General features: G+C 35.3%; 5 protein-coding genes across 5 annotated transcripts; 3 read left to right on the top strand and 2 right to left on the bottom strand.

Annotated features, from left to right (window-relative positions):
* Positions 1-6,488: 6,488 nt before the first annotated feature.
* LOC143391245 (N-acetylated-alpha-linked acidic dipeptidase 2-like) lies at positions 6,489-159,434 on the bottom strand. Its single transcript, XM_077108686.1, is given in 19 exon segments — positions 6,489-6,678; positions 118,143-118,235; positions 119,529-119,610; positions 122,833-123,097; positions 125,814-125,904; positions 131,054-131,145; positions 132,026-132,093; positions 133,028-133,091; positions 135,166-135,248; positions 135,335-135,454; positions 135,713-135,798; positions 140,631-140,729; positions 141,732-141,825; positions 146,211-146,397; positions 148,725-148,850; positions 149,672-149,773; positions 151,562-151,748; positions 158,430-158,541; positions 159,353-159,434. Coding segments are annotated over 19 exon segments (2,223 nt in total).
* LOC143392099 (tripartite motif-containing protein 64-like) lies at positions 46,918-54,065 on the bottom strand. The gene is made up of 8 exons (XM_077108737.1): positions 53,655-54,065; positions 52,801-52,896; positions 51,913-52,152; positions 51,147-51,169; positions 50,154-50,251; positions 48,959-49,108; positions 47,183-47,301; positions 46,918-47,037 (listed from the first exon to the last, which is right to left on the bottom strand). Exons 1-8 carry the CDS (start codon positions 54,063-54,065, stop codon positions 46,918-46,920), a joined length of 1,257 nt encoding a protein of 418 aa, XP_076964852.1.
* LOC143392098 (tripartite motif-containing protein 64C-like) lies at positions 67,619-73,104 on the top strand. The gene is made up of 6 exons (XM_076844940.2): positions 67,619-68,047; positions 68,821-68,916; positions 69,609-69,839; positions 70,557-70,579; positions 71,468-71,565; positions 72,626-73,104. Exons 1-6 carry the CDS (start codon positions 67,619-67,621, stop codon positions 73,102-73,104), a joined length of 1,356 nt encoding a protein of 451 aa, XP_076701055.2.
* An 11,728-nt stretch (positions 159,435-171,162) lies between the features above and the next one.
* LOC143387921 (tripartite motif-containing protein 43-like) lies at positions 171,163-177,423 on the top strand. The gene is made up of 6 exons (XM_076842015.2): positions 171,163-171,570; positions 172,404-172,499; positions 173,085-173,315; positions 174,098-174,120; positions 175,732-175,829; positions 176,909-177,423. Exons 1-6 carry the CDS (start codon positions 171,163-171,165, stop codon positions 177,421-177,423), a joined length of 1,371 nt encoding a protein of 456 aa, XP_076698130.2.
* Positions 177,424-205,667: 28,244 nt separating this feature from the next.
* Positions 205,668-211,375, top strand: LOC143387933 (tripartite motif-containing protein 43B-like). The gene is made up of 6 exons (XM_076842021.2): positions 205,668-206,078; positions 206,835-206,942; positions 208,260-208,472; positions 209,075-209,097; positions 209,877-209,974; positions 210,876-211,375. Exons 1-6 carry the CDS (start codon positions 205,668-205,670, stop codon positions 211,373-211,375), a joined length of 1,353 nt encoding a protein of 450 aa, XP_076698136.2.
* Positions 211,376-225,364: the final 13,989 nt, after the last annotated feature.

Here is a 225,364-nt window from a genome sequence, read left to right as displayed (position 1 = left end):
CTGAGAGGAAAATGCTATCCTCCAATGGCAACTCAAACTGACCTGATAGGATCATTTTTGTCTGCACAAAAACAGAGAAAACCTTTTCATACTTGCCACAAAGGACTGAGATTTTCCAACTTCTTCATTTAGATTATCTTACATCTCCTGAGTCATTTTCTATAAAGGATCCATTTCCTTTAAACATTTTTCCTGAAAAATAACCATAGGCTTTAGTGTGAGTGAAGACAGTCTTATAGGTTTCATCCTTTGTGTACTGGAAAAAAGTAGTGTTTGGAGAAGAGCAATCTCGAGTTAGAAGAGTCATATTTTTACAAATCAATATAAATTAATTTTACTATTTGGAATATTAGAAAAAAAATTAAAAACTAAATAATTAAAAACAATAAGAGTTTGAATATATCATAGATAATAAGTCCATTTCCTGAGAAGGCAGTTTTTACATAACTTTAGGATGAAAGGGTCCTGCCTGCAGTAAAATAAACCCATGTTCCTAGTGCTAGCCATCTGCCCTACTGCCACCCCAATTCTATACATTTGAATGATATATTTATTTTTATTTTAAGTACTGGAGACTGAACCCAAGTTTGCACACATGGCAAGCATTTATCAGGAGCTATATCCCCAGCCTCTTAAACAAACAAACAATCAAAATGCTAGTGCTTGCTCAGTTGCCCAGATTTTCCTGAAACTTGAGATTCTCTTGCTTCTATTTGCTAATTAGCTAGAATGGAATGGGCACCATATCCTTTATTGGACAATCTTACTATGGAACTTTCCTTCATGAGCATTGAACTTAGTTATGATCATAGTATCAAAACTGGGAAGCATTTGAAGCACTTGTATCTTGAAATTTATACTGAAAAACCACTACCTCTATCTGCATGACCATTTGCCCCATTATCATAGGTCCTCATCTTTTGATCTCATCTGTACACTACAAGATCTAAATTACTTAATGGCCATCACTCACCCTGTACCCCTCCACCACACATGACACTGGACCGTAGCTGTGAACTGAATGTTTGGGTGATTCAGAGCAGGGTGAACAGAGCAGGCTCTTGTTGACCTTACAGAAGAGCCCCTTTGTCTCCCAATGTGTCCTGCAGAGCTGCTCCCCAGAGCTGCTCTCTGAGTGAGATCTGGCCTCACTTGCAAAGTAGGTTAGCTTCTTGAGGATGAGGTTGGTCCTGTAATATGTCTTCTCTGCTATTTCTCTACACTCAAGTCAGCACCTGGGCATTTGGGCTTCTTCCCAGCAGAGGCAGAGGCCGGGTCAGCAAAAACTGTGCCCACAGTCTATGGTGATGAGTTATAAGAAGTAATTCATGAAAGAGGAGCATGTGAGTTAACTTTGAAAGTCTTTCAAGGCCTGTGAATCCATGTTTTGGAAACCAAAAGTATAGGGGGAGGGGGCAAGAGGAAAAAAGTAGACAAGAGAGACTTATTTTTCTCTTTTGATGAGAGAATAAAAAACATAAAAGGGCTGTGGATAGCCCTTCTTGTTAGGTTGAGTTGTGCCTAATCTTTCTATAAACTTCCTGCAACATGAAACTAGATATGGAAAATATAGGCTCAGTTTTTTCTGACACACATTACAAAATGAGAGGAGTGTGATCTTTATTTTAAAAACAACTTTCTCAATCATTTGAGCAAGTTCAATATTGGTACAAAGAAGAATGTGTAAAGCCTTTCCAGACTGACTTACATTAGCTGATCACTTTAAGTACCCACCTAAAATCAATCAATCTCTCTCTCTCTCTCTCTCTCTCTCTCTCTCTCTCTCTCTCTCCCACCTCATATAATGTAAATCATATAATGTAAATTCCAGAACAGAACCTTATTCTATAAAATCATGATACAATCACATGCTCTATCCATCTCAGAGACAATCAATACAGAAAAAAAAAAATGAAGATAAAACTATGGATCATGGGAAATACCCAAGTAGTCAAGTACTTATTCTTGCAAACTTACTCAAGGAGTTTCTGTGCATCATAATACAATTGGATGAACAGGAATATTTGGAAGACCAACAGCTTCTGTAATATCATGCCTGTAAGCATATTCTGAAACAACAACAACAAAAAAGAAACCATTTCCAATAAAATCTCCATTCCTTTCAAGTAGATCTCTATAAATAATATTGAAAGCATTCTCATTTTGATCTATTGGAATTGGTTAAAGAAAACTTATAATTCCAAATGTTAGCAAGAACATAAGGCAACTAAACTCTCCTACATTCCTTTTAAGAATATACATTAGACAATGACTTGGGATGATTTTTTTGAAAGGGTCCTTAAGCAGAAATGTGCACTATGGCACAGCAATTCCACTGTTAGATATTTACCTTAAAAAGATGAAAGAATATGTGCACGAAAAACCTTACAAAATTGTTTAAATCAGCCACATTTACATCATCTAGCAAATTTCTGACCACAGGTGAATAAATAATTCTTGTATAATCTAAAAATTGAATGCTACTCCGTTGTTAAAAGGAACACGTTACTGTTATGCAAAATAACATAGAAAAATCTGAGAGAAATATGTGAAGCAAAAAAGAGCATCTACTGTCTGATTCCATTTATATGAACATCAAAATGAGGCAAACTAATGTACGATGCTAGATATCAAAATGTGGTTGCTTTGGGGGGATGAAGTGCAAATTGACTGGGAAAGAGCATAGGAGAACACTCTGAACATGATAAAAATGTCCTTTAATTTTGGGTGACATGAATGCATACAATTTTCAAAGTTCATTGAACTGGGGTTGGAGACATGATTCAGTATAGGGTGCTTGCCTGGCACATGAACCAGACCATAAGACCCTGCATTCAATTCCCAGTGCTGCGAAAACAAAATTTAAAATAGAAAAATTCATTGAACTGAATTTAAGAACTATGCATTTTATTGCATATAAATTTTACTGCAAATTAATATTCTGACATTTATTCAGGTTTAAGACAAATTAGGTCTGTGTTTCCCTCCCCCCCCCCGACACCAGGTTTTGAAATTATCTAATAAGAAACTTAATCTCAAAAACTTATTATTCTCTTGGGCAAAATGACATAATGATATGCAGTGTAGGGGGCGATGTTTTCAACAAAAGGGGGGTGATAGATAGATGAAACAAGTTTGACAATATTTTGGTGACAATCTTTGCTTTGGATATGTTAGAACTATTCCATAGTAGAAGCTAAAATTAAAAGGAAGTGGTAAACTTAAAGGCACCCCAGGAGTTGAATAAATGCTAGCTTCCAAAGGATAACATGGGTTCCCCCAAAATCCCATCATTTAAATGTGAAGATAATCAACAGAAACATTCCAGTTAATCTCATTTTATTTGGAAGAAGTTGCATTTTTTTAAACTTGAGAATAAAAAGGTGGAAAAACCATAGACAGATTCATATGGTTTTACTATATGGTAATGTATATTCTTTTTTTAAAAAGCAAACAATCTATGACCATGTACCATATTCTCAGAAGGCTTACAAAGCAAAACAGTACATAAGCTTCAGAGGAATCCAGGATTTGATGGAAAACCCAGATAAAGAGAAAATATGTAAATGACAAAGATGCTTTGGCCAACTAATTTATGCAAATTTAGTTAATTTGCAACTACCTAAACTAAATGATTACACATTTTTGTAAACATGTTCAGATAGTTGAGTACACATAAAATAATTGAGCTCTTTTTGTTAATGTTTTACAAGGTGGCATTTCAGCACAAGTACACAGACTCTGCAGCCAGAGTACCTGAATTAAAATCCCACTCCCTGCTAAGTAGTTGTTTATCTCTTGCAGAGAGCTTACCTCTTCTAGTCACAGTTTCTTCCCCTGCCAACAGATATAATGCCTCCTGGGTTTCGGGGTTGTTGAGGCATGTACAGTGCTGGCATGTAGGAGATACTCCTTCACATCCATCACTGCTATCATCATGCAGCAACAGAGACAAGTGTCTTGGGCTGGGGTCATAGCTCAGTGGTAGTGTGTTCGCCTAGCACCTGTAAGACCCTGGGTTCAGTCCTCAACACCCCATAAAAATAAATAAAATAAAAGGTATTGTGTCCACCTACAACTAACAAAAATATTTTTTTAAAAAAGACAGTTGTCTTTCTGGGGTTCTAGATTCTACCTTGTCATTTAAAGATGTCATAAAATTTTCTCTTCTCCTATCTCTGGTCAATGGTAAAAGCAAAAAAAAAAAAAAAAAAAATCTGTGTGAACTATGAATTTAGGGTAAATGTACTTGACAATAAAACCTATATAGCCTGAACTTATTTGATAGCAAAACTCACTTGAGCAGGTGAGTCTATTGATATTCTATATTTTCCCCACTTAGTATCAGCATTCATATATTTGATGCTAATATTGTTTATATACTGGTTTCTGGTGTTCTGTTCCAGTCACCCAAGTAAATGTAACCTAGGAAATAGAGTGTACTTCTCTTATGTTAATTGGTTGCCCCAGATTTGGTAGTAACAATTTTCAAAACTACATGTAAATGAGTAACTGAGCTTTATGTTCAAGCCTTTCTCATTAGGCTTACAACAAAGAACTTATTCAGAGAAGTACCTTTTTCTTTTTTCTACTTCAGGTTCTAAAAATGGATCAGTTCTCAGAACAGATTTGGAAAATACCCAGATACTGGTAGTGAGTACTTGGTGTTTCCTTTTGATGCTCTGGAAGTATGTAGAGCAAGTAGACTCCTCGGGCAGATTCCTCCCAGTTCTATGGTTGAAAGTGAATATTTTTTAATTTATTTTCCCAAAAAAGATTTTTAAAAATGAAAAAGTCAAGTGACATTAATTTAAAAACTACTATGTGAATTTTATTTTCTCTTAATATCTATAATAACAATGTATATTAAATTTATTTCAGTAAATATTTTTAGACATAATATTTAAAACAAAATTACTGAAACAACAAATATAGTATGCATTTCTAGGTAGGCCATATGGGTAACTTGGAAGTACAGAAAAATCTATTCGGCTCACCCTGGCCAAACACTGGCCAATTCCAGTGGCCCAGTTTAAAACCACTTCCCATAAGCTAGTAAGGATGTCGTCCCTTTAAGGTGGACATTTACAGATTGTAAGAGGATCGTAGTCTTTGAAAGGTTGTAAGGAGATTTTAGATATATTGCATTATACCTTTTCATATTGGAGGAAAAGGAAAGAGATGATATTACCTTATTTCCTCTGAAAACTTTCCCATATCTAGCAAATACAATCTTTCCAGAGCAATTGATTTTCATGTCCCTCTCCAGTTTAAAGAAGTCTTCAGGTCATGCATAGTTAACATACACTAGATCTCCCTGTTGAGATCAAGAATAATTTATTATGAAATATACAGGTTTCCTGCATGAGGGATATTCAATATCTTTGAAAAAGGAAAGAATCAAGAACATGCAAAAGGTTCAGAAAAATATGAGCATTAAATAAGACACACAAGGAGAAGTGAATTTCAGGTGAAGCTAATTTGGGCTAGAGACATACAAATTAAATAATATTTTTTTCTGTCTTTTTTTTCAGAACATATAAAAGTACTGCCCTGGAAAAACACTTATAAATATATACACTGCTGCATTCAGTCCAAGGATAAGGCACCCTAGCTAAAGGAGCCCTTGATGACAGCTTTACTCTCTTTAGAGTTGTGTTCACAAATAATAACATAATGGGTCTTCACAACTACCAGGAGGAAAATGGCTTGTGTCATTTGGTTCAGTTATTAAGATAATTATGTACAAGACATCTTGGAGTCTCAACATTCTGATTTGTAAAATAAACTGTTGGGTTAAATCAGTGATCTTCCAACCTTTTTTTAATTATTTTGGTACTCTAGTCACAAAATTGACTTTGAAAGCAATGTACCTATTCATATATTTAACATGGACATCTAAAATTTTTTCAAGTATCTGCAGAGAAAGTTATTTCTAATATAATATAAATATTAATATTGTAGAAGCAACTTACATAATTTTTCTATGTACCCAATGGAATTTAAATAAATATGCAGTTATTTACTATTGAATATCATCTACTTTAAAAAAGACATGGACATACTCTACTGTTAGGACTTCATCATTCCTTTTTCTTCTTGATCTTGTGTTTTGTGCCCCTTTCCCTTCAGCATTTCACTCTGAAGTAAACTCTATTTGCTGTGATTCCCCTTCAATGAAGACTATCTTGCTTCAGCTGCAGGGAAGATTCCCTGCCTGCAGAGAGCCTTCAGCTGTCAAATCTTCAGGGACTGCCTCAGCTGCAGATGGCCACTTTGTGAGGTCATGTTGCTTTTGGGGTTGTTACACATTCAAGAAGTAAAACAAAGAACAAAGTAAACACACACACACACACACACACACACATACACACACACACACACACACACACACACATATACAAAACCTCCCACTATTATTTCTTAATTTATCAAGACACTCATGGATATAGCATACCAATTCAACCTGGGGATTCTAAAGAATTCTCTTAAGCTACTTCTCTCAAAGTTTCTGCCAGTTTCTGCATGGTGAAGGCTGCAATAGTAATATGTCTCTTCACTTCTTCCCAGGCCTTGGAAGAGTTCACTTTGCTTTCAATATCAAACAAAGCATCAGAAATTCTTGGGAATGATTCCCCTACATACTTGTTGTGGCTGCTCGGAGCATAGATGACTTGCCTGTCAAGAAAATATTTTGCTGTTAGTTGCACAAATGACATACAAGAAAGAAAGAGGAGCACCATACAATCTTGGATCTCATATTTCTAAATTTATACTTTGAATAAGACCTATGGCAAGCAAATTTACAAGTTCACTAGTCTCTAAAGACTAGTCTATGAAATATGTATTAACTATTTTACTTTAAATAGAAAGCTCAAAGTGGTTCAGAGCTAACACCAGTAGTAACAAGGATAAACAACTGCTGATTACCTGGTATAGATTATACTTGGTATTCTTTAAGAATTTACTACAATTTTGTAATTCTTTTTTTTTTTTTGATACTGAGGATTGACCCCAATGGACTTTTACCACCAAGCCACATCCCCTGCCATTTTTCATTTCATTTTATTATTAGTAATTTTTATTTTAATACAGAGCCTCACTTAGTTGCTTACAGCCTCACTACATTGCTGAGTTTGGCCTTGAACTTATGATTCTCCTGCCTCAGCCTCCCAAATTGCTGATTATAGGTGTGAGCCACCACACCTGACCAATTTTTCTAATTCTTAAAAGTGAATTCTACAAAGTTGACATTAGTATTTTACAGAGGAGGAAACTGACTACAATTAAATTATTTGTCTCAATGAGCATGGGAAATAAGAACTGAGTTTTATGACACCACACTGTCCCTGACCTTATAACACTGCTATGGTAATTAAATCCCCATTTATAACCAGCGAACCAATTTTTTTCTCTTCTTTAAAAATTCACATTCTATATGTGAGTTAATGCTTAGCTGAAGGCATGAAGAATCATTAAAAACTATCTGTGATGTTTAGAAGACCTAGAAAGAAGACTTTCATTGAAAGGGCTAAGCCAGGTCATGTGCTAGCCCTGAAAGAGGATAAGTTGCAAAGTAACAAGGTAAAGTGTTAAAGAGGCACAACCATGCTACCATTGGCAAAATAGTCACCCTGTTTGCATGACTATTTTCTCACAACTTCTGACCCTTTGATAATCCCTCCAGGGAAAGTTGGCACCACTTCTGGCTATTCATAATATCACCCATTTTGCATTATTCACAGTATGGGCAACCTGGGGGCAGTGGGTGGGTACCTATCAGAAATAAGCACATTTGTCAAAAATTAGGGGGAAAAACTTTTAATGACAAATTTGGGGAAGAAATAAAAACATTTATTACATATTATGCATGTTTATTGAATTTATAATTATCTGGCATATATACAAAGAAAACATTTAAAATAGAACAGGGGTTAAAATCATGTGTAAGAAAATATAAACTTGATTTTATATTTTATTGTAATTGGAGAGATTTTTGTTTTCTGTTTTTTTCTTAATGAATCTCTTACGTTTCCTAAAATTAATTCTTTTATAATCAGACACAAAAAAATGCTAAAAATAAAGATTTGATATTTAAGAATAAAGATATTTAAGAAATGATTCTTAATGATTCTTACATTATTTGGAAACTCAATATAGTATATTTATCACTACAAACATTTTCAAATAAAATATTCTATTAGCTTGCAAGAAATCAATTTTGATATTTTTTTCCACAGTGCAAAACATTTTAAAAATGTAATATTAAACTGAAGTGTAATATTTTCTTTCTTACTTATAGAAAGGTCTGTCTGTTAACCCTAAATGATCAATGAATGCCTGTTCCAGAAGCATCAGCTGATCATTCATAATCCTCAATAATACTGGGCTAAAAAGGAAATTAATATGCAATAGTTTACAGGGATATAAGTTAAATTTACATAGCATGAAAAACAATTATTTCACTCAAGTTTACAATTTTATATCAAACTTCATATAAGAAATAGTAAAACTTCATTAGTCTCCAAAATGTGTATATATATGTATATATTAATATTTAATATATATATTACTATTTAATATATATATATAAGTATTTAATGTATATATACATTAAATAAGTAGTTATATAATTATTTTTTATTAAAAAGTATTTAATGGAGAAAAATATTATATATATATATAATATATATAATATTAATGGAGAAAAATATATTATATATATATAATATATTTTTCTCCATTAAATACTTTTTCAGCAAAATTTGAAATACTGAAATCATTCTCTGCAAAGAAACTACAAAATTAAAATTTTTCAAGCACTGCACACTTTAAACTTCACCAAGATAGCAATGTTTTTTGTGATTCTAATTTGAGGCCACAAATCCAATTAGCAAACAAAATGATAGCCAAGTTTCCTTAGCATGTATTGTGAATTATTTGAATAGTGGAAATTCATGAAATACTGGGTTTCATATACTATATTTTGCATGGTAATTTATAAGACTCCAGGCAAATTATGAAGGCCATAAATGGTAGATTAATAAATATTTTTACATTTTTTAGAAGTTACATGGTTAAATTTCATGCTTTTGAAACTAAAGCTTAATGATCTATATTCTAACTTATATTCGTCTTCAAGGAAATTGTGTTTTTCTTGGAAATCACATTTTACTTGGTAATTCTATTCAGTGAACCTGTTTTCTGTTGTCTGTATTATTTTCTTTCCATTTATTTCAGGTGACTTTCAGACATTTAGCAGAAACAAAACTCTGTCATGCCAAACCCCCTTCATTTTAACTGACTTGGATTAGGATGAAAGTTATGGATTATGAGGGTTAAACAGATTACTGTCCTATAGAAATGTAGGTACCCACCTTTCTACCAAATTCACTGTCTTCTGTGCTGTGAGAATTAAGATAACATTGAACTATCAGTCAGGCTCAGTGCAGCCATGGGATTGGAGTCCAAGGCAAATGTTGAAAAGGAATTTGCTTAGTTTTTACCTAGCCTCTGCCCCAAAATGATTTGTTGTTTGTATGCATACTCTGCCTCCATCATTTAGAATATGGCTCTTTCTGAATCCTGAAAGAATTCATGTCACTATATTAAGAAGGAGAAAACAGTTGTAAAATTAAGGGCTTAAAGATAAAGATGTGGTTAAGCAACTGTACACATTGGGTGAATAGGGTGGCTATCACTCCTCAAGCTGTTTCCTCAATTCAAACTGGAAATAGTACACATAATGCTACATAATGGCCACGTCAATGTGGTGTTGGGGAGATGAAGTAGTGTGTAGGCAACATGTTAGATCTGACATTGTGTGGAGTGGACTGTTACATGAAAATAACAAGATACACTACATAAAACAACACCAAGATTCAACATCATAATGGCACCTCAAGGAAACATCATTTATAGAACTTAGATTTTCTTAAGTTATGTGTATTTCTTTTTACCTTTTTTGTTAGATTGTGTACCAATCTCTACATCAGTGATATACAATCAACTCTTAAGGTGTATTTTTCTGAAAGACAGAAAAATATATGTTAATTTTAATTTTATTTCTCTTTGTAATTTGCTGATTCAAACACCACTGCTAACTTCCTAGATGGAATGATCCTTTCAAAACATAAAATGATTTCAAACTCTTGAATGGCTCCTGATCTCACTCTATAAATCCCACCATCTTCATCACGGCCTCATAGTTTGATATATGAAACAAACCACATCACTCTCCACATTTTTATCTTCCATTCTTCCCAAGAATACTCCCTCAAGGCCTTTTCACACATCTCATCTCACATCTCTTATTCCTCCTCTAGTAAGATGTTACCTTATCTGACAGATATGCCCTGGCCATCTTACCTAAAACAGCATGCTACTTCCACTCCTATCCTACCTACATTCTTCCTCACTGACCCTTGATTTATTTTTTTTCCTAAATTCCCCACCTGGCAAATAAATAAATAGTTGTCTTTTTGTTATCTGATTCCCAATGGGCTGTAAGTCCCATAGGAACCAGGACTCTCTTTTATTAGCTAGTATATCCTTAGTGTTTCCAACAGCCTGATCATTCAGCATTTACCAAATAAGCATCTGCTGTGAAAATAAATTTGTGAGCCAGGTGTTCCCTAGCTGATTCTACAGAACAGAGATGGACTCTCCATTTTCTCATTCTTTCTGTTTCTTAGGAAACCCTAGGAGCACAAGAGTGTCTCCAGCAGGGGTGTAGGGAGATACAAATAGGAGAGTTCAAAAAGCAGGTGACTCTTGAACTGAGTTTTCTGAAACAGATGGAATTATCTGGAACAAAAAGAAATGGCATTCACATCTGAGAGATCATGTACAACAATTCCCGTATATATAAGAAACATGACACACTCAGAGCATGGCAAGTAGCTTTTGTCTGAAAGCTTAAGATCCATGTCTGCAAACAACAATAGTTAAGACTTTAAGAACAGTGTCAACCCAACAAGAATTGTTTTCAGAACTTGAAAAGTTTCTGAAATTCATCTGAAAGGAAAAAAATATGCACATATACCATGTAATTTTTACAGCTTATCACAGAAACCAAAATAGTTTGGCAGCATTTGTTACAATTGAAATGCATGTCCCCCCAGAACCCAGTATTTACACTTGTGGTTCTTTATCCTCGTCTCCTTACATAGAAGAAAGCAGGCAGATAAAGGATATTTAATGCAACAAAATAAATTCAAGGAAGCTACAGTTGCATGAATGAAAAGAGAAAAACTAATATTTATATTAAATGTAAATAATTGCCGGACAACACAATTTAATGGTTACTAAAGTTCCTCTTAGTAAATTTATGAGGAAATAGTAAATTATTTGTTTTACTTCCCTTATTCAATATTATGGGAAGTTATATTTTTAAAGTATATTTAGTACATACTATGATGAAAATTTATATAACAATAACAAGTAGTGACTACTAATATTGCAAAAACATTTTTACTAAAATCTTGCACAACTATATTCATCTGTGCTCTATTATAGGTTAAAAAAACTTGGCTGTGCTGGCTGATTAGCTGAAGAAAATCTAGTATAAGAATCCTTTATCAACTTCACTCCAATTTTTGGTGATATATGCAAGGATTATTTGTTTATGGAAATCAGGGGGAAAAGGAATTCATAATTTATCTTATGGCAGAAAAGATTCATATAACTATTTACCCAGGAAAACCTTTACTTTCAGGTGAAGGGCTTTTGCCAACAAATTTTCATCAAATGATCTACTCTCAAAACCAACATATGTGCTAGAAATCTACAAAAATAATCAATTCCTGGAGATTAGGAACATAAGCAACAAAATATTTGCCACTGTAAAGCTGTATATATTTGGTGGATGCAGTGGCAGACACCTGTGATACCAGTGGCTTGGGAGGCTGAGGGCAAAGAATTGTGAGATCAAAGCCAGCCTTGGCAACTCAGCGAGACTTTAAGCAACTAAGTGAGACCCTGTCTCTAATAAAAATAGAAAAAGGGGTTGGGGATGTGACACAGAGGTTGAGTGCCTCTGGGTTCAATTCCCACTACCAAAATCCTCAGGTTAGAAACAATTTGGGTTTCATGCACAGTGCTATTCCTACAGGTCCTGCTTCTGGAGAGGCTGAGACAAGAGGACAGCCTGAGCTCAGGAGTTCAAGACCAGCCTGGGCAAACTGGTGAGTCTGTGTCCTCTCTAGCTTTTGAAGTCTTTAGATTTTTTTTTTTGATGGTCTTGTATTTTTACCATCATTGCTGCCAAACATGATATTTGAATCCTAACAAAGTAACCACCCAATGAACATGTTGTATGAAAGGAGTTGCAGGGGAACACACTTTTTAAAACAAAAGTTTTGTTTTTTTGGTTTTTTTTTTTTTTTGCATTCAATGTTCTTTCCCCTGAAATAAAATGCTTTGTCAGATTAACATTGGGCCTACTATACATTATAACTATGTGCACAATTAATAATTGGCACTATTATTGAAGGAAGAGGCTGGAAACACTATCTGCATAATTATGTCATATAGCAAATTTCATATTACATTTTTGTTTTATTTGTTATTTATATAAGTCAAGCACGTACCATCACCAGCTTAAAATTAAATGTCACTAATTTAAGGGAAAAAAATATTATTCATGTATCCAGTCACCAGAAAACATAGTAAGAAAGATCTTATATGCCTCTTTTGTCAGTTTATACATCAACTGGTAAAGAAGAGGTGTACAGTCAACTCTGAGAGTACAATTGCCTGAAAAATAAATGAAAATACTATTTCATACTCCCAAATGAAAATCCAGTTGTGCTTAATTCTAACATTATTTTAAATTCTAAACTAGATATAACTGTCTTTAAATCAAACGCATCATTCCCATGGAATAAAAGAGGTTGGAATTTTTTCTCCAGGAGTGAGAGAATCTGCCATACATATTTTGGGCTGAAATTTTAGTAGATGGCTTTAGGTGGCTGAGGCAAGAGCTTCCACACAATTCAGACCTCATCCTTACAGTAGTATCTGTCAGGGGCCTTAGGAAAGTCACTATGAGGTTACTGAATTCACTCTATATTCACTCATTCATTTCAATAGTGCACATCAAGAGATGTTAGAGGATGTATGTATGATCTTGAAAAGTTAAAATTCAACAAAAGTCTAGTGACATATGTATGTCAAATTTTAAAAAGAACTAATTTGTGTGTCTTCCAATAAATACAGAAGATTTTTTTTATTTTCAAGAAACACTTTTATTATAGAAAATATATCAGCATAAAATATTCTATAAATATTAATACAGAAAATATTTCTGTATAAAATAACTTGTACAATATTTCAGCCAAATGCCTTTAATATCACCATAGCAAAAATGTGGTTAATACTATAGTTCTAAGTAGTAGTTCAAGATAGAAAACTGGTAAATATAGCAAAAAAGTATCTAAGAGAAATAGCTTAGTTTTATTTCTAATATATAATATGAATTATTATTTTCTCTCTTGTAAAATAGAAAATTAAGTTGTTACTGATAATCTCATAGGAACAGAATATCCGAGACAGATAATAAGTTGGAATTTGTAGACTTAGAATATATATAATGCATACTAACTGTAAAGGAAATTTACTCTAAGTAAAATTTTCTTTCTAAACACTTTACATCAAAATGAAATAAAATTTACTTTCTATAGATGAATCTGATTTGACATAAGCAATACTTCTTTCTTTTCTGGAGTATTGTTGACTTCTATAATTGAAGCTATTTTGTTAATTCACAGAACTTACTATCATAAAAATATAAGCAAACTAAGCACAGTACTTTTGTGGAATAGAGATCTGTAAATATGTTTATAATCCAAATACTTATTCCTGCCTATGACTATAAATTCTGAGAAAATGTTGATAATTGTTTGGTTGAAAATATTAATGCAATTGTTTAATGCATTTAAAACAAGAAAGAAGATTATTATGAATGAGTAGCTACTATATATACTAATAGCAGAATGTCCCCCGACAAAAGAAAAATTCAAAGTGTGGTTCCTTGATTCTCTGAATCCATCTACGCAGGGGTGAGGCTCCCAGATTATGGGGACCCAGACCCATCCTGCTAAATCAAAATTGCTCAATGTGAGGCCTAGAAATCTGTATCATCAGATATCACTAAGGATTGAGCCTCACTCCCACTGAGACTCTCTAAGAGTGGACACCCATGTAAAGTTATTGTTTTAAAAGTGAAAAATAGAAAATTTCCATTCTAAGTTTATAAAACTATAAAGAAGTTAAAAATAAAATAGACAGTGAAAACATAGGTGGAAAAAAAAGAGACAGGTTAGAACAAAAATAAGACTGCCACACACAAATACATATATAAACAGATCCAATAAAGCTAAAGTAGATGGGAACATGCTGAGAGAACCTGTTACCTCTTTGTAGCTTGCTTCCTCATGAGAAGAAATAATTTAAGGTTTGTGTGGCTATGGCCCAGATAACTGTCACCTCTTTGTTCTTTCCTGCATAGGAAAGATGAGAGCTTCCTTTTCATTACAGAGAAATGTGATCAGAGATTCCATTAAAATAGATTTAGAGTGGAAATGAAGAAGATTACTCATGTTTATTTACAGAAGTAAAGTATGCTGTTGAATATGACAAAGAATCTGGTAGAAAACTCAAACAAGTAATGTTTCTTAATCTATGTGTATGGAAGTGAATGCAAAGCATATTAATCACTTTCTATCTTAATTTGTTGTATCTTTATATTGATTTCTGAAAATAGAGAAACATACACATGTATATAGCACAAGAAATTATATATTTCCAAATATAAATTATCTTAATTAATATTTGATTCATCCTTCAACATGCCTTCAGAATACTAAAGTAAAAATTAAAATCTACAACTACAATGTACTTATGATCAACAAAGTATAAGTGATAACAGATAGACATCTATGTGCCTGATGGTATTCTCATGTTTATTTTATTTGTATTATTTTTATAAATTTAAAGTAGTGTAAGTGGAAATGAGTCAAAAGGGAGACATTTTTTAGACTGAACATCATGGCAAAACACATATGCTTGCTTCATAAGAACTCTATACAATCTGGACTGACAAAAGACAAACACATGGTAGAAGGAAAGCAAGTACATTCATGGTGCACCTAAATTTATGAAAATGTATGAGCTTACCTCAAACATACAAGGATTTCATGAATACTCAATAGGGAGACCTAGGGGGGAAATGAAAGAAAGGGGCCTAAGAAACTTAAAGAATCCAGAGCCAATGATAAATGAAAATCAATCATCTTTGAATGAAAAAAATGACCTGTGAAACTCCAAAGTTAATTAATTTACTAAAGTAATTCAATTTACAAAATTATCACTTTATACTTAAAAAAGGACATATATGTTGTAGAAGGCAAACTGTAACTATACGTCCACTTTTATATAGAATTTGTATGTGTGAAATGATTATCAGAATATTCTCATCTTAATTAAATAAGCTTTCCCACAAGACCTCCAAAGACAGTTTAAACAATTGAAAAATAGATCAAGGATCTGTATCAGTTATTAAATAATTTAATTCACATATAAAAAATGCTTCCCAAGGTTGAGGTTGCTGATTTTATTTTCACAAAAGAAATAGAAACTAAAATATTGACAATAGAGAGATTTCTTAGTAGATTAAGAGGCTATTCTGTTTTGCCAAACTAATCAAATAAGAAAGTAAAAGTTATTTCAATTTCATAAATACTTGAATCATTCAATCATTCTTGAATCATTTCCCAAACTAAAACCGAATTGGATAATGGAATCTAGCTGTGCTCATCCTGAGTTTCTACCCCAACAACTGGAATGGAGCTTAGCAATAGAATATATGTAAACTTTCAAGCTCATCCAACTTGTGTTTCTTTGGCTTTTTTCCAAAAATCTGTTTGCATAAAACAAAAGTGACATAGGTAATTTCATAAAGAGAAAAATCTGTCATAAATCTGATGAATTGATTTTTTAAAATTGCAGATAGGGAAAAATTATACACACACACACACACACACACACACACACACACATACACATACACACACATACACACACACTCCTAGTCATATACTACTAAGAATGATGAAGTAATAGAAATCAGCATGTTAGAAGCACAATGAATGATTCTACTTCCACTACAGCATCGGAACTATTCTTCAGTCTTTTTCTTGTTCTCAATTCATTGACTCTTTTTTGCTGTTTGTTAGAGATATTGGGAACTGATCCCAATAGTACTTTGCCATTGGGCTATATCTGCATCCTATTAAAATTATTTATTTTGAGACCAGTTCTCACTAGGTTGCTTAGAATTTCACAAAATTACTGAGTCTGGCTTCAAACTTGCAATCCTCTGTTTCAACCTATTGAGTCAACCGGAATTAAAGGCATGTAGCACCAAGCCCATCTCTATTCCTCAGTCTTAAGTAACACCCTGATTGCAGGTTTTCAGAAATGGGAAGTATTAATGACAAGCTTAATGAAATGCTTCTATACTTGAATTTCTGATTTAATCTCAAGACGTAGGTGCATTATCAGGTAGTTTTAAGCTCTTTATTCTCTCCAAAATTATTTTTTTAAATTTTTTTCTTTTTCAAGCTTAATTTCTTTTTTAAACTTAATTCCTTCCTAACTTTAGCACTTCAGAAGGTGTTATGAATATTAAATGAGCCAGAAATAATGCATTACCTGGAAAATAGTAAGCACCCTACAAATTTTTAGCTGTCATTAAGAGAGCAAAATCCTAAAATATTTTAAAACTATTTATTTACAGATACAAAATTTGTTATAAATTTTATAATCAGTTTATGACAGAGAACTGGAGTAACAGTTCTTATTTGATTCTAGCAACTGGGACCCTGTGAGGTATTCATAAAATGGATTCATCCTTTAATGATTATGAATCTGAATATCCCTACAATGAGAATCTCTGGTGCCTTTAGCACTGTTGTCAGTGTGGCTGGTCTGCTCACTTACACCCTCTCCAGAGGGGAAAATGAGAATCAAATGACCTAAGGGCAAAGAATTATGACCTGCTCTGACAAAGATGGTATGCTGCTCTGGCTCTGAGTGGGACACTGTTCTCAGGATTGCTGATGTATACAAAATCTAGAAGACCATACAGCCTATTGAGATTCTTTAATATTCAGAGTTCTTACAAAACAACAACTTAATTAAAATGGGCAATGGATATAAAATTTTCCAAATACGTGATTAGATATTCCATTTGATGCATGAAAGGAATCAATGTTTTCAAACAAAAAACAGCAGAACAAGGAGGACAGTGCGAAGGATGGGTTCCGGATCTAGGTGCGCCCAGAGCGCGGTCAGACCTCGCCCCCTCTAGTGGAGATTTAGTGTACTGCATCCAAACAACTGAGATGACTCCACAATCCCAGGTCTTCAAGCCCAGCAGAGCCTGCGCGCCATAAGCTTCAGGTGGGGAACCCGGGAGAGCTCGCTGCAGGAGAGCAGCGCTGTTGACTGCTCTTCATGGTTAGAGCCATGAAAGGAAATTCATTAGAAGCAGCCCAAATTAGTACCCAGTTCTTTGTGAAAATATGCATACTATTGTCCATTGTCGGCTTTTGCAACTTCTAAACAACCTTGACTTCAGGGTCTCTGGTTCTAAGGTTTGCGGGAGGGGGGGGGGCGAGGGGAGGGAACAGTAACATCAGGATTTGTGGAGATCATTGCCATATAATAATCCAATCTTATTCTCATTTGGTGGCAGTAGATACCAGTGAAGAGTCCAAAGGAAAGTGAAACACACATGAACCTTTCCTTTCTCTCTGATATCAGCTTTAATATCCGTCTTGGAAGGAACTTGTGTAGATTTTCTCAGGGAAAGGTGGCCCTAATTTCTCTAGACAGAATTAATAGTCAGCTTTACAAGCTTTGAAAACCATCAATTGCTTTCTCCGAAAAAAAAAAGCAGATATTTAGAGTTTATTTTGCAATTACACAAGAACCAGAAATTAATTATCAGAATTTTTTCAAATACCAAAAAAAGAAAAAAACAAAATAATAAATTAAATCATTTTATTCTCAACACCCCTACAACAACTTTATAAATATTTTGGAAAAAAAATAATAGGAGGTTCTTTTTTCTTTCATTCCTCTTCTTACTTTTTTTTTTTTCCTTCTTCCTAACCCAGGGGTGTTTTACCATTGAACTATATGTATCCCAACTTTTTATTGCCGCAGTCTCTGGCTGGGCACAAATCACGAGTCTCCACACAGCTTGTAGATTCAAACAGCAATTCTTTATTCCCGAACTCACACCGGCCGTCTACAAACACGTTCTAGGGGAATCCACGTTCTCTGCTCAAATCCACTCTCTCCCAAATCCACTACTCTGCCCAAATCCACTTCGCATGGGCTTCTGTCTCCCAAAATATACTGTCTGACCCTAAGCACTCAAGAGGAACTCAGCAGCAGGATACGCCCTATTCTAAAGGGGGAACACCCTAATCTCCTATTATGCTAAACTGCCCAATTCTAAAGGGGGAACACCCTAATCTCCTATTATGCTAAACCGCCCTATTCTAAAGGGGGAACACCCTAAACACGGATCCTGCCCTGGATCCTGCCCTGGTCCTTGAGCAAGGTCACCTTTCAGAAGTCCTTCCACTAGACAGCATGGGAGTAAGCTGGCAAGGAATTTGTCATACCTACTTGGCTGATGGCTCCCAGCATCTCCCCCCTTCTGATTAATTAAACAACAAGTAATGTGGCTTAAGGACCGTGCCTGGTAGGTTGTCCAGTTCAACATATGGCTCTTACTCGTCATTGGAAAACTGACCTTTAGGCGTCAGCCTCCTGTCTTAGGTTGATACCACTGCAACTGGATCATACCCGTCACTGACTACCGGTCCAGCATACAGCCATACTTGTGGATAGGTCTATGCACCAGTGGGGGGGTGAGGTTCTTTGCCTCACCTCTGTTGGCCCCCAAATTTGGCCTTGGTGCCAGTGGGGGAGTGAGGTTAATGTGGCTTAAGGACCGCGCCTGGTAGGTTGTCCAATTCAACATATGGTTCTTACCCGTCATCGGAAAACTGACCTTTAGGCAACTGACCTTTAGGCGTCAGCCTCCTGTCTTAGGTTGATACCACTGCAATTGGATCATACCCGTCACTGACTGCCGGTCCAGCATATAGCCATTGGCCCCCAAATTTAGACCATCACTAGCAGAAGGGAGGAGGATACAGAAATGCCACGACACCAAGCCAATTGACAGTTCCTTTGGAAAAATTGCATCATTGGTGACACCATCAGCAAAGATCACTGGTGACACCATCAGCAAAGATATGCCAGCATTACCACAATTTGCTGCACTAAACGTAGTTACATAGTCCAGGCAAGTTCTGTAAGCAGTTCAAAGGGGAGGAATCTATCAATCTGTCCGTCTCTTCCCAAAGTCCGTTTCCTCCCAAAGTAAGTTGACTCCTTGATTGAGCATACTTGTTGAGTTATATTCATTGGGATGAAGATAGGAATTCTGGCAATGATGCTAAAAAGACATTAACCTGAAAAGAATTATTAAATATAATGAAAAGGAAAGGTGAAAGTAAACAAACAGATCTGTTAACCTACTTAAAAAACAATCCTTAACAGCTGTTTACCTGATTTAAATTAGTAAACAAGCAGATCTGTTAACCACCTTTAAAAACAATCCTTAACAGCTGTTTACTTAATTTAAATTAAGCCATTTAAATCACGTGAATAAAAAAAATAATAATTTGGATCCATTTTCTCATGAGCACTCCTCATATATGAAATATGGACATACGCACACACAGACATATAACACAAAACACAAATGTGCAAACAAACGTACAACACATAAGATAATAATAAAGGCCTTGTAGCTTTACCTAGGTAAAATCTCCATTGCAATGTTTAAAAACTCCAGTCAAAAAATAAAACTGATCAAAAAAAAAACCATTAACCTAGGTTTATATGAGCTCAAAAAATAAAAATAGAACCTTATGATGTGGAAAAATGCAATAATAAAATAGATATTGAAAAAAGCATCCTGGTTAATCACAGTCGCAGATGTAAGAATGGCCAAGCTGGAGTTCTGGATATCAGCTGTTATGGATTTGAGTCAAATCATCTTCTTTTTGATCTGTAGAAATCGTTTTAGTTAGTCTTTCTGGAATCCAAATCGGCTGCTGTTCTCCCTGTGGAAACACGCAAACAGAGCCCCGACTCCAGACAATCACTGGGTCTGGACCTTTCCATTGTCCTGTTAGAATATCTTTCCAAAGAACTTTAGGCTTATGCACATTTTTTGGATACATATGCCTTTCTGCAGCACTAAGTCCTGATGAATCCAAATTTTAAAAGTTTAGAGTAAAAAGGGTTATTTTAAGTTTATCTTTGGGGGATATATACCCCTTTCCAATTTTTAAGATTAACTAGGCTTCGAATTATGCAATCTTTCCTCCTTCACGAAGGCATCTTAACCACCTTCAAATTAACCTTTTAAAGCCTTTTAATTATCATCTATACTGTACTTTTAAATGTACTTTTTCATCACCTACAGCTTCACTATTTTAAACGAGGCTTAGATTCTGTTTAAATCGCTTAATGTTAGTTTACATGGCTGCCCTTCAACCAAAGGCCTTTTTTACTCCATTAAGAAGCTTTGTCTCAATCTGCCATGTACAAATACCTTTTTTTTTTCTCAAGCTTTTAAAGTAAGTTTAGTTTCCTCAAAATTTTTTTAAATGGCATTTTACAACTTTTTACTTTACCACACAGAGATTATCTCATCTAGAAACATTTTTTTAACCTTTATATTAAAATATATTTCCACATCTTGAATCTTTTTATATCTCTTTTTTAACCATTAACCCTTTTTATAAATTCACATTCTGAAATAACCCTTATAAAATTTCTGATTTAGACAAATTACTCTACTTTAATAGGATGAAATACTTTCATGTTTTTTTTATGGTACTATAATACTATAATTGAAACCCAACTGAAACTTCTTCTTTCTTATTGTATATAAATTACACCTGATAGAATCTTAACACTTAGTAACCTTGTTTTAGCAAAGACACATACCAAAGCAAAATTAAACTTTTTTTTTTCCATTTACCAATTTATGAAAACACACATAATGTTTAAATATATTACCTTATGGAACTTAATAAGTAAAGAGTACTTGATTTTATATTTAGTGGTTGATATTTTAACACTTTAGCTTTGTAAATTAATCAGAACTTTGTAGAAACCAAGACCTTAGACAAATGTAGTAAACAGAATTAACCATCTCTTTCTTGTTGAAGAAAAATCCTTCTACAGGATACCATGATGGTCCCTTTGATATATTTAATAACTTCTCGTTTAAAAGCCATGGGCTGCATTTTTGTATTGTATCAACATATGCCCTAATTGTTCTTGGTCTTACTGGGTTGCCTCCTTTCTCTAACAATTTCTCTTCCTCGGAGGCGAACAACTTCAAACTTTGAGCCAACCATTTTCCCCAGTTTGCCTGAGAAAGTTCTAGGAACAGGCAACTTGAAATAAAAACAAAATAAATTAGAACAGGAACATACTGTTTTTTGAAATGGTCACCCATTCTCTAGCCTTCCCTCAGGGGCGAGCAATTTCACTTACCCCCAAGCTTCAGGCGTTCCCCGTACGGGCCACCAAATGCCGCAGTCTCTGGCTGGCCACAAATCACGAGTCTCCACACAGCTTGTAGATTCAAACAGCAATTCCTTATTCCCGAACTCACACCGGCCGTCTACAAACACGTTCTAGGGGAATCCACGTTCTCTGCTCAAATCCACTCTCTCCCAAATCCACTACTCTGCCCAAATCCACTTCGCATGGGCTTCTGTCTCCCAAAATATACTGTCTGACCCTAAGCACTCAAGAGGAACTCAGCAGCAGGATACGCCCTATTCTAAAGGGGGAACACCCTAATCTCCTATTATGCTAAACTGCCCTATTCTAAAGGGGGAACACCCTAATCTCCTATTATGCTAAACCGCCCTATTCTAAAGGGGGAACACCCTAAACACGGATCCTGCCCTGGATCCTGCCCTGGTCCTTGAGCAAGGTCACCTTTCAGAAGTCCTTCCACTAGACAGCATGGGAGTAAGCTGGCAAGGAATTTGTCATACCTACTTGGCTGATGGCTCCCAGAATTTTATTACTTTAAATTTCAATTTAGTCTTTTCAAATTTTTTATTAATTAATCAATTTATTTAGCTACTGGGAACTGAACCCAGGGGTGATTTAGAACTGAGTTACATCCCCAGCTCTGTGTGTGTTATTTTTAAATTTTAAGAGAGGATCTAGTTCAATCTCTTTGGCACTCACTAAATTGCAGAGGCTGGTCTGAAACTTGTGGTTCTCTTGACTTAGTCAGGGAGTGGCTGGGATTACAGGCTTGTTCCACAACTTCTGCTCAGATTTTCTTAATAAATAGATTTCTATACTTTGCAGAGTTGTGGATTCTGCTAGAAACTTTGATTTAAAACTGGAAATAAAGCCTTTGTGTTTAACAATTATGAGACTCCAGAGTGCAGCTTGTGCTTTTAATCCAAGATCATTTCTAGAAAGCACAGTTGTGAAAACTAACCAGACCATAAATTGTATATATACATATATGTATATTGGAAGACTAAAAGGTCAGGTATGAATTTTCATTCCTCCTAAAACCCTTGTATTCCCACAATTGAATCTTGGTGTGAAGTATGCCAGGAAAAGGGAGGCATCTGTATTTAAAGATCAAGTTAGTTACATTGGTAATATGATTTAATTCTTTTAAAAACACTATTTCTCAAAGTCAGTAAATAAACTATTTCATATTTTTCCATTGTTCTTTCCTTTTTGTAATAATAAGCAAATTATAGCTGTCCCAGTTGTGCACATCTGTAATTTCACCACTTGGAAAACTAAGACAGGAAGATATCAAGTTCAAGGCCAGCCTGAGCAACTCAGAGTATATAAAAATTAAACAAATAAATAAATAAGTATAATGTAAATTACACATTAAATTGCCCCACAAAGTTCACTGAGCAAGGAATAACCTTGGCCTTTTCCCATGAACTCTTGAAATGGGTCAGGCACTGCCAAATCAAATTCCTTCCCTTGATGGGGCCTTGGGAAGCTAAATCTGGAATGTGAGGGCTGGAGAAATCCCCAGTGTAGAGAGGGATCAAAGATATTCTTGGATTAATTTTTTTAAAAAAAATGAACAAATGGATAACTGCATAACTCTCTACAAGACAGGATAGAATTAAAGCCAATCTGAAGCAAAACATTTCCAAGTTTCCCAAAATGCTTGCTAAAAGCATAAATTTATGACACTTCATTTCTGTCATTTCATAAAGAAAAAATTAAAAAAAAATATTCCAAAAAATTACATTGAACATTGACCTATGAAGTTTCAAGAATTGTAAAATCAGTGGCTATTGATGAGAGGAAGTTTTTACAAGATTGTTTATGGAGATTAGCCAAGGAGCTAAATCAGTTCTTTTTTGGACAAAACTAATGGATCACCCATGCAAGAATCTAGTGCAAGCTCCAAAGAAAGCAATCTCTTAGAGAAAGTGGGTATGGTTTTAGGGCCAATTAAAAAACAACAACAACAAAAAAAAAAAAAAACAAAAAAAAACTTGAAGAGCCCAACTCATTCTTCTCCAGAACCCACAGAGTGCCTTTTGGACTGGCTGGAAGATTTCTGAAGCCTGCCAATACCATACACAATCTTCATATTATTACTTCTGGAGCAGGTATCGGTGAGCCCACAGATATATTTCTTAGGTCAGTATACAGAAGAGCAATTCCTCCTACTTCCCCATATCAAAGCAAGCAAATATATGAACTTCAATTATAAGCAAAATAAACTTACTATCTGTGAAGTGATATAATTTTCTTTCTTAGAAATGATTAGACTGCTATTTTCTTCACTTTGTACATCCCTTGGAATTAATTTGATGATTAATTTACTTCAATAATTTATGCGTTGCATTGTTGTTCCTTTGTATTTAAAAAACCAATTTACATCCTCACCAAAATGTATAATATTTTCTTTTTTTCACATCCCTACAAGAATTTGCTATTATTTGTTTTGTATTCTTGATAATTTCCATTCTCACTGGAGTGAGAATCATAGTGTATTTTTTATTTGAATTTCCCTGAGGGCTAAGAATATTAAATATTTCTTTTATCCTTCCTTGGTATATTTTAATGAAGTTTGGGTACTAGAGACTTAACCTAGAGGTGTTTTAACACTGAGCCACCTCTCCAGATCTTTTTAATTTTTATTTTGAGACAGACTCTCAACAAGTTACTTAGAGTCTACTTACTGAGTTGCTGAAACTGGTCTTGAATTTGCAAACCTCTTTTCTCAGCGTCTCCAATCTCTGGGATTACAGGTGTGCATCCTGTACACACTGAGCATATTTTCATATAGTTGTCAGACATTGTATTTCTTTTGAGAACTGTCTTTTCAGTTCATATGCCTCCTTTGTTAATTGGATTAGTTGCTTTTATAGTGCTCAATGCTTTGTGTTCTTTCTGTTCTGAATATTAACACTCTGTTATAGAGATGATGACAAAATTTTTCTTCAGTTCAGTAGTTTCTCTTCACTCTGTTGGTTTCTTGTTGTGCAGAAAGTTTTTAATTATCTGTCATCCCATGTATTGGTTCTTATTTTTTGAGCTATGGGGTCCTGTTCAGAAAGTGTGGCAAAATACATTCCAATAGAAAGAAAGCACTGCTTGTTTTCTGGCATCAATTAAGATAAATACATATTTTTCTAATGTGAATGTTACTTGATAATACTTTGAATGATTTGCAAGATGTACCTGTTGTAATTTGTGTGTATTTTTACAGGAGAATATATAATAAAGGTAGAATTTTTATCACAATAGATTAATATATTTTTCAGTAGACTTTTATTGAAATCTGATACAGTTTTGCAATATTAACTTTAATCATTAGCCCTTAGACATTTAGAAATTGTTTGGGAGTAGTAGATTCTGGTTGAAATCATAATACTATCAAATTTAATATTTAAGTAAAATAACTAAGGTAAAAGTTCCATAGCGGGGCCATTCCTTTTCACTTTTTTCTTTTTTCACTTTCTTCATTTTTTTATTTTTATTGTTATGGTGCTGAAAACCAAACCCAGGGTTTCCACAATGATGGGCCTGACTCTTCCACTGAGCTAAGTCCCTAGCCTTCACATGCCCTTTTCTATGTGAATGACTGGCAGTAAGTATTATGGCTGATGTTAAGGGTATTCAGAATCCACACTATAAAAATGTAAATTGGGCTAAACACCCATGCTTAAAACTGTTTAGAGGAATGTCACATCTCCATGAAACTGAGATTCCATTTTCTAAAACAGGCAGTTTTATAAGTTCATTTGACAATTAACCATTAGTTTTCATCCATATTGTCTAGGTTTTTGAATGGGATAACTGGAATGTAGACTACCAAAGTGTAATACTTGTTTGGTGAATCTTCATCCTTATTAGGTTTTCTGGACAATTGAACATAGATACAGAATTCAGACACTGTGTATTCTTTTTTTCTAGAAATTTTTGCTGAGCTTTGAATCTTGGAATCCATGTACATATCTAGAGTCCTCATCTCCTTCAGAGCAAATTTCTGGATCTTGAGTGACTGAGGTACATGTCTTGAAGCCCACTCCCTGGATGGGATTGTGATTTTTGACGGGGCATTCTTTGGTCACCACTTCCTTAATGGAAAAATAGCCATTCTCCTCACCATTCTTCCCTGTGGAAGCCATTCTGTCTCATCTCAATTTGGAAAGGAAGAGCACTAGGGATTATATGAAACTGGATTATGCATGAGAAAAATATAGAATGAGAATGTTGATGACTAGGGGAGTCATAGTGGTTTCTCCAGATTTTGAGAGATCTTTTTATGCCTCAGTTTTCTGTCATGTCATATAAAAAGTAAATTCTATTCTTCTTTAGACATAAGATTATTACTACATCATAACATGAGTAAAACTTTTCTTAATTCTTTGTTTTTTTGGGTAGAAAATTAAAATTGTTCAGATTTTTATCCCTTAAAAATAAAAAGAAAAGAGACAAAAGAAATAAATGAACTCAGACATCCTACAAGTCTTTCAGAAAGAACTCCCCTGGTCCATCTGCATGAAGTACCTTATAGACCCAGTCACCATAGGATGTGGGCATAGCTTCTGTCATCCATGTCTCTGCCTTTCCTGAAAAGAAGCCCAAACTCCTGACCATTGCCCTATGTCAGGGAGCCATCACAGCAGAGACACTTCAAGAGCAATATTCCTTTGAAGAATATTGTATCCACTGCCAGACAAGCCAGTCTCAAGCATTTCCTGAGCTCTGAGGATCACATGTGTGTGACCCACGAGAAAAAAAGATCTTCTGAGAGGAGGACAAAAACCTGTTCTCCTCACTCTGCTCCAAGTCTCAGGAGCACAGGGCTCACAGACACTGTCCCATTGAGGAGCCTACTGAGTAGTACCTGGTAAATGAAGCTTTGAAGTCACTGAGAAAGTTGGAGCGCAGGATGACTAAGAATATAAAGCCAAGAATCACCAGCTTAACTGAGTGTCCCATAGAGCTGTAAATACCAGTGATAAAATTCTGAATAATATATGTGTTTGTATCTGCCTTTATGGAGACTGGGAGAATGATGAACCTAATTTATTATTCTTTATTATAATAAATTGATTATATGGCATACTACTTCAGAAACTTTAAAGCTCTCATGAGTATTAAAGAGTTTCTAAACTAAAAAAAACTATTTAGTACAGCTAGAGGTGGTAGTGCACCCCTGCAACCCCAGCTACTCATGAGACTGAGGCAAGAGGATACTCAGTTTGAGGATACCTTAGGGAGCTTAGACATTAACTCTAAACAAAATAGTAAGAACTTTAAAAAATTACTGGTGATGTAGCTCAGCTGTAAAGCACCTTCTTAGCATGCAGGAGCCCCTGGGTTCAATTGGTAGCACCATGGGCTGGGGACAGTTTCAAAAGCCTTCTAAAGAGGATATAGTACATTGAAACTCAGGGAACATTGGTGTCAATAGATCGAAATTCTGAAGCAAATTCCAAACTACCTAAGAATTTACTAAACTTTTGTATGTGTCAGTTTCTCTAGGAAAATGATTTATTAAGTTCTGCGATTCCATAGTCTGAATCTCCTAAAATTGATAATTACCCATATCAATCCTGGAAACACCATTCTTCTGTTCCCCTTAAAACTTTTTTTTTAAAATCTATCATTGTGGCTCTGAAATCAATATCTGTGTGCTTGCCTAGTCGCAAACTTTGTTGTCTTTCAAGAGAATTTTCTAAAACAAATGAGATCTTTTTGGGAAATTATCCAAGGAAACCAGAGAAATCTAAAAGAGAAGAGCACAAAAGTCAACCAATGGGGTGTAAGTCTGAGAGTCTACTTCCTTCAGAAACAACTGAAGACAGGAGAGGTAGACATTTATTAATTCATCTCATGATTGGAATAATCACAGGATTTTAGGAAGATCTTTATTTATGGCTTCTACTTGTGGGAGTACAAATCAACACTGTTGTTCAAGGAGAATGGTTGGGTAATGGATCAGGAAATCTTGATACTAAGGACATATTTACTAACAGCAATCAAATTGTTGCATACAATTATTTATAAATTATTTGTGAATAATATAAAGATATGAAAACAAATATTTTCTCTCTAATACAGAGAGACCTCTGGATCATGTTGGTATGTTCCTTCATTTGCATAAAAAAAGCCTGAGTTTTTTTAATACTGTCAACATTTCCTTTATATTGAAATATCCTACAAGGTACCTGAATTTCCCTGTTAGGCTGGGTTTTTTCTGGTTGTTGTTTGCTTCTTTTTGTTTTGTTTTGCACTTCACATATAATTAGGAATACTTCAGGAACTTGACTTCTCTGCCTCAGAACTCCATTTTCAGGGGCCCCTTCTCAGTTGGAGAGAAGCAATAATATTATACTTCTATCTTTCCCTTATCTTTATTTAATCTTATTTTATTAAATATGAAGATAGGATACAATGTAAAATTTTGTTGGCTCAATTTCCCTTTAATAAAAATGATCTTTAGTTGCCCATTATCCATAATATAGGTTGTGGTTGACTCAATGTTTTGTTACCTTTGTACGATTACAAAAACATGGATTTTTGATTACAAATCAAATTCTAATACACGAACACAAGAGTTTGCACATCTTCCCAATTCTGGCTATTCACAATGCACCTGTGAATAGCCCCTCTAGATCTAGTAAATTCTAGTAATCAATTCACCCAAAGTGGAGAAAAGGTAGTATAGGTGTGTGTGTGTGTGTGTGTGTGTGTGTGTACATGTGTGTATGTGTGTGCATGTGTGTGTGTGTGTGTGTGTGTTACAATCATGGTGGGCACACATAATTTTTTTATGTTAATTTAAGGAGCTAATTTAAGTTAATTTAAGCTCAGTAGTAGAGCATTTGTCCTGCATGCAGTGTTTAATTTCTACCAGAGGTCAATGTGTGGGTATTTAGTATTTATGATGATCCCACAGGGCATGAGACATGATATGGGAAGATAGAGAAACCGAATACAGACTTGTACTCCCTACTGACTTTGCCATCTTTCCATGATATAATACTCCGTTGATTTTTATTTGTTGTTAATGTATTTATGCAATCAAATGTTCTTCCAGAATGTATTGTAGAAATCAACAAATTTTTGTTAATAAAAAATGAAAATGTGTATCTTGCTAGACATTGCTGTCTGCCATACCCAGGAATGACTGTTCACTATGTAGCCTTGAAGTTACCTACATTCACTTTGCCAGTTTCATTAATACTCAGTCCTGGTGAAAAGACTTATAGACTTTACATTTACTGAACATATATTGTGTGGCTTACATACAAATGTATTATGTATTTTTAAAAAAACAATAACACTGGTCTGGGGCTGGGGCTCAAGGGTAGACCACTCACCTGGCAAGCGTGGGCACTGGGTTCAGTCCTCAGCACCACATAAAAATAAAATAAAATAGTAAAATAAAGATGTTGTGCCCACCTATAACAAAAAAATTAAAAAATATCTTTAAAAACCAATAATACTTATACTACTGGGCTTGGTGGTACCCACCTGTAATCTTACCAACTTAGAAGGCTGAGGCCACTGCGTTGCTAGTTCAAGGACAGCTTTAGACACTTATTGAGATCCTAAGCAACTTATCAAGACACTGTTTCAAAAGTAATAAGATTTATGGGTGTAGCTCAATAATTATGTCCCCTGAGTCAATATCCAGTGCCCCCTCAAAAAATAGAAAATGGAAACCACCAATACTGCACTCATAATAAAAAAAGAAGCTGAGGCAGAAGGAATTGAAGACTCTGAAAACAAAGAGTTTGTCTCCAAATGATCTTTAACTTTGGATTCTACATGGTCCCTCTCAGGTGAATCATCTTAAGTGATAGACAAACATTCATCCCAATGATTGTGACATCAGATAAAATAATGCAATTAGAGTTCACCTTAGATTTTAAAAGACTATCCAAAAATAAATATTGGTATCAAATATTAAAATATTATTAATTTCCAGCTCTTAATATGATTTTTCTTCACTCGTTCCTATCACTGATTAATCTACAATGTCAAGTGCAATCACCAAGTCCAGTCCACTTTCTTTATTCTCAGTAGATAAAGTTGCAGCCTACCCTGCATATAAGGCAAAATTTATGCAGTTTTTTAAATTCATGTTCATACTCTTGCCTTCTTAAGCTTCACAGTAGCTTCATTATTACATTTCAATTGTGTTCATGAAAAAGGAACTTAAAGTTAGTTTGTATTTTTCCTGAAGAGTACATAGTTATTAAAATGCCTTTCTTATGTTTAACATGAATTGTTATGTCCTAGATCTACACAATTTGTATTATTCCCCTTTTCACATTAAAATTAAAGCATAGTGTAAACACATATTATGCTAGCTTGAGAAAAGTTTCCAAAGCGCTGCTAACACAATAGGACAGAAAAAAAAGTTAGAAAAAATGTCAATGAAAGGCAAGAAAGAGATAAATTTCCAGATTTGCATGTTAAGGAGGGTCTGCTATTTTGAAATTTGAAAGTGTTATCTTATTTTATGGTGTAAAGTTGATTTTGACATTTCTCCAGGTCTAAACATGTACCAGTGAAATATGAAGATCTATAGTGATGAGGAAGCTAAAATGTAATTTAGAATGATGGAGAAAATCAACAACAATATTCACATATTATTAAATCACTTACTGTGCTAAAGTTGCTATAAACACAAAATATTTTTACATTTTAAATATTACAGATAAAAAATAATACTTATTTTTATAACTAATGGGATACCTATCTCTATTTAAAAAAAAATATTTGGAAGGGTATACCCATGAGAAAACATAATGATTTGTGAAGCAATTGTGTCATTTGTAACATGTTGAATTCCACCAAACTGAGAGTTCATTTCTCTCTCTCTCTCTCTCTCTCTCTCTCTCTCTCTCTCTCTCTCCTTTCTCTCTCTCTCTGTTGGAATTGAGAATTGTACTCGGGAGTTTGGGGGGGGGGTGTTACTTAACCCTTAGTCACATCTCCAGCTATTTTTATGTTTTATTTTGAGACACGATCTCAGGTTACTTAAAGCCTCATTACCCTGCAGAGTTTGGCCTCAAATTTGTGCTTCTTCTGCCTAAGTCTCCCAAGTTACTGGGATTACAGATGTGAATATGGCCTCAGGGTTTGTTTCTCACAGCCACTCATAAGTTGAAGCCTCTTATGGGTTCTGTTAGGGCACAGGCCAATTTGCCTTAACATAGAGGGCGATTTTAAAGAATTGGAAAGTGTGTTGTTCTCACTTTTTTCTCCAAATATAGGAGATAGTCAAAAGAAAGATTTTCAACAACTGGATTTTTATCTGTGGATGAAAAACTGGGTAAATTGTTGCCATGTGCCATCCAGTAGGAAAGCTGAAAAATATCATGATGAAGGGGGCCTGAATTGGGAAAAGTCTTGGTGTTTTCCACAGCATATCTGTTTTCATCCTATAAGTTCAAGTTCATCCTTTTGACACCCCAACCTGCAAGATATTTCTGAATATGCTGCATTCACAATGACAGGGATTTGATTTATATAGAAGAAAAAAATGATAATTACAATAGAATAAACACTCAAAAGAGTTCATGTTTAGTTCAATAAGGTATGCATTTTTTAATTCTAGGGATTGAACCCAAGAGCATTTAACCACTAGACCACAGCCTCTGTCCTTTTGATTTTTTTTTCTGGGGTGGGGGGGATAGGGTCTCACTAAACTCCTGAGGGAATTGGTAGTTTGCTGAGGCTGGCTTTGAACTATGATCATCTTGACTTAGTATCCAGAGTGACTGGAATTACAGGTGTGGGCCACTGCACCAAGCCGAAAGTAATGTAATCTTTAATCAACGATGTGAGGATACTTTGAGTTTCAATTAGGAGTGAGTACAATTCAAGATTAAATTCTGTTTTTCAACCTTGGTGATGTGTTGAATGTTCCCTTATTTATTGTCTGAGTAAGTGAGGGTCATATGTTAAGAAACAGTTTACTTGTTTTATTCTCTTAAGTGGTCAACTAAAACAGGAACAATTCTCCAAACTATGAAAATTCTTTTCAGAAATGTTCCCTTATTCTTACTCTCTATACCAACTAGATTTTATAGTTGACTCTCTCTCTCCCCCTCCTGTTTATTTTACAGAGTCCTTTAGTAGCTAAGTATCTTATTGAACTTTTCCCTCACTGTAACCAAAATTTCTTACAAGAACGACTTAGAGGATGAAAAGCATTTTTGAGTCTCAGAGTTTGGTTTCAGAATTTCAGGGGGGAAGGGCCCAGCAGGGGGAAGCTACTTCCCTTGTGGTGGCTGCAGGAAATGATGTGGGGGATGGCACTAGGGAAGATGTATCCCAGGAAAAATTATATATCTGCCTGGTAATTTTTTTCAGCCATTGTTAAAAGAATATCTTACACCAATGATGCTCCTGAAAATACTTAATTACTTTTTTGTAAAGCATTTTGTGGTACTGGAGATTAAAGTCCGGGCACCCTGCCTCTGAGCCATATCTTCGGTGCTTTATTTGTTTGTTTGTTTTATTTTGAGATAGTATGTCCCTAAACTTCTGAGGTTGGCCTTAATTTTGTGATCCTTCTGCTTCGTATTTCCAAATCATTGGCATCATAGGTGTGTACCATTGCTCTTAGTCTATTACATATTCTTAGTGTCTTTCATTTTTATAGACCTATGTAACAATTATTATAATCTAGTTATAAAACAGTGAAGTGAAATCAAGGTGAGAACACTGGAATCCTTGCCATTTACATAAAAAAATACAAGGCTTTTCTTGTTGTTTATTCATACTTCTTCTTTTTCTTTTGGCAAAGGTATAATTCTTCATAGAAATAAGAATAGAAACCGATGTGGAAAACATAGCATGTTTCATTTATAAAAAAAAAAAAGCAGATAAAATTGTAAGAGGGAGAGTTACAAATTGATAAAGAACATCACTGATGATACAATGCTAAGAAAGTAAAAATATGAAGGACATGCTGTGGAAAATAGTCAGTCAAGAAACTAATTGAGTTGGCAAATACTGTAGCTAAAATAAAATTGTGTGTAGCAAAATTAAGGAAAAGAATTACAACAGCATGAATGAAGTGCTGCCCTTGAGCCCTCAATGTTACCAGCAGTATCCAGTTTAGGGCTCCAACTGTGGCTGGCAACTGTGGACTTGGAGAAACATCTTCCCACTGTTCTGCTCTCATATTCACCTTGATTCATTGCTAATGACCAATCATTCAAGATTATGTGTTAATGTTACTAAATGATGGAAACTGTAGTACTTTCAAATCAGAAAATGTTATTTTGGTTTCCAGCTAAACTATGTTGCATGTGTGTGATTGGGGTCCAATTTTCATATTACCCTTTTTCCCACCTTATATCTCTAAATATGTCTGTAATTTAAAATTCATTGAAAACTACTGATTTGGACAGAGCTCCCACTCTAAACCTAAAAACCAACCTGGGTGCTGTGATGCATGTTGAAAATCCCAGTGGCTTGAGAGTGGTTCAATTCTCAGAATCATAAATAAATAAATAAATAAGAAAAACTAACAGACCAACTTATTATAGTGTTTAACCACAGTATCTAATATCAACTAATCACAGAAGCCTCTGTAACTCATGAATGAATGAAATTGTCTTTATATCTCACTTCCAGTTTCTATAAATGCTATTAGAACAAGTCCTAGGCTAAAGTTCCCTGAATTTGATTTAATTCTGGGGATTGTCTGATTGAGAACTGCTTTTGTTTTATGTTGCATTACTCTGTTTTACTTATAATTGTTCAAATATATACTTTTAAATTTAATTAAAACTTTCTTTGGATTCATTGAAAAACAAATTTTCAACAAATTTGGTTAAATAATATAATTGGCTTTATTTTCAACTCATGAATTTCATCTTGTTTATAAATAGAGGGGTGCACAAATAAAATAAATCACAGAAATAGAGAGGCACTATGACAGGTCTGACAGAACAATAGTTTTATACTGTTGTTTTAGCAGAAGCTAAGGAAGTGTATAAGACAAAGTGAACTGGTTAGTGTCACCTTGCTTTCCTTCTAAGGGTTAAAACACAAAACATTCTCTCACTATGTTGGCAAAAAACTGGCCTATTTAGGTAATTGGTCATTCCCTCCTGGTTTCTCAAAAGGACCAATGAACAGTTTGATCTTCATTTAGTGTTGTGGAATATCAGCACCAGTGAATCTATTTTCGTTTGAATTGTTGAGGCCTAGTTCAAATCAGAAGACTCTTATCCATTTTATTTAACAGATAAAATATAAATTTAAAAAAAATTACTGATGTACAACTATAATATAACAACTAAAAATATGAGAAAATATTTTAGTGTTTATTTTCTAAGATTTTATAAGATTTAATTTCCTGTTTTTGATTCCTCTGATCTTTCCTTTGAAAAGTTGAGTGGAAAATAAAAGACTGAGGCCAATTACCTATTGCATATGGTTTTTAAGACCTTAAAAGCCTAAAATTGAGAACTCAAAAATTTACAAGGATGTCTTTAGTTTAAGCTGGAAGCTTAAATTAAGGATATCCTTAATAGCGAAAACATAAGGAGTACAATTTTGAAAGAGAAGAAGAAAATTTAGACAGAACTGGAACTGTAGGGGAATATAATGTGGAATAGAGAACAAGGTTAATTATTTCCTTCAATTATTATAATTATTTTTTGTACCAGGGATTGAAATAGCAGGCCACATTAACTGTGATGATGGAGAAGAGGGGAGAAGATAATACTGAATGTAGAATTGATAGGATGTGGACAATTTGTGTGTGTGTGTGTGTGTGTGTGTGTGTGTGTGTGTGTGTGTGTATGTGTGGGGTATCCATGCCAAGGAAAAACTTATAAGAGACAAAACAATTTTTCATTTTCTTTCCCCTCTTGGATTTACTAGTTCCTTAAGACTCAGCTCAGTCATCACTGGAAGAAGGGGAACCTGCCCCTCCTCTGGTAGTTTGAGTGCTGTGAACATATAGCACTCATAATTTTACTCATTATTTTAAAGCCAAAGGGGTTCATTTATGGAATGTGACAAAGGAATAACACTAGGCATGTTACTCAAAACTCAGTTTCTTAACTAATAATACTAAGTGTGACAGTTTTATGTGTCAACTTGAATCAGTGGAGTCAGTAGAGTAGTTTACCTACCCCAAATGAATGAACCTCATCCTCACCACTGAGGTACTACATATAACAAAAAGCAAATGATGGAAGGTTTTATCATTTCTTACCAAACTGTCTGAATTAAGAAATCTCATTGTATGTCTCTTAACTTTGGACTATGATTTATCCTACTGGCTTTACTGGTTTTCAGGTCTTCAGACTCACACTGAATTATAGCACCAGTTTTATGTAGCGTCCAGCTTGCATATAGGAGATCATGTGACTTCTCAACTTCCATAATTATTAGAGCCAGTTCCTCATAGTGAAGTCATCTATGTCTGTGAGTTCTATTTTTGTGGAAAATCATGCCTAGTACAATAATAAAAAGTCATTCTATGAGAAAAGGTATTTGAAAAATTAGTAAACACAATATATTCAAACTGATTAATATTAAGAAAAAATACATTGATTACTATGTCCTAATTTATTTCAAATGTGTATATCAGCAAAATAGCAAACACTATGTATTCAAACTGATTAATAATAAGAAAAAATACAATGTCTTACTACGTCCTCATTTATTTCAAATGTGTATATCAGCATGATTTTCATGGATAAAAATTCACTAAGACTTAGCTTGAAAGTCTCAGGATCATATTAGTGCTTTTGCCTAACATTGTTCTAGATATTCATGCAACATATTTAGTAGTGAAAAGACAGTAGAGGTACAGCAATTGTAAATAATACCACTATTATCTGAAAAAAAAATTGTTAAAGTTCAGAACAATTTAAACTCTAAAAACTCAATGTTTTTCATATAAATATGATTCAACTATTATGATACTAACATTCATAAGGATAAAATATGAAAATAGCAAGGAATATTCAAGGGAGAAATTATAAAATAAAAGTTCCTAGGCTTACATATACATCCAAAAACACAAGACAATGAAAATAATCAATATATTTGTATATTGGTGCATAAGCCAAAGTCAGTAAAGATAAAGTCAGAGTAGTGTATTTATCATGTCTATATCTGTGTAATTATCTATCCTGAGTATGAAAGGTGAGATTCACTCACCTGGGGCAATAGGAAGAAATTGGAGCTTCTGCTCAGAATAAATTCAGGCATCACTTATAAAAACTGCACTCAAAGTTATAAAATTTTGACTCCATGGTTGAGTATATTTAGACAAAATAGATGAGGCGTTTTTTTATTTTAATTTCCATTTTTAAAAATTAGTGACCAAAGTCTCATTGAGAACTAGGAGGTAAATATATACATAGAGATATTTCTGCCTGCATATCTCTGCCCAATTTCATATGGGAGAGAGATAATAGGAGATGGTCAATTTTCTTAATACACCTACTCTACCCACTACCATCCAATATCTCTAATTCCAGATTCAGTACAAACATCCTGAGGGATAATTTCATAGAAGGAGTGAGGGACAAGTTTATAGGTGTCCCCTCTACTATCTCTGGAAGCCAGAAAGTGAAAGCAGAACTTACGTCAAGAATATTCAGTCTAGTTCTGTGTGCATTCCAAAGCACAATTATCTCATTCTGTATTCTTACAGTCTTAATTCGGTGTAATTCCACTTGGTAACACTTCCACTGATCCTTTCAGAAGGATCTTCCTTTCCCAGGTTTACAAACTTGGTGTAGAAATTACTGCACCATATTCCCTTCTTTCCAACCTGGACACCTTCCTTTTATTGTGTATATTTCTCAGGCAGGACCATAACAATTTAGAATATAAATAAAGTTCAGATGAAGTCTGTCTGAGGATTCCCCTGAGAAAGATAAGCAAGCTAGAATCACTGCCCTCAGACCCACCACGTCCATCTTCATCTCCACTGCTTGAAACTGAGGAGTTACTTTCTTCTTCCTCTTCAAGCCCTTCCTTATTGTTCTGTTTTGATCCTGGTGAGGAAATGATGGTTGATAGATGATGGCATGTGAGAAACCTCCAGTGAATCACTCCATGGAGACTTCAGACCCTGTTTTTCTTCTTTCAGCTGATGGAGACCACTGGTCTATTGATATCAACTTGGAATCTGGGCCTCCTGTCCTAGTCATGTTCTTATGCTAATCATAGATTGTCTCTTTGGGGTCTGGGTTTGGCACCTCTCGTAGACATCAGATGTCTTGGAGTCCTGGGCTACATCAGGGTGATTTTCTCTGAATTAAAACAGTTTTTCTTCAATCTCATTTTTCTCCTTCTGTAAATCTTCAATATATTTCTTATTTATTTGTTCTGGGAGTTGCTTTTCTTTCTCAGATAGGACCTTGGTCAACTCCTTGTTGTTCATCTCCTGCACTTAGAAATACTGGGCCTCCTTCTCTTTGTAAAAGTGGATATAAGCAGTCAGGATTTTGGGGGGTGAAGTCTAGATATTTCTCAATTTTTTTTTTTTTTGCCTTTCATGAGATTTTTTTAAAAGATTCTATGACTTCCAGACTAATGCATTCAATATATGCAACTTCCTCAATTTACAAGAAAACTCTAACCCATTTACATTTATACATTTCTGAAGAGAAATGCTTAAAAGCTATATATTTTTTCCCAGTTCAGATGTAATAGGATTGTGTTGAATACTTTGCTATCATTATATTGGACATTATTCTCTATATTTTTTTTAGTAGTCTCAGGATGTTTTTGTCTGAGCAGAGGCCTTAGCTGTGACATCATGATATTTTGAGATTTCTCTCTGGGTCACTGACAAAGTGTTAGTTGTGCAAACATCTCACAAGAGTTTGAAATTCTTCAGTCTCACAACTCAGCAGATAAATCATTTTTAGAAGTCCTGTCGTATGTGTGATACTGTATTTCTAAAGATAAAGAGCAAAAATGTTACTTTCTTTCTTTAAGGGTTAATAAAAAAATAAACCTCACCTGCAATATATTCCTCAAGTAGTTTAGACTTAACAACATAAATGGAAGATTATCTACTTCTAAATAAAATTTATACTTCCTTTTATATGCTGCACTCACAGTATTTGAAATCTCAACCTCTTTAAACCTGGATGCTCCTGCCAAATCTTAGCAGAACCTCCCTTAAATAACATACATCAATAACACAAATGCCAGTCTACTCATTCAAAAAGCTTCAGATAAAATAAAAAATGTCCTGAAGAAAGAATAATATGACAAAAGGAAGATAATTGTCTAAAAGAGAAAGGAATTCCCTTCTGTAGTGCCCTAAGTAAGGCCACTTTCTAAGGGCAACCCAAACAGGTATCACTCAAGCTGAGATAAGGAGCTACAAATAATACAAAGTAATCCAATGAACACCCCAGGCATGCCTCCAACTGTTTTCTATGGGTAGAAGGTGAGCCTTTAATCAGTGACTTCAGGGCCCTGCAGTTGGAAACAAATATTTTCTAGAGAATCAGACCATATCTCCTTTCAAACAGCAAAGTTTCAGGAGATTTATAGCATTCACAGTTTTAGTTGACTTTCTGTTTATTATATTGAAGACTCAATGAAAGTTTTACCCCTTCTATAGTCTCTTGAGTACATCTATTACCTAAGAAAACTTAAATACATGGCAGATCTGGTAGCTACTATCCTCTTACCAATCTTGTTTTTTCTGGTGTAATACCTCTTATATCAATGTCCTTTGAAAAATGAAAATAAAAACAAACTTAATCATAGGGCACAGAGAGTAACTGAGATAAAATAACATTCACCCAAGAATGTAAAGAAACAAATGAAAACACAATCCCTTACATTTTGTTTATGGTCACAACTTACTCTGAAAAATGGTTGCAATGAAAGAACTCAGAACATTTGTTTTAAACCTCCAACTATTTTATAAGTGATAGTTTATAAAAAGCATAGGATATATTCTGAGTTTTTGTAGTCAAAAAGAGATTTATAAAATTAATATTGAAAAATAAGTGTTTGAGAACAACACATCCACAATCATATCAGACTTTTTATCCAAAAGGTCATCCACATTTGGAAGTATGCAAAATGTGTTTAAAAGGCAACTGGCATTTTACAATAAAAACAATGTGCTTTTAGAATGAATGAGTGGAGGTCATCTAAATTCCTCTTTCTAAACCAGAATGATATTGAAAACCCTCCCATTTCTGGCACCTCATTCTTTTTTTCATCAATGTCATCTTTCCAAAGCCATCACCAGATTCTGGGTTTCCACTGGGTACTTCATAGATCAAAGCTGTAACCTGAAGTTTCAGAAAATAGCATCCTGTGAATTCTTCAGTGTTTTCCAATTAAGCTTAAATCCCACTCTCAAAATAGAACTACATGACATCAAAAGTTTTTTTGGACACACATGGAACATAAAATAAAATATATTAACTTCTGCATTTCAAAACAATGATAGTTTAAAATTCTGAAGCTCAAGCATGAACTAAAAATACTTACATGATTTTTATGAAATATGCTTCAGCACCTATTTGTAAAGCTTTCTGACAAGTGAATTTAGAAAAAAAGTAAGGGAAAAAGTATGAGTTTATTTACTGAGAATTTTGTACTCACCTGAAGACTCTATAATTGGTCTTGTTAGTGGTTGCAAGAAAATTCATCTAAGTGGCTCAGGGGTTCTGTGTCTTCTGAGCTCTCTGGACAACAGCTGCAATCTCCTGAAATTTCCACAGTCTAGCTAACTTCAAGTGCCTCTGAAGAGAATATATATATTCTTTTATTTTTCTTCAGGAAACCTTTATATTGTATGGGAATTTTAAATCCCCAACCTGAGTAGATTTATGCAGGATAGAGTATCATAAGAACAAAAGGTCAAGTCCATTCCATGATCCATTTAATTCCTTTACCAATCTCCTTAATACATTACAAACACACTTAGTGCTGGTTTTTCTCTTTTTATCTCTCTCTCTGGCCCTGGTGATAGAACCCAGGCCAATCTTTCTACCACTGAACAACATTCCCACTCTCTGTGTGATTTCTCAAATATACCCCATAGGAAATGTGGTATTTAAATTTCTATTATACAACTTTCTCTCAATCTTATTTTCATATCTGATAATATTTTAACATACTACTTGAACATAAATTTTTCTCTTCTCACAAATGTCTGTCCTTTCTTTATTATTATCTAGAATCCTTTATCATCTTCACTTTCCTCCTGGCCATTTAAATCTTTTCTCTCCTGCCAAATTTCTACCAGCCTTTAGAATTGAAAATTGGAATACCAATGATTTCTTGGGGGTAATTTGAGAAAAGTAAAAGTACAGATTCAATTATCTAGCATCCTGATTTGATTTTGAATTTAGGAATATGACAAATGCAAAAAATTAAAAGAAGAAGTAATAATCTTGTTGAAAGCAATTTGAGTAAACTTAAATTTCTCAAAAGATATCATGATTCAAAAAATGACATATGAACAGAGACTATATTTTTTAATATCAGATTTCCTTCTTTCTTTCTTTCTTTTTTTTTTTTTTTTTTTTTTTTACAAAATACCAGCTGCTAGAGACTGCGGAGAGAGCCTTGGAATGAGGAGCTAGCAATGCAAAGATACGGAGCTGCGGATTCTGCGGGCTCCTGCTGGCTGTGCCCTCACTGGGCTCAGTGGTGAATTTGAGATGGGGAAGAAAGCGCTCCAGTTCAGTTCTCCACACGGGTCAGACCACCGAGGAAGCCAGCAGCCACCATCTTGGAGAGCTGACATCATCATCGCCTGTTTTCGTCTGATCGCAGCTCATTCAGCTATAGAACAGGTAATTTCAGGATGCCATTTGCCTGCGTCTCACAGGCATACTGCTCAGGCTCAGTGCTAAAGAACCTGTGGAAACTGCTTCTTAGAGCCTGCTCCTATCAGAACATACACTGAGCCCGGAGAGGCCGAAATCCGGCTCCCGTTCGCCTGCATCTTGCAGACAAACTGCTCTGGCTCAGGGCTCAAGAACCCGCAGAAACTGCTTCTCAGTCCGGGTCCTGCTGAATACTGTGGAGGTAAATACCAACTAAGCCTTCATAGGCAGTGGCAACAGGATTGAGACGGGGCTTGAGAGGGCTGGTCAGGCCCCACCCGTTGCTTTGGTCACCCGGCAAAGGGAATGAAATGCTGCCATTCGCATGGGATACCAACATGACAGAGATCTGATGTCATCAGAAAGCTGCGGAGGAGATAACTTTATTGATACCAGCTGCTACAGGTGTGTAATCCCCTAGCCCCTCCCTCCCCACAGCGGGGAAACCTCAAGGGCCCCTCCCAGCTCTCCTGTGATCTCGATAGTCAGACCCAGGGATCTAGGAGTGGCGCAGGGACCCAAGGCACGGGACCCCCCACACACCCCCGGGCTACAACTCCCACCAGTGCAGACAACTGAGGTCTCTTGCACCAGCTCCTGGGGGCGTGGATCCCGGAGGGCAAGCAAAATACTCCAAGGGTTCTCAGCCCCAATTTCCACAATCTTAGGGGCTGAGGGATTGGCAAGCAGGGATAGGGTGCCCAGTTGTTCAACAGCATAGGACTCCTGTGAGCAGCAGACCTGATGTGTAGCCAGCACTGTGGTGAGCTTCACCTGTGAACGGGGCCAGTGGCGAGGTGACTAGACACAAGAAACGGCCTCAGACATTCAGGAGTGGAGACCCGCCCAGTCAGGGAGGAGGAGCTGCTACACAGTGATTGCTTCCCATGCACTGAGAGGAGAAGCTTGGACCAGTGGGCACAGCTCCACCTACTGGAAGAGAAGTTAATCAACTCTAAGACTGCATTTTTTAATTGTTTTTAAATTTTTTTAATTTTAATTTTTTCTTTTTTAATTTTTAAAAATATTTTTGTATTATGTATTTATTTTTTACTATCACTTTTTTGATTTTTTTGTTTTTAATTTTTTCTTTTTTATTCTCTATTTTTTTCTTTTGTCTTTTCATTTCTTATCAATTTCCTTATTCCCCTTTCCTTGAATTCTATCTATTACTCTCATTCTCTTTAGTGACTTCCTCCCTTCCCTTCTAACACCTTTTCTCCCAAGCAATATGACACTGTTTATGTGTAATTTACTAAATATGTATAGGTCAATGTTCCGAGGCATTTTATAGTGCTACCAAGACCTTAACTTCCCCCAAATACTCCAGACCATTCTCCTGTTAATATCTCTCGTCAGTAGAGCAACCTTCCAAGGTTGCCAAGAGATACTAACCTCAATACCATCACATCATTCGACCTAAATATAAGTCCCAAGACCAATCCACAGACCAACGCTGAAAGACAATGGATGCCAACCAAGAATTTTGTACCCAGCAAAATTAAGCTTCAGGTACAACAACGAAATAAAAATCATTCATGATAAACAAAAGTTAAAAGTATTTGCAGCCAGAAAACCAGCATTGCAAAGCCTCTTGAGCAGAACACTACACGAGGAAGAAATGAAAAACAATAACCAAAACCAACAGTGGGAAGTACCTCAGTAAGCCAGAGAGCAGGGGGAAAGCTAATCATGGAGAAACAAACCAAATCAAAAAAAAAAAAAAAGATAAATAATCAAACATGGCTGGAAATACAAATCATATATCAATAGTAACTCTAAACGTAAAAGGCTTAAACTCACCAACAAAGCGACATAGGCTGGTAACACGGATTAAAAAAACAAATCCAACAATATGCTGCCTCCAGGAGACACATTTGATTGGAAAAGACATACACAGGCTGAAGGTGAAAGGTTGGGAAAAAACATACCACGCACAAGGTCCTCGTAAGCAAGCAGGGGTGGCCATCCTCATATGGAATAAAATCGACTTCAAGATTAAGTTAACGAAAAGGGATAAGGAAGGACATTATATACTGTTAAAAGGAACCATTCACCAACAAGATATAACAATTATCAATATTTATGCACCAAAGAATGGTGCTGCCACATTCATAAAACAAACTCTCCTCAAGTTCAAGAATCAAATCGACCACAACACAATAATTATGGGTGACTTCAACACACCTCTCTCACCATTGGACAGATCCTCCAAACAAAAGTTAAATCAAGAAACAATAGAACTCAATATCACAATCAATAACCTAGACTTAACTGACATATATAGAATATATCAACCATCATCAAGTGGATATACTTTTTTCTCAGTAGCACATGGATCCTTCTCAAAAATAGACCATATATTATGCCATAGGGCAACCCTCAGCAAATATACAGGGGTGGAGATAATACCATGCATTCTATCTGATCATAATGGAATGAAACTTGAAATCAACAATAAAAGAAAGAAGGAAAAATCATACATCTCATGGAAAATGAACAATATGTTACTGAATGATCAATGTGTTACAGAAGACATAAAAGAGGAAATCAAAAAATTCTTAGAGACAAATGAAAATTCAGACACAACATATTGGAATCTAAGGGGCACAATGAAAGCAGTTTAAAGAGGGAAATTCATTGCCTGGAGGTCATTCCTCAAAAAAAGAAAAAAACAACAAATAAATGAGCTCACATTTCATCTCAAAGCCCTAGAAAAGGAAGAACAAAACAACAGAAAATACAGCAGAAGGCAAGAAATAATTAAAATCAGAGCGGAAATCAACAAAATTGAAACAAAAGAAACTATTGAAAAATTTGACAAAACTAAAAGTTGGTTCTTTGAAAAACTAAATAAGATCTGCAGACCCTAAGCCATGCTAACAAAGAGAAGAAGAGAGAGAACTCAAATTACTAACATACCAGATGAAAAAGGAAATATCACAACAGATGCTACAGAAATACAGAAGACAATTAGAAATTATTTTGAAAACCTATACTCCAATAAAATAGAAGATAGTGAAGACATCGATAAATTTCTTAAGTCATATGATTTGCCCAGACTGAATCAGAAGGATACACACAATTTGAACAGACCAATTTCAATGGATGAAATAGAAGAAGCAATCAAAGGATTACCAACCAAGAAAAGCCCAGGACCGGATGGGTATACAGCAGAGTTTTACAAAACCTTTAAAGAAGAATTAAAACCAATACTTTTCAAGTTTTTTCAGGAAATAGAAAAATAGGGAGCCCTTCCAAATTCATTCTATGAGGCCAACATCACCCTGATTCCGAAACCAGACAAAGACACCTCAATGAAAGAAAACTACAGACCAATATCTCTAATGAACCTAGATGCAAAAATCCTCAATAAAATTCTGGCAAATCGGATACAAAAACAAATCATACAAATTGTGCACCATGATCAAGTAGGATTCATCCCTGGGATGCAAGGATGGTTCAATATATGGGAATCAATAAATGTTATTCACCACATCAATAGACTCAAAGATAAGAACCATATGATCATCTCGATAGATGCAGAAAAAGCATTCGACAAAGTATAGCATTCCTTTATGTTCAAAACACTAGAAAAACTAGGGATAACAGGAACTTACCTCAACATTGTAAAAGCTATCTATGCTAAGCCTCAGGTTAGCATCATGCTGAATGGAAAAAAATTGAAGGCATTCCCTCTAAAATCAGGAACAAGAGAGGGATGCCCCCTATCACCACTTCTATTCAATATAGTCCTCGAAACACTGGCCAGAGCAATCAGACAGACGAAAGAAATTAAAGGCATAAAAATAGGAAAAGAAGAACTTAAATTATCACTATTTGCAGATGACATGATTCTATAACTAGCAGACCCAAAAGGGTCTACAAAGAAACTATTAGAGCTAATAAATGAATTCAGCAAAGTGGCAGGATATAAAATCAACACACATAAATCAAAGGCATTCCTGTATATCAGCAACAAATCCTCTCAAATGGAAATTAGGACAACCACTCCATTCACAATATCCTCAAAAAAAAATAAAACACTTGTGAATCAACCTAACAAAAGAGGTGAAAGACTTATACAATGAAAACTACAGAACCCTAAAGAGAGAAATAGAAGAAGATCTTAGAAGATGGAAAAATATACCCTGTTCATGGATAGGCAGAACTAACATCACCAAAATGGCGATATTACCAAAAGTTCTCTATAGGTTTAATGCAATGCCAATCAAAATCCCAACGGCATATCTTGTAGAAATAGATAAAGCAATTATGAAATTCATATGGAAAAATAAAAGATCCAGAATAGCAAAAACAACTCTAAGCAGGAAGTGTGAATCAGGCGGTATAGCAATACCAAACCTCAAACTATACTACAGAGCAATAGTAAAAAAACACCATGGTACTGGTACCAAAACAGGTCGACCAATGGTACAGAATAGAGGACACAGAAACCAATCCACAAAACTACAACTATCTTATATTTGATAAAGGGGCTAAAAGCATGAAATGGAGGAAGGATAGCATCTTCAACAAATGGTGCTGGGAAAACTGGAAATCCATATGCAACAAAATGAAACTGAATCCCTTTCTCTCGCCATGCACAAAAGTTAACTCAAAATGGATCAAGGACCTTGATATCAAATTAGAGACACGGTGTCTGATAGAAGAAAAAGTTGGCTATGATCTACATACTGTGGGGTCGGGCTTCAAATTCCTCAATAGGACACTATAGCACAAGAGTTAATAACTAGAATCAACAAATGGGACTTACTCAAACTAACAAGTTTTTTTCTCAGCAAAAGAGACAATGAGAGGTAAATATCGAGCCTACATCATGGGAACAAATCTTTACTCCTCACACTTCAGATAGAGCCCTAATATCCAGAGTATACAAAGAACTCAAGAAATTCAACAATAAGAAAACAAATAACCCAATCAACAAATGGGCCAAGGACCTGAACAGACACTTCTCAGAGGAGGACATACAATCAATCAACAAGTACATGAAAAAATGCTCACCATCTCTAGCAGTCAGAGAAATGCAAATCAAAACCATCTTAAGATACCATCTCACTCCAGTAAGATTGGCAGACATTATGAAGTCAAACAACAAGTGCTGGCAAGGATGTGGGGAAAAGGGTACACTTGTACATTGCTGGTGGGACTGCAAATTGGTGCGGCCAATTTGGAAAGCAGTATGGAGATTTCTTGGAAAGCTGGGAATGGAACCACCATTTGACCCAGCTATTCCCCTTCTCGGTCTATTCCATAAAGACCTAAAAAGAGCATACTACAGGGACACTGCTACATCAATGTTCATAGCAGCACAATTCATAATAGCAAGACTGTGGAACCAACCTAGATGCCCTTCAATAGACGAATGGATAAAAAAAAATGTGGCATTTATACACAATGGAGTATTACTCTGCATTAAAAAATGACAAAATCATAGAATTTGCAGGGAAATGGATGGCATTAGAGCAGATTATGCTAAGTGAAGCTAGCCAATCCCTAAAAAACAAATGCCAAATGTCTTCTTTGATATAAGGAGAGTAACTAAGAACAGAGTAGGGAGGTAGAACATGAGAAGAAGATTAACATTAAACAGGGACAAGAGGTGGGAGGGAAAGGGAGAGAGAAGGGAAATTGCATGGAAGTGGAGGGAGACCCTCATGGTTATACAAAATTACATACAAGAGGAAGTTAGTGGAGAGGAGAAAAAAAGGGGAAGAAATGAATTACACTAAATGGGGGTAGAGAGAGAAGAATGGAGGGGAGGGAAATAGTGGGGGGATAGTAGAGGATAGGAAAGGCAGCAGAATACAACAGACACCAGTATGGCAATATGTAAATCAGTTGATGTGTAACGATGAGATTCTGCAATTTGTTTATGGGGTAAAAATGGGAGTTCATAACCCACTTGAATCAAAGTGTGAAATATGATATGTCAAGAACTGTGTAATGTTTTGAACAACCAGCAATAAAAATTTTAAATAAATCACTCAAAATATAGTTTCTGTGTGTCGGGGGGGGGCTTCTAAAAATCATGCAGTTCACATATCCTTTCTGATCTGTTAAAAAGAGAAAGCTGAACACATGTGATACAAAAAGGCTAAAAATGAGATTCGTTTTTCCAACTCAAAGTAACTGTGTGCCCCCTAGCGTTCAGTTTCCGCAACTGCCAAGGCTACTCTTTCAAAATCGCTCTTCCACCCTGGGTTCCAAAATCAGTCACATTGGGCATATGGCTACATTCACATCCATAGTCTTATTGTTATGTTTCTAGTGATCAAATGCGATCACGAAAGGGATGTCCATGGTCTACAAGTTTGCATAAAAATGTCCATATGCAAGCAAGACTTATAAGGTGGCCAATTTCAGGATAGTCTGAAGGCTGGTCCTATGTATGACATAAGACTTCAGATTCTTCTGAGAAATCTTCTGAAGGTGGAATGGCTTTGTTATCCCAGTAGTGCCAGATTCCATCCACTGTGAGGTATGCGAGCAAATCCATTTCCTCCTTAACACAACACATAGCGTTTTTAGTTTAACCCTCCAAACACGTTTCTGGTCATCACCCTCTTGCTCCACATTTGAATAACCTGAGCCTCCTTCCTCTAGATGGTCCTCTTGGAACAGCATCTCAGATTCCACCTCAGTCTTACCCGTGCTTCTATTTTTACCTCTATTCTTGAGTATGGAGCATCACAGTCACCTGGCTGAGAGGTGGGGGGGGTGCCACAGGGAACAGGATAAACCAAAGGTGAGGTGTGGTTGCCTTCTCCTTTCGAACAAAACACAACCACTTTGAACTGGCACGTTTTTCTTCATTGGATGTGGATTTGTAAGAAAATGAACAGACTTGCTTAGTTGAGCAGGGCTCAGGGATCTGACTGACTGCCAAGACAAAAATCTGCATCCCATCTTCAACACTTCTCAGTTGTCTGCAATTCTGTCTCAATGGGTCTACTCATGGTCCTGGGCCACCCACCTGAGAAACCCTTTTTCATCTTGCATACCACCAAGGTTGTATAACTGTTGAACCAACAGCACATTTCAGGAAGGAGCCTTTAAACCCATAGCCCTTTCAGGGACTTTCAGATCCAGCCCATAGAAGATTATGAATCTGGAAATCACCTATTACTTGACTTTTATTAAAATTATTTCTTAGTATTTTCTTCCCTTGTTAGCTGCATTTGGGGAAGTATTCTTAATGCTATACTGGTATTTCTTGATATAACTTTTACTGGTTAATTAATCCACTCTTTCACTCCATTTGCATCATGTATTACCTTCTAAGAATTGCATTTTGGATAATAAGAATATGGTAGTACTACCCTTCTGATCTTGGAATTTAGAGTCTAGGGGCAATAAGTAAATATCAATTTGATAAGCATTTGCATAGGTTTGATAAATAATGTACATTAAACACATAGTTTGCCTTGTTGATGAGCCTTGAAAGTTTTATACTGAGAGAAGATACAAAAATAACACATATCCATTTTCATGAACTTTCTGAAATATACAAATCCATAAAAACATAAACAGTTAATAGAATTCCAGGTAGTGTGAAGTGGGAATGAACTGGAAGTTAATGTTAATAGGTATTGAATTTTTTTTGAAGGGACTGAAAAATAACCTCAAATCATATCATGGTGGTTTCACAACACTTTATTAAAATAAAATTTAATGAACACATTTATAAATTCAATGTGGTTATCACAATTTATGGCCATAAAATGATTATACTTCCTTAAGTTAAAACAGACCCCCAGACATCAAGTGTAGGCATGTAACATAACATGAGAAACTCCCAAGAACACTGTATCTTCAGACTTGGGCATTCACCAATGAATTATCATAGTTTTTTGAATTTTCTCAGTTTTTTCTTTCATTTTTTAATTTTTTTTCTTTTCTCATTACTGTGGATGAACACAGAGACTCACACAAGTTAAGAAAGTGCTCTACTACTGGCCTTCAAGTCTCCTTTGACCCCCATTTTTATCTCTCTTTTAAATGTCCATTCTGTCCTCAAAACTTGTGGTCCTCCTGTCACAGCTTCCTGTGTAGCAAGGATTAAGGCCATGTGAAACCATGCCTAGGAAAACCTCAATTTTATGGAGAACCAAAGACAAAAAAAGGAGTTAGAGGGGATGTGAAGGAGGAAGAAAAGAAACTGTAAATGAGGGAACCTCGGCAAACATCATAAAAGCTGAGAGTTTCATTTTCATAATCAAGAAATACTCCAACTCGACCTGCAGGCCTTTGCAAATAATGAATTAAGGATGGGGAATTGGTGGAGAGAATACAGTGATTGTTCTTCTTCGAGGAAAATAAGACAAAACCTTTCTTACTTTCAAAACTGTCACTTCTAAAATCTTTACACACACCTATAATCCAGTTGGAGGTGTTCCCCACATCCACCTCCCAATAGTGTTTACCAGAGTTAAAGGCCTCAACACCCCATATAACATAACTCTCCAGTCTCTGGGGATTTTCAATTGCACCATCACCTCCAAATATCCTATTTCTAACTTCATCACGAAGACTCATATAACGATTGGCCCATCCTTGAATAAGTCCATTGTGTACTGCAATAAAAAATAAAAAATCAGATCAGTAAATAGTGTCTGCATTTGCCTTGGGCAAAGATTATCTACCTAATCAATCTCTTTATTGACTCCTCCTAAAAGAAACTATAGAGAGTAGAGAGATTTCAAACTCAATCATGTATGAAGAATGGTTCCTATCCCTCATTAGCACCCAGAAATCTTTAAATTATCTTGGCAATCAAAAGAAAACTGAAGGTATTCTGTGCTGTATGAAGGGTGATTTAATACTTACTTTTGGATGGGTTGTTTCAGAAAAAAACCCAAAAGTTCTTTTTTCTTTAGTAGAAATCTCTTCTTGAGTTGTTTTTAATACCATTAATAAATAGATATCACTTTGCTATGATTGTGCCCGCATCATTATCACACATCATATAATTTGAGAGAAAGCAACATCTGTACCCTTTACTGAAAAGCACCTCTGACTTACATTATCTACTGAGACCATACATTCAATTAAAGTTGGATTTCAGCCTTCTGATATCTAGACCTCTTCTCTAGTGGGGCACAAACATGTCTGGGTCATGTTCAAAGATCACTTACCTTTTAGTTGTTTTGAAATCCATCTGATGGTATTAAAATTGTTCTATTTATGACAAATTTAGTCATTTTTTGGTTCATTAAAAACTTATACTTTATAAATAGTAATTATTATTTGCTCATTGCACATCATAAATGCACTTGGAATATATAATAGATTGAAAACCACCAAAATCATATTTAAATCTTCAAAATTAGAATAAACAGAAATAACACAAAATATTGATGGCTTCTCTGAGAAGAAAGCATTGCATTGCTTAATAGCCACAAAACACCAATAATTTTCCTTCTCTTGTACTGTCTGTATCAGAATTAAAATATGTGTCTGCACTACAAGTTAACCAATGTGGTCTTGATCATTGTATTATGACTAGACAGGGAAAGAAGATATAAATGTTTTCATTTCAGAAAATTAAAAAGGTAAAGCATCTTTTCTGAGGAACCTACTAAAATAATTGAACCTGACTGCCAGAGGGCCCACTCCTACCTCGGAACTTGTTCAGCATATCCAAGATTCCAGTGATGTGTAATGAAGAGAGCTCTGGGTTCACTGGCTGGAGCTTCTGCATCTCCAGCAACTTGATTCTATAAAGAATGACATCAGTTACACTTTCAAACCAAAGATCAAACACAAAATCATTACAAAATTACCACTTTTAATCCAAGATATTGTAGAAATTGCCCATGTTGGTGAAATAGGCATACATTTTATTCAACACTCTTGGGATTGTATAATACTTTTTTTCTAAATTAGACATACTAATATCCAGTCTTTATTTTTCTCAAACATTATCAAACTTTAAAAAAATGGATTGTCATCCCCTCCCTGTATTCCTGAATCAACCCTGGGAAATACAAAGATCCCGGATATCTTACAGAAAGCAGATTGTTCAACCTTTGGGACTTTGGTCCACAGAGGTCACCAATGATACAGTCATTGGTTTATAAATGGGAAAGTTTTTTGAGCCAGCAACTTTGATCATCTCTGCCCATGGAGGGAATCTAGTACAGCCTGGTAGCACTGATCCTCTGGGTTCTCAGGCAGCCCTTCCCCTCTGAAAAAGGGATTTGTGATGATGAAACAGGATCTGGTCATTGTTACTTATGGTAATGAAGCCCCCCTCTTTTTCCCATCCTAGGGAGTATTATTCTTTTTTATCTTGTTTATATTCTACCTCACTAGAATTAGATTCTTTTGTGTGATACCTTATGAAAATCTCCTTAGTCAGGTTTATGGGCTGGAGTCCATAGAAGGAATGGGTGCAACAAAGCCCAGAACACCAAATCATTCTTAGGTATAGTTGAATTCAGCCAAAAAAGGACATTTTTGAGACCAAGGAACATATTACCTCAGAGCTTCTTTTCAAACAAAATATTAAATATCTATGGACAAATATGTTAATAACTGAAAACAAAAATTTATCTTCTTCAAGATAAAAACAAGTTTCTCATAAACCAGAGATTAATACATAAAACTCACCTTTCAAATATGTCCTCTAAGTCCTAAAAGGAAATGAAAGAGATAATATTAATAAAGTGAACACTGTTTTTCTGCATTCTCTCTGGAACTTTGTTGTCTCTCTCTCTCTCTCTCTCTCTCTCTCTCTATGTGTGTGTATGAGTGTTTATGTGTGTGTGTAACATTTTTTTTCTCTGAGTAATCACATTAGACTATGTTAATACCAATGCCAAAACTAAATGTGAAAGTCAGCCTTGGTGTGAACTGAGAAGGATGGAGCTTACAAAGGATCTATGCACTGATGCAACAGGACAGAGTTTCCAGTGTCACTCGACTCCTGTCTTAGTTCCCAAAACAGATTTGACCATCTCTGAGAATTAAAACTAAACAGTGACCTGTTTGAAAAATAGTTCATTGTAATTGATTAACAAACTCTGTACATCTTGTCTAAGAGAGGGGCAAAGCCTCAGCTGCTTTGGGGTAGGAGAACAGAGTGTGATAATGGAGTTGGGAAACATAAACTGAATATTTCCTCAACAAAATTAACATTCGTATGAACACTGAGTTTTGGATAATTTGCTGTGGGTATCATAGTCTTAATGATACAAGAATTTTGTCTTGTTTACCTTCTAAATGACTTACAGTCTCTCAAGATTAACAGAATATACAGAGACAAGTGATTGGACAACGATGGGTGTAAAGGATCTCCTGTCACTCAGCTCAGCACAGTGGGGTCTGCAGACAATATTGCCCAGACAAGAATTCCTCTCTCTCAGGAAGAACCCACCTTGGTCACCTGGAGCAACTCCATGTCAGATTTGTGGCACAACTCAGTCAGCTCTCTGTACATTTCCTTCAGCTTTTCTCTGTGTTGGGCCATTCTGATTGCACTGTCTCTGAGTTGCTGTAAAATTTCCTGTGCTTCTCTTTCTAGTGTCTTCAGTTGAAATCTCTCCTCTTCAAGGAGAAACTGTTGCATCATTTGATATTGAACTTTGATCATGTTCCTCCTTAAAACTACATAGTCCTGCAGATATATTCATTAAAAAAAATTACATTCAAAAGAAAATTTAAAACTTCAAATATTATTGTCTTAGCATCAAGTAAGTACTTCATATACTTTCCACCTGATGCCTGCAAAGTGTTTTAAATATTTACTAGTACTGTCTACTGGACTTTCTGCTTCTTGTCTCTCTCCTGATTAAATCAAGACCTCTGCAGGATCCCAGCCTACCTCCCTATGATGCCACTTCAGTGTTCTTAATGAATTATTTCTTCTTTACCTCAAACTTCTCTTTTATTTTTGTTCTTTTGTCTGATTCTTCTACATATATTAAAATATTTTTATACACACTATTTTGTTAATTTAAAAACTACTCCACTTTGCCCATAGCTGAATCTATTTCTCTTCTGACTCTAGAACTAAGACTGTCTTATTCTCAGTGTCTGGGAAGATTTATCCAAATCTCCAGAGTTGTACAAGAAATAACAGACATGCCTCATTCACCCTTTATACTAGTATTCTTCACACTAGTTTGTGTTGGCCACTACATTTGTAATATTACTAGATGTCACTGCCTTGTCTGAGAGGAAAACACTATCCTTCAATGTTAGCTCCAATTCAGCTGATAGCATCATTTGAATCTGCATAAAAATAAAACCTTTTCAAACTTACCACAAAGGACTCAGATTTTCTAATTTCTTTATTTAGATTATCTTGCATCTCCTGAGTCTTTTGCCATAAAGGATCCATTTTCTTTACAATTTTCTCCTGCAAAATTACCATAAGCTTTAGTGATTGGGAAGACAGTCTTGTAGGTTTCATCTTTTATGTGCTAGAATAAAGCGGTGTTTGGGAGAACAGTAATCTTGAGTTTTAAAGAGTCAATTTTTACAAAATAGTCCAAATTAATTTTACTATTGGGTAAAGTAGAAGAAAAAAATAATATTTTTAATAGAGTCCATAAATGATACAGTCCATTTTCTGAGAAAGCAGTTTTTATATAGTCTCACTATAAAAGGGTTTAGGCTTCAGTAACAGAAGTTCATGTTCCTAGTGGTAGCCATCTGCTGTACTGCTGCCCAATTTCACACATTTGGACAATATATTTACTTTATAATTTGTTTTTCAGTACTGGATACTGAAAAAAAATTTTCACACATAGTAGTCAATAATTTACCTCTGCACTATATTCCAGCGCTTTAAAAAAAGAAAAGAAGCAGAGTGTCTTGCTAAGCTGCCCAAGTTGGCTGCAAATTTAGCATCCTCCTGCCTCAGTTTGCTGAAGAGCTAAAATTATTGGCATAGCCACCATGCCCTGTTTTTTGGACAATATTCCTAGAGGAAATTCCCTTCGTGAGCATTCAACTTATTTTTGATTTTAGTGTCAAATTGATCAGCATTTATACAGCACATTTTCATGGAAACATCACCACCTCTACCATCTTCAGGCTTATCTGCCTCATTATCACGAGTCTTCATCCTTCTCTTTGATCTGGACCCTACAGGTTCTAGGTTACATCACTCACCCTGTTCTCCTCCGCCACGCAAGCCTCTGGGCTGTAGCTATGAACCACGTGTTCAGGTGATTCAGAGCAGCATGCAGACAGCAGGCTCTTGTCCACCTCGCAGAAGAGCCCCTTTGTCTCCCCATTTCTCCTGCAGAGCTGCTCCCCAGAGTTGCTGTCTGAGCTAGGTCTGGCCTGTCTGGCGAGAGAGGCCAGCTTCTTGACAACAGTGTTAGTCCTGTAGTCTGTCTTCTCAACTATTTCTCTACACTGAGAGCAGCACCTGGGTGTTTGGGCTTCATCCCAGCAGAAGTAGAGGCAGGGTTGGCATAAGGTGTGTCCACAGTCAATGGTGACAGGTTCTAAGAAGTAATTCATGCAAATGGAGCATGTGAGTGCACTCTGGAAGTCTTGCAAGGCATGAGAATCCATGTTTCTGAAACCAAAAATATAGAGGGTGGAGAGAGAGGAGAGAGGGAGAGAAGAGAGTGTTATCCTTCTGTCTTGATGAGAAAATTACAATTATAAAAGGGCTTTGGTCACTGCTTTTTCAGTTGAGTCATGTATCATCTTTCTATTAACCTCCTGCAATATAAATTGAGATATAAAAATATATCAACAGTTTGAGTTTCTTGTATAACTCAAATGAAAAATGAAATGAGCATGATCTAGATTAAAAAAAAACAACTTTCTCATTAATTTGGGCAAGTTTAATACTGGCACAAAGAAAGTTTAGGATGATTTCAGACTTACTTACATTAGGTGTTTGCTCCAGATACCCATGTAAAATCAATCTCTCTCTCTCTTTCTCTCTATCTATCTCGCTCTCGCTCTCTATGACTCAATGACTATAGTAAATGTAAAGACAGTCTTTATGACATATGTCTACGCTTTCCACCTCTCAACCCATAGATGTACTTTTCTAAAGACAATTAAAATTAAGTTTAATTCATTTGAAGATTGCTTGACTTAATCACTGTTGGCTTCAACTTACAACTCCTGAAACTACAATCGGGTGAATTTATGCTTCTAACCATAATTAAACAATATATTTCAAACAAGAAAATGAAAGTGGGGTATATCAATGCACCTCTTATCCAGCTGTTTTGGAGGCTGAGGCAGGAGGATTAAAAGTGTGAGGCCAACCTCAGCAATTTATTGACATACTGTCTCAGAATAAAAAATAAAGTGTTGCAAATGTAAGTGAGTTGTAGAGCAACCCTGTGATCAACCCTTATCATCAATAAGAAATAAATTAAGTTTTATATTGAAAATTAGAATATAAATTCTGGGGATGTAATCAGTGGCAGAGCACTTGCCCAGCATTTGTAATGTCCTGAGTTTTAGCCCAAGGACTAAATAAGAAATTAAAAAGAAAATTTCTATTACTTTTCATTAAAGGAAATAATATTTCTCAGAATCAGTTCTGAACATCAGAGTGCTTTCATATTTTAAGATGAAGGGTGTGCTTGCTACAGTAATAATCAGCAATAATTCATCCATTGTTATTTAAATAAAATCAACAGGAAAGCCCAGTGCAGTGGCACATGCCAACTATTCTGGCTATTGGGGAGACTGAGGCAAAGGAACACTAAGTCCAAGGCCAGCCTGGGCACCTTAGTGAGGCCATTTCAAAATGAGTTTAACACAGTATTATATTAGCCCTGAGTTCAATCCCCAATAGCAAAAAAAAAAAAAAAAAAAAAAAAATGGTGACAGTGAGAGAGAGAGAGAGAGAGAGAGAGAGAGAGAGAGAGAGAGAGAGAATTAATTTACAATGGTAACCATGGAGCTTTCCTCTCCAGAGACTACCTTTTAGTTTAGAGATGTGTTGATGAAGCATGATCAATTCATCTTAATTTCTAGTTTTTTATCTAGTGATCAAACTTTACACTTAAAAACCTCTAGAAGTTTGTTGCATCTACTGGGATACTTTTCTAATCTAGTTTGGAAACTGAAGGTTTTAAAGGGACAGCAAATAGGACTTTCACATCAAGGGTTTTACAATCAAATCTATACCTTAAAATTCTAAGCCAACCATGGTGGCACACACCTTTAATCCCAGTGGCTCTGCAGCCTGAGACCAGAGGATGGAGTGTTCAAAGCCTGCCTCAGCAAAAGCGAGGCACAAAGCAACTCAATAGGACCCTGTCTCTAAAAAAAATACAAAATATGGCTGGTGACATGGCACAATGGATGAGTGCCTCTGAATGTAATACTTGGTACTCACTAAAAAAAAATCTAAATAGATGTGCATAATACTTTTACATGAATTAAATATGTTGAACATTTTAAGCATTTTATGGGTTCTAAATTGATAAAACTGCAAAAATATTTCATTTCAGACCTGGAAAATCTAATAAAAACAAGGTAATAGAACAAAAATTATTCAGATCACTTTACAGAAACAAATATTTCAAAAAGGTTTTTATATATATATATATATTTTATATATATATATATATTTTATATATATATATATATATATATCAGGAAAAACAAAGTAGGTTTTTTTTTTACTTGGTCAAATCCAATTCAGTTGAAAAGTAAATTCAAACAATTTTTAGGAAAGAAAGTAAACTGAAAAGCCTTTCTTCTAAGTATCCAACTCACCAGAGTCCACTCTTAGAAAATTCACGTCTGGAAGTGAGGAAAATTTGTCAGTAACACTCAGGTCTCCAAAGCTCAGCAGCTGAAAATTTTGTCTGCTCCCTAGAGGAACCTTAGAGAAAAAAACCATTCTCCAGAGATGTGCCCTACTTAAATACCTGAGACTCACCTAAGACCACACCCACTATAGGTTACCTCTTCTAAAAGTGCTGGATCCCACAATGAGATCACAGTGATTGGCTTTATATAATAGAGTAAACAACTTTGATGAGATTTAGGGTCAGACACAAGAAAGTTCACATGACTTAGGTTTTGCAAAGAGACATTTTAACTGAAACAATTATTTTATTAAATAATACTTTGTTTTACAACAATAACATCTCAATTAAAAAAAACATTGATTTATTTTTCTACTGGTGTTTAAAGTTTGAAATATCTGGTTGATTTTGATTTCTTGCTTTTTTGTTACTTCTTTCTTTTGTTCTCTCTCTCTCTCTCTCTCTCTCTCTCTCTCTCTCTCTCTCTCTCTCTCTCTTTTGGTACTCCTTATCACTGAACCCACAGTGAAAACCATTATATGGTATGGTGGTACACACATTTGTCCTCAGGTATGGAAATGTAGTTAAGTGGTAGTGTATCATCAAAAGTATTAAGGAAATAAGGCTTCTCAAACCTACACTAAATTTGGGGTAAATTTTTTCTACTCAATTAAAGAAATGCTTAGTTAACCAAAAGCAGACCTGTGGCAGAGTTAAGTTGAGGACTTTCTTTTGTTATAAACTGAGATGGAACTTGGCAGTTTGATAGATGTAAACATTGAAGCTCATCCACTTTGTGTTTCTTTGGTATCTACCAAAGATCTGTTTTTTATAAAACCCAAGTGTCATAGGTAATTGCATAAAGAGAAAGATCTGCCCTAAATCTGATGGATTGAATTTTTTAAAATTTCAGATAAGAAAATGATAGGATACACACACAAACACACACTCACACACACACACACACACACACACACACACACACACATACACACAGCCATATTGTACTAAGAATGATGAAATAATAGAAATCAGCATGTTAGAAGAATAATGAATGATTCTACTTCCAATAAAGCTTCAGAATAATTCTTCAGTGTTTTTCTTGTTCTCAAGTATTTTTCTTGATCTCAATTGTTTATTTTTTGTTTGTTTAGAGTATTGGAAACAAGTCCCAGTGGTGCTTTGCCACTGGGTTATATCTCCAGCCTGTTAAAGTTATTTATTTTGAGGCAAGATCTTAATAGGTTGCTTACAATCTCACAAAATTGCTGAGTCTGGCTTCAAACTTGCAATTCTCTGTCTCAGCCTATTGAGTTGATGGAATTAAAGGTGTGTAGCCCCAAGCCAATCTCTAGTCCTCAGTCTTAAGAAACATCCTGGTTTCAAGTTCTTAGAGATGGAAAATATTAATGAGAAGCTTAATTAAGTTCTTCAATACTTGATTTTCTGTGTTAATCCCAAGACATAGTTATGTTACTAGGTAGTCTTGAGCTCTTTATTCTCTCCAAGCTTAACTGTTTAGATTTTCTTTTGCTTTGTTTCAAGCTTAATTTTCAAAGAAGTGGTGCATTCCCTCAAATATCATGATTAAATTAATATCTCCTAGAAATTGATCATTTAATGTGGGCTGCTTTCAGTATAATTGAAGATTTTTGTTGGTTAGTATATATGGAGAATTTAGCCATTTTCCAACATGGTGAGTATATTTAATAATAATCCATTGTGTGTTTGGAAAATAGTATGGCATTGGATGTCAAGTATTTTATTTATTTATTTATTTATTTATTTATTTAATATTTATTTATTTATACATCATACATACATACATACCAAGAATAGAACCCAGTGGGACTTAAGCACTGATCCAAATCCCCAATTTAAAAAAAATTAAAAACAAGGAAGATCTTACTAAGCATTCTTTAGGGCCTCACTGTGTTACTGAGGCTGACTTTGAATTTGTGACTCTCTGGCCTCAGCCTCTTGAGCAGCTGTGATTATAGGCCTGCACCACCATGCCTGGAGGATGTTAAGTATTCTTATTATAAAATAGCTATGTGATGAATAGGTTATGCATAGATTAATTAGATAGGTTTTGTGATTTCACAATGTGTCTGTACCTCAATGTATCATGTTTACATAAATGTATATGATTTTATTGGTCAAATAAAAATATAATGTTAAAGTTAAAAGTTTTCTGAAATAGATTATGTAACACTGTGCTGCATGTGATTTTTTTTTTGAGAGAGAGAGACAGAGAGAGAGAGAGAGAAAGAGAGAAAGAATTATGTAATATTTATTTATTTTTTTTTTAGTTTTTGGTGGACACAGCATCTTTATTTGATTTATATGTGGTGCTGAGGATCAAACCCAGCTCCATGGGCATGTCAGGTGAGTTCACTACCACTTGATCCACATCCCCAGCCCTGCATTTGCTTTCTAAAAGAAAAAAAAAATTATAGTGCCTCACTGTGTTGCTCAGGTAGCCTCTAATTCCTATGCTCATTTGAGTTAGAACTATAGGCACACACTATGATACCCACCCTATATGGCTCTTAAAATATTAATGTTTAAGCATGACAGCCTCTGCCTATAATTCACCTACTGTGGAAGTTGAGGCAGGAGGAATGTACAGTCCAGGCCAACTTTAGCAATTTAGCCAGGCCCTAAGTAATTTAGGAGACCCTGTCTCAAAACAAAATAGAAATAGTTCTGGGAACATGGATCAGTGGTTTATACTCCTGGGAAAGGGAATTGTCAGAACCAAAAGTAAATAAAGAAATACATATATAAATGTTGGATTAGTTCAAAGAAGTGTATCACTCCATCAAATTACATGATTAAATGTTGATGTCTAATGGAAATTGAGAGTTTAATGTCAGCTGCTTTCACTATAATTGAAGTCTTTTGTTGGTTAGTAAGTATTTTATTCAGTGACTGATAAATTGGAATGCATTCTTTTATTCCTTATTTAGTAACAACATGTTCTAGGCATTAAGGACAGACCAAGAAAAAGGCAGACGACTCTATGAAAACTAACTGCTCTCATGAAAGAGCAAATATCTATTTCTAGAGGAAGGTATTGAATCCATAGGGTAAGGAATAATCACTTACCTTCAATAAGGTTAAGTATTATGAAGAAAAATACTGTTACTGTGATCATAAATGCTGAAGAGTTTACCCTGATTACTATAAGAAAAAAAATCTGACTTCAGAGATGAAACATGATTAGGGTGTGGTGGGCAGGGATAATCAAGTGGGAGAAAGTGTAAGTTCAAATGACTGAACTGAACCATTGAGTGTGGAGTGAGCTGACACAAGAGTGGAATAAATGAAGGATATAAAGTTAGACACAGCCAGAATATTCAGAAGCATGGAGGTCCCTGCAAGTCTGAATTTTGAATACATTTCCCTACAGAATATGGAATTTTGAATACATTCCCTAAGCCCATTGTTTCATGTATATAGAAATGACTTGTTGATATATGCACAACTTAGAAGACAATACAACCTATTTAGAGACTGAGATCCTTCAATATTTAAAGAGTTCATTCAAAGCAACGACTTAATTAAAATGGGCAAAGGATATCAAAAATTTCCAACACATGAAAAGATGTTCCATCTGATGCATGAAAGGACTCGAAATTTTCAAACACAGAACAGAGCAGATCAGGGAGGACAGTGTGAAGGATGAGTTCCGGAGTCAAAGTGCATGCAGAGCGCAGGCAGAACTCGCACCCTTTAGCTGGACCCAGGATTGGATGTCCTGCATCCAAACACCTTCTATGATGCCACTGTGGCTCAGCGAGCCTATCCGAGCCCGCGCACTGTAAGCTTCAGGTGGGAGAACCCAGGAGAGCTCACTGCAGGAGATCAGCGCTGCTGGACTGCTCTTCTTGGTTAGAGCTGCAGAAGGAAATTTATTAAGGAGCAGCCCTAAATTAGGACCCAGTTCTGTGTGAAAATATGCAAATTATTGTCCATTGTTGGCTTCTGCCATCCACCCACCCGCAATAAAATAAAATAAAATAAAATAAATAATTGAGTTTTAAAATAATAAAGGGCTGGGATGTAGTTCAGTGGGAAAACACCCCTGAGTTAGGGAAAAAAAAGAAGAAGAAGGAGGAGGGGGGGAGGAGGAGGAAAGAAAAAAGAACCTACTATGTATTTTCCCAAAGTATTTGTAAAGTTGCTGTAGGGATTTTGAGAGTAAAAGGATTTAATTTTATTATTCTGTTTTTCAGTGTGTTTTTTTTTTTTTTATAATTCTGATGAATTAGTTTCTCGTTCTTGTGTAATTGCAAAGTAAAATCTAAATAAGTGTTTGCTTTGTTTGGAAGAAAGCAATGATGGTTCACTTAGAGTTTTCAAAACTTGGAAAGCTGACTTTTAATTCTGCCTAGAGAAATAAGGACCACATTTCCTGAGAAAATGTACCCAAGTTCCTTCCAAGATGGATCTGATATCAGAGAGAGAAGAAAGGTTCAGGTTTATTTCACTTTCCTTTGAACTCTTCACTGATCTTTTAGTCTTCCAACTAAAACCACCTGGCACACTTCCAACTAACACCAACTGGGTACATTCCTCACTAGAATTTACTGCCACCATACAAATGAGGAAAAAATTGACTTGTTACCTGGAAATGTTCTCCTCAAACCCTGATGTTTGTTTGTTTGTTTGTTTCTGATAAATCTTAGATTCAGAGACCCTGAAATCAAGATTGTTCAGAAGATGCGGGTGGGTGGATGGCAGAAGCCAACAATAAACAATAATTTACATATTTTCACACAGAACTGGGTACTAATTTAGGGCTTGTCCTCAATAAATTTCCTTCTGCAGCTCTAACCAAGAAGAGCAGTCCAGCAGCGCTGATCTCCTGCAGTGAGCTCTCCTGGGTTCTCCCACCTGAAGCTTACAGTGCGCGGGCTCGGATAGGCTCGCTGAGCCAGAGTGGAATTAAAGCAACTGTTTAAATGCAAGATCTCAAAATCAAATGCAACACATTGTTACATAATTTATTTCAGAAAACTTTTAAATTTAACATTATATTTTTATTTGACCAATAAAATCATATACACTCATGTAAACATGATACTTTGAAGTACAGACACATTGTGAAATCACAAAACCTATCTAATTAATCTATGCATAACCTATTCATCACATAGCTATTTTATAATAAGAATACTTAACATCTTCCAGGCATGGTGGTGTAGGCCTATTATCACAGCTTCTCAAGACGCTGAGGCCAGAGATTCACAAGTTCAAGTCAGCCTCAGTAACACAGTGAGGCCCTAAAGAATGCTTAGTAATACATTCCTTGTTTTAAATTTTTTTTAAAAAAAGTGGGGATTTGGATCAGTGGTTCAGTCCCACTGGGTTCTATCCCTGGTATGTATGGCTGTATGCATGTATGTATGTATATATGTATGTATAAATAACTAAATAACTAACTAACTAAATAAATAAATAAATAAATAAACTTGACATCCGCTGCCATACTATTTTCCAAACACAGAATATATTATTATTAAATATACTCACCATCTTGGACAATGGCTAAATTCTCCATATATACTAACCAACAAAAATCCTCAATGACAGTGAAAGCAGCCCACATTAGATATTCCAGTAGATATTAATTTAATCATGAAATTTGAGGAAATGCACCACTTCTTTGAACTAATACAGCATTTATGTATGTACTTGCTTCTTTGTTTTTGGTCCTGACAATTGAATCCAGTTAATATCATAACAAGCCAAAAATCAGTGATGGAAAAACAGAGGGATTTACTGCACAGCTGCCCAGACACCCAGTAGCCAATGTTTTTATTGTAGCTTAAATCAAAGACTATGTGCTTAGTGCTCAGTCATCCACAGGTGTTGACAAAGAAGAGTCTAGGTTAAGTGGGTCTAGGTTAAGCATTGATTCAGTATTTTGAAATCAGCTTTCTAAGTAACTGCCATTCAAGTCTATTGATTGTCCACCAAGACAAACTGCCAATCCTGAGAAAAGTGCCTCACTCAGAGTCAGAGCACTCTACCTTCTTTGTTAAAGTAGATTACAATTCTTTGCCCTTGGGTTATTTGATTCTCATTTCCCCCTCTGGAGAGTGTGTGAGTGAGCAGCCCATCCGCACTGACAACAGAGGCTTACTGCCCCACAGGTGCTCAGTATGGAGAGATTCAGATTCATAATCATAAAAGGATGATTTCATTTCATAAATACCTCACAGGATCATTTCCAGGGTCTTTGTTGCCATAATCAAATAAGAAATGCTGCTCTAGTTCTTTGTTATAAACTGAGTATACATTTTATAACAAATTTTGTATCTGTAAATAAGTGATATTAAAGTCTTTTAGGATTTTTTGCTGTCTTTTTGTTTGTTTCTTTGTTTTTTATTAGTTGTTCAAAACATTACAAAGCTCTTGACATATCATATTTCATACATTTGATTCAAGTGGATTATGATCTCCCATTTTTACCCCATATACAGATTGCAGAATCACATCTGTTACACATCCACCTTTTACATACTGCCATACTAGTGTATGTTGTATTCTGCTGTCCTTCCTATCCTCTGCTATCCCCCTTCCCTCCCCTCCTCTCCCCTCCCATCTTCTCTCTCTACCCCATCTACTGTAATTCATTTGTCTCCCTTGTTTTTTTCCCTTTCCCCTCACTTCCTCTTCTATGTAATTTTGTATAACAATGAGTGTCTCCTTCCATTTCCATGCAATTTCCCTTCTCTCTCTCTTTCCCTCCCATCTCTCTTCCCTGTTTAATTGTAATCTTCTTCTCATGCTCTTCCTCCCTGCTCTGTTCTTAGTTGTGCTCCTTATAGAAAAGAAGACATTTGGCATTTGATTTTTAGGGATTGGCTAGCTTCACTTAGCATAATCTGCTCTAATGCCATCCATTTCCCTGCAAATGCCATGATTTTGTCATTTTTTAGTGCTGAGTAATATTCCATTGTGTATAAATGCCACATTTTTTATCCATTCATCCATTGAAGGCCATTTAGGTTGGTTCCACAGTCTAGCTATTGTGAATTGTGCTGCTATGAACATCAATGTAGCTGTATCCCTATAATATACTCTTTTAAGGTCTTTGGGGAATAGTCCAAGAAGGGGAATAGCTGGGTCAAAGGGTGGTTCCATTCCCAGCTTTCCAAGGAATCTCCATACTGCTTTCCAAATTGCCACACTAATTTGCATTCCCACCAGAAATCTGCAAGTGTACCCTTTTTCCCACATCCTCGCCAGCACTTGTTGTTTGACTTCAAAATGGTTGCCATTCTTACTGGAGTGAGATGGTATCTTAGGGTGGTTTTAGTTAGCATTTCTCTGACTGCTAGAGATGGTGAGCATTTTTATAAAGTCTTTAGGATTTTTTTTTCTGTCTTAATGACAGCTAAAATTTTCTAGAGTGCTAACTGTGCCCCAGGTAATGCATTAATCCTGGCTCTTTTAATATTCATAACACTTTTCTGAAGTGCTAAACTTTTGGAGAAATTAATTTTTCAAAAAAGAAATTAAGCTTGAAAAAAAGCAAAAGAAAATCCAAACAATTAAGCTTGGAGAGAATAAAGAGCTCAAGACTACCAAGTCATGTAACTATGTCTTGGGGTTAATTCAGAAATTCAAGTATAGAAGCACTTCATTAAGCTTCTCATTAATATTTCCCATCTCTAAAAACCTGAAACCAGGGTGTTACTAAAGATCTAGGGCTATAAATTGGCTTGGTGCGGCACACCTTTAATTCCATCAACTCAATAGACTGAGTCAGAGGATTGCAAGTTTGAAGCCAGACTCAGCAATTTTGTGAGATTCTAAGCAATCTACAAGAACCTGGTCTCAAAATGAATAACTTTAACAGGCTGGGGATGTAGCCTAGTGGCAAAGCAACACTGGGACCTGTTTCCAATATCCTAAACAAACAAACAAAAATAATTTTCTTGAGAACAAGAAAAATAATTGAGAACAGGAAAAATACTGAAGAATAGTTCTGATGCTTTATTGGAAGTAGAGTCATTCTTTATTCTTCTAACATGCTGATTTCTATTACTTCATCTTTCTTAGTACAATATAGCTGTGTGTGTGTGTGTGTGTGTGTGTGTGTGTGTGTGTGTATCTTATTGTTTTCTTATCTGCAACTTTTAAAAAATCAATCCATCAGATTTAGGGCAGATTTTTCTCTTTATGAAATTACCTATGACACTTTGGTTTTATAAAAAACAGATCTTTGGTAGATGCCAAAGAAACACAAACTGAATGAGCTTCACAATTTACATCTATCTCACTGCCAAGCTCCATCTCAATTTATAACAAAAGAAAGTCCTAAACTTAATTCGGCCACAGGTCTGCTTTTGGTTAACTAAATATTTTTTTTAATTGACTAGAAAAAATTCACCCAAAATTTAGTGCAGGTTTGAGGAGGCTTATTTCCTTAATACTTTTGATGATGCTTTACCACTGAACTACATTTCCATAGCTGAGGTCAAATGCATGTACCACCAGGCCAAACTGTTTTTTCCACTGTTGGTTCAGTGGAAAAGAGCACCAAAATAAAAGAGAGAGAGAGAGAGAGAGAGAGAGAGAGAGAGAGAGAGAAGAAGGAAGAGTAACCAAAAAGCAAGAAATAAAAATAAATCAGAGATTTCAAACTTTAAATATCAGTAGAGGAATTCAAACTTTCAAACTTTAAACATCAGTAGAGGAAGAAATCATTTTTTTAATGAGACGTTGTTGTTTTAAAACTAAGCATTATTTAATAAAATAATTTTTCATTTAAAATGTCTCTTTGCAAACCCAAGTCATGGAAACTTTCTCATGTCTGACCCAAAATCTCATCAAAGTTGTTTACTCTATTTTATGAATCTAATCACTGTGATCTCATACTATGATTCACCACTTTTAAAAGAGGTAACCTATAGTGGGTGTGGTTTTAGGTGAGTTCCAGGTATTTAAGGAGGGCGTTTCTCTGGAGAATGCTTTTTCCTCTAAGGCACCTCTAAGGAGCAGACTGAATTCTCAGCTACTGAGCTTTGGAGGCCTGAGTGTTACTGACCCAGTGATACAGACAAATTTTACTTACTTCCAGACGTGAGTTTTCTTAGAGCAGACTCTGGTGAGTGGAAATTTAGAAGAAAGGCTTTTAAGTTTACTTTCTTTCCTAAGAATTATTTGAATTTACTTTTCAACTAAATTGGGTTTTGTCCAAGTAAAAATCCTACTTTGTTTTATATATACTGTGTATATGTGAGTGTGTATACATACATGTATATACATATATAATTAGACTATTTGTAAAATATTGGTTTCTGCTAGGTGATCTGAGTAATTTTTATTCTATTCCCTTGTGTTTTATTTGATTTTGCAGGTATGAAATAAAATATTTCTGCAGTTTTATAAATTTTAGAATCCATAAATTGCTTAAAATATTCAGTATATTTTATGCATTTAATAGGTTTTATGCACATCAATTTAGATTTTCTTTCTTAGTGGGTACCAGATATTGAATTCAGAGGCACTCATCCATTGAGCCATATCACCAGCCATATTTTGTATTTTATTTAGAGATACGGTTCTATTGAATTGCTTAGTGCCTCCTTTGCTGAGGTAGGCTTTGATCTCTCCATGCTCTGGCCTCAGGCTCCAGAGCCACTGGGATAAAGGCATGTGCCACCATGATTGGCTTAGAATTTTAAGATATAGATTTGATTGTAAAACCCTTGATGTGAAAGTCCTATTTGCTATTTCTTTAAAATCTCCAATTTCCAAACTAGATTTGAAAAGTAGTCCACTAGATGAAACAGACTTGTAGAAGTTTCCAAGTGAGAAATTTGATCACTAGAGAAAAATAGTAGAAATTAGAGAAATTGATCATGCTTCATCATGATCAATGATCTCTAAACTGTATCTCCAAACTGAAGGGTACTCTCTGGAGAGGAAAGCACCATTGTTAATTTATGCGCTCTCTCTCTCTCTCTCTCTCTCTCTCTCTCTCTCTCTCACACACACACACACACACACACACACACACTACTTTTTTATACTGGGGATTAAACCCAGGGCTAATGTTCCCCTGTTTACAGCCTGTTTTGATGTGGTCTCAATAAGGTACCCAGGCTGGCCTTGAACTTAGTTTCCTTTTGCCTCAGACTTCCCAGGAGTTGGGATAGTAGGCATGTGCCACTGCACTGGAATCTCTAGCTGATTTTGTTATAAATAACAATGGTTTAATTGTTGCTGATAACTACTGTAGCAACTACATACTCATCATCTCAATATATAAAGTCACTCTGATGGTAAGAACGGATTCTGGTAAATATCATTTTCTTTAATAAGAAGTAATAAAAAATTATTTTTTTATTTTTTTATTTCCACATCAGTCCTGGGGCTAAAACTCTGGATCTTACAAGTCCTGGGCAAGTGCTCTACTACTGATTACATCCCCAGTATTACATTCTAATTTTCAATTTAAACTTAATTTATTTCTTCATTAGTAATAAGGATTGAACACAGGATGGCTCTACAACTGAGTTACATCCTCAACCCCTTTTTCATTTTTTTTTTATTCTAAGACAGGATCTCAATAAACTCCTGAGGTTGCCCTCACATTTTCAATCATCTTCCCTCAGCCTCCAAATAGCTGGGAAAAGAGGCATGCATTGATAAACCCCACTTCATTTTATTTTTTTAAATATATTATTCAATTAAAGTTAGAAGCATAAATTCAACTGTTTGTAGTTTCAGAAGATGGAAGTTGAACCCAACAGTGATAAAGTCAAACCATCTTCAAGTGAATTGTGCTTAATTTTAATTGTCTTTTAGAAAAGTCCATCTATGGATAGAGAGGCAGAAATCATAGACATTTGGCAAAAAGATTAACTGTCTCTATGTTTGTTACCATCATTGAGTCAGAGAGACAAAAAAAAAAACAGAGAGAGAGTGAGAGAGAGAGAGAGAGAGAGATCTTAGGTGGGCATCTGGAAAATGATCTGATCTGATCTGGAAAAATCAGCTAATGTAAGTAAGTCTAGAATCATCCTAAAACTTCTTTGTCCCAATATTACACTTGCCCAAATGAATAAGAAAGTTGCTTTTTGAAAAATAAGATCATTTTCATCTCATTTTGTCATTTGGGTCATAGAGGAAACTCAGCCTACATATCCAGGTTTGTCTTACAAAAAGTTAATAAAAGATTAGGCAGGTGAACCATCAGTACTGACCAAAGCCTTTTTATTGTTTTTATACCATCATCAAGACACAAGAATAACACTCTCCCCTCTCCCTCTTTCCTTTTACTCCATCTTTTATATTTTTGGATTCAGAAACATGGATTCCTATGTCTTGCAAAACTTCCAGAGTGAACTCACATGCTCCATTTGCATGAATTACTTCTTAGAACCTGTCACCATAGACTGTGGACATACCTCTCGCCGACCCTGCCTCTTTCTCTGCTGGGAAGAAGCCCAAATGCCAATGTGCTGCCCTGAGTGCAAAGAAATAGTAGAGAAGTCAGACTTCAGGACCAACATCATGCTCAAGAAGCTGGCTTCTCTTGCCAGACAGGCCACACCTCCCTCTGACAGCAGGTCTGGGGAGCAGCTCTGCAGGACACATGGGGAGAAAAAGTGGCTCTTCTGTGAGGTGGACAAGAGCCTGCTCTGTTCACCCTGCTCTGAGTCACCGGAACATGCAGTTCACAGCTACAGCCCAGTGGCATGTGCAGCAGAAGAGTACAGGGTGAGTGATGGGCCTGAAGTAACTTAGAACCTGTAGGGTTCAGATCAAAGAGAGAAATTAAGAACCATGATAATCAGGCAGTTGAGAATGCAGATGGTAGAGGTGGTGATGTTTCAGTGTAAATCATAAGAGGTAACCATGCTGTTTAAATGTTGATCAATTGGACACTATAATCATAATGCTCATTTCCTGCTCCTGAAGGACATTTCCACTAGAAACATTGTCTAAATGACAGAGCATGGTGGCTATGCCAATAATCCTAGCTATTCAGCAAACTGAGTCAGGAGGATCCCAAATTTGAGGCCAAACTGGGCAACCTAGTAAGACACAGTTCTTCTTTCATTTGTTTTAGAGTCTGAGATATAGCTCACAGGTAAATTCTTGCCTATTTTATGGGAAACATTGGCTTCAATCTCCAGTACTGAAAAATAAATAAAGAAGTAAATATATGTCCAAATATGTGGAATTGGGGCAGCAGTACAGCAGATGGCTAGTACTAGGAACATGGGCTTCTTTTATTGAAGGATGGACCCTTACATAGTGAGGTTATGTAAAAACTGCTTTCTCAGGAAATTGGTTGTATTATCTATTATCTATGGATTTCTTTCAAATTTTTTTTCTTTTGCTTCAAATATCTAAAATAGTAAAATCAATTTAGACTAATTTGTAAAAATCTGACTCTTTTAAACTAAATATTACTGTATTACCAGGCACTATTTTATTCCATTACACAGAATATGAAACCTACAAAACCATCTTCCCTATTACTCAAGCCTATGTTTGTGTTGCAGGAAAAACTGCTAAAGAAAATGGATCATTTATGGCAAATGACTCAGGATATGCAAGATAATATAAATGAAGAAATTAACAAATGTCAGTCCTTTGTGGTAAGTTTGAAAATGTTTTCATTATTCTAATTAAAATGTTGCTAATTCATTATGCTAATTAAAATGTTGCTGTCAGATAAATTTGAGTTGATATTGAAGGATAGTGTTTTCATCTTAAAAAAAAAAAGCAATGATTTCTGGTAATAGTATGAATACACTGGCCAACACAAGCTAATGTGAAGAATACAAGTATATGGGGGTGAATGAGGAATGACTGGTATTCTTTGTCCAACTTTGGAGGTTTGGATAAATCTTCCCAGACACTGAGGATAAGACAGTATTGCATTAGTTAGTTGGAAGGAGAGGAGAGATATATATTTTTAACTATGGGCAATGTGGAGGTTCTTTTTATAATGTTTCATACAGTGTATATATATATTGAGAAATATTTAGAAGAATCAGACAAAGGAACAAATGAAAAGAAGGAAGATTCAGATAAAAGAGGAAACAATGCATTAAGAACTCTGAAAAGACATCATAGGGAGATAGCCTGGGACCCCTCAGACATTTTTTTAAATAGGAGATAGGCAAGAAACAGAGAAAAAATGGTAGACAGTATTACTAAATATTTAAAACACTGTGTGAGCATGAGACAAAAAGTATTTGAAATATTTGCTTGATGTTAAGATAATAATATTTGAAGCTTTAAAAAAGTTTTTGAATGTAATCTTTTTAAACGAATATCTCTACAGGACTATGTAGTCTTAAGGAAGAATATGATCCAAGTTCAATATCAGATGATGCATAAGTTTCTTCTGGAGGAGGAGCGATTTCAACTGAAGACACTAGAAAGAGAAGCACAGGAGATTTTTCAACAACTCACAGACAGTGAAATCAGAATGGCCCAACAGAGGGAAAGGCTGAAGGAAATGTACAGGGAGCTGACTGACATGTGCCATAAGCCTGACATGGAGTTGCTCCAGGTGACCAGGGAGGGTCCATCCTGAAAGAGAGGAATTCTTGTCTGGGCAATGTTGCCTGCAGAGCCCACTGTGCTCAGCTGAGTGACAGGAGCTCCTTTACACCCATCATTGTCCAATCACTTGTTTCCCTATATTCTGGTAATCTTGATAGATTGTAAGTCTTGCAGAAGGTAAATGAGACAAAATATCGTGTCACTAAGATGACTATACACACAGAGAAATTATCCAAAACCTTGGTAATCAGAGGAAAGTTAATTTTGTTGAGGAAATATTCAGTTTATGTTTCCCAACTCCATCATCACTCTCTGTTCTGCACAAAAGCAGATGAGGCTTTTCCCCTCTAATAGGCATGTACAGAAGTTGTTGATCAATTTCAGTGCACTATTTTTTCAAATAGCTCACTGTTAACTGTAACTGTCAGACGGGGTCAGATCTCTCCTGGAACTAAGACTGGGAGATGAGTGACACAGGTCCTGTTGTATCACTGCACAGACCCTTTCTAAGCTCCATCCTTCACCAAGTCTGTCTTCCATGTTTAATGTGGGCTTTGGTATTACCATAAACTCAGGTGACTTTTCAGAGGAAAATGAGAAAAAAAATGTTACACACACACACACACACACACACACACACACACACACACACACTAAAGGACCAAAGTACCAAGAGGATACAGATGGACACATTATTAATACTATCTCTTTTTTTTCCTTTTAGGACTTAGGGGACATTTTTGAAAGGTGAGTTTTATGTAATAATCTCTGGTTTATGAGAAAGTTTTTTTTTTCTTGAAGAAGAGAAATTTTATGTTTTTAGATATTGACATCTTTATCTGTGGATATTATTTTTGAAAAGAGGCTCTGAGGTAATATGTACCTTGGTTTCAAAAATGTCCTTACATGGCTTAAGTCAACCATACTAAGAATGATTTGGTGTTCTGGGCTTTGTTTCACCCATTCCTTCTATCCTCTCCCGCCCAGTCCCAATAAACCTTACTAAGGATATTTTCATAAATATTGAATCCCAGAAAAGGATTCAATTCTAATGAGGTAGAAGGTAAACAGGATAGGAAAGAGTACTACTCCCTAGGATGGGAAAGGGTGGGGGCTTCATTACCATCAGTAACAATGACCAGATCCCATGTCATCACGGCACACAGCACATGTTCAGAGGGGAAGGGCTGCCTCAGAACCCTCAAGATCAGTGCTACCAGGCTGTACTAGATACCCTCCATGGGCAGAGATGATCAAAGTCACTGCTTCAAGGAACCTTCCTCTTTAGAAACCAATGACTATACCATTGTTGACCTCTGTGGAATAAAGTCCGAAAAGTTGAAAATTCTGCTTTCTCCAAGATATCCAAGATCTTTGCATATTCCAAGGTTGATTCAGGAATGAAACTCAGTGTTCTTTAAGTTGGATAATGTTTGAGATGAATAAGGAGACTGAATTTTAGTATATTAAATTTAGAAAAAAGTATCATACAAACCCGAGAGAGTTGAATAAAATGTATACCTACTTCACCAACATGGGTAATTTTAACAACATCTTGGATTAAAAGTGGTATCTTTGTAATGATTTTTTGTTTGACCTTTGTTTTGAAAGTGTAACTGGTATCATTCTTTCCAGAATCGAGTTGCTGGAGATGGAGAAGCCCACGCCAGTGAACCCAGAGCTCTCTTCATTACACATCACTGGAATCTTGGATATGCTGAACAAGTTCCGAGGTCAGTGTGAGCCTTTGGCACTCAGGTTTAAATTTTTTAGTAGGTTCCTCAAATAAAAGGCTTCCCATTTTTAATATTCTGATGTGAAAAGTTTATATCTTTTTTCCTTGTCTAGTCACAATACAATGACCAAGACCACACTTGTTAACTTATAGCTCAGATACATATTCTAGTTCTAATACAGACAGTACAAGAAAAGGAATATTATTGGTGTTTGCAGAATTATTAAGCAATACAATGTTTACCTCTCAGAACAGCCATTAATATTTGGTGTTTTTTCAGTTTATTCTAATTTTGAAGATTTAAATGTGATATTGGTTGCTTTTAATCTATTCTATATTCCAAGTACATTTATGATATGCAATAAGCAAATAATAATTATTATTTATAAAATACAAGTTTTATTGAACAAAAAAAGACTAAATTTCTCATAAATAGAACAATTTAATACCATCAGATGGATTTCAAAAGAACTGAAAGGTAAGTGATCTGTAAACATGACCCAGCCATGTTTGTGCATCACTAGAGAGGAGGTCTAGATATCAGAAGGCTGAAACCCATGTTAGATTGGATTCATGGTCTCAACAGATCATGTAAGTCCAAGGTTCTTTTCTGTCAAGTGTGCAGATGTTGCTTTCTGTCAAATTATTTGGTGTTTGATAATGAAACAGTCACAATCATAGCAAAATAGTGTCTCTTTATTAATGGTATCAAAAACAATTCAAGAAGAGATTTCTATTAAGAAAAGAAAAGAAAAAAGCCTTTTTTTCTTTTGTGACCTGAAACAAACCATCCAAAAGCTGACATTAAATTACCCCTTCACTCAACAAGGAGTACCTTCGGTTTTCTTTTATTTGGCATTATAATTTAAAGATTTCTCAGTGCTAAACAGGGCATAGGAAACTTTCTCCATCCATGAGTTTGAACTCTCTCTGGTCCCTACTGTTTCTTAGAAGAGGGGCAAATAAAGAGATTGATTAGGTAGACAGTTTTTGCCCAAGACATGCAAATACTCTTTACTGATATGATTTTTGTTTTGTTTTGTTTTGTTTTTGTGCAGTGAATAATGGAACTATCCAAGGATGGGCCAATTGCTATATGAGCCTTTCTCATGAAGATAGAAATAAGATATTTGGAGATGATGGTGGAACTAAAGATCCCCAGACAGTTGAGAGTTATGTTATATGGAGTGCTGAGGGATTTACCTCTGGTAGACACTACTGGGAGGTGGATGTGGGGAACACCTCCAACTGGATTCTGGGCGTCTGTAAAGATTTTATGACAAGTGACACTTTTGATTCTGAGAAAGCATTTCTCCTATTTTCCTTAAAGAAGAACAAAGCCTGTAGGCTCTCCACCAACTCCCCATCCTTAACTCAGTATGTACAAAGACCTGAGGGTCAGGTTGGGGTATTTCTAGATTATGAAAATGAAATTATTAACTTCTATGATGTTTACCGATGTTCCCTCATATGCAGTTTATCTCTTCCCTTCTTGACCTCACCTCTGAATCCTTTTCTTTTCCTTGATTCTCCCTAAAATTTAGGTTTTCCTGGGCATGGTGTCACATGTCTATAATACCAGCTACACAGGAAGTTGAGACAGGAGGGACACAAGTTTTGAGGGCAGACTGGTTATTTAAAGAGAGTTAAAAGGGGGGATTAGTGTGTGTAGCCCTGTAGTACAGCCCTTGTCTAGTAGGTGTGAGGCTCTGGGTTCATTCCATAATACTGAAAAAAGAAAGAAAATGAAAATTTTAAAAGAAAATAAGAATTATTTGGTGAATGTCCATATCTGAAGAAACTGTGTTCTTGGGACTACCTCATGTCATGTTACCATTCTACACAAGATATCTGTGGGCTTGTTTTAACTTAAGGAAGTATAATCATTTTATGGTCATAAATTGTGATAACCACATTGAACTTATGAATTTGTTTATTAAATTTTATTGTAATAAAGTGTTGTAAAACCACCACAATGTGATTTGAGGTTAGTTTTCAATTGCTTCAAATAATTCAAAACCCCATCTACCATGGGAGCCCACGCTTAGCCCAGACTTCCCACACCAGCAAAACTAAGCTTTAGATTTGATGATGAAATAAAACCCTTCCATGATAAGGAAAAGTTAAAAGAATTTACAATTAGAAAGAATACAATAGAGAACATCCAGAACAAAATATTCTACAAAGAGCAAATGAAAAACAATGGAGAAAATCAGCAGAGGGTGGTATCACACTAAAGGAAAATCTAGTCAGAAAAGAAACCAAGTCTATTAAATACCAAAAATAAATAAAAATAGCTAGAAATACAAATCATGTCTCAATAATAACTGAATGCTTAATGGCCTAAACTCACCAATAAAAAGACATAGACTATATGTCAACATCATTGTAATGTTTTCAGTAACCAATAAAAAAAATAAAAATAAATAAATAAATAAAATAAAAAATAAATAAATATAAAAATTTTTTTTGAAAAATTTAAAAAGACATAGGCCAGCAGATTGCATTAAAATAAAGACTCAACAATATGCTATCTCCAAGAGAGTCATCTCACAGGAAAAGTCATTCTCAAACTGAAGGTGAAAGGTTGGGAAAAAGCATATCACTCACATGAACTGCAGAAGTAAGCAGGGGTTTCCACTGTCATGTGAAATAAAGTAGACTTCACGCTAAGGTTAATCAAAAGGAATAAAGAAGGACACTACATACTTCTCAAGGGAACCGTACACTAATAAAACTTGACAATTATAAATATATGTGCCGCAAACAATGGAGCATCTATGTTCATCAAATAAAATCTTCTCAAGTTCAAGAGTCAAATAGACCACAACAATAATTTGGGGTGACTTTAACACACCTCTTTCATCACTAGATAGATCTTCCAGATAAAAGCTGAACAAAGAAACTATAGAATTCAATAATGTAATAATCAATAACTTAAACTTAACTGACATATATAGAATATTTCATCGTTCAACAAGTGAGAAACTTTCTTCTCAGTAGAACACGGGTCCTTCTCTAAAATAGACCATATATTATGCTACAAAGCAACTCTTAGCAAATGTAAAAAAGTGGAGATACTACCTTGCCTTCTATTAGATCATAATGTAATGAAATTATAAATCAATGGTAAAATAAGAAATAAAATTTACTCCAACACCTGGAGATTAATAATATGCTACTGAATGAACAATGGGTTGAAAACACATGAGCAACGAGACTAAAAAAAATTAGAGATGAATGAGAACACAGATACAACATATCAAAATTTTTGAGACACTATGTAATCAGTTCTAAGAGGAAATTTCATTGCATGGTGTTCATTCCTTGAAAGAAGAAAAAGTCAACAAATAAATGACTTAAAATTGCATTGCAAAGCCCTAGGAAAAGAAGAACAAATCAACATTAAAAGCAGTAGAATACTGGAAATAATTAAAATCATAGCTGAAATCAATGATATTGAAACAAGAGAAACAATTGAATAAAATGATAGTACAAAAGTCGTTTCTTTTTTAAATTTTTTAAATTGATTTTATTGTTTTTTAAATACATGATAACAGTTGTTTCTCTGAAAAGCAATAAATAAAATTGACAGACCCTTAGCCTTGCTAACAAAGAGAAAGAGAGAGAAAACTCAAATTGCTAACCTACATGAGAAAAGGGAAATGTCACAACAGACACTACAAAAATAGAGAAGATAATTATAAATTATTTGAAAACTTGTACTTTATTAAAAAAAAACAAAAGCATAGACAAATTTTAGAGTCATATGATTTGCTCACATTGAATCAGCCTGATATACACAATTTAAACAGATCAATTTTTAAGTGATGAAATAGAAGACACCATCAAAAGTCTACCAACCAAGAAAAACCCAGGACCGATGCATACACAGCCAAGTTGTACAACACCTTTAAAGAAGAACTAATACCAATACTCTTCAATTTATTTCAGGAAATAGAAAAAGAGGCAGCACTTCCAAACTAATCCTATGAGGCCAATATCACCCTGATTTCAAAACCAGGCAAAGACACATCAAAAAAAGAAAACTTCAGACCAATATCTCTAAAGAACATAGATGAAAAAATTCTTAATAAGATTCTTGCAAATCAAATACAAAACATAACAAAAAGATCCTGCACCAAGATCAAGTGGATATCCCAGGGATGCAAGATTGCTTCAACATACAGAAATCAATAATTGTAATTGATGACATCAATAGACTTAAAGATAAGCATCATAAGATCATCTCAATAGACTCAGAAAAAGAATTTCACAAATACAGCACTACTTTATGTTCAAAACATTAGAAAAACTTGGGATAACAGGAACATAACATCATAAAGGCTATCTATGCTAAGCCCCAGGCCAACGTCATTCTAAATGGAGAAAAATGCAACGCATTGCCTCTAAAAACTACAACAAGACAGGGATGGCCTCTTTCACCACTTCTGTTTATCACAGTTCTTGAAACACTGGCCAGAGTAATTAGACAGACAAAACAAATTAAAGGCATACACATAGGAAAAGAAGAACTCCAATTGGCATGACCTGATGATAATATGATTCTATACATAATAGACCCAAAAAATTCCACCAGAAAACTTCCAGAACAATAAATGAATTCAGTAAAATAGCAGGATATAAAATCAACTCCCATAAATCAAAGGCATTTCTGTATATCAGTGACAAATACTCAGAAAGGGAAACAAAAACTACCCCATTTTCAATAGCTTCAAAAAATGTTAATAAAATATAATACTTGGGAATGAACTTAACAAAGAGGTGAAAGATGTACATGAGGATAAGTAAGGAACACTAAAGAAAGGAGTCAAAGAAGGCCTTAGAAGACAGAAAGATCTACCTTGCTCTTGGATAGACAGAATTAATATTATCAAAATGAACATAGTTCCAAAAGCACTATACAGATTTAATGCAATTTCCATCAAAATCCCAATGACATTCCTCATATAAATAAAAAAAGCAGTCATGAAGTTCATCTGGAAAAATAAGACACCCAGAATAGCTAAAATAATCATTAGCAGGAAGAGTGAAGCTGGTGGCATCACTATTCCAGACCTTAAACTATACTACTGAGCAATCATAACAAAAACAGCACGGTGTTGGCACCAAAACAAACTGGTAGACCAAAGGTACAGAATAGAGGATGCAGAGACTAATCCACAAAATTGGAATCATTTCATATTAGACAAAGGTGCCAAAAACATGCATTGGAGAAAAGATAATCTCTTAAACAATGGTGCTGGGAAAACAAAATTAAACCCCTATCTCTCACCAAGCACAAAACTCAATTCAAAATGGATCAAGGACCTAGGAATAAAAATAAGAGACCCTGTTTCTAATAGAAGAAAAAGTAGGCCCTAATCTTCATCATGTGGGATTCGGCCCCAACTTCCTTAATAAGACTCCTTTGCCACAAGAATTAAAATCAAGAATCAATAAATATGATGGACTCAAACTAAAAGTTTCTTCTCAGCAAAAGAAACAATCTGTGAGTTAAATAGAGAGCCTACATCTTGGAAGCAAATCTTTACCCCTCACCATCAGATAAAGCACTAATCTCTAGGGTATATAAAGAACTCAAAAAATTAAACACCAAAAAAAAACAAATAACCCATAAAATAAATGGGCCAAGGACCTTACCAGACTCTTCACATGATGTTGAATGATATACAATCAATCAAGAAATATATGATAAAATGTTCATCATCTTTAGCAATTAGAAAAATGCAAATCAAAACCACTCTCAGATTTCATCTCACTCTATCAGAATGGCAGTTTTTATAAAGACAAACAACAATAAGTGTTGGTGAGTCTGTGAGGAAAAAGGTACACTCCTACACTGCTGTAGGACTGCAAATTGGTGCAGCCAAAATGAAGAGCAGTATGGAGATGGCTCAGAAAATTTGAAATGAAACCACCATTTGACCTAGCTATACTTCTCTGTGGTCTATATCCAAATGACTTAAAAATAGCATACTGCAGGAACACAGCCACATCAATGTTTATAGCAACACAACTTATAATAGCTAAACTGTGGAACCAAAGTAGATGCCCTTCAATAGATGAATGAATAAAAAATGTGGCATATAAATACAATGAAATATTACTCAGCAACCAAAGAGAATTAAACCCTAGCATTTACAGGTAAATGGATGAAGTTAGAGAAGATGGTGCTAAGTGAAAATTAGCCAATACCCAAAAAACAAATGCTGAATATTTTCGCTGATATAAGAATAATTATTTTAAATGGGGTAGGGGGAGACAGCATGGGAGAAATAGACAAACTCTAGATAGGGCAGAAGAATGGGAGGGATGGGAGGGGACTTGGGGTTAGAAATGATGGTGGAATGTGATGGGCATTATTATCCAAAGTACATATATGAAGACACAAATTGGTGTGAATATACTTTGTATACAACCAGACATATTAAAAATTGTGCTCTATATGTGTAACAATATATATGCTGTCATATATAAATAAAATAATTAATTAATAAAAAAGAAATTTAATTCCTATTAACATTAACTCCCCATTCATTCCCACTCCCCAGCACATGGAATTCTCTTAACTCTTTAGGTTTTTATGGATTTGTATATTTCTAGAAAGTTCAAGAAAATGGAATTACATCTGTTGCTCTTTGTGTCTTCTTCTATCATTTAGTTTAAAACTTTCAAGGCTCATTCACATTGCAAACTCAGTGTTATTCACACATTTGAGCCAAGCTGTAGCAGAAAGATGAAGAGACTTATATATTAGCTTACTAAATAACTGAAAGTAGCTAAGGGTGCTTAGATTGCTCTCCAGTCTGAGTTATTTGGGTAGATCCAGGTATCTGACAGATGATTATTTCTCCAAGTCCTTGTCATTCATCACATTTCAGTTCAAAGGTTTTTCAGGGAAGTCATCCTTGCCTCCATAAACCAGAATAGTTCCTTTTACTCCATATCACCAAATGTATTATACCATCTCCTAATATTCAACAAACTCTCATCAAATTGATAGTTACTTATTACTACTAGACTCTAAATTCCAAGATTCGAGGGTAGTATTTGTCACAGTTACATAGTTACATATTCCCATTTGTCATAGTTACATATTCCCATTATCCAAAATTCAATGGTTAGAAGGTTGTACATGATACAAATGTAGTAAAAAAGTGGATTTTTAAAAAATACAGATTAGTATTAGTAAATACTCTTATAGCATTAAGAATGCTTCCCCAACAATGTAGCTGATAAGTTAGAAGAGAAAATACTAATGAATAATGTCAACAAAGACAAACAATAGATTCATTTTCAGATTCATAATCTGCTATGGATTGTATCTGAAAGGCCCTGAAAGGGCAATGTGTTTACAGTCTTCTTCCTGGGATGAGCTGCTGTTTGTTCACCAGTTATACAACCTTTGTGGTATTCAAGATGAAAAATTGTTCCCCAGATGGGTGGCCTAGGACTGGGAGTAAACCTGCTGGAACTTAGGTGCAGATGACTTAGAAGTCTGGAAGATGGGACACGGATTTTTGTCTTGGCAGTAAATGAGACAGATCCCTGAGCCTACCTCAAGTAGGTGTTCAGTGCACTTCCTTGCAAAACCACATCCAATGCAGAAATGTGCCAGTTCAACGTGATTGCTATTGCCTAGAAAAGAGAAGGAAAAACACCTATTGACTGCCTCCTGTGGCCTCTGGCGCCCCTCCTAGTGGTGACTGCTATGCACCATACTCAAGAGAATAGAGGTAAAAATAGAAGTAGGGATAAGACTGAGAAGGAATCTGAGCTGCTATTCCTAGAGGAGGCTCAGGTCATCCAAATGTGGAGTAAGAGAGTGACGACCTGGAACATGTCTGGGGAGTTGAACTGAAGAAGCTAAGCGTGGCGTTCAGGAGGAAATGGATTTGCACGCACACTTTGGGCATCACAGTGTATGATATCTTGCACTAGCGGGATAACAGAGCCTTGGTCCTTCAGAAGACTTTCCAGAGAAGCCTGAAATCTGATGGCATAGGGCCATCCTTTACAGTGTCCTGAAATCAGCCACCTGATATGTGTTGCTTGGCATGTGGAGATTTTTATGCTAACTTGTAGGTCATGGACCTTTCAGGATTCCATTTGATCACCAAAATTTAAAGATAAGAATATGGATGTGAATGTAGCTATATGCCCAAGCGGAACTGATTGTGGAACCCCGGATTGAAGAGCGATTTTGAAATAGGAGCCTTTGCAGTTGTGGAAACTGATCGCTAGGGGGCTACCGGTTACCTTGACTTTGGAAATACTGATTTCATTTTTAACTTTTTGGGGTCACATGTATTCAGAATTCTCTTTTTAACAGATCAAAAACGATATGTGAACTTATGATCACACACATGGATGTTACACTTTGAGTGCTTTATTAGCGCATAAAAAAACAGTGTCAACAATTTAATTTTGTAATGACTTGGAAAAAAGGTAGGGGATGACAATGAAAACATATCTCCAATTTATAATCCGAAGAGCTGCGGATGAGAAATATAGTAAAGAAAATGTCATGTTTCCAAATACTTCAAACTGTTATTTGAGGAGGCATTCTATGATATGGAAACATTTATTTACACACACACACACACACACACATACATACATACATATACATACATATACAAACACACACACACACACACACACACACACACACACACATATATATATATATATATATATATATAAGCGTGTGTGTGCACACATGCGCTTTTAATGGATTTTAGGCTTACCAGTTTTACTTAATTTTTGTCATCAGTTCCTCCACTAAAATAAACCTTGGATTGGAATAGTTAGGTCACATCACCACGTTGAAAATTCATGAGATTTTTTTCTTTTTTTTTTAATGGTGGTGGGAATGGATTCAATTCAGTTCTACCATAACCCAGAGCTCCCTAGATTAGGCCATCACTCTACCAATGAGCCCCAGCTCCAGACTTTCCTGTGCAACTGTAAGAGATTCATACATGCTTGCTGAGTAGGGCACACCTGTAATCCCTTACAGCTTGGGAGATGGAGGGAGGAAGATTGAAATTTCTAAGCTTGCCTGCACAATTTAGCAAGACTGTAAGCAACTTTGTGAGACCTTATCTCAAAGTAAAAAATATAAAGAACTGGGGATGTGGCTCAGTGGTAAAATACCCCTGGGTTCAATTCCTGCTACCAAAAGAACAAAAAGGCATTCATCCAAAATTCAGCTTATGAAACTTACATTCTATTGCTCTCATAAAAACTGTTCAGAGATGAATACTATATGACAGAATAAATCTTCACATAATAAAAACAAACAATGTTTGATTTTAGTACCTTTATCAAGAAGCAGTTGATTTTAGATGTGTGGGCTTATTTTTGGGTCCTCTCTTCTAATCCATAAATTATTTTCTTGATAATGTTAAGGAACAAATTTTTGTACTATTAAGGTTTCTTTTGAGAATAAGTACATGTAATCCTTTTAAATAAATATCTCTGCAGGACTATGTGGCTTTAAGGAAGAACATGCTCCAAGTTCAATATGAGATGATGCATCAGTTTCTCCTTAAGGAAGAGCAATTTCAACTGGCACCACAGAACAGAAAAGCAAAGGAAATTTTACAGCAACTCAGGGACAGTGAAATCAGAATGGCCCAACAGACGGAAAGGCTGAAGGAAATGTTCAGAGAGCTGACTGAGATGTGCCACAAGCCTGACATGGAATTGCTCCAGATGACCAGGGAAGGTCCATTCTAAGAGAGAGGAATGTTTGTCTAGGCAATGTTGATGGCAGAGCCCATTGTGCTCAGCTCAAAGACAGGTGCGCCTTCACACACATCCCTACATTGGGCCAATCACTTGTTTCTCTGTATTGTGGTAATCTTGGGAAATGTTACACCTTTTGTTAGATAATATAGGAAAAAATAATTTTCCTTGTTCCCAGGAGACTACTCGTACAGAAAACTCTGGATGGGGAAGGTTAGCTTCATTGGGTTAATTCTCAAATCAAGTTAACTAATTCACCACCTTCTCTTGTCTTACCAGAAAGCAATTTCTAAAGATACTGGGGATTTGTTCATGCATAGACAAAGTTGAAGAGTTTGGTGACCAATTCCCATGCTTTCTGCTTTTTATGTGCTTCCTAGTTTGTTTAAATTTGTCAGTTTGGTCAGACCTCTCCTTGAGAATAAAAGTGGGAGGTGAGAGAAAACCTGGGTCCCACTGCCACAATGCACAGCCTCTTTCTGAACTCCCTTCTTCTCAGTGCACACCAAGGATGTCTCTCATGGGTGAGTTTCTCTTATCAACATAGGCTCTGATTGCTACTTAACAGGGAAAGAAGAAAAACTACTTTCTTAAAACAAACAAACAATACTAAAGGGTTAGGGTTAAGGTTAGGGTTAGGGTTAGAACTCGTTGTTTTTTTCCTTGCAGGAATTTTAAAGCATGTTGGAAAGGCATTTTTATACCATGATCTCTGATTTCTGAAAATTTTGTTTTCTTGTTGATAGAGAATATATGTTTTGAATTATTAACATTTTTCTATGTGGCTATTTAGAATTTTGTCTGAAAAGAGGTCTAAGGCAATAGATTTTTGGTCTCAGAAATTTTTTCCTTATGTGAATGGATTTAAATATACCTATTTATTCTGGGCTTGTTTCACCCATTTCTTCTATCCTTTTCAGCCCCAGCTAAACAAGATAATAAAGAGTGTTTTTCTAAGGCACCCAGATAACCAATATTCTTGAGAACTAGAGAGCTGGAGCACACTGGAGACACTCTAGTGGGGGGAAAAAGGAAAGAGGAATGTTCCCTAGGGATTGGAAGAGGAGGGGGCTTCATTCCCATCGGAGCAATGTCCAGATCCTGTCTATCACAGAACACCCTAGGTATAGGCAGAACTCAGACTGGAAGGGTTGCCTGAGAACCCTCAGGATCAGGGCTTTCATGCTGTGTTAGATACCCTCCATTGGCAGAGATGATCAAAGTCTCTGTTCTAAGGAACATTCCCCTTTAGACACCATTGACTATATCATTTGTGACTTTTGTGGACTGAGCCCCAAAGGCTGAACTTCTGCTTTCTGTAAGATACCAAGGATCTTTGTATTGCCCAAAGTCCAGTGAGGAATGCAGGAAGGGAATTTCATTCAATAATTTTAGAAGTTGTATAATGTCAGAGAAGAATAGAGACATTAGATATTGATATAAATTAAGTTCAGAAAAATAATGGTAAAATTTCTTAAATCCATAGAAGTGTAGAATAAAATGTATACTCAATTAACCCCAAATGGAAAAATTTTGTCATTTTTACAGGACTAAGTTGTTGCAGATGCGAATGTCTCAGCAAAAGAACCAAAAGCTCACATCAGGGAACACCACTGGAATCCTGGACATGCTGAATAGCTTCAGAGGTAAGAAACAGTTGTCTGACAGTCAGGCCTCAATTTCTTTCTTCAGTGGCTTCTGAAATGAGGAATGCCCATTTTCAATTTTAAAATTTTTGACATAAAATTTGTATATGATTTTCTAGAATGTTTGTACCATCCTTCCTTGCATAATCACATTACAATGACCAAGATTGATCTTTTAACTTACAGATTGCAAATGCAAAATTAAGACTACACTTTAGTTATATCTGAACACAGTCACAGTAAAAAAAAAAAAAAAAAAACAGAATTTTTAGCTTATGTGATTATGAAATGATACAATGCTTACTCCTCAGAGTACCAATCAAACGTTTGTGTTTATTTAGTTTAATTTTGGAATTTTGAATATGGAATAGTGGTTTTTAATTTGTCCTATATTCTAGTTACATTTATCATGAATTCTACAAAAATATATTATTCATAAATCAGAAATTTTGACAAAAATGATTGTTAGGCAAAAAGAAAAAAAAAGATAAAATTGTCACAAGTGGAATAATTCCAATCCTACCAGATAGATTTCTAAACAGATGAAAGTTAAGTGATCTGTGAACATGTCAAAATCATGTTAATCCCATACTAGAAAACAGGTCTATATACAGCAGAAGACTGAAACCCAGGTAAGGTTAGAACCAGGGTCTCAGCAGATAAGGCAAAGCAAGAACATTCTTTTCAGAAACTGCTGAAATGTGCATATATTGTGTGTCATGTAATTTTTGATGTTTGGAAATGTAACAGTCACAGCTGATATCATAATGAATACCTGTAACATAGCAAAGTGATGAATATTTTTAACAATATTAAAGAAAAAACAGAATTACAGTTTTCTACAAAAGTAAGGATTTTATATTTTATGAAACAAATTATCTAGAGGTAAACAAAAATAAATTGCTGCTCCACACAGCTATATGGCTTGACCTACTTTCCTTTCTTCCTCCCTTTCTTCCTTCCTTCCTTCCTTTCTTTCTTCTTCTTTCTCTTTCCCTCTCTCTGTTTCTCTCTTTCCATGATGGGAAGGAGCTGTGAGTGCTGCAGAGGTCATAATAAACCTGCTTCACACCCGAGTGAGGCTGAACTCTGCTCTTGTTACTGAGGATGAGAGACAAATAAAGTAATAATTGAACATAGATCCTCTGCCTCTCACAACAAGGTTACATAGTACCATTTGCTAATTGGAGTTTTGTCTTTCTGCAGTTAATAGTACTGTGAAATAGGAAGTGGCTGACACTACAAAGCTGTATTAAGGATGTCAGAGGTGTGACATTTGGGGATGACCAGCATAGTGTACCTGGAGATACCCAGAGAATAGAGAGTTATGCTGCAAGGGGCACCCAGGCCTTCACCTCAGGTAAGCACTATTGGGAGTTAGAGGTGCTGAGCTCTTCCAACTGAATTCTGGGTGATTTTAGATATTCCAGAACAATCAATATTGATTAAAGTATTGATTTTGATGGGCATTTCTCGTATTTTCTTTGAAGAGGAACAGGCATTACAGTCTCTCTACCAACCCCCCACCCCTAATTCAATGTATGCAAAGGCCTCTGGGTAGGGTTAGGGTGTTTCTAGATTATGACAATGGAACTGTGAGCTTGTATGATGTTTACTTCCCTTCCTTCCTTCTTTACCTCTCCTCTGAGCCTGTCCTTTGTCTTGGTTCCCTATGAAGTCAAGTGTCATAAGTACTAATTGGTGAGCTCCCATGTCAGGAAACTGGAGTCCTGAGACCCACTCAAGTCATACAACAAGAGTACGTATGAGATCTGTGGGCATGTGTAACTTTAAGAAACAGTTATTCCATGGCTACAAAAATAATCTATCACATTGAATGTATTAATTTGCTTATTGAAATTCATTTTCATAAACTTGTTTATTGTGAAGCATTTACTAGAATATCAGGAATAGCTTTAAAAATAATGTTAGTGAGATAAATTCATATAAATTCATGGAGAGCATTCTTCTAATGTGTTTTGTTCAGGATTTTAAGCATATTCAGAGTTGTACGACCATTGTAACTATCTAATTCTAGAAAAAAATTTCATCACATCAGCAGAAAATGCCCAATGAATTAATATTTACATTCCACTGATCCTCTGCCTTCTGCTGGCAACCTTCAATCTATTTTGGGTTTATTCAACTCCTGCAGCAGGGACTGGGAAAGGCAGGGGATATTATGAGAAGCCAGGACATGAGAATGAACACATACATCTGACCTACAATGTGGATTTCAGATATGTCTAGCTGCTGTCAGACTCTCATCAATGGGTTTCATATTAAAATCTTCAATGGAGCAATATAAGTTTGTTGCTGATGATGAGTGATGAATCTCAGGTTCAACTCATTGTAGTTGGTGAGATACAGTTGGCATTTTTTTTAACCAGAAAGCAAGAAGTTTCAAATTGTCAACAGTGTTAACCAGATAACGAAAAATATCTCTGAACACTTGTTTAGGAAAAATAGCCCCACTCAGACTCACCTGGTCATCTGCATTTCAGCTACTGAATGAAACTTTTGACTAAAAGATTTTTGGAAAACTAGACACTAAGGTCAATAATCAACTGACTGTTATTAAAATGCTTAATGGAAACAACACAAATGTGCAGTCATAGGCTTTTCAGAATGGAAAGTATGTTATAGCTCAGCTTCTTCGGAACATAGTCTACCACATTGTACCTCCCAATATGCCTTTGGTGCAGGTTCTTCTAATTCAAAAAGTTTTAAAGTGCAACTGTTTCAGAGATACTCAAGAAACCCAATTTGGAGAAGGTGTGACATGGAAGTGGATGAAGTGAATGACCCTTGACTTGGGGCGAAACTTAGTAGGTGTACTAAGGTTTTCTGTTTTCTCTGAGAAATGAAAAGGGGCTTACTACCCTTTGATCCTAAAAACAGTTTCATGTGGGAGGCAATGTGTGAGCAAAGAAATTGTAATTCATGACAATGTAAATCCACTGCAGACTGTCAGATCACCATGCGCTCAAGGAGCTCAGGCTCATGGTTTGAAGGAGCAAAAAACTGACAAAGATTGTTAAGACAGATTTTTATGCCAAAATCCTACTAGAATTTTTTTAATCTTCTACAAATATTGTTCCCCACAGTGTGAGAGCAGTTTTGTTTGTGCTTTTGGGTATAGAAAAAATTGGGGTGATAAGGCTAAACGAATGCAGTACTACTTCTTATGGGCTGTGATCAGTACCTTTCTCTTGATTATAAAGCCTCTTTTAGGAGACTCAGCCACACATAGAGATTTTAAAATCAACTTCTCAATATCCAAACACATGCAAATAAGTGAACAAAAACTCTATTTGAGCCTTTATTAGAATGGTCTATTTAAGGAAAATTACCACATTGTGTCTTCTACTCCACAGATACGGGATATCCCTCTGTTAGCTTTTATTTTTAAAAAATTCTCTCAAGATCATTGTACTGTCAGGTGTAACTAATTAAAACAAATTTAAAAAAATTCTCTCAAGCTGCCAGTTGTGGTGGCTCACACCTGTAATCCCAGAAGATTGGTAGGCTGCGGCAAGAGGATCTTTAGTTCAAAGGCAGCATCAGCAATTCAGTGAGACCCTGTTTATTTTTTATGTTTATTCATTTGTACATATTTCCTTAGATTTATTTCTAGATATTTGATATTTTAGTAAGATTTAAATATATTTGGAATTTTATTTCCTACTTTTGTTATTTGTAGGAATAGACTTGATTAAATTTCTTTCTAGTTTCCCTAATTAATAGTTTATGGATTTGGGGAAGTTTTATAACCACACAAGCATGTGATATAATAAAATGACACAAGCACCATAATTTTACAAATTATGGTAGCTCTGTGTAATATAATACATTATAAATTATGGTAGATTTAATTCTTGCTGGTCCATGCATGATTTATTTTTTATGACTCTTTTCTTGTCTAGTTGCTATGACAGAGACACCCAGAACAGTGGTGAACCTGGTTGGTGATAGCAATACCCTGCTGTCACCCACACTCCATATACAAGCTTTCAAATTTTTCATTAAATATGATACTTGGCAGTAAGATTTTATAGGCATTCTTTGTTAGATTATTAAAGCTCACTATTCTTTTTGATTCATTGATTGAAACTTTTTTAAAATTATGAACCGACAATGAATCATATCAGTTGTTTTTTCCTGTTTTTGTGGTGATTTATATTCATTCTACTCTCCAATGTTAAGTTACTCTTTCTAGAAAAAATTCCATTTGAACATGGCATCTTTGGCCTTAATCTGTAACTAAATTTGATGAGCTAGTAACTTGTTTAGAAATGCTGCATCTATGTTACATGAGAGTCTGTATCATAGTTTTTATTTCTTGTAAAGCCTTTGTCAGACTAAGATTTAAAATTTATAAATTGGGAATCATTGCTTCCTTTTTCCATTCTCTGGAAGACTTTGTCTAAGTTTGTATTTCTGTTTAAATGTTTAGATGGATTCACTGATATCTATCATTGAATTTTTATGAGGTTTTTTGTTTGTTTTAAAATAATGGTTCAATTTTCTTTAATAAAAATCATACCATTAATATCATATGTTTTTTGTCAGCTTTTGACCAATACATTTTTAAGAAATTTGTTCATTTCATCTAAATTGTGAACTGTGTCAGCATACAATTTTTGAAAAAAATCCTCTTACTTACATTAATTTCTGAGGGCATGTGCATTTGATTTTTTTTTTAATTCTTGGTCCTAAATTCTTAATTAGAATTCCCCATCCCTTTTTTATATGAGTCCTATAAATTTGACAATTTAATTAATCTTTTTAAGAGATAGATTTTGGATTTTTTGATAGATAGGTAGATAGATTAGCATTTTCTGAAATGATTAGTAAAATTTTGCTTTAGTTTGTATGACATGGATTTGCTTTTCTTTTATAACTCATCCAGACATTTTCCATCCTCCCCATCTCCCTGCCCATTACCTGCCCTGCTTCTCCTTTTTTCATACTTCCTCCTTCTTTTTTTTTTCTTAGATGTTTCAGGTTTAGCAGTTATTAAGAACTTGCAGCAGTGGGCTGGCCAAACAATGTGTGCAAGGCTTTCAGGATCCACACTCACATCACACCTCATAACTGTGCTGTGAGACAGGGGTTACTGTACAGTCCAGAAGCCAAGGCCACCAGTAGGGGGATAGGATCAAGACCTGAATTCAGTTCTTTCTGACTCCAGATTCAATTCAACTTTATTGCATTATTTTAGAAAATATATACATATGAGTTTGTCCCAATCCACACGAATTCATTAAATAAGCTTGATATTTGTTTCTCACTTCTACCCTTACAATAATCTCTTTTTAGAAATTTGGAAGGACAGAATTTTAAAAATTAAAATCTTGGATTCAGTAAATGAGTATGCATATACTGTTAGTTCAGAGTCCCCTTTGGTCTGGCTTCTGGCCGGTAGTGAGACCTCCTGGTGCCTCCTCCCCTTTCCTCCTGCCCAGGTCAGAGCTGCCTTAGAGGTCAACTCTGACTTTCTAGCACAGAAGAAAGGGGGCTCCTGGAAATGGAATAAGCAAAAGGAAACCCAAATGTGTTGGAGCCTCTCCCAGTGGCTAGCAAACACTTCTTGGTTTCTCTGAAGAAATTCTTAGTCCTCTCTGGGACACACAGGGTGGGATCTGACCCAGGCAAACCAAGGGCTTTCTGTGGTCTGGGAGAAAAGCACCTGCATGGTCACCCACTTGAGGACTGGAAGGCTGACTGCATGGGTCAGAGGACCCTTTCCTGCCCACCTCATCTTAAAGTGCAGGAAAATGAAGTGAAAGGTGGGAAGTGAATTCTCAACATCTAGGGAATGACAAAGAAAGATCTAAGAAACCTAGAAAGGAAGATTTGAGTTCAAAAATCCCCACACATGTAAAAGACAACTGAAGTGAAGACACTGAAGTGACAGTTGTGTTTTGAGACAGAACACAGGGTTCAAAATCTATTCTATGCTCTTTTGGCAGTCACTTCCAGTGGGTAATCATGCCAAGCACTGTGCCTCAAAGAAAGGATCCAGTCAGGCCTTTTATATTTTATAATTGATGCATTAAATATTGTATACTTTCTTCAAGCATTTATTTTGGATGCATTCTTAATATTAGTCAATTAAAAATATCACCATTATTGTTTTTCTTTAATCCATGTGTTTGCATGGAAACTACCTAGGAGGGGAGAATAGGAGCCCAGTGTTAATAAGGACTGACTGCAGGAGGCAGGGACTTGTAAGACCCCAGAAGCTTTCTTTGTCTCCCCTCTACTCTGCCCTGTGTCACTGGTAGTCTGACACTGAGGGCTGAGTTTCCCAGTTTTCTACATAAGCTGGTTTCCAACAAGGACTGGAAGGATATTCACTGAAAAAACAGGAGATGTCACTGGGCTTCTCCTTTTCCTGTGCAGGGCACCATCTCCTCCATGCCTGTGTCCACCACCCTGGCCCAGAGGGTAGGTAATGTCACACTCTCCCTCCCATCTAGGATGGTAGTAGATCCCCAGTGATGCTACTTTCTGGCTTGTGTTTTTCTTTCAGCTCTTCCTTCGCCAGTGTAACCAATACTTACCATTAAACTGCCACTGCTTTAAATGCACTGCATGCTTTTATTTTTCTTGGTTAAATTCTACTGATACAGTGCCCCTTCATATTTTTTAAATTCTCACAACCACAAGGTATAAAAAAAAAGAAGCAGGTAACAAATTTTCCTTTAAAAAGGGGAAAATATGCAGTAAATTGTCCTAAAAGTGATTAAGGGTGATCCATTCACATTTATGAGAGGAAAGCATTGTTTCTCCTGCTTTCTTGTCAGAGCTTTTAATTTATACATGAGTATGATCTGTCAAACAACACATTTGAAATAGTGTTTCTTTCAAGCTACATCTACAAACTAAGGGTTTTAAAAACCCATAAAGTGTATTTCATTACCTGTGTTCCCAATTGATTCCACATGATTCTCTAATTTACACAATTGTGTCCTTAGCACAATTTTAATTTTTTTTGTGTGTGTGTGGAGATGGAAGTTGCACCAAGGACCTTTTACATGCTAGGCAAGCACTCTACCAACTGAGCTATATCCCCAATCCCTTAGTACAATTTTAAATTTCTTGGTTAAACAGAAACAAAATAAAAATACTTAACATCATAAATATCATGGTTAATGTTGGTAATAGACTTCAATTTGTGAAAATATTGGCCTGTTAGATGGTGTGGTACATGATAGAAATGGACTCTCACTAACAAAAACTAGTGGCATTCAAGGCTAAGATATATTAGAGGAACTTTCTACCTTTGGGTGAATAGGAATTAAGAATCCCTTGAGGCCAGCAGCTTTAGCCTTACAGAAGATGCCCTGGTTAAGTCAGTAAGCACAGGAGGATGCTGGAAGGCACTTTCTTTTATAATAACCTAGTACTGACTTTCAGTGTGAATGAACAAAATAGTAAATACTCATCACTTTGAATTTATTAGTCATCTACCAAAAGGTCAGTTTCTGCAAATCCAATGTGACTCAGGACATTTCCTAAGAGGGAAAAATTTGTCCTGAACAAAATGAATGGATTATGTAAATTTTACATATAGAATAAACATGAAAACTCAATAAGAAATTATATAAGATCATAATAAGAAGAATTATGGGCTGGGGATGTGGCTCAAGTGGTAACATGCTTGCCTGGCAAGCACAGAGCACTAGGTTCGATACTCAGCACCACATAAAATAAAAAATAAAGGTGTTGTGTCCACCAAAAACTGAAAAATAAATATTTAAAAAAAATTCTCTCTCTCCTCTCTCTCTCTCTCTCACACACACACACACACACTCTCTCTCTTAAAAAAAGATTTATGAAGCAATATAAATCATAGTGTGATGGGAATAATGAGTGATTATATTTCAAGTATGGCATTCACAACTACTCGGTTACAAATAACATACTAACCATAGGCATCAGGAATGTAAAGCTCAATGGTAACTTAATGTGGTACCTTTTGGTTTTATGAATGGACCTGTAGAATAGCTCCGTTATTGGCTGGTGTTAAGCAAATTAATTATTCTCACCATGTTTGGTGTTTTTATCTGTTAATTAGTGTATCAGAAATGTGATATGAGTATTAAATGAGCCAGGATTAATGCATTACCAGCCATATAATAAGAATGTGCTTAGTATTCTTCAAGAATTTACTACAATTTTTTGTAATTCTTTCTTTCTTTTCTTTTCTTTCTTTTTTTATTTTTTTTATACTGAAAATTGAATCTAAAGGGCTTTTACCACTAAACCACATTCCAGCCCTTTTTCATTTTACTTTATTACTATTAGTTTTTATTTTAAGACAGAATCTCACTTAGTTGCTTAGAGCCTCACTAAGTTGCTCAGTTTGGCCTTGAACTTGTGATTCTTCTGCCTCAGCCTTCCAAATTGCTGGGATTATAGGTGTGAGCCACCACACCTGGCCAATTTTTCTAATTCTTAAAAGTGAATTCTACAAAGTTGCTGTTAGTTTCACAGAGGACGAAACTGACTGTAATTAAATTATTTGTCTCAATGCACATAGAAAATAAGTACTGAGTTTTACTACACCACACTACCCCTGGCCTTATAACACTGCTATGATCATTAAATTCCCATTTAAAACCAACCAACCAACTTTTTCCTATTTTTTAAAAAGTCATATTCTAAATGTGACTTAATGCTTAGCTGAAGGCATGAAGAATCATTAAAAACCATTTGTGACGTTTACAAGACCTAGAAAGAAGACTTTCATTGAAGGGGCTAAGCCAGGTCATGTGCTAGCCCTGAAAGAGGATAAGTTGCAAAGTAACAAGGTAAAGTGTTAAAGAGACACAACCATGCTACCATTGGCAAAATAGTCACCCTGTTTGGATGATGCCTTTTCTCCCAACTCCTGACCCTTTGACAGTCTCCACAGGGAAAGGTGGCGCCACTTCTGGCTGTTCTATAACATAACCCATTTTGCAGTACTCACAGTATGGGCAACCTGGGGGCAGTGGGTACTTATCAGAAATAAGCACATTTGACAAAATTTAGGTGGAAAAACCTTTATAACAAATTTAGTAAGTAAATAAATATATATTTAATACATATTAATGCATGTTTATTAAATTTATTATTATCATGCATATATATAAAAACAATTATATTTAAAATAGAACAAGGGCTAAAATTGTGTAAGAAAATATAAACTTGATTGGAGAGATTTTTGTTTTCTGTTTGTGTCTTTCTGAATCTTTTACATTTTCTAAAATAAATTTTTTTTTTATAATCAGACACAAAAAAATGCTGAAAAGAAAGATATATAAGAATCACATTACATTATTTGGAAACCCAAAATAGTATATTTGACACTATATATATATTGAAGTATTCTATTACCTTGCAAAAAATCAATTTTTATATTTTTTTCCACAGTGCACAACATTTTTAAAATGTGATATTAAAGTGAAGAGTCATATTTTCTTTCTTACCTATAGAAAGGCCTGTCTGGTAACCCTAAAGGATCAATGAATGCCCGTTCCAGGAACATCAGCTGATCATTCATAATCCTCAATAATATTAGGCTAAAAAGGAAATTAGTATAGGTATAAGTGCATGAAATTGTATTACCCAGCAAGCAAAAATATTTAAAATTCCTATAATGTGCAAATTAATATCAACAACAGGTAATAATCATATTTTTGATATCTTGTAAAATTCTATTTTGCTGAGACTTATGAAACTATGGAAGCAGTGACTTGTGCCAAAGGAAACAGTTGATAGTAATTTTTATATAAGTGGAAATAGTAAGTGGTAAATCTAAGAAAATGAATTCGGGGAAGGCTTTTTTCACCTTAGGAATCTTAATTATCTACTTTGGAAGTCATATCAATATTTAAATGAGACAATTTATAAATGTTTTGTAAGATGTCAGGCAAATTATAAATATTTTTAAGTGACAATTCATGACATTTTCTTGTTATTAAGGGTAAACTTTCATGAGCATAAAAGATGGTGGCTTTGTGTTCTTTCAAAGGTAGTGGAAAGCCTACAATGTATCCAACAATACCACAGAATTTGCATTGCAAATGCTGGTGGTATGGTTGCTTTGTAATAAAAATGATTCAGCATAATCAAAATTAATCTAACAGTCCTAAATAGTTTCACAGTGAGTTTTGAATTCAATAAATTGCTTGTGCCATAATTTAATTAACAAACTAGAAAAGGAATAATTGTTTTATTCATTGGTTTAATTTGCTCTTAATTTTTATGTTGTTTTTAACAATAACAACATTTAGTAATCACTGTTCTGAATGCTAACATAATATATTATTTTTAATCTTCAGGCCAATCCTTCATGTTGGAAAGATACTACCTCCATTTTATAAAAATATTGACTTTAATTACTTAATTAAATTGGGGATTGATCAATTGAGGATTGATCCTAGGGGTACTTAGCCACTAAGCCACATCCCCCAGGCCTCTTAATTCTACTTTGTTTGAAATTTTTAGACAGGGTCTCACTAAATTGTTTAGAGCATCACTAAGTTACTGAGGCTAGTCTGGAACTGATGATCCTTCTGCCTCATCCTCCTGAGTTGCTAGGATTACAGGTGTGTATCACTGTGCCCAGCAATAGCTCCACTTTAAAAATGATAGAACTAAGAATCAATAGCTTATTAAGTTGCCCAAGTTTGCAAATAGAAAGTTGTTGAGTAAAATAGAAAGTCACCAATGTTGTCCTATTGGCTGCACTATGTAAACAAAACAAAAATAGAAATAACTAAGATCCCATAATTTAGATTTAAGTTATGTTCAACATTTATTTTTTATCATAATGATTTCAGTATTTTTGAAAGTATAAAGGAGGCATAGACTTTATCTGTTAGCAACCCGTATAAACAAAGGGGATTAGAGTGAAAGATAATTTCAATATGAAGTTACAGGTTTCTGAATCAAATTCACAAAGCATTGCTGTAAATGCAAGAGGTCATGTGAATCCACACAGGTAAGTACACAAACACACACACTCACTTCTTTTTATTTCTCTCTTTCTCTCCTTTCCTCTTACCCAACTATACTCTCTTGTCTCCATCTCCATCTCCATCTCTATCTCTATTTGTATCTCTCCCTTTTTCTGTCTGGATTTTTCATCTTGTAACTATCACTAAAAGTCTTCAGAGGTTCTTTAAATAGTACCTGAATTCAACTTGGAGTAACCCTGGGCTGCTAATACTCAAGACAGCTAAGTAAACAGTCTTTTCACTCCTGGAGCATGGCAGCCTCTCCAGGGAGGACCAGAGAATTATATATTTTAAGGTTGACTATTATGTAAACCTGAAGGTACTAGAGTCAACAACTCATGTTCTCTGATGAGCAAAAACATTGATGTAAGAAAAGAAGGGCCAAAAGTGTCTTTTTAGATTTCAAAGTTTCAGTCTAGAAACTCAACATGCACTTTATTTCCTTATTTGACATTTACTGTTATTATATGCAACATACACGTGTTCCAGGATTCCTAATCATCAAAGAAACACACACACTGTATCTTAATTATCATATAAAGAGAACAGGCACAAAGAGAAATACTCAAGGATAGTCAAGCTGAGTTCCATCAGAAGACATAATTCAAGCCATGAGGTAGTCTGTCAGAGGGAGAAAGAAACATCATTTGTTTTAAAGATAGAAAAATCAGTTTTGTAGAATATATGGTGTTTGGGATCCCCTTAAAAAGGCATTTCTCTTATTTTTTATACATAAAAAACTTGGAGAAAAATATAAAGGATAAAAAATCTTCTCCCTATATACTAGTGTCAATATAACACAATGATTATACTAATTGCTTTATTCCCCTGAAGTTTTTCTGTTAAGTCAAAAATTTAACCTACATAGTTTTTATGTTTTTGGTTTAACTCACATGTTATTATATTCACATATCTAATATTTATAATGATCATTTTTGTTTTGGTTTTTGTGTGTCTGGTGTTGGGGAATGATTATTTTTAATGGTTATAAAATGTTCAAATTGGTGGAGATCTTTCACTACATTCTTCCCCTACTGGGTATTAGGTTGTTTTTATTTATTTGATATTATAATTTTATAATTCTTATCTTTCTCTAGGTAATATCTTTTTAATCAAAACTTGAGACTATATCCTTAAGGAAAAAAATAAGTGGAAATACTAAGTTAAAGTATAAGAACTCTATGCTGAGTTTGAAATTTGCAGTTTGCATAGTTGATAGTATTTTAGTATTGTCACATTATCAACTTCAAAATTTTGTTCAAATTGTTTTACATTTATGATTTTACATAGGATTAATCCTAATGTTTAACATATATAATTTTCACATATATAATGTTTAACATATATAATGGTTTCAAATTAATTCATATTCTGGATAAATTGAATTTTACCAGCTGGAGGTGCAGATGAGGATTTCTGCATGGAGGTAATAACTTCAAGAAGAGGTAGAAAGAAGTTATGTTTTTGGAAATAAGAGAATTTGTTTGAAGTGTGAGGCACAGACAATGAAAGAGCAAGAGATTAAAAAAAAGAGCTGGGGTAACACATGGAGGACCCTTCAGTGTTTAGGTGGTATGTTGTTCCTCCTCTGTTGGCAGCAAGAAGACACTGGCATCTCTGAGCAGCACAGTTCACTAAGCAATGTCAGAGATAGGTCTTTAGGAGGTAGGCAACCCTGCACAGGGTGCTGTAGAGTGGACACAAACACAGTCAAAATGTCCCAAAGATGCTTTTGTAACCAAGATGTCAACTTGTATTTCCTGTTAATTATATCCATTATATACATAAATAAATGTAGAACTTACTTGCTTTTGTCTAAATCTTGAAGTCTCTTGCTGAACTTAGAAGCAATTTCTGTAAAATTATTTACTGCAGAAAACAGTGCATCTGAAACAGAAGTTGGAATCATCAAAAGCTTTAAGAATTCAATTTCTAATGATATTTTAACACAGGTTAAAAATGAGAATATAGAAGATCATCCTCTTTTGTGTCTTACAAGGTATATGAGCAGTCATGACACGAAAAGTACATTTGCACAAGTAAACAGAATACTTCATCATGTAGAACAAAAATAAAAAATAAATGTCCTTCTGAAATGAAAATGAGGAAAAACACCCCATTCACAATATCCTCAAAAAATAAAATAAAATACTTGGGAATCAACCTAACGAAAGAGATGAAAGATTTATACAATGAAAATTACAGAACCCTAAAGAGAGAAATAGAAGAAGATCATAGAAGATGGAAAAATATACCCTGTTCATGGATAGACAGAACTAACATCATCAAAATGGCGATATTACCAAAAGTTCTCTATAAGTTTACTGTAATGCCAATCAAAATCCCAATGGCATCTCTTGTAGAAATAGATAAAGCAATCATGAAATTCATATGGAAAAATAAAAGACCCAGAATAGCAAAAACAATTCTAAGCAGGAAGTCTGAATCAGGCGGTATAGGGATACCAGATTTCAAACTATATTACAGAGCAATAGTAACAAAGACAGCATGGTACTGGTACCAAAACAGGCAGGTGGACCAATGGTACAGAATAGAGGACACAGAGACCAATCCACAAAGTTACAACTATCTTATATTTGATAAAGGGGCTAAAAGCATGCAATGGAGGAAGAATAGCATCTTCAACAAAGGGTGTTGGGAAAACTGGAAATCCATATGCAACGAAATGAAACTGAACCTCCTCCTCTCACCATGCACAAAAGTTAACTCAAAATGGATCAAGGAACTTGATATCAAATCAGAGACTCTGCGTCTGATAGAAGAAAAAGTTGACTCCGATCTACATATTGTGGGGTTGGGCTCCAAATTCCTTAATAGGACACCCATAGCACAAGAGTTAATAACAAGAATCAACAAGTGGGACTTACTTAAACTAAAAAGTTTTTTTCTCAGCAAGAGAAACAATAAGAGAGGTAAATAGGGAGCCTACCCCCTGGGAACAAATTTTTACTCCTCACACTTCAGATAGAGCCCTAATATCCAGAGTATACAAAGAACTCAAAAAAATAAACAATAAGATAACAAATAACCCAATCAACAAATGGGCCAAAGACCTGAACAGACACTTCTCAGAGGAGGACATACAATCAATCAACAAGTACATGAAAAAATGCTCACCATCTCTAGCAGTCAGAGAAATGCAAATCAAAACCACCCTAAGTTACCATCTCACTCCAGTAAGATTAGCAGCCATTATGAAGGCAAACAACAACAAGTGTGGTGGGACTGCAAATTGGTGTGGCCAATTTGGAAAGCAGTATGGAGATTCCTGGGAAAGCTGGGAATGGAACCACCATTTGACCCAGCTATTGTCCTTCTCGGACTATTCCCTGAAGACTTTAAAAGGGCGTACTACAGGGATACTGCCACATCGATGTTCATAGCAGTACAATTCACAATAGCTAGACTGTGGAACCAACCCAGATGCCCTTCAATAGATGAATGGATAAAAAAAAAAAAAATGTGGCATGTATACACAATGGAGAATTATGCAGCACTAAAAAATGACAAAATCATGGAATTTGCAGGGAAATGGATGGCACAAAGCAGATTATGCTAAGTGAAGCTAGCCAATCCCTAAAAAACAAATGCCAAATGTCTTCTTTGATATAATGAGAGCAACTAAGAACTGAGCAGGGAGGAAGACCAGGAGGAAAAGATTAACATTTAACAGAGACATGAGGTGGGAGGGAAAGGGAGAGAAAAGGGAAATTGCATGGAAATGGAAGGAGACCCTCATTGTTTTACAAAATTACATATAAGAGGTTGTGAGGGGAATGGGAAAAAAACAAGGAGAGAAATAAATTACAGTAGATGGGGTAGAGAGAGAAGATGGGAGGGGAGGGGAGGGGGGATAGTATAGGATAGGAAAGGTAGCAGAATACAACAGTTTCTAATATGGCATTATGTAAAAATGTGGATGTGTAACCGATGTGATTCTGCAATCTGTATTTGGGGTAAAAATGGGAGTTCATAACCCACTTGAATCTAATGTATGAAATATGATATGTCAAGAGCTTTGTAATGTTTTGAACAACCAATAAAAAAAAAGAAAAAGAAAACTACTGTTGGAATAAAACAAAAAAAAAAATGTCCTAAGGAAGGTCATTGCATTTCAGAAATTACTGGAAACATACAAATAATGACATTGGAAAGAGGATGTGCAACATACCAAATGATACACTGTATGTTTTCATTTCCTGTGGATGTTTCTTTGAAATATTGTAAATTTTATCATCATACTTTTTTAAAACTACAGCATAATCTCGCCAGTCAAAAGGAAGCACTATGGAATTGGCCAATTCAAACACCATTCCTCCTCGAACCTGGGCCACGGTGAGGTGATATTTAAACATAGGATAATAAAATGTTTCCACCAACTCATATGTTTCATAGACACTATGATACAATGGATAGCTGCTGAATTTGTGCATTTTCTACAAAAGAAACACGTATCTCTTGTAAGATAGCTTATAATAAAATATATAGCACTTTATTTACTGTTAATGTTTGACTAATAATAAATAAAAGGAAGTACTTAAATACCTCAATGTGCTACTTACTATGTGTCTACTATTACAGTATTTAAACTCACTCTAGGCTTGTACTAAGTAAAATATATGCATGTGTGACATAAACAATATTATAAAAACATTCTTTTGGAGTCACCTTACAGACTTGTCTTTAACCATAGCAGAGATGTGAAAATGTTTTAGGAGACTGAGGAAAAGTCAAGAAAAGTGTTGCATTTGAATAAAAATAATTTAAGAAGACAGAACTATTAGAAGTAAGTAAATAAACATGACAATATTTTTTAAAGAGAGAGAGAGAATTTTAATATTCATTTTTTTAGTTATCAGCGGACACAGCATCATTGTATGTGGTGCTGAGGATTGAACCCAGGCCACACGCATGCCAGGCGAGCGCGCTACCGCTTGAGCCACATCCCCAGCCCAAATGACAATATTACATACGGAAATATGTGGAATTTTTTAAAGACTGAAATTCTATTAAAAAATTATTCTCTGATGAACAGTGTGTGGAAAAGTAGACTGTCCAAGCAGTGATGGGTTCAGAAGTAAATGCAGAATCTCACTATGGAGAGGGAGGGATGGTCAGACAGGTATAAGGAAAGTCAACAGTAAAAGAAAAAGCCAAGAAGGAAGGACTTTTCATCTAGGCACAGTGGTGCATGCCTGTAATCCCAGAAACTTGGAAGGCTGAGGCAATAGGATCATAAGTTCAAGGCTAGCCTGGGCAACTTAGGAAGATCCTGCCTCAAACTAAAAATTGTAAAAAGGGGACTGGGAATACAGTTCAGTGGTAAAATCCCATGGGTTCTAGATCTCAGTACATTAAAAAAAGAAAGAAAGAATGAAAGAAAAAGAAAAGAAAAACTTCAAACTGCTTATTTATGCCTTTTGATCATTTTCCAAGGTGCTTGAATTTTTGATATTGATCATTTATTTGTTGTTGATAATTTATAAAGATGGAGGTAGATACATATTAAAAAGTAAAAGTTGAAAGACTTTTCATCTGACAAATAGAAATCAAGTGGGACAAGTACCAAACTGATATAAGAAGCTACTAGTTTTAGTCATGAGGTTTTATAAACTATGCATCCATGTTATTTTGATAAAAATAAAAATATAAACTTATAGTAGCAGCAACAACAAAAGGAATGGCATATGACTCATATCTTCATTGTGCATTATGTCACTTGTTTTTAAAGATTAATATAATAATTGGATCTATAAGAGACAAAAATAGAAATGTTTATGTAGGTATTTATATGGATTAATTTTGAATGGTATTAAAAGTAAAGATATGTCATGTGCGTATAGCTGCATTCCATCTTTATGTTCTACAAAGCACCGATTTTAACAAAATGATAAATAAATAGAAGGATGGTCATTAGACTAGAAGAAGCAAAATGGGAAAGGAGGAGGGGAGGGCAAGAAGAAGCATTGGGGACTGATATGGAACAAATTATATTCCATGCCTCTATGACTATATCAAAATGAACCCAAATATTACATATAACTATAATGCACTAGTATAAACATTTTAAGAGACAATTCCTATAGGACTTAAATGACTTTATGAATGCAATGCTACCAAATAAAACAGAAAATATATTTAATATAACATAAAGAAGTTTGCAGTCAGGAATACTGGGGCCAGGGGCAGTGAACAAGGGCTCAGACATCAGATGCAGGACCCACCCCACATAGGACCAGCACTGCCAAGCCCTACCATGTCTCCTTTCTTCCTTCATATTCCTCACCTCCTTTAATGCTTGAGCCACTTTTTGAAGTCAAAATTATTTGTTTGGCTAAAATAGATTCATAAATAATCTTGAAGAATTTAGTGAAAGACAATTACCCAATCGTTAGTATATTGTGATCTGCCTGAAGCAATTCTGAGTCTTTGGAAGAACACCTCGAAATCATTACCAGACCCCAATTTACTAATCCTTTTAGGGGGGAAAACAGAATTATTTTAGAGTAATTTTTCATCAATTCTAGATTAAAGATCAATTAAACTAAAGTCCATTCCTATTATGACACTCTTAAACATGCAGAAAATAATGAGAGAAACATTAATTTGATCACAAAATATCCAGTTTTTTTGACTATTTTATAAGTTCCTTTTAAAAAAGATTACTAAAATTTGAAAATATTTTCCTTTAGATTATTTCATTTAACATCTGTATTTGTGGTATGTGATAAAGTGAAATAAGTAACCAGTTTTTTCAGGTAATTCAGTTGTAAATTATTCCCTTATTACTTTAAATTATACATGTTGTTGATATCAACATTCTCAAACAACTGAGATAGTTCTTTTGCCTTGCTTGTGAGGATACAACCAATGCAGAAGTAACGCTTGTGTTCAATATTAGAGTAACCAAAGTATCTGTTAACTGTGTGGTGTTCAGAAACACACAAGTGATAAGGTGATAGAAATATGATGAGAATTACTTTTTACCATTATCTCTATTCTAACTTTATATTTATGTACCATATGCAAGTACCCCTTCTAATAACACTCATTTTTTGATAGCCAACAGATTTAACTTAAAAACACATCGTAATATTGCATTTGAGACTCTTAAGTATTTGTTTTATCTGATCTTAGAGAATATTGAAATTTAATTTTTAAATTTATTATTGAAAGAAAATATTCTGATATTTTCTAAACAATCCTAGTCAATAAAATCAAATCGAGCAGAAAGCTGGGTTGCTGTTTTGTTTACCTGGGCATGCCACTGAACTCAGGTGAAGGACTCTTTTTATTCCAGCTCTCATAAAGAGATTTGCCTTTAAAACCTTCATCAGGGCTTTGAAGCTACACAAATTAATGGAAGAAAGGAAAATACTTTAAAAAATAGATGCAGTAAAACTTACATGTCTGTTGTTAACCAGGGAGCTAATTATAGTTACACAAAACAAGAAATGCAATCTTTATATTAGCAGTCCTTAAAAACTGTGGAGTTGGGGTGTCACCCAGTGGTCCAGCAAATGAATAAATAAATTAATTACAATAATTAGTTTCTGACATTAAATAGAAATTCTCATGTTATTATGTATGTGAATGACTACATTAAGAAAAGTCCATAAGGTACATAGAAAAGAAGACCGCATCAAATTATTATCAAACCATTTTCTTTAGAAAATGTATAATTTTGTTTTGTCTACTTTTCTAAATTGGGCTAGGTGACTCTCAAAAGCATATATTTTCCCTTTTCTTAGAAAAGAAAAATGAAAGGAAGTGAACTGGTTAAGGGAATATATTCTTTTTTAATATCTATATTTTTAGTTATAGGAGGACACAATATCTGTGTTTTATTTTTATGTGGGGCTGAGGATCAAAAACAGCACCTCATGCATGCAAGGGAAGTGCTCTCCCTCTGAGCCACAATCCCAGCCCCCAGAATGCATCCTTCTTAGGACTTCTTCTTGTCAGAAAGATTGTCAAAGCCATTAAGTAATATATGTATATATGCATATAAAGTATAATATAAATATTTTATTCAACCAATTATTTGTGTAATTGTGTTACACATTAAACTCATTTTCTGGTTTCATAAATGAGAAAAATAAGGAAGTAAAACATGACCTATTTTACAATTCTGCACTTTTATGGAACTCTATACCCAGAATATTACAAGTTGTACCAAAATCAGGCAGCAAACTAAACTAACATTCCCCAGTTATTTACAGATAATTGAACAATAATGGTATAAAGTGTTTGTATTTTCTATTAATGAAAATCAAATGAACTAATTTTCAACAAGTGCAATTCAGATATCTTTTGGAGCAGCTACACTTTTTAAGAGCCTTTGTAAATGCCAGGGATTCATAGACCAATAAGGCACATAACAAACTTTCTACAGTCGGGGTGGCCAGGAAAATGTGGAAATCAGTATCCTATGTGCTATAAGAGATGCATATGCAAAAGTTTATAGGGACACAAGTTAAATTTATAAAACATGAAAAGCAATTATTTCACTCAAGCTTATAATTTAACATCAAACTTCACATAAGGAATAGGATAACTCCATTAGCCAAAGGGGGAGGGGAATATATATACATATATATATATATATGCACATACATACATATAATATATATATATATTATATATATATAATATATATATATATATATAAAACATTGTAAAAATATACCACCAAGTTGTTATTTTACCAGCAAAATTTGAAACACTACAAAGTATTCTCCCAAAACAAATAAGAAAACTAAAAATTTTCAAGCACTACTCACTTCAAACCTGACCTAGAGAGCAACATTTTTTGCAATTATAATCAGAGGCCACAAATTCAGTTAGCAAATAAAAATAACTGCCAAGTTTCCTTAGCATGTATTGTGAATTACTTGAATAGTGGAAATTCATGAAATACCAGGTCTCAGATACTTAAATATTGTATGTTGTGTGGTAATTTATAAAACTCCATCCAAACAATGGAGCTCATAAATGCTAGACTAATAAATGTTTTCAAATTGATTTTTCAATTTCAATAGAAGTTATATGGTTAAATTCCATGCTTTTGAAACCAAAGCTTAATGACATGTATTATAACTTATAATTCCTCCTGAAGAAAATTGTTTTTCTTGGAAATTACATTGTTTATTTCTGATTCTATTCAGTGAAGAGGTTTTCTGTTGTCCTTATGGTTTTCTTTCCATTCACTTCAGACAATTAGCAGAAACAAAAATCTGTCATGCCAAACCCCCTTCATTCTTACTAACTTGGATTAGGACCAGAGTTATGAAGTATGAAGGTTAAAGAGATTCCTGTCCTACAGAAATTTAGGTAACCACCTTTCTACTATTTCTGGACAAAAGCTGTAACCTGAAGTTCCTGAAAACAGCATTCTGTGAATTCTTCAGTGTTTTCCAATTAAGCTTAGATCCTACTCTCAAAATAGAACTACATGACATCAAAAGTTTTTTTTCCATAAATTTACAATTTGTACACACATGGAACATGAAATAAAATATATTAACTTCTGCATTTCAAAACGATGATAGATTAAAATTATGTAGCTAAAGCATGAACTAAAAATAATTACATGATTTTTATTAAATATGCTTCAGCACCTATTTGTAAAGCTTTCTGACAAGTGAATTTAGAAAAAAAAAGTAAGGGAAAAAGTATGAGTTTATTTACTGAGAATTTTGTACTCACCTGAAGACTCTATAATTGGTCTTGTTAGTGGTTGCAAGAAAATTCATCTAAGTGGCTCAGGGGTTCTGTGTCTTCTGAGCTCTCTGGACAACAGCTGCAATCTCCTGAGATTTCCACAGTCTAGCTAACTTCAAGTGCCTCTGAAGAGAATATATACATTCTTTTATTTTTCTTCAGGAAACCTTTATATTATATGGGAATTTTAAAGCCCCATCTTGATTAGGTTTACGCAGGATAGAGTATCATAAGAACAAATGGTCAAGTCCATTCCTTGATCCATTTAATTCCTTTGCCAATCTCCTTAATACATTACAAACACACTTAGTGCTGTTTTTTCTCTTTTTATCTCTCTCTCTGGCCCTGGTGATAGAACCCAGGCCAATCTTTCTACCACTGAACAACATTCCTACTCTCTGTGTGATTTCTCAAATATACCCCATAGGAAATGTTATATTTAAATTTCTATTATACAGCTTTCTCTCAGTCCTATTTTCATAGCTGATAATATTTTAACATACTACTTGAACATACATTTTTCTCTTCTCACAAATGTCTGCCCTTTCTTCTTTATTATCTAGAATCCTTTATCATCTTCCCTTTCCTCCTGGCCATTTAAATCCTTTCACTCCTGCCAAATTTTTACCAGCCTTTAGAATTGAAAATTGGAAGACCAATGATTTATTGGGGGTAATTTGAGAAAAGTAAAAGTACAGATTCAATTATCTGGCATGCTGATTTGATTTTGAATTTAGGAATATAACAAAGGCACAAAAATGAAAAGAAAAGTAATGATCTTGTTTGAAGCAATTTGAGTAAACTTAAATTTGTCAAAATATATCATGATTCAAAAAATGACATACGAACAAAGACTATTTGGCTATATCAGATTTCTTTCTTTTTTTTTTTTTACAAAGTACCAGAGATTGCACTCAGGGGCACTTGGCACACTTAACCACTGAGCTTCATATTGGCACTTTTCATATTTTATTTTGAGACTGAGCCTCACAAAGTTGCTGAGGCTGACCTCAAACCTTGGACCCTTCTGCCTCAGTCTCTTGAGTCTCTAGGAATACAGGCATGTGTCACCACACTTGGTAGCTTCAACATATTTTTAAAGATATATTTTATCTACACAAATTTTATATCTAAATAAATTACTAACTAGTAATTAACTGAATAAAACTAATAATGAATTGTTATATGGAAAAGATTACAGTAATGAGATGTTTCAATAAGTAGTTAGCTTTACAAAGTAGTAACTAACATCAAATTAGAGGGGTGCATGCTTTTAAATTCAAGTTACTTTGGGAGGTTGAGGCATAAGGATTCCAAATTTATCCCTGAGTTAAACACCCAGTAGCACAACTTAGGAAAGGCAGGTTCCCCTTCTTCCAGTGATGACTGAGCTGAGTCTTAAGGAATTCGTAAATCCAAGAGGGTAAAGAGAATACAAAATAATTTTGGCTCATATAAGTTCTTCTTTGGCAATGATAACACACACACACACACACACACACACAAACACACACACACAAATAATGTCCACATCCTATCTTCAGTGTAATCTCTTCCCCTCTTCTCCATCAGCACAGTGAATGTGACCTGCTCTCTCAATACACAATCATAATATGGGTCCCAAGAAGGAAATCATAAGACTGCCAAGGTATAGGAAAACTTCTTTGTAAACAACTGAGGGCACAAGTGAAATCAAAACTTTTTTTTTTTACATTGCAAGTAAAAAGGTTTAGGTATGTTATCCGCATGATATACCAATCTTCTCATCATTTTTTCTGAATTTCATTAACACTAATGTCCCTACATCAATTTGAAATGGTCATAAAACAGGTAGAAGATGGTAAAAATATCAAACTTACTCAGAGTTAAGAGGAATCAAATATTTACTGATTGCCTATCATGCACACTACAGTAAGTTTTATATACTTCACTTAAAATATAAACATAGTTCTAGTTATTTGTTCACAGAAGCACTGCTACCCCCAGGATGGTCTATATTTTAATTGGTCTTTCACTTTAAGTGCAAATTATAATGAAACAATTGATCTTTTTCCAAAGATGTATATCATATGACCAAATACACGTTTCATTTCAAAGTAGTGCACTGTGAGCTGGGTATCACTGGGCTCTCTGAAGAAAACTGACTTCACTCCAGCAGTAGAAGAGTCAGTAAGTGATCAAGGCCATTTTCTTCTTAAAATAATAAATTTGTGGTTTTAAAAGTTAACTATCATATTTTTGCACACTTGTATGTAAGTGTGCAATGTCAACTCATGGCATTCAAGATGCTATTTCACTACTTAAATGTAGGATTCCTTTATTCTCAATTCCTGAGTATCATTTGTCCAGCATCAGGACTTCCCGGTTTCACCACTAAGTAAAACTCAAGATAGGAATGAGGAGGGTTCAGCAATCATGTTTCTGAGGAAAAGACAGCTGATTTCTGTTTTTAACCAGAGGTATCTTTCAAAAGTGGTAGTTGTTAGCCGGCATGATGGCACACACCTGAAATCCCAGTGGCTCAGGAATCTGAGGCAATAGGGTCCCAAGTTCTATGTCATCTTCAGCAACTCAATGTGGCTAAGCAACTTAGAGTGATCTTGAATCAAAAGGGCTGAAATTTTGGTTTAGTGGTTAAGTGCCTCCTGGGCTTAATCTCGGGTGGAAGAAGAAGAAGGAGGAGGAGGAGGAGGAGGAGGAGGAGGAGGAGGAGGAGGAGGAGGAGGAGGAGGAGGAGGAGGAGGAGGAGGAGGAGGAGGAGGAGGAGGAGGAGGAGGAGGAGGAGGAGGAGGAGGAGGAGGAGGAGGAGGAGGAGGAGGAGGAGGAGGAGGAGAGAAAGAAAGAAAGAAAGAAAGAAAGAAAGAAAGAAAGAAAAAAGAAAAGGAAAAGTAATTACTTTTGAAGCTCCAAACTTATCATTTAAATAAGAAAATGGTCTCTACCACTCACTGCCTTTTCTAATGCTGGAAAAGTCAATTTTCTTCACAGAGTCCAGTGATACCCAGATCATGGTGCACTACTAATATGGTCAATCTAAGATGTCTCTCACCCCTCCAGCCAGCCCTCATTTCTCTGGGCCCATTCTTTTCCTGCTGGGCTATGTGATCCTCCCCTTTCGTGCTTCTATTCTCCCTCTGACTCTTTATCTATTCTCAGCTTCACCAGAGGATTGTTTCTTGCCTGTGTTCAAACTCTGGCCAGTCATCACCACACTGCTTTTGGGATCTACCAGTATAACTCACTAACCAGCTTGTTTGTACAGGTCATCACCCCTGGAAAGCATGCTGTGTCACCAGCAGGAAGCACTGTTTAAAGGTTCAGGACCACAACCCCAGAGGGTACCTGAGAAAGAGGCCTAAAATGTTTGTCTCCTAAGAATACCAGATGTGAGTTTAGAGATATGTTAACTAAATATTAAGTTTCAGATTAGTTTATAGAATAGTAATAGAACTATTTACTTTCAGTGAAAATCAACAAGATATTATGCAATTTTTAAAAAGATCAATTTGAAAATACTAATGCAAGCAGAAGAAACATACCCTGAACACATTAAGCTCACTAAGTTAAATAAAACATTTCAAGATTGATACATAGACCAGAGGTAAAGGTATTAATAGAGAATATCAGCCCACCCCATGTGTATAAGATATTTAATTTTTTTAAAAAAAAATGGTCTCTCAAAGATTGTACTGCTTGGTTTTCACAAAGATCAAGTTTTTATGCAGTTTTCTGATTCACAGTAAAATGTGCTAACTTAAAAATATGTCTATACTTTAGCTATCTTCTACAATTTTTTTCTGGCCTATCTTCAAACTGAGATCTGGGTGTTTTTAACCTAAGAAATGTTATGTACTCTGTATATTTTAATGGTATATTGGTGACTCACAGTGTGTGTATTAAATGAGAAAAAGATTCTCTACCAAGATACATTTTTCAAAGGGAAAGATAAACAAATGGGTCTATGCAAAGTAAACATTAACTTTGATAGACTTCAGTGTAGGACATTCTATCACAAACATATTTGCCATTTTCCCCCCAGAGCTGTTTAACTTTCAAATTATGAAATTCAAAAGTTAAGAATTTTAAAAATCTTTTTCCGTGAGACTATCATTTCAGGATTTGTTTTTCATTTCCCATGATCTTCAACCAAGTTCTGAGTGCTTAAAACTCTGTGACTAGTCTTTGGGAGCTTGGTTAGCACATCTGCAACACCTGTGGTGGAAGAATTTGCTGTTAACACAGGCAGCAACTGAGGCAGCTGTCCACACACAACAATTGCATTTGTCAGATGGTCTGCAGCTTTCTCAAGTTTGCCTTGAGGTAGTAACTCTTCACCAAGCTGTATTTCTTCAAGGAAGACTTTATGAACAGCTTCAGAATTTTTAAGATACTGTAACTTGGAAAACCCACTCTCTCCTGGGCAAACTTCTGCTTTTCTTTTCGTTCCTGAAGTTTGTCCTTGAAGTTGGAGGTGCTCTTCCTCTTGTAATTGAAGTAAATGCTGTAGCAGATGAAGAGCTATGCATACCTTTGTGGCCCTTGCACTGTTTGGGCTGACCCCTTCACTAGGTACAGGGAGTGCCACTGCCCTGTCCTCAGAGTAGATGGTGGCTGTGACGAGAGAGAGAGGAACTTTAAAGAATTTTTATTTATGGTAAAGTTTATGTACTGATTGTTTTTCACTTATCAGGCTTTGCTCTGCTTTAAATACCATAAACTGTAGTTTCCTGACATGACCTTCTTAGTCTCCTTTGCTGCTTTCCCTTTCATTGGCATTAGAGATTAGTGCTCTATCTCATGTGTAAGGGGGAAAATTTTGCTCCCAGGATGCAGGCTCCCTGTTCACGTCACAGATTATTTCTTTTGCTGACAAAAAATTTTTTAGTTTGAATCCATTCCATTTATTGATTTTTGGTTTTATTTCTTGTGCTATAGGAGTCTTATTAAGGAATTTGGGGCCTAATCCCACATGATGAAGATTAGGGCCTACTATTTTTTCTATTAGATGTAGAGTCTCTGGTTTAATTCCTCCATCTTTGATCCATTTTGAGTTAACTTTTGTGCATAGTGAGAGATAAGGATTCAATTTCATTTTTTTTTTTGCATATGGATTTCCAATTTTCTCAGCATCATTTGTTGAAGATGCTATATTTTCTCCAGTGCATGTTTTTGGCAGCCTTGTCTAATATAAGATAGTTGTAATTTTGTGGGTTAGTCTCTGTGTCCTCTATTCTGTACCATTGTTCTACCAGCCTGTTTTGATGCCAGTACAATGCTGTTTTTGTTACTATTGCTCTTTAGTATAGTTTAAGGTCTGGTATAGCAATACCACCTGCTTCACTCTTCCTGCTTAGAATTGCTTTAGCTATTCTATTGCTTTAGATATTCTTATTTTTCCAGATAAATTTCATGATTGCTTTTTCTGTTTCTATGAGGAATGCCATTCGGATTTTTATCAGAATTGCATTAAAACTGTATAGTGCTTTTGGTAGTATGTTCGTTGTGATAATATTGATTCTGCCTACCCATGAGTAAATTAGTTCTTTCCATCTTCTAAGGTCTTCTTTGATTTCTCTCTTTAGAGTTCTGTAGTTCCCATTGTATAGATACTTCACCTCTTTTGTTAAGATGTTTCCCAAGTACCTGATTTTTCTTGAGGATATTGTGAAAGGGGTAGTTTTTCTCATTTCCCTCTCAGAGGATTTGTCACTGATATACAGAAATGCCTTTGATTTATGGGTGTTGATTTTATAACCTGCCACTTTGCTAAATTCATTTATTAGTTCTCAAAGTTTTCTGGTGGAGTTTTTTTGTGTGCTTTCTGGGTATAGAATCATATCATCAGCAAATAGTTCTAGTTTAAGTTCTTCTTTTCGTATAGATTTTCCTTTAATTTCTTTAATCTGTCTAATTGCTCTGCTGAGTGTTTCAAGAACTATATTGAACAGAAATGGAAAGAGAGGGCATTCCTATCTTGTTCCAGATATTAGAGGGAATGCCTTCAATTTTTCTCCATTTAGAATGATGTTAGCTTGAGTCTTAGCATAGATAGCCTTTACAATGTTGAGATATATCCCTAGTTTTTCTAATGTTTTGATCACAAAAGCATTTTGTCAAAGGCTTTTTCTGTGTTTATTGAGGTGATCATATGATTCTTATCTTTAAGTCTATTGATGTGATGCATTACATTTATTGGTTTCCAAATGTTTAACCAACCTTGCATCTCTTGGATGAATCCCACTTGATCAGAGTGGACAATCTTTTTGATATGTTTTTGTATTCAATTTGTCAGAATTTTATTGAGGATTTTTGCATCTATGTTCATTAGAGATATTGGTCCAAAGTTTTCCTTCTTTGAAGTGTCTTTGTCTGGTTTTGGAATCAGGGTGATATTGGCCTCATAGAATGAATTTGGAAGTACTCCCTCTTTTTCTACTTTCTAAAATAGATTGAAGAATATTAATATTAGTTCTTCTTTAAAGGTCTTGTAAAACTTGGCTGTTTATCTGTCTGGTCCTGGGCTTCTCTAGGTTGATAGTCTTTTGATGCTTTTTCTATTTCCTCACTTGATATTGGTCTGGTTAAATTGTGTATATCTTTCTGAATCAATCTGGGCAGATCATATGACTTAAGGAATTTATCAATGTCTTCACTATCTTCTATTTTATTGGAGTATAAGGCTTCAAAATAATTTTTAATTATCTTCTGTATTTCTGTAGTGTCTGTGATGATATTGCATATTTCATCATGTATGCTAGTAATTTGCATTCTCTCTCTCCTTCTCTTTGTTAGCATGGCAAAGGGTATGTCAATTTTATTTATTTTTTCAAAGAACCAACTTTTTTGTTTTGTCAGATTTTTCAATCATTTTTTTTGTTTTGATTTCATTGATTTCAGCTCTGATTTTAATTTCTTGACTTCTGCTACTTTTGATGCTAATTTCTTCTGCTTTTTCTAGGGCTTTGAGATGTAGCGTGAAGTCATATATTTGTTGACTTTTTCATCTTTTAAGGAATGAACTCCAGCAATGAATTTTCCTCTTAGTATTGCTTTCATAGTGTCCCAGAGATTTTGATATGTTGTGTCTGTGTTCTCATTTACCTCTAAAAACTTTTTAATCTCCTCCTTGATGTCTTCTGTAACCCATTGTTCATTCAGTAGCATATTGTTCAGTCTCCATGTGATGCAGAAATTTTTATTTTTTATTTTGTTGTTGATTTCTAATTTCATTCCATTTTGATCCGATAAAATGCATGGGCCACATCAATGTTTATAGCAGCACAATTCACAATAGCTAAACTATGGAGTCAACTTAGATGTCCTTCAATGGACGAATGGATTAAAAAAATATGACATTTATACACAAGGGAATATTACTCAGCATTAAAAAAAATCATGGCATTTTCAGGTAAATGGATGACACTGGAGAAGATAATGCAACGTGAAGTCAGCCAATCCCAAAAAACCAAATGCAGAATGTTTTCTCTGATATAAGGGGGGGTGACTCATAGTTAGGTAGAGAGGGAGAGCATGGGAGAATTAAATTAATTCTAGATAGAAAAGAGGGGTGGGAGGGAATGGGAGGGGGAAGAGGATGAGTAAGGATGGTGGAATGTGATGGTCATCATTATACAAAGTACATGTATGATGACTTGAATTGGTTGTCAACATACCTTATATACAGAGACATAAAAAATTATTGTATATATGTGTATTAAGAATTATAATGCATAAAAGTACATATATAATGGCATAAATTGATGTGAATATAGTTTATATACATAGATACAAAAATATGCTCTATATGTGTAATAGGATTATAATGCATTCCACTGTTGTAGTGTATTTATAAAAAATTATAAAATCAATTTAAAAAATTAAAAATACCATCAAAATATTTACATATTAATAATGTTCATTGAATTTATTTTGAGTTTTATTTTGCCAAATAGAAAAAAAAGGATTAATAGGATGTTTAAAATAATAAGGAAATAAAATATTCCTTTAACCAAAAAAATAATAATAATAATAATAAGAGTACTAATCTCTAGGGTCTGTAAAGGACTCAAAAAGCTAAGCACCAAAAAATCAAAATAATCCAATCAATAAATAGGCCAAGGACCTGAACAGATACTTCTCAGAAGAGGATATACAATCAATCAACAAATATATGAAAAAATGTTCATTATCTCTAGCAGTTAGAGAAATGCAAATCAAAACCACTCTAAGATTTCATCTCACTCCAGTCAGAATGGAAGCTATTATGAAAACAAAAAACAAAAAGTGTTGTCTAGGATGTAGGGGAAAGAGTACACTCATACATTGCTGGTAGGACTGCAAATTGGTTCAGCCCATGTGGAAAGCAGTATGTAGATTCCTTTGAAATCTAAAAATGGAACCATCATTTGACCTAGCCATCCATCTCCTTGGTGCATACTCAAAGGACTTAAAAACAGCATACTATAGGGACATAACCACATCAATGTTTATAGCAGCCCAATTGACAATAGCTAAACTATGGAACCTACCTAGATGTCCTTCAGTAGATGAATAGATAAAAAAAAAATGTGGCATATATACACAATGGAATATTACTTACAATAAAAGTGAATAAAATCATGGCATTTGCAGGTAAATGGAAAATAATGAAAATAATGCTAAGTGAAGTTATACAATCCCCAAAAGACAAATATCAAAGTTTTCTCTGATATAAGGAGGCTGATTCTTAGTGGGGTAGGGAGGAACAGCAAGGGTGGAATAGATAAACTCTAGATAGGATAAAAGGGAGGGAGGGAGGGAGGGGATGGGAAAGGGCAGGGGTTTAGTAGGGATGGTGGAATGTGATGGACATCATTATCCAAAGTATATATATGAGGACACAAATTGGAGTGAACATATTTTATATACAACCAGAGGTATGAAAAATTATGCTGTATATGTGTAATAAGAATTGTGATGCATTCCACTATCATTTTTTAAAAATATAAATTTGAAAAAAATGTTTAGGCATGCCAGCCACTGCTGCCTATAATCCACCTACTCTGGAAGCTGAGCAGAAGGATCTCCCATTCCATGCCAGCCTCGGCCTTACATAATTGAGAAGACCTTGTCTCAAAAGAAACAAAGTAAAAGTTCTGGGAATGTAACTCTTTGGTTAAGTGCACTTGGGTTCAATTCTCAGGGGGAAAATAATTTAAAAAAATACATATATAAATGCTATCTTTATTCAAAATGTATCACTCCCTGAAATTACATGATTAAATCCATATGTACTGGAGATTGATATAGTTTAATGTGGGCTGTTTTCACTGAAATTGGAGACTTTTTGTTGGTTAGTATGTATTTTATTCAGTGACTCATAAATTGGAATATAATTTTCATTCTTTATTTATTAACAATATGTGCTAGCCATCAAGGACAGGCCAGAAAGAAAGAAAATTATTACTCTATGGAAAGCTTGCTGTTCTCATGAAAGCAAACTTGCACTTTTAGAGAAAGTTGTTGAAGAGACCGGTGTAAGAGTAATCACTTACTTTCGATAAGGCTGAACGTTATGAAGGAAAATACTAGTCCCTGTGGTCATAAGTGCTGAAAAGTGTATCCAGATGACTGTAAAAAAGAAAAATTTGATCTTAGAGAAAAAACATGATTAGAGTGAGTTTGGGAGGGATATTTAAGTGGGAGAAAGTATAAGTTGAAATGACTAAAGCAAGCCATTGAGTCTGGAGTAAGCCTGACACAAGAGTGAAATAAAGAAGGATAAAAAGTTAAGCACCAGCCAGAATATTCAGGATAATGGAGGGTCCAGAAAGCCTTTTTTGTTTGTTTGTTTGTTTGTTTGAGGGGAGGGGTGGTCCCAGGACTGAACTCAGTAACAGTTGAACACTGAGTCAAATTCCCAGCCCTACTTTATATTTAGAGACAGTCCCTGAGTTGCTTAGTGCCTTGACATTGCTGGGACTGGCTTTGACCTTGCAATCCTCATGCCTCAGTAAACCCAGCCACTGGGATTACAGGTGTGCACCACCACGACCATTCAGAAAGTCTTTTTATTTTTAATACATTTACCATTTTTTTGCATGTATATAAAAATAATTTCTTTATATAATCGCAAAATTAGAAAACAATACAACGTATTACAGGTTGAGATCCTTTAACATTTTAAAGAGTTCACACAAAACAACAAGTTAATTAAGATGGGCAAAGGATATAAAAAATTCTAAATACATAAAAAGATGTTCCATCTAATTTGGGAAAGGAATCAAAATTTTCAAACACACAGAAAAGAGTAGAGAAAGGAGGATGGTGGGAAGAATGGGTTCCAGCGTCAAGGTTCACACAGGGCAGAAATTGCGCCCTTCTTATGAACCAGAGATTTGGTGCACTTCATCCAAAAAGCTCAGATGGCTCCCCAGTCATAACTCTGTGAGCCCAGTGGAACCCAAGGGCTGTAAGCTTCAGGTGGGAGAACCCAGGAGAGCTCCCTGCAGCGAGAACTGCCTTCGGGATTGCTCTTCATGGTTAGAGCTGCAGAAGAAAATTCTTTAAGGAGCAGTGCCAAAGTAGGACCCTGTTCTGTTTGGAAATGTACACAGGACTTGAAAAAATGAAGTTGCCAAACCAAATTATTGTCCATAGTTGGCTTCTTAAATCCACCCATCCACGACTTCTAAACAATCTTGATTTTATGGTTTCTGGTTGTAAGATTTAGCAGGGAGGAAAATAGTAATAATAATAATACAGGTAAATGATTGACAGGAACATTGCCATATAACAATCCAATCTTATTCTCTCATTTTTGTGGTGGCAGTAGACACCAGTGGAAGTGAAACAAACCTGAAACTTTTCTCTCACTCTGTTATCAGCTTTCAGATCCATCTTGGAAGAATCTTAGGTAGATTTTCTCAGGGAAAGGTGGTCCTTATTTCTCCAGACAAAATGAAAAGTTAACTTTAAAAGCTTTGAAAACTTTAAGTGAACCATTCATTGTTTTCCCCCAAACAAGGCAAAAACATATTTAGATTTTACGTACATTTTTAACCTGCATTTACACAAGAACTAGACATGCGTTATCAGGATTTTGTAAAATACCAGAAACAATAACAACAACAAAAAAATAACAAAAAAAAATCACCACAAACTCTTAAAATTAAATAATTTCATTCTCAACACCCTCAATACCCTTACAGGACCTTTATAAATACTTTGAGAAAATATATAGTAATTTCTGTCTCTCTCTCTCTTTTTTTTCTTCTTTGAACCCAAGGGTGCCTTACCACTGAAGTACATCACCAGCCCTTCATTATTTTATTATTTTAAAATTCAATTTTATTTTTAATTTTTGGTACTGGGAATTGAACATGGGGAAAATTTAGCACTGAGTTACATCCGCAGGCTTTTTTATTCATGTATTTACTTATTTTAAAATTTTAAGACAGGGTATAGTTAAATTTCTTAGGTCCTCACTAAATTGCAGAGGCTGGCTTCAAACTTGTGGTTCTCCTGCCTCAGCATCATGAGTGGCTGGGATTATAGACATGTGCCACAGCTCCTGATCAGATTTTTTAAATAAATATCAATTTTGTACTTTACTGAGGAGAGGATGGTGTTAGAAAATTTGATTTAGTGCTAGAAAGCCCTTAGGTTTACCAATTATGGGTCCCCTTAGGTTTACCAATTATGGGTTCACCAATTATGAGTGAAGCTGTGCTTTTAGAATCCAAGATCATTTTTAAAAAGCAGTGTTGTGAAAATTTACCAGACCATGAATTGTATACATACGTATATAAATGTACATTGGAAGACTAAAAGATCAGGTAAGAATTCTTCTAAAACCCTTACATTACTACAGCAGAATCTTGGTGTGAAGTATGCCAAAAAAGGGAGGTACCCAATTTAACAATCAAGTTTGGTAGAGCAGGAATATGACTTATTCCTTTTTAAAACACTATTTATCAAATTCAGTAAATAAACTATTTCACATTTTTTTTTACTTTTTGTAATAATAAGCAAATTGGAGCTATCACAGTGGTATACTCCAGTAATTCAGCCACTCAGAAGATGAAGACAGGAGGATATCAAGTTGAAGGCCAGCCTGAGAAACTTAAAGTACGTCAAAAAACAAAAATAGGGACTGGGGTTGAGGCTTAGTGGTTGAGCACCTGCCGTTCATGTGTGAGGCACTGGGTTCAATCCTTAGCACCAAATAAAATAAAAATAAAATAAAGATATTTAAGAAATAAACAATTATAATGTAAATTATAAATTAAGTTGCCTACAAAGTTCCCTGAGCTAGAAATTTTTGGCCTTTTCTCCATGTATTCTTGAGGTGGGTCAGGCAGAGCCAAACTAAATTACTCTCCTTGCTGGAGGCCTTGGGAAATGTGATCTACAATGAGACGCCTGGAGAAATTTCCAGTGTAGAGTAGGATCAAAGATATTCTTAGATTAAAGTTAAAAAATAAATCAGTAACTTCATCACTCTATACAGGCCAGGAAAGAATTAAAGCCAATCTGAAGCAAAACAGTTTACCTTTGAAGCTGGTAAGATTACTCTACAGGCACACTATCTAGTTTCTATGCTGATGTCCTTGTAGAAAAGGGCTCTGTGTTTTAATTAACATGGACTTGATCTCAGTTATCTAGTACTTGGGATTAAAGGAATATTATATATTAATGTAGTCATGGTACTAACGAACTATGTGACTTTTGATATAAATAATGCAGCTGCTTGGAGAGGCAGCCACTCTTTCGTTCCCTTTCCTGCCTCTGCATCTTGTCTGTATGTCTCCTCTGATTGTCTTTTAATAATGATGATAATGATAATCATCATCATCATCATCAAATCCAATATTTAAACAAAATAACCAAGGTAAATATTCAATGGCAATGACATTTCTTTTCCTTTATTTTTTACTTTATTTATTTATTTATTATGATTCTGGGAACAAAACCCAGGGCCTCTGCCACAGTGGGCCAGATTCTACCACTGAGCTACATCCCTAGATCTCACATGCCCTTTTCTATATCAATTAATGGCAGTGAGCATAATGATTGATATTAATAACATTGAAAATCCACATCAGAATCCTGTAAATTGGGTCAAACACCCATGGTCAACACTATTTAGAGGAATGCCACATCTCCATGAAACTGATGTTCTTTCTTTTTTTAAATGCATTTTTATAACTTCATTTGACAACCAACAGTTCTCATCCATATTGTGTATAGGTTTCTGAATAAGAAAACTGAGATTAAGCTACCAATGTTTAATGATTGTTTGGTGAATCTTCATACTCACTAAGTTTTCTGAAAAACTGAACATGGACACAAATTTGGGACATTTTAATAGGTTGTCAAATATACACAGTTATTAGAGACTAATAACAAGATTATAGATATTGTTTTTAAGTTTTTGATTTATATTCTTAACTAATTGTCCTATTTCATTTGCATGAGTAAACATTTATGTTCTTATTTACAATTTATAAAACTAACTGCCATGTACTGAGTGTATGCTTCTTTAATTTTGCCTCGCTCACACTTACTACGTGACAGAGCTGGGCTCCATAAACTTCTTATAATTACTTAAATATTAATAATAATCACTGACATTTAGGAAGGTAATGTATACAACAATTTTTGGCATGTTATTTGTTGATAGATAGCCTTAGCAATTAACATCATCTTAATTGAGATGGGAAAGCCATGGAAGCCACTTAAACTAAATCTCACATCTGTAAGTGAACTTGATCATATATTTTATGACTTTACATTTTAGGACCTTTCTAATTTCCCCAAGAAACCATAATTTACAAAGGACCTTGAGAAAACATGACTGATATACAAAAAGAAAACCATTATATTTCTTTAAAGGAACATGGCAGCCATCTTTAAAAAACCTAAAATGTTATATGGAAATGTTACTCTACTTTGGAGAAAAGATCTGGGTCAAAGGGAGAACATTACAGAATAATAGATTTCAGATCTTTATGAAGAAAGTTTTGTAATAATGAGACCTTCTCTAACAGACTGGACTTCCTCATGAAGTAAGCTTCCCATCCTGTATATGTTAACTGAGAGTCTGTAAGGATTCATGTAGATAGTTCAACTAGCTGAACTCTCTAAGATCTCCTTCTAAATTCTATGGCTTGATAATTTTGTTATAAGAGTTCTTATTCAATCCTCACCATTTGTAGAAAAATTGCAATTTTTTGGTATTATGTATTATACTAGTATTAGATGCATAATATGCCTATGTTTCCTTCAGTATACATAGTCACCCTCTATTCATTTAATAATAACAGTTTACAGCAGACTTTGGGTATTTTTTTTTTTCTTGTCAAAGTGAGGTATTTCGTACCCTTTAGTGGATTCCCTACTGTTTTCCTTACCTATAGAACTGTCTCCCTGGTACACCAAGGGGATCAATGAATGCTCTTTCCAGAAGCATCAATTGGTCATTCATAATTCTCACTGCAATGGGACTTTGAGAATAAGAAATATGTAATTAAAACCTTTACTATAGAACCATATTTAAAATAATATTAAATAAAGATGACATGGAAAAATAATTAAAATCAATATATTTTTCTTTTTAACAAAAATGCATATTAATCCAGTACTGCTTTACATGATAAACTACATAGCAAGGTCGTCATTCTGGCATTTATAACAACAGTCCTACTGGTAATGATTTGTTTTTCAAGGCCACAAGATGATCAAAAAGAACTGGAAGACAGCTAGGCATTTTGGATAGTACAGGGTGAACTACCAAGTTGTTCCTGACAAGTCACTCAGCCTACTGTGGAAGAAATGAGCCAAATAAAGGCAGAATAGCAAACAATGACTGAAGGTTTTAGGAGTCCACAAGAAGGGAAGGAAACAGTGGGCTGGGAATTCCTTTTCCACTTGAAATTTTCAGACTGTCATCTTGAGTTCCCTGGGCATTCCTACAATTCAAAGGAGAAGAAAGTCTCCTTAAAATGACTGACAAAGCCATTTTAAGGTGTGATGGCTCATGCCTGTAATATCAGCAGCTCAGGAGGGTAAGACAGGAGGACTAGAAGTTCAAAGCCAGCCTCAGCAATTCAAAGAGGCCCTAAGTAACTTCAGGAAACCCTGTCTCTAAATAAAAAATACAAAAAAGGACTGAGGATGTGGCTCAGTAGTAAAGCACCCCTAGGTTCAATTCCAGGTACCAAAAGAAAAAAAAATGACTGGCAAAGTTTTCTGTTTTCTGATTAAGTCTGAAAACGTAATGTCATGGACTATATTGTGGAGCGATTTATGTTTATTACATAATGTTTTACTTTGAATATAACTTTTAAACTATTTTCAAGCTAAAACTGGCAACAAGTTATATGAATTTGATAAAGAAAGAATTATAAATTGATGCATAGAAGTGTTGGGAAAGGACTATAATGAAATAGAGTACAAATGCACTTAAACCCATAAAGCTATGAATGAATACCAGCTAAACACAAACTCCTTGGCCCTTGTATTGGAATGAGTGTTTAGACTTCCATTTACAACAGTATCTCCTAAATCACCTGAAGTTCTTTTTAAAAAGCAAATTTTAATTCTCTATGTCAAATTTTATTCTCTGTGGTGGGCTCTGATTTCTGCCTTTCTAACAAGCTTGTAGGTAATGGTGATGCTATTGATTTGCAGACCATAATTTTAATAGCAGTGATTTAGAGCTGAATGCTTAAGGGAATTAAAAAAGTTCATTCCTGCAACCAGATTATTCTTCAAAACAGTAGGCATCTGAAACTTACTTATTAAGATCAACTTCTGTAAGTCTTCTATGAAAGTCTGAAGCAACCTCTGAGAAGATTTTTACAGCAGAAAACAAGGAGTCTTTTTTTTTTAAGTAGAAAAAAGAAATTATAGGCATTAGTGAGTCATATTTTAATTTCATTTTTCTGTCCTCTCCACACTAATGTGACAGAATAGTTGCTGAAACAAGAGCCTTCTTGTAGATTCATGAAAAGTATTAGAATATATCACCAAAAATATTGTATGAAATTTTTTAAATGGCTTAAATTATTCTTAAGGAAATTACCACTCAAAAATATAGAATATAGATAATTCTTTGACCTATAATTTACTCAAAGCCAATATTCATTCCTTTATATATTCATTTTAATACATTTTTATTAGGACAATTATTCCACATAAAACACTGAATATATAGCTATAAATAAATGATAATCCCTATAATTGTTACAGGATTAAAACAATATTTTTTTTCTGGCACCAGGGATGGAACTCAGGGGTACTTGGCCACTGAGCCACATTCCCAGCCCTATTTTGTATTTCCTTTAGAGACAGGGTCTCACTGAGTTGCTTAGCACCTTGCTTTTGCTGAAGCTACCTTTGAATTCTTGATCCTCTTGCCTCAGCCTCCTGAGCCACTGGGATTATAGGTGTGTAACACTGAGCCCAACTCAATTTTAATTTTCAAGCAGTACATTTAAGATCTTACTCAAAAGGCAATCTGTGACAAACTGATATATCCAGACTCAATGATCAGGTTTGATGGGTTAAACTTTTCTTTAGTTTACAAATTAGGTTCTCAGGACTTTTTTAATGCTACAATTTATTGTTTTTCATGTTTTCTAAGCAGGAGTTGATTGATGGATACTAGGAATTGAACCCAGTGTTGCTTTGCCACTGAGCTACATCCTCAGCCCTTTTTATTTTTAATTTTGAGACAGGGTCTTGCTGAGTTACTGAGGCTAGCTCCAAATGTGTGGTCCTCCTCTCTCAGCTTCCCAAGTGTCTGGGATTACAGGTATACACCAACCACTGCACCCGGCTACTAAGCAATACATTGTTGTTTTGCTATTTGCATCATTCTGTTATGCAGACAAAGTATAACATAAAGTATTCATTTTACAGATACAGCATGTACAGCTCAGACAACAGGATTTCTATTAGGTCACTCTGATAATTGGTACCTTCAATATAAACACATTTAGAATGAAAAACCAGGTCTTTTCATCCTAGATTTTCTTCAATTTTACTTGTGTTTTAAATCTTGCTTAAATAATAACAGATGTGATGGAAACTGAGGGAAGAGAGTATTGAAGTTTTTAATTTTAACTGTTTAACAGAAGTTATAAGGCACAGTGGCACATGCCTGTAATCCCGGTGACTGAGAAGCCTGAGGCAGTAGGATCTCAAGTTCAAGGCCAGTCTCAGCAACTTAGACCCTAACTCAAAATAAAACATAAAAAGGACTGGGGATGTAGTACAGTGGTAAAGCTACCTGGGCACAATCCCCAGTATTGCAAAAAAGAAAAAGAAAAATGTACTGAAGTCAAGATAAGAATGGAAATGTTTTCCTAGAATTTAGTGACTCAGGTCAATGACAATTTTGGCAAAAGCCACTTTCAGTAGAAAAGATAGCACAATGACTTAATTTGAGTGGCATGGAGAATTGGAGACAGGGAATGCCAATTTTGTATTCATTCATTTTGTAATTCATCAGACCTTTCTTCTTCATTAAAAACATTTTCCAAGATAATGTTTTTGACTGGCACTAAATGAAGACTTTCAATAGTGAAAGAAGTAGTACACATCAAAAAAAAAAAAAAAAGAAATACTGTTGAAAGATAGGAAAATATTTCATCTGAAGGATAGTCACCAATGAAGAAATTTACTAAAATAGAGCAGAGCAAGGCATTGACAGAGCAGACCAGGTCCCAAACAGGGTAAGCTGGTAGAAGAATGAATACCATTTAAAGGGAGCCCTTCTGTTGAGCTTGTGTAGTTTATGCCTCTTGATTGGACCCTGACTTATACAAATGGATAAGACATAATTCCACCAAAAGGAAATCTGGGCACTTATAAAGGCAACTGTATGCTAAATAGCCGAAGAAATATCAAGGACTGTCTTCCTGTTAACTCTGCTTATTTCTCTAATTTAATCTCTTCATTTCCTTCACCATGCAGAGATACCCCAATCATTGATATAACCACAATTCTCTGTATTTTCTTTGCTTTATTTTATTTCTATATCAAAGTACCTCTGTTCTTTATAACTTCATAAAGATTATTAACACTTATATAATAATACTTAAAATAACATATTACCACTCCATAACACTTTTCTGTGCTATAGTACTCTGTGTACCCTCTAATATCCTATGCATTTTGTCTTCTCCTTGCCCACATAAGATTTTATTCTTTGAGTATTTGACTAAGTCTTATAATACAATCTCTCAGAAATAACAGCACTTTCGACAGAGTAAACAGTACATATTTTACAATTTTGTTATATAAGAATAAGTCCCCCTGAATAATAAAAGAAAATGATAATAAAATAGTAATAATAAGCAGCATTTATTAAGCACAGTGCTAACCACCACTGCTTTTATATTACTTAACAATCTCCACAATAATCATTGACATATTATAGTCTCTCATTTTATTGTTTCACTTCTTAAAAAAAAAAACTGGGACATAGAGAAGTTAAAGAACACACAGACTAAATGGTAGAGCTGGGATCTAATTTAGGCAATCTTCCAGACCCAATAATCTATGCTACTAGTCTACATTATATTTTAATCCCTACTTTATAGGAGATATATGAAGTAGAACCAAAACTGAGTGACCAATTATAAAAAGAAAGATATTTACATAGTTATAACATATTTACATAGCTTATAACTATGTAAATAATTCTTTATTTATACAAACACTAATGGAAATATTCAGTGATAAGAATGTTTAATATATATATATATGTAGTAGAACTGGTGATCTTCTCTACTTTTCAATATTTTTATAATTTCTTCACTTTGCTTTTGTAAAAGTGAAAAATGTTCTTAAAGGCAGTATAGTATAAGGAATATTTACCAATCCACTGGTTGTAGCACTAACTCAGCCATAATGGATTCATTCTAGACACATCAGATTAAATCAGATTCCGAATTAGGTAGATGTTTATTTTTGTGTAAAAGAATTAGTTAGGCAAACTAAGTAATTATGACTAATTCTAGAAGGAAACAGTATCTATTGATCATAAAAGATAATATCATCAAGCACTACCTTAAAGATTATAAAATGTCTTACCAAATGATACCCACTCGTCTTTCAATTGCTGCTCATATTTCTTGGATAAATTGAAGATAGTTGCTGCATAGTTTTCCAAAGCTGTTCCATAGTCTTGAATATTGAAAGGAATGATTATAGATTCTGCAAGCTCATATACCAGTGCTCCTCGTAATTGAGCCACAGAGAGCTGTTTCTTAAATGTGGGGTCATAAAAATTCTCTACTAATTCAAATGTTTCATAAATTGTGTGATATACAGGGTAGCTGCTGTATTTATCTGTTTTCTAAAAAAGAGAAGATGCAAGTGTAAAATAAAATTGGATATTTATTCAAATTAAAATATTTTATGTAATCAAGAGAAGTGACTGAAGAATTAATATGTATCCTGAGTTTTAACACAATAAAGCAAAAATACTGAAATTTAATTAACTAAAATATTGCAACCAAAAATTCAGTGATTTAAAATTTTACCTTTATTCATTTTTATTCATGCAGCTTCTATTCAAAATGCCGCTGCTTGAAGTTTTTCTTTATTGTATTTCTAATAACTAAAATTAAGGAATATATATTCGATCTGCACACTAGCAGTTTGAAATTATCCATCAATTGGGAATTAAAGGTGCTTGGCAGTTAGGTATTTATTCAACTGAACAATGGTGTATTTAATGTCTTCCCTCCCGAAGAAGTGTATAACCAAATTATTTAACCTTTATTATATAATTAAGAGCTACTATAATGAATATTAATTATGGTATAGTAGGATCGTATAAGAATATATGTATATATATGTGTGTGTGTGTGTGTGTGTGTGTGTATATAATTTTAGTTCTTAGGTCTTCCTATCCTTAGTTTACCACCTGCTACCTTGTTATAGGGTTATCATTCATATTATCATTCTTATTTAGTATCACTAGAAAAAAATTTGTCTTAGTCACTCTCCTTCTAATTGTCTGTTTCTAATCTGTAGTGGTCTTAGAAACTACATAACTGCTCAAATTGATGACAGGGTACAAAAGTGAAAAGGCCTTGAAAATGAATTAAAAGCTCACCTTTTATGTACAGTTGGCCACTAAACAACATTGGTGTTAGAGATGCTGATTTGTCCCCACACATATATTTCAAAATTCAAGGATAACTTTTGAATCCCCAAAAACTGAACTACTAATATTCTGTTATTGACAGGAAGCCTTACTGAAAACAATAACAATTATCATATATTTTGTGTGTTATATGTATTCTATATAGTGAAAATATGTGAGAATCAGAAAAGATTACTTTTTATTATGCTATGCAACTTACTGGAGAGACAACTGATAATGCAGGGATGATAGTGTCATATGGCATTTGAAACAGATACTCTCAACACTTAAGCTCACCACAATACAATAGAACACAGCTATGAAACTATTATAGTAGTATAGTGTAGACTATAATTAATTTTAATACTTCTTTACATGTTTATATTTCTTTCTCCTGCAAATGATACCAGGTCTCCTTAAGCATTTGTGTGTGTAGGTTTTGATAAATTCTAAGTAGTTATAATAAACTTTCCTGGTAGTAAATAATAAAACAGACTATTATTTAAATACATTTAATGTATTCATGACATACCTAATCTTTTATGTGTATTTTTTGACAGGGAGGCTACATTATTCATCTGTACATTTTTCAAATTGTAGTGAATCTCCAAAGAAATCTACATATAAAAACCCATGCAGTTCAAACCCATGTTGTTCAAAGGTCAACTGTATTAAGTATAAGGCATATTAGTATACAGAATTTATACATCTATTTTGTAATATTCTGGAACTGTTCTAGCTTAATTCTTTGTTCTTAATTATATTTTGGACTGCCAATTTTATAATGGATACATATTATAAACATACAAAATGTTGGTGTGTTGCACTTTTGATTTGAAAATTGATTAAAAGCTGTGAAAATCTGTGTCTACTAATGTAATCTTCAGTGTAATTTATGGTTTAATTTATAATATAGACAAGTCAATATGGTATGTTGACTATATCCAAGTTAACTATATCATGCAGGTGCTTAGGTGACAAGGATGCAAACTAGACACTGCAGAACAGAAGAATATCAAGTTAATAATTAAGAGAAACTTGCTGTTCTTTACTCAGAAGTCCTGGACTCATGATAGGCAGGATTTGGAAGATGAAGAGGGGCTACTGACAATAGATAATACTAGTGTACCCCTCAAACAAAATACATCCTCCGACTGCATTTCCCTCAGGAAAAGGACATCAGAGCCTACAAGATGAGGCTAGGAAAAAATAAATACAACTAGGCTAGAAGATGAGATTTTTCCAACTTGCCCTGAATGCAGAAAAGAATATGAATCACCTACTACTGATAACCATGTGGCATTACTCTGTGAACTGCCATTTCAGTGAATAAACCTAGTAGTGAAATACTCACAAAATAATCCAAATTACTTCCTGGTTTATCTAAAAGAGCAGGCAATCTGTCTGCATCCCTGGAGTTCTTCCCAGGCCACATGTCTATCTGGTGCCCAGTGCCAAACAACTCAGAAAACAGTTCCTCACCAATGGAAGGTGGATTCATTACATTGTTGCTATAGTTTAGATCTGAAATGTCCCCCAAAGTCCCATAAGTTAAAGGGTTGGACCTCAGGTTGCACTACCAGAAGGTAGCAGAACTTTTAAGAAGTAGGCCTTGTGAGAGGTCTTAGTCTTTGGGGCATGATAGCCTGGAAGGATAGTGGAAATACTTCTTACACTTATTTCCCTCTTGGATTCCCAGCTGTAAGGAGGTCAGCAGCTTTCCTGCACCATGTGTTCCCCACAAGATGTGCTTCCTCAACCAGGCCCAAAAGAAATGATGCCACTGACCATGGACACAATTCTCCCAAATGCTGAGTCCAAATAACCTCTCTCTATCAGTTGTTCACCTCAGGTATTTGTTACAGTAATGAAAAGCTGACTAACACAAATGCTATATATTGAAAATAATAAAGTGGCTTACCCTGTTCTTGGTGTAACGAACTCTGCCTGAAGCAATTCCAAGTCTCTGAAAATAAGCTTCAAAATCACTTCCAGATCCCAGCTTGTTGATTCTAGATGTAAAATATGGAAAAATAAATAAAAATACATACATACATGAATATATAATTAGATAACACAAAGTTAAGCAAATGATTAATGAATCCTGCCCCAAGAGTACTAAGACATTACGTAGTGTATGTACTACAAAGATTAGTACAAGCTAATAGCCTTCAAGGTAATTTTTTCCTAGCATACATTGGAAAATTACTGTAATAAATTTATAAATCTGCATTGAAGACAACCAGAGATTGGCAATGTCATCAAAACTTGTAGCCTAGTGATGAAGCCATCTTCCAAATTTTCAGCATCTAAGAAAAGTACAAAGCAATGTAGCTATGGTGCCTACATTGGAGCAGTATAGTCCAATATGAAATTTGCCACAAGGAAATCTATATTTAAGATCATGAAGAATCTATGTGTACCTCATTTCATTCCAAAAACAAATCTATTTATATTTATTTGCATATAATTAAAATCACTGTACATATGCACATGCATATATATGCATATACATACATGATCTAATGATGTGAAATTTTTTTGTGAACTAATGGTGAGTCAATAAAGCAGATTGTAATATTATATTTGCATTAAGAACTGTGCCTAATAGAAGAAAACGCAGGCCCAAATCTTCACATGTTGCCTTAGGAGATGACTTGCTTAACAAGACTCCTAAAGCACAAAAAATAAATAAATAAATAATTAATCAATGGGATGGATTCAAACTAAAAAGCTTTTTCTCAGCAAAGGAAACAATCAATAACATGAAGAGAGAGCCTAAAGAATGAGAAAAAATCTTTACCACATGCACTTTCAGATAGAGTACTAATCTCCAGGATATATAAAGAACTCAAAAACCTTAACAGAAAAAAAAATAAAAATAACCCAGTCAATAAGTGGGTTAAGGAACTGAACAGACACTTTACAAAAGAAAAAATACAATCGATCAACAAATACATGAAAAAATGTTCAACATCTCTAGCAATTAGAGAAATGCAAATTAAAACTATTCCAAGATTTCATCTCACTCCAGTCAGAATGGCAATTATCAAGAATACAAGCAACAATAAGTGTTGGTGAGGATGTGGGGAAGAAGGTACACTCATACATGCTGGCAGGACTGCAAATTTCTAATACTGCATTAGGAAAGCAGTATGAAGATTTCTTAGAAAACATGGAATGGAACACCATTAGACCCAGCTATCCCACTCCTCTGTTTATACCCAAAGGACTTAAAATCAGCATAATACAGTGACATAACCACATCGATGTTTATAACAGCTCAACTCACAATTGCCAAATTATGGAACCAACCTACATGCCTTTCAACAGATGAATGGATAAAGAAAATGTGGTGTGTATACACACACACACACACACACACACACACACACGCAATGAAATATTACTCAGTCTTAAAGAATGAAAAGATCACATTTGCTGGTAAATGGATGGAGCTGGAGAATATCATGCTAAGTGAAGTAAGCCAATCCCCCAAACCAAAGGCAAAATGTTTTCTCTGATATGCAGCTGCTAATTCAGAATAAGGCAAGCAGGCAGTAACTAGAGAAGAGTTACTTTGGATTAGGCAGAGGGGAGTGAAGGCAGTGGAGAGGATACAGGGGTAGGAAGGATAGGAGAATGAATCAGACATTATTACCCTGTATGCATAAATGACTACACAATCAGTAGTGTGATTCTATATTGTGTACAATCAGAGGTTGAGAAGTTATATTGAATTTATGTATGATATATTAAAGTGCATTCTACTGTCACATATAACTAATTAGAACACATTTTAAAAATGCCAAAAGAAAAACAAAGTGTATATTTCCAAACTACTAGATTATTAGATGTGTTTTGAGATTGAGGCCTTGGATGCTCTTAAAATACCTTTTGTATTCTACTCTTTGTTGAACAAGGATGTGAAACTTTTATGAAAGAAACACATTTAAGCTTTCAAAAGACTGATTTGGGATATGAAATGAGGCTATTAACTTCCACCTTCATTTACTAGTATTAGAAATAGCACTGTAGTAGAAAATGAATATACAATAAATTCAAGGAAGCTGCTGTTGCATAAATGAAAAGAGGAAAAAATTAACATATTATATATTATACAAAATCTTTATATATAATCTGTGTATATGTTCTATATATAAAATCTGTATATATTATATATATAATAACATTACATAGATATAACATATATATATAATCAAAAATAATTACAGGTCAATAAAATTTGGTGGTTGCTGACAATGCCTCTTGGTAAATTTACAAGCAAATAGTCCATTATTTGTTTTTCTTCCCTTCATCAATATCATGGGAAGTTATATTTTTATTAGTATATCTACTACACATTGGAATAAAAGAATACCAAATAGTGACTAATAATATAGCAAAAACATTTTGATTAAAAATTTGCAAAATTACATCCATCTGTGCTCTATTATAGGTTAAAAAATATAACCTAGAATAGAGATTATAGCTCTATGGCTGTGCTGGATGATTAGCAGAACAAAACCTGGGAGAAGAAAGCTTTTATCAACTTCACTCCATGGCACCAAAATAGACCTGTCACCAATGGAACAGAATAGAGAACACAGAGTCTAACCCACAAAACTTCAGTTATCTTATATTAGACAAAGGTGCCAAAAACATACATTGGATAAAAGATAGCCTCTTCAACAAATGGTGCTGGAAAACTGAAAATCCACATGTAACACAATGAAATTAAACCTCTATCTTTCACCATGCACAAAACTCAACTCAGAGTGGATCAAGGACCTAGGAATTAAACCAGAGACCTTGCACCTAATGTAAAAAAAAAGTAGACTCAAATCTAAATCGTGTCCATTTAGGCCCCAACTTTTTTTTTTTTTTTTTTACCAGTTGCTCAAAACATTACAATGATCTTGACATATCATATATCATACATTTGATTCAAATGGGGTATGAATTCTTACTTTTCCCATGTGTACAAATTGCAGGATCACATTGGTTATACAGCCACATTTATTCATACTGTCATACTAGTGTCTGTTGTATTCTGCTGCCCTTCCTATACCCTTCTTGTCCCCCCCCCTCCTTTCACCTTTCTCTACCCCATCTACTGTTACAAATTTCTCTTTTTTTTCCCCTTCTCCCTCACATCATCTTATCTGTAATTTTGTATAACAATGAGGGTCTCCTTCCAACTTCCATGCAATTCCCCTTCTCTCTCCCATTCCCTCCCACCTCTCATCCCTGTTTAATGGTAATCTTCTTCTCATGCTCTTCCTCCCTGCTCTGTTTTGAGTTGCCTCCTTTATATCAAAGAAGACATTTGGCATTTGCTTTTTAGGGATTGGCTAACTTCACTTAGCATAATCTGCTATAATGCCATCCATTTCCCTGCAAATGCCATGATTTTGTTATTTTTTAGTGCTGAGTAATATTCTATTGTGTATAAATGCCACATTTTTTTTTATCCATTCATCTATTGAAGGGCATCTAGGTTGATTCCACAGTCTAGCTATTGTGAATTGTGCTGCGATGAACATTGATGTAGCTTTATCCCTGTAGTATGCTCTTTTTGGGTCTTTTGGAATAGTCCAAGAAGGGGAATAGCTGGGTCAAATGGTGGTTCCATTCCCAGCTTTCTAAGGAATCTCCATACTGCTTTCCAAATTGGCCGCACCAATTTGCAGTCCCACCAACAATGTACAAGTGTACCCTTTTCCCCACGTTCTCGCCAGCACTTGTTGTTGTTTGACTTCATAGTAGCTGCTATTCTTGCTGGAGTGAGATGGTATCTTAGAGTGGTTTTAATTTGCATTTCTCTGATTGCTAGAGATGGTGAGCATTTTTTTCGTGTATTTGTTGATTGATTGTATATCCTTCTCTGAGAAGTGCCCAACTTTCTTAATAAAATTCCTGTAGTGCAAAAATTAAAACCAAGAAAAAATAAATGGGATTGATTCAAACTCAAAAGCTTCTTCTCAGCAAAAGAAACAATCAGTGAGGTGAATACAGAGCCTACAGAATGGGAGCAAATCTTTACCACAAGCACATCAGAGCACTAATCTCTAGGACATATAAATTCTTTCCCACAAGCACATCAGAGCACTAATGTCTAGGATATGAAAGCACTAAAAAACGTTAACACCAAAATAACAAATAACCCAATCAATAAATGGGCCAAGGAACTGAAGAGACACTTCTCAGAAAAGGATATACAATCAATCAACAAACTTATGAAAAAAATGTTCAACATCTCTAGCAATTAAAGAAATGCAAATCAAAACTGCTCCAAGATTTTGTCTCACTCCAGTCAGAATGTATCTATTAAGAATATAATCAACAATAAGTGTTGGCGAGGATGTGGGGGAAAAGGTACACTCATACATTACTGGTGGGACTGCAAATTAGTGCAGCCGATATGGAAAGCAGAATGGAGAATCCTTGGAAAACTGGGAACGGAACCACCATTTGACCCATCTATCCCACTCCTAGGTCTATACCTAAAGGACTTAAAAACAGCATACTACAGGGACACAGCCACATTAATGTTTATAGCACCACAATTCACAATAGCTAAATTGTGGGACCTTTCAGTAGATGAATGGATTGGGAAATTTTGGAATATATACACAATGGAACATTACTCAGCAATAAATGAGAATAAAATCATGACATTTGCAGGTAAATGAAGTTGGAGAATATAATACTAAGTGAAGCAAGCCAACACCAAAAAAACCAAAAGCTGAATGTTTTCTTTGATATGAGGATACAGATGAATAATTGGGGGAAAGAGAATGGAAGGAATGGAGGAACTTTAGATAGGGCATAGAGGAGGGAGGGGAAAGGAGGGGGCAATGGGGTAGGAATGATGGTGGAATGAGTTAGACATCATTACTCTAAGTACATGTATAAGACCTGAATGGTGTGAAAATATTCTGTGTATAATCAGTGTCTTGAAAAGTGTGCTTTAAATGTATAATATGAAATGAATTGCATTCTGCCATCATGTATAACTAATCAGAATAAATAAATATATATATATATACATTAAAAAATTCACTCCAATTATTGATGATACATATGAGGATTACATGTTTGGGGAAATGTGGAGTAGAGGGGAATTTATGGAAGAAAAGATGAATGTAAGTGATTTACCTAGGAAAACCTTTATTTTCAGGTGAAGGGTCTTTTTCCAACCAGCTTTCATAAAGTGATTTACTCTCAAAACCATCATCTGGGCTAGACATCTAGAAAGATAATCAAATACTGGTGATTAAGAACAGAAACAACTAAATTTATTCCATTATAAAACTATATATTTGCTGGGCATGGTGGCAGAAGCCTGTATTCCCAATGGCTTGGGAGTCTGAGGCAGGAGGATCACAAGTTCAAAGCCATCCTCAGCAACTTAATAAGGCCCTATGCAACTCACTAAGACCTTGTCTCTAAATAAAATAACAAAAGGGGGCTGGGGATGTAACTCAGTGGTTGAGTGCCCCTGGGTTCAATCCTCAGTACGAAGTCCTCAGGTTAGAAACAATCTGGGTTCCAGGCACAACGGTATTCCTACAGTTCTAGCTTCTGGGGAGGCTGAGACTGGTGGACTGCCCAAGCCCAGGAGTTCAAGACCAGCCAGGGCAAAATGGTGAGTCTGTGTCCTCTCTAGCTTTCAAAGTTTTTAGTTTTGATGGTCTTCTACTTTTATCATTGTTGCTGCCAAACTCCATCTTATGAGACCTGACAAAGTAACCACCCAATTTATATTTGTTGTATGAAAGGAGTTGCTGGGAAACACAATTTTTTGAACTCTGAGATTTTTCTGTAGCAGTTCAATGTTCTTTTCAGTGTAACAAAATGCTCTGTCAGATTAATATTGAGCCTACTATACATTATAAGTTAGGATACAATGAATAAGCACTATTATTAGAAAGAACAGACTGAAAATACTATCTTCACATTTATGTCACATAGTAAATTTCATATTAAAAGTTTTGTTTTTATTTGTCCTTTATATGAGTCAACCATGTTCTGTCACCAACTTAAAATTAAGTGCCACTAGCTTAAGGGAAAAAAGTGTTATTCATGTATCCATTTATCAGAAAACATAGTAAGACAGATCTTATATACCTCTTTTGTCAGTTTATACATCAACTGGTAAAGAAGGGGTGTACAGTCAACTCTGAGAGTATAATTGCCTGAAAAATAAATGAAACTACTATTTCATACTTCCAAATGAAACTTGAATTGTGCTTAATTCTAACATTATTTTAAAATTTTAAATAAGATATAACAGTCTTTATATCAAATGCAACATTCCCATGGAATAAAAGAGGGTAGAATTTTCTCTCCAGGAATAGGAGAATCTGCCATACATATTTTGGGCTGAAAAAGGAGTAATGGCCTTAGGTGTCTGAGGCAAGAGCTCCCACACAATTCAGACCTCATCCTTATGGCAGTATCTCTCTTAGGAAAAAGCAGGATAAGGCTACAGAATTCCCTCTGTATTCACTCATTCATTTCAATATTACGTATTAAGATATTAGAGTATGTATGTATGCTCTGACATTCATTTAGAAAAATTAAAATTCAACAAAAGTCTAGGGACATACATATATCAAATTCAAAAGGAAATAGTTTGTGCATATTCCAATAAATACAGGAAATATTCCTGTCTTTTTATACTTTTTAAGAAACTGTTTTAAAATAGGAAATATATCTGTATAAAATATTCTGTAAATATTATTACAGGAAATATTTCTGTGTGAAATATTTTGTGGAATATTTTTACCAAAATTTATTTAATATATCCATAGCAAAAATGTGGTTAATACTAGAGTTTAAGTAGCAGACCACGGTAGACAAATAAATATGGTAAATATAACAAAGAAACTAAGAGCAATAGGTTAGTTATGATTCCCAATAATTGATACGAATCATTATTTTCTCCGTGGCAAAATAGAAAATTAAGTTATTACTGAGAAGCCTCATAGGAAGAGAAAATCTGAAAAAGATAAGAAGTTGGAATTCATAGACTTAAAGGACACATAATGCATAATAACCATAAAGGAAAATTACTCTAAGTAAAATTTACTTTATAAACATCTTACTTAAAAATGAAATAAAATTTACCTTCTATAGATGAATCTGAATTGATATAAGCAACACTTCTCTCCTGGAGTATTTTTACATTCTCCTATAGTTGAAGCAAAGTTGTTAATTCACAGTATTTACTATCATAAAAACAAACAAAATAAGCACAATAGTTTTGTGGAAGAGTGATCTGCAAATATCTTTATAACCAAATACTTACACCTGCCTGTGACCATAGTTTCTGAGAAAATGTTGATAATTGGTTGGTTGAAAACATTATGCAATTAAAACAAGAAAGAAGATTACTATGAATCAGTAGCTAATATATATAGTAATAGTAGAGAGCCCCAAAGGAAAAGAAACATCTTCAATATGTGGTTCTTTGATTCCCTAATCAATAGATGTAGGGATGAGGTTCCCAGATTTGGGGGACTCAGCCCCGATATACTAAATCAGAATTGCTCAATGTGAGGCCTGGAAATCTGTATCATCAGGTATCCCTGAGGATTAATCTTCACTCCTGTTGAGATTCACTAAGAGTGAATACCCATGTAAAGTTACCATTTTAAAAGCAAAAATAGAAAATTTTCATACTATGTTAATAAAAATATAAAGAAGTGAAAAATAAAAAAGAACAGAGGAAAAAATGGTGGAAAGAAGGAGTGACAGGTTTGAACAAAAGTAATTCTGCCACACACACACATACACAGAAGGGAACATGCTGAGAGAGCCCTTTACCTCTCTCTCAACCTTTCTTCCTCATGAGAACAAGTTATAGTAAATGCATTTAAGGCGGTATGGCTAGGCCCAAATAACTGTCACCTCTTTGCTCTTGCCTACAAAGGCAAGATGATAGCTGCCTTTTCATTACATAGAAATGTACTCAGAGCTTCCACTGTAACAGGTTTATAGTGGAAATAAAGAAGATTTCTCATGTGTATTTAAGTGTTAAATATGCTGTTGAATATGATAAAGAGTCTGGTAATAAACTAGAACAAGTATTATTTCTTAATCGCTATTTATACAAATTAATGCAAAACATATTAATCACTTTCTGTTGTAAATTTCTTTAAGCTTCTGAAATTAAAGAAACAGACATGTGTATTTATGTATATATGTATCATAAGAAATTACATATTTCTAAAAATAAGTTATCTTAATTAATATTTGATTCATCTAAAGTAATGTTCTTCCAACATGCCTTCAGAATACTAATGTAAAAATTAAAATCTACAACATGCATATTATCAACAAAGCATAAGTGATATCAGATAAGTATCTATGTGCATGATTGTATTCTCATGATTACTTGATTTGTAAATTTAAAGGAATGCAAGAGGAAATGAGTCAAGAGGGAGGCATTTTTTTTTTAACTAAACACAATGCAAAACACACATGCATGCTTCATAAGAACTCTATACAATCTGGACTGACAAAAGTTAAATACAGGGTAGAAAGATAGCAAGTACTTTCACAGTGCACCTAAATTTATAAAAATGTATGAGCTCACCTCAAACACAGAAGAACTTAGAGATTACTCAATAGGGAGGCATAGGAAAGAAACAAAAGAAAGGAGCATATGACACTGAGAGAATTCAGAGCCAGTTAATGAAAATCAATCATCTCTCAAGAAAAAATGAACCTGTGAAACTACACAATAAATTGATTTACTAAAGTAATCCAAGTTACAAAGTTATCATTTTATATATATCCTTTTACAACATATATATCTTTAGCAAATGGTATATATGTTATAAAAGGCAAAATGTAACTATTGTTGCTATTTTATGTGGAATTTGTAAATGTGAAATAATTATCAGAATATAATCATCTTAATTAAATAAGCTTTCCCAGAAGACCGCCAAGGAAACTTTAAAAATTTGAAAATTAGTTTCAATTTACATGTAAAAAATGCTTCCTAATGTTGAAGTTACTGATTTTATTTTCACAAAACAAATGCAAATAGATTTGAGTAGATTTGTTTGTTGACTAAGAGGCTATTCTGTTTTGCCAAACTAATAAGAAAGTAAAAACAAATTCTATTTCTTACATTCACTCCAATCATTCTCCAAATTAAAACCATATAAAGTAATGGAGTCTAGCTGTGCTCATCCTGAGATATATATCTGTTCTTTGTTGATCAAAACAATAACAAGAACCTTGGCCATCTTATTTACCTCAGCCCATTCTGTAGAACCCAGCAGTCCAAACTCTTCTGCATCCCAACTGGCAAAAATGATAGTTCTCCTAGGTCTCCAGCCTGTAATCATTGTTAAAATACCGAGTTAGGTACACCTGCCTAGGAATAAAGGAAATATAAGGAAGTCACATTCTCTTATCACTTACCTCTTCTTATCAATTTTCCAAAACTCTGAGCAATTTCTTGCAAAACGACTGTCCCAGTAGTTGGGTCAATACCTCCAAACACCCAAGAGTCACGGTGCCCTCCCAGAATAACATACCTGTCTGGAAAACAAAAACTTTGAATACATTATAAATATTTGTAATGTATGTCTTTAAATTAAACTTCCTCCTGCTTGAGTTTCTCCCACAAAAAAATAATCAGCAAAAAGTAAAACCTTTAGAGTTGTACAATTTTTCCCAAATTCAGTAGTTGCAAATAAGTCAGAAAAATATCAATTGATGACTGAAATTTATATTTTCTTTGTAAAAACTTTTGTTTTCAATCTTTGTAAAAACTGCTAAAAGAACTTGATGACTCACCAGGTTCTACAGATCCTCTAATAGTTCCAATTACATTGTAAATCCTTGTAATTTTATTGGTGTTATGAACTTACATTCTAACTTTCCTAGAATTTCAAAAGGAATGACTTACTTCAAATATGGTATTATATTTACAGTTTTACAGTTTTCTTCCAACATTTTTTTTAGTTGTCAATGAGCCTTTATTTTACTTAGATATGTGTGGTGCTGAGAATTGAACCCCGTGTTTCACATATGCTAGGCAAGTGCTCTACTACTGAGCTACAATCCCAGCCCTTCTTCCAACATATTATTATAAAAAATCACAAAACTACAGAAAATTATACAAGAATAAAAATATGCATATCAATCACCTAAATTCAACAATCTTTAATATTGAATGCTCTGTAAGTGAGTTGCTTTGTAAGGAAGTTGCAGACATTGTCACAATTTACACCTAAGTATTTAAGCATGCAATTTGAAGTCAGTTTTTCAAAACTACCTAATATTTATATTCTTCCTTATCAAAACTGTATTATGGATACTTATTTACAATTCTAAGTAGTCTATTAAATATCTTGGGCATTTATTCAAAAAACTTTAAATACATCTTTAAGTATTAAAACATTAATGAAGACATCCTATTATTAATTAATAAACAGAAGGAACATAAGCCTATTATTTGAACATTTATCTTTATAATCTATGATGCTGGTCCCATAAGATTATAATACACCTGAAAAATCCTTATTGTCTAGTAACATTATAGTTGCTGTAATGTCATAGCCTAACATAGTAGTCATACATTTGTGGAGATGCTGCTGTCCACTAATCTACTGCACTGCCAGCCATATAAAAGTGTAGCATGTGCAATTATGCATAGTACATAATATTATTTTTATCATTTCTTTATAGTGTATACCTTCTATTTATTAAAAGTAAGTTGGTTATAAAATACTATTCCATGTTACACTGGCAGAAGCCTCATAAATCTTGTGTTTAATGCAAATCAGCTAGGTTTGTCTAAGTACATCCTCTAATGTTCAAGCAATAATGAAATAGCTAATATGCATTTTTCAGAACATATTCTCATATTGAGTGATGCATGACTGTATTAATTATATTAATTCCTACTGTTCAATAACTTTCTTCAAGACTATGAAAGTAATCCCTAGGTACACAGTTGAAGAACAGCCTGAGTGCTGCCTGTGAGAACCATGATAAATTCTGTTAACTGACAACTTATGAAACTCCTGCTAAAATGCACAATTACATAATAAAAAATTTTCAGACTCTCATTGTTAATTCTGATTTTAAATAGTCATTCATGAATCAAACTAACCAAATTAGAAAAAAAGCGAAAGCACAATCAAGCTCTGCCAGATAGAAAAAAAAAAAAAGTTTCATGAATCCAGAACGACATGGGAAAATGTTGAGCCATTTGTTCACAAGAGAACATAATAAGCCTTTATTTATTTGGAGGACGGAGGCACCAGTTGGTTTCAATTTGTGATTATTTTTAAATGGAAGAACAATGAAGGTGTCAAAACTGTATATTGTTAAGTGCAGATTCTGTCTCCCACCAAATTACAGTGTATTTCAGAATACACAATTAATCCACATGCAGCATTCAACTAAAAGTACCATGGAGAGAAAACTATTCGATGGTTTTTACATTTTAAGGCATTAAGTAAATTATTTTTGCTACTGAGAGATAAAAATTCATAACACAACTGAGATGCAGCTCAATGGTACAGCATTGCTTAGTATGAGCAAGCTCCTGGGTTCAATAACCAGCATCAAAAATGATAATGAGGATGATGATTATGATAATGTATAAATACAGAAATATTGTTTAGCATGTTTCTAAAAATATGATCCTAAAATATATGATTGGTAAGAAGCTAAAATTTATTGATATTATGTCATTAAATTAAGAAAATTAAGAGTTAATGTAACAAATGAGAACTGAAGAAAAATGTTAGTCCAAACATTAAAACAAACATAGACCATCTGCCCAGACTCTCAAAGAATCTCATCTAAGTCTTTAATCTTTACATCTTTTTTATTTTTAGTGTTTTTGACCTCCAGAGGTATTCAAATGAATATCTGTGAGCCAGGCGTGGTGGCACACCCTTGTAATCCCACCAGCCTTAGCAACTATTGAGGCCCTAAGCAACTGAGCAACAGTAAGTCTCAAAATAAAAACTTAAAAGGGCTCAGGATGTAGCTGGGTTCAATTCCCAGTACCAAAAAAAAAAAAAAAAATCTGCACGTTTATCCTATCATCACTGCAAACTCAATGCATCCCAAACAAACTGATCTCTGGGATGTAGGCTCCATAGGATAGGGCTGTTTGCCTACTGTTCACTTCTGAACCCCAAGATCCCAGAATGGCACCTGGAGTTTAGTAAATGTTCAATAATATTTGTGAAATGAATGAATATACTCCTGTAAGGGAAAATTGGGAAAGATGCTATATCACTCGTAATGAATTCCTCTCATTTATTATCTTCAACTAGACTATTTTACAACTCTGTACCACAAATAATTCTTGTCCAATGAATTGGTATCTAGTGAAGTTTCATCTGAATCCTCCCTTATTATGAAATATGCCAGCTTTCCTACTGTTAAGTATATTAATTACTCTTAATTAAATTTGAAATTCCTGATGAACTGATATATTTTGGTATTATCTGTAAATTCTTCTTTGAACCCATTCTTTCTTTTGGAAGGGTACCAGGAATTGAACTCAGGGACACTTAACCAGTGAACCACATCCCTACTATTCTTTGTATTTTATTTAGAAACAGGGTCTCACTGAGTTACTTAAGGTCCCACTAAGTTGTAGATGCTAGCTTTGAACTCAAAATCCTCCTGCCTCAGTCTCCAGAACCTCTGGAATTATAGGTGTGCACTGCCATGTCCACGTGAACACATTCTTTTTTTAATTTATTCCAGTACTTGGGACTGAACCTGTGGCCTTGGGCATGCTAGGCAAGTTCTCTACCACTGAATTATCTACTTGGCCTTTTGAACCATTTTTGACATAATTCTGGATTTTTTTATTAACTAAAGTTAAATGAAATCTGTAATACATGTTCATTTACATCCATCTAATAATCAGTTTTTAAATTATTCTTCATTATTTTAGAGGTCCCTTTGAAACAAACGGTAGATTCATCTTGAAGAACAGATGTAGTTAGTTGAAACTCATTCTTCATATTTTCTATGGCTCTCCCAACTTTGCTGACATGCCATATGTCTAGTTTTACTTTTTTCCTTACTGGTTTTGTGTTTCGTTTATGTTTCCTCTTTGCTCAGATCAGAATAAGCTATTATTCACTGGTAGCAGCAATGATTAGAAATCTCACTTTATGTCTTATCATTTGGTTATCTAAGTAAATCAATGAATTCTGAAGATCTCTGTGGTAGGAGAGATAGGAAAGAATCTAGTTTTTAGGAATTTTTAACATTGTTCATTGTGCATTGTAAACTCAAATCCATCAAAAATTTTGTATCCACAGTGGAGAACAGTGTATTTGATATCTAGACCTGAGATTTCTTATGTTTTTGAATTTACTCTTTAACTATGATTGAAATTATAGAACTGAACTTATGTTTGCATCTATATACAATGGTTTGTAAATCAGATAGATTTTTACTTTTTGTTATATTATGGTTTTTTTTTCCCTTCAGAAGACATAAATAAACTAAATAGTCTCTTAAATTAAAGGAACTCTATAGTGATTGATTATACAAATTAAAAACACAGAAACTGAATGCTTCTGAAGTTCCTATCAAGGAAGGAAGTTGAATTTAACCTAGTACTTTAACCTTTCTGAAATAAAAAGAATTTCAAAAACTAAAAAACATTCTATCACACTGGGTATGGTGGTGCACTCCCTATAATCCCAGTGACTCTGGAGGCTGACACAGGAAGACTGGGAATTCAAAGCCAGCCTCAGCTACTTAGCAAGGTCCTAAGCAACTTAGTGAGGCCCTGTCTCAAAAATTAAAAAATAAAGAGTTGGGGATGAGACTTGGTGGGGTGGTTAAGTGCCCCTGGGTAGAATCCCTGGTACCAAACCAAATCAAACCAAACAAAAAAGAAACAAAAAAAGCAAACTATGGCATTTCTGATTTATCCGTGACATTTCCCTCTCCTGCAACATTTTAAGTGAATCAAACTTCTTAGTTCTAATCATGCAGGGCCATTCCACAAACTCTCTCCAAGTTCACATGGTAGCTAGCATTTCCTGCCTGCCTTGAGCCATTTGGAAATTTTTATTCTTTCTGTAGATCTAACTTAACAGATACATTCCACAACACTCCTCCTCTAGAATGATGCTTTCATGTGTTCAAAACAATGAGTCTATTGAGCTTTATAGTAGCTACATGATCTATTCATTTAAACTCACTTAATACACAGTAAATAACCAATAATTGTTGGCTCCTTTCTCTGTTCTCCAATATTCCCTCCCTTAACATAACCTAATGTTTCACATACATATATAACATTCTGAAAGTTACTGGAAAAAATTTTTTTAAACTTTAGGTGAAAGGAAAGTTCAAAAATTATTACTTGAAATGTTAAGTCTATAATTCAAATACAGTAATTGATGAAATTCTGAAACTAATGCTGAAATATTACTATAAAAATTCATTGATTCATGGTGCTAGGGATGTGGCTCAGTCATAGAGTGCTTGCCTTGCATGTGTGAATCCCTTGGTTCAATCCCCAGCTCGCCAGGGGGGGAAAAAAAAGGAATTCAATGGTTCATTCGGTAAGTTCTTCTTAAGTGATATAAAATGATAAGTTTTTCACTAGTGACAATAAGAAAAAGATATAATCAAAATATGCCTGGTGGAACAGTTATCTTCACATTTCCATTGAAATACAAAACTTTTCCAAGTTATTAAAGTAATATGAAATTACCTGAAAGACTCATTCCCTGTAAAGCCAGGTCCTACATTGTAACTCACATTAAGAGCTCCCTTCCAGTTCTTATCTGGTGGAGCAGTTCCTCCCAAGTGGCTGTCAAGAGAGAATGAGAGGACAGAAAAAGGCTGAGTATCATCATTTCCATGAAAAAATATCAAGAAATTCATGCTGAGGTAATATTTCACTCTACAAATAAGAGTTATTTATTGACGAACTTGTCCAAACCCCTTTTATTCTATATTCTGAGGAGCTTTTATTCTAATGAGAGAGCTATAACTGGAGCAAATAAGTAAAATATGTAATATTTTGGTGCTAAGAGCTGAGGAGGAAAAACATATAATAGTGAAGGCAGATGGGAAGCAAAATTCTCCTCACCCTTGATCTTACTTCTGTGGGGAAACAGTGAGTACAAGATCTCCAACATTAGGAAATTCATAACTGTGTTAGGAAGAAATGAATTTTAAAGAAGCTGTCAACTATGTAGTGTGTACCCATAAAGAAATCATGAAGTTGTTCTGGCAGAAACATTTAAACAATGGGTTGGGAGATACGTAAAGAAACTTCAGTTACAGAATACAGTATGAGCAAACATTAATTGGTGTTTACTATATTCTAGACACTATGCTAACTAGTATAAATTAATGACAACCCCATCAGGGAGAAAATTTACTGTCCTTGTTTTATAAATAAGCAAACTGAATCAGAGAAGAATCAATTGGTCCAAGATCCTACATCTAGTAAGTGGTAAGCATGATCATATTTCTAAACTACAGGTTGGGTATAAATAAGTATTTATTGAATATCTAAGTAAATTCAAATACCTGAAAACAAATCTCAAACCAGTATCCATTTTTATCTTTAAAAATACCTTTGCATTTGAGAATTTCATTTAGAGCAACCAAGGCAATGTTTTATTATTTCCTAGTCACTAAACTGACTGCTCTTGTTATGGAATAGAAGTGTATTCCATCATTCCTACTTCAGGAATTATTTTGATACAAGTCTTTACTTTTAACACAATTGGGTTTTATTCGTTTTAGATGAGAAAATGACAAAATGTCTTCCTCTCATATCCAACTAAAAGAAACTATATACCGTAGTAATATTTCTGCATCATTATGTCCAATAGGATGTACAGGTATTTTCGGGATTCCAACTCCTTCTTCAATATTTAGTCTGAAAGTATAATCTGCAAAATCAAGTACATAAATGAAAACAATTGAAGAATCTGAGCAAAAACTATGTAGGAAATATTTGTGTTATTATTATAGCTTTGCTTGCTACACACATTGTTTTTTCAGTACTGGGGATTGAACCCAGAGCTTCACCCATGGTAGGTCGGCCCTCTACCACTGAGCTATATCCCCAATATTTTTCTCATTTTATTTTCAGACAGGGTCTACCTAGGTTTCCCAGATTAGCATCAAACTTTTAATCCTCCTGAGTAATTGGGATTATAGGCATGCACCAACATGTCCAGCCAATTTTGCTAGACATTTGCAATTATATAAAAATTAAAAGTCCCCCCCCCCCGCAAAAAAAAACAAGCTATTGTTTTATTATGGCCTATTAGATTCAATAGTAAGAATTAAGTTGTTTACATTTTAAGGTAAAACTAATTGTAGGGTTTATAGATTCTCGATTTTGTTTTGACATTTCACCTAATTCTCTTTAACTTACAAGAATTTTCTTTAATTTCCTGAAGGATATTTTGAATCCTTCTTTGAGAAGTTTCAGTTAACTAGATGCCTAGAAAATGTATCTCAGATTCTAAAACTACAATTATTGGGAAAAATTGAATTCATAAGGTCTTGGGAAATAAGAACAAATATTTTATTAAAACAGTAATGCATTATTCTCTTCAAAGAAAGACAGAAAACTATTGAAAGCCTTAAAACCATGTAAGAACTTTTGCCTTTCAGCCAAGATTGAAGAAATGTTTCAAACAATGTAAAAATGACAAAATAGATGAAATGATTGTTTTGCCAAACAACTATTTCTTATTAGATATAGTAATTGAGTATTGAAACAAAAAGTTTAACAATATATCTAGAAATTCAGTGAATATATAACTTAAATAGAAGTATCAATCTATTAACTTAGCCAAATTGAAATTTATAGAATACTGTATTCCATTTTTTTCAAATACATATGAAATATGTGTTGGATACATTATATTTTGGACCATAAAACACATTTCAGTATCCATAAAAATCATAAAGTTATATTCTCTGACCACAGTGAAATTAGAAACCAACATTAGAGAGATACTTGGGAAAACCCTGAATATTTGAAAACTAAATAACACAATAACAAATAATCTATGGGTTAAAGTAGAAATGCAAACTAACATGATAAACTATTTTTGAACGGTATATCAAAAGTAGTACAAGACAGAGCAGTGCTTAGTAGAATAATAGCACTAAAACACCTATCTTAGCAACAGGACAGGTTTCAAACAAATGAAATCAGATTCCAACTTAAAAGTTTAGAAAAAAGAAGAAAAAATTAAAGTTAAAACAATAGGAGAAAGGAAAAAAATTGGAATAAATCTAAAAAGATATGAATCAAACACAAAATAATAGATTTAAAAATGACACTGAAAGCTGGTTCTTTGACAAGATCAATAAAACTAATCAATCTCTAATAAGACAGATAATGAACAAAGGGGAAACATAAATTGTTAAATAAAAAATAAAGGAGAAAATATCATTATGGTCTTAGTAGAAAAAGTTTAAAAAAAATAATATGAGTATTATGAAAAAATTCTACACTCTTAATTGTCTGACAAATTCAATAAACAAAATCCCTGAAATGAATTACCAAATTTCATTCAGGACTAGATAGATAACCCGAACAGTCTTATGCCTACTAAAGAAATTCAACTGGTAGTTAAAACAGAAACAATTTCTACAAATAAACTTCAGGTCCAGAGGAATTATGGCGAATTCTATCCCAATCTCTATAGACAAGATTTAACCAATTCTATATAAATTCACACAGAAAAATAAGGAAATTGTAAGTGTCCCATTCCAGAAAGGCACAATACTATTACAAAAACATTCACAGACCACTTTACAATATGACCATAAAGAAAATATTCTTAAGAAAAGTTTAGCACACATGAAATAAAATAGAAAAATCAAAATAAATTGTGACCAACTAGTTTATTCCAGCCTGGTATTGGATTAGCATAAAAATATCTGTATGGATTCAATGAAAGCATTAATAGCATAGGATTGCTCAATATACAAAGAAAAAGCATTTTAAAAAACCCAATATAGGTTATTGACAAAAACGTTAAGCACATAGAAATAACCTCCCTCAGTCCAACAAAAACAATTCATTAAAACCTAGAGCTAATGTCATATTAAACAGAGAGTTGACTATGTTGGTTCATACTTATAATCCCAGCTACTTGGGAAGCTGAGGCAGGAGAACAGAAATTTTGAGGCCAGCCTAGACAATTTAGCAAAACCCTGTCTCAAACTAAAATTTTATAAAAGCACTCAGCATGGAGCTCAGTGGTAGAGTGCCTGCCTGGTATGTGAGAGCATCTAAATTCAATCCCCAAAATACTCTGCTACCAGAGAAAGACTGAATGTTTTCCTATAGAACAAAGACAAAGCAAGGATGTCTGCTCTAACAACTGTGTTCCACATTGTAATGAAAGTGCTTGCTGGCCAGTACAATAAGGCAAGAAAAAGAAATGACACATATAAAAATTAGAAACAAAAAAAACGGTATTTATTTGCAAATGATATAATCATCTATGTAAATATGCTAATGGATTGTAAAAACCTTAAAAATAATTAGTGAATTTAACAAGTTTGCAAGGTAAAGGGTTAAGTTATTGTTTTCTAGAAATACAATAGCATTACTGTATATTGGTAATGAGCAATAGGACTTGAGATTTAATATAATTTACAATAGTATAAAATTATGAAATGGTTATGAATAAATCTGACAAAGATGTGCATGATCCATACAGTAAAACTATAAAACATTGCTGAGAGAAATTAACTAGTAAAGAGTTGTACTTTTTTCATATATCAAAAGATTAAAACATTTTAAGATGTCAAATCTCCTCAAATTGATCTACAGATTTCTTTTAAACTCACAGAAAAAAAAATGTCTGTGGGATTTCTAATATCTGGGAAATTAGAAACCCAGCTCTAAAATTCACATGGAAAGGACCAAGATGTGACAATAACTTTAAAAAACAAGAGTTGTAACCTAGAGGACTTACTTAAAATCCAGAATTAAAAGCCACTGCCACATAACTACTGGCAAGGATATAAGAACTGGATTATTAGGTGGAATATAAAGTAGAGCAGTCTTTTTGGAAAACCAATTTGAAAATTTCTTTATAAGTTAAATACCAATCTGCCGTGTTATTCATTCATTCTTCTTCTAAGTATTTACCAAAGAGAAATAAATGTATACACACTGACACTTACTTGTAAACTTGTTCGTAGCACTTTTATATGTAAAAGTTTCTAAAATGAAACAATCCAAATGTCCCTCAACAAGTAAATGGATAAACCAACTCTGGTATAGCCAGTCAATGCAATATTAGTCAGAAACAAACTATGACAGAAATGCCAACATGGATGGATCTCAAAATAATTATGCTGAGAAAAAGCAGAACAATGGTTGCCTAGGCATTGGTATTGAGAAGGCAAGAAGAGTAGACAGAGAAAGGAAGAGTTTTAGGGGTAATGAATTTGTAAAGATGGCTTTACAGGGCTGGGGATGTGGTTCAAGCGGTAGCATGCTCACCTGGGTTCCATCCTCAGCACCACATACAAAGAAAGATGTTGTGTCCACCAATAACTAAAAAATAAATATTAAAAAATTCTCTCTCTCTCTCTCTCTCTCTCTCTCTAAAAAAAAGATGGCTTTACACATGTCAAAACTTCAAAATTGACATTTAAAATAACATTAATAAAAAAACCTCATTGGTATTTTTAAATACAAATGAGTGATCTAAAGAAGCATTCAATCCTAGATAACTTAGAAAATGCAAATCCTAGTTTGTTAAGAGCAATATTACTTTGGGTATGAGGAGCAACATTTCTGAAACTCTTGTCTAGTAACGGTAAAAGGAGAATACCAACTGAATATTCCCTTCCCATGCCTACATGTCATGAAAATTCAAACTAAAACATAATGCAAAGGCCAAGTGCAATGGCACTCACCTGTAATTCTAATAACTCAGAAGGCTGAGGCAGTAGGAGTGCTAGTTTGAGGTCAGTATTATCAATTTAGGCCTTAATTAACTTATTGGGACCTCATGTCAAAATAAAAAGATGTGGGAATGTAGCTCAGCAATTGAGTGCCCAGGGTTCAATTTCTAGCGCCAAATACATTCACACATACATACATACATATATACTACAAAGGCAATTATTTTGAATTCCTAGTATTAATAATCCATAATGCATACATTTTTTTAGTTATTTTAATGTTATTATGTTATTCTACAGATGCTTGCTTTTTTCCCCATCTAAAACAGCAAGGAATCTTTTTGCAAAGATGGTACACTGACAGGCTCATAGACTCATCCATTACCTTTAGCTGGATAGCCTGGAGTGAGAGGGTCACCAGCACCATTCAAATTTAACACATTTCCTCTCTGCACTGCAGTCCCAGGAAGGTTCCAGCCTTTGGGATATGGCTGTACCCCAGGGGCAAAGTAATCAGCTGGATCTGAGTACAAGATGATTCCTATGGCTCCTGCTAACATGGCATTTTTAACCTGTGTGAGGAAGGTACAGAAATAGCAAATTACTATTTATATAAAAAATCATAATGTAAGAAAATTTAGACATTGCACTTCATTATGCCATTACCTATTTAGTTCTCTTTGCTTTGAAGACAGTTCCCCTCTTTGTAGGCCTCACAAATGTGAAATATTCTATGGTTTCCAAACCTGAAAAATTAAAGTCTCCTTTCTTCTTTGGATTTATTCTTTGTATATATATTTATTGTAGGGCAGATCATAGTGTATTAAAATGTCTTTTAAATATCTGTCTTCTCTACTGGACTGAGGATATTATTGAGAAAATACATCATGTCTTAATTTTAAATACCCACCCTCCAAAATCTCACACATCATAGAGTAAGCACTTTACAAATATTGGTTTAATTAAACTGACATAAAATTTTATGCAAAACAGTCATAGTGTATGAAGAACTTCTCAGCCTGTTTTTCAAAAATATTTTAAACAATGTAAATTGACCAACAATATGAAATCTACCGTTTTATTCAGATTTTTCGCTGCTATGACTAAAGGATTTGACCAGAACAACCCTAAGGAGGAAAAGTTTATTTGAGAGCTCACGGTTTCGGAGGTCTTAGTACAGAGAAGCCTAGCTCTATTCCTTGGGCTTGAGGTGAGGCAGAATATCATGATGGAGTGTGTGGCAGAGGGAACCAGCTCTCATCATGGTGGTCAACAAGCAGAGAGAGAAACCCCAGCTCCAGATACAAAATACATATACTATAGCCACACCCCCAATTAACCACTTCCTGCAGCCACACCCCACCTGCCTCTAGTTACCACTCAATTAAATCAAATTAATTTACTGATTGGGTTAAGACCTTCACAATCCAGTCACTTCTCTAAAACTTCTTGCATTGTCTCACAGGTGAGCTTTTGGGAGACACTTCATATCCAAACCATAACATCTACCCTGCGAGGTACTAAATCTTTCATCAGCAAAAGTATTATAGCAAAAGATGTAACTATCAGTCTTGATTAACTAAAAGAGATCCCAATATTCAGAAATCATTTTGCTGTATCAGTGAAAATATAATCTGTCACAATTTGGGGGAAGGACTGTTATCATTATGCCTGTCAAAATGCTGTACAAAGCTACACTATTATTTAGCCACTCCATTTCCAAGAATCTATAGTATAAAAATGTTCATACAGATGTGTGAAGTATATATGGACAAGAATGTTCACAATAGAATTATTTGTACTAGTAACCAATTCAAGATAAGCACTCACTAACAAAGAAATGGTTAAATACACTGCTTTTCATTCCTACAAAATATTATGTTGCCACTTAAATTAGTGAGATATTAATTAAGATATAGAAATTACTAAAACCAGCTATTACCCTAAGTGCTTTAAAACATAAAGTCAGTTAGCCCTAGTGCGGCAGAGGGAAGCAGCTCTCATCATGGTGGTCAACAAGCAGAGAGAGAAACTCCAGCTCCAGATTCAAAATATATATCCTATAGCCATACCCCCAGTTAACCACTTCCTAAAATTAGTGAGATATTTATTAATTTATTTGCAGCACATGCAAAGCAAGAATTCTACCACTGAGCTAGTAAGAAGATTGTTGTGAAACAATCTGAGCTTCACTTTGAGATTGTTGCTATAATTAGCATTCCCATTTTATATATGAGGAAATTTTGGCACAGAGAGGTTAAGGATCTTGCTCACAATAAAAGAGCAGGAGCCCAGAGGAGAGCAGACCCAGGTGGTAAGGATCCATGGACTATACTCTTAAAGACTATGTTACATGACTTTCCGTGTAATGATATGAAAGAATATCCAAGTCATGGCTGAGTGAAATTATAAAGTTATCCAAGATACAGTGGATAATGACCTGTGTTTAATAAATACTAATTAGATCTATATGTATTCTTATATACTATAATATATATTACTGATGTTATATAATATACTATATATTAAATATAATTACATCCATATATATGTGTGTATAGTAAATATATAGAGGTATGTTTATATATCACAGAATTAGGTTTGGAAAAAGCTATTAAGACTGATTATGTGTAGCCAATGAAGTTGAATAATGCAAGGGAGATTTTTATTTTTTAGTTTGTGTGCATTTCTTCAATTATTTTTTTAAAAGATATTATTCTTCTAATAAAACTCTTTTCCTTTATGGACATATGAGGTGAATAAAAAATAAAATTTTCTGTGTACCCATGGCAAATAGAAAAGAAATTTCAAAGCAATTTTGGAAACCATGAGGCAAGCTGGTCATTTACATCCACAGTATCTGTCCCAGTTCCTTTCCTCTAGAAAAGCTCCACCATACTTTATTTCCTCTGAAGATCTTCCCATATCTTGCAATAACAATCTTTCCAGTGCAGTTAATATTCATCTCTCTTTCTAGTTTGAAAAAGTCTTCAGTACGAGCATAGTTCACATATACGAGATCTCCCTACAGAAAAAAGAAGAAAAAAATACCACTGCTAAAATTAAAGAAAAAAAATTAAAATAAATGTGTTTCACAAAACTGCATCAGCAGAAGGTTTTTGTTTTGTTTTGTTTTTTCCTTTTTTGTTTTCTTAATTTTTTTCTATACTGGAGATTGAACCCAGGGTCCTGCAGCGTATGCAAAGCAAGAATTCTACCACTGAGCTACATCCTCAGTCCTTTTCTTTCCTTATTTGGGATTAATAAATATGCTATTCTATAGAATATTTTAGAGAAACTATCAAAATACTGAAAAGACTGGAGAAAAGGCAATCAGTAAGACATATTTTAAGTAGTGTGGTTTCTTTTGAAGAGACTATCAGTGTGTACAGAGTCATAAGAACTAGAGTAAATGTCATTTAAAACATTCACAACTATGTTTAATTTCCAAAATAACATTAAGTTAACTGCTCATATGGTATGTAAATTCAGACTAAAAACAATGGAAATCAATTTATAAAAACATCTATTGCCCTTGCTGAATTAAAATCATCTTCAGAAGTTTCTTTGTTATTGCAAAGAGTGGCCTCTGCCTTACTGGGATCTGTTTTTAATGTATTTGTTTTCTTTTTTGTTTTAAGTAGTCTTTTTTTAATTATTATTTTATTTTGGGGGGCATGTGTAGTACTGAACATAAAAAAAATGGGTGAGTATGTCTAATCTCCAGGTAAATTCCTTGGTTTTATTCCTCTACATAGTTTTTATACAATAAAGAAAGTTTTTAAAACTTGAATTAAAAATAATAGAAATAAATAAAACTTGAATTAAAAAAATGTTTTACTTTACCTCTGGTTTGCCTTGGGCTGAGAAAGCATTATAGGGAGGTACAATATTTGTCACATTCTCATATCCATCTGGAGGTGGTTCAAGATATGATGTTTTGAATACCTAGCAAGAAGTAAAGCATGTCAAGATAGAAAAATAATTCCAGGTTATTATTAAGGTATAATTAATTTTTTCCAAGTATAGACTTAATAAGCATCCTAGATTCTATAACTAAGTAGGTAAATTCTACTGACAATAAGAAAGAGCTTTATTATTATTATTATTTTCAAAATAATAGAAACTTTTATAAATGCATGTAGTCCCAGACAATTAAAAGCTAGGATACAGTGTAAAATGACATCAAAGTTGGACACGGTGTCATGTGCCTGTAATCCTAGCATTCAGAAGGATGCTACAGGAGGACCACTTGAGTCCAGGAATTTGAGACCAAACTGGACAACATAGCAAGACTTCATCTCAACAAAACCCGAAAGAACAGGACTTCAAAGGCAGCACTCTTGGTTGGGGATGTGGTTCAACGGTAGAGTGCTCATCTATCACGTGTGAGCCCCTGGTTTCCATCCCAAGCATGAAAAAAAAAAATTGCTAACAAAGGTAGCACACTTGTGATTTTCACTTCATGACTACTCCTTTCAGCCTCCTTTGTGGTCCCTTTTTCTTTCATTTTTATTTGAATGTTACACATATTTTATCCCTAGCCCACCACTTGCCTTATATTATATTCTCTCTCTGTGAGAGTTCATTGACTAACAAAATTTTGCCAACAGCTGATGTACTTATGTTGTCCAGACTCATATATTAAGAGCCCAAATAGTCACTTAGCTTTAATGTCTAAACTCAACAAGTTAAAATTTGAATTTATGTTCTCCCACCTGTAACCGGTTCCTGGCTCTGCATCCTCTACTTCCATTAATACCCTCACTAAGTTAGTCACCCGCCTCCTACAGTCTAGCAGTTATCCTGAACACTCTTCACTTCTTTCCTCCAAGACACTAAACAAGTCCTATATACTTCCTGTTTCTCAAAATCATCATTCTTTCTCACCTGCTAACATGCTAATTCAGGATTTCATCATCTTTCATCTGAACTACTGTCTTTAAATTTTAACTCTAACTCCTTGCCTAGTCTAGGTGTAATCTGCAGACTCCCCCATCTATGTAAAACAGATAGAATTTTGTGGTCACATCCTTCCCATGCTTAGGACTTGCTTTTGTTCATGAGGATCCCTCAAGACTATCTTCTCTGTGAAGCTTGCCCTGTCTATATCATTAAATGAAAGCTGCAAATACAGATGCTTAATAACTTAAATATTTCACTGGTCTACCTCTTACATTGGTCAGTTTGTATTTTACAGTCTTGGAAATCATAAAAATCTTAAATTCTACCAATAATACTAAGATAGTCTGTTTTCAAGCCTTTGCAATATTTTCTTCCAGCTAGAATTTGCTTACCTTACTTTTTCATATTGTTCATCTCTTGTGCTCTTTCATGACTTATATGTCAACTTATACAGGAAGACTTCTCTAACTCCCAGTGTGGGGGCTAGGTCTTGGGTGTGGGGGCGGGGTGAATGACCCATTTCTGTATAAAGACCCTTTGTCATACCATTCATGTCATTTACTATACTGATTTGAAACCCTGTATCCTATTGTCTGCCTCACCTTATTTAAGCAAAGGACCCATGTCCTAATCTTCATTCTGGCCTGAAGATCTAGCTTAGCATCATGCCTAACACATACCAGACACTGGCTAGTTTACAACTTATTAACTTTTCTATATAGTGTGAGTTCTACACACTATTAACAAATTTATATTTTTACTGGACCTTATATTCTAATCCATACAAAGTGTGGCATAATTATATGAAAAGAACCAACAATTCTCTATCACCTCAGTTCCATGTCCATCCACAATCGATATGCAGTTAGCATTTGTCTCATTAGGGTAAGAGAGGAGAACATCATAATGAGCCAAGTCGGCTGAATCTAGTCCAAATTTCTTCCATTGGGCCTGAATTTTTTTGGCAAGTAGTAAATTTTCTTCTGTTCCTGCCAGATGAGGAAGTTTTGTGAAAGAACTAAAATGAGAAAAAAGAAATCAATGAACAAACAAAAAACAAGTGTGAGTTAAAGAGTACATTCAGCTTCTGTGCCTAAGAAATCTTCTACATGCATTACACATCTTTTACACACTAAGTTATGAATTATATGTCAAAAATACTAAATGGCACAGCTAGAAATAACAATTTATAGATGTGCCAATTTTTAAATTACTTATGTACAACTACAATTTTCATAATATTCTCCCTCAGAAAAGAATGCATTCCTTGGTAAAGACAATCAGAACAGATATGAGAAGATACCCTAAAAGAAGATACCCTAAAAGAAAGTTATGAAATACTAATGGTGCTCCTCCTTGCTGGTGGCTGGTGTTCAGTAGATAGAGGACATTTGGGAAGAAATAATCCCAGTGTTTTCCAGGGACCAGTTAGGCACTTGTACACTTGACTTAACTATTTCTACTATTGATTATGTCAATATAGTTGCTTGTTTATCTCACTAAGGTTAAGGTCTGTATATTTTGATATTTAAAATTCCCCAGGGCTTAGCACTTGTCAGGTACCATGGAAATAATGACTGATTGAACTGAGTTTAGGCAATGCCACCTTGGTTCTGGGTGTAAATGAGTTATAGCAATTAAATGAACTCACAGATATACTTCTTACTGAGACAAATTTTGCTTTAGGTGAATATTGTTTTAAAGTTTCTCAACCATCCCACTTCCCACCTGTGTCAGATGAACAATAATATAAACTTTTATAAATTATTTTTTAAGTTAAGCATAGGACAACCAAAAAATATATGGCAATAAAGGTCAATTAATATTTATTGAAAACTTTCGACATGCTAAGGACCCACTGGCACTTTCACGTGTGTTATCTCATTTAATCCTTACAACCTTCTACCTTTATCCCCATTTTACACAAAAGAAACTGAAAAAATGGTTGAATAGCTTCTTTATAATTGCGTAGCTAATAAGTGCTGGAGAAAGAAGCTGAAATTATACTTGTCTGAGTTTGAGAAATGGTGATATTTCACTATATATCACTTAATCTTATTACCCAACTGCTTACATCCTTGTATAGCTCCCTACATTCTGCATTATCAAATTCACACTGCAATGTGGCATAGGAAGCCCATTGGTGTCTGTCCCATATTTTCAACTTCATTTCCTCCCACTCTCTTTATTAACTGCTCTGGTCTATGTCATTGAGCATACTTCTTTTCTCCCTGAAATGATTATGCTTTCTCTCTCATACCCTTTAGTCTTCACACAAGACAAGCTTATCTCAGACATGAATATTGTCTCATCTACTGAATCTCTCTCCATCACCTTTCCCACCTGCAAACTGTTAATGGTTCATGAGGATCCCTCAAGACTATCTTCTCTGTGAAGCCCTCTCTATATCATTAAATGAAAGCTGCAAATACAGATGCTTAATAACTTAAATATTTGTTTTAAAAAGTATAAATGTGTTGAGAAAGAAGTAATTTTTTATACACAGGGAAACAATGAGTCTGAGATATTTAATTTTTACTTTACATAATATATTTTCATTTTCTTTTCTGTAATGAGCAGATACTATCTTACAATTAGGGAAAAATAAATGTATTTTCTTAAATTAAGATGTTGGATTAACCATAAGCTTTTGCCTTTCATCTTTTAGAGAACCCATTGAAATGAAATACAGAAATGAAAAAAAAATTAAGAAGGAGCAGCTGGAAATGACATCATTTACTTTTGAATTTCTCCCTGTGATGTAAGGTGGCCATCACATATTAACTTGGCAATGTTTAGGACAAAAAGCTTCTTTTCAAAACAATCATTGCCAAAAAGAAAGAATTAGAATGTGACTGGCTTATGGACTAATCAGGAGATCCCTGGGCTGAAAGGAAGGTAATCATTACTGAACACATGCCCTCCTGGAAGAAGACAAACACAGTTGACATTCTGCCAACAAGAAAGTGATAGGGGAAAATCAAATTGTTCCCACAACTAATTCTTTTAACACAGTCTTGAATCTGTCCTTTCCCTGCTAAACTATTTTTCTGCATGTATATACATTCCTTAAACTTATGATCAACAATTCCTCAATATCCTCTGCTCCTTCATGGAAAGTTTGCATTAACTACTGGCCTTAATAGGTATCTTCTGAGGACTTTGCTTATCTGCAAACTATTTAATTTCCATGCCCCTACCTATCTTGGAGCAAGAAGGATAACTAGGAGTCCTTCTTATTTTTCATTTTTTTTTCTCATTCTTTTCCTTCCTTTCACATAGCTCTTTTGGTGCTTATAACCAAATGGGTGCTCTCATTTGCAAAACTGTGGGCTATTCCTTTTCCTTCATTAAAGTCATGAACTCCTAGGCTGGGGATGTAGGTCAGTGGTGAAGTGCTTGCCTAGCAGCACAAGGTGCTGGGTTACATCCTCAGTACTGCAAAAAAGTGAAAAATATTTTTTAAAAAATTGTAGACTCCTGGGGCTGGGGATGTGGCTCAAGCGGTAGCGCGCTCGCCTGGCATGCGTGTGGCCTGGGGTTCGATCCTCAGCACCACATACAAACAAAGATGTTGTGTCCGCCAAAAACTAAAAAATAAATATTAAAAAAAAATTCTCTCTCTCTCTCTCTTTAAAAAAAAAAATTGTGGACTCCTAATGCACTGTATTTTCCTCTTTTCCTATTCCTATCATCCTTCTCAGTATGCATTTGTGTATTCAGTCATACACAAAGGAAAGAAAAGCCAGTCTCAAGGATGTTCTTAATCATCATGAAAACCATTAATACATCATTTATCACCATATGTATGGTAATATATCCAAGGTAATATACAGCAATATAATATGGTATATTAACATAATATATTAAACATACTTTATATGCCGGGGTCCAGCCCCAGCGGGGTCCAGGGAGTCCTGAAGGAGGAGTGGCGTCGGCGAAATGATGAGACAGGAGTCGTTCCCTTTGAGCAATCTCCAGAGAGAGAGCTAAAACTGCTTTCTCTGGGTCCCCTTTTTATTACAATTTTTCTCATCATTATAGATTCACAATACGTCATTGATTATATAATTTAAAACTTTGCCAAGACATGACATTTCCTTAACCATGATTGAGAGCACACCGATCTACATTCTTCCAGGATATGACCCCCAGCCATACAATCATCAAAGTACAGAATCATCAATAAAACATGTCACCAATTTACATCCTTCAGATTTTCCCAAGATTTACTATTTTTCCCAAGATATGTTATTTCCTTATTAACTGATGCCAAACTACGTAACCAGACTCTAAGTCTCCTAGCCAGTCATTAACCTAAAGTACACTTGTACTTTATTTCTAATTCAAAATTCCCATCTAAAAAAGTCCCTTTAAATCTTATATTTAAAATATCCTAAAGTTTATGAATCCTTAAAACATATATCAGAAACCTATACAACTAAAGACTTAAGAATTTCTAAACTTAAGAATCTAAATAAAATAATATTTTTAACATTATTCTAAAACTGTGTCTTATAAACCTATTTTAATTGATTCCTACATTTATTCTCATAAAACTGGTTGAGCTGCTTTCTCGAAGAGTTTCTTTGTTTCTCAGTCAAGGTACACTAGTTCTCAAAGAGTTTGTTTCTCAGTCAAGGTACACTAGTTCTCAAAGAATTTGTTTCTCAGAGGATGATTGTTGTCCATTATTAGGTTTGTCCACAATGTACTAAGATAGAAGAATAGCCTTTTACTTTGTCCTTGATATGCTGAGGGGTGGGTAGAATGGCCTCCAAGGCATGAACTACCTGTTCTGTTCTAGCCATCTGAAATTTAATTTGTTTGGCATTTAACATACTCATGCCTCCTGTGAGAAACATAAGCATGAAAATGCAAAGTCCCAATTACATAAAAAAGGGTCTCATGGTTTTGGTTACCCACCAACCAGCGTGGCTTTGCCAGCATTCATCCTCACTGTGACCCTGTCAAGACAGTGGGAGAGCGGCTTTGCCAACACTTTTTCTCACTGTGACCCTGTCAAGACAGTGAGTGGGGGATCGCCTCCACCATTTATAGATTAGAGCAAAGTAATAGTAATAAAAATTTCAAGGTAAGAGCCAGCACCAAGGTTTACTCCTGATAACTCATGTAATTTTCTACGTGCTTTCTTTTGGACACTTCATGATATGCGGCAGAGGTCAATAATGTTAACATCTTACCTGATTTTTTAAGTTATACAAATTTAAACATGTTGTCTCATTTCATAAGATAGTCTGCATTTTATAGCATTTTACCAAATGAGCAATATAGACTACAAGTGATAGTCATCCCATTGCCCACTCATTCATTTTCTGTGTCTCCAAAAAAGCATGTCAGAACAAACATTTTGAATTAGCTTCCTGATATCTGATGTACCTTGGTCATAAATTAGCTCAAATTGACCAAGAACAGTATAGTTGTTTTTATTCCTCATTATTGCTAATTCTAATTCATCCATGGGCATTAATATGGAATTGTGTGATCTCATTAAACCACAGCATGGACAAGGAGGAAATGTATCATGGATTATGCACTTCACTCTGCATATTGATCTCTAGGGTTCGATTGAACTCTCAGAAGAAGAGAAATGAAGAATATAGGGAAAAATGTCTTAAGAAATAATGAACAAAATCTTCCTAAGAAGGAAAGAAAAGTCTTTTCAAGAAATTTTGCAGGAATAATTGACTATTTGTATTTAAGATTATCATCAATCCTTAGATCGCACCATATCAAAAATTAAGTCGATTTGGAACATTGACCTTAAATGTGCAAACTACCATTCTAAAACTTCTAGAAGGAAATATTTAAGACAATAATCTCATAGACAAACTTAGATAAGATAGAGAAGTAGGAAGCATCAAACAAACAAAAATTGATTAAATGAACTTCATTGAGATTAGACATTTCTGATCTTCAAAAACTCCACTATGAAAACAAAGGCCAGCTGCAGTAGAAAATATTTGTAATACATATGATTAACAAGGAACTTAACCCAGAATATGTATTGGAAAATATATGGACAGAAACTTTATAAAAGAAGATATACTAATGTCTAATAAGAACATGAGAAGATGTTTAATATCATGAGTCATGAAGAAATGCAAATTAAATTACGATAATATAGCACTATTCAACAATTGAATTGGTTAAAATCTGAACAACTGACAATACAATCATTGCCCAGGATGTGGAGCTACTAGAATACTTACACTGATGGGTAGAAATATAAACTGTATGACCACTTTTGAAATCTCTTTAGCCTTTTCTTAAAAAACTCTAAAGGGCTGGAGGAAAAGCTCATTGTTAAAGCACTTGCCTAGCATGTGCAAGACCTTAGGTTTGATCCCCAGCAAAACACACACACACACACACACACACACACACAGAGAGAGAGAAGAAAAACACAGCATATGCTTATCCTCCAACCCTTTCTAATAGAAATGAAAATATATATCACATGAAGACTTGTAACATTTATCTACATAAGCTTCTTTTACAATAATAAAAAGTAGAAGCAATCCAAATGTCCCTCAAGTACGCATTATAGAATATCTATACAACGGAATTCTACTCAGTGATTTAAAAAACAAGAAGGAATTAGTGACGCATGCGACAACGGTCAATCATTTTTATTTTATTTTATTTATTTATTTTTTGGCAGTATTGGGGATTGAACCCAGGGCCTTGTGCATGCCAGGTAAGCAATCTACCAACTGAGCTACATCCCTAACCACCTGAGTCACTCATAAAATCATTATTCTGAGTGAAAGAAGCCAGACAACACACAGAACATGCTATGAACACCACATTTATTTAAAAATTTTAGGATATGCAAGTAAATCTATAGTGATGTAAAACTGAACAGTGATTATGTAGGGTCAGGGGTGAAGGAAGGAACAAACTACAGAGGGTATGCTAGAAATATTTTGTATCGTGATTGAGGCGATGGTTTGTTGCATACCACAGACATCTGTAAAAACTCTGAAGTTGTAGATATTATAGAGATCAAGATTACTTTATGTAAATTATCCTTCAATAAAGCTGATTTTTAAAATATCACTTCTTTGAAACAGCCTGAACACAGAAATAAATGTTATGCTAATTGCTTTCAACAAGTTCACAAATATCACTCTGAATATCACTCTTAGAAGATGGAAGATTGGCACTGATCATATTTTGTTTTCATGTTGCCCTATTTTTGAACCACAAATTTATATTAGCAAGAGAGGATCAAGGTTTAACCTGTGGCAGACAGAATCTGAAACACTGATCTCCTTTTCACTAAATCACTGAGCAAAGAACAAACTAAGCGAATATAGTGTATAAAAAATAAATAAAATTGCTGATTAAATTCAGGCTACTGATTATATCCACAGTGAGGAACAAAGAATAGCATTCACTTGCAGCCCAGAGCTGCATGAAGTTGAAACATCCCCCAGTAAGACAACAGATACTTTTCTGGAGGATGAAATTAGGAAGAAAGACCTACTTCTTAACAAGTTATGGATTTCACATCAAGAGTGGTTTAAAGAGACATTTTAACTAACCGTAAATTAATGAGTAATATATCATTTCACACAAAGATTGTTCAACTGATTATAACCAGTTTTAATACACCTATGACTAATAATACTTTAAATACAATGTTTAGAATAAAAATGCAAAACAAACCTACCGAAGAAATGATCTAATGTTTTCAGCTTTCATTTCTGACAACAGATTCCCTCGCATACTTTGACCATGGTGTGGTGCACGGATTGTTTCTTTGGGAGGCTTACTAAACCAGCCTGTGGGGGGAAAAATGCATATACACAATTACTTTTGACTTTATTAGAAGTAGAAACCAGCTGTGGTGCAGTGGTGCATGCCTGTAATTCCAGAAACTAGGGAAACTTAGGCAGGAGGATCTCAAGTGTGAGGACAGCCTGGAACACTTGACAAGACCCTGACTCAAAGAAAAATAAATAAATAAATAAAAAGAAGAAAAAAAGCAAAAACCAAAAAAGGCAAAAAGAAAAAGAAAAACTGATGCCTAACAAATAGCTCATAGTGAACCTTTAAAAAAAGTTCCATATAAAATGCAGAAAACCTCCACATTCCTTTGTGTGCTGCAATTTTGAGTGGGTTAAAACGGGTTTTACTTGAGAGATGTGCTTTCCTTTCTTACATGTTTGCATCTAGGGGATCTAATTTGTACCAGTTCTTGACACACAGGGAGTTTTCCAAAATTTATGTATTTAAACGATAAGGAAAAAGTTCTTTGCAGTGCTTAGTCAATAATAGCTAATAATTTTGACTCATTACTATTACTTGGAAATGCAAATAAATTTTTCATCCCTGTAAACAGTGACAGCCCTAAATTCTCTTTTCAAAGCCCACAAAAAAAGCCTGAACTCAGTGAGTTTACTTATTTTATTTTTTTCTTATTGCGGCCACAAATACACTCTGTCCGGTTTCTAGTCTGGGTGCAGTTTATGGAGTTAGCCATGTCAGGAGCGGAACTAGACACTGGCCTGGGACAACCCACTAGCTCCAGCTACAGGCTTCCTCCCTTCACCTCCGCAGAGAGACAGCCCGGAGACTTGATTGTACACTCACCCACCAGAAAGCCCACCAGAAAAGAAGCCAGCACCGCAATCAAAGACATCCAAAGGTACAGACGGCCCCTGGACTTCGCCATGGCTTCTGTTCTGAGATCTGGGCGCCAGCAGCCCTCGCAAAAGCTCCGGGCTGCAGAAGAGCCGAGAGCGAGAGCCTTGAAAGCGGTGACCTCCCAGGCAGCTTTCACCGCCGCTGACCGCAGCTGACCTTCCAAAAGGCGGCTCAGCCCTGCCAGTGGGTCCAGAGACTAACAACAGGAGCGAGCCCCGAGCTCCTTCTGGCCCCTGAAGTCCCCAGGAGCCCTGGCGGGGAGAGAGGAAGCCCTGCAGAGGGAGGAGGCACTCTTCCTGTTGGCCCGCAACTTCCATTCCATGGATCCTGCAGTATCCGGGCAAAGTCGGCGGTCGCAGCTGCGGGAAATGTTCCTGCTGCCTCAAAGACTAAAGCACTGCTTCTTCGCCAATCCCATCCCAAGAATTCCGGAATCTCGGCTGCAAAATGTATTTGAGCGTTATTTTTCATTCCTTTTTGATTGCTCCAGTTCCAGATTCTCGGACCCAATTTCCAACTTGTCAAACTTGGGAATAATCCGGATCCTGACTGCTCCACTGCAACTCACTAATGTCTCAACCACACATCAACACCAAAATGAGAATGAAATTCTTTTGTTCCACCCCCTCACATGAACAAGTCTCCAAATTCGGGTAATCCTCTCTAACTGAGGTTTTCACATTCCTCACTGGAATGCTATAGATTCAAATTAATACAGTTAGCCATTCAAAGGATCTTGCATTATTACAGTCAGTGAGTTTTGAGCAAATGTCACTGCCCCAGCCCTATCCTTCCCTTACACTTACCACACATTTTCTTTAAAGGTGTTTAGAAGATTTGCAAACAGAACTCCTGCATCCATGCATCTCACCCAGAGGGAAATTTTAGGAATTTACAACGGGCTACTCATATGTAAGCAAAATCATTTTCTTTTTCAGCCAAAGCAACCTTTTTGCGTGGGATTGGAAGGAGATGGTACCTCCAGGACTATGCCCTACCTTTGCTGCATTGTCTGCAGTTCTAATGGCCTTAGACAAGGCATCTTTCTTCATTTTTAACAAGTTATTACAAGCAAATGATTTATTTCTCCTCAGTGTATTGTTGGCTGATATATCTAATGTTTTTTTTTTCCTCTTAGAACTTTTGTAAAATCCCTAAAAGTTAACTTTAAAACAAACATCTTTATTGAACTAATTGCTTTTTTAGAATATTTATATATTGTTTAAAGCCCAACTAACCTCAGCTCCTTCAGCTACTGGCCCCTCACACATTCCTCAAGTGATTCTTCTGGTGTTTTTTATTTCAGAGACAAACACCTTTCCATGAATATTTTCTTTAAAAAATAAGTTGGTCCCTAACCCTATAGATACACAGTAGCATATACAGTAAGTTAGAATGAAATTATTGATAATGTGCAACAGCTGGTGAAATAATTATCGCCCTCAATCTTGGAGCACCCAGATGTATTTTATCTGTTTCACTAATAAAGAATATAGGACTTTAAATAAGTATCTAGTGTCAAACATTGGGACAAGAGTCTTCTCAATATCTAATATATAATATCTAATTTGATTTGTGCTTCACATAAACATTTTGAGGATCGCTTATGTAATTTGTTAATTTCTAGACCTTTGGCTATTTTTCTTCTGTTTTTCATGAAAACTTTGCTATTGCTGTATAGCTCTCAAAAGAAATATGTAAATGACCTCTACAACTAAATTTTGTTGGAGAGAGAAGGTGGAAACTAATGATTAAAATAGCTGCTTGTTAAATTAGTTTTTTCCCTACTCCTATCTTTTTAAAAATTTATTTATTATTTTGATTTTTTATACATGACAGCAGAATGCATTTCAATTCATAATTCACATGTAGAGCACAATTTTTTCTCTGCTTGTACATAGAGTCACATCATTTATGTCTTCATATATGTACTTAGAATAATGATGTTCAACTCATTCCACCAGCTTTCCTACCCCTATGCCCACTCCCTTCCCTTCCCTCCCCTTTGCCCTATCTAAAGTTCCTTCATTCCTCTCATGCTCCTCCTAACCCCCAGCCTTCATTATGCATCAGCATGCACATATCAGAGAAAACATTCGGTATTTGGGGGTTGGAGATTGGTTTACTTCACTTAGCATGATATTCTTCGACTCCATTTACCTGCAAATACCATGATTGTATGCTCTTTTAATCATGAGTAATATTCCATTGTGTATATATATCACAGTTTCCTTATCCATTCTTCAGTTGAAGGGCATCTAGTTTGGTCCCATAATTTAGCTATTGTGAATTGTGTTGCTATAAACATTGATGTGACTGCATCTCTGTAGTATGCTGTTTTTTAATACAGTTCTGTGGTATGCAGTTTGTGGCTGGTGATAGTCTTCATACCCTGTCCTGTGTCCCCAGGTGCAGGCTGTCATGATGAACACTACAGAAATGCAGAAAATAATTAGAAATTATTTTGAAAAATTGTACTCCAATAAGTACAGTTCTATGGTGTGCAGTGTTGTTGCTGGTGATAGTCTTCATACCCTGAAGATATCAAAGACATAGACAAATTTCTAAAATCAGATGATTTACCCAAAATGAATCAGAATGATATATACAAGTTAAACAGATCAATTTTGAACAATGAAACAAAAGACACCATCAGAAGACTACAACCAAGTAAAGCCTAGGACCAGATGGATACACTGCTGAGTTTTAGAAAACCGTCAAAGAAGAACTAATACCAATACTCTTCAAATTATCCCATGAAATATAAAAAGAGGGAACACTTCCAAACCCATTCTATGAGGCCAATATCACCAATTTGAAAACCAGACAAAGACACATGAAATAAAGAAAACTTCAGACCAATATCACTAATGAACATACATGCAAAAATTATCAATAAAATTCTGGCAAATCAAATAAAAAAACATATTAAAGTGATAGAGCACCATGATCAAATGAGATTCATCCTAGGGATGCAAAATTGGTTCAATTTATGGAAATCAATAAATGTAATTCATCACATCAGTAGACTTAAAGATAGAAATCATATGACCATCTTAATAGATGCAGAAAAAAGCATTCAACAAAATGCAGCACCCTTCATGTTCAAAACACTGGAAAAACTAGGGATAATAGGAACATATCTCAACATTGTAAAAGTTGTTTATGCTAAGCCCAAGGTTTTTTCTCATTCTAAATGGAGAAAAAATGAAAGCATTCCCTCTAAAAACTGGAACAAGACAAGGATTCCCTCTTCCACCACTTCTATTTAACATAGTTCATAAAACTCTATCCAGAGCAATTGAATGAAAGAAATGAAAGGAATACAGATTAAAAAAAGAACTCAAATTGTCTATTCGCTTATGACATGATTTGTGTGAGAGCAGCTGTTGGAGGTCCTCTAAAAATTTGCAGACAGTGTTTCCACTGCTTGAATCCCAGGTCACAAAGCTGCAAAGAATGCCATCTCCCTGTAGCCTGCCATCTGGATCTTCTACTCCTAACTTAACTATACTAATTGAAGTTTGGCTAATAGAAAAATTGATGTATTATTTAGCAAAATTTTCCAAATTGGCTAATTTTCCCATATAAAAATTAAATCACTGCTGGGCACAGTGGTACATGCCTGTAATTCCATGACTTTGGAGGTTGAGGCAAGATCACCAGTTCAAGGTCAGTCTCAGCAATTTAGTGAAGTCCTAAGCATTTGGTGAGACCCTGTCTCAAAATAAAAAAAAATAACAAGGGCTAGGGATGGTGCTCTGTGGTAAAGTATCCCTGAGTTTAATTTCTGTACCCTTCCCCCAAAAAGGTTGGTTTACTAACTCAACCAACACTTATTGAAATGCTATAGCATGCCACTCATTGTGCTTAATCCTGAAATTAGTATCACTTTATTTATAAACCTACAATGTATGAGAAGACAGATAGTGATTAAATAATTAAACGTAACAGTTTCAAGAAGGAAAAGTATTTCTTCAAATGTGAACATTATTAGCCCTATTAGGCAGCATTTGTAATCTGTATCTTTGTTACCGCTTTTGACCGGTGAGTCCTTGCTTCCCCAATGTTAAAGAATAACACCAGAGAAGCACGCCGAAGCAAGGTCAGAGTAGACATTAGAAGTTTATTAAAGGACAGCAGAAAAGACCTCTCCCAGAGGAAGAAGGGGTCCCAAGAGGTGGAATCTGTGGAAGTGAGGTTGTTTCCCCTTTTTATACTTCTTTCAGTGATGGAATGTAGGTTGGAAGGCCCAAGGGGTGGGACACAGGTGGGCCAAAGAAGTAATCTGGGCAGGAAGGACTACATTAACAGTTCCCAGGGATGGACTTTGGGCCTAGGGCTTTTCTCAGGACTTCATTAACATTCATTAACATTCCATGAGTTGTTCCCAGAATTCATTCTCAACATGGCCTCCATTTTATATCTTACTTGATATTAGACCCGATTTACCTAACTACACTGACTACCTAATTTTAAATCTGGCTTCATCTTGACAATTCATTATGAAAAGTCCAGTTAGTTTGTTCAATAAGTCTTTGGCCTTTTGTTAATAATAGAATCTGCAAGCATTCAAAATTCCATTTTAGGGGCTGGAAATGTGGCTCAAGTGGTAGCGCGCTCGCCTGGCATGCGTGCGGCCCGGGTTCGATTCTCAGCACCACGTACAAAGATGTTGTGTCCGCCGATAACTAAAAAATAAAAATATTAAAAAATTCTCTCTCTCTCTCTTCTCTCCTCTCTCCTCTCTCACTCTCTTTTAAAAAAAAAAAATTCCATTTTAATTAAGCTCATAACAGAAGAGGCCACTATCAAAAAATAGTTTCTAATTATTAACATCTCAACAAATATTTGCATCTTGCAAAACACGATTAACAAAGCAACATTGTTGGTTGATATGAGCCCTTTTCAGTCTTTCCTTCAAAGCTGGAAAGTGAACTAGAAAGGTATTCTATTGGAAAAAACAATCTCAACAAAACTACTTGACGTGTACACAATATTTTTCATCTTCCTTTGAAGACAATATCGCATTACTGTTGGAATAAAATATTTGTCATTCATTCCCAAGACCTTATAAATTCCATTTTCCCCAATTATTTCTAGTTTTAGAATCTGAGACACATTTTCCAGGCATCTGGTTAACTGAAACTTCTCTAATTCAAAATATCCTTCAAGAAATTAAAAAAAGGGTTGGGGTGGTGGCTCAGTGGCAGACGCGCTTGCCTAGCATGTGTGAGGCACCAGGTTCGATCTTCAGCACCACGTATCAATAAATAAAATAAAGGTCCATTGGCAACTAAAAAGAAATTTAAAAAATATTGTGAAATTAAAGAGAATTAGGTGAAAGGTCCAAACAAAACTGAGAATCTATAATCCCTATAATTAGTTTTTCTTTATAATGTAAACAACTTAATTCTTACTGTTGGATCTAATAGGCCATAGTAAAACAATTGTTTGATTTTGGGGGGAATTTTAATTTTTTATAAAATTTCAAATGTCTGGGAATCCTGGCTGGACATGGTGGTGTATGTCTGTAGTACCTGGATATATTTTTAATGTTCACAATTAACAAAGTTCACACTTATCCTTTTTATAACCATACCAAAAAAAAAAAAAAAAAAGTCTTAATTATCTAGGGAAGTGGTTCCTGGCATGAAGTCCCCAGAACAACAGAATCAATATCACTTTGCAACTTGTTAGCCATGCAAAGTCTCAGGTCAATCCTAGAACTACTGAATCAGAAACAAAGCAATTTATGTATAGCAAGTACCACAAGTGGATTCTGATCATGCCAAAGATTGAGAAACACTGAAATGAAATGGCAGCCTGAAATGAAATGAAATTCCAGCTACTGTGGAGGCTGAGGCAGGAAGATCACTTGAGTCAAGCCTTGAGCAAGGAAAGTTGTGACCAACCTGAACAATACAGAGAAATTTCAGTTTACAAACAAACAAAAATCTCAGAGATTTGTTTGTGTTTTAGTTATGTGAAGGTTTATTCTGTCATGTTGAAGCCAGATTTAAAGTTAAGTAGTCAGTGTAGTTAGGTAAATCAGGTCTAATATCCAAAATGGAGGCCATGTTGAGAATGAATTCCAGGAAAAGCAGAACAACTCTTGGAATGTTAATGAAGTCCCAGAAAAACCGAAGGCCCAGAGCCCATCCCAAAGAAGTGTTAATGAAACAGCTCCCAGGAAACATAAGATGCTGACTCAAAAGTCCTTCCTGCCCAGATTACTTCTTTGGCCCACCTGTGCCCCACCCTTTGGGCCTTCCCACCTACATTCCATCACTGAAAGATAACAGAACAAAGGATAGGAATGGGGGGGGGGCGGACCAGATGAAGACCTTAGGTATAAAAAGGGGAGACAACCGCACTTCCACTGATTCCACCTCTTGGGACCCCTTCTTCCTCCGTGAGAAGTCTTTTCGCTGTCCTTTAATAAACTTCTACTTTCCACTTTGACCTTGCCTTGGCGCCTCGGCGTGCTTCTCTGGCGTTATTCTTCAACATTGGGGAAGCAAGGACCCAGCATAAGTCAACAGCAGTAACAATGTATTACTCTTTATCTCAGAACAGTTCTTGGGAGAACAAGAGATAAAAGTTTCATAAACTGCATGAATAATCATCTTCTTCTTCTTCTTCTTCTTCTTCTTCTTCTTCTTCTTCTTCTTTTTCTTCTTCAGTTCAGGGGGAGTGAATTCAGGGGTATTTTACAACTGAGGCACATCCTTTATATTTGTTATTTTGAGAAAAGAGTCTCACTAAATTGCTTGGGCCCTCACTAAATTTCAGAGACTGGCTTTGAACTTGCAATCCTCCTGCCTCAGGCTCCCAGCAGCTGGGATTATGGGATTACAGGTGTGCCCCACCCCACCCAGTTTAGGTGAATCTCTTAAAGTTGCACAGAATAGGCTGGGACTGGGGCTTGGTGACAGAGTGCTTGCCTAACCTAGAGAGCTCTGAGTCCTGGTGGGCCCTGAGTTGAATTCACTCCCAGTAGGACTAAAAAATAAAAGAAAAAAGTGTTATACTTTCAATGTGTTTATGAGTCATAACTATCCCAGTCAGTTTTTTTTTCTTTTAGTAGAAGACTTGATGACAAAAATTAATTAAGGAAGGCAAGCCTAAATTCCCAATATAAAAATAAAATTTTAAAACTTTTTCCCCATCATAGAATGTCTCCTCAAAAAAAGTAAGGGTTTAATATACTCGGAGCATGAGATTTTCTTTAGTATATTTCTCAGCCATAGCTCTTCCATTCATAAATTGGAGTCATTGCAAAATTAAATAGGTGATAATGTTTTTTTTTTAAAATGTGTTTATAAAGCGATCAAAGTGTAGATTCCATGTGTGTGACATCTGAAAATCATATTTTTCACTTAATCTTTCCGATGTTTTAAAAAGAGAATTCTGCATACATGTGATTCCCCCCAAAAAGCTGAATCAGCACGAGATCAGCATTTTCAAAGTTCGTTACCTTCAAAGAGGTAACCGGGTGTTCCCTAGCGTTCAGTTACCTGAACTGCCAAGGCTACTATTTTAAAAATCTTTCCTCAGTCCCAGGTTCCACAATCAGTACAGTTTGATACTGGGAATTGAACCCAGGGGAAATTTAGCTCTGAGCTACATCACCAGCCTTGTTTACTTATTTGTTTATTTTTAAATTATAAGACAGGCTAAATTCCTTAGGTCATCATTAAATTTCAGAGGCTGGCATCAAACTTGTGGTTCTCTTGCCTCAGTCTCCTAAGTGGCTGGGATTACAGGCATGCACTACCACTCCTGGCCTGGATTTTCTTAATAAATATAGATTTTAGACTTTACTGAAGAGAGAATGGTGCTAGAAATTTTGATTAAGAACTGGACATAAAGCCCCCGAGTTTAACATTTATGGGCCCCCAGAGTACAGCTGTGATTTTAGAACCCAAGATCATTTCTAGAAAGCACAATTGTAAAACTTACCAAACCATGAGTTGTGTATATATATATATATATACACACATATATGTACGTTGGAAAACTAAAAGGTCAGGTGAGAATTCTCATTCCTTCTGAAACCCGTTCATTCCTACAGCTAAATCTTGGTTTAAAATATGCCAGGAAAGGGAGGTACCCAGATTTAAAGATCATTTTGGAAGAGTGGGACTATGAGTTATTCCTTTCTAAAACACTATTTTCCCAAATCAATAATTAAAGAAACTATTTCTGATTTTTTCCATTGTTGTTTCCTTTTTGTTATAATAAGCACATTACAGCTGACACAGTGAGCTCCATCTCTAGTTCAGCTATTCAGAAGACTAAGGCAGGATGATGTCAAGCTCAAGCCTGAACAACTTAGACTGTATCAAAAAATAAAAATAAATAATTATAATGTAAATTAAACATTAAGTTGCCCCACAAAGTTCTATGAGCTAGGACTTCTTGGCCTTTCTCCCCTGCACCCCTGAAGTGGGTCAGGCAGTGCCAAACCAAATTTCTGCCATTTATGGAGGCCTTGGGAAGTGTGATCTGGAATGTGAGGGCAGGAGAAATCTCCAGGGTGGAGTGGGATCAGTGATGTTCTTAGATTAACATAAAAAAAAAAAAATCATCATTCTCTGCATGACAGGATAGAATTAAAGCCAATCTCAAAGAAAACATTTTCAAATTTTCTAAAACATTTGTTAAGTGATGATACCTCTTTTCTGCCATTTTATAAACAAAAATAAAAATATTCCAAAAAATATATTCAAATTTGACATTTGAAGGGTAAATTGGTATATAATCAGCGACTGTTGATGAGAGGAGGTTTCTACAAGACTGTTTATGGAGATCTCTAATTTGGACACACCTAATCAATCATCCAATCAATCATCCATTCAAGACTATCCCAAACTCCAAGAAATGCAATCTTTTGGAGAAAATGGGTGTGGTTTCTGGGGCAATAAAAGGACACTGCAAGAGCCCAACTTGTTCTTCTCCAGAACTCACACAGTGCCTCTGGGACTGGCTGAGAGATTTCGGAAGTCTTCCACTACCACAAGAGGCCCTGATTCCTGTGTCGACTTCATATCATTACTTCTGCAGCAAGTATTGGTGAGCCCACAGACATATTTCTTAGGTGAGTGTACAGAAAAGCAGCTCCTGCTACTTTCCCATATCAAAGCAAGCAAATTTGTGAATTTTAATTATCAGTAAAATGAACTTTATCAGTAAAATGACTGCTGTTTGTTGTCTTGTTGCATGCCTTGGAATAAATTTGATGATTGATTTTACATAAATAATTTATGTATTCCATTGTTGTTACTATGTATTAAAGGAACCAGTTTACATCCTCACAAAAGTGTACAACAGTTCCTTTTTCTTACATCCAGAATTTATTATTTGTTTTGTATTCTTGATGATTGCCATTCTCATTGGAGTGAGACTCACAAGTTTAGTTTTGATTTGCATTTGCCTGAGGGATAAAGTTATTAAAATTTCTTTCTTTTTTCCTTCCTTCCTTCCATTGTGTGTGTGTGTGTGTGAAGAGCAGGAGAGTACTAGAGATAGAACCCAGGGGTGTTTTACCAACTGAACCATATCCCCTGACCTTTTTATTTTTCATTTTAAGACAGGATCTCATCAAGTTGCTTAGGCCCTACTAAGTTGATTGATGATGGGCTTGAATTTGTAGTCCTCTTGCCTCAGATTCTCTAGTCTCTGGAAGTACAGGTGTGCACTTGGTGCACACTGGGCATTTTTTCATATAATTGTGGGTCATTTGTACTTCTTTTGAGAGCTGTATGTTCAGTTCATTAGCCTATTTATTAACTGGGTTATTTGTTTTTATAACACTTAGATTTTTGAGTTCTTTCTGTTCTGGATATATCTATATCTATCTATATATATATTATAATATTATATATATTATCTGTGGGAAGAGAGTTGTTTCCGTGGTATGCAGAAAGCTTTTAAATTGGTGCCATCCCATTTACTGATTCCTGGTCTTATTTTCGGAGCTGAGCAGGTCCTATTCAGGAAGTGCGCTAAAATGCATTCTGCCAGAAAGCACTGCTTGTTTCCTGGTGGCAATTAAGTTAATTATGTGTTTTTCCAGTGTGATAAGTATTTGGTAATGATTTTAATGACTTGCTAGATATACCTATTTGTTGTAATTTATGCATTTTTTTTATTACAAGAGTATAGATAATAAAGATAGGAGAGTACCTCAAGAGGTTAGTATATTCCTGTTAGTAGATCTTGGCTGAAATCGGATTCAATTTTGCAATGTTAAGCTTAATCATCAGCCCTTAGGTATTTATTTATTTGTTTTTATGTAAATTTTTAAATTTATATATGACAGCAGAATGCGTTACAATTCTTATTACATATATAGAGCACAATTTTTCATATCTCTGATTGTATACATAGTATATGCACACCAATTCCTGTCTTCATACATGTACTTTGGATAGTAATGATCATCACATTAACCCTTAAGTATTTAGAAATTGTTTTGGGGTAATGAATTCTAGTTGAAATAATAATAATAATGATAATAATAATAAGTAATAATATCTAAGGAGATATTTAAATAAAATAATTAAAGTAATAGTTCAAGGGTAGGGGCATTTCTTTCTCTTTCTTTTTCACTTTTTTTTTTCTTTTTTTTACAGTGCTGGGAACCAAATCCAAGGCCTCTGCCATTTTGGGCAAGACTCTACCACTAAGTCCCTAGCTTTCATATGCCCTTTTCTATACCAATTATGGGCAGTGAGCAATATGATTGATGTTAAAAGCATTCAGAATCCACATTATAAAACTCTAATTGGGTCAAACATTCATGGTTAAGATCATTTAGAGAAATGTCACATTTTTATGAAACTGAGGTTCTTTCTTTGTTTAAGAAAAGAAGATTTATAACTTTATTTGATAATTCACATTTTCTGTAGGTATTTGAATGTGGCAACTGCAACATAGGATACCAAAGTGTCATGATTATTGGGTGAATCTTTATCCTAATTATGTTTCCCAAACAATTGAACATGGATACAATTATGTTTTCTAGACAGCTTTGCTGAGCCTGGTATCCATGTGCATATCTAGAGTCCCCATCTCCTTCACAGCAAATTTATGGATCTTGAGTGCCAGAGGTACATGCCTTGAAGCCCACTCCCTGGATGGGCTTGTGATTGCTGATGGGGCATTTTTTGGTCACCACTCCTTGATGGCAAAACAACCCTTCTCCCCACCATTCTTTGTGGGAGCCACTCTGCCTGTGCCCAAGCTGGAAAGGAAGAGCACTAGGGATTATAAGGTTCTGTTTTATGCATGAGGCAAAAATAGGATGGGGATGCTGATGACTAGGTAAGCAATAGTGATTTCTAAAGTTTTTGAGAGCTCTCTTTATACCTCCATTTTCTGTTTGTGCCATGCAAAATAAAGGCTATTCTTCCTAGACATAGGCTTATTACTGGGTCATAACTTGAGTACAATTTTGATTAGTTTAATCCTAGAAGCTTGGGAGGCTGAAGCAAAAAATTGTGAGACCAAAGCCAGTCTCAGCAAAAGCAAAGAGCTGAGCAACTCAGTAAGATCCTGATTTTAAATAAAACACAACATAGTACTGGGAATGAGGCTCAGTGGTTGAATGCCAATGAGTTCAATCCCTGGTACCACCCCCCGTCCCCCAATTTTTTTTGTTTACTTATTTTTCTGTCTTTCCAGACTACATATATGAAACTGTTCTGATTCTCTTCGCTTAAAAAAATAGGGAAAAAAGGAAGAAAAGAATGGACTCAGACATCCTGCAAGTCTTCCAGAGAGAACTCACCTGCTCCATCTGCATGAATTATCTTATAGACCCAGTCACCATATGCTGTGGGCACAGCTTTTGTTGGCCCTGTCTCTGCCTTTTGTGGGAAGAAGCCCAAACTCCTAAACGTTGCCCTATGTGCAGGGAGCCATCACAGCAGATTGACTTCAAGAGCAATATTCGTTTGAATAATCTGGTATCCATTGTCAGAAAAGCCAGTGTCAGGCATTTCCCGAGCTCTAAGGATCACATATGTGTGACCCACAAGGAGAGAAAGATCTTCTGTGAAGAGAACAAGACCCTGCTGTGTTTGCTCTGCTCCAACTCCCAGGAGCACAGGGCTCATAGACACTGTCCCATTGAAGAGGCTGCTGAGCAGTACAGGGTAAGCGATGCTTCTGAGATAGCTAGAGGGCAGGGTGACTAAGACTATAAGGCACGAGAACCATTGTTACTGAGTGCCATGTACAAGTATAGGTAGCAGTGATAAAATTATGAATAAAGTATGTGAGAGTATCTATATTCATGGAAACTGAGTGTGAGGAAATTAATTTATTATAACCTATTTCAATAACTTGATGATATGGTTTTACTGCTTAGGGCAGTTCTCATGATTATAAGAGTGTCTAAACTAACAAAACTAAATGTTCTGCTGGATGTGGTGGTGCACACCTGTAATTCTAGCTACTCAGAAGACTGAAGCAGAAGGATAATCAGTTGGAGGATGGCTTAGGAAAATTAAACCCTTTCTCTAAAAAAACATATATAATAACTCTTAAAAGGACTGTTGATGTAGCTCAGTGGCATAGCACTTTCCTAGCATACATGAGACCCTAGGTTCAATTGCTAGTATGGTGGGCAGGGAAGTGGTACCACAAATTCAAAGGACTTTTATATAGGATATATTAGAAGGAAACTCACAGAATATTAGTGTCTTTAGATCCAAATTCTGAAGCAAATTGTCACACTACCTAAGAATTAACTTTGCCCATGTATTTGCCAATTTCTCTAGGAAAATGGTTTTATGACATAATGTGATTCCATAGTCTGAATCCCCTAAAATTGGTAATTATCCACACCAAGCAGGGAAACCCTAGCCTCTGTGCTGCATAAAACTTTTTTTTTTTTAAATATAAATTGCTTGAAATTCTTCATCATTGTCGGCCTGAAAACATAATCAACCTGCTTGTCCAGTGCTCAAATTTTGTTCTCTTACAGGAGAAGTTTCTAAAACTAATGAGATCTCTTTGGAAAAAGATCCAAGAAAACCAGAGAAATCTAAAAGAAGAGAGCAGAAAAATTAACCAATGGGTTGTAAGTATGAGAGTCTATTTCTCTCAGAATCAACCTAGGATAGGAAAGGTACACATTTATTGATTCATCAAGTGAGTTGGAATCATCACAAAATTTTAGGAAGATCTTTCTTGATAGCTTCTACTTGTTGGAGTACAAAACCACACTGCTACTCAGTGAGAGTTGTTGAGCTATGGAGCAGGGAAGTTTGATATTATTGACCTATTTACTAACAAAAATGAAAGTATTGCATACAATTATTTGTGAGTTATGCATGAATTCAAAATGGCTTGCATTCAGACTTTCTGATTTGAAAATATATATATACAGGAATTACCAATGAAAATCTTTCTTTCTGGTTGTTTCAAAAGTCACGAAGTAGATGAGTTTGAGAGAGGAGTGTTCTGCCTCTTAATATAGTTAATAATGAGTGAAAAATAAATGAAGAGAAGAATGAATTAATGGTTTATGAGAAGCAGAAAGACACAAATTTATGTACATAGTTTACTAGCATAAGACATGAGTCAAAATGAATAGATGATGTTATAAAGTGGAGTAGGGTAAAGTTGACCTGATATTTGATCTAAGAAATTTGTGTCCTTGCAGTGGTATGTGCATCTACACAGAGAGAATACCAAGGCAGCTTATAGGATGCTGCATCCCAGTGTCCATGAAGAAGAAAAAGAACATTTGGAGACACTTTTAAAGGAACGCAAATTGACTATACAGCAAATTAAGAAAAACAAAGCCAAAATGCTTCAAAAGGGGAAACAACTAAAGAAAGACTATCAGGAGCTAATGAAAATGTGCCATAAACCATATGTGGAGCTGTTTGAGGTAAGTAATTGGGACATGACTGAAAATGTTTTGTGTCTTGGCCCCATTATTTGGTGCCAAAGATATATTTATATGCATTCTGCATTTTTGGTGGGATCTTCCCCCTTTGGGAATAACAGACACTGTGATTTCTATCCTCATGCAGCAAGCAATCTTTGTTAAATTGTGACAGTAGGTTCCTCAGGATATGTTTATTTCTGAAATTATCGTTTTGTAGGTTACTTCATTAAGAAATAGAAAGAAACCGGCTGGGGCTGGGGCTGGGGCTCAGTGGTAGAGCACTTGCCTAGCATGTGTGAGGCACTGGGTTCATTTCTTAGCACCACCCCTAAATAAGTAAATTACATAAAGCTCCATCAACATCTAAAATATTTTTTAAAGAAAGAAATAAAAAGAGCTATTTATTCATGGGTATTTCATTTTTGTCAAGCTGAGCAACATGAAAAAATTTGAAAATAGTTAACATTTATTACATTCTTTTTTAATTTGAATGTCCTTAGTTCAAATTGTCCTTAGCACACGTCACTATGTGAATAAGTCCTGAAAAAGATTTCTTTTCAGACAGTTGCTGGTTTGCAGCATTGCAGAATAACCCTCAGGGTTTTGAATTTAGCAAAAATTAGATTCTTCCTGTTTTACCTTTATGGTAGAAAATTAATTTACAAGGAGTGTTGAGGTGGTGGTTGTAATTTTTTAAGTTTCTCAAATACAAAGGCTTAATGGTAGAATAGCTAATTCTGATGAAATTTAAGCTTTTCTTTCTTTTTGTTTTTTCATTACAGAATTTAGAAGACACATTGGCAGAGTAAGTTTGACTTTTAATGCAAATTGGGACACCACAAAGGCTGTGAATACCAATGTGTTTCTGATAATGAAGAAAGTTGAGATGGTGTACATTTCCTCTATGTGTCTGTGTTTTACTGAATATGATTTCTTGTTCCCTTTTTATCAAAACTGAGCTTTTCCTTCCCTGGAGCTGAAGGGTGTAGTTATTACTGAACTTAAGCAGAGGTTTCTAAAGACAGCTATCTATAATTTTAGATTTCAAGTCATAAACAAATTGAGGTGCGTGGAATAGTCCTTACCAGGTGATAGGTGAGAGAAGTAGGCAGAGAAAAAAGTAAGAAAGATTCCTTAAGACTAGAACAATCCTGATCTGGGCACAGTGAAGCAAGCCTGTCATCCTAGTGGCTCAGGAGGCTGAGACAGGAGGATCATGAGTTCAAAGCCAGCATCAGCAATTTAGGAGATCTGTCTCAATTAAAAAAAATATATATATATATACGGGGGATGCTTTCAGCACTCCTTGGTATCAATAAAAACAACAACAACAACAAAAACTAGAACAATCCTACCCCATGATTATGTAGTTACACTAAATGTCAGTGTTAGATCATTGTTAAGTGATATAGGAACCTTTAGGATAAAACTCCTACATTAACATACTGTCAAAGTGTCCTTTCATTTATTTTGGCTAAAACTTTTGGAGAAATTTACAAAGACTCAGCCAATATCTCAAAGGTCACTGAGGCAATCTAAGTTTTTCTTTTAGACCCATTACATCATTTAGCTGAGCAATGTTTTTTTCTGTCAGCCAGAAGTGTTTGCATCAGCTATCTTTAAGTGTTCTCATCTGCCTTTTAAAACTTTTATCATGTGCTCTATGATCTCCACTTGAGAAAAGTAAGAAATATATGCCATCTCTTCAACTTGAACTATGGATCCTTAATTGAGCATGTTTAGAAAGGTACATATTTTGGCTGGTCACAGTGGTGCAGGCCTATAAACTCAGCAATTCAGGAGGCTTAGACTGCAATTCAGGAGAATGGCACATCCTTTGAAGTCAGCCTCAGCAACTTAATGAGACCCTATCTGAAAACAAAAATGGTTATGTGAGTAGCTCAATGGTAAAGTGTCCCTAGATTCAATCCATGGTACCAAAAAGAAAGAAAGAAAGAAACAACAGAGAAATGTACATCTTTTTCTTTTTTTCTTCCTTTTTATTCATGGGGATTTCAACAAGGGCCTCCTACTTCTCAGGCAAGTTCACTGAGAAATATTCCCAGTCCAGAAATGTACATCCTAATGCAATGGTCCCCAAAGGGAATATATATAGACTCCCAGAATAAAGTCCTCAAGCTTTCTTTCTTTGGAGAGAGAATTGCTTTTCAGACAACTCCCATCCTCTTCTTACTTCCTGTGGGCTATATATATTTTTCCATTCTTTTATATTCTGGTGTGCTCCTTGGCTTTACAATCAGCAAAGTGCAAACCCTTTTCATTAGGTTTCATTAGAATATGATTTTGATAAAGAACCTTTTGTTGAGCCATTATGTCTTAAACACTATTTGAATCTAGCATTGTTGAAGTCTTTGGTGCCAGAAAGATCAATTTATTTATTTATTTTTCCTTGCAGGTATGAATTAGTGTTCCTGCACATGCCCCGGCCTGTGAGGCCACAGCTCAGTGCTCAGCCCATCACTGGACTGAGAGATGAACTTAACCACTTCCAAGGTGGGTTTCAGTCTATTTGAGGGAGAGCTACACTGTGCCCTACAATGATGGTTTTCTATGGGTAATCATTCCCTCTTCATTAATCGTTGACCTAATAAAAGTGATCAGCCTGCAACTAAGAATGCAAAACATATTTAGTGATGTACACCATGTTATAATATGTACCAATGCAAAGAAGAAAACATAAGTGAAATGTTGTGTACAAGCTCTGTCATAAAAATTTCAATTAAGGAAAGGAAATAAAAAGTCTCACTAAGCCCTAGAAACATGATCACATACAATATCATTTGTTCACTGAGTCACACTAATGGACTCAAGTCAAGACAATTTCAAGAGCAATTAATTATGATAATGGGTTTATTGAATTTAAATTTGTAAAAATGGTTTTCTTTAATGTTTTCTAATAACTAAATGTGTAATACATTACACTTGATATAATAAACAGTACACAAATATAAAATAATGAATTCGCAGAACATTTTATGAACAATGATGAAGTAAGTCATCACTTGGTGAAGCAGTATATGGAACTCCACGGCAGACCTAGCCCTGACAGGTTAGTTTAGCAGAAAAAGGGTCAGATGGAACCAAAAGTAAAAGGCAGAAAATTCTTAACGGGAAACCAATTCTGTAATAAATAGATTTTCTTAAATATAAACTTGGTTTCTTAACCAGAAGATTGTAATATCACTGATACATTTATGTAATTATGTAATAATAATCACATCTACTATCCATGATTACATTTATTTTTGTCTTTTTTTTTTCACAAGAGAGAGTAATGGAGGTTAATTTTATTGCTATGGACTTGAGAATGCTCAGGTCTCCAGATTTTTAAGTGTCATAAAAAATAAGCAGCAGAAGTAAGCTCTATAATCATGAATTTTTAGGAATATTTTCCCTGTAGTTAGTAACTGTTCGGATTTACTGGTAGCCCTTAAATCTGATATTTTTCTAGCCAAAGCTTTTCCATTAATCTTTGCTTGTTTTTCCTTTTAAGTCTCTAAGTCAACTCTCATTTTGTATGAATTGGGGCGGGGGGAAGGTCTGATTTTGGCTGAATTATTCTCTCTTCACAGTGAACATTTCCTTCCGTAATGAAATAAGCAGTCACAATGTAGTGCTGGGTGATGTGAGAAGACTGATGTTTGGAGAAGATGATGAAGATGAAGCTTTGAATTCTGACAGATCAAACTATTTTGCTGCATTGGGAGAGCAGATCTTCACTTCTGGGAAACATTACTGGGAGCTGGATGTGTGTGGCTCCTGGGACTGGGCTGTGGGAGTCTGTAGGGATCCTGTGGTAAGGAAGAACCACACACTGCATGAATTTGAGGACATGTTTCTCCTTTTATGTGTGAAGGAGGACACACATTTCAGTCTCTTGACCACCTCCCCAATATTTTCTCTCTATTTGGAGAGACCTATGGGCCATGTTGGTGTGTTCCTTGATTTTCAAAGTGGAAGTGTGAGTTTTTTGAATGTTGCCAGGAGTTCCCTTATATGGAGATATCCTATTGGGTCCCTGAATTTCCCTGTCAGGCCATTTATTTTCCACAGTCCACACATAATTAGGGATAATTCAGGAAGCTAACTTCTCTGCCTGAGCACTTCATATTCAAGGGACCCATTCTCAGTTCAAGCAGAGCAATTACAATGGCTGTCTTCTTTCCCTATTTTAATGTAAACTCATTTTATTAAATATGAAAATATGATACAATATGAAATTTTGTTTGCTCAATTTTACTTTAATAAAACTATCTTTAGTTGCCTATAATATAAGCTGTTGTTGTTTCAATGTTTCATGACCTTTGTGTGATAACAAACACATGTATTTGTGATTCTGAGTCTAGATTAACACAGGAACACAAGAGTTTTCACATCTACACAGATCTGGCCATCCAGAATGCATCTGTCAGTTTGAAATCTTCTGGATCTATTCAATTCACCTAAAAGGGGAAAAGGTAGCATAGGTGTGTGTGTTACCATCATGGTGGGCACATATAATTTTTCACATTAACTTAATGAACAGGCATTGTAGCTCAGAAGAATGTCTGGCATTCAGGGTTTGATTCTATCAGGGGTGGGTATATGGGGGTTTAAGATTTATGATCATTCCCCAGGGCATGAGACATGAGATGGGAAGATAGTGAAACAGAACACAAACTTGTACTCTCTACTGACTTTTCCATCTTGCCATGATACAATAAATACTCAGTTGATTTTTTATGGTTTTCATGTCATACTCAATCATGTTTATGAATGTGTTTCTGCCATCAAATGTTCTTCCTGAAATCAACAAATGTTTGTTAATAAAAAATGAAAATGTAAAGCTTGGTAGACTTTGTTGTCAGCCATACCCGGGAATGGGTGTTCACTATGTAGACTTGCCAGTTTTATTTCTTATCACTTCTGGTGAAAAGACTTATGCAGTTTACATTTCTTGAACATTTATTGTGTAGCTTATATATAAATATATCCTGTATGATTTAAATACAAAAATACTTATACTGCTGTGCTTGGTGGAACATGCCTGTAATCCTAGTGACTTGGGAGGTTGAAGCTCAAGATCAGCTTTATCAATTTAGTGAGGGCCTAAACAAATTATCAAGAGCCCACCTCAAAAGTAAGTAAGGGTTGGGGTGTAGCTCAATGGTTAAGTGCCCTGGGTTCAATACTCAGTACCAAACAAAACAAGAAAACTACCTAGACTACACTAATTATGAAAAATAAGCTGAGCCAGGAAGAATTAAAGAGATTTAAAATAAGGTGATGTTTCCAAATGAGATTTCTTTAGGTTCTGTGTGTTCCCTCTCAGGTGAATCAGTTTAAGTGATAGACCAGCATTCATTCTAATGACTGAGTTCAGATAATATAATGCAAGTAGAGCTTACCCTAGTACCTAACAGAGTATCCAAAAAAAAATATTGGATGAAATATTAAAATATTATTAATAGAAATAATTAACTACTTTAGTTTTCTTTAGATGCATTTACTTCCTACCATTGTCTTATCTATGATGTCAAGTGCTACCAGCAAGCTCAGTCCACCTTCTTTATTCTCAGTAGGTGAAGTTGCTGCTAATAAGATGGAATTTATGCAGTTTCTTACATTCATGTTCATACTCATATATTTTTAAACTTGACAGTAGCTTCATTTCTGCATTTTAATCATGCTCACGAAAAAGCAACTTAAAGTTGTTTAAATTTTTCATATAGAGTACATATTTATGAAAATGCCTGCCTTAGGCTTAACATGAATTGTTATGTTCTAGATCGACACAGTTTTTAGTATTTTAGTATTTTTCTTCTAACATTAGAATGAAAGCATAGTGTAAGCACATATTGTGCTAGCCTGAGGAAAGTTTCCAAAGTTCTGCTAACATAATAGGACAGAAAAATATTAGAGGATAATGTTAATGAAAGGCAAGAAATCTAGATTTCCAGTTTTGAATGTTAAGGAGGTTCCACTATTTTGAAATTTGAAATTATTATTTTATAGTATAATGTTGATTTTGAAATTTCCCCCGAGATAAAATAATGTACCAGGGGAATATGAAGGTCCATAGTGATAAGAAAGCATAAAATTGGACTTAGAATGATGTAGACCATCAAGAATGAAATTGACATATTATTAAATCACTAAGTCAAAGGTGCTGTAAATCTCCTTTATTGTGTCAAACACAAAATACTTTTATACTTTGAAGACAAATGTGTACGAAAAAGAATATGTGTTTTATAACAAGTGAGATATGTCTGTTTTTTAAAAAAAGAAAATATTGATTGTGGGGGTATATTCATGAAAAAAATGATGAGTTGTGAAGAAATTATATCATTTATAATATGTTTAATTCCACCAAACTGTGGGTTAATTTCTCTATTTCTTGTTGGTATTGGAAATAGAACTCATTGGGTACTTTACCCCTGAGTCACATCCCCAGCGTTTTTTTTGAGACATCGTCTTAAGTTGCACAGGGCCTCACTAAGCTGCTGAGGCTGACCTCCAACTGGTGCTCCTCCTGCCTGTCTCCCAAGTCACTAGGATTACAGGTGTGAGCATGTGGCTTGAGGATTTGTTTCTCACTGGTACTCAGTGTAAAGTCAAGTCTCTCATAGAATCTGTTAGGGCACAGGCCAATCAATGCTAATTTTAAAGGAATTGGCCAGTGTGTTGTTGTCATTTGTTTCTCTGAATATAGGAGGTGGTCAAAAGGAAGATTTTTAACAACTGGATTTTTAATTATGTATGCAAAAAAGGACAATTTGTTGCCATGTGCCATCCAGCAGAAAAGCTAAAAAATATCCTGAGAAGCAAGCCCCTGGAGAATGGCTTGGTGTTTTCTACATCCTTTATGTTTCCATTCTATTCGTTGAAACTTATCTTTTTGGCACACCCAGCTGCAAGATATTTCTGGGTATGCCGGATACACAATGATAGAGATTTTATTTATTTAGAAAAAATAAATAATAATGGGCACAACAGAATATACACTCAAGATTTCATGTTCAGTGCAATAAGGTACATTTTTTTTTTTTATTTCAGGGATTGAATCCAGGAGCTCTTAACCACTGGACCATAGTCTCTGTCCTTTTGTTTGTTTGTTTGTTTGTTTGTTTGTTTGTTTTATTTTGGAACAGTATCTCACTAATTTGCTGAGGATATCACTGCTGTGCGTACGCAGGCTGGTTTTGAACTTTTGATCCTCTTGCCTTAGCCTCCAGAGTGGCTGGGGTTACAGGTGTGTGCCATTGCACCCAGCTGAAAGTAAGGTAGTCTTTAATCAGGGATTGAGGATACTTTGAGTTGAAACCAGCAGTGTTTCAAGTGTGGGTAAACTCTGCTCTTCAACCTTGGTAATGTGTTGAATGTTTCCTTATTATTTTCTAAGTGAGGGTCATTTGGCAAGGAGCAGCTTACTTGTTTTTAATCTCTTAAATGGATGACTAAAACAGAAACAATTCTCCAAATTATGAAAATGCTTTACAGACATGTTCCTTATTCTTACTCTTCGAACCAACTAGATTCCATAGTTGACTCTCTTCCTCCTGTTAATTTTACACAGTCCTTTATTAACTAAGTATATTATTGAATTTTTTCCTCACTGTGACCAAAATACCTGACAAGAACAATCTAGAGGAGGACAAGTTTATTTGAGGCTCACAGTTTGGTTTCAGAGATCTCAATTCATAGATGGCTGACTCCATTACTCTGGGTTAAGAGTGAAGCAGCTCTTCAGAGAGGTGGGGTCCAGGAGAGAGAGGCTGCTCCCCTTGTGGTAGCTGTAAGAAAGGAGACAGGGTGGGGGGAACTGGAACACAGGGAAGATGTACCCCAGGATAAATTTATGTATCTATTTAGTAATTTCTTTCCAGCCATTATAACAAGAACTTCTTACTCTAATGATGCTTCTGAAAATATTTAATTACATTTTAAAAAACATGTTTGTGGCTCTGGAGATTAAACCCAAGGGCACCCTACCACTGAGCTGTTCCCTATTCCTTTTTAATTTTTTTTTTTTTTTTGAGACAGTATCTTATTATACTGCTGAGGTTGGCATCAACTTTGTGATCCTCCTGCTTTGGACTCCTGAATCATTGGCATGATAGTTTTGCAGGATTGCATGCAGGTTGTTACATTTACTTACTACCTTTCAGTTTTGAAGACCTGTATCAGAATTATTATAGCCTGGGATATAAAATAGAAAAGTAAAACTAAGGCAAGAAAACTGGAATCCTTGACAATTACATCAAAGATAAAGACTCTCCTTATTATTTATTCATTCACTTCTTTTATTTTTCTTTTGGCAGAAATTTAATTCTTCAAAGAAATATCAATAAAACCTTATGGGGAAAGTGAAAGTAAAGTGACCACAACACTCAGAGCAACCAAGAGATCTTTTTATTGCAGCAGTGCAACAGAGGAGAAAAGAGAAAAAGAGAAGTGGTCGGGGGGGCGGCTGGGGAAAGCTTTTATAGCCCTTCTGCTGTGCTGCCGAAATCTAACAGCCTCTCTGGGTTTGCAAGCTGCCTTGTTGGCACACAAGGGGGTTAAGTGCTTGGCCTTCAGTGGTGGGTTGAGTGTCAGCCTTGAGCAGGGGGTTGAGTGATCAGCCTTGAGTGGGGTTGAATTTTCAGACTTGATGCAAACAGGTGATAAAGGACCAGAGAGAGGGGGTTTGAGTGTGTGGGCTATCCTGCAGCTAACATTTGTTCAGCCTGCCCTGCAGACAACACAGTTCAGCCTGTCCTGCACTTAACATTCCTCCCTTTTTGTTTTTCTAGGTGACATGGGGGCAGTGTAAAATCCTCTGGCTACTTCCTGCTTAATGGTGTTTGGCTTGGGACCTAGGAGGGAAAGTGGAGGAATGTTCGGGGGACAGGTCTGGGAATACCAAGGAAGCTAGAAATAATATCCAGTGGCTATAGACAGTTATTTTGGCAGGGACAAAGTCCATAATAGTTCCTTGAAGCCATAGGTTGTCAATGGCAGGCGTCAAACCATTTCTGAGCGGAGGAGATACGTGGTATCTGTCATTGGTCCTGTCACAGGGACTCTAGGAAGTATCTAAGGTGGCTTGGTTGAATCCAGTAATGTTAAGAGTGACAGCCTGATTGCAGCCAGTGGAAGAGCAATTGCCTTGACCCAGAAATTGAGAGTGGGTGGTGTCATCCTGGTGCCATGTCACTTGGATGTTGAAGCGCCATTGTATGGGGTCCTGTCCATTGAGGTTCCAACAATTGAGAATGCAGTTCCTGAAATAAGACTGAATCACCCAGTCGAAGAGGGTCCAATTCAGCTTGCGGTTGCACTGGGATTGAAGCAATGAATGTCACAAGAAGGCACCGGTCTTCGTGTTCCCTTAGGAGTTTGTGTAGAAGTATGAGATTAGGCAGGTAGGACACAAGGGGAGGAGGAGTGATTGGAAAGTTTTGGTTGATTAAGAAAGGGTTCCCATAGGGTTTCTCAAAAGGGCTAAGGCCTGAAGGAGCTCTAAGGGCTGCCTAAATTCCAATGAGGGCCAATGGCAGGAGATTGGGCCAGACGAGCCTGAGTTCAATAGCAAATTTAGTGAGATGATCCTTGAGAATGTCATTAGGCCTCTCAACCTTACCTGAGATTGGTGGGGGATGTGGAGACTCCAAGTGATGTTGAGGCCTTTGGAGACTAGTTGAAAAACCTGAGAAGTGAAGCCCAGGCTGCTGTCTGACTGGATGGAGGCAGGAAGTCCAAACCTGGGAATGATCTGCTGGATGAGGATGGAGGTGACAATGTTAGCAATTTCCCTGGATGTAGAAAAGGCATCTATCCAACATGAAAAAGTATCAACCAAAGTAAGTAGGTAGCAAAGCTTTTTGTGCCTAGGCATGTGAGTGAAGTTGATCTGCCAGTCTTCACCTGGCTGGTGGCCCCTCATCTGAGGTGTGGGGAGTTTAGATTTGATGCTTCCTTGTGGGGATACTGTAGAGCAGACAGAATAAGCAGAGTGGACCTGCTGGAGAGTAGCTCTCATTCCTAGGAAGAGAAAGAGGGGTTGTGAAAACTGGAAAAGGGGTTAAAGAAGGTTTTAGATGGGCACAGAGTCTCTGCAGCCAGAGGAGTTGGTCATGAGTCGTAGGTCTCCATCTTGGGCATCAGGGCTGGTAGTCTTAAAGAAGTAGTTGATTGACCAGCTTGTTGGTGAATTTGTGTATCTGATCTTGCAGGAACTTCTGTAGGCAATTTAATAGACATGGTCCTATTAGGAGAAACATAAAGTGCTGGGAGCCATCAGCCAAGTAGGTATGACAATTTCCTTGCCAGAGTACCCCCATGTTTCTTTAGTGGAAGGACTCATGGAAATAGGACATTTTGCAGCGACATTGCATGTAAGGTGACCTTGCTCAAGGACCAGGGCGGATCCGTGTTTAGGGTGTTCCCGGTTTAGGATAATCCGAGTTTAGGGCGTTCCCCGTTTAGAATAGGGCGTATCCTGCTGCCTGAGTTCCCCTTGAGTTCTCATGGGATTCAGAATATATTTGGGAGACAGAAGCCCAGTGGGTGAATTTGGGCAGACTACATGGATTTCCCCAGAACGTGTTTGTAGACGACCGGTGTGAGATCGGGAATAAAGAATTGCTGTTTGAATCTACAAACCTGTGAGTGGCTCGTGATTTGTGCCCAGCCAGACTGCGGCAATAAAGAGGACTAATAGGGGTCCTGTGAGGGGGAAGAGCCAAGGCCATACTTGACTGAACATTCCCCATGGAGACTGTTGGCTAGTTCCTGTCTCCTCTTTTCTAGCTGTTCTTGTCCTTTATTATGCCTAGGAATGACTTTTTTGGCTTAACTGTTTTTGGTAGGTGTTTAAAATCAAGCTGGTCAAAATTGACTTTGTTACTATCTATTGTTAAGTGTCAGCCAAGGTCCTATAGGGGTCACTTGTAGGGGAACTTGAGAGCAGCTTCTTAGTTCTGCTAGTGCCATTTGCGCTAGGATGGGTTCAGGTCTTGCTGGACCGTGTGGCTTCCCTTGGAAGCATTAGGGATGTCTCCTGTCTCCAATGACCCTCCTATTCACAGCAAGTGCACTGATTGGCTTTTCATTCTCCAGTGGTCTCATTAATCTCCCTGATTAGGACGTTTTGTGGCCCAGAGTTGCAAAGGTCTTTAGAGAAGTTCCCTGTTCCCTGGATTCAGGCTGACTCAAAGGGCCAGAGCCAAATATTGGTTTTCTTGGCCATTTTAATTTAACTTTAAGTCTTGATCTTAAACATCCAACAAATTCATTCTGACATGTAGTAAGATGGGAGGCAGAGCCTTATCACAGGTTAGGCAGGGCTCTTTATAAATCTTAGGTAAAGTGTTCTAGTATTGAAGCTGATTTTTGTTTTTAAATATCATTTTATAAAGTTTACAAGTGTTATTGTTTGAGGTCACATGAATACTAGCTGACACAATATGATATTACATTTAAATTGTACCCAGTGTATAGAACATTATATTTATCTTATTGATAACAGGTCCAGTTGTAGGAAATTAAATGATATAAATAAATCTCCAATATGTTATTTTTATAAGCCTAAAATTACCATGCAACCCTTTGGAGAACAGCAGCTTGATATAATTTTTTTAAAGCTTCTATTTTAATGATTATATACCTGGAAAATATGAACACATTTAATATATAAAGAAGAGTAATAGTATCACAATTACTTTAATGTTTTTATATTAATCAAGTTGAGCTCTTAAAGAAATAACATATTACAATATTGCAAAACAACAGTTGTTGTTTAACCATAGTTGTAGAATCCTTAATTCCTTCAAGATTACTTGCTCAAAAAACTTACATATTTAACCAACTTACACAGACATTCTTTATCATTTGCTTAAACCTTCTTATTTACTTAATTACATAGACTCTCTTATCCAGAAACACATTTTCCTTCTATTAAATCCATACTTAGAACCTTCTAATTTCTCTTTCCTATCTGTTAACTCCTTCTTTATTCACACTTTGAAACAATCCTTGTAAATTTCTGAATTTAGGCAAATTATTCCATTTTAATAAGAGATATTTTGTTATTTGTAGTACACAGTTAATCACATCTGTTTACCATTTCATGAAAATATAAACAATGTCTAAGTATATAGAATTATACTGTTGTAGGGACGGACAAGGCAAGGCACCTAAGATAGCAGTGAAGATAGAAAAACAATCCTATTTGGTTGCAGCCAGATTCAGAGGGCACATCTTCTGCTGTAATCAATTAATTCCCTGAACCCCAAGTTTAGGTAGTTTCAGAATTTTGTACCCAACATGTAAGGGAAGGGGCTCAGAAGTTCACAGTCTGCAGAAGTTCACAAAAAGCAGGGTTTTTTTTTTTTTTCCCTCTGTTCTGGGCAAGTTAATCCTTCAAGGACACCTGGGAAGGGGAGAGCTTTTTCTTCCCTTTCTTTCCTCCCCCTGCCAGCTGTTACCATGGAGCCCAGATTGTAACTTCCTTTATCTTAGAAATGTAGCCATCTCTGTGAAGCCCCAGTTCAAGGCCAGAGGCCTTGTTTACATATTTTGTGAAAAACTAGTAAGGGGGTGTATAGCTTTTGGAGTGCTGATTTTTCCAGCCAGTGGCCAAGTAAAACAGGGCAATATGAAAAGAGGAAGTTTATCTACAGTAAACTCTTTTGTAGAGATTCTTTTGCTGACAGTCCTAAAATCAGCCATGGTGAATATTCTGGAGAAGGTCAGTTAAGTCTTTTCTGTGGGTCGAGTAGGGAGGGGGAAGACGGGAAGGCGGGGCTGAAAGCAGCTCCATGGATCTGAGAATGAGGAAGGAGATGTAGGATAATAATGGGAAAGGGGTTTGGGATTTTCCCTAGCAACAAAAACTTGAGCAGTAGAACAAGTAGACCAGAGGGGAAGACAAGAGTGAATATCCCAAAAAGCCTGTAAGGGACAATTCTTAGTAACCTGTTTTCAGTGATGACAAAGCAACTTTAAAGGCCATTTTCACCAGATCTCTGATACCCGTCTGAGGGCCCTATTCAGCTCATTTAAGCTTTGGGTAAGCTGGTAAGAGGACCGGGTGTGGGCACTGACAGGAGAAGAGAGGGGTGAGTGGGTGGAGGGATAACTTCAGTACCTGCTACCTCAGCAAGGGGGCAATGGTTTGAGGAAGGGCGGTGGTTTGGGTTTTTGATCTAGCAATTGGAGGGGAGAAAGTGGGTTGTTGAGTCAGGAGAGACGGTGGGGAAGCTGGGGCAGAAGGTTGAGGGTGAGGACCTATTCGAGCCAGGTGATAGGGTGGAGATTCATCAGCAGGATCAAAAGTAGTAGATGAGTCCTGAGGAGGAGAAGATTGTAGATTGGTGGTTGTGGCGGTTGGTTTGCAAGCTAGAAAAATTTGGAGAGGTTTGTAGGAAGTGCAGAGAACAGGATTGGATTGGAGCAAGAAGAAAGCCTGGACATAAGCGATCTCTACCCATTTTTTTCTTGAATGCTCACAGTAATTGTAGAGATCTCTTAGAATGGAGGGATCTAGGGACCCAAAAGGGGGCCATCTGCTTTGGTTGTCTAAGGGATAATTGGGCCAGGCCTGGGTGCTATATTTTATCAATTTTTTGGGTTTGATGTCAGGTGTCAAGGAGAGAGTTTTGAGGTTATCCAAGAGGCATTGTAGGGGAGATTCGACCAGCAGAGAGGACACATTACCCATGTCATAAACTTAGTATAAGGAGGAGGGAAGAGGACGCAAATGTAGTATAGGGGAGAAGGAAGGAGACGCAAACGTACTATAAGAGCAAGGGAAAGAGATACAAAGATAGTATAAGAGAGAAGGAGGAAACTGATTTATTGACAAAAGGGGTGTCCCTGCTAGAGCCAAAAATCAGGAGTGCCTTAGTGGCAGGTTCAAGCTGCAGAGATTGGTCATCACCAAATCCTGACAGTTGAGGCTCTTGTCCTGAACAGAGCCAGAGCCATGGAAAACATTGGCCAAGGCTGTTCTGGACCCCTCCTGGAGAGGCCACATACTCCCGGGGCCAGAAAGAGGGAAAAGGGAGAGGCAGGGGAAGAGAGAGGAAGGGGAGGGTAAGTGTCTCTCTAGTGGCCGAGTATTGAAGGTGTGAGGACTAGGACTTTATGATAGCCACCGAAATCATGAAGGTCTGGTTGGGGTGTGATGTTCAGTTCTCTGTCGTATGTTCCCAGAGGTTACACAGTCCTTTGAGGGAGACCTACAAAGCCTGTGCTGGTAAACTACCAGCTGGGAAGGGGATGGGGAATAATTTTGAACCCAGGATTCTAATCTACCCAAGGAAGGAGTCCCTGAGGGCCACTGTTGCCGCAGTCTGGCTGCAGCAAAATAACCGGGGGGTGATGAACAACTTGTGTACATTGATACAGCAGGAGTGGGAGCCGTTTATTGTAGGACAGGAGGGGTATATATACATTACACAGAGCTTATATTAATTAACATAAACTAGATACAGCAGTCAACCAATAAGAATCTCCATACTTAATGGCTCACTGGCGTTACTTCACAAACCACTCCCTCTGGCAAAATGCCAGGCGCCATCTTGACTTATTTACAGATCCTAACACACTGTAGCCTTAAAGGCTGTGGTGGGGTGTTTTCCTCCCCGCTGTTGGGCAAAGAGGTTTGCCGGACAATCAATGGTCAAACCCACCATTGGGTTTAGGACTCCAGGAAGGGAAAACTCACCAATTGAAGGCCAGAGGTGGATAGAGTTCTGGCGGTCAAAAAAATGGGTTCAGGCTATGCAGTGAGTGGCACTTCCGAAGGAAGAGGGACCCAAAAGTGGGTTTTAACTCTCTTCCCGGGTTTCGGCACCAATTAAAGGAAAGTGACCACAACATTCGGAGTGACCAAGAGATCTTTATTGCAGCAATGCAACAGAGGAGAAAAGAGAGAAAGAGAAGTGGGGGGGGCGGCTGGTGAAGGCTTTTATAGCCCTTCTGCTGTGCTGCCCAAATCTAACAGCCTCTCTGGGTTTGCAAGCTGCCTTGTTGGCACACAAGGGGGTTAAATGCTCAGCCTTGAGCAGCAGGTTGAGTGTTCAGCCTTGAGCAGGGGGTTGAGTGCTCAGCCTTGAGTGGGGTTGAATGTTCAAACTTTATGCAAACAGGTGATAAAGGACCAGACAGAGGGGGTTTGAGTGCGTGGGCTATCCTGCAGCTAACATTTGTTCAGCCTGCCCTGCAGAAAACATACTTCAGCCTGTCCTGCATCTAACAGAAAGAATAGGATGTGTTGAGTTATAACAAAGCAGGTGAATGTAAAAGGAAGACTTACAAATTGAAAAAGAATATCATTGATACAATGCTGGGAAAGGCATTATATGAAGGACACACTGTGAAAAAGAAATGAAAACACAGAAATAGAGAAGCACTCTGCCAGGTCTAGCAGAACAATTCGTTTTTATAAGGTAGTTTGAGCAGAAGCTAGGGAAGTGCATAAAACAAAGTGAACTGATTAGCATCACTTTGCTTTCCTTGTAAGGGTGAAAAGAACCCTTAATGTTAACAGAGCATTATCTTACTGTGTTGGATAAAACTGGCCTGTTTAGGTGATTGGCCATTCTCTCCTGTTTTCGCAAAAGGAGACTCCTATCCATATTATTTATTTATTTTTAAAATTGATTTTATTTTTTTAATAACCAACAGAAGAATGCATTACAATTCTTATTCCACATATAGAATGCATTTTTTTCATATCTTTGCATATAAAGTATGTTCACACTAATTCATGTCTTCATACATGTACTTTTTTTTGCATTACAATTCTTATTAAACATATATACCACAATTTTTCATATCTCTGTTTGTATATAAAGTATGTTGACACTTACTTCATGTCTTCATACATGTATTTTGGATAATGATGCCTATCTATTTTATTTAACAAATACAATATATATTTTAAATGTAATTATTTATTATGTACCACTATACCAATTAAAAATATGAAAATATTCAAGTGTCAAATTTTTATGGTTTTATTAGGTTAAATTTCCCACCTTGGATTTCTGTAATCTTTCCTTTGAAAGGTTGAGGGAGAAAATAATGCTGAGGCCAGTCACCAAGGCATATAATTTTTTGAGACCTCAAAATCTTTCAGTTGAGAACTCGGCACTTGCAGTTCTCCTGCGTCAGCCTCCTTAGCAGCTGGGATTACAGGCATATGCCACTGGTCCCTGCTCCTTCAGTGCAGTTTTGGAGAAATATCATTTGTTCACTCATGTGTTCCCATACACCATCCCCTTGGATGGATATCTTTCACCTTCTTTGTGCATTGTTTTTCCATTTCCAAAGAAATCTGGGAAACATACATTTCTAAAGATATCTGGGAAACACCCATAAGTAATTTTACATTACCATAATTCTATTTATAAAGAAAAGAGAAAAAATATCTGTTCATGGTTTATTACCATCTTCACTGTGAGGTCAACTTTATTTTCAAGATTGTATATTTGTCTTCATTGCCTGAGGTCCTGTCTTCCAAGTGATCCAGTCTGTTGGTGATGTTATGTATTGAGTTTTTAAATTGGCTTATTGTTTCTTTCATTTCATGGGTTTCTGTTTTTTTTTCCCCTCAATATCTCTCTCTTTCTGGAAGTACTCTCTTGCAACCTGTATTTGCTCTCTTATCTCTTTGTTGTGTGATCTATCTTTGCCTGTACTTGTTCTCTTATCTCTTTGTTGCCTATATCTGCTTACTTAGATCATTCTTTAATTCACAAATCATTTTAGTTATGTATATTCTGAACCCCTTCTCTGACATTTCACCTACTGCCCTATCTATGGATTCTATTGTAGCATCTTGGTTTGGTTGGGGCACTTTCCTCCTTTGTTTTTTCATGATGTCTATGTGTCTTCCTCTCTTGCAGTGTAGATCAAAGGTATTACAGCTTCTTCCCTATTGTCTTATGGTGTCCCCATAGATTACCAATACCTCACTTCTAAGGGAGAGATCAATATCACAGCACTCAATTTACCCAACGTGCAGCCATATATCATTTAGCTTCTATTTTTACATTTACAGTCTTGTCATTATAATAAAAAATGATGAGTTTGGTTACCTTCTACCATATAGTAGAAAGGTTTGCATAATGGTTTACAGTTTCCAATGATGGAAGGGGGAATGTGGGGTTGGCTAAGATGTTTATGAGATAAAATGGAGAGAATATTGAGTATTAGATTATATAAAAAGTGAGAGGGTAATCATGAGAAGTTGGCTATTAGTAGGAGAAACAAGAGATAGGCAACCCCATGCAAGACCCTATGCTACCTCAGCAACAGGATAACTGTTAGCACCCCTAGAAGAGAAACCTCTGGTGTAGCCAGCTCCCCAGGGATCTTGGTGATGTATTACCAGGTCCTTATGGTTATCCCCTGATAGAAGGGGTGATATCTCAGTTTTGTGGTGATGGCAGCTTCAAGCTTATATGTACCCTGATGTTGGGCTGTGGAGCCACGTTTGGGTGAATAAGGAACCCCAGCATGGGTGGCTCTCCATGTATGGACATGGCCTCTCTTCAGGTCTCCAGGTATGGGGTGGCAGGGCAGGCAGGTCTCTCCTCTGGATCCAAGCATCTCTTCTTTTACTACTTCTATTCAACAGCATCCTTGAAACTCCTGCCTGAGCAATTAGACAGAGAAAAGAAATTAAAGGGATATGTATAGGAAAAGAAGAACTCAAACCATTACTATTTGCTGATGACATGATCTATATTTAGAAGATCCAGGAAATTCTGCCAAAAATCTTCTAGAACTAATAAATAAATTTGTCAAAATAGCAGGTCATAAAACCAACACCCTTACATCAAATACATTCCTGTACATCAGTGGTAAATCTATTGAAAGAATAATTAGAAAAACTACCCTATTTTCAATAACCTAAAGAAAAATACTTGGGAATCAATCTAATAAAAGAGGTGAAAGATCTCTACAATGAAAACTGAAGAACAACAAAGAAATTGAATAAGACTTTAGAAGATGGGAGGACCTCCCATGCTCCTGAATAGGCAGAATTAATATGAACAAATGACCATACTATCAAAAGGGCTATATATATTTGACAAAATTTCTATTAAAACCCCAATGACATTCTTTATAAAGAAAGAAAAAGCCATCATAAATTTATTGGGCAAAATAAGAGGCACAGAATAACCAAAACAATCTTTATCAAGAAGAGTATGGTAGGCACCATCACAATACCAGAACTTAAATTATGCTAAGAGATCATAACAAAAATGGCATGGTATTGGCAACAAAACAGACACATAGGCCAATAGTTTAGAATACAAGACATGGAGAGAAACCTACATAAATGTAGCTATCTCATACTAGACAAAGTTTCCCCAAATTTTCACTGGAGGAAAGATAGCCTATTCAACAAATGGTGCCAGGAAAATTGAAACTCTATCAGTAACAAAATGAAATTAAATACCAATCTCTCCCTCTATGAAACTCAACATAACGGGGATTAAAGATTTAGGCTCTACAGAGACCCTATGCTTAATAGAAGAAAAAGTAGGTCCAAATCTTGACCACGTTAATCTAGGTTCTAAATTCCTTAAAAAGACTCCCAAAGTGCAAGAAGTAAAGAATTAATAAATGAGATGTATTCAAATTAAAAAGCTTCTTCTCAGCAAATGAAACAATCAATAACATGAAGAGAGAGGCTAAAGAATGGAAGAAAACCTTTATCATGTGCACCTCAGAGCTTTAATCTCCAGGATATAAAAACAACTCAAAAACTTAACACCAAATAAACTAATAACACAGTCAATAAATGAGCTAAAGAACTGAACAGACACTTCACAGAAGAAGAAATACAAATGATTAACAAATATATGGAAAAATGTTCAACATCTCTAGAATTAGAAAAATGCAAATCAAAACTACTCTCAGATTTTATCTTACTGTAGTCAGAATGATAATCATCAAGAATACAAGCAAAAATAAATGTTGGTGAGGATGTGGGCAAAATGGTACACATACATTACTGGAGGGAATGTAAATAAGTGCAACGATTATGGAAAGCGGTATGAAGATTCCTCAGAAAACCTGACATGGAACCACCATTTGACCCAGCTATCTCACTCTTTGGTTTATACACAAAGGACTTAAAATCAGCATACTAAAGTGGTGTAGCCATATAAGAGCTCAACTCTCAAGAGCTAAAGGATGGAAACAGTCTAGTTGCTCTTCAACAGATGAATAGATTTTAAAAAATATGGTATATATACACAATGGATATTATTCATCCTTAAAAAATGAAATTAGAATTGCTGGAAATGCATGGAGCTGGAGAATATCATGCTAAGTGAAATAAGTCAATCCCCCCAAAAACAAAGGCCAAATATTTTCTTTGATATTAGGATAGTAATTTACAATAAGGGGAGGGGCTGATAGAATGGATTAGGCAGAGAGGAGTGAAGGGAGGGGAGGGCATATGGACATAGGAAGAACAATAGAATGAATTAAATATTATTACTCTATGTCATACATGACTACTCGACTGGTGTGATTCTACATCATGTACAACTAGAAGAATGACAAGTTATACTCCATTTACATATTATGTGTCAAAATGCATTCTACGCATGTATAACTAACTAGAACAATTAAAAATTATTTATTTAATTCCTGTAGCATGAGTGATTCCAGATTTTGGCAGAGGAAAAAAAAGAAAGTTATTTTTATTCCATGGGATAAATAGAGAAAAATCATCACATTTGACTTGCAATATGTCCCTTGTTGTAATTTATTTACTGTTAGTAATACACACACACACACACACACACACACACACACATATATAAAAGTGAGTCCTTCTGATTTGAGTTTATACTTGCCTTTCATCTGATGGATTTGAACTATTCAAAATCTTCACCTATTATCTCATTCTATCTTCTGCAAAATATCACTTGAACCTATTAAATAAAACTAAAAAGGAAAAGCCTTATACCTCTTAAAAGCTGAAGTATCTCAAGGCCTTAGAAAAACCACAAGAAACAAAACCTAAAGTGAGTAGATAGAAAGATATAATAAAGATCAGAGCAGAAATAAATGAAATAGAGATTAAAAGAAAATACAATACATATATGGAGCAAAGAGTTGGTTCTTTGAAAATATAAACACAATTGACAAACTTTAGCTAAATAATCAAAAGAAAAAGAATATATCAAAATAAATAAAGTTAGAGAAAATGGAAACATCACAACACGATGCCACTGGAATTCAAAGGATGACTACAAAATATTTTTTAAGTTATATGCCAATAAATTGGAATATCTTCAACAAATTTCTGGAAACATGTCCTACCGAGGTTAAAACAAAATAAAGGGTAGCTGTAAACACTGTGTGAAATAAGAGATGGAACGTTCCACATAAGGACCACCCAGGAACAAGGATCCTAAACTGGTATTAGTAAAATATCAACTGAGAGTGTGTAAATAAACCTTGAAAACTTGATTGTGTAGATTTTGGTCAGTCTTAATTGCCCCCTCCATCTGGTATTCCCACCCTTATCCAACAGACACACTGGAGCAGGCCTGAGTTTAAAACTGTCAGTTTGGAGTTGTACTTTGAAAGATAATGAGACCAGAGTCACACAACTTTATGACCTGCAAGATAATAGCAATGATATGAAGAAATACATCAAAAGAAGGCAAAATTCATCCAGATGTTTTCGTGTACACCTGGTAGTGGTTTAGGAGGCTGAAGTTAAAAAGACCACAAGTTCAATGCCAGCCTCAGCAACTTAAGGAGACCCTGTCTTTGAACAAAATATATGAAAGGGCTGAGTGTGTGCCAATGGTTTAGCACCCCTGGGTTCATTCCCTGGTACAACAAAACAGCAACAAGAACAAAAAAATAATGTAAACTTCAAAGCAAAATTACTTTCATCTTACTGAGATTCTCCCCTTGGAGCCACCTTCGGATAGTTTGGAGTTTGCTTGATTTAGTAAAGCCAACATACTTTCTATTCTACATTTGACTAGAAGTTTGTCCAGAAATACAGTGACACAAGAATTAACTTATTTCCCCATTATTGAAATTAAATCTTTTATACAGACACATTAATAAAATCATAACTGCTGTTTTATTGTTCATTGTGTAGAAAATGTATGCTTTCGAGGTAAATATACATTTAATTGTTTGTTTGGTGGTACTAGGGATTTCAACCAAGGGTACTCTACCTCTAGGCCTTACCTCTTTTTTTTTTAATTGATATAGGATCTTGCAGATATCTGAAACTTGTGATCTTATAGCCTCTGTCACCCAAAACATTGGACTGCAAATGTGTGCCACTGCCGCTGGCTCAAATATATAACAAAAAAATGTGTCTCTGTTCAAGTTTTGGAGAGTTTTAATCATAAAAATTGTCTCTAAATACATCTATAAATTGAAAATATTTCAGAGTCTGGATCTTTTTATTCTTATTTTAGTTGTTTTTATTTTGATGCATGAAATACAATAAAATAAGCCAAATATAGAAAGACACCAAAATACCCTTCAAGAATCTCCTGAGTAGAGTCCAAGAAGATATTATTGTTGAAAGAAGTTTTAATGAAATGAAGCTACATTATTATTATAGTTAATTTTTTGAAGGTTTGACTAGTTATACTCTCCAAATCTTGCTGAATATGTAGAAATGTTGTAGGTATTTGCATACATGAAAAATGTGTCTTTTTTAATGTATAAATTCTATAAAACTTATCACCAATCACATTATAGGCTGACAGAAAGTTATCACACCATGAAATTCTCCCTTACCTCACAAAAAAATTTATTAGTGAATGGTTTGAGAAGTGTTATTTTTATTATAAATGAGAGATTCTAGATAGAATTTTTCAAAATCATAATTAATGTAGTTTTAGAAAACAGATATTACACATCCAAATTTTTTCTCTTTTTCATCTCTATGACAGGGTCTGCTTGTTCACTACACCTTCTTATTGAGCATTTATTTATTTATTAAATTTCAAGAACCATTCTATGCATTAGTGAAACAATGCATATCAGTAACTAAATAAACAACAAAACCAGTTAAGCCAGCAGTTTTCAAAACTCTGAGGTTGTTTAGTGGGTGTAGTAGGGTTGTCCAAGAATCCAAATAAGTCTATATCTCTATGTTCAAATCTATATCCATATGAATATGTATATCTGAAATTGGTCCATGTGACTGTAGGGATCAACAGGTCTATCTTCGGGGTAGAGTAGCAGGTTGTAGGCCCAGAAAAGAGTTGATGTTGCAGTCTCAAACCTGAAGACTGCCTGCAACCAGAACTCTTTCTCCTCAGGGTACTTTAGTCCTTTTCTCTGAGACCTTCAACTGATTGGATAAGGACCATCCACATTTTGGAAGATAACCTTTTTAATCCAAGTCTATTGATTTAAATGTTAAACAGGTCTAAACAATTTCTGCCCAGCACATTTTGATTACTTTGATTAAAACCTTGATGGAATTGATGCATAAAATTAACCATCACAGTTGGAAAAACAGAAAATAATAAGAGTATGTGAATGCTATATTTGAAATATTATCAAATTCCATGAAAAAGAATGGGTGATGCCTCATATGATAAGCAAGTTGAATAACATTGAAGAGGTCAAAATAGTGCTCCTAGAGAGAATGCTATTTGATCCAAGACAGAGACTGAGAAATCAGGTCACCCAGGAGCTAAGAGGTCTCATAAATGTGTTTGGAAATCAGAAAGGATATTTAGTTGTGAATGAGTTTTCATATGTTTATGGTACAAATTTACAATTTTATTTTAGTGCAGAAGGAAAGATAATGGTTCATATTTATGTGGAGGAGTGACTATACATACATATATACGTGTGTTTGTGTGTGTGTGTGTGTGTAAATATATATATATAACATCCATTAGAAACCAAACACACAATACCAAAATCGTTTTTTGTTTTTTTTTTTTTGGTATACTTTTTCTAAACTTTTATTTAGAATTATCCAATGGCACTTCATTTTCTATTTCCTAATCACATGGAACAACAAGTCTGGGTAATCTATTACCAAAAAATATTGCAGATGTTTTGTACAGGCGAGTGTTTTGTAAATATATAAATATGTTATATAAAAGGGTAAATTGAATTTTATGATGTATATACCCATAATAGTACTTGGTCCATGCATTCAAAAAAATTATAAAATATAAGTTACAATGGGACTGCTTTGAGGAATAGTTTGTTTTGATATAGCTAGACTACTTTCTTTTGTGGGTTTTTTTTTTTTTTAGGTTTTTTGCTTTAGACTTAGAGATTTTGTTTTAATATTCTCATAAGATTCAAGGATTTGAGAAAACACCTGATTCATCAAAATTATTTTATTCTCATCTATAGTGTTGGTCATCAAAGATCTGTAATACTGAGTTATCACCCATGATATATTTCTTCATCTTTCCTATACCACATTTATCACGTGGGGAAAACCTCTTGTGAGTTAACTCTGGTGTAAACGAAAGTTTTAAATTCTTTAAACAAATGGGTAGATGCTTCTATGATTAAATTATCTGAAACTGTCCTTGGTTCAGTAATATTTCCCTCCTGTCAGGAAGCCAAAACACGTGTTCTAGAAATAGTCTACTTGCATTTGTTAACAGTACACAAGTAGGTTGGTAAGGCATTGTCTAATGTAGAAGTTGGAATAAAGTTTCACAATAAATATATTGACTGATATTTGGGATGCTGAATGGTAACCATGGACATAGGAATAATCCTTTCTCTCCTTCTTGCCCTATCTACCCCATTCTTTCTTTTCTCACCAAACTTTCTTTCTCTTTCGTTTTCTTTTTGTTTTAGGGTTCATGACTCTTCAAAAGAAAGAACATTAGCAATTTAAATAATTTTGAAGTACATGTTCTTTTATTTTTCTTGGTAGATAATTCATCTCTCAGAATTTTTTTTTTTATAGTGGGTATTGAACTCAGGGGCACTTGACTACTGAACCACATCTTCAGCCCTATTTTGTATTTGATCAGAGACAGGTTCTCATTGAGTTGAGAATTAGTGCCTCACTGAATTGTTGAGGCTGGCTTTGAACTTGGAATCCTCCTGTCTCCACCTCTGGAGCCTCTGGGTTTACAGACCTCTGCCACTGTGAGAGGCCCATCTCTCAGAATTTGTTTGCTAATTTTCTATTCCCCCTTTTTTCTGTTAACATTTAAATAATTTAAATGACAAAACATTTGTATACAGTGTTCACTGCCCACATGAATGTGCAGAGACTTCACAGCACTGGGATTCCTTCAGGACCCCATGCATAGGCTCCAAAATCCCTGAATAGGAAATCCTAGAGTTGAACTGGAGCCTAGTGATTAGAACTTGGTTCAGAGGAGTTTCACAGAGTACTGGTTCCTTGGATCGTCAAGAACTCCCCTAGAATAGGGAAGAACCCAGAGATAAAAAAGTAAACTAGGTTAGATTGATTTATTAGATTAGATTGACATATTAGATTATATTAGATTTACTAGATTAGATTGATTTATTAGATTAGATTGATTTATTAGATTAGATTGATTAATTTCCTTTGATCTGATCACTAAATATTGTTTTTCTTTTTCCCCTCCTTAGGTAATAGGGAAGAAAGCATTAACTGAATTATGCTAAAATAAGAATAGTTGGATAATATCATGATTCAAAGATTATTAACAGATGAAGAAATCAATTTTTTTTAATGGTCATTAAGCCCTCTGTAATGGCACACACCTGTAACTTTAGCAGCCTAGGAAGCTGGGGAAGAAAGATCACAAGCCAGCCTCCGTAAATTAGCAAGGACCTAAGTAATATAATGAAACTCATGTTAAAACAAACAAAAAAAAGATTTGGGTATGTGTTTTTGTGTTTAAACACTTCTGGATTTGATGTCTACTTTAAAAAAATTGTTAATAAATTTTAGAGAAACAAAATTTGAAGCAGCATAAATTTATGTTAGAGTCTGTAAACAAGTCAAGATGGCACCTGGCATTTTGCAAAGGGACTGGTTTGTGAAGTAATGCCAGGGAGCCATTAAGTGTGGAGATTCCTTATATGTTGACTGCTGTATCTAGTTTATGTTAATTAAGATAAGCTGTGTGTAATGTATATATACCCCTCCTGTCCTACAATAAACGGCTCCCAATTCTGCTGTATCAATGTACACACGTTGCTCGTCACCCCCTGGTTATTTTGCTGCTACACTAGCAGCACACTTCAATGAAAATCTCATAAAACATGTTCAAGGATGGCCTGCAGATCCTGCAGAGAAGCAGGCATCAAGATTGCGTGAAGAAGCTCATAACATGGGGAGCGTTCACATGTCAGAAATTTGTACTGAATTAAAAAATTTAAGATCTTTAGTCCGAATATGTGAAATCCAAGCAACTTTTCAAGAGCAAAGGATACTATTTTTGAGACAACAAATTAAGGAACTCCAAAAGCTTAAAAATCAGAATTCCTTCATGGTGTGAAGATGAGAATAATTGCACATGGTTTTGAGTACAGGAACTGTAAATCTGTTGCCCAATCTTAACATTTTTGAGGTGCATTTAAGTAGGCTTTGGACCGTTAAGCTGGGCAAAGGAAATGACAAGGGGAAGGGGTCTGTGAGAGTCAATTCAGGGGAAAGATACAAGATTGATTTGTAAAACCCTTGAAATGTAGATTTCTTGTAGATGTATTCTTCACGTTGTAAATATGTTTTGTAGAGTGAAGCCATGGGAAGCCATGTGTAACAGAGCTTAGACATCCAAAACTAATCAATGCTAAGGTGGCTAAATACCTAGCCTTTTACCTGTCTGCAAAATTAACTTTTAAAAAAAATTGGGAGGATTAATTTATCATTCAGAAATCTTGCATTTTCAAAAATTCAGTGCAAGCGCCAGGCGATTTGTGTCTAAGGATACGATTTTGAACCATATGGGCAGTGTACAAAATATCATGAAACAACTGTTTCCACACTTGCACCTGATCAAGAGCAGTGCTCCATTTGCAGAGAAATGTTTTTCATTTCCTATGTGTTCCATTTCCCTCTGAAATCCTTGATCTGATTTTATCCATTTTTTAAGGCTCCTCTTTTTCTCCTTTCTTAAGGCACTGTTGCTATGACACTTTTCTATAACCTTTTCATTCCTGTGTACAGTATCTTAAAATTGCAGTGATTGAGCATAACCCACTTGTTTGTATAAATTATTGAAATCCATTTTGCACCCTGTAAGAATGGACTTAAAAGTACTGCTGGGCATGTGTGCACACTTGTGTTTTGTGTTGTATGTCTGTGTGTGCGTATATCCATATATCGTATATGAGGAGCGCTCATGAAAAAATGGATCCGAATGTTTTTTTATTCACGTGATTTTAATGGTTTAATTTAAATTGGGTAAACAGCTGTTGAGGATTGTTTTAATATGTGAACAAATAAGGAGGTTAACAGATCTGTTTGTTTACTTTCACCTTTCCTTTTCATTATATTTAATAATTCTGTTCAGGATAATGTAAATTGTTCAGAAAATTGTTTTCCTAGTACCTATTGGAATGTTACATATTTTTTTTTAGCCATCATTGCCAGAATTCCTATCTTCATCCCAATGCTGGTGAAGACAAAGATAAAACCAAACTACAGCTTCTTCCATAGCTATCACAGTAAACAGTATAAACTGATGCATCAATGAATAATAACTCAAAAAGTAATGCTCTATCAAGGAGTCAATTTACTTTGGGAGGAAATGGACATATTGATAGATTCCTCCGCTTTGAACTGCCTGCAGAACTTACCTGGACTGTGATTTAAGCTAGCTGCCTGCAGAACATACCTAGACTGTGATTTACCTGGACTGTGAGTTAATCTATTGAGACACTGCTTTACCTGGACTGAGACAACAAACTGTAATCTACAACAAATTGTAACTCGGTATCTTTGCTAACGGTGTCATTGCTGGCATAATTTTTCCAAGGGCTTCTTGCATGGAGCCATCAATTGGCTTGGTATTGTGGCATTTTGTATCCTCCCCTTCTGCTTGAAGCAGATTATTTATGGTGTTTGTGTAAAAACCACTATGATCGTTATTTAAATTAAACAAAAGGGGGAAATGTTAAAGTCTGTAAACAAGTCAAAATGGAGTCTGGCATTTTTCCAGAGGGAGTGGTTTGTGAAGTAATGCCAGTGAGCCATTAACTATGGAGACTCCTTATTGGTTGACTGCTGTATCAAGTTTATGTTAATTAAGATAAGTTGTGTGTAATGTATATATACCCCTCATGTCCTACAATAAACGGCTCCCATTCCTGCTGTATCAGTGTACACAAGTTGTTTGTCACCCCCCAGTTATTTTGCTGCAGCCGGACTGCGACAAATTTAAAAAGAAATCACTTGACCACTTTACATTGCTACTCATATTACCTGTATTATTTCTTTTTCTCCCAAATTCACACCCTCTTTATTGTTGCTTTTCAATCTTTCATTCTGTGCAATCACCATTTTCATATTTCCAAAACGATATTCACAGTTTATGTGAGGCAGGGAGATATTAGAAATTAAACCAAGAGGTACTTTACTACTGAGTCACATCCTGAGCCCTTTTTATTTTTTGAGATAGTGTGTCTTGCTAAGTTGCTTAGGGCCTCTCTAAGTTGCTGAGGCTGGCCTCAAAGTTAGACTCTTCCTGTTCGGCCTCCTGAGTTGGTGGCATTTCAGGCATGTACCACCATGCCCAGTTTCATGTGTTCTCTTTATACAGAATGTGGTTCCAGGATGAGCAAATTTTCTCTGGAGTGGAGAAACCATTTGCATTGTCAAATTTGCTGGGAAGATGATTTCATATTCTTGGACCAGACGGACAAATCCAATGTTAGTTTTGATAAGAAACATCTTTTTTGAACATAATATGCACCTATGTTTCTGCCCTTCATTCCAAATCTTTACTCAATGCATTCAGTAAGAAGGGCAGCACTCTGCAGATCCCTGCATTTTCATCGTCAAGGACTTTTCCTCCAGTTAGCAAGCTGCCATCAATAAATAGTTTAGGCACGGGGGAAAACGTTTCTGTCATCAATTGGATATCTGGAGTATACAAGACTATAGAATTGAATAATTGTTGAAAGCTTGTTTAATAAAACATGCTTCGAGGCGGGGTTATGGCTCAGTGGTAGAGTGCTCGCCTAGCATGGGCAAGGCCCTGGGTTCGTTCCCTAGCATCACATAAAAATAAATAAATAAATATATTGTGTTCAACTGCAACTAAAAATAAAAAATAAAAAAGCATTGAATTAAAAAAAAATGCTTCAATATTTTACTATATGCATATATATGAGTTAGTTTCTGTTTCTGTAATATAGATACCTTGCTTCTCATAGCAAAAGATTATGATAAAAAAAAACATCTAGGTAAGCATTTCTGCACCTCTCAATGAATGTAGTGTACTGCTTGGAGTCTTCTTTGTACTCTGGGAGACAGAGGAACCCCAACTTTATCTTCTTCATGGTTCTTGCAGTGGGGAGGGAAGGTGAGATCTGGCAGACTAGACCCTTCACCCTCCATCTTCTGACAGAAAGAAGGGCAGGCAGAGAGGAAGACTGACCTGGGAGGGGCAGCCTTACAATTAATGCCAAAGGTACTTTAGTCCAGAGACCCCATGGAGGTGACAGCAGAGAAGAGGAGGGTTGGGAGGCGGGCGCCTTGCTGCTGGGATGTTACAATCTGCCTCTTCACAGTCACTGTCCAGGCCTCAAGATCTCTCATAGGCACAAGCCTATTGTTGTGTGTCTATTAATATTTTTCGGTGCTGTTTGGGAGATCTGCTACTGAAAAGATCGTTATCCTTTTGGATACCCTTTAAGATTTCTAAATCTTTATTGGAACAAGGTTTAACCCAAACATAACTATTAACCATTTCTGAGGCAAATATTTTCTTTTATCCTATTAAAGTTATGAATATTTTCTAATAATATATATTATTTTGTTAGAAATATATATATACCAATATATATATACCAATATATATATACCAATATATATATACTATCATATACCAAGGAAAGGATGATACTAGAAAAATTAGTAAAACAATAGAAAAAAAAATTCTTGGGGGCATTTTTAAAAATCATGGTCCCCAGGAAAGATGAGTTTTGCCTTTGGAATCCAAGATAATTTGTTAAAAGCACAATTGTTCAAACCCAATACAATCATTCTCCTGAAATATACAAAACATTATAATAAAAGATTTAGAGATCAGGTAACAATTCCCATGTATCCCAAAAATGTGGCATAGTCAGAGCTAAATCATTAGTTGAAGAATGCATAAAAGGGTTGGGGTTGTGGCTCAGTGGCAGAGAGCTCACCTAGCATGTGCGAGGTACTGGGTTTGACCCTCAGTACCACATAAATATAAAAAATAAAGGTATTGTGTCCACCTATAAGTAAAACATAAATATTAAAAATAGAATGCATAAGAAAATGGAGGTATCCATGTTAAATTCAATTATCAAGTTTTGGGAAAGTTGGGACAAAAACTATTTCTTTTAAAGTATTCCTTGCTACTTTATACACTACTATAATTTTGTTGTTGTTGTTGTTGTTGTTACAATGCAATTTCTGTAAGTAGTTAAAGAAATTTTGGGACACTTTCTTGGGAATAGGCTCTAGACTCAGAAAACATGGGTGTCAACACATGCTTTCACTTTACAACTTGTGCCCACAGCACCAGGCTCATAATTTTGACTAGTACCTTTCAATGAGATCTTTTTAAATTTTAGCTGATATTTCATATTTGTGGAGCCAAAGTAAGAAAACAAGTTGAGGCCCATATATGGAATGTGCACATGTTTGAAATGTGTAACTAGCTAGTAAAATGTTAATGAAATTTTTCTTGTTCTATTTTGAGACATATTATATACTCTCATAACAAGAAAAGCTTGCCTGAAGTTTGCCAAGGAATAGTGTGCCCTGTCTACTGTGGAAGAAAAGGAAGAAAAAGCTATGTAGCCCCTGGCTCAGGCAGGGAACTTGGGACTCAAGACATTAGGAGGAAATTTAGGAGCCAGAAAACCTTACAAACTTCTATGCCAGTGTCATCACTGTGGTTAGACAGAGTGTGTCTGGAGTGTCAGGGTGTTTCAGGAAGTGTGTGGGAGGTGGTGTTATAAAGGTTTGTTGATCGAGATTAGCCAAAGTGTTAAATCAGTCTTCTCTATTTTGAAATTAAAAACCCATCCTAGCCTAATCTACCTTACTAATCTAATCACTTACACAATCTTAATCACTCATACTAATTCCTATTGGAAGCTTCTTGAAATCTAGTCACTTGGAGAACTGGGTGTGGTCTTCAGAGCCTCTATAAAAAGAAAGTGCAGGAGGAGCTAGTCTCATTCCTCTCCAGATCAGAGTAGTTTTGGAACTCACCTGGCTTTGCAGACCCCTGAAAGACATCAGTTCTGCTATGTGAAGCACTGATCCCCAGACAGACTTCCTATTACCTCTACAGTAGCATTGGTGAGACGATAGACACATTCCTTGGGTGAGTATATGATTTACAAAGGAGATGTTCCTATTATTATTATTATTTCTTTTTTGTACCAGTGATTGGAGCCCAAGGTGCTTAGCCATGGAGCCATATTGCCAGGCTTTTTTGTATGATTTATTTTGAGAAAATGTTTCCCTGTATTGCTGAGGTTTTCTTTGAATTTTCCTTATGTCTGCCTCAGCTTTGGGTGTGGCTGGGATTACAGGCCTGCACCATCATTCCCTGTGCGACTATTTTCTGAAACAAACAGATCTTCAAAAATGTATAAATCTGTAAACTAAAATCATTTGAATGAATTGATGTTTTTGCTTAGTTAGGAAAAATACCTCCTTTTCTAGAAGCTATTTGTAAATTAAACAAATTGGTCATCTAATCTTACTACATGAATTTCCTTTTTTTTTTTTTTGTATTCCTTGGTTTGTGCATATGAATAGTAAGGATAAAAAAAAAAAAACTGCCAGACATCTTATAGTTTTGTATTTGGTGTAGATTCTATAAATTGGTTAGGAAAATTTTGTTCTATAAACAGATCCTACATGTATTATATACTACTTTACAAATAATGCAAATGTATTCTCAATATATAACTAAGTAATGCATAAAATGACTCGGAAAATATTCCTCTTGGTTGTGGTAATATTATCTCTTCAGAGGTTGGTTTATTGACTTAAATTCTAAAGAAGCAAAGAAATGTACAGACCTGCAGGAAAGTGACACTGGCTATCAGAAAGAAACCTGAGTTAAGGGGAAAGGCAATTTGTAATTATATAATATAGAAATTATGACCTCAATTTTTAGTTTTTGCAAAATTAAATTTTTACATAATAATTAATGGTTTTTTACAATGTGCTTGGGGGAATATTTTAAGGGACTGAGAGATATTACCATTCCCATTTTCTTAATTATTGGTCTGTTTGAATTCAGGCAAGTAGATAATAGACATAGAAAGAGAGATTCAACGGTTTAGTATATTCAAATATAAAGATGCTGGATGAAATATCCAATTTGACAAAGTTCACTTTAGTCTTTATTAATTTTCATATATCCAGAAGTTGATTTTGGGTGGGGATCCATTTCAGACAACAAAAGACATCAAAGGGAAATTTTGGTTATAGGTTTTTTTTGCATTCTTATCAATGGATTACAAGAAAAATATTTTCTGGATTATAAGTGAAATAACACATGCAGATGAGTGGCATTGTACAGTGCATTTTATTAATGCATTTTAAAAACTTATAATTTATTTATAAGGATGTAACCCTAAACATGATAACCTCAATTTGCTAGACAATCTCTGAAACAATCAACACAAAAGAGAATTATTGGTGATTGAATTACCATTATTGATTAAAAAGATAATGTGTTAGTTGTTACCTTATTTTAATGTTAATCAAAAATTTGTGTTCTGGCCACAATACTTACTAGTAAAGATGTCAGAGGCTTCATCAAGATAGAATAGTTACGAAGTTAAAGACAATAACAAGGTTAAAGCTCAGGCACATGCCCTTCACTTAACCAAGGACTAGAAATGAACATTAGGATTATTTCATTTCACTTCAGACATATGCCCTGGAGTTATATATTGAAACAAATTCCTAAAAGTCAAACAATTAGGGAGAAATTGTACCTCAAGAAATAGGGTACATTTATGGGGGGAGAATAGGGCTTGGCATAATACAATAGGTAATCTGTTCTAATTATGTATTCTGATCCAAGTAGATGTGTGATATTGAATGAGAACTTGAGCACAATTTTGTTCAGGCCTTTCTGTCTTCAAGAATAGATGAAAAAATTCTCCTAGTTTTCTTCCCTCAGAAAAATGGAATCAGAAATCCCACGACCCTTCCAAAAAGAACTCACCTGCTCTATCTGCATGAAGTACCTTATGGACCCAGTCACCATAGGCTGTGGGCACAGCTTTTGTTGGCCCTGTCTCTGCCTTTCCTGGGAAGAAGCCCAAATTCCTGCCTGTTGCCATGTGTGCCAGAGGCCATCACAGCAGAGAGACTTCAAGCCAGATATTTGTGTGAAGAGGATGTCTTTACTTGCCAGACAAGCCAGTCTAAGGCAAATCCTGAGCTCCAAGGAACACATATGTGTGACCCATCAGGAGGCAAAGAAGATCTTCTGTGAAGAAGACAAGAACCTGCTCTGTTTGCTTTGCTCCAACTCTCAGGAGCATAGGGGTCACAGACACTGTCCCATTGAGGAGGCTGCTGAGGAGTACCGGGTAAGTGATGGTCCTCATGATGATTAATCCAGTCTTTACCAAGGGCCTAGTAGGAACCAGATACCATATAAGACATAAAGATAGAGATATCAATAGAATATGTAAATATACCTGTCTTTGTGAGGCTAGCATTCAACGGGAGGCCAATAAAGTCAACAAATATCATTTCAGTGTAATTTTAGCAGAATTAGGCTAAGACATCTTAAAATCCCCATTTTCAAAAGGTCACTGGTGACCAGGAGTATATAAAAGATAATTGTTTTTTGATACTGGGAATTTAACACAAGGTTGCTTTACCACTGAGTCACATCCCTAGCCATTTTTATTTGTTATTTGGGGGATAAGCCCTCACTAAGTTGCTTAGGGCCTTACTAAATTGCTGAGGCTTTCCTGAAACTTCTGAACCTCTGGACTTAGCCTTCCAAGTCAGTGGCATTTACAGACATGCACCACCTTGACCAGCTGAACAAAGCTTTTATGTTGGAAATACATTTAGTAATACTAGACGAATATGAAGGAGATCAACAGGAGAGAAGCATTAGAAGATACAAATAATGAGACAAAATGCCTATCTGAAAGGTAGCCAACTTCATAAAATTTCTTAGTCTGTTACATAATAGAAACTTAGAGGGTGAAACAGGCACACAGGTGCGTTTTATTCTCACTAAAGGACTTTTATTTTGCATCCCTTAACTCTCTTCATCTGTTAGGGTCTGAAATGTGTATATCTGCTTTACATTGATAATTCCCTTACAGGAGAAGCTATTGAAGCAAATGAGATCATTATGGGGAAAAATCCAAGAAAATAAGAGGAATCTGAATGAGGAGAAAAGAAAAATTCTAACATGGGATGTAAGTATCAGAGTTATTGCCCTAGGAAACAGTTTGAGACAGTTGTGCTACAAATTTCCCCTTTAAGAACTTGTGCAGAGGGCTGGGGCTATAGCTGAGTGGCAGAATGTTTGCCTAACATTTACTGGGTCTTGGGTTCTATCTCTATGTAAGGCAAAATGAACTGAAGTCATCATGTGACCTAAGGGTCCTCTGTAGAACTACAGGAGAAATAATTTTGCCTTTCAATGTGAGTTCACACTTATTATTTCTAGACCCTGTATTAACAGCCACAAAAAATGACATCAAAACAAGCTCAGCAAATGGTAAGATGAAGGAACATACAGGGATTTGAAGACATTCAGTAACCATTAAGGAGCTCAGACAAAATTTCTTAAATCTAAGAGCAATCTGAGTTTTGACAGTTGAATCAGTATTGAAGACCTGTCATAATTATTTAAGGTAGAAGCTGAGGTAGGAGATGAATTGTAGAAATTCAAGAGCATATAATTGTGCATTCAATGTATTTCTTGCTGATCAGGACAATGAGCTCTCGGAGATAGAAAGGAGGTGTGAATAGCAAAATGGGAAGTGCACCTGTGCTGCTGAAAAGATTGCACAGGAGCCAAACAGTATGGGTTCAAGGAGAAAATAGAACATATTAAAAAGCTGGGGAATGGGGAGACACAACATAAAGGACTGGTGAGTGGGAGTGGATACTGAGAGGAGATAGGCAATGAAATGAGGATTAATGTTCTTAATGTAACAGGGCAATATAGAGCCTGCAACCTCAGGTGAGAAGGTAAAGTTCAGGAGGGTACTAATGCTTTTGAAACCTTAGGCTTAGATGCTTTAGGAAGACCTTATTGTGTAGCTTCTAATCCTGAATGTAATGTGCAATATTTCTGAAAGTTCTACATGGTCAGGTTATAGATGTGGGGAGATTTGAGATTAGAAACTAACATTAAATAAAAATCTCACATAATGATAACAATGTCAGTGATTTAAAAGTAGTCTTTCAGATTTGAAGGGTATATAAAGGAATTACCTATTAAAGGGAATTTTCCAGGTATCTCAGAAACTTGCTAAAGACAAGCACTTTTGAAAAATTTCTGGATGGACACATTTTGAGGAAAAGTAGATTGCTCTTTTTTATTAATAGAGGAAAATAAATAAAAAATTGTGGATTCTGAGGATTAGGAGGACCTGAATTGAGGATATATATAGCTGATTGGTAGAGGAATGAGCCAGAGAGAAACAGGTGAGGGTTAAGGAAGGAAGGAGGTTGCAGTTGTCCTGAGTGTGTGACCCAGGAAATTCACATCCCTGCAGAGTTATGTACGTCATCAGGAAAACATGATCAAGACTGAGTACAGGAAGCTGTACCCGGTCCTCTGCATGGAGGAACAAAAGCATTTGCAGAGACTACAAAAGGAAGATGAAAATATTGTAGAGCAACTCAAGAGAAGTGAAGCTAAAATGGTTCAAACTGAGAAACACCTAAAAGGAATGTATGAGGAGCTGATGAGAATGTGCCATAAATCAGGGGAAAAGCTGCTCCAGGTAAAGACTTTGTTGGTTTAAACTCCATCTTTGACACATCTTTAGTCTTCATTGTCTCTTCAGTACTAAAAATATATTTTGCCACCTTCCATACTTGTGATGGAGGCCATTCCACAAATGTGCATAACGAACTAATTCCTAACCACGAACAAGTTGTACAGAATTGTAAGAATAGCATCCCCAGAGAATAATCTCTTCTAAAATTCTGATTTATCTCATTTCTAATAACAATATTATTGTGGACATTTTATTTTTGTCTGGAATGAGCAATATTTGGGGAAAGGTAACATTTCCTTGGCCATTGTCTTTGCATATCCTGAATTTAAGTAGGCTCTATTTTGCAATACCTCAGCTGTTTGGAAAAAGTCCTTGGACAGACCTCTTGGCAGACAGCTGATGGTTACAGCAGTGCCCACTTACTGTGGTAACCATGTCTTTTACTCACTCCTAGGGTTCCAAATGCATCAAATTTAGATGATATCTATGTGTTGTACTGGGATTATACTTTAGAAAGGAAAAGAAAATCCAATTTAAGGGGCTTGGGCATGGTTGTGATTGGTATTTTGGAAGGATTCTTATCTTTTTTTTTTTCCTCCTTACAGGATTTGGGAGACCTATTGATAAGGTAAATTTGGCTTTCAACCTGAACTGAAATGATAGGAGGGCTGTGAAAGATAAAACTTTTTTCCTAACAAAATAAAGCCATTATATATTAGATGAGGTTAAATTATGACACATAAGCAAAGAGTAAGAATTATCTGTAAATACTGAAAATGACCCTCAATTAAGAAATGGAGATTCTGCCACAGACCCATGTGGAAAATAAACATTGACTTGCAGAAGAGAGGATAAGAATTCATCAGAAGTTAGAATATTGAGGAAAAAAATGATTTTTTATCCATACCTGTCAAAGTGGTATCACTGGCTCCACAATTAAAGAACATTTGAAAATTATATCAAATATATGTATTATATTGCATTATAAATGTATATGCATAACTTTAGTATATAGAACATTATCTAGGGTTCTCAAAAACTTTTGAATACAAGTATGTGTGTGTGTGTGTGTGTTTTAATGCACATAATTTCTGCCCTGCAGAATTTGCTAGAAGGCAGCTACTTGCAATTTTAGGATCCAAAGCCCTAAAAATCTTTAGCTACATAGAGTATTTTTTTCCAGTAGTAGATGAGTGGGGCAAGTACCTTTGGGAGTCAGGGCACTGGGTGCATGAAAGCAAAGAGAAAAGAAGGAATAATACCCTAACAATGGTACAGTTGTAGAAGATGTTTATGGGAGTAATTCACAAGGAGGGAGCATTTTCAGTTGCATGCGTATGTCTTTCCTCAAGCACTGTGGTGAATTCTTTAGCACTCAAATGACTAACTGCATTCTCCTTCTTCTAGGAGTGAGACAGTGCAACAGCATATGCCTCATCCTGTGAGACCAGTGCTCAGCATAAAACCCATCACAGGACTGATAGACAGGCTCAACCTCTGTCGTGGTGAGTGTCAGCCCACTGGTTGGACTGACTATGGAGAGTGCAGTTCAGGGATAGTTTTCTATTGAGATTGTTTCCCCCTTTATTGATCTCTCACTTAAGAGAGAAAAGGCATCTTTCCGGGACAGGTATTTAAATGATAGGTGATGATAGAATAGGTATTTATAAATAACCGTGCTGCCATAATATAGACAAAAGTAAGAGAAAGTTAGTGAATGAATAAATTCCATTCACATTTCTAATAAATTACTTGTAAAAAAAAAAAAAACGCACTTTGTGCAGTGGCACTTGACTGCAATTCCAGGAGCTTCGGAGTCTGAGGCAGGAGGATTGCAAGTTCAAAGCAACTTAATAAGGCCCTAAGGTTCTATCTCCAGTACCAAAAAAAAAAAAAAAAAAAAAAAAAGCCTCCCTCCTCTTTATAATTCATGGATTTTTCACAAATTTTATTATTATACATATATTTTTATATTTTGAATTTGAATCTGTTATTTTTCTAGCTAGAAAAGCCTTTGTAGTCTTGTCCTACTTCTCAATGAAATGCTAGACTGTCTTATCAGAGATAATTTACTTTTACTTTTTAAACTTAAATTTGTTTTTAACTGATACACAAAAGTAGAAATTAGAGATATCTATGGGCTTCTGTGTGATATTTCAAGTTAAACATATCTATCTCCTTAAACATTTATCATTTTTGTTTTTGGTAAAAACATGCAAACTACTTTCTTATAGCTTTTTTAAATGTACAGAACATCATGGTTTTCTAAAATCATACTACTGTATAATACCACACAAGAACTTACTATTACCTAATTATAATTTTATACTCATTGATCCATCTTTTCCCCTGATAACTTTATTTTTTATAATAAATTTTGAATGGAGTATTCTTTTCTTTTCACAGTGGAAATTTCCCTCAGTAATGAAATAAGCAATCATAATATCAGGCTTTTTGAGGATGTGAGAACATTTGTACTTAGACAAGACCGTCAAGATGCATCTCTGAATTCTGACAGATCCAACTATTTTGCTGCATGGGGAGCCCATATCTTCATCTCTGGGCAACACTACTGGGAGCTGGATGTGGATAACTCTTGGGACTGGGCGGTGGGAGTCTGTAAATTGTTCTGGAAAAATATTGGCACTATGCTTGCCACTAAGGAAATATTCCTCCTACTGTGCATGAAAGAAGGTGATCATTATAGAATTTTGACCTCTCCCCCAGTGACTTGCCAGTATATAGAGAAGCCTCTGGGCCGGATTGGTGTGTTCCTTGATTTTAAGAGCAAAAGTGTGAGTTTTTTGAATGTTGCCATGAGTTCCCTTATATGGACATACCCTGCTGGTTCCTTGAGTTTCCCTGTCAGGCCTTTCTTTTTAACTGGCCACAATGAGGAGGGATAAGTCAGGAGCTTGATTGTCTGGGAACTCCATGTCTAAGGAAGTCCTCAGTTGAAGAAAATAAATAACACTGTACACTCTTTTACTGTTTTTCTACTTTATTGTAACCTCATTTTATTATTAAATATGAAGATAATGTGAAATGCAAATTTTGGACTATTTTAAATTCAGAGCATCTGTTCTGGCCCATTATCTAAAGAATAATCTGCTCGCTCACCTGGTTTGTGAGCTTACTAGAGTTCTAAATATACAGAGATGTGTATTTCTAGTTTAAGGATATAATAAAAGGAATAAAGTTTACACATTGTGAACCATCATGGTTTTCCACGATGCAAATGTCAGTCTAAGGTCTTATCCCTCATGTAGTAAAAAGTGAGAGGAAAAAAAATCTATTTTACAGGGAAATCTCCTGACTGCCAAGATCAGGGAAAAAAAAATCTATTTTCATAACTCAGAGTAGCTGGTTCTTTTCTTTTATAATAGAATATAGTACAAAAAATAAAATGCCTTATAGTTAGTCTACATTCCTAACAGTTTCACAATGTCTAGAACATAACAGGAACTTAACAAATATTTGATTTATTATTAATGAGTGAACATTGCTATGTTTTATATAATCATAGTTTAGTGGGGATGTGGCTCAGGGGCAAAGCAGTTTCCTGGAATGTGTGAGGCCCTGGGTTTGATCCTTAGCACTGCATATAAATAAATAAATTAATTAAATAAAGGTCCATTGACAACTAAAGAAGTATTTTTTAAAGAAAAAAACAACGGTAGTTCACATCGTGCTGTTCCATAATCTCTGCTATAGCATCACATAAGACTTAATATCTTTACTAAATAACATTTATGAAAGGAAGAAAGCTATTTCTTAAAAAATATTCTTCAAAAGACCAACTAATAATAGAGAATAGTAATGAAAATAAATGCTATGAAATATTAAAAAGGCTTCTAAAACACAGGGTAAGCCAATTGAATAGGACATGCTAAGACAATGGAATAAACCAATGATCCAGGTTTGTGGTTCTCAAAGTTTGGTGCTTTTAGAAATGCAAATACGTGATGTAAGTGTGGTGTTGCAGATCTTATAATCCTAGGCACTTGGGAAGCTGAGGCAGGAGATTGGAAGTTAGAGGTCATCCTCAGCAATTCAGCAGTATCCTCAGCAAGTTAGCAATATGATTACAAGTTAAAAAGTAAAAAGGACTAGGGATTTAAAGTGGTGGTAAAGCACCCCTGGGTTTAATCCAAAAATGTTTTAAATTATTATTATTATTATTTTTAAATGGGAATCAAGTGCAACTGATTTCGTACTGAATCTTCTCGCTCTTCCTCTCAATACATATAGAAGCAAACTTCCCAGTCAACCCCAGGCAATTTTTTGGTGTGTGTGTGTGTGTGTGTGTGTGTGTTTCTTTTTTTTTATCTTTTTTTCTTTTTCTTTCTTTTTTTTTTTTTTTTGCCAAAACCACTTGTGCCTAACTGTACTGGACAAGTTGAGGTAGATAGAACTTTGAATGATCAGTAACAAAATTCCTTTATAGAAGTCAAGCCCAGAATCTGCCAAGGTGCCCTGGAGGTGAATCTCTAGGGGCAGATGCAGTTCAAATATAACAGTAATCAGAAGCCAGAAAATCTGGTGAATACAGCTCACTGTACTTACTTTGAAGTTTGTATTTCTCCTTGAGAAACCTCTACTATCTGATCCTGTGTACCCCACACCTCCAACACCACCAGAGCTGAAATTCTGTCAGATGAAACCATCCAGATCTTGGAAAAGGAGGATGCAGCAGAGAGCCAAGGGTTTTCCTTACCATCTGTCCAGTGCTTTGCATTTGAGCTGCAATCTTTCTCGGATGAATATCAAGGTAGATTACTTACCTAGTATATGCATCAGAACCACCTGCAAAAGTTGTTTGAATACTTATTGCTGTGCTTTGACCACAGAGAGTCTTTATTCAGTAGATCTGGGATGGGAAGAAAGTTCAAATTTTAAACAAATTATAAGATGCTATTACTGATGCTGATTACCGGACCATAATTTGAAAAATCTTTGATTTAGCCCAATATTAAAGATGATACTTTTATATTGTACTTGAATGGAAAACTTTTAAAACATACACACATACACACATATGTGTATGAATATGCATATAGTGTGTGTATGTATTTTTATGTATATATTGAGAAAACAGAAAAATTGAAATATAGGCTATAGACTTACTGCTGTAGCTTCTTGTTGCCTTTAACTGGGAGAAGAAAGTGATGAAAAAGCATGAAAAACAGCCCCTTTTTCCCATACAGCTGCAGCATCTTGGGAAGGCATTACAATTCTAATACACATATATACTACAATTTTTCATATCTCTGTTTGTATATCTCTGTTTGTATGTTGACACCAAATTCAAATCTTCATACATGTATTTTCTATGATGATGACCATCACCTTCCACTATCCTTGCTATTCCTCTTACCCTGCCCTTTCTCTCCAACCCCTTTTCTATTAGAGGTAATCTTCCTCCCATGCTCTCCCTTCCTACTCCACTTTGAGTCACCCCCTTATATCAGAGAAAACATTCAGCATTTGTTTTTTGGGTATTGGCTAACTTCACTTAGCATAATCTTCTCTAACGCCACCCATTTACCTGCAAATGCCATGATCTTGTTCTTTTTTAGTTCTGAGTAATATTCCATTGTGTATATATGCCATATTTTTTAAATCCATTCATCCACTGAAGGACATCTAGTTTGGCTCCACAGTTTAGCTATTATGAATTGTGCTGCTATAAACATTGATGTGGCTTTTTCCCTGTAGTATAATGTTTTGGGGACCTTTGGGTAGTCTGAGAAGAGGAATAATTGGGTCAAATGGTGGTTCCATTCCCAGATTTCCAAGGAATCTCCATACTGCTTTCCACAGTGGCTGCACCAATTTGCAGTCCCACCAGCAATGTATGAGTGTACCTTTTCCCCCACATCCTCACCAACACTTATTGTTGTTTGTCTTCATAAGAGCTGCCATTCTGACTGGAGTGAGGTGATATCCTAGAGTAGTTTTGATTTGCATTTCTCTGATTGCTAGAGATGAGGAGCAGTTTTTCATATATTTGTTGATTTATTGTGTATCCTCTTCTGAGAAATTTCTGCTCAGGTTGTTGGCCCATTTGTTGATTGGATTATTTATTTTTTTTGGTGCTTAGCTTGTTGAGTACTTTATATACCCTCGAGATTAGTGCTCTAACTGATGTGTGAGGGGTAAAAATTTGCTTGCAGGATGTAGGTTCGCTGTTCACTTCACAAATTATTTCTTTTGCTGAGAAAAAAACTTTTTAGTTTGATTCCATCCCATTTGTTGATTCTTGGTTTTAATTCTTGTGCTATAGAAGTCTTATTAAGGAAGTTGGGGCATAATCCCACATGATGAAGATTAGGGCCTACTTTTTCTTCTATTAGATGCACAGTTTAATTCCTAGATCCTTGATCCATTCTGAGTTAACTTTTGTGCATGGTGAGAGATAGGGATTCAATTTCATTTTGTTGCATATGGATTTCCAGTTCTCCTGGTATCATTTGTTGAAGATGCTATCTTTTCTCCAGCGCATGTTTTTGGTCTTCTGAGCCCTCTATTCTGTACCATTGGTCTACCAGCCTGTTTTGCTTCCAGTACCATGCTAATAAGATCTCATTGAAAAATAGACTTTTCTTAATCACTGAATATCATAGCATTGCTTTAACTTTTTTACTGGTCTGCATTACAAAGTTGTCATATCTGTGGACATTTTTCTACCATTTATGAATTGAGCGTTTATTTATTTACTTTTTGAAAGCCTTGCCCCAAAATAAAAAATAAAAAGGTTTGATAATGTGGCTTAGTGATTAAACCTCCACAGTTTCAAATTCTCCTACAAAAACATAGGAAAGGAGCCTGGGGATGTGGCTCAAGCTGTAGCACGCTCACCTGGCATGCATGCGGCCAGGTTCGATCCTCAGCACCACACACAAACAAAGACGTTGTGTCCGCCGAAAACTAAAAAATAAATATTAAAAAATTCAATCTCTCTCGCTTTCTCTCTCTCTCTCAAAAAAAAAATTATTTAAGAAAAATATAGTAAAGGGCTGAGGATATGGCTCAAGTGGTAACGCGCTCGCCTGGCATGCGCTGGGTGCTGGGTTCGATCCTCAGTACCACTAAAATAAAATAAAGATTTTGTGTCCACCGAAAACTGAAAAATAATTCTCTCTCTCTCTCTCTCTCTCTCTCTCTCTCTCTCTCTCTCTTTAAAAAAATAGTAAAAATACTGTGGTGTACTATAAGGATATCAAAGGCAGCAAGAAGTGTACATAAAGTTCCAGAGTGAAAAAGAGATTATTTTGAAAGAATGAGAATTAGATTAGCATCAAACGTTGACATAGTATCAGCCTGCCAATGGAAGAGGGAGTAGGGCTCAAATTAGTAAGACAAAATATGGAGCCTGGAATTACAAATTCACCAAATTCCATTTAAATGTGAGAGCATAGTTCATATAGTCTCAAGTGTGTTACATTCAGAAGTTTGCTACAAAAAGATTTGTCAATGCTTTGGGTGGGAGCATTCAAATTAGAACAAAATCAAAGGATACACAAAATACGTGAAAAAAATAATCAAATGCCTTAAATTTTATCATAAAAAATATAACTGAAGATCAAAGTAAAGACAACTAATATATACATATATATTTGAATGTACATTTTTAAAATTTAATCACACAATCGCTCTTTGAAATAGGAAAAGTTTTTGCATAGCACATGTGAGGCCATGAGTTTGATCCTTATCACCACATAAAAGTAAATAAATAAATAAAATTTTTTAAAAAAGAATGAATTTGGAAATAGACATAAAAGTGTGCCCTGAGTGATGTCACCACTAAAAAAAAAAAACCAAAAAAACAGTAAAGGTGGTGCACCCCTGAACTTCTAGTGATTCAGGAGGCTGAAGCAAAAGGTCTGGAAGATATAAGCCAACCTCAGCCACTTAATAAGATCTGTCTCAACATTAATAATAAATAAATAAATAAATAAAATGACTGGGGATGCATGTCAGGAATTCAGGAATGAAGCACCCCTAGATCCAATTCGTAAGACAAAATAATAATAATGATAATAATAATAATAGAATCGATACAGGAAAATTTGACTTCAAAAATCAAACTGATTACAATGAAAATTAACATAAATAGATTAAATTTACAGTGAAGAAATACATATTTTCATATCAGAACAAAAAATAATGAATGGCAATTTATTGCATACAAGAGACACTAAGGCATTTTGATAAGGGGAATTTGAAAATAAAAGACTAGAAAATAAAAAGAAAACTTGTGTTTTCTAGTAAAATGCAAACACACACACACACACACACACACACACAGAAACAAACAAACAAAAAACACCTTGTATCAGGCTTGCTTCCAGCTAAAACTTTATGTAATAAAGTGCAGTTGGTCATGGAATCCAGCTGCGAGGGAGACTGAGTCAGGAGGATGTAAAGTTTGAAGTAAGCCTGAACAATTTATTGAGACCCTGGCTTGAAATTAAATAAAAAAGATCTAAGGATATAGATCAGTAGTGGAGTGTGTTTCTAGCATGCATGAACCTCTGGATGCAATCTCCAGTACCATAAAAAAAAATGTTGGTTTTAAAAAGATATTCTACAAGTAAAAATGGTCAATTCAATAATCTATTCCAATTCTAAATATATGGACACTTGAAAAACAGTCTCAAAATTAAAAACAGAGAACTGATAAAAATGCAGATATCTGAAAAACTCCCATTGTGTTAGGAAATGAATGTTTCCTTATGGGTAAGTCAAGCACACACACACAAAGTTCAATAGAGACACAAAAGCTAGTAATAAAACCACAATTGACACAACTGTACCACTCCTTTGTATATATCCAAAAGATTTAAAATCAGCATACTAGAGTGACACAGACACATCAAGTTCACAACAGCAAAATTCACCATAGTCAAGCTATGGAGACAACCAAAGTGACTACCAAGAGATGAATGGATAAAAAAAAATACATATATAAACAATGAAGTTTTATTTGTTCACAAACAAAAATGAAAATATGTTCTTTGTAAGAAAGTGGATAAAACTTGAAACTATTATGTTAGGCAATTTAAGTCAAACTCAAAAGATCAGGGACATATGCTCTCATATAAAAAAATGCTCCTTTGTTTTTTGTTGTTTTTGTTTTGTTTTGTTTTGTTTTTGTTTTTGTTTTTGTACCTGGGCTTAACCAGTAAGTCACATGCCCAGCCCTTTTCATTTTCTTTTTTAAATTTTGAGACAGGGTCTCTCTAAGTTGCATGTGGTCTTCTTGTATTGGTGCAGCCAGCTTTGAACTTGCAATCCTCCTACCTTGGCTCCTCTAGAGCCTCTGGGATTGCATGGGGCACAGCACCATGCCCAGCTGAATTACTCATTTAATAAGATTATGTTGATCAGCAAACACTGAATCCAATAGTTATTGAATTCATTCCCAAATACATGTTGATCATATTCTAGGGCCTAAATTCTAACCTAATACAGCATATATACTGTCAGAATGAAAACATTTAATAAACCATGAATAAAAGGGATATTTTTAATCCATTAAAATGTGTTCTTATCTGGGAACTGAGTGGCACACACAACAATAGGAGCTACTCTGAAGCCTGAAGCAGGAGGGTGACAATTTAAGGACAGTCTCAGCAGTTTTGGAAAGTCTGTCTCAAAATAAAATAAAAACTGTGAGAATGAAACTCAGCTATAGAGTTAAAGGACACTCACAGAGTCCACACAAAGTCCAAAGACCAGGGCACACAACAGAATCACACCAAGAGATTTATTGTCATTAGTATGAGAAAAACTTGCAAGGCTGTTCCTTCGAGGAGAGCAGCAGCATGTGGGCACACACATAGTGGACACACACATAGACCTCAAGAGGAATTTTATAAGCTACTTAATAATTGCATTATAAACTGGGGTGGGGTTGATCTTTCAGCAGGCACATGTTCTTATGGAAAGTTAGGTAGCTTTGCCTCAAAACTGAAACTTTAGAAACTGTGGATAAAATGGCTCCCAATCTCAAATGATGAATCTGATGCCAATATTGATCTGATGCCAAAATAGAGTCCCCTGGGTTTAATTCCAGGTATCCCTCCCACCCCAAAATAAGGATATATTTAAGAGAATATGATTAATGTCACTATATATGTGGAGTTCTTAAAAATCATTCTCTTTAAAATCAGTTAAAAGAGTAATAAGGATATTTATTATTACTACTTCCATTCATTGGAGTAAACCTACAACTTGGGAGGTTGAGGCAGGAAGATCACATAAGAGACCAGCATCAGCAATTTAGGGTGACACTCAGCACCTTAGTAAGAATTTCTCTTTAAAAAAAAAAAATGGGTTTGGGTTGATGGTGTAGTAAAGTATCTCTGGGCTCAATCCCTAAGACTAAAAATAAATAAATAAAATACTGTCAGGACATCCTATCTGGCACTGTATTAAAAAAGAGGGGAAAAATCATTGGAAAAGAAAAAGAAAATTATGATATTGGTAAGAAGAACATAAAATTGTTGATATTTTGCTTACCTGTAGGGAATAATTATGAGGGAAAAAACTTATATACTAACAAATCATTAGACAAAAGAGAAAACAGGTAAGAAAATTTATTGAAGACTAATTATACATTTAATCTTAAATAAAAGTACACTCAGAGTCCACACAAAGTACAAAGACCCCAACACACACTGAAATCTCATGCAGGAGATTTATTGTTAGAAGAATGAGGCAAACAAACAAGGTTGTGCTTCTGAGGAGAGCAGCAGTGCATGGGCCACACAGGGCAGCTTTATAGCCTGCAAAAGGAATTTCATAAGCTGTCTAGGAGTTATGTCATAAACTGGGGTGGGGTTGACTATTTAGGAGGCACATGTTCTGATGGGAAGGTGAGCACCATTGCCTCAGAAACCAAACTGTGGAGCCTCCAGATAAAATGGCTACCAACCTAAAATGGTGAATCTAATGCTAAAATATTGATCTGATGCAAAATAACTAGAAGGAATTTGAAGGTTGCCAACAGAGAAATGATTATATTTAACAAGACTGAATTCTACTGTCATATATAACAAATTAGAGTTAAAAAAAAAAAAAGGAATGCTGACTGCCCTGATTTGGTCATCATACATTGTGTGTATGTGTGAAATCACAGTACCCTACCCACAAATTTGTACAAATATTACAATAGTTATAAAGGTATTTAGAAAAGAAAGAATTTTTGAGATTTACAATACATCAAACATACTGGTACCTCATTCCACTTACATTTTTTCTACCTTTTTTATTCAATAGCTTTTTCAGACACTTGAAGACCTTCCCACTTTGCAATCCCCACCTACCACACCTTAACCACCCTTTAAGTCTATCTTCAAATTCTTACTCTAGCCTAAATTTATGTTTTTTATATATATTCTCTTAGTTACTCGCTGTTTTCATAGAAAAAATCATAACTAATTTCTATATTTGTATGTCTAATACTCTGTTCCCTGAGGAGACTTGACTTTACACTCAATGAGTTAGACTGTTGCCTGATCATGGCTGCCACTTAATACCAAGAAATATGCAATAGAAAATTTTACAAATATACTTAGAATCATTATTCATAATTTTGAAAACATATTGACAAATCAAAAGCAGAGTATCAAATAATAGTAGCAACAATCACGTTAGAGTGTCATTTTCTAATATATATGAATTTAGAATACCATCTAGAATAATTTCAGGGAATACTATAAAAATCTTAGACCAAAAGTATTTTACTCAAATTCTTAATATTAAACAGAAATCACAGGAGACCATCATTTTTGACTAAGCTCCATCACTTTTTGGTTTAAGCTCCTGCACTGACATCCCAGAGACCAGAATTTAAGGTAAATGGAGGGTCTGAATAAGTATCTCTGTGGAGGAGGGTGTCACTATGTGGATTACATCACCAACAGAGCAAAACAAAAACAAAATGGACCCACACCTCATCAGAGTGAGACTAAACTGCCTAATCTGATTCCTGCTGAAATAGGATTAAAGGAGTTGAGTTCCAGGACACAAGCCTGTAATCCCAGTGGCTCTGGAGGATAAGGCAGAAGAGCAACAAGTTCAAGGACAGCTTCAGCAATTTAGTGAGGCCCTAAGAAACCTAGGAAGACACTGACTCAAAATAAAAATTACAAAATGCTAGAGAGTTGGCTCAGCAGTGAAGTATACCTTGGTTGAATCTCTAGTACCTACTCCTCCCTAATAAAGAATTAAGGAGAAAAGGCTAAGTTTCCCACAGAGGCCAATTTCATGATGATGAAAATGAACTTTCTCCACCTTAATCCTTACACAAAATAAGTAAACTTGAGTAATTGGATATTAAACAATAGGCTATTTCTCTATTGCTCCATGTCTCTGTCCCTACCTTACAAGGTAGGTAATTTTGAAGACATCAATCTGCTTTTTGTTTCTGCTTTTTTTTTTTTTTTTTTGCCTTTTTCTATACAAAATACCAAACTCTTCTAATCAACTCTTTGGAATACTTACTCTGTGTTTTATGGAATGAAGTATTAGTTACTAAATTAAATTGCTCTAATTTTGGCTTTTGGCATTAGCTTGCAATTTATGTAGGACTTCCACTAATTGTTCTCTCCAATTGCTGGCTAAGTATTAGGTATTACTTGTTTGTTACTAGTTACAATGCTGGGGATCAGAATCAGGACCTTGTATATACTAGACACATGCTCTATTACTGAGCTGCATCTTTAGCCCTTTGATTTAAGTATTATTGTTAACTTATGTTAAAATTCAGTAGTTCACAACTTTTCAACAGCAGCGCTAGGTACCTTAAAACTGGGATGTTCTTTTCTGAGAGGCTGTCCAATACCTTGTGACATGTTCAACAAAATAACTGGTTTCTTCTCACTAGATACAAGTGGAAACCACCAAACTATGGCAATCATAATGTTTTCAGACAACTACAAATATACCCTGGAGAGAAATACTACTCCAATTGAAACTGCTACACAACCTATTCAGAAAATAAATAAATAAATAAATAAGGATGAGACATTTATAAAGTTTTAAAAACAGTTTAGACCTGTGACCTGGTTCTTCAAATCTAGATGAACATATAAGGCAGTAACACATAAGAGAGTCAGTAGATTGTTTACAATATAAAATTATCGTACAAGCTTTGCTTGCAAAATATAAGAATACCAGGGATAAGCATAATTATCAAAGAAAAATACTAAATCTTATTTACTTACAACTTAGGAAAACATTTTCTAGGAAATAAAGTTTCTGATGGATAGTACATAGAATTACAGATAAGTATTTAAGAAAAGGATATTGGGGAAAGTAACAGCCTCCACATTTTGTTCTTACTTGACTTTGCAAAATGAATGTAACTAAAGATGTATTAGAAATGATGTCAGATTGCTCTGAATTTCTACTGAAGCAATCCTTCCTTTACTTCATAGAGGAATCTTCCCTAGCTGGGTGAGGTAAGTCACACTTGTATTCCCATCAACTCAGGAGGCTGAGATAAGGTGATACCAAGTATAAGGCCAGCCTCACCAAGTTAGGGAGAGCTTATTACAAAATACAAAATAAAAAGGACTGGGGATGTAACTCAGGAATTACCATTTGGAGTTCACTCCTCAGTACTACATAACAGGACAAAATTTCCTTGAACTACTGAACTTGTCCAGCTCTTTCTAAAAACTACAAAAATCATAGGAATTTCTCTTCATAATCCTTTTATAATCCCTTGCAAAATACCTCCATTCTTCTTTTTTTTTTTTAACTGAAGATTATATCCAAGGCCACTTTACCACTTAGCTCCATCCCCAGACCTTCTTAGATTTTATTTTGAAGCAGGGTTTTTCTAAATTGCTGAGGCCCTCTCTACATTGCCAAGGCTGTTTCTGAAATAAGTGATGCTACTGTCTCAGTCCCAATTCAACAAGATTACATACATGTGCCACTGGGACCCACTGATTATTTTCTCATTTCTTAATAGCCTTACAGTAATGTAAAGTTACTTATGAGGGCTTCAAAATATCTTTTGAATCCGATGTTTCCCAAATTTCTTTGGAAATGGACTAGTGACGATGTGGGAAGATGAACAACATCCAAGTGGATGGGGGTTAAGAGAACACATGAGTGAACAAGTGATCTTTCTCCAAGATTGAATTGAAGGAGCTGAGAGCTGTGGCACATGCCTTTAATCCCAGTTGCTAAAGACGCTGAAGCATGAGAATTGCAAGTTCAAAGTCAGCATAAACAACTTATGAAGACTCTGTCATACGCACACACACACACACACACACAAAAAAAAAAAAAAAAAAAAGATGGGAGGTTGGGAAATGTAGCTCAGTGGTTGAGTGCCTCTGGGTTTAATCCCTGGTACAAAAACAAACAAGTAAACAAAAAACAATAATAAGTGAAGGACATAATTATCATTGATCTCTTTTCTACATAATATCTTCCTCCAGTTCCAGTTCTCACTGAATTTTCTTCCTCCCTTTCAAAATGGTACTTCTTTGGAATTTTGATTAAGGAAATGCTCAATTTAAACTCCCAAACTAGACCAAAGACACCCTTGCAAGTTTCTGAGATTTCAATTGAAAGACTTTGAGGCCTCAAAAACTTATATGCATAAGGTTACTGGCCTCAGACTTTTTTTCCTCTTAACTTTTCAAAGGAAAGACCAGAAGAATCAAAATGGAAAGTTAAACCTCATAAAATCATAGAAATTTGACACTAAAATATTTTCTCACATTTCTAATTGGTGTGCTATAATTTTACACAATTAAATGCTTTTTAAGTGTATATTTGGTTAAATAAAATCAATAGGTGTCCACTGATTTGAAATAGTCTTGAACAGTCCAAACCAAAATAGAGCCACTTTCACTAATGTTGCAGATCACCAAATGAAAACTAAGTTTTTTTTTTTGTTTTGTTTTGTTTTGTTTTGTTTTTTTACCTTTTGAGAGACTAGAATAGCCAGTTACCTAAACAGGCCAGTTTGGGCCAACACAGTAAGAGAATGTTCTGAGCATTAATCTTTACAAGGAAAATAAGTTGATGTTCACTTTGTCTTATGTCCTTCCCTAGCTTCTTTTCAAACTACCCATTGTTTTGCCAGATCTGGCATAGTGTGTCTGTTTTTTTTTTTTCTTTCTTTCTTTCTCTCTCTCTTTATTTCTCTTTCTTTCTTTCTTTCCATATCTCTACTTATAAATGAGATAAAATTCATGAGTTGCAAATAAAAGGCAATTACATTATTAATCAAATTTGTTGGGATTTTTTTTCTTTCAATGAATTAAAATAAAAATCTTACTTAAATTCAAAAGTATTTATTTGAGCAATTATAAATAAAACAGAGATTACAAAACAAAAGCAGTTCTCAAATCAGACAATCCCCAGAACGAAAACAAATTCGGAGAACTCCAGCCCAGGACATGATCTAAATACATCTGTAGAAAATAGAAGTGAGGTATAGAGACAACTTAATTGGTTAATGGGTTATAGATCCTTCTGGGAATGAACTGAAACTCTGTTACTGTGGTTAAATTCCATAATGACTTGCTTTGTTAGTATTTGTGTGTGTGTGTGTGTGTGTGTGTGTGTGTGTGTGTGTGTGTGTGGGTGTATGGGTGTGTGTGTGTCTGAGAATTGAATCCTTCTCCAGGCACTGGAATTACCAGTATGTGCCATGGGCCCAGTCTTGGTCTGTTAAGCTTAATGTGGGAGCTCAGTTCAAATCAGTAGCCTCCCATGATTTTTTTTTTTTACCAGACATATTTACAGATATAAGCATAAAATCAAAGAGAAATGCAGAAATTGGATCCCAATCATGCACACAACTGGTAGTTTAGCTGGAAGCCAAAATGACATTTTCTGATTTGAAAGTTGTACAGTTTTCATCATCTAATGATACCACCACATAATCCTGAATTATTGGTTGTTAGCAATAAATTAAACTGAACATAAAAACAGAGCAGTGGGCTGATTATCTTCCAAGTCCACAGTATCTTCAGCCACAGTTGGAGAAATCAACTAGATACTTCTCCTAACATTGAGGGCTCAGGGCAAGCAGCACTCTATTTATGATCTTATAATTCATTTGTTTAATTTTCCTACACACCATTTTCTTTTAGGTACTGTATTTACAAACTCAACTATTTCCTGGACTCTGTTTTTCACAGTGTGTTCTTCATTTATAATTTTCTCACCATTGTATCATTAAAGTTGTTCTTTTCCAATTGTAACTCACCCTTTTACAATTTCATCTGCTTTGTTTAGCTCAACATAGGCTATATTCTCCACAGCAGTTTTTATTCTTATTTCTATGAAGAATTATACTTCTTCCAAAAGAAAAAAAATAATAAATGAATAAACAACAAGGACAGTCTTGTATCTTTGATGTAATTGGCAAGGATTCCAGTGTTTTTGTCTTGATTTCACTTCTCTATTGTGTACCTCAGGTGATAATTCTAATATAGATCTTCAAAACTGAAAGATAGTAAATATAACAAGCTGGGTGCATTGGTACACTTTTATGCTAATGGTTTGGAAGTCTAATGCAGGAGAATCACAAAATTGAGGCCAACATCTGAAGAATAGTGAGATGCTGTCTCAAAATTAAAAAAAAAATAAAGAAAGAAAATGGCCAGGATAGGGCTTAGTGGTAGGGTGCCCTTGTGTTTAATCTTTACATACCACAAAAATGTTAAAAAATAAAAGCAATTAATATTTTCAGAAGCATCATTAGAGTAAGAAGTTCTTGTTATAGTGGCTGAAAAATATTGCCAAAAGTATATACATTTTTCTCTTGGAGTACATCTTCCCTGTGTGCCTGCCTCTCCTCACCTGCTTCTTTCTTGCAGCCACCTACAAGGGGAGCAACTTCCCCCTGCTGG

Source organism: Callospermophilus lateralis, chromosome 2 (assembly GCF_048772815.1).
Source record: "Callospermophilus lateralis isolate mCalLat2 chromosome 2, mCalLat2.hap1, whole genome shotgun sequence".
In the NCBI taxonomy this organism is placed as follows: domain Eukaryota; kingdom Metazoa; phylum Chordata; class Mammalia; order Rodentia; family Sciuridae; genus Callospermophilus; species Callospermophilus lateralis.
Note: the sequence above shows the minus strand (reverse complement) of the source record. Positions and strands in the feature narration are given on the sequence as shown.

What these genes read in the sequence shown, in the direction of transcription:
- LOC143392099 (XM_077108737.1), bottom strand. Translation starts at nt 54,065, where the DNA reads ATGGATTCTCATGCCTTGCAAGACTTCCAGAGTGCACTCACATGCTCC. An exon ending in GCGTGGCGGAGGAGAACAGG is followed by an intron (nt 52,897 to 53,654) that starts GTGAGTGATGTA and finishes GTAATTTTGCAG; the next exon opens with GAGAAAATTGTAAAGAAAAT. An exon ending in TTAGAGGACATATTTGAAAG is followed by an intron (nt 50,252 to 51,146) that starts GTGAGTTTTATG and finishes CATTCTTTATAG; the next exon opens with AATCAAGTTGCTGGAGATGC.
- LOC143387933 (XM_076842021.2), top strand. Translation starts at nt 205,668, where the DNA reads ATGGAATCAGAAATCCCACGACCCTTCCAAAAAGAACTCACCTGCTCT. An exon ending in TTGGGAGACCTATTGATAAG is followed by an intron (nt 209,098 to 209,876) that starts GTAAATTTGGCT and finishes TCCTTCTTCTAG; the next exon opens with GAGTGAGACAGTGCAACAGC. An exon ending in CAGGCTCAACCTCTGTCGTG is followed by an intron (nt 209,975 to 210,875) that starts GTGAGTGTCAGC and finishes TTCTTTTCACAG; the next exon opens with TGGAAATTTCCCTCAGTAAT.
- LOC143392098 (XM_076844940.2), top strand. Translation starts at nt 67,619, where the DNA reads ATGGATTCCTATGTCTTGCAAAACTTCCAGAGTGAACTCACATGCTCC. An exon ending in CTGACATGGAGTTGCTCCAG is followed by an intron (nt 69,840 to 70,556) that starts GTGACCAGGGAG and finishes TTTTCCTTTTAG; the next exon opens with GACTTAGGGGACATTTTTGA. An exon ending in TTAGGGGACATTTTTGAAAG is followed by an intron (nt 70,580 to 71,467) that starts GTGAGTTTTATG and finishes CATTCTTTCCAG; the next exon opens with AATCGAGTTGCTGGAGATGG.
- LOC143387921 (XM_076842015.2), top strand. Translation starts at nt 171,163, where the DNA reads ATGGACTCAGACATCCTGCAAGTCTTCCAGAGAGAACTCACCTGCTCC. An exon ending in AGGCTGCTGAGCAGTACAGG is followed by an intron (nt 171,571 to 172,403) that starts GTAAGCGATGCT and finishes GTTCTCTTACAG; the next exon opens with GAGAAGTTTCTAAAACTAAT. An exon ending in TTAGAAGACACATTGGCAGA is followed by an intron (nt 174,121 to 175,731) that starts GTAAGTTTGACT and finishes TTTTCCTTGCAG; the next exon opens with GTATGAATTAGTGTTCCTGC.